The following is a 267,117-nucleotide window of genomic DNA, read 5'->3' on the forward strand; positions in this document are numbered from 1 at the left end:
CCTATTTACCTTGAACCTTTTCCCACCCTTCTTTTGTCTTCATCTTTTATCCATTTAAATATTATTTATTAAATTATTAAAAATTCAATAAAAACCATTGGAAATAAAAAAAAAAAAAAAAAATTTGAAACCCAATTACAAAAACAATTTTTAGCCCAAAATGCATGCGTTAAAGTAAGGGTAAATTGTCACTAAAAATTCAACATTTTTCAATTTATGAAATCAAGCGACAAAACAATGAAAAGCAGAGCTGTGTGCATGGAAACTGCATGACACCATTCACGACCCTATAGAGCTATGGGATTTCTGTGTTAGAAGTCTTCTTCCCATGCTGTACTCCATTGGAGACATAATACAGACGTTAGCAGGAGGCCTTCTGGAAAGATCCCAATGAAGCCTTACCTTGACTGGTCGTGAGATGGGGCATCATCATGGTTTTGTTCATTTTGACAGGCAGAAAAGTTCTGCATCCTTCTCTATTCTTCCAATCACATCAAATGGCTTCTAAGCGTACGTGAGCAGGCGTTTGTTTTGGCTTTTTACTCCAATGTGAAGTGCGCTTGAAGGTATTCTCCCCTCGCTGCTAGTGAAGGGATCAGTAGCGGTCCAGTCCACACCAGGGTTTTGTCTATAGTGTTCAGAGTGCCTCCTCTATACTCTTGCTGTTCATCACTGCTACACGACTGTTTTCTTTAAAATTCTAAAACACTAATATTAAAGGGGTTGTCTGGGCTTTTCACATAATCTCAGTACATATCTGGGCTGCAGAATTATGACAATAAGTAATTTACTTTCTGTCACTAGTTTGCACTGTTTTCTAGATATTCTGAACAGAACGTCCAAGGTGGGGTGTGTTATGGCATTGAAATGAGAACTAGTTGTAACCTCCTACTCTACTCCAAACATGCCCTCTGTAGCAACAACCCCACTCTCCATAGCTACCGGCCCTCCCTGTCCAAATGAATCGTCCAGTATTCTGGGACAGGCTGCTCCCATCAGTATTTGTGTCATTAGAGACACAGTGCTCACACATACACTGCACTGTTGTGAGTTAATTTTCCCCTTCGTCACTGGATTCTGGTGAACTCCCTATTCTGGTGAAGGAAGGTAATGAGCCTGATTATCAGGCACCTGAGTCTAATGAGGATGACTGGCTGAGTGGAGTCACAGACTGGATATAAGGCTGCCGACGCCCTTCTGCCCTGCGGGTGATTTCTCTGTGGACTCCTAGGACACCAGTCTGATTCCTGCTCCTAAAGCTAAGTTTTCTGTTTTGGCTGTTAGCCTTTTTGTTTTGTTTTTTGTTTTCCTTGCTTTTCAGTATTCTGCCATCCCCTGCTGGGGTGAGATGAATCTCCTTTTGCCTGTAGCTCTGTCTTCAGTATATTCCTGAGTGCTGACATAGTTTTTTGAAGCCTAGCGTCTTCAGGGCCTTTTTTACTGTCAGTTTGTTGGCTCTTATTTTCATAGGGTTTTTCACGGATTGCAGACAGCAGCCTTCCTGTCCTTTCCTATGTAGTTAGCTTGGGCCCCTCTTTGCTCTGTCTATCTTTCTGTCTGTGTTAGTATTTTCATCTTGCTTCACCGTCATATGTTGGGGGCTGCCTATTGCTTTGGGGTCTGCTCTGGGGCAGTTTAGATTTCCCCTTTCTTTCTTTAGGCCTATTTAATTCTCCGGCTGTGATCGAGGGGTCTAGGGCATCGTAGGAACCCCCCACGGCTACTGCTAGTTGTGTTGAAAGGTTCAGGGGTCTGCAATCCGATAGCTGCCAACTTCTCTGGTTTTCTGGACTTAGCTAGCATTTCTGTTTTTGCCTCCTACGGTGACTCAATCATAACACTGCACCAAATCTGCTGCTGTGTGAGACATCAGTGACACAGAGCTGTCTCATTCACACAGCAGAGGCTTTGTCACACAACAGATTACATCAGTGACTGCCATCCCCTGTGCAGATTAGAAGCTGCAGACCCTCATCACTGGCCATCACACAGTCTGTTCTCACTGCTGCCAGCAGGCCTGGAACAGTGAGGGAAGTAATTCCTGATAATGTGTTATGTATTGTAATCATGGAGTGGCCCAGAATACAGGACGATTTTCACTCCTCACTGGTTTGGTTTCACTTTCCATAGATCACTGTTCAGTTTTTGTCTGGGGGAGGAGCAGCCGGGTGGTTCTGCTCTCTGCAGTGAGGCTGCTAGAGGGGGAGGATTTGTTACTGTGTGATGAGGGCTGCTTCATGTGGACGGGGAGGGCCTGTAGCTATGGAGGGTGGGGTTGTTGCTATAGAGGGCATGTTTGGAGTAGAGTAGGAGGTTACGACTAGTTCTCATTTCAATGCCATAACACCTCCCCCCCCCCCCCCCTTGGACGTTCTGTTCAGAATATCTAGAAAACCGTGCAAACTAGTGACAGAAAGTAAGTTACTTATTGTCATAATTCTGCAGCCCAGATATGTACTGAGATTATGTGAAAAGCCCGGACAACCCCTTTAATAATAAAAATTATTTCTTCCATATGTTGTGATATCACCTTGCCGCAGTATACAAACTCGCCATCTCAAAGTACAATGGTTCTGTCAACTCCACCAATATCTCTACTAATGAAATCGGCAGACCTCGGTGCTGCTCACTAAGAGGGGTCCTGCTTCCATCACTTAAGCTGCACCACTGGGGTGTCCTGCTGAAGGGGTGCAGGCTCAGGTGTATCACACCTTCTTGTATGCCAAAAAAAAACATCATTATGTGACGGAGACCTGACCTGTACATTTTATTGGCGGGATGATGGTTAATCATTGTAAAGCTCAGTTGCCAAGGCGTATAGATAAAGGAACTTTCTATCTGTACAAAGTGTCTTTCTGTTAAATAAACCATACCCTGACAAACGCTTGTGTCCTATATTCACACATCCTGTTATGTTCTATATGAATCCTGATTTTCTCATTCTACCGATTTGCCGGTTGTGGAAGCTGGAAATGCCAAGACATCATTGGACATGCCGCCAGCTGATATTACATGAGATTTTCAAACCTCAACACCACAACTCCTCAATAAAAAGAATGGTTTTGGGTTAGAGTTGAGCCAAAGGATTTGCAGAACCCCAGTCCAGTGGCCATGTCTTCAGTCCATTGCTGCTAGATCAGAGTACTGTGAACCTCCTACTACTTGCATCATCCCCAGCGCCTCTTCTGATTTACAGGCCTACTAGTCAGAAGAGGCGCTGGGAATTCCGCAGATAGGAGGTACACAGTGATCTAGTCTAGTGCCCATGGACCTACAATTGTTTTTAATCAACTGTATTTAGGGGATTAGTTACAAAATACAATAATTGTGTCCTTATGACTTTACTATGATGGTTTCTGAGAATGAAGCAATACTTTTAGAATTGTTATGGGAGTAGTTGTGAATACTTCTTACAGGGTCCTGTCAGCATATCACTGCATTTTGGTAGTAGTAGGTTTGTAATAATATTTCAATATTTGTAAGAATGGCTCTTACGAAATAGTTTGCTACTTGTTGCCAACATTACCTTCTACCTGTACATTATGAGAGGTAGCGAGTCTCCAGGGCAAAGAGCAAGCTTTTTGCTATAGAGCTTGTAGTCGCTGCTTTGTAGCTGGCCAGATTCCAAGATCTGGCAAGCTTCAATGATGCAGAAGCAAAGCCTCCTCTGTTAGCAACATCTAAGTGGGTACAGTTTTGTCCAGTGGGAAAGCCAGGCCCCTGGACGAACCTTCCACCATCACAAATTCACTGCTGCCAGCAAGAAAGGAGCCATCAGAATGACTTAAGGGGTTGTCTCATTTGGTCTTCAAGAGCGCAGAGTAACCAAAGACCAGGGAGAAACAACAGCTAAAGCGGATTCATATACTATGCTTATGTAAAACTCTGTAAAGTTCACTTCAATATTTTACTACATCAGATATTTCACTTCCTCTCATTCTGTTCTTACACCAGTAAAACAGATTTTGTAGCCTAGAGCAGGCTGTAAGCTATCTCTCCTGACTTCACCAAGGAGTGAACAACGCACTATACCTCAAACGCTGTCCCTCCCCGTACTTCTGGCAGAGGTTTATCTCCCAGGGGTCACACACAGGTGGCGCACGCAGTTCATAGACCCATTGTGCCACACGGCCAGGCTTACCTAGGAGGTATGTAGCCAAGTGGCTACCTGGTGTTCACTGGAGCTCCTGATGGTGGAGTCAGGCTTCAGCTGCAGGTAGCGGCCAGGTACCGATCCTAGGCAGTCCCCGCTTCTGCAGCCGCTGAGCCCAGGGGTCAGTTGCACAGACACAGATTGTTCTCGGAGTAATTAGCAGTAGAGGGTTCACGCTCTGTTCAGACTACACAGGTGCTGGATCGTCGCACAGAATGGATACTGACACGGAGTCACAGATGGCTGGACTCGGATACCAGGACAGTCTCTGACCGTATCGACTCTGGACCACTAACCAGGACTGACACAGGAGCAGGTTCTAGTACTGAGAAAACGGTTACAGAGTTTGGGCATCGCTGATGTGGCTTTAGGGTTCAGGTCCTGGCTACACAAGGACTGCTGGGAAGCCTGTGCAGCATTGAGAGGAACAGGAGTCATGGAGGTCACAGCACGGTTGGGGTGGTGAGTATGTCAGCGTCCCTGCATGGAGGAGGGCGAACCATGCAAGGGCATCGGCATTAGTGTTACACAAGGGAATGTCAAACTGCATTAATCTAGTGTCAATACATGTACATTTTCACAGATATCAGTATCTAATATCAAATACTTAAAGGGGTTTTCCCACAAAGTTGATTTTATTCAATGGACCTTGGAATAATAATAAATTCCACAATTGGATGTGTTTAAATACAATGTTCCTGTGCTGAGATAATCTTATAAATGTGCCCCTGCTGTGTAATGGCTGTGTCTGACTGTACAGGAACATGGTCTGATCATACCACAGCTCCTGGGCAGGGGAGGACACAAAAGAGTGTACACACATTACAGCATAGGATCACAGATTCATTGTGAGGGTAAACATTTCACTGCCGGTTTTTAAACAATGTTTTGCTTCAAAGAAAGAATCAGTTGTGATCCTGTTCTCTCCTGTCTCTAAACGAACTACCACCCGCCCAGGAGCTGTGGTATTATCAAGACCATGTTCCTGCACGGTCAGACACAGCCATTACACAATCCGGCGATACCAAATTTATTTACAGTCCTGTGCAAAAGTTTTAGGCAGGAGAATGTGCGTTTGGGGGAAGAGGCTGCAAATTAAGAAAGGTTTCAAAAAATAGGTTCAGATGCTCAGACACTAGCAAAATAATGGCAGCCCCAAGTGGCTGCAGAAATTCCTTTTTTTTTCATGTTTATCCATTACCTTATCCTATTAGGCATTGGCAGGCAGCCTATTCGATGCAGAGATTGGACAAGCTGCAGTGTATGGCAAACCGTTATGCCTCCGGATAATGTAGCAAACCATCTGCATCTCATGATCGGCGGTGCCAATGGGCTAAACGAGGGAGTGTCAGTCATTGAGAACTGCATATGTGGGGTTAAACTGCTGGTAGTTAGAACACCGATTCTAGCAGATGCCCAGCAGTGTATATCTGACATATCTGTGCTCATGACAGCTAGCCGCCATAAGGTCCTAAGGTGTTCATGGCAATAGGCTGAGCCAAGGGGAACAAGGTCACAAGCCGAGTCATGGCGCATGGGCAGCAATCAACACCACAAAAGAAGATGCCGAGCTGTGCTGTAACAACTGCAGCCCCTCATATCTTGAGTACGGATCTACCAAATTTGAGTAGTGTGGAGAGCAGTCTTCACAGGGTGCGCGCTCTGCCCACTACCAGCCTCAGTGAAAGGAATACTCGGTGATTATAACGATGCTACAGCCAGAGAGCAGTATACAGGAACGGCTCTGGGGAAATCAGTACTGCGGTCTGTAGCGGTCATAACAGACACACATGGGAGAAGAGGGAGGAAATTCACACAGTGCACTCTGCCTTCTTTATAGTAGCCAATGTGAGGAAAACACCGCCCTCACCGTGATTGTACACCCATAGCCGCTCCTGCCCAGTGATTGATTGTACACCCATAGCTGCTCCTGCCCAGCGCCCTCATAGTGATTGTACACCCATAGCCGCTCCTGCCCAGCGCCCCCATAGTGATTGTACACCCATAGCCGCTCCTGCCCAGCGCCCTCACCGTGATTGTACACCCATAGCAGCTCCTGCCCAGCGCCCTCACCATGATTGTACACCCATAGCCGCTCCTGCCCTGCGCCCTCACAGTGATTGTACACCCATAGCTGCTCCTGCCCTGCGCCCTCACAGTGATTGTACACCCATAGCCGCTCCTGCCCTGCGCCCTCACAGTGATTGTACACCCATAGCCGCTCCTGCCCTGCGCCCTCACAGTGATTGTACACCCATAGCCGCTCCTGCCCTGCGCCCTCACAGTGATTGTACACCCATAGCCGCTCCTGCCCAGCGCCCCCATAGTGATTGTACACCCATAGCCGCTCCTGCCCAGCGCCCCCATAGTGATTGTACACCCATAGCCGCTCCTGCCCTGCGCCCCCATAGTGATTGTACACCCATAGCCGCTCCTGCCCAGCGCCCCCATAGTGATTGTACACCCATAGCCGCTCCTGCCCAGCGCCCCCATAGTGATTGTACACCCATAGCCGCTCCTGCCCAGCGCCCCCATAGTGATTGTACACCCATAGCCGCTCCTGCCCAGCGCCCCCATAGTGATTGTACACCCATAGCCGCTCCTGCCCAGCGCCCCCATAGTGATTGTACACCCATAGCCGCTCCTGCCCAGCGCCCTCATAGTGATTGTACACCCATAGCCGCTCCTGCCCAGCGCCCTCATAGTGATTGTACACCCATAGCCGCTCCTCCTGCCCAGCGCCCCCATAGTGATTGTACACCCATAGCCGCTCCTGCCCAGCGCCCCCATAGTGATTGTACACCCATAGCCGCTCCTGCCCTGTGCCCCCATAGTGATTGTACGCCCATAGCCGCTCCTGCCCAGCGCCCTCATAGTGATTGTACGCCCATAGCCGCTCCTGCCCAGCGCCCTCATAGTGATTGTACGCCCATAGCCGCTCCTGCCCAGCGCCCTCATAGTGATTGTACGCCCATAGCCGCTCCTGCCCAGCGCCCTCATAGTGATTGTACGCCCATAGCTGCTCCTGCCCTGCGCCCCCATAGTGATTGTACACCCATAGCCGCTCCTGCCCAGCGCCCTCATAGTGATTGTACACCCATAGCTGCTCCTGCCCTGCGCCCCCATAGTGATTGTACACCCATAGCCGCTCCTGCCCAGCGCCCTCATAGTGATTGTACACCCATAGCCGCTCCTGCCCTGCGCCCCCATAGTGATTGTACACCCATAGCCACTCCTGCCCAGCGCCCCATAGTGATTGTACACCCATAGCCACTTCAAGATCATAACTACAGTGAGTGTTGTGCAGACTCTGCTCCCCACCTCCTCAAAGTTGGTAGAAAATAATTTAAAAAATTAAGATACTTTGGACATCCTTTAATTGGCCAGTTTAGGGGCTAATTAGTTCTAAATTCATATAAATAATGTTTACATACTATAGCTTTCCAGTTTTAATTTGTTAGATTATATATATATAATATAGTGGCTATTGGCTTGCACCGGTTCACATTTGTCTTCCTGTTTGGAAGTCACGGTCAGGACACCACTGAAGGACATGGACATTATTGCCTAGTTATTCACTTATTCCCGTCCAGTTGTAGTACGTGACCCTCCTTTTCTGGTGCAATCATTGGTGGGGGGGAGGACTTTCACATATTGGAGATCTACTTTTTCAGCATCACAATCTAGTGTCACAAAAAAGGGCAGTCTACAAAATCAACTGTTATATTATATATTTGCCAAAATCTATAATGAATCCCATCGGATAAAAGGAGTAAACCCTGCCTGAGGCACCATGGTAATTATAGTGAAAAAAACACTATATTGTAATCTGAACGCTGCTAACTTCTTCTTATTATAGTGGTTTGAAAAAACCACTATATTGTAATCCGAACACTGCTAACTTATTCTTCTTATTATTATTAAGTTGATTTCCGCAATTAATGCGGCCCGAACCGCTACACGCACAGACTCCGTTGAGGTGTCGTTTCGAAGCCAGCGTCCATGAGAGGTGTGCTAAGTATTTTTCGTGTCGATCGGATTTGTAGTTTTTGCGCAATTTGCGTTTGAAAATTTTTTTTCCCGTCATTGGAATGCATTGTCTCCAATGCTTTTCAATAGGAAATGGCAAAACGTGCCCTGAGGCGATTGAAATGACAGTTGAGCTCATTGATATGCGCAGGCAGACCCAGTTACTATGCCAACGCCTACGAACTTCACTTGAACCCCAGCACAGAGCCTCTGCCACATAATATCAGCTCTTAAAGCGAAACCCACAGCACAAATGCAAATCTAGCTTCATCACATGACACATGCCCCTGAGAGAGAATGTGTGCGCCAAAGTGGATTTAAAAGAAGCCCAGTCAGCCAAACTAGCTCTTAAAGGGCCAACACGCCAAAGTGATTGTTAAAGGGCCAGCGCACCCAAATGAGTCTTAAAGGGCCGACACACCAAATCGGAGACTGAGCCACCCCGGCCTCCAAATCGGAGACTGAGCCACCCCGGCCTCCAAATGGGAGGCTGAGCGACCCCAGCCTCCAAATCTTACCCAGAGTGGCCCCGCCCACCAAATCGGACCCTGAGAGGCCCCGCCCACCAAATTGGACCCAGAGTGGTCCCGCCCACCAAATTGGACGCAGAGGGGCTCCGACCACAAAATCAGACCCAGAGGGGCCCCTGCCACAAAATCAGACCCTGAGGGGCCGCGGCCACAAAATCGGACTCTGATGGGCCCCAGTCACAAAATTGGACCCTGATGGGCCCCGGCCACAAAATTGGACCCTGATGGGCCCCGGCCACAAAATCGGACCCTGAGGGGCCCCAACCACAAAATCGGACCCTGAGGGGACCCAACCACAAAATCGGACCCTGAGAGGCCCCGCCCACCAAATTGGACCCAGAGGGGCCCCACCCACAAAATCGGACCCTGAGGGGCCCCTGCCACAAAATCGGACCCTGAGGGGCCACGGCCACAAAATCAGACCCTGAGGGGCCACGGCCACAAAATCAGACCCTGAGGGGCCGCGGCCACAAAATCAGACCCTGAGGGGCCCCAACCACAAAATCGGACCCTGAGGGGACCCAACCACAAAATCGGACCCTGGGGGGCCCTGCCCACCAAATTGGACCCAGAGTGGTCCCACCCACCAAATCGGACCCTGAGAGGCCCCACCCACAAAATCGGACCCTGACGGGCCCCAGCCACAAAATCGGACCCTGAGGGGCCCCACCCATAAAATTGGACCCTGAGGGGTTCTGGCCACAAAATCGGACCCTGAGGGGCCCCAGCCACAAAATCGGACCTTGAGGGGCCCCACCCACCAAATCAAACCCTGAGTGGCCCCGGCCACCAAATCGGACCCTGAGTGGCCCCGGCCACCAAATCGGACCCTGAGTGGCCCCGGCCACCAAATCGGACCCTGAGTGGCCCCACCCACAAAATCGGACCCTGAGGGGCCCCACCCACAAAATCAGGCCCTGAGGGGCCCCACCCACAAAATCAGACCCTGAGGCCAAAGTGGCCCCTGAGAGGCACCCACAGTTAAATCGTATCCTGAGTTGAAAGTCTTGCAGGGGCAGCAGGCAAGTCTCTCTTAAAGGGGCAGCCCGGGCACCATTTCAAACCACTATCTGTACTTCCTTCAGGAAATACACATCTAGTGTTAATTTTGTTATCTTTATTCAGTTGATTTCCTCAATTAATGCGGCCCGAACCGCTACACGCACAGACTCCGTTGAGGCGTCGTTTCTAAGCCACCGTCCACTAGAGGTGTGCTAAGTATTTTTCGTGTCAATCGGATTTGTAGCTTTTGAGCAATTTGCATTTGAAACATTTTTTTTTCGTCATTGGAATGCATTGTCTCAATGCATTTCAATGGGAAAATTTTGCCATATTAAGACATGGGGCAGCTTCATCACATGACGCATGCCCCTGAGAGAGAATGTGCACCAAAGTGGATTTAGAAGCCCAGTGAGCCAAACTGGCTCTTAAAGGGCCGACGCGCCAAAGGGATTCTTAAAGGGCCGGCGCGCCAAATCGAAAGCTGAGTGACCCCAGGCTCCAAATCGGAGGCTGATTGAACCCGGCATCAAAATCGGAGGCTGAGCCGCCCCGACCTCCAATTCAGAGGCTGAGCCACCACGGCCTCCAAATCGGAGGCTGATCGACCCCGGTCTCCAAATCGGAGGCTGATCGACCCCGGCCTCCAAATCGGAGGCTGATCGACCCCGGCCTCCAAATCGGAGGCTGATCGACCCCGGCCTCCAAATCGGAGGCTGATCGACCCCGGCCTCCAAATCGGAGGCTGATCGACCCCGGCCTCCAAATCGGAGGCTGATCGACCCCGGCCTCCAAATCGGAGGCTGAGCCACCCCGGCCTCCAAATCGGAGGCTGAGCCACCCCGGAGGCTGAGACGCCCCGACCTCCAAATCGGAGGCTGAGCCGCCCCAACCTCCAAATCGGAGGCTGAGCCGCCCCGACCTCCAATTCGGAGGCTGAGCTGCCCCGACCTCCAAATCGGAGGCTGAGCCGCCCCGACCTCCAAATCGGACCCTGAGGTGCCCCACCCACAAAATCGGACCCTGGGGGGATCCGGTCACAAAATCGAACCCTGAGGGGCCCCACCCACAAAATCGGACCCTGAGGGGCCCCACCCACAAAATCGGACCCTGAGGGGCCCCACCCACAAAATCGGAGCCTGAAGGGCCACACCCACAAAATCGGAGCCTGAGGGATCCCCGCCAACAATTCAAGCCCTGAGGAGCCCAGGCCAAGGAATCAGATCCTGAGGGGCCCCACCCACCAAATCAGACCCTGAGGCCAAAGTGGCCCCTGAGAGGCACTCACAGTTAAAATGGATCCTGAGTTGAAAGTCTTGCTGGGGCAGCCCGAGCACCATTTCAAACCACTATCTGTACTTCCTTCAGGAAATACACATCTAGTTATAGTGGTTTGAAAAAACCACTATATTGTAATCCGAACGCTGCTAACTTATTCTTCTTCTTCTTCTTATTATTATTAAGTTGATTTCCGCAATTAATGTGGCCCGAACCGCTACATGCACAGACTCCGTTGAGGTGTCGTTTCGAAGCCAGCGTCCATGAGAGGTGTGCTAAGTATTTTTCGTGTCGATCGGATTTGTAGTTTTTGCGCAATTTGCGTTTGAAAATTTTTTTTCCCGTCATTGGAATGCACTGTCTCCAATGCTTTTCAATAGGAAATGGCAAAACGTGCCCTGAGGCGATTGAAATGACAGTTGAGCTCATTGATATGCGCAGGCAGACCCAGTTACTATGCCAACGCCTACGAACTTCACTTGAACCCCAGCACAGAGCCTCTGCCACATAATATCAGCTCTTAAAGCGAAACCCACAGCACAAATGCAAATCAAGCTTCATCACATGACACATGCCCCTAAGAGAGAATGTGTGCACCCAAGTGGATTTAAAAGAAGCCCAGTGAGCCAAACTAGCTCTTAAAGGGCCAACGCGCCAAAGTGATTGTTAAAGGGCCAGCACACCCAAATGAGTCTTAAAGGGCCGACACACCAAATCGGAGACTGAGCCACCCCGGCCTCCAAATCGGAGGCTGAGCCACCCCGGCCTCCAAATCGGAGGCTGAGCCACCCCGGCCTCCAAATCGGAGGCTGATCGACCCCGGCCTCCAAATCGGAGGCTGAGCCACCCCGGCCTCCAAATCGGAGGCTGAGCCACCCCGGCCTCCAAATCGGAGGCTGATCGACCCCGGCCTCCAAATCGGAGGCTGATCGACCCCGGCCTCCAAATAGAAGGCTGATCGACCCCGGCCTCCAAATCGGAGGCTGAGCCACCCCGGCCTCCAAATAGGAGGCTGAGCCACCCCGGCCACCAAATCGGAGGCTGATCGACCCCGGCCTCCAAATCGGAGGCTGATCGACCCCGGCCTCCAAATCGGAGGCTGATCCACCCCGGCCTCCAAATCGGAGGCTGAGCCACCCCGGCCTCCAAATCGGAGGCTGAGCCACCCCGGCCTCCAAATCGGAGGCTGAGCCACCCCGGCCTCCAAATCAGAAGTTCAACGACCCCGGCCTCCAAATCAGAGGCTCTTTGACCTCAGCCTCCAAATCGGAAGCTCAACGACCCCGGCCTCCAAATTGGAGGCTGAGCGACCCCAGCCTCCAAATCTTACCCAGAGTGGCCCCGCCCACCAAATCGGACCCTGTGGGGCCCCGCCCACCAAATCGGACCCTGAGAGGCCCCACCCACAAAATCGGACACAGAGTGGTCCCGCCCACCAAATTGGACCCAGAGTGGTCCCGCCCACCAAATTGGACCCAGAGGGGCTCCGCCCACAAAATCAGACCCAGAGGGGCCCCTGCCACAAAATCAGACCCTGAGGGGCCGTGGCCACAAAATCGGACCCTGATGGGCCGCAGTCACAAAATCGGACCCTGAGAGGCCCTGCCCACCAAATTGGACCCAGAGTGGTCCCGCCCACCAAATTGGACCCAGAGGGGCCCCTGCCACAAAATCGGACCCAGAGGGGCCCCTGCCACAAAATCGGACCCAGAGGGGCCCCGGCCACAAAATCGGACCCTGAGGGGCCCCACCCACAAAATCGGACCCTGAGGGGGCCCCGCCCACCAAATTAGACCCTGAGGGGCCCCACCCTCAAAAGCGGTTCCTGAGGGGCCCCACCCACAAAATCGGACCCTGAGAGACCCCAGCCACAAAATCGAACCCAGAGGGGCCCCAGTCACAAAATTAGACCCTAAGGGGCCCCGGTCACAAAATCAGACCCTGAGGGACCCCAGCCACAAAATCGGACCCTGAGGGGCCCCACCCACAAAATCGGACCCTGAGGGGACCCACCCACAAATCCAGACCCTGAGGGGCCCCGGCCACAAAATCAGACCCTGAGGGGCCCCAGCCACAAAATCGGACACTGAGGGGCCCCACCCACAAATCCAGACCCTGAGGGGCCCCGGCCACAAAATCGGACCCCGAGAGACCCCGGCCACAAAATCGGACCCTGAGGGACCCCAAACACAAAATCAGACCCTGAGGGGCCCCGGTCACAAAATCGGACTCTGAGGGGCCCCACCCACAAAATCAGACCCTGAGGGGCCCCAGCCACAAAATCAGACCCTGAGGGGCCCCACTCACAAAATCGGACCCTGAGGGGCCCCACCCACAAAATCAGACCCTGAGGGGCCCCACCCACCAAATTAGATCCTGAGGGGCCCCACCCTCAAAATCTGTCCCTGAGGGGCCCCACCCTCAAAATTGGTCCCTGAGGGGCCCCGGCCACAAAATCGGACCCTGAGGGGCTCCAGCCACAAAATCGGACCCTGAGGGGCTCCGGCCACAAAATCGGACCCTGAGGGGCCCCACCCACCAAATCGGACCCTGAGGGGCCCCACCCGCAAAATCGGACCCTGAGGGGCCCCTCCCGCAAAATCAGACCCTGAGGGGCCCCGGCCGCAAAATCGGACCCTGAGGGGCCCCGGCCGCAAAATCAGACCCTGAGGGGCCCCGGCCGCAAAATCGGACCCTTAGGGGCCCCGGCCACAAAATCGGACCATAAGGGGCCCCACCCACAAAATCGGACCCTGAGGCATCCCGGCTACCAATACAAGCCCTGAGGAGCCCAGGCCACCGAATCGGATCCTGAGGGGCCCCACCCACCAAATCAGACCCTGAGGCCAAAGTGGCCCCTGAGAGGCACCCACACTTAAAACGGATCCTGAGTTGAAAGTCTTACAGGGGCAGCAGGCAAGTCTCTCTTAAAGGGGCAGCCCGGGCACCATTTCAAACCACTATCCGTACTTCCTTCAGGAAATACACATCTAGTATTAATGTTGTAATCCGAACGCTGCTAACTTTTTCTTTTTATTCAGTTGATTTCCGCAATTAATGCGGCCCGAACCGCTACGCGCACAGACTCCGTTGAGGTGTCGTTTCGAAGCCAGCGTCCAAGAGAGGTGTGCTAAGTATTTTTCGTGTCGATCGGATTTGTAGTTTTTGTGCAATTTGCGTTTGAAAATTTTTTTTCCCGTCATTGGAATGCACTGTCTCCAATGCTTTTCAATGGGAAATGGCAAAACGTGCCCTGAGGCGATTGAAATGGCAGTTAAGCTCATTGATATGCGCAGGCACACCCAGTTACTATGCCAACTCCTACGAACGTCACATGACGCCCCGAGGACAGAGCTTCTACCACATAATATCAGCTCTTAAAGCGAAACCCACAGCACAAATGCAAATCTAGCTTCATCACATGACACATGCCCCTGAGGGAGAATGTCCGCCAAAGTTGATTTAGAAGCCCAGTGAGCCAAACTAGCTATTAAAGGGCCAACGCGCCAAAGTGATTGTTAAAGGGCCGACGCACCAAAATGAGTCTTAAAGGGCATACACGCCAAATCGGAGGCTGAGCCACCCCGGCCTCCAAATTGGAGGCTGATCAACCCCCAGCCTCCAAATCGGAGGCTGATCAACCCCCGGCCTCCAAATCGGAGGCTGATCAACCCCCGGCCTCCAAATCGGAGACTGATCAACCCCCGGCCTCCAAATCGGAGGCTGAGCCACTCCGGCCTCCAAATCGGAGGCTGAGCCACCCCGGCCTCCAAATCGGAGGCTGAGCCACCCCGGCCTCCAAATCGGAGGCTGAGCCACCCCGGCCTCCAAATCGGAGGCTGAGCCACCCCGGCCTCCAAATCGGAGGCTGAGCCACCCCGGCCTCCAAATTGGAGGCTGAGCCACCCCGGCCTCCAAATCGGAGGCTGATCGACCCCGGCCTCCAAATCGGAGGCTGAGCCACCTCTGCCTCCAAATCAGAGGCAGAGCCACCCCGACCTCCAAATAGGAGGCTGAGCCAAACCGGCCTCCAAATCGGACGATGAACCACCCCGGCCTCCAAATAGGAGGCTGCGCCACCCCGGCCTCCAAATAGGAGGCTGCGCCACCCCGGCCTCCAAATAGGATGCTGCGCCACCCCTGCCTCCAAATCGGATGATGAGCCATCCCGGCCTCCAAATCGGAGGCTGAGCAACCCCAGCCCGGGCACCATTTCAAACCACTATCTGTACTTCCTTCAGGAAATACACATCTAGTTATAGTGGTTTGAAAAAACCACTATATTGTAATCCGAACGCTGCTAACTTATTCTTCTTCTTCTTATTATTATTATTAAGTTGATTTCCGCAATTAATACAGCCCGAACCGCTACACGCACAGATGCCGTTGAGGTGTTGTTTCGAAGCCAGCGTCCACGAGAGGTGTGCTAAGTATTTTTCGTGTCGATCGGATTTGTAGTTTTTGCGCAATTTGCGTTTGAAATTTTTTTTTCCCATCATTGGAATGCACTGTCTCCAATGCTTTTCAATGGGTAATGGCAAAACATGCCCTGAGGCGATTGAAATGGCAGTTAAGCTCATTGATATGCGCAGGCAGACCCAGTTACTATGCCAACGCCTACGAACGTCACATGACATCCCAAGGACAGAGATTCTGCCACATAATATCAGCTCTTAAAGTGAAACCCACAGCACAAATGCAAATCTAGCTTCATCACATAACACATGCCCCTGAGATAGAATGTGCGACAAAGTGGATTTAGAAGCCCAGTGAGCCACCCTGGCTCTTAAAGGGCCGACGTGCCACAGTGATTCTTAAAGGGCCAGCGCACCGAAATGAGTCTTAAAGGGCCGGCGCGCCAAATCGAAAGCTGAGTGACCCCGGCCTCCAAATCGGAGGCTGAGCCACCCCGGCCTCCAAATCGGAGGCTGAACCACCCCGGCCTCCAAATCGGAGGTTGAGACACCCTGGCCTCCAAATCGGACCCAGTGTGGCCCCGCTCAAAAAAATCAGACTCCTAGTGGCCCCGCCCACCAAATCGGACCCTGAAGGGCCCCGTCCACCAAATCGGACCCTGAGAAGCCCAGCCCACCAAATCGGACCCAGAGTGACCCCGCCCACCAAATCAGACTCCGAGTGGCACCGCCCACCAAATCGGACCCTGAAGGGCCCCGTCCACCAAATCGGACCCTGAGGAGCCCCGCCCACCAAATCAGACTCCGAGTGGCCCCGCCCACCAAATCGGACCCTGAAGGGACCCGTCCACCAAATCGGACCCTGAGGAGCCCCGCCCACCAAATCAGACTCCGAGTGGCCCCGCCCACCAAATCGGACCCTGAAGGGCCCCGTCCACCAAATCGGACCCTGAGGGAGCCCCGCCCACCAAATCAGACCCTGAGAAGCCCCGCCCACCAAATCGGACCCAGAGTGACCCCGCCCACCAAATCGAACCCTGAAGGGCCCCGCCCATCAAATCGGACCAGAGTGGCCCCGCCCACCAAATCGGACCCAGAGGGGCCCCGCCCATCAAATCGGACCCTGAGGGGCCCCGCCCACCAAATCGGAACCTGAGGAGCCCCGCCCACCAAATCGGACCCAGATTGACCCTGCCCACCAAATCGGACCCCGAGGAGCCCCGACCAACAAATCGGACCCAGATTGACCCCGCCCACCAAATCGGACCCTGAAGGGCCCCGCCCACCAAATCGGACCCAGAGGTGCCCCGTCCACCAAATCGGACCCTGAGGAGCCCCGCCCACCAAATCAGACTCCGAGTGGCCCCGCCCACCAAATCGGACCCTGAAGGGCCCCGTCCACCAAATCGGACCCTGAGGAGCACAGCCCACCAAATCGGATCCTGAGGAGCCCCACCCATCAAATCGGACCCTGAGGGGCCCCGCCCACCAAATCGGAACCTGAGGAGCCCCACCCACCAAATCGGACCCAGATTGACCCTGCCCACCAAATCGGACCCCGAGGAGCCCCGCCCACCAAATTGGACCCAGATTGACCCCGCCCACCAAATCGGACCCTGAAGGGCCCCGCCCACCAAATCGGACCCAGATGTGCCCCGCCCACCAAATCGGACCCTGAAGGGCCCCGCCCACCAAATCGGACCCAGAGGGGCCCCGCCCACCAAATCGGACCCGGGGGCCCCGCCCACCAAATCAGACCATGAGGGGCCCCGCCCACCAAATCGGACCATGAGGGGTACCGCCCACTAAATCGGACCCAGAGTGGCCCCGCCCACCAAAATGGACCTAGGGGGCTCCACCCACAAAATCAGACCCTAAGGGGCCCCACCCACAAAATTGGACCCTGAGTGGGCCCGGCCATAAAATCAGACCCTGAGGGGCCCCAACCACAAAATCGGACCCTGAAAGACCCCGGCCACAAAATCGAACCTAGATGGGCCCCAGTCACAAAATACGACCCTCAGGGGCCCCAACCACAAAGTCAGACCCTGAGGTGCCCCGGTCACAAAATCAGACCCTGAGGGGCCCCACCCACAAAATCAGACCCTGAGGGGCCCCACCCACAAAACCAGACCCTGAGGGACCCCAGCCGCAAAATTGAACCCAGAGGGGCCCCAGTCACAAAATCAGACCCTAAAGGGCCCAGGTCATGAAATCGGACCCTGAGGGGCCCCACCCACAAAATCAGACCCTGAGGGGCCCCGCCCACCAAATTAGACCCTGAGGGGCCCCACCCTCAATCAGACCCTGAGGGGCCCCAGCCACAAAATCAGACCCTTTGGGGCCCCAGCCACAAAATCGGACTCTGAGGGGCCCCGGCCACAAAATCGGACCCTGAGGGACTGCAGCCACAAATCCAGACCCTGAGGGGACCCGGCCACAAAACCAGACCCTGAGAGACCCCGGCCACAAAATCGGACCCTGAGGGGCCCCAACCACAAAATCAGACCCTGAGGGGCCCCAGTCACAAAATCGGATCCTGAGGGGCCCCACCCACAAAATCAGACCCTGAGGGACCCCAGCCACAAAATCAGAACCTGAGGGGCCCCAACCACAAAATCAGAACCTGAGGGGCCCCACCCACAAAATCAGACCATGAGGGACCCCACCCACAAAATCGGACCCTGAGGGGCCCCGCCCACCAAATTAGACCCTGAGGGGCCCCACCCTCAAAATCGGTCGCTGAGGGGCCCCACCCACAAAATCGGACCCTGAGAGACCCCGGCCACAAAATCGAACCCAGAGGGGCCTCAGTCACAAAATCAGACCCTAAGGGGCCCCGGCCACAAAATCGGACCCTGAGGGGCCCACCCACAAAATCAGACCCTGAGGGACCCCAGCCACAAAATTGGACCCTGAGGGGACCCAGCCACAAAATCGAACCCTGAGGGGCCCCACCCACAAAATCAGACCCTGAGGAGCCCCACCCACAAAATCGGACCCTGAGGGGCCCCACCCACCAAATTAGACCCTGAGGGGCCCCACCCTCAAAATTAGACTCTGAGGGGCCACAGCCACAAAATCAGACCATGAGGGGCCCCAGCCACAAAATCGGACCCTGAGGGGCCCCACCCACAAAATCGGACCCTGATGGGCCCCACCCACAAATCCAGACCCTGAGGGGCCCCACCCACAAAATCGGACCCTGATGGGCCCCACCCACAAATCCAGACCCTGAGGGGCCCCAACCACAAAATCAGACCCTGAGGGGCCCCGGTCACAAAATCGGACCCTGAGGGGCCCCACACACAAAATCAGACCCTGAGGGACCCCAGCCACAAAATCAGACCTTGAGCGACCCCAGCCACAAAATCGGACCCTGAGGGGCCCCACCCACAAAATCGGACCCTGACGGGCCCCACCCACAAAATCAGACCCTGAGGGGCCCCACCCACCAAATTAGACCCTGAGGGGCCCCACCCTCAAAATCGGTCCCTGAGGGGCCCCGGCCACAAAATCGGACCCTGAGGGGCCCCGGCCACAAAATCGGACCCTAAGGGGCCCCGGCCACAAAATCGGACCCTGAGGGGCCCCACCGGCAAAATCGGACCCTAAGGGGCCCCACCCGCAAAATCGGACCCTGAGGGGCCCCACCCGCAAAATCGGACCCTGAGGGGCCCCACCCGCAAAATCGGACCCTGAGGGGCCCCACCCGCAAAATCGGACCCTGAGGGGCCCCACCCGCAAAATCGGACCCTGAGGGGCCCCGGCCCCAAAAATCGGACCCTGTGGGGCTCCAACCACAAATTCGGACCCTGAGAGGCACCGGTTACAAAATCGGACCCTGAGGGGCCCCGGACACAAAATCGGACCCTGAGGGGCCCCGGCCACAAAGTTGGACCCTGAGGGGCCCCACCCACTAAATCAGACCCTGAGGGGATCCGGCCACAACATCGGACCCTGAGTGGCCCCGCCCACCAAATTGGACCCTGAGGGACCCCGCCCACCAAATCGGACCCGGAGGGGCTCCGCCCACCAAATCGGACCCTGAGGGGCCCCGCCCACTAAATCGGATTCTGAAAGGCCCCAACCACAAAATCGGACCTTGAGGGGCCCCACCCACAAAATCGGACCCTGAGGGTCCCCGCTGACCAAATTGAACTCTGAGGGGCCCCGCCCACCAAATCGGACCCAGAGTGGCCCGCCCACCAAATCAGACCTAGTGTGGCCCCGCTCACCAAATCGGACCCCGAGGGGCCCCACCCACCAAATCGTACCCCGAGGGGCCCCACCCACCAAATCGTACCCCGAGGGGCCCCACCCACCAAATCAGACCCCGAGGGGCCCCGCCCACCAAATCGGACCCCGAGGGATCCCGCCCACCAAATCGGACCCGGAGGGTCCCTGCCAACCAAATTGGACCCTGAGGGGCCCCGCCCACCAAATCGGACTCTGAGGGGCCCCGCCCACCAAATCAGACCCTGAGGAGCTCCGCTCACCAAATCGGACCCTGAGGGGCCCCGGCCACAAAATCGAACCCTGAGGGGCCCCACCCACCAAATCGGACCCTGAGGGGCCCCGGCCACAAAATCGAACCCTGAGGGGCCCCACCCCCAAAATCAGACCCTGAGGGGCCCCGGCCACAAAATCAGACCCTGAGGGGCCCCACCCACAAAATCGGACCCTGAGGGGCCCCGGCCACAAGATTGGACCCTGAGGGGCCCCAACCACCAAATCAGACCTTGAGGGGCCCCGGCCACAAAATCGGACCCTGAGGGGCCCCACCCACCAAATCAGCCCCTGAGGGGACCCGGCCACCAAATCGGACCCTGAGGGGCCCCACCCACCAAATCGGACCCTGAGGTGCCCCACCCAAAAAATCGGGCCCTGAGGGCCCCACCCACAAAATCGAACCCTGAGGCCAAAGTGGCCCCTGAGAGGCACCCACAGTTAAAACAGATCCTGAGTTGAAAGTTTTGCAGGTGCAGCAGGCAAGTCTCTCTTAAAGGGGCAGCCCGGGTAGCATTTCAAACCACTATCTGTACTTCCTTCAGGAAATACACATCTAGTATTATTATTATTCAGTTGATTTCCGCAATTAATGTGGCCCGCACCGCTACACGCACAGACTCCATTGAGGCGTCGTTTCGAAGCCAGCATCCACGAGTGGTGTGCTAAGTATTTTTTGTGTCGATCAGATTTGTAGTTTTTGCGCAATTTGCATTTGAAAAAACATTTTCCTGTCATTGGAATGCACTGTGTCAATGCATTTCAATGGGACAATTTTGCCATAGGGAAAACATGGGGCAGTGGTGAGGTGGCAGTTAATCTCATTGATATGCACAGGCACACCCAGTTACTATGCCAATGCCTACGAACTTTGCATGACCCCAGCAGGACAGCGTTTTTGCCAAATAATATCAGCTCTTAAAGGGAAACCCAAGCACAAATGCAAATCTGATCGACCCTGGCCTACAAATCGGAGGCTGAGCCACCCAGGCCTCGAAATCGGACCCAGAGTGGCCCCACCCACCAAATCGGACCCAGAGTTCCCCCGCCCACCAAATCGGATTCTGAGGGGTCCCGCCCACCAAATCTGACCCTGAGGGGCCCCGCCCACCAAATCGGACCCTGAGGTGCCCCACCCACAAAATCGGGCCCTGAGGGCCCCACCCACAAAATCGGACCCTGAGGCCAAAGTGGCCCCTGAGAGGCACCCACAGTTAAAACGGATCCTGAGTTGAAAGTCTTGCAGGTGCAGCAGGCAAGTCTCTCTTAAAGGGGCAGCCCGGGCACCATTTCAAACCACTATCTGTACTTCCTTCAGGAAATACACATCTAGTTATAGTGGTTTGAAAAAACCACTATATTGTAATCCGAACGCTGCTAACTTATTCTTCTTCTTCTTCTTCTTCTTATTATTAAGTTGATTTCCGAAATTAATACAGCCCGAACCGCTACACGCACAGACTCCGTTGAGGTGTCGTTTCGAAGCCAGCGTCCATGAGAGGTGTGCTAAGTATTTTTCGTGTCGATCGGATTTGTAGTTTTTACGCAATTTGCATTTGAAATTTTTTTTTCCCGTCATTGGAATGCACTGTGTCAATGCTTTTCAATGGGAAGCTTAAAACGTGCCCTGAGGCGATTGAAATGGCAGTTGAGCTCATTGATATGCGCAGGCAGACCCAGTTACTATGCCAACGCCTACGAACGTCACATGACATCTCCAGAACAGAGCTTTTGCCACATAATATCAGCTCTTAAAGCTAAACCCACGGCACAAATGCAAATCTAGCTTCATCACATGACGCATGCCCCTGAGAGAGAATGTGTGCGCCAAAGTGGATTTAGAAGCCCAGTGAGCCACCCTGGCTCTTAAAGGGCCGATGCGCCAAATTGATTTTTAAAGAGCCGGCGCACCAAAATGAGTCTTAAAGGGCCGGCGCGCCAAATCGAAAGCTGAGTGACCCAAGGCTCCAAATCGGAGGCTGATAGACCCTGGCCTACAAAAAGGAGGCTGAGCAACCCTGGCATCCAAATCAGACCCAGAGTGGCCCCGCCCACGAAGTCGGACCCAGAGTGGCCTCGCCCACCAAATCAGACCCAGAGTGGCCCCGCCCACCAAATTGGACCCTGAGGAGCCCCACCCACAAAATCGGACCCTGAAGGCCCCACCCACAAAATCGGACCCTGAGGGGCCCCACCCACAAAATCGGACCCTGAGGGGCCCCACCCACAAAATCGGACCCTGACTGGCCCCGGCCACAAAATCGGACCCTGACGGGACCCGGCCACAAAATCGGACCCTGAGGGACCCCACCTACAAAATTGAACCCCGAGGGGCCCCAACCACAAAATCGGACCCTGAGGGGCCCCAACCACAAAATCGGACCCAGAGTGGACCTGCCCACCAAAATGGACCCAGGGGGCTCCACCCACAAAATCAGACCCTAAGGGGCCCCACCCACAAAATCGGACCCTGAGTAGACCCGGCCACAAAATCAGACCCTGAGGGGCCCCAACCACAAAATCGGACCCTGAGGGGCCCCGGCCACAAAATCGGACCCTGAGGGGCCCCAGCCACAAAATCGGACCCTGAGGGGCCCCAGCCACAAAATCGGACCCTGAGGGTCCCCGGCCACAAAATCGGACCCTGAGCGGCCCAACCACAAAATCGGACCCTGAGGGGCCCCGGCCACAAAATCAGACCCTGAGGGGCCCCAGCCACAAAATCGGACCCTGAGGGGCCCCGGCCACGAAATCAGACCCTGAGGGGCCCCGGCCACAAAATCTGACCCTGAGAGACCCCGGCCACAAAATCGAACCCAGAGGGGCCCCACCCACAAAATTGGACCCTGAGCGCCCCCAACCACAAAATCGGCCCTGAGGGGCCCCGGCCACAAAATCGGACCCTCAGGGGCCCCGCCCTCAAAATCGGACCCTCAGGGGCCCCTCCCTCAAAATCGGACCCTGAGAGGCCCCGCCCACCAAATCAGACCCTGAGGGGCCCCGCCAACCAAATCGGACTCTAAGGGGCCCCACCCACAAAATCAGACCCTGAGGGCCCCCAACCACAAAATAGGACCCTAAGGGGCCCCACCCTCAAAATCAGACCCTGAGTAGACCCGGCCACAAAATCAGACCCTGAGGGGCCCCAACCACAAAATCGGACCCTGAGGGGCCCAGGCCACAAAATCGAACCCTGAGGGGCCCCACCCTCAAAATCAGACCCTGAGGGGATCCGGCCACAAAATCAAACCCTGAGGGGCCCCACCCACAAAATCGGACCCTGAGGGGCCCCAACCACAAAATCGGACCCTGCGGGGCCCCGGCCACAAAATCGGACCCTGCGGGGCCCCGGCCACAAAATCGGACCCTGAGGGGCCCCGCCTACAAAATCGGACCCTGAGGGGATCCGGCCACAAAATTAGACCCTGAGGGGCCCCACCCACAAAATTGGACCCTGAGGGGCCCCACCCACAAAATCGGACCCTGAGGGGCCCCACCCACAAAATCGGACCCTGAGGGGCCACACCCACAAAATCAGACCCTGAGGGGCCACACCCACAAAATCGGAGCCTGAGGGATCCCCGCCAACAATTCAAGCCCTGAGGAGCCCAGGCCAAGGAATCAGATCCTGAGGCTCCCCACCCACCAAATCAGACCCTGAGGCCAAAGTGGCCCCTGAGAGGCACTCACAGTTAAAATGGATCCTGAGTTGAAAGTCTTGCAGAGGCAGCAGGCAAGTCTCTCTTAAAGGGGCAGCCCGGGCACCATTTCAAACCACTATCTGTACTTCCTTCAGGAAATACACATCTAGTATTAATGTTGTAATCCGACCGCTGCTTACTTATTCTTATTATTCAGTTGATTTCCGCAATTAATGCGGCCCGAACCGCTACACACACAGACTCCGTTGAGGTGTCGTTTCGAAGTCAGCGTCCACGAGAGGTGTGCTAAGTAATTTTCGTGTCGATTGGATTTGTAGTTTTTGCGCAATTTGCATTAGAAAATGTTTTTTCCCGTCATTTGAATGTATTGTCTCAATGCTTTTCAATGGGGAAATTTTTCCTTAGAGAAAATATGCCCTGAGGTGATTCAAATGGCAGTTTAGCTCAATGATATGCGCAGGCAGACCCAGTTACTATGCCAACGCCAACGAACTTCACATGACACCCTCAGGACACGGTTTCTGGCGATAATATCAGCTCTTAAAGCGAAACTCACAGCACAAATGCAAATCTAGCTTCACCACATGACGCGTGCCCCTGAGAGAGAATGTACGCCAAAGTGAATTTAGAAGCCCAGTGCGCCAAACTAGCTCTTAAACAGCCGACGTGCTTAAGTGAATCTTAAAGGGCCGGCGCACCAAAATGAGCCTTAAAGGGCCGGCGCGCAAAATCGAATGCTGAGTGACCCCAGGCTCCAAATAGGAGGCTGATCGACCCTGGCCTTCAAATCGGAGGCTGAGCCACCCAGGCCAACAATTCGGCCCCAAAGTGGCCCCGCCCACCAAATCGAACCCAAAGAGGCCCTGCCCACCAAATCGAACCCTGAGGGGCCCCTCCCACCAAATCAGACTCAGAGTGGTCCCGCCTACCAAATTGTACCATGAAGGGCCCCGCCCACCAAATTGGACCCAAAGTGGCCCCGCCCACCAAATCAGACCCTGAGGGGTCCCACCCACCAAATCTGACCCTGAAGAGCCCCACTCACCAAATCGGATCCTGAGGGGACCCGCCCACCAATTCGGACTCTGAGAGGCCCCGTCTACCAAATAGGAACCAGAGGAGCCCCGCCCACAAAATTGGACCCTGTGGGGCCTGTGGGGATGTGGCTCGCTTAGGTGCAGCGGGAGACAAATGTGAGACAGGTTCTTCCACAGTGCTTGCAGTTTATTCACAGCATAAACGCACAAGGCAACGTAACAGCAAACAAATAGCCTTTTAGCTCAGGCAAAATAACACAATGTCCGTAGTTGTAGACTCAGAGCAGGAGTCTCAGCACACATGGGAGGCTTAGTCCTCCCCACACACAACTCCTTGGTTCAGGAGCAGGCCACATTATAAGGCTGTAGCCACACCCACGTTCCCAGCAGCTGACTGGTCACCTGACTGTGACCTCACCACAGGTCCTTCAAACAAAAACAATAACAATATCTGTTATGCTTTACTTCTGCCTTACATTATAGAGACAAGCCATTTATGAGACACATATCTCCCATCGATTACACGACCCTTAGCCCTGCCACATACCTCCCCCCTCTGCCTAAAGCCGTGGGGCTTGGCACTTTCACCTACCAGGCAAGGGATTCTGGAGAGGGCATCGGCATTCCCATGTAGCTTCCCGGCCCTATGCTCTACATGGAAGCTGAAGTCTTGTAGGGCTAAGAACCAGCGGGTGACCCTAGCATTCTTGCCCTTGGTTTCCCTCATCCACCTGAGTGGGGCATGGTCGGATATTAACCTAAACTTCCGTCCCACCAGGTAGTACCGTAATGTGTCCACTGCCCATTTTATGGCCAAACACTCCTTCTCTACAACTGAGTAATTTCTCTCACAAGAAGTCAACTTCCTACTCAAGTAGAGAACAGGATGCTCTTCCCCACGTATCTCTTGGGAAAGGACAGCTCCTACCCCGACATCTGAGGCATCTGTCTGGAGGACAAATTCACGTTTAAAGTCTGGGGCCACCAAAACGGGTTGCTTACAAAGCGCTCCCTTCATTTCTTGGAAGGCTGACTCTGCTTCTTCGGACCAGCTGACCATCACTGACTTTGTCCCTTTAAGCAGATCAGTTAGAGGTGCAGCCATTGTGGCGAAGTTTGGGATAAACCTCCTGTAATATCCCACAATCCCCAGGAAGGCTTTAACTTGCTTCTTTGACAGAGGTCTCGGCCATGTTTGAATTGCCTCCACTTTATTGATTTGGGGTTTGATCTCGCCACGCCCCACTACATATCCGAGGTACTTGGCTTCTTCTCTCCCCAAGGCACACTTCTTCGGGTTTATTGTAAACCCTGCCTCTCTTAGAGCGTCAAACACTGCTTGGACCTTTTTCAGGTGAGTCTCCCAGTCCGGGGTAAAGATGACGATATCATCCAGGTATGCAGCAGCGTATAGCTTATGAGGTGCAAGGATTCTATCCATCGCCCTCTGTAAGGTTGCTGGAGCTCCCTGTAGGCCAAACGGCATCCGGACAAACTGGAAGCACCCGTCTGGTGTGGAGAATGCCGTCTTCTCCTTGGCTTCCTGTGCCATGGGGATCTGCCAATATCCCTTGGTCAGATCCAAAGTGGTTATGTACCTGGCAGGTCCAAGTCTCTCGATGAGCTCATCAACGCGTGGCATGGGATAAGCGTCGAACTTGGAGACCTCATTCAGCTTCCGGTAATCGTTGCAGAACCTCCATTCACCATCAGGTTTTGGGACCAGGACAATCGGGCTCGACCAGCCGCTCTTGGATTCCTCAATGACCCCGAGCTTCAACATACGCTGCACCTCCTTGGAGATTACCTCTCGCCGGGCCTCAGGAATACGATATGGTTTCACGTTCACCCGCACATGTGGCTCGGTCAGAATTTCGTGCTCCACCACCTTCGTGCACCCCGGCAACTCTGAGAACAGGTCCCGGTTTTTCTGGAGTAACTCCCGGCACTGCTGCTTCTGGGCCTTCGATAGAGTCTCCGCTATGGTAATGGCTCCAACCTCCCCTTCTAGGTTGCCCAGCAAGCACGGAGTTACCGCTGGCTCTCTATCTTGCCACGGCTTGATAAGGTTAACATGGTAAACCTGGTATGGCTTCCGTCTTCCGGGTTGGTGGATCTTGTAGTTTACGTCTCCCAGTTTCTCCACCACCTCATATGGCCCTTGCCACTTGGCCAAGAACTTACTTTCCACTGTCGGGATTAGCACGAGAACTCGGTCTCCCGGATTGAACTGCCTCACTCTGGCTGACCGGTTGTAGACCCTGGCCTGAGCCTCTTGTGCCTGGCGGAGATGTTCTTTAACAATGGGCATCACCTTTGCAACCCTCTGCTGCATCAGTGCCACATGCTCAATGACGCTTCTGTGGGGCGTGACTTCGGCTTCCCAGGTTTCCTTGGCTATATCTAGGAGACCTCGCGGATGCCGGCCGTACAGAAGCTCGAAGGGGGAGAACCCCGTGGAGGCCTGGGGAACTTCACGGATAGAAAACAGTAAATACGGTAAGAGACAATCCCAGTCTCTACCATCTTCCTCTATGACTTTTCTCAGCATGCTCTTCAGGGTCTTGTTAAACCTCTCAACAAGGCCATCTGACTGTGGATGGTACACTGAAGTCCTCAGCTGGGAAATTTGCAAGACTCTGCACAATTCTCTCATCACCTTGCTCATAAAAGGTGTCCCCTGGTCAGTCAGGATCTCCTTCGGCAAACCCGTCCGGGAAAACACATGGACCAGCTCACGGGCTATACTCTTCGCAGAGGAGTTTCTCAGGGGAATGGCCTCAGGATAGCGTGTGGCATAGTCCAGGATGACTAATATATACTGATGGCCCCGAGCTGATTTAACTAAGGGACCGACCAAGTCCATGGCAATTCTCTCAAATGGCACCTCAATAATGGGCCATGTCCAACACTTTTCGTCTATAGGGGCCTGGTACTATTAACTGCTCTGCCACCTCCTCCCTTATTTTCGTGACCCGGTACAACAATTCCCCACTCAACATAAAATGGGGAAACCTTGTGTCTGCTCCCGGCTCTTGTGCAATTCCATTAATGACGGTGACATTGTTAAAGGCTTCCCTTAGTGTGGGGTCCCTATGTTGGGCAGTCCCAAAATTCTCCCCGGCCACCCCTAACTCCGGGATGTCAGGTACAGGGGACCCTTCCTCTTCATCCCCAACAAGGACACATAAAGGGAACTCGTCTGCCTCTGGTGGTGGCGATACCTCAGTGGGGTGGATTGGTTCCCTGCTCTTGCTAGCACACTCAGAACCCATCCCCCACAGATCCCAAAACAGACAGAAATCCCGGCCAATAATTATGGGATGCAACAAGTCTCGAACAACGCCAACTTCATGCGACTCGGTGCCATGCGCCGTTTCAATCTTCACCCTAGCCATAGGGTAGTCCTTTGCATCGCCATGTATGCACCGAACACCAATCTTTTTACCCGGGAGTATGTTTAGAGGAAAACTGGCCCTCACAAGGGTCACCAAGCTCCCGGAGTCCAGAAGCGCCATTACTGCTCGACCGTTCACCTTCACGGGACACGCTTGTGGCCCCTTGTTAGGTAGCGAGTTCACACTGCAAGCTGGATATGCGTAGTATGAACTACGGCGTCCCATGCTGCAGTCCATCTGCTCGGTGGTCTGGGGACAACGGGCCGCTATATGTCCTGGCCCATGACACTTCCAGCAAATAACACCCGAGGGGACCTTGGGCACCGCCTCCCCCGCCCCTTTTGACCTTGGACGCACCACCCCTTTTTGTGACTCCGCCCCCTGCTGGGACCCCCAATATGGAATGGGCTGCTTCCCCAAGGAACCTTCCATCCCCTGGTATCTCTCGACCAGCCCAACCAGTTCATCAGCATTTTGGGGATCACCCTGGGCAACCCAAGTCTGTAGAGGTCTCGGCAGAGAATGCACAAACCGATCCATCACAACTCGCTCTACCATCTGTGCAGGGGAAGCCGACTCTGGCTGCAGCCATTTCTGGACCAGGTGCAACAGGTCAAACATTTGGGAGCGCGGGGGTTTGTCCCGGTGATAGGCCCAACGATGCACTCTCTGTGCCCTGGTAGTCATTGTTACCCCCAAGCGGGCGAGAATTTCCGCTTTTAATTTGGGATACTCTCTGGCATCTTGTACCGTCAGGTCAAAGTACGCCTTCTGGGGCTCCCCTGTTAGGTAAGGGGCCAGTACCTCCGCCCACCGCTCTGGCTGAAGTTTTTCCCTCTCAGCCACCCTCTCAAACACCGTCAGGAAGGCCTCCACATCATCCTCAGGGGTCATTTTTTGTAATGCGCGTCTTACCGCCTTCTCGACGTCGGTGGCATCAGCCCGACCTGGGGTTGGGGCGCTCGTCCTGCCCTCCTGGATGGCGGTTGCCAGAAGCTGCATCTGCTGCCATTGTTCCTGCTGGCTTTGCTGGAACTGCTGCCGCTGCTCCTGCTGGCTTTGCTGGATCTGCTGTAACAACAGCTTGTTGGTTTCCTGCTGCAGTGCCTGGGACTGGACCAGGTGTTTCATGAGGTCCTCCATGATTCCAGGCAATGCTTGTTGCCCCGCTGCAAACTTCACCCAGGACATGCAGCAACTGTCTCAAGTCTCTGCTGGGACCGCTGCCCGCATTCTCCACCAATTGTGGGGATGTGGCTCGCTTAGGTGCAGCGGGAGACAAATGTGAGACAGGTTCTTCCACAGTGCTTGCAGTTTATTCACAGCATAAACGCACAAGGCAACGTAACAGCAAACAAATAGCCTTTTAGCTCAGGCAAAATAACACAATGTCCGTAGTTGTAGACTCAGAGCAGGAGTCTCAGCACACATGGGAGGCTTAGTCCTCCCCACACACAACTCCTTGGTTCAGGAGCAGGCCACATTATAAGGCTGTAGCCACACCCACGTTCCCAGCAGCTGACTGGTCACCTGACTGTGACCTCACCACAGGTCCTTCAAACAAAAACAATAACAATATCTGTTATGCTTTACTTCTGCCTTACATTATAGAGACAAGCCATTTATGAGACACATATCTCCCATCGATTACACGACCCTTAGCCCTGCCACAGGCCCCACTCACCAAATCGGACCCTGTGGGGCCCCGACCACCAAATTGGACCCAGAGTGGCCCCTCCCACCAAATCAGACCCTGTGGGGCCCCGCCCATCAAATCGGACCCTGTGGTGCCGCACCCACCAAATCGAATCCTGAGGGGCCATGCCCACCAAATCGGACCCAGAGGGGTCCCACCCACCAAACCAGACCTTGAGGGGCCGTGCCCACCAAACCGGACCCTGAGGGGCCTCGCCCACCAAATCGGACCCAGAGTGGCCCCACCCACCAATTCAAGCCCTGAGGAGCCCAGTCCACTGAATCGGATCCTGAGGGGCCCCACCCACCAAATCAGACCCTGAGGGGCCCCACAGGCCAAAGTGGCCCCTGAGAGGCACCCACAGGTAAAACGGATACTGAGTTGAAAGTCTTGCAGGGGCAGCAGGCAAGTCTCTCTTAAAGGGGCAGCCCGGGCACCATTTCAAACCACTATCTGTACTTCCTTCAGGAAATACACATCTAGTATTATTATTATTATTCAGTTGATTTCCGCAATTAATGCGGCCCGAACCGCTACACGCACAGACTCCGTTGAGGTGTCGTTTCGAAGCCAGCGTCCACGAGGGGTGTGCTAAGTATTTTTTGTGTCGATCGGATTTGTAGTTTTTGCACAATTTGCGTTAGAAATTTTTTTTTCCTGTCATTGGAATGAATTGTCTCAATGCATTTGAATGGGAAAATGTTGCCACAGAGAAATCATGCCCTGAGGCGATTGAAATGGCAGTTAAGCTCATTGATATGCACAGGCAGACCCAATTACTATGCCAACGCCTACGAACGTCGCACGACGCCCCCAGGACAGAGCTTCTGCCACATAATATCAGCTCTTAAAGTGAAACCCACAGCACAAATGCAAATCTAGCTTCATCACATGACGCATGCCCCTGAGAATGTCCGCCAAAGTGGATTTAGAAGCCCAGTGAGCCAAACTGGCTCTTAAAGGGCCGGCGCACCGAAATGAGTCTTAAAGGGCCGGCGCGCTAAATCAAAAGCTGAGTGACCCCAGGCTCCAAATCGGAGGCTGCGCCACCCCAGCCTCCAAATCAGAGGCTGAGCCACCCTGGCCTCCAAATCGGACCCAGTGTGGCCCGCCCACCAAAACGGACCCAGAGTGTCACAGCCCACCAAATCGAACCCCGAGGGGCCCCGCCCACCAAATCAGACTCAGAGTGGCCCCGCCCACCAAATCGGAACCTGAAGGGTCCTGCCCACCAAATCGGACCCAGAGGGGCCCCGCCCGCCAAATCGGACCCAGAGGGGCCCCGCCCAACAAATCGGACCCTGAGGGGCCCCGGCCACAAAATCGGAACCAAAGGGGCCCTGGCCACAAAATCGGACCCTGAGGGGCCTCAACCACAAAATCGGACCCTGAGGGGCCCCGGCCACAAAATCGGACCCTTAGGGGCCCCAGTCACAATATCGGACCCTTAGGAGCCCCAGCCACAAAATCGGACCCTGAGGGGCCCCGGATACAAAATCAGACCCTGAGGGGCCCCACCCACAAAATCAGACCCTGAGGGGCCCCGCCCACCAAATCGGACCCTGAGAGGCCCCGCCCACCAAATCGGACTCTGAGTGTCCCCGCCCACCAAATCGGACCCTGAGGGGCCCCGCCCACCAAATCGGACCCTGAGAGGCCCCGCCCACCAAATCGGACTCTGAGGGGCCCCGCCCACCAAATCGGACCCTGAGGGGCCCCACCCACAAAATCGGACCCTGAGGGGCCCCGCCCACCAAATCGGACCCCGAGAGGCCCCGCCCACCAAATTGGACCCCGAGGGTCCCCGCCCACCAAATCGGACCCTGAGGGTCCCCGCCCACCAAATCGGACCCTGAGGGGCCCCGCCCACCAAATCGGACCCTGAGAGGCCCCGCCCACCAAATCGGACCCTGAGGGGCCCCGCCCACCAAATCGGACCCTGAGGGGCCCCGCCCACCAAATCAAACCCTGAGGGGCCCCGGCCACAAAATTGGACCCTGAGGGGCCCCGGCCACAAAATCGTACCCTGAGGGGCCCCACCCACAAAATCATACCCTGAGGGGCCCCACCCACAAAATCGGACCCTGAGGGGCCCCACCCACAAAATCGGACCCTGAGGGGCCACACCCACAAAATTGGACCCTGAGGTATCCCGCCCACCAATTCAAACCCTGAGGAGCCCAGGCCACCGAATCAGATCATTAGGGGCCCCACCCACCAAATCAGACCCTGAGCCCAAATTGGCCCCTGAGAGGCACCCACACTTAAAACTGATCCTGAGTTGAAAGTCTTGCAGGGGCAGCAGGCAAGTCTCTCTTAAAGGGGCAGCCCGGGCACCATTTCAAACCACTATCTGTACTTCCTTCAGGAAATACACATCTAGTATTAATGTTGTAATCCGGACGCTGCTAATTTATTCTTATTTTTCAGTTGATTTCCGCAATTAATGCGGCTCGAACCGCTACACGCACAGACTCCGTTGAGGTGTCGTTTCGAAGCCAGCATACACGAGAGGTGTGCTATGTATTTTTCTTGTCGATCGGATTTGTAGTTTTTGCGCAATTTGCGTTTGAAAATTTTTTTTCCTGTCATTGGAATGCACTGTCTCAATGGATTTGAATGGGAAAGTTAAAACGTGCCCTGAGGCGATTGAAATGGCAGTAAAGCTCATTGATATGCGCAGGCACACCCAGTTACTATGCCAACGCCTACGAACGTCACATGACGCCCCCAGGACAGAGATTCTGCCACATAATATCAGCTCTTAAAGCAAAACCCACAGCACAAATGCAAATCTAGCTTTATCACATGACGCATGCCCCTGAGAGAGAATGTGCGCCAAAGTGCGCCCCCGCCCACCAAATCGGACCCTGAGCGACCCCGCCCACCAAATCGGTTTCTGAAAGGCCCCAACCACAAAATCGGACCCTGAGGGGCCCCACCCACAAAATCGGACCCTGAGGGGCCCCAACCACAAAATCGAACCCAGAGTGGCCCAGCCCACCAAATCGGATCCTGAGGGGCCCCACCTACAAAATCGGACCCTGAGGGTCCCCACCCACAAAATCGGATCAAGAGGGGCCCCGGCCACAAAATCGTTCCCTGAGGGGCCCCGGCCACAAAATCAGACCCTGATGGGCCCCACCCACAAAATTGGACCCTGAGGTGCCCCACCCACAAAATTGGACCTTGAGGGGCCCCGCCCACCAAATCAGACCCACCAAATCAGGCCCCGCCCACCAAATCGGACCCTAAGGGGCCCCGCCAACCAAATCGGACTCTGAGGGGCCCCACCCACAAAATCGGACCCTGAGGGGCCCCACCCTCAAAATCGGACCCTGAGGGGCCCAACCAAAAAAATCGGACCCTGAGGGCCCCGCCCACCAAATCGGACCCTCAGGGGCCCGCCCTCAAAATCGAACCCTGAGAGGCCCCGCCCACCAAATCGGACCCTGAGGGGCCCCGCCAAATAAATCGGACTCTGAGGGGCCCCACCCACAAAATCGGACCCTGAGGGCCCCCAACCACAAAATCGGACCCTGAGGGGCCCCGGCCACAAAATTGGACCCTGAGAGACCCCGGACACAAAATTGAACCCAGAGGGGCCCCACCCACAAAATTGGACCCTGGGGGCCCCGCCCACCAAATCAGACCCTGAGGGTCCCCGCCCACCAAATCGGACCCTGAGGGGCCCCGCCCTCAAAATCGGACCCTGAGGTGCCCCACCCTCAAAATCGGACCCTGAGGGGCCCAACCAACAAAATCGGGCCCTGAGGGGCCCTGGCCACAAAATCGGACCCTGAGGGGCCCCGGCCACAAAATCGGACCCTGAGGGGTCCCGGCCTCAAAATCGGAACCTGAGGGGCCCCACCCACAAAATCAGACCCTGAGGGGCCCCGGCCAAAAAATCAGACCCTGAGAGGCCCTGGCCATAAAATCGGACCCTGAGGGGCCCCGGCCACAAAATCGGACCCTGAGGGGCCCCACCCACAAAATCAGACCATGTGGGGCCCCACCCACAAAATCGGACCCTGAGGGGCCCCACCCATAAAATCGGACCCTGAGGGGACCCACCCACAAAATCGGACCCTGAGGGGCCACACCCACAAAATCGGACCCTGAGAGGCAACACCCACAAAATCAGACCCTGAGGGGCCCCACCCACAAAATTGAACCCTGAGGAATCCCGGCCACTAATTCAAATCCTGAGGAGCCCAGGCCACCGAATCGGATCCTGAGGGGCCCCACCCACAAAATCGGACCCTGATGGGCCCCGCCCAACAAATCAGACCTAGAGTGGCCCCGCCCACCAAATCAGATTCTGAGGGACCCCACCCAGCAAATCGGACCCTGAGGTGCCCCGCCCACCAAATCGGACCCTGAGGTGCCCCGCCAACCAAATCAGACCCTGAGGGGCCCCGCCCATCAAATCGGACCCTGAGGGGCCCTGCCCACCAAATCGGACCCTGAGGGGCCCCGCCCACCAAATCAGACCCTGAGGGGCCCCGCCCATCAAATCGGACCCTGAGGGGCCCTGCCCACCAAATCGGACCCTGAGGGGCCCCGCCACCAAAACGGATCCTGAGGGGCCCCAAAGGCCAAAGTGGCCCCTGATAATCACCCACAGGTAAAACGGATCCTTAGTTAAAAGTCTTGCAGGGGCAGCCCGGGCACCATTTCAAACCACTATCTGTACTTCCTTCAGGAAATACACATCTAGTTATAGTGGTTTGAAAAAACCACTATATTGTAATCCGAACGCTGCTAACTTATTCTTCTTCTTATTATTATTATTAAGTTGATTTCCGCAATTAATGCGGCCCGAACCGCTACACGCACAGACTCCGTTGAGGTGTCATTTCGAAGCCAGCGTCCACGAGAGGTGTGCTAAGTATTTTTCGTGTCGATCGGATTTGTAGTTTTTGCGCAATTTGCGTTTGAAATTTTTTTTTCCCGTCATTGGAATGCACTGTCTCCAATGCTTTTCAATGGGTAATGGCAAAACATGCCCTGAGGCAATTGAAATGGCAGTTAAGCTCATTGATATGCGCAGGCAGACCCAGTTAATATGCCAACGCCTACGAACGTCACATGACATCCCAAGGACAGAGCTTGTGCCACATAATATCAGCTCTTAAAGTGAAACCCACAGCACAAATGCAAATCTAGCTTCATCACATGACACATGCCCCTGAGAGAGAATGTACGACAAAGTGGATTTAGAAGCCCAGTGAGCCACCCTGGCTCTTAAAGGGCCGACGTGCCACAGTGATTCTTAAAGGGCCAGCGCACCGAAATGAGTCTTAAAGGGCCGGCGCGCCAAATCGAAAGCTGAGTGACCCCGGCCTCCAAATCGGAGGCTGAGCCACCCCGGCCTCCAAATCGGAGGCTGAACCACCCCGGCCTCCAAATCGGAGGCTGAGCCACCCTTGCCTCCAAATCGGACCCAGTGTGGCCCCGCTCAAAAAATCAGACCCAGAGTAGCACAGCCCACCAAATCGGATCCTGAGGGGCCCCGCCCACCAAATCAGACTCCGAGTGGCCCCACCCACCAAATCGGACCCTGAAGGGCCCCGTCCACCAAATCGGACCCTGAGGAGCCCCGCCCACCAAATCAGACCCTGAGAAGCCCCGCCCACCAAATCGGACCCAGAGTGACCCCGCCCACCAAATCGGACCCTGAAGGGCCCCGCCCATCAAATCGGACCCAGAGTGGCCCCGCCCACCAAATCGGACCCAGAGGGGCCCCGCCCATCAAATCGGACCCTGAGGGGCCCCGCCCACCAAATCGGAACCTGAGGAGCCCCGCCCACCAAATCGGACCCAGATTGACCCTGCCCACCAAATCGGACCCCAAGGAGCCCCGCCCACCAAATCGGACCCAGATTGACCACGCCCACCAAATCGGACCCTGAAGGGCCCCGCCCACCAAATCGGACCCAGAGGTGCCCCGCCCACCAAATCGGACCCTGAAGGGCCCCGCCCACCAAATCGGACCCAGAGGGTCCCCGCCCACCAAATCGGTCCCAGGGGGGCCCCACCCACCAAATCGGACCATGAGGGGCCCCGCCCACCAAATCGGACCATGAGGGGCACCGCCCACTAAATCGGACCCAGAGTGGTCCCGCCCACCAAAATGGACCCAGGGGGCTCCACCCACAAAATCAGACCCTAAGGGGCCCCACCCACAAAATCGGACCCTGAGTGGGCCCGGCCACAAAATCAGACCCTGAGTGGCCCCAACCACAAAATCGGACCCTGAGAGACCCCGGCCACAAAATCGAACCTAGAGGGGCCACAGTCACAAAATACGACCCTCAGGGGCCCCAACCACAAAATCAGACCCTGAGGGGCCCCACCCACAAAACCAGACCCTGAGGGGCCCCACCCACAAAACCAGACCCTGAGGGACCCCAGCCGCAAAATAAGACCCTGAGGGGCCCCACCCACAAAATCGTACCCTGAGAGACCCCGGCCACAAAATCGAACCCAGAGGGGCCCCAGTCACAAAATCAGACCCTAAGGGGCCCAGGTCACGAAATCGGACCCTGAGGGGCCCCATCCACAAAATCAGACCCTGAGGGGCCCCGCCCACCAAATTAGACCCTGAGGGGCCCCACCCTCAAAATCAGACCGAGGGGCCCCAGCCACAAAATCAGACCCTGAGGGGCCCCAGCCACAAAATCGGACTCTGAGGGGCCCCACCCACAAAATCGGACCCTGAGGGGCCCCACCCACAAATCCAGACCCTGAGGGGACCCGGCCACAAAATCGGACCCTGAGAGACCCCGGCCACAAAATCGGACCCTGAGGGGCCCCAACCACAAAATCAGACCCTGAGGGGCCCCAGTCACAAAATCGGACCCTGAGGGGCCCCACCCACAAAATGAGACCCTGAGGGACCCCAGCCACAAAATCAGAACCTGAGGGGCCCCAACCACAAAATCAGAACCTGAGGGGCCCCACCCACAAAATCAGACCATGAGGGACCCCACCCACAAAATCGGACCCTGAGGGGCCCCAACCTCAAAATCGGTCGCTGAGGGGCCCCACCCACAAAATCGGACCCTGAGAGACCCCGGCCACAAAATCGAACCCAGAGTGGCCTCAGTCACAAAATCAGACCCTAAGGGGCCCCGGCCACAAAATCGGACCCTGAGGGACCCCAGCCACAAAATCAGATCCTGAGGGGCCCCACCCACAAAATCAGACCCTGAGGGTCCCCGGTCACAAAATCGGACCCTGAGGGGCCCCACCCACAGAATAGGACCCTGATGGGCCCCACCCACAAAATCAGACCCTGAGGGGCCCCAACCACAAAATTGGACCCTGAGGGGCCCCACCCACAAAATCGGACCCTGAGGGTCCCACCCACAAAATCGGACCCTGAGGGGCCCCGCCCACCAAATTAGACCCTGAGGGGCCCCACCCTCAAAATCAGACCCTGAAGGGCCACAGCCACAAAATCAGACCATGAGGGGCCCCAGCCACAAAATCGGACCCTGAGGGGCCCCACCCACAAAATCGGACCCTGATGGGCCCCATCCACAAATCCAGACCCTGAGGGGCCCCAGCCACAAAATCGGACCCTGAGAGACCCCGGCCACAAAATCGGACCCTGAGGGGCCCCAACCACAAAATCGGACCCAGAGGGGCCCCGCCCATCAAATCGGACCCTGAGGGGCCCCGCCCACCAAATCGGAACCTGAGGAGCCCCGCCCACCAAATCGGACCCAGATTGACCCTGCCCACCAAATCGGACCCCAAGGAGCCCCGCCCACCAAATCGGACCCAGATTGACCACGCCCACCAAATCGGACCCTGAAGGGCCCCGCCCACCAAATCGGACCCAGAGGTGCCCCACCCACCAAATCGGACCCTGAAGGGCCCCGCCCACCAAATCGGACCCAGAGGGGCCCCGCCCACCAAATCTGTCCCAGGGGGGCCCCACCCACCAAATCGGACCATGAGGGGCCCTGCCCACCAAATCGGACCATGAGGGGCACCGCCCACTAAATCGGACCCAGAGTGGTCCCGCCCACCAAAATGGACCCAGGGGGCTCCACCCACAAAATCAGACCCTAAGGGGCCCCACCCACAGAATCGGACCCTGAGTGGGCCCGGCCACAAAATCAGACCCTGAGTGGCCCCAACCACAAAATCGGACCCTGAGAGACCCCGGCCACAAAATCGAACCTAGAGGGGCCCCAGTCACAAAATACGACCCTCAGGGGCCCCAACCACAAAATCAGACCCTGAGGTGCCCCGGTCACAAAATCAGACCCTGAGGGGCCCCACCCACAAAACCAGACCCTGAGGGGCCCCACCCACAAAACCAGACCCTGAGGGACCCCAGCCGCAAAATAAGACCCTGAGGGGCTCCACCCACAAAATCGTACCCTGAGAGACCCTGGCCACAAAATCGAACCCAGAGGGGCCCCAGTCACAAAATCAGACCCTAAGGGGCCCAGGTCACGAAATCGGACCCTGAGGGGCCCCATCCACAAAATCAGACCCTGAGGGGCCCCGCCCACCAAATTAGACCCTGAGGGGCCCCACCCTCAAAATCAGACCGAGGGGCCCCAGCCACAAAATCAGACCATGAGGGGCCCCAGCCACAAAATCAGACCATGAGGGGCCCCAGCCACAAAATCGGACCCTGAGGGGCCCCACCCACAAAATCGGACCCTGATGGGCCCCATCCACAAATCCAGACCCTGAGGGGCCCCAGCCACAAAATCGGACCCTGAGAGACCCCGGCCACAAAATCGGACCCTGAGGGGCCCCAACCACAAAATCAGACCCTGAGGGGCCCCGGTCACAAAATCGGACCCTGAGGGACCCCACCCACAAAATCAGACCCTGAGGGACCCCAGCCACAAAATCAGACCCTGAGGGGCCCCAGCCACAAAATCGGACCATGAGGGGCCCCACCCACAAAATCGGACCCTGAGGGGCCCCACCCACAAAATCGGACCATGAGGGGCCCCGCCCACCAAATTAGACCCTGAGGGGCCCCACCCTCAAAATCGGTCCCTGAGGGACCCCGGCCACAAAATCGGACCCTGAGGGGCCCCGGCCACAAAATCGGACCCTGAGGGGCCCCACCCGCAAAATCGGACCCTAAGGGGCCCCGGCCACAAAATTGGACCCTGAGGGGCCCCACCGGCAAAATCGGACCCTAAGGGGCCCCACCCGCAAAATCGGACCCTGAGGGGCCCCACCCACAAAATCGGACCCTGAGGGGCCCCACCCGCAAAATCGGACCCTGAGGGGCCCCGGCCCCAAAAATCGGACCCTGAGGGGCCCCAACCACAAAATCGGACCCTGAGAGGCACCGGTTACAAAATTGGACCCTGAGGGGCCCCGGACACAAAATCGGACCCTGAGGGGCCCCGGCCACAAAATCGGACCCTGAGGGGCCGAACCCACAAAATCAGACTCAGTGTCCCCGCCCACCAAATTGGACCCTGAAGGGCCCCGTCCACCAAATCGGACCCAGAGTGGCCCCGCCCACCAAATCAGACCCAGAGTGGCCCCGCCCACCAAATAGGACCCTGAAGGGCCCCGCCCACCAAATGGGACCCTGAGGGGCCCCGCCCACCAAATTGGACCCTGAGGGGCCCCGCCCACCAAATCGGACCCTGAGGGGCTCCGCCCACCAAATCGGACCCTGAGGGGCCCCTCCCACTAAATCAGATTCTGAAAGGCCCCAACCACAAAATCGGACCCTGAGGGGCCCCACCCACAAAATCGGACCCTGAGGGTCCCCGCTGACCAAATTGAACTCTGAGGGGCCCCGCCCACCAAATCGGACCCAGAGTGGCCCGCCCACCAAATCAGACCTAGAGTGGCCCCGCTCACCAAATCGGACCCCGAGGGGCCCCACCCACCAAATCGGACCCTGAGGGGCCCCACCCACCAAATCGGACCCCGAGGGGCCCCGCCCACCAAATCGGACCCCGAGGGGCCCCGCCCACCAAATCGGACCCCGAGGGATCCCACCCACCAAATCGGACCCCGAGGGTCCCCACCAACCAAATTGGACCCTGAGGGGCCCCGCCCACCAAATCGGACTCTGATAGATCCCGCCCACCAAATCAGACCCTGAGGGGCCCAGCTCACCAAATCGGACCCAGAGTGACCCCGCCCACCAAATCGGACCCAGATTGGCCCCGCCCACCAAATCAGACCCAGAGTGGCCCCTCCCACCAAATTGTACCCTGAGGGGCCCCACCCACAAAATCGGACCCTAAGGGGCCCCACCCACAAAATTGGACCCTGAGGGGCCCCGGCCACAAAATTGGACCCTGAGGGGCCCCACCCACAAAATCAGACCCTGAGGGGATCCGGCCACAACATCGGACCCTGAGTGGCCCCACTCACAAAATCGGACCCTGAGGGGCCCCAACCACAAAATCGAACCCTGACGGGCCCCGGCCACAAAATCGGACCCTGACGGGCCCCGGCCACAAAATCGGACCCTGAGGGGCCCCGGCCACAAAATCGGACCCTGAGGGGCCCCGGCCACAAAATCGGACCCTGAGGGACCCCACCTACAAAATTGAACCCTGAGGGGCCCCAACCACAAAATCGGATCCTGAGGGGACCCACCCACAAAATCGGACCCTGAGGGGCCCCACCCACAAAATTGGACCCTCAGGGGCCCCGGCCACAAAATCAGATCCTGAGGGGCCCCAACCACAAAATCGGACCCTGAGAGGCTCCGGCCGCAAAATCGGACCCTGAGAGGCACCGGCCACAAAATCGGACCCTGAGGGGCCCCGGACACAAAATCGGACCCTGAGGGGCCCCGGCCACAAAATCGGACCCTGAGGGGCCCAACCCACAAAATCAGACCCTGAGGGGCCCCGCCCACCAAATTAGACCCTGAGGGGCCCCACCCTCAAAATCAGACCCTGAGGGGCCCCGGCCACAAGATTGGACCCTGAGGGGCCCCAACCACCAAATCAGACCCTGAGGGGCCCCGGCCACAAAATTGGACCCTTAGGGGCCCCACCCACCAAATCAGCCCCTGAGGGGCCCCACCCACAAAATCGGGCCCTGAGGGCCCCACCCAAAAAATCGGACCCTGAGGCCAAAGTGGCCCCTGAGAGGCACCCACAGTTAAAACAGATCCTGAGTTGAAAGTCTTGCAGGTGCAGCAGGCAAGTCTCTCTTAAAAGGGGCAGCCTGGGCAGCATTTCAAACCACTATCTGTACTTCCTTTAGGAAATACACATCTAGTATTAATGTTGTAATCCGAACGCTGCTAATTTATTCTTATTTTTCAGTTGATTTCCGCAATTAATGCGGCCCGAACCGCTACACGCACAGACTCCGTTGAGGTGTCGTTTCGAAGCCAGCATACACGAGAGGTGTGCTATGTATTTTTCTTGTCGATCGGATTTGTAGTTTTTGCGCAATTTGCATTTGAAAATTTTTTTTCCTGTCATTGGAATGCACTGTCTCAATGGATTTGAATGGGAAACTTAAAACGTGCCCTGAGGCGATTGAAATGGCAGTAAAGCTCATTGATATGCGCAGGCACACCCAGTTACTATGCCAACGCCCCCAGGACAGAGATTCTGCCACATAATATCAGCTCTTAAAGCGAAACCCACAGCACAAATGCAAATCTAGCTTTATCACATGACGCATGCCCCTGAGAGAGAATGTGCGCCAAAGTGCGCCCCCGCCCACCAAATCGGACCCTGAGCGACCCCGCCCACCAAATCGGTTTCTGAAAGGCCCCAACCACAAAATCGGACCCTGAGGGGCCCCCACCCACAAAATCGGACCCTGAGGGGCCCCAACCACAAAATCGAACCCAGAGTGGCCCAGCCCACCAAATCGGACCCTGAGGGGCCCCACCCACAAAATCGGACCCTGAGGGTCCCCACCCACAAAATCGGACCAAGAGGGGCCCCGGCCACAAAATCGTTCCCTGAGGGGCCCCGGCCACAAAATCAGACCCTGATGGGCCCTACCCACAAAATGGGACCGTGAGGGGCTCCGCCCACCAAATCAGACCCAGAATGGCCCCTGCCCAGCAAATCGGACCCTGAGGGGCCCCACCCACCAAATCAGACCCTGAGGGGCCCCGCCCACCAAATCGGACCCTGAAAGGGCCCGCTCACCAAATTGAACTCTGAGAGGCCCCGCTCACCAAATCGGACCCTGAGGGGCCCCGTCCACCAAATCAGATTCTGAGTGGCCCTGCCCACCAAATTGGACCCTGAGGGGCCCCGCCCACTGAATCGGACCCTGAGTGGCCCCGCCCACCAAATCAGACCCTGAGGGACCCCGCCCACCAAATTGGATTCTGAAGGGCCTCAACCAGAATATCGGACCCCGAGGGGTCCCGGACACAAAATCAGGCCATGAGGGGCCCCACCCACAAAATCAGACCCTGAGGGGCCCCAACCACAAATTCGGACCATGAGGAGCCCCACCCACCAAATAGGACCCTAAGGGGCCCCGCCCACCTAATCGGACCCTGAGGGACCCCGCCCACCAAAACGGATTCTGAAGGGCCCCAACCACCAAATCGGACCCTGAGGGGCCCCACCACCCAAATCAGACCGTGAGGGGCTCCGGCCACCAAATCGGACCCTGAGGGGCCCCACCCACCAAATCGGACCCTAAGGGGCCCCGGCCACAAAATCGGACCCTAAGGCTGGTTTCACATTTGCGGTTTTTTTTGCGGTAATTTAGCGCTAAATAGCGCATGCGTTTTTTTTCCCTATACTTTGCATGGGATGCACTTATGTGCGCATACACATGCGTTTGTACGCGTTTTACCGCGCATGCTTTTTTTGCGGTATGCGCTCGGGCGCACAAAATGCAACTTGTTGCATTTTTTGTGCGTCCGATTTGCCTCAAAAAAACGCATGCGCGCGCAATGCGTTTTTTTACAGCAAAACACCCATTATAAGTCTATGGTGAGCATATGTGCGCATTGGCATGCTTATGTATGCGTTTTTTTGCACATGCGTTTTTTTTTTTACCATTAGTTTAGACAATGGAATTTAGGGGTTTGGGTAAAGTTAGGGTTAGTTAAGGGGGTTTAGGGTTAGGGTTAGGGTCAGGGTTAGGGTTAGGGTTAGGGTTAAGTATGGTTTGGTTAAGGGTTAGGGTCAGGGTTAGGGTTAGGGTCAGGGTTAGGGTTAAGTATGGTTTGGTTAAGGGTTAGGGTCAGGGTTAGGGTTAAGGTTAAGTATGGTTTGGTTAAGGGTTAGGGTTAGGGTTAGGGTTAGGGTCAGGGTTAGGGTTAGGGTTAGGGTCAGGGTTAGGGTTAGGGTTAAGGTTAAGTATGGTTTGGTTAAGGGTTAGGGTTAAGTATGGTTTGGTTAAGGGTTAGGGTTAGGGTTAGGGTCAGGGTTAGGGTTAGGGTTAAGGTTAAGTATGGTTTGGTTAAGGGTTAGGGTTAGGGTTAGGGTCAGGGTTAGGGTTAGGGTCAGGGTTATGGTTAAGTATGGTTTGGTTAAGGGTTAGGGTTAGGGTCAGGGTTAAGTATGGTTTGGTTAAGGGTTAGGGTTAGGGTCAGGGTCAGGGTTAGTAAAGTCATGGTTTGGGTTAGTGTGAGTGGCCACCTAATGTTGGGAAAAAACGCAAACGCGGTAAAAACGCATACAAACGCTTAAAAACGCTGCGTTTTTTTCATGCATGCTCATAAAAATGCTTGAAAAAAACACAGCAGTTGTATGCTTTTGTATGCGTTTTTCAATGCGTTTTTTTGCGGGAAAAACGCGCTGCAAAAAAAAGCAAGTGTGAAACAGGCCTAAGGGGCCCCACCCACAAAATCGGGCCCTGAGGGGCCCCACCCACAAAATCGGACCCTGAGGTCAAAGTGGCCCCTGAGAGGCACCCACATTTAAAACGGATCCTGAATTGAAAGTCTTGCAGGGGCAGCAGGCAAGTCTCTCTTAAGGGGCAGCCCGGGCACCATTTCAAACCACTATCTGTACTTCCTTCAGGAAATACACATCTAGTATTAATGTTGTAATCCGAATGCTAACTTTTTCTTTTTATTCAGTTGATTTCCGCAATTAATGCGGCCCGAACAGCTACACGCACAGACTCCGTTGAGGTGTTGTTTCGAAGCCAGCGTCCACGAGAGGTGTGCTAAGTATTTTTCGTGTCGATTGGATTTGTAGGTTTTGCGCAATTTGCGTTTGAAAATTTTTTTCCCGTCATTGGAATGCACTGTCTCAATGCTTTTCAATGGGCAACTTAAAACGTGCCCTGAGGCAATTCAAATGACAGTAAAGCTCATTGATATGTGAAGGCACACCCATTTACAATGCCAACACCTACGAACGTCACATGACACCCCCAGGACAGACCTTATGGCACATAATATCAGCTCTTAAAGCGAAACCCACAGCACAAATGCAAATCTAGCCTCATCATATGAAGCATGCCCCTGAGAGAGAATGTGCGCCAAAGTGGATTTAGAAGCCCAGTGAGCCACCCTTTCTCTAAAACGGCCGACGCGCCAAAGTGATTCTTAAAGGGCCAGCGCGCCAAATCGAAAACTGAGTGACCCCATGCTTCAAATCGGAGGCTTAGCCACCCTGGCCTCCAGACCGTGAGGGGCTCCGGCCACCAAATCAGACCCTGAGGGGCCCCACCCACCAAATCGGACCCTAAGGGGCCCCGGCCACAAAATCGGACCCTAAGGCTGGTTTCACATTTGCGTTTTTTTTTGCGGTAATTTAGCGCTAAATAGCGCATGCGTTTTTTTTTCCTATACTTTGCATGGGATGCGCTTATGTGCGCATACACATGCGTTTGTACGCGTTTTACCGCGCATGCGTTTTTTTGCGGTATGCGCTCGGTCGCACAAAATGCAACTTGTTGCATTTTTTGTGCGTCCGATTTGCCTCAAAAAAACGCATGCGCGCGCAATGCGTTTTTTTACAGCAAAACACCCATTATAAGTCTATGGTGAGCATATGTGCGCATTGGCATGCTTATGTATGCGTTTTTTTGCACATGCGTTTTTTTTTTTACCATTAGTTTAGACAATGGAATTTAGGGGTTTGGGTAAAGTTAGGGTTAGTTAAGGGGGTTTAGGGTTAGGGTTAGGGTCAGGGTTAGGGTTAGGGTTAGGGTTAAGTATGGTTTGGTTAAGGGTTAGGGTCAGGGTTAGGGTTAGGGTCAGGGTTAGGGTTAAGTATGGTTTGGTTAAGGGTTAGGGTCAGGGTTAGGGTTAAGGTTAAGTATGGTTTGGTTAAGGGTTAGGGTTAGGGTTAGGGTTAGGGTCAGGGTTAGGGTTAGGGTTAGGGTCAGGGTTAGGGTTAAGGTTAAGTATGGTTTGGTTAAGGGTTAGGGTTAAGTATGGTTTGGTTAAGGGTTAGGGTTAGGGTTAGGGTCAGGGTTAGGGTTAAGGTTAAGTATGGTTTGGTTAAGGGTTAGGGTTAGGGTTAGGGTCAGGGTTAGGGTTAGGGTCAGGGTTATGGTTAAGTATGGTTTGGTTAAGGGTTAGGGTTAGGGTCAGGGTTAGGGTTAGGGTTAAGTATGGTTTGGTTAAGGGTTAGGGTTAGGGTCAGGGTCAGGGTTAGTAAAGTCATGGTTTGGGTTAGTGTGAGTGGCCACCTAATGTTGGGAAAAAACGCAAACGCGGTAAAAACGCATACAAACGCTTAAAAACGCTGCGTTTTTTTCATGCATGCTCATAAAAATGCTTGAAAAAAACACAGCAGTTGTATGCTTTTGTATGCGTTTTTCAATGCGTTTTTTTGCGGGAAAAACGCGCTGCAAAAAAAAGCAAGTGTGAAACAGGCCTAAGGGGCCCCACCCACAAAATCGGGCCCTGAGGGGCCCCACCCACAAAATCGGACCCTGAGGTCAAAGTGGCCCCTGAGAGGCACCCACATTTAAAACGGATCCTGAATTGAAAGTCTTGCAGGGGCAGCAGGCAAGTCTCTCTTAAGGGGCAGCCCGGGCACCATTTCAAACCACTATCTGTACTTCCTTCAGGAAATACACATCTAGTATTAATGTTGTAATCCGAATGCTAACTTTTTCTTTTTATTCAGTTGATTTCCGCAATTAATGCGGCCCGAACAGCTACACGCACAGACTCCGTTGAGGTGTTGTTTCGAAGCCAGCGTCCACGAGAGGTGTGCTAAGTATTTTTCGTGTCGATTGGATTTGTAGGTTTTGCGCAATTTGCGTTTGAAAATTTTTTTCCCGTCATTGGAATGCACTGTCTCAATGCTTTTCAATGGGCAACTTAAAACGTGCCCTGAGGCAATTCAAATGACAGTAAAGCTCATTGATATGTGAAGGCACACCCATTTACAATGCCAACACCTACGAACGTCACATGACACCCCCAGGACAGACCTTATGGCACATAATATCAGCTCTTAAAGCGAAACCCACAGCACAAATGCAAATCTAGCCTCATCATATGAAGCATGCCCCTGAGAGAGAATGTGCGCCAAAGTGGATTTAGAAGCCCAGTGAGCCACCCTTTCTCTAAAACGGCCGACGCGCCAAAGTGATTCTTAAAGGGCCAGCGCGCCAAATCGAAAACTGAGTGACCCCATGCTTCAAATCGGAGGCTTAGCCACCCTGGCCTCCAAATTGGAGGCTGATCGACCCTGGCCTCCAAATCGGACCCAGCGTGGCCCCGCTCAAGAAATCGGACCCAGAGGGGCTCCGCTCACCAAATCAGACCCAGAGTGGCCCCGCCCAGCAAATCGGACCCAGAGTAGCCCTGCCCAACAAATCGGACCCTCAGGGGCCCCGCGCACCAAATAGGCCCCTCGAGTGGCCCCGCACACCAAATCGGCCCCAGATTGGCCCCGCCCACCAAATTGGCCCCGAGTGGCCCCACCCACCATATTGGGCCCCGAGTGGCCCCACCCACCAAATCGGCCCCCGAGTGGCCCCGCCCACCAAATTGACCCCCGAGTGGCCCCGCCCACCAAATGGGACCCTGAGGGGCCCCAACCACAAAATCGGACCCTGATGAGCCCCGGCTACAAAATCGGGCCCTGAAAGGCCCCACCCACAAAATTGGACCCTGAGGGGCCCCGGCCACAAAATCGGACCATGAGGGGCCCCACCCACAAAATCGGACCCTGAGGGGCCCCACCCACAAAATCAGACCCTGAGGGGCCACACCCACAAAATCGGACACTGAGGGTCCACACCTACAAAATCGGAGCCTGAGGGATCCCCACCAACAATTCAAGCCCTGAGGAGCCCAGGCCAAGGAATCAGATCCTGAGGGGCCCCACCCACCAAATCAGACCCTGAGGCCAAAGTGGCCCCTGAGAGGCACTCACAGTTAAATCGGATCCTGAGTTGAAAGTCTTGCAGGGGCAGCAGGTAAGTCTCTCTTAAAGGGGCAGCCCGGGCACCATTTCAAACCACTATCTGTACTTCCTTCAGGAAATACACATCTAGTATTATTATTACTATTCAGTTGATTTCCGCAATTAATGCGGCCCGAACCGCTATACGCACAGACTCCGTTGAGGCCTCGTTTCGAAGACAGCGTCCACGAGTGGTGTGCTAAGTATTTTTCATGTAGATCGGATTTGTAGTTTTTGCGCAATTTGCGTTTGAAAAAACATTTTCCTCAATGCATTTCAATGGGAAAATGTTGCCATAGGGAAAACATGGGACAGTCGTGAGGTGGCAGTTAAGCTCACCCAGTTACTATGCCAAAGCCTACGAACTTCACATGACCTCTCTAGGACAGCGTTTCTGGCAGATAATTTCAGCTCTTAAAGTGAAACCAACAGCATAAATGCAAATCTAGCTTCATCACATGACGCATGCCACTGAGAGAGAATTTGCGCCAAAGTGGATTTAGAAGCCCAGTGAGCCAAACTTGCTCTTAAAGGGCCGACGCGCCAAATCGAAAGCTGAGTGACCCCATGCTCCAAATCAGAGACTGATTCACCCTGGCCTCCAAATCGGAGGCTGATCCACCCTGGCCTCCAAATCGGACCCAGCGTGGCCCCGCTAAAAAAATCAGACCCTGAGTGGCCCCGCCCACCAAATTGGAACCTGAAGGGCCCCGCCCACCAAATTGGACCCTGAAGGGCCCTGCCCACCAAAACGGACCCAGAGTGGCACAGCCCACCAAATTGGACCCTGAGGGGCCCCACCCACCAAATCAGACTCAGTGTCCCCACCCACAAAATCGGACCCTGAGGGGCCCTACCCACAAAATCGGACCCTGGGGGGCCCCACCCACAAAATCGGACCCTGAGGGGCCCCGCTGACCAAATCGAACTCTATGGGGCCCCACTCACCAAATCGGACCCTGAGTGGCCCCGCCCACCAAATCGGACCCTGAGGGGCCCCGCCCACCATTCAGACCCTGAGGGGCCCCGCTCACCAAATCGGACCGAGGTGCCCCGGCCACAAAATCGGACCCTGAGGGGCCCCACCCACAAAATCAGGCCCTGAGGTGCCCCACCCACAAAATCGGACCCTGAGGCCAAAGTGGCCCCTGAGAGGCACCCACAGTTAAAACGGATCCTGAGTTGAAAGTCTTGCAGGGGCAGCAGGCAAGTCTCTCTTAAAGGGGCAGCCCGGGCACCATTTCAAACCACTATCTGTACTTCCTTCAGGAAATACACATCTAGTTATTATTATTAAGTTGATTTCCGCAATTAATGCGGCCCGAACCGCCACACGCACAGACTCCGTTGAGGTGTCGTTTCGAAGCCAGCGTCCATGAGAGGTGTGCTAAGTATTTTTCGTGTCGATCAGATTTGTAGTTTTTGCGCAATTTGCGTTAGAAATTTTTTTTTCCCGTCATTGGAATGAATTGTCTCAATGCATTTGAATGGGGAAATGGCAAAACATGCCCTGAGGCGATTGAAATGGCAGTTGAGCTCATTGATATGCGCAGGCAGAACCAGTTACTATGCCAACGCCTACGAACGTCACATGACATCTCCAGAACAGAGCTTCTGCCACATAATATCAGCTCTTAAAGCGAAACCCACAGCACAAATGCAAATCTAGCTTCATCACATGACACATGCCCCTGAGAGAGAATGTGCGCCAAAGTGTATTTAGAAGCCCAGTGAGCTAAACTGGCTCTTAAAGGGCCGAAGCGCCAAAGTGATTCTTAAAGGGCTGCCGCACCGAAATGAGTTTTAAAGGGCCGATGCGCCAAATCGAAAGCTGAGTGACCCCAGGCTCCAAATCGGAGGCTGAGCCACCCCGGCCTTAAAATCGGAGACTGAGCCACCCTGGCCTCCAAATCGGACCCAGAGTGGCCACGCCCACCAAAAACGGACCCAGAGTGGCACAGCCCACCAAATCGGACATTGAGAGCCCCCGCCCACCAAATCAGACTCAGAGTGGCCCCACCCACCAAATCGGACCCTGAAGGGCCCCGCCCACCAAATCGGACCCAGAGGGGCCCTGCCCACCAAATCGGACCCTGAGGATCTCCCTCCACCAAATCGGACCCAGAGTGACCCCGCCCACCAAATCGGCCCATGAAGGGCCCCGCCCACCAAATCGGAAGCAGAGGGGCCCCGCCCACCAAAATGGACCCAGGGGGCTCCACCCACAAAATCAGACCCTAAGGGGCCCCACCCACAAAATCGGACCCCGAGTGGGCCCGGCCACAAAATCAGACCCTGAGGGGACCCAACCACAAAATCGGACCCTGAGAGACCCCAGCCACAAAATCGAACCTAGAGGGGCCCCAGTCACAAAATAGGACCCTGAGCGTCCCCAACCACAAAATCAGACCCTGGGGTGCCCCGGTCACAAAATCGGACCCTGAGGGGCCCCACCCACAAAATCAGACCCTGAGGGACCCCAGCCACAAAATAGGACCCTGAGGGGACCCACCCACAAATCCAGACCTTGAGGGGCCCCGGCCACAAAATCGGACCCCGAGAGACCCCGGCCACAAAATCGGACTCTGAGAGGCCCCAACCACAAAATCAGACCCTGAGGGGCCCCACCCACAAAATCGGACCCTGAGGGGCCCCACCCTCAAAATCGGACCCTGAGGGGCCCCACCCTCAAAATCGGACCCTGAGGGGCCCCACCCTCAAAATCGGACCCTGAGGGGCCCCACCCTCAAAATCGGACCCTGAGGGGCCCCACCCTCAAAATCAGACCCTGAGGGGCTCCGGTCACAAAATCGGACCCTGAGGGGCTCCGGCCACAAAATCGGACCCTGAGGGGCCCCACCCACAAAATCGGACCCTGAGGGGCCCCACCCACAAAATCGGACCCAGAGGGGCCCCGCCCACCAAATCGGACCCTGAGGAGCTCCATCCACCAAATCGGACCCAGAGGGGCCCCGCCCACCAAATCGGACCCTGAGGGCCCCACCCACCAAATCGGACCCAGAGGGGCCCCGCCCACCAAATCGGACCCTGAGGAGCTCCATCCACCAAATCGGACCCAGAGTGATCCCGCCCACCAAATCGGACCATGAAGGGCCCCGCCCACCAAATCGGACCCTGAGGGGCCCCGCCCACCAAATCGGACCCTGAGGAGCCACGCCCACCAAATCAGACCCCGAGGAGCCACGCCCACCAAATCAGACCCCGAGGAGCCACGCCCACCAAATCAGACCCTGAGGGGCCCAAACCACAAAATTGGACCCTGAGGGGCCCCGCCCACCAAATCGGACCCTCAGGGGCCCCGCCCACAAAAATCGGACCCCGAGGGGCCCCGCCCTCAAAATCGGACCCTGAGAGGCCCCGCCCACCAAATCGGACCCTGAGGGGCCCCGCCAACCAAATCGGACTCTGAGGGGCCCCACCCACAAAATCGGACCCTGAGGGGCCCCACCCACAAAATCGGACCCTGAGGGCCCCCAATCACAAAATCGGACCCTGAGGGGCCCCGGCCACAAAATCGGACCCTGAGAGACCCCGGCCACAAAATCAAACCCAGAGGGGCCCCACCCACAAAATTGGACCCTGGGGGCCCCGCCCACCAAATCGGACCCTGAGGGGCCCCGCCCACAAAATTGGACCCTGAGTAGACCCGGCCACAAAATCAGACCCTGAGGGGCCCCAACCACAAAATCGGACCCTGAGGGGCCCCGGCCACAAAATCGGACCCTGAGGGGCCCCACCCTCAAAATCGGATCCTGAGGGGCCCAACCAACAAAATCGGACCCCGAGGGGCCCCACCCACAAAATCGGACCCTGAGGGGCCCTGGCCACAAAATCGGACCCTGAGGCCAAAGTGGCCCCTGAGAGGCACCCACTGTTAAAACGGATCCTGAGTTGAAAGTCTTGCAGGGGCAGCAGGCAAGTCTCTCTTAAAGGGGCAGCCCGGGCACCATTTCAAACCACTATCTGTACTTCCTTCAGGAAATACACATCTAGTTATTTCTTAAAATCCATACAATGCATTAAAATAAGTGACAGCCCAACTTTAAAACACATGATCTTTAATTTTATTTAACAAGAAATATCATATAAATCGTAACAAATTAAATTATAAAATGACAAAGGGCTCATTGACATGAGGCGCATATGCTAAATCCACACCAGGTTTCTGGTTCATGTGTTAGGCATCCACAGGTACCCAAAGATTCCTAGGTACCTGTAGGGGCACAAGTCTATATGCGGTGACTGACAAGAGGGTCAGTATTGGCGAGAGCCCATTAGGATCGAAAACATTGAATGTTTAACCCCCCGTAGGACTTCTGAATACTGGATCTAAAAGTGAATGCCCACTAGTGACCAGGGCTGTGGAGTCGGAGCTCATTTTGGTGGAGTCAGTATAAAATGGACCGACTCTTAAAATATATAATAAATTGGGTACAGTAGTTCAATGCAGAATGTGCTGAATATTTTTTCATAGGAATTTGGGAAAGTTATGAAATGTCCTATAAATGGCTGTTCTATTCCTGATCTAAGGCTACATTCACACACAGCGTTTTTCCTGCGTTTTTTTTTTTGAGGATACGTTTTTCAGCTGCAAAAGCAGATCAGCTTTTTAAAAAACCGCATCACCTGAAATGTTTTTGCGCCCATAGATAATGTTTTCAATAGCAAAAGCAGATTAGAAATCTGCTCTATCTATCCATTTATCCATATCTGTCTATCCATATCTTATCTGTACCAAAAAGAATGAAAGCCAGGTAGCACATAGACCCTTTTTTTTTTTTTTAGCACCAGTCAGGTACACCTCATAGCTGCCCAAAAGGACACCCAGGACAGGCATTGCTCGTCTTCAGTAACTCATCAACATCATTTGATAGTTGGAATAAATAGACTGCATTCACCACATCTTAAGGTGCAGGCTTTATTTTCAAGTGTAGGGGTGTGCATATGAGGTTCTGCAGCAGCTAAGGTGTGAAACACAACAAGAAAGCACAAGATGACAAATTTGCAAAAATACTCTGCAGTAAAAAACATGACAGTAATCAGCAAGTGCTGTATAAACATGACAGTAATCAGCAAGTGCTGTATAACAAATACAGGGTATTTAGTCGATACGTTTTTTTGCAAAAAATGTATACCAAGCCGCTTCACCACGTCACAGTAACCCTTCACGAAGCAGTCCCTATCTAATGTATTTAAAACCTGAACATGTGAACAGTGTATAAATAAACAGGATACAGACAGGCGCCTCCTAGTATATGGGCTTGTGGTGTAAGACAGCTCATTTATGTGCATGTCACACAGGAGAGGAGGCGCCTGTCTGTATCCTGTTCATTTAGACACTGTTCACATGTTCAGGTTTTAAATACATTAGATAGGGACTGCTTCGTGAAGGGTTACCGTGACGTGGTGAAGCGGCTTGGTATACATTTTTTGCAAAAAACGTATCAACTAAATACCCTGTATTTGTTATACAGCACTTGCTGATTACTGTCATGTTTTTTACTGCAGAGTATTTTTGCAAATTTGTCATTTTGTGCTTTCTTGTTGTGTTTCAGCCATTGGGTGGTGTGAGCATTGTCTTACCGACTTGTTCACACTTGTGCATATCATATGTTTTTAAGCAGCTGAGGTGTGCAGTATGAGGTTCTGCAGAAAGTATGAGGTTCTGCCCCCCCCTAGTTTTGATCCTGGCTACGCCCATGGTGAGAATGTAGCCTAAGGATCTAGCTTTGTCTTAGCTGAGATAAGTCAGTGGTGCACTCCAGCACCAGTGAAGCTCCTCTACAGAAAAGGGTACAAAGTTAACACACTCAGAAAGAAGGAAGGCCTGCACTCATCTCAGAAGAATTGCTAGAGTGAACAGGATAACAAGATTAAGGTAATTACTTCTTAAAGCATATTTAAACTTTCAATATACTGTGCATAAATCAATAGTCCAGTATACTGTATGTTCTCTCTGTATGCTTGATGTTTGTTTGATTTTTCTTTGAGCTCATATACTTTTGGGAAGCTAGCTTTTATACAATATACATGGAAAATACAGCAACAGTATTAATGAGGACTTATATGAGGACTTGTATAGGCATAGAAGCCAAACATAAAGTTACTAGCTCTGTTATCAGTTTCTTTGTTCCTGGAGTATGATACACAACAAACTTGCTCCCTCCCTCCTCCCCTCTACATAGACTGAAGCATTTAGTGCGCTGTACCCTAAGAAAAGCCTGAGATTGGAAATTCAAAGTAAAGCTATCTAATGACATATTTTACAACCTTTATATTTGTCATCTGTACTATTGATTTATGCAAAGTTTGTTTTATTTCTATCTAAAATTATAGAGTGGGGAAAGTATGTATTTGATACACTGTCGATTCCCACCTACAAAGAATGGAGAGGTCTGAAATTTTTAATCATAGGTACACTTCAACTGAGAGAAATAGAATCTACAGGAAATGTCTGACCTCTGTAATTGCAAACAAAGCTTTCTGTACCAAATATTAAGTTGTTTTTCTATTGTATCAAATGTATTTCATGCAATAAAATGCATAATATTTAAATCATGCAATGTGATTTTCTGGATTTTTTTAGTCTGTCTCTCAGATGAAGTGTACAATTGCAGATCTCTCCATTCTTTGAAGGTGGAAAAACTTGCAAAATTGTCAGTGTATCAAATTCTTATTTTCCTCACTGTACATGGTTCCCTATTCTTGCTGGAATTATGATATACATTATTTTATACGACAAAATTATTTTGAAAGTGAATTTATATGATTACAAAATGTCTAAGAAGCTCCCCATGAAGTCAGCTGTATTTGAGCATTTCACAGTGACTCAAGATAAAAATATTTTGTGTGTCAATGTATGCCGAGTGACCCAGAGGAAAACAATTGTGATGCCAAAATCAGTGCATACTCAGGCAGTGATAAAAATGCTCCTACAAGAGCTTCCAATTAAAAAGACATTTATAACGCTTCCACCCAGAAGTTTTCAAAGCTGTGACTGAGAAAGATAGCAGCACCAAGAAACCCACGCCCAGCACTTCCTGCCAGGCAAAGGAGGAGGAAAGAGCATCTCAAACATCATTAACAAGATATTTTGTAAGTGACAAAGTTACTGTAACAATGACAGCAGATATGTTTAAAAGACAGCTCATACAGCTTGTTGTGAAGGACGGTGTACCATTATCATTATTTGCACGACCAGCTTTTACAGCTCTTAATAGAGAAATGGCCCGCACACTTGGTGTTTCTCTGGAAAAAGAAAGTATTAGAAAATTAGTGACTGAAGAAGCCCATAAACAAAAGGAAGATCTTAAAAAGACTCTCAAAAGATGCTTCATGTTTCTGAAACTGGATGCCTGCACACGTCGCAGAGTGAACTATTTTGCCATCAATGTTCGATATGTTTGCGACAACAAAGAAATTGTTACCAAGACACTGGCAGTAAAAGATACTAAAGCTCATCACAGCAGCCAGTTTCTCCAGGTGTTAGTGGAAAAAGTTCTGCAAGATTACAAACTCAAAAAAGAACAGGTTCTTGCAACGGACAATGCTTCAAACATGATAAGTAGAATTAAACTGATGAATGAGAGTAGTGAACAACAGCTAGAAGAAAATTTAGGATTCAGTATGTTTGAGATGGAAGGCCACAGTGCTGTTCATGTAACTGAGGAGCAAACAGATATTACAACAGAAGAACAGCAAAATTATACTTTAGAAATAGATTATCTTGTTGAAGCTGCTTCAAAACACTTTAATATTCATCACATGCGCTGTGTTGTGCACACACTGCAGCTGGCAATAATAGATAGTCTGCAAGAGGGACATGCTGGAAATCTGATTGGAAAAGTGAGGAAATTGGTTATTGCCGCCAGAACCCCTAAAATTGATTCCATCTTGGAGACGTGCTGGGAAAGGGGCAATTGTCGATCAAGCCACTTGGTGGGGCAGCATTTATTTAATGATTGAGCGATTGCTTGAACTAAAACCATTTCTTATAGATATGGTGAACCCTCAGGTAACCCTAAATGAAGGTCAATGGACACAGGTGGCTGAATTGAAGAAATTGCTTAATCACCGTGACTAAAAAATTACAAGCTGAGGATTTAACTCCTGGCATTTTCATAAGGGAGTGGAAGAACTTGCTATTTTGCCTATCCCAAAGAGGAGGTTAAATCACAGATGGCATTTCTGCTTCAGTAAAACGGAGAGAGACACAGCTATTGGAAAATAAAATTTTTCTGGCAGCTGTTTATGTGGACCCAAGTCATCGTATACTGCTTGATGATCAACAGCGTACTAAGGGAAAGAAGCATTTTTGGTACTCACCGTAAAATCTCTTTCTTGGAGCCTTCATTGGGGGGACACAGGTAACCATGGGTGTAAGCTCCTGTCGCTAGGAGGCTGACACTATGCAAATAAAGCAAAACTGGCTCTTCCTTCGTAGCATACACTCACCGATAGGCAGGAAGTACCTCAGTTAAGTGTTAAAGCAGTAGGAGAAGCAACCAACAAACTCCACATATATACCGGCTCAACAACAAAAGGCACGTAGGCCCAAAGCCAGTACAAACAAATAGGGAGGGTGCTGTGTCCCCCAATGAAGGCTCCAAGAAAGATTTTACGGTGAGTACCAAAAATCCTTCTTTCTCTATCGCTTCATTGGGGGACACAAGTAACCATGGGACATCCTAAAGCAGTCCCCAAGGGTGGGACCATAAAGAATGCAGAGAAAAAAAGGACTGAGGCCGGCCGGTGCGTAACCGCCGCCTGTAGCACCTTTCCTTCCTAGGCCTGCAGCGGACTAGACATAAGTAGGAACTTTGTAAGACTTTGCAATAACGTGCAGAGATGACTAGGTCGTGGCCCTGCAAGCTCTAAAGCCGAGACCTAGCGAGAAACTGCCCCAGGATTTATCCGGAGTATGGACCGGAGAGGGGCAAGAAGGACCTAGAGAAGAAAGGACAATGTCTGCACTAATGTGGAATAAAAAAGGAACGGAGGACGGCAGGATAATGCTGCCAACTCAGAACTCCCCTGATTTCTCTTCTTGGTAGCCAATAAGGCTAATGGAACCAAATAGTTGTACTTACGCCACCTGAATCAGATCTTCAGAAACTGTCGTAGAAACTTGAGGATGCAGGTTTTCTCGCCCAAAGCATGGTCAGAATGAACTGATGGGAAAAACCCCAGTCCCTCTCAGAAGTAGGCTTCAAAGGCCATGGCGTTAAACTTAAACGACTGTGAAACTGTGGCAGAAGAGTGGCCTTGCAGAAGAATATCCGGATGGTCCGGAAAGCCCCAGGAGGCATCCATGAGCATGTACGCCAGCTCCAGGTACCAGGTCTGACTTAACAGCTTGCAGTTGTCAGGACTACTGGAAATCCTGTTTTTTTTTTGACTCTTGTGATTAAGGAAAGAGGTGGGGACAGAAGAGGCATCTGAAACTGGGACCACAGAATCATAAGTGCGTCGCATCCGACAGCTATCGGATCCTGGAACTTGGTAACGTACCGGGTAACGTTTTTGGTTCGTTCGAGAAGTCATTAGGTGGGTATCCGGAATGCCCTATCTCCGACAAATTTAGCCGAAGACGGCGGTGTTGAGAGACTGCTCGCCTGACGCTAAACCCCAATGATACAAAAAATTGGCTTCCCAGTAGTCTACCCCTGGAATGTGGATGGCTGATATGGCGGGGACATGGCCTTCCGCCCAACGCAGGATCACTGCTACCTCTACCCTGATCCTTCTGTTGTGAGTCCCATCTTGGTGGTTTATGTTCAAAAGACATACTGATAGGGAATTTACTGTAGATTGTGAGCCTCATCGGGGACAGTGATGATGTGTGTAAACTGTAAAGCACTGTGGAATATGCCAGCGCCATACAAAAATAAAGACTTATTATTACTATGTAAGCCACGGCTGTGACAAAGTCAGACTGACTGTGGACTGGCTTGCCTGCGAGGAGAGACTGCCAGCGGAGTAGGGCAAGAAGAATTGCCTTGATCTGCAAGAGATTGATGGGGAGGAGGGTCTCCTGAACATTCCAGTGACCCTGCACTGTGAGAATTAGGAAGCCCGCTCCACAACCCTGAATACTGGCATCGATGTTGATGATCTGCCAACAGAACGGGAGAAATGACCTGCGCAGGGCAGAGATGGACAGTGTCCACGAAGAGAGGGACTGCTTCACATTGAGAGGTAAAAGCACTGGCCGATCCATGGAACAGTCCAGTGAAACAAATCTCTTGTCTCAGGTAGACCGGAGGGCCAAGTGAAGAGGGCGGGTGTGAAGCTGGGCATAAGGCACAGGTTCCATGACCGCTGCCACGACCTCTGTGAAGACCCTGGTAGCGGATGCCAGGCTGACCTGGAGGGCCGTGAACTGGTAATGGTGGTCCTGTATCGCAAAACCGAAGGAACCTCCGATGCCGTACACAACAGAAATGTGCAGGAAAGCATCCTGAATGTCCACAGAGTAAAGCAAGTCCCCCCCTGTACCATGGAGGGGATCACCGAGCGCAAGGACTCTGTTCTGAAGAAGTGAATCTGAAGGTGGCAATTCAACTGCTCAAGGTCTACGATCAGGGAGAAATATCTTTTTTTTTTTTTTTTGGGAGTACAAAGACGTTCGAGTAGAAACCAGAAAACCGTTTGTGCCAAGGAACGGGTGCAATGACAAATGAGCTTAGGCAGGGACAAGACGGCTTGGAGAACCCATGAGAGGGTTAAATTGGCGGGAGAGAGAAATGTCTTCCTGGGTGCAAAGAAAATTCCATTTTGTAGCCGGGTGTAACGATCACCCTGACCCAGGCGTCGTCGACCGCCGACAACCAAGTTTCCGTGAAAAGAAGAAACCTGCTTTCCACCCTGGAAAGAATCCCAGGTAGGGATGACCCGTCATTAGAGGAGAATCTGTGATAGGGGGATTCGGAGGACTTAGAGACGGGTCCTAGGTCTCCAGTGAGGAAAAGCTTGAAGGAAGGTTTCCTTCTTTCCCCTTGTGCAGAACGGTCCTGCTGGAAGGGACCGCCAGAGGAAAGACAGAGGTGCTTTCACCTCTGGTGGCATCAGAAGAGATCTGGACCAGCTTGGTCCAAAAGCGCTAGATATGCTAGCTCCTCTGTAGTAACCGCCGCCATAATACCCAGTCAAAGAATCTTGTCCAAGGGCGATATGGCTTTCAGCACTCAAGTAAAGGCAAAATTAGGTCAAAGAGAAGTGCATGACGCCGCTAAGGCCGATACAGTTAAGGCCACAATCTGTCTGTCTGTAGCGTCCTTGAGAGACGCCGCATCAGGGCTGGACAGAACAGTTTGAGGGGCTAAGCGTGAAAAAAGGTGGATCCACCTTAGGGGGATCGGACCAAATGCTGACAACGTCTGAACTAAAAAGGTCTAGAATGTCTAGACGTTTTCGTCCTGGGAAGCGTTTGCCGAGAAGTTCCCAGTGTCTAGAGGTGGTAGCCTCAAACTCTTTGGGAAAAAATGCTGGAGGGACGTTTCACCGTCTGAATGAAACTGAGATGTCCTAAGCAGTCGCATGCTCCACTTTTAATTCAAGGGTTTGAACAATAGTCGAAATAAGGCTACCATTTCCAGCGTCCAAGAAGTCTGAACCACATCAGAGTCAGACTCTGACTGAAAAGCTACATCCGACCCGACGTCCGCCTCCGAGGAGGGGGAATGGGTAGAGGGGGGCATTCTGGATGCTGCAGAGCGGCCCGGTGAACTGGTGAGGCTAGGCTAGATCCTTCTCCTGATCTGTCCCTGTGAAGGTTGTGTCGGGTGCATGCGAATCACCATGGGAGGTGTTCAGGGCACTGATGGTGGCAAACAGATGCGGCATACATGCCTGGACCTGTACCAGGGACTGTAAATTTTCTAGTCATGTCCGAGACTGACTGAGACCTGGCAACAGCTCACTCTGGAGGGAGGGGAGTGCTTTCATCCCGGAAATTGAATCTTCTGTCCAGCTAGAGACCGGCTGGGACATGGCAACAGCCCACGCCAGAGGGAGGGGAGTGTGTTGTGAATTCACTTTCTGGCCTACCTCTGGTTACTAGTGAAGGTAGTGGAGCTGGTTATATTGACAGAGGGGTCGCGAGTTCTCTTTCCGGGCTCCCTCTGGTGGTTACAGGAGATAATGGAGCGGATCTAATTAACAGAGGCCTGCCACCTGATAATGAGGACGACGATTGGACATGTGGAGTTTTTGACTGGATTTAAGGCAGCAGACTACCTCTATCTCTGCTGATTTTTTCCTGCCTCCTGAGGTCTTAGTTTCCAGCTCAGTCCCTGCATGCTCAAGCTAAGTGTTCTTTTGCTATTGTTCACATTTGATTTGGCTTTGTCTATTCAGTTTTGTGTGGTCAGCCAGCCCCAGCTGGGGCTGTGCTGAATTTCCATCCTTAGGTTACTGCTTGTGCCAGTTTGTTTTTGTCCCTTACTAGATTGGCCTCTTTTTGCTCTGCTTTCAGAATATGCCAGAGTGCTGATATAGTGGGCGAAGTCGAGTGACTTCAGTATTTTTCTATCAGACGTGTTGGACATTTTTTGCAGGGTTTTTTGCGTGATTGCAGACAGTGTCTTTCCTTTCCTGTCCTGTCTAGTTAGTGTGGGCCCCATTGTTTGCTCAGCCTATTTTTCTACCTGCCTTTGTGTTTTCATCGTTTCACCGACAATGTTTGGGGTCTATCTAGTCCATTGGGGTCTGCTCTGGGGCAGTTTAGATTTCCCCTTTCTTGCTTTAGGCTTATTTAGTTCTCCAGCTGTGTCGAGGCATCTAGAATCATCATAGGTACGCTCCACGGCTACTGCTAGTTGTGTGGATAGGATCAGGGGTCTGCAATCCACTTAGTTACCAACCTCTCTGGTTTTCTGTGGCTTAGCTTGGTCTTGCTTTCGTCCTCGGTGACCCAATCATAACAGGAGTGCCGTCCTCCCAGGCAGATGCCGAGGGACCTCGTTTCGCTTCCCTTGTTCCGTACCAGATATGTCCTTGTGGACATAGCAGACAGGTGCGTGCGAAGCACCATAAAAGGTGTTCGGAGCACTGGTGGCAGTAAACTGATGCAAAAGGTGCTCCAGGACCTGGGTCGTGGACTATGAAACCTCTGTCAGGTCAGATATTGACTGAGACATGGCAGCAGCTCACTCCAGAGGGGGGTTGCGTGCTCTCGACCTGGGCGTTAGGGGACTGCTATAGGGCAGATATGGGGGAAAAGCTGCAGTACGGGCATAAACGGAGCAGACTGGTTAGAAGGCTACTGCTGTTATACAGAGGGTGGCCAAAGGGAGACGAAGACTGCTGCCGGGAATAGATAAGTCCCTATGAGGTAGAAAAAGACAAGCAGCCTGGGCTGGTCCTACCTGAACCCTAGATGGCGCTGTCGCTGCTCAGGCTGCAGTGTCTCCCAGATCCAGTGCCAGAGATGGGTGCCTGCTGAGCCCGGTGGGGGATGCGCGAATCGGCGTCCGCTGCTACCGAGTCACACTGCCTGCTGTGCCCTCTGGGTCCTGTGGCAGACAGTGCACAAATCCACAGAGTGCATGATGCCAAACTTGCAGGCCTTGAGATGCTATACTGGGGTCATGTCTCGGGTGACAGGGAGAGAGGGCTAGAGAGGCACACTCACTGACTAATCAAAACAAACGTGGCTTTCGGGAGGGGCGTGGCTAAGCCCAAAGCGCATGCCGATTGGCCTGTAATGCTCAAGGCGCGCACTAACTGGGTGAGGGACACTGACTGGCTTGAGGCTGGCAAGAGAGCGTGGCTACAGGGAGACAGGTAGAGAAGGCCCAAAGCCGGGGGCTCAATTAGCAGAAGGAACCAGATAGGCTGCGCCATCTCAGACTAATGTACCAGCCAGCGAAAAAACAAAGAAAAAAAGAGCCCGTCCTAATGGCTGACACAGCGGTGGCGCCAATTGTGACAGGACCTGCCAGGGAGAGACAGGTACAGCGTCATGCTGCGGAGCGGTGGGCGTGATCCGGCCGGAGATGCACTGGGAGGCATGTCCTGGACCTAGTCAGGACTATCTGACCCAGCGCTGCCGCCCCTCGGGCACGAAAGAGCGTGAAAGATGAAGCCGCGGCCTCATAGGCAGACAAGCGGGGGAGGAGGGGTCCGCTGGCTTACCACATGCTTGAATCCGGCTCCTCATGATAGATGAGGATCGCATCAGGAGCCCTCGGAAGTGAGTGGGTCCTGGAAATGAAGACTCTCCTTCCCGCACCGTCTCCGGACGGTGCAGAAGATGGTATCGACCCCTTATTAAAAAGGGGGAAGGCCACCATCGTCTTCCTCCCAGCCCTCTCCGAGGAGAGGGGTGAGGAGGGGATAAGGCAAGGACTGGCCACCAAGAGTAACACTGAAACACCCCAAAAGGGGGACAGGGGACAAAGTCCTGCCAGCGGGTCCGAGAGTGGGCGATGTGGGTGATACTACACTGCTCTCTCGGTCACTTAAATGTGGGAAAACAGGGTGAGAAATCTGCACCGTGTTACCAGACGAGCTGTATCTGAAAAACAAAGGGAAAAAGATTAATAAGTTCACACAGAAACCTGTGAAAGAAAAAACACTTCAGATCTCGTGTTAGATCCAGGTCCGCCTCCTACAGACACTAAGCTTAAACTGAGGTACTTGTTGCCTGTCGGTGAGTGTATGCTACGAAGGAGGAGCCAGTTTTGCTTTATTTGCATAGTGTCAACCTCCTAGCGACAGCAGCATACACCTATGGTTACCTGTGTCCCCCAATGAAGCGATAGAGAAAGAAGCTCTGACTGAGGTAGCAGTTAGGATGAGTGGCCTACAGGAGGACTGCCAGGCGCAAGCGGACTTGGGTCCTGACAGTGCTACTGCTGCCATATCTTCATCCTCATCAGATGAGGAGTTTGACTTTGACAAGTATTTGGAAGGCATGGAGCAGGCAAAGCGTTGCTGCAAGGAAAAAGATTTCACTCCGTCTCCTATAGCAAAGCAGATTGACCATATTTCATCAAAATGTTTCACTTGCTCTCAAAGAAATAGAAAAATTCAACCGTTCATCAAAACTGACTGTGCATAAGGCAATTCCATTATACCCGGAAATTGTTAGAGATGTTGCCCATGTGGTTACGGCTTTGCCTCCAACCCAAGTTAGTGTAGAGAGGTTGTTCTCTGGCCTTAAAATTATTAGGTCAGATTTTAAGTCATCTATGAAGGAGGATCTGATGGAGGCAATTCTATTTCTTAGAACAAATTCATAGACTGCACAAATGTTATTTAGTATGTTTTTGTTGAAAACTGTTTTTTTGCCACTTACATAGTGTTATATGTATACAATATATTTATATGTGTAATCGATATTATAGTGTATTACATATTTACAATTTATTAGTTTTTTTGTGTTCTAAAGTTGTACTCCAATAAATATATATTATGTTCTATCTAAATATCTTGATTATTGTATCATAAAAATGATTAAATGTCTGATGTTCACATTGTACTACAATACATTTTTCACTTAAATATAAGCAATATATGTGGGAGTCGTGGAGTCGCAGGTTTGGCTTACCGACTCCACAGCCCTGCTAGTGACTACACTTTATACACTATTAATGCATTTGGCGCCTTCTACCTGCAGCTGCTTCTTTGGGAAACTTACAAGATTACGGAATACGGGTATGAACTGCATTTACTACAATGTGCAGTCGGCGCCCCCTACAGGCAAACAGTCATAGGTTTTACATCTGTCCATGCAGCATATTCCACTGGGAAAATATTCAGCTCACAAATATACATGTAAAATGCATAGAAAGGTGGATATTCACTTTCTGTAAGGGACTACTGAGTGATGACTGTTGCCTAAATTCTTGCCAACACTTTCACTTCTGCTGTACAAACCGCATGTTATTCTTCCATGAAGTCCCTATTATTTTCCTGTCCAATCCACATGGTAATGGAATATTAACCCCTTTCTGCCATTAGACGTACTATCCCGTCCATGTGCCCTGGGACTTAATTCCCAAAGACGGGATAGTACGTCTAATGAGATCAGCGGCGCCCACGTGGTGAGCGCCGCTGATCGCGGCCGGGTGTCAGCTGATTATCACAGCTGACACCCGGCACAATGTGTCAGGGGCGGTCACGGACCGCCCCCGACACGTTAACCCCTTGTACACCGCGATCAAACACGATTGCGGTGTACCGGGGGTTAAAGGGAAGCATCGGCAGGGAGGGGGCTCCCTCCGTGCTTCCCTGAGCCCCCCACGGCAGCGCAATGTGCAGCGCTGCTGCGGGGGACTCCTTCCCTACAGGCCCCCGGATCCAAGATGGCGACGGGGCCTGTAGGGAGCTGACTTCCTCACTGCCTGCAAAGCGCAGGCATGAAGTCTGCAGAACTGCCTGTGACAGATTGCAGATCTGTCACAGTGATCTGTGATGTGACAGATCAGCGATCTGTCACAGGACAGTGATGTCCCACCTGGGACTATGTAATAAAGAAAAAAAAAAAAAAAGAAAAAAAAAAGAAAATCGCTAAATAAATTAGTAACAAAAATATTCCCCAATAAATTCATTTTTTGAAAACAAAAAAAAACCAAAAACAATAAAAGTACACATATTTAGTATCGCCGCGTCCGTAACGACCAGCCCTATAAAACTGTCCCATTAGTTAACCCCTTTAGCGAACCCCTTAAAAAATAAAAACCGAAGCAAAAAATAATTTATCATACCACCGAACAAAAAGTGCAATAACGCGCGATCAAAAAGACGCATATAAATATCCATGGTACCGCTGAAAACGTCATCTTGTCCCGCAAAAAACGAGCTGCTATACAGTGTCATCAGCAAAAAAATTAAAAAGTTATAGCTTGCAGAATAAAGCGATGCAAAAATAATTTTTTATATAAAATTGTTTTCATTGCAAAAAACCGACAAAACATAAAAAAACGACCTAAATGAGGTATCGCTGTAACCGTACCGACCCGAAGAATAAAACCGCTTTATCAATTTTACCGCACGCGGAACGGTGTAAACGCACCCCCCCAAAAGAAACTCATGAAACGCTGGTTTTTGTTCATTCTGCGTCCCAAAAATCGGAATAAAAAGCGATCAAAAAATGTCACGTGCCTGAAAATGGTACCAATAAAAACGTCAACTCGTCCCACAAAGAATAAGACCTCACATGACTCGGTGGGTCAAAATACGGAAAAATGATAGCTATCCATATGTGGTGATGCAAAAACTATTTTTACAATAAAAAGCGTCTTTTAGCGTGCGACAGCTGCCAAACATAAAAACCGCCATAAATAGTAAATCAAACCCCCCGTTATCACCCCCTTAGTTAGGGAAAAATAATAAAATTAAAAAAAAAGTATTTATTTCCATTTTCCCATAAGGGTTAGGGCTTGGGTTAGGGGTGTGTTGGGGTTAGGGTTGGAGTTATAATTGGGGGTTTCCACTGTTTGGGCACATCAGGGGCTCTCCAAATGCAACATGGCGTCTGATCTCAATTCCAGCCAATTCTGCGTTGAAAAAGTCAAATGGTGCTCCTTCCCCTCCAAGCTCTGCCAAGCGCACAAACAGTGTTTCACCCCCACATATAGGGTATCAGCATACTCAGGACAAATTGCAAAACAACTTTTGGGGTCCAATTTCTCCTGTTACCCTTAGGAAAATAAAAAATTGGGGGCAAAAATATCATTTTTGTGGAAAAAAAATGATTTTTTTATTTTGACGCCCAGGCGTTATAACTTCTGTGAAGCACTTGGGGGTTCAAAGTGCTCACCACACATCTAGATAAGTTCCGTGGGGGGGGTCTAGTTTCCAAAATGGGGTCACTTGTGGGGAGTTTCAATAGTTTAGGTACATCAGGGGCTCTCCAAACGCACATGACACCTGCAGACCAATCCATCAAAGTCTGCATTCCAAAACGTCACTACTTCCCTTCCGAGCCCCGACGTGTGCCCATACAGTAGTTTTCTCCCACATATGAGGTATCAGCGTACTCAGGACAAATTGGACAACAACTTTTGGGGTCCAATTTCTCCTGTTACCCTTGAGAAATTAAAAAAATTGGAGACTAATTGATCATGTTTGTGGAAAAAATACGATTTTTTTATTTTCACGCCCGGGCGTTATAAACTTCTGTGAAGCAATGGGGGGTTCAAAGTGCTCACCACACATCTAGATAAGTTCCTTTGGGGGTCTAGTTTCCAAAATGGTGTCATTTGTGGGGGGTTTCTACCGTTTTGGTACATCAGGGGCTTTCCAAACGCGACATGTGTCCAATCTCAATTCCAGCCGAAAACGTCAAATGGCGCTGCTTCCCTTCCGAGCTCTGCCATGCGCCCAAATAGTCATTTACACCCACATATGGGGTATCAGCGTACTCAGGACAAATTGCACAATAACTTTTAGGGACCTGTTACCCTTGGAAAAATAAAAATTGGGGGTGAAAAGATCATTTTTGTGGAAAAAATATGATTTTTTAATTGTACCGCTGTACGTTATAAACTTCAGTGAAGCCCTTGTGGGTTCAAAGTTCTCACCACATATCTAGATAAGTTCCTTGGAGGGTCTAGTTTCCAAAATGGGGTCACTTGTGGGGGGTTTCCACTGTTTAGGTACATCAGGGGCTCTCCAAATGCGACATGGCGTCCGATCTGAATTCCAGCCAATTTTGCATTGAAAAAGTCAAACGGCGCTCCTTCCATTCTGAGCTCTGCCATGCGCCGAAACAGTGGTTCCCCACCACATATCAGGCATCAGCGTACTCAGGACAAACTGCACAATAAGTTTTGCAGTCCAATTTCTCCTGTTACCCTTGGTAAATTAAAAAAAATTGAACCTGAAGTATTTTTTTAGTGAAAAAAAGTTAAATGTTCATTTTTTTTTTTTTAAATATTCAAGAAATTCCTGTGACGCACCTAAAGGGTTAATAAACTTCTTGAATGTGGTTTTGAGCACCTTAAGGGGTGCAGTTTTTAGAATTGTGTCACTTTTGGGTATTTTTTATCATATAGACCCCTCAAAGTGGCTTCAAATGTGATGTGGTCGGTAAAAATAAAATGGGTGTTGCAAAAATGAGAAATCGCTGGTCAATTTTTAACCCTTAACTTCCTAACAAAAAAAAATTTTGGTTTCAAAATTGTGCTGATGTAAAGTAAACATGTGGGAAATGTTACTTATCAAGTTTTTTGTGTGCCGTATCTCTGTGATTTAAGGGCATAAAAATTCAAAGTTGGAAAATTGCGAAATTTTCAAAATTTTCGCCAAATTTCCGTTTTTTTTCACAAATAAACGCAAGTTATTTGAATGAAATTTTACCACTAACATGAAATACAATATGTCACGAGAAAACAATGTCAGAATCACCGGGATCCATGGAAGCGTTTCAGAGTTATTACCTCATAAAGGGACAGTGGTCAGAATTGTAAAAATTGGCCTGGTCATTAACGTGCAAACCACCCTTGGGGCTTAAGGGGTTAAAATCTGATTTGTAAAGTCCCCATAAGTCACTGCCACATCCTCAATACTTTAGCGATGACAGAATGATATATATTATATATATTAATATAGGACTTCTGCATTAATCCATTCATGTTTTATCGCCGCCTTTTCTTGTACTGTATGACACTAAAAGATTGTGCATCCATATTTAATAAAAACATCCCAGTACTACCAAACCCTGGTATCAGCTACTTAAGAGCATGGTAACATTTCATTAGGGGAGAGGTACCATTTCACGTTTAAGGCCAAGTTCCCACGATGAGTTCTTGACGCTGCATATTATTGTGCGCCAGAACCGACACGTATTACAGTTTCAGCAATGTGTATGGGATTTGAAGAAATCTCATGCCCACTTTTTTTTTCCCACGGCGTAAACTGACCAATATTGAAATATGCAACTTCAATTTTTCTTGCAATGAATATTAGTGATGAGCGCAAGTGCTTCTTACTCAAGTTTGCCTAGGGTGCTCAGGTGAGATGTTAGAGTTAAAGGGGATTTCTGGTACTTTAAAAGCAAAGTAACGTAGTTGCTAACAGAGGCAACTATGTGTCTGTTGTACCCACGCCAGTCACTGACCGCTCCTGCCAGAGATTCACCTACTCCGTGTCAGAGCGGCAGTTTCTCTTCCTGCTCACAGGGAGGGACATGTTGCATTCGGCGGGCACGTCAAAACAACGCACGGGGACGCATCCGCATACAACGCATGTCCCTGCGTACACAATGTTAAATATAGGTACGCGAGACGCATGCAGATCATAAGGAAAGAAGTACGCAGTCCTACGCTGTGTACACTAACATGAGACCAGCCTAACAGATGGCAATAAGTGTGGGTCACCTAAAATAAGGCTCTGGAGATAAGAGGAAAATGTGAGCCTCAGAAAGGATGAGTCAGGATTAACATACTGTAAAACACATAATACTATTACTGCTTTATTCACACACAGTCTATGGAAAGCTGGGCATTGTATCCTCCGCTGAAGTCTCTCCAGTCAGATGTAAGGTCATTGGCACTTTAAATATCAAAAGAAAATGTACAGAAGAAAGAAAATCCATATTACAAAACACAGAGTCATCACATGAAATATACAGCTAAACTATATACAACTGAAATAGGAGTACAAAGAGTAGACAATCTAGGAGCAGAAATAAGGCACTGGACCTGTATGGACGCCACTTGTCCTGAAGATCGGCTGTAGGGATGAATAGAGACATTACAATTGTTTGCCCTTGATTGGATTTCAATATACTGTAATGATTTGTATGCGGATTGTTTGTTACTTACTGGGCTCCTTGCTGTAGTTCTGATAATATCCCTGCTTTATCTACCGTACCTCTACTAGTTCTTTCCGAGATGAACTTCTCATATCCCCGCACCCAACGATGCACTGTTTGCAGAAAGTTGTCAATTGTGTGGGCAACTAATACACTGCTCGCCATTGAGAAGACTAGCAGAGCTGCAGCAGATAAGTGATTTTATCAAAATGACTGCATGATGCCCAGCAAGTGAAATCAAAGTCTCCCTATTATATAGAGCCCTCAAATTGGAGATACTCTTTAATAAATCATGTTTTGTTTTTTTTTAACATCAACTACAAGATGAAAGACAATACTGAACATTTAAAAAGAACAGGACATCCACGGCAGCCATTTTTATAATTATGACATGTTCCAATGTAAGCACCTAATGAGGCTTAACATCACTGGAATTGGTCCAAAATCTCAGCACAAAGTGTCCTGGATAAAAAAAGGGGAAAAAAATTCTGAATTGTGGAGGACTAGATATATTTAATTAGTCTAACAGTCAGAATTACCAAGATGCCGCTTGGTATTGGTTACACATCAGTTCGAGGATCCATTCCTCATTTTAGAGGACCAAAACCAGGTATTCTCTTTGCAGAAGAGAAAAAGTAACTCAGCCTTGTCCAGAACAGATGTCCATCTTGAAACTGGAAGTGTCTTGAATCATCTGGTTCAACAACAGTCTTTCCGAGCAGATAGGTTTCTAATGCATACCACCCTAGAGATTTCAGAACTCCTAAAAGTGGCTGAGGTGCAAGGACTCCTCCTTACATCCTCTTGAAATACGTTTTAGTAAATGCAGCCTGGCAGACAGAACATGAGTACTGTTTTTTGTCTTAAGTTGAAGGTTCAGTCTCCTGAGGATCTTCACTTGGCTGCAGGTTTCCTTTCTGTACCTCCAACTCCTCTGCACTCATCATAGCCGGGTCTATTGCTGCATATCTGGTGCCATGGAACTGACGTAGGTGAATCTGGGAAAGAAGAACAAGAAAACTATGAAGTCAAAGTTACAAATCATGAATAGCTGACTTTTCTGTTAACGACTTAAAATGGGTTGCCCGGTCCTTTGCTAAAAGTCTGACATCACCCTATGTGACTGCAGACTTCTGAATCCTTACCAGATGCAGTTAGGATCATCCAAAATTGGCGATCATGATATTGTAAGTATAAGGAGATATACAATATATATATATATATATATATACACACACACACACACACACACACACACACACACACACACACTCTCTCTTCTGGCCAAATTCCGACTAGAAGAACTCAGCCTTGCTCAATACAGCTGAACAGAGCGACCCTGAACACGTCCAGAGAAAAATGGATGTCAGAGGATATAAGGATCCGCCATGTTTGATTTCAAGCTGCTGATCCTTTTGTTCTCCAAGTGATAAGCCACCATAGGAGATGTCTGGCAGTGGCTTCTCTTGTAGAGGAGCACAGCAACGCTCGGCAGACCATGCGCTTCTGAGTATGGGATAGAGGACTGGAACAGATGCTGGAAGAGTATGTGGGGATTCGGCTCCTTCAAGGTCAGAAAACAACGATGAAAGTTGCAACTAGACCCTTGCATTGACACTGCGTCCTCATTCTTTACAGAAAGGGTAGTGAGACCAGGATCCTCTGCCATTGGAGGTTGTCGTACTTTATTAATTGAAGGGGTAATAAAATGAGGGCTGGACAACATCTTACAATGTACCGTATTTTTTGCTTTATAAAGACGCACCTGATTATAAGACGCAACCCCAAATTTGGTGAAGAAAATAAAAAAAAAAAAAAATAATTTTTACATGTTGAATGGAGGTGTGTCTTATAATGCCAGTGTCCGTCTTTCAAATCATATACAGTATATGTCCCTCATCCTGGTATCTATATAACCCCCAGCCTGGCACATTGCCCCGTTGTGCTGGCACATAGCCCCCCATCCCATCCTGGATATGACCCCCCCCGGTTACTATATGCCCTCCTGCTGGCACTCACATGGCCCCTCTCTCCATATATGCCCACCTGCTGGCACGCACAGGGCCCCTCTCTCCATATATGCCCTCCTGCTGGCACTCACATGGCCCCTCTCTCCATATATGCCCCCCTGCTGGCACTCACATGGCCCCCCCCTCTCTCTATATGCCTCCCTGCTGGTATGCACATGGGCCCCGCGTCCCTATATTCCCCCCTGCTGGCATTCACACGGCCTTCCGTTCCTATATCCCCCCCTGCTGGCACACATTGTCCCCCCCGTCCCTATATTCCCCCCTGCTGGCACATATGGCTCCCGTCCCTATACTCCCCCCTGCTGGCATGCACACGGCCCCCGTCCCTATACTCCCCCTGCTAGCACACATGGCCCCCCCATCCCTATATTCCCCCCTGCTGTTACACATGACCCCCCCCTGTCCCTATATTCCCCCCTGCTGTCACACATGGCTCCCGTCCCTATAGTCCCCCCCTGCTGGCATGCACACGGCCCCCCTGTCCCTATACTCCCCCCTGCTAGCACACATGGCCCCCCCTGTCCCTATATTCCCCCCTGCTGTTACACATGGCCCCCCTCCCTATATTTGCCCCTTGCTGGCAAGCACATGATAAAATAATAAGCAGTTAACTCACCTTCTGATATGATGGCTCCTGCTCCCAGCTTCCCTCGCGTCTTTTCCTGTGTCTGTGCCAACATCCTCCTCCTGCGAGGGCACGCGCAGCTGCTGCTCATTCAGGCACTTCATTGTAGCTACAGGACCTTCCGTCACGTGACCAATAGGACCTGTGGTCACGTGACTCGCAGTGCAAACTGGGAGTCACGTGACCCCAGGTCCTATTGGTCACAACATGGAAGGTCCTGAAGCTACGATGAACTGCCTGAATGAGCAGCTCCTGCCGCGTGCCCTCGCAGGAGGAGTAGGTCAGCACAGACACAGGAAGAGCCACGGGGGGGGTTTGCTGTAGCCTTCATCGGAAGGTGAATATAGTGATGTGGGGGGGGGGGGGGGGGTTTGAAAGAGTGCAGGCACATATAACATGCACCACTCCCGTCTACCAACTCGGCGCTGCTTCAGCACCGAGGTGATGGACAGTGGGGGGGAATATTACATGAGCCTAGTGAGCGGGAGCACATGACCACCAACTGTCTCTGCAGCCTGCCCACCCCAGCCCCCTGACACCACTCCGGAGCCGCCCCCCTCCTCTACAGCATTCGGATTACAAGACGCACCCCCCACTTTCCCAAAAAATTTGGGGGAACAAAAGTGAGTCTTATAATCCAAAAAATACGGTAATTTTACAAGGTATGGTTAAAATATTAGAGAGGTTTCCTTGATCCAGGGATTTATGCTTTTGCAAATTTATAGGCAGGAGGCTTTTTTTTTCTTAAAAAACGAACAAATTATACTCCGTCCCTTGGATTTTCCCATTCATCTGGATCAACATTGTGGAAGAACTAGATGGACTTTAGCAGTTACTAGTATAACAGAGCACACTGTAGACTGTCGCTTACTTGTACATAGAGGTTGACTTCCGCACTCCGGCACAAATATGGAAAGTTCCCCCCAGTTTTCAGATGGGCCCTCCGGGCATTAGGGTACAGCTTGTACATCTCTTCTTTGGCATCTGTTGAGAGAGCGCTCTGATCGAATACCTACATAAGAGAAGAACAATACTGTACTTATTAACCCCTTAGTGACAACCATTTTGCAGCTTAATGACCAGGCTAATTTTTACAATTCTGACCACTGTCACTTTATGAGGCTATAACTCTAAAACACTTTAATGGATTCCGAGACTGTTTTTTTTGTGACATATTGTACTTCATGCTAGTGGTAAATTTTCTACGATATGACTTGTGTTTATTTATGAAAAAAACGGAAATATGGCGAACATTTTTAAAACTTTGCAATTTTCAAACTTTAAATTTTTATGCCGTTAAATCAGAGCGATATGTCAGACAAATTACTTAATAAATAACATTTCCCACATGTCTACTTTACATAAGCACAATTTTGGAAACATTTTTTTTTTTTGCTAGGACGTTAAGGGTTAAAAGTTGACCAGCGATTTCTCATTTTTACAACACCATTTTTTTTTTTAGGGACTACATCACATTTAAAGTCACTTTGAGGGGGTGTACATGACAGAAAATACCCAAAAGTGTGCCAATCTAAAAACTGTACCCCTCAAGGTGCTCAAAACCACATTCAAGAAGTTAATTAACCCTTTACATGCTTCACAGGAACTGAAGCAATGTGGAAGGAAGAAATTAACATTTAACTTTTTTGTAAAAAAAAAAAAATAAAATTTTACTTCAGGACCAATTGTTTTTATTTTCACAAGTGTTAAAAGAGAAAATGAACCACAAAATTTGTTGGCAATTTCTCCTGAATACGCAGATTCCCATTATGTGGGTGTAAACCAATGTTTAGGTGCACGGCAGAGCTTGGAAGGGAAGGAGTGCAGTTTGACTTTTTCAATGCAGAATTGGCTGGAATTGAGATTGGATGCTATGTCGCGTTTGGAAAGCCCCTGATGTGCCTCAACAGTGGAAACCCCCACAAGTGACACCATTTTGGAAACTAGACCCCCTAAGGAACTTATCTAGATGTGTGGTGAGCACTTTGAACCCCCAAGTGCTTCACAGAAGTTTATTACGTAAATCGTATTTTTTTTTTTTTTTTCTTCACAAAATGATCTTTTCATCCCCAATTTTTTATTTTACCAAGGGTAGCAAGAGGAACTGGACCCCAAAAGTTGTTGTGCAATTTGTCCCGAGTACGCGGATACCCCTTATGTGGGGGTAAACCTATGTTTGGGTGCACGGCAGAGCTCGGAAGGGAAGGAGCACCGTTTTGGAATGCCGACTTTGATGGAATGGAGTGCGAGCGCCATGTTGCATTTGCAGAGCCCCTGATGTGCCTAAACAGTAGAAACCCCCCACAAGTGACCCCATTTTGGAAACTAGACCCCACCGAGGAACTTATCTAGATGTGTTGTGAGAACTTTGAACTCCCAAGTATTTCAAGTTTTTATTTTCACAAGGGTAACAGGACAAATGGGAAAACAAGTCTTGGGGTCCAATTTCTCCTGAGTACGCTGGTACCCCATATGTGGGGGGAGGGGGACCACTGTTTGGGCACACGTCGGGGCTCGAAAGGGAAGTAGTGACTTTCGAAATGCAGACTTTGATGGAATGGTCTGCGGGCATCATGTTCCATTTGGACAGCCCCTGATGTGCCTAAACAGTAGAAACTCCCCACAAATGACCCCATTTTGGAAACTGCTTCACAGAGGTTTTTAATGCAGAGCCGTGAAAATAAAAATAATTTTCCACAAAAATGATTTTTTAGCCCCCAATTTTTTATTTTCCCAAAGTATAACAGGAGAAATTAGACCCCCAAAGTTGTTGTGCAATTTGCCCTGAGTACGCTGATGCCCCATATGTGAGGGAAACCTCTGTTTGGGTGCACAGAGGAATTAATGGTGGCGCCATGTTGCGTTTGGAGACCCCTTGATGTGCCTAAAGAGTGGAAACCCCTCAATTCTAACTCCAACCCTAACCCCAACACACCCCTAACCCTAAGGGTATGTTTCCACGCTGGGTGCTGGCAGGGATTTGAACGCAGCGGATACCCGGCTCCGCCCAAAGCGCTGCCGGCTTTTGTACGCGCGGTGATTCCGCATGTGTTCATTGAACACATGCGGAATTACCACATATCCATAGACTGGGTTATTTATCCGTCTCCGCAAGATAAATAGACATGCTGAGGTCTAGAAAGACGCGCCGCAAGTCCATAATTTTGGGTGTGACACCCACGTCCCTGCATGCATAGTGGAGATGGGATTTCATAAAATCCTCTACACTATGCTGTAACATCTGGACGCTGCGGCTGCAGCAAATCCTTACAACCTACGCGGAAACATACTCTAACCATAACCCCGACCCTAACCCTACTCCCGACCCTAATCCCAACTTTAGCCCAACTCACTTTAGCCCAATTGTAACCCTAAAGGAAATATATAGGTTTTATTTTATTATTTTTCCCTATCTAAGGGGGTGATAAAAGGGGGGTTTGTTTACTATTTTTTTTTTATTTTGATCACTGTGATAGGGTCTATCACAGTGATCAAAATGTACCTGGAATGAATGAATGAAATCTGCCGGGTGCAGGCCGGCAGATCTCGGCGGGCGCACTGCGCATGCACCCGCCATTTTCTTTACAGGAAGAAAACGCCGGGAACTGCAGGAGGACAGGGGACAGATCATGGGACCCGGGGACTCTTTCTCTCCCCTCTGATGTGCAATCACATCAGAGGAGAGAGATATTAAATGTGAAATCTCGTTTTTCGTTGGGGGTCGCCGTAATACGGCTAATAACGGCGATCGTAACATCGGGGTCGGTAAATACCGACCCGAATCATGTTCTCTGGGGTCTCGGCTACCCTCGGCAGCTAAGACCCCGGAGAAATTCTGACTCTGGGGGGCGCCATTTACTTTTTCCACAGTGCCGTTAATTAACGGCGCTGTGGTTTAAGTACCCTTAACTACCGTCTTTAAAAGGCGTCTCGACGGTTGTTAAGGGATTAAGCATGTTCAAGAGCTATAAAAACAGCGTTTGTGATGACACAAGTATGGCAACAGCTGGGGCACAATCTAATAAAATACAGAAGGACACTAAAAAAGGGGGGGAGGGGATCCAACAAATATAACATACTCCACTCCCTATTTACAGAATATGAAAGGTTTTTGATAGCTTTTATACGGAGAAGCATTGAATGTCCATGGTATTAGTCCAGGTTCCACTTTATCTGCTGCAGTCTGTAAAATCCGCAGGTAAATCCGCAGGTCAAAAGACCTGCGGTTTATCTGCGGATTAGCCTGCGGTTTGACACCTGATCATGGACCAGGTGTAAAACCACTGCGGAATCTGCACAAAGTATTGACATGCTGCGGATTAGAAAGCGCAACAAATCCGCAGCATGTGCACAGCGTTTTTTGTTTTTCATTGATTTTAATGGTACTGTACACCGCAGCAGAAACTGCTGCGGATCCGCAGGGCCAAAACCACTGCAGATCCGCAGCAGAATCCGCAGCGTGTGCACATACCCTTAGGGTATGTTTCCAAGTGGCGTATTTGCTGCGGATTGGACATTGTGTACAGCTGCATCGTACAGATGATACAGCATAGTGGAGGGGGATTTTATGAAATCCCACCTCCACTATGTGTTCAAACAAGCAGGTGACAGACCCACATATACGCACATGCAGCACGTCTTTATAGACCGCAGCATGTCTATTTATCTTGCGGAGACGCTCAGTCTCCACAAGATAAATAGCACCATTCTTTGTATAGGATGCGGTGATTCCACATAAGTTCAATGAACACATGCGGAATCACCGCGCATAAAAAAGGGGGCAGCGCTTTGGGCGGAGCTGGGGTATTCGCTGTGTTCAAAGTGCTTACAATCTGGAACGTGGACACATACCCTAATAATTGGACACTGCAGCCTCTAACATTAGCAGTGGGTCCCCCAGAAGTCACACACTTATTTATCTTGGAGAGCCATGTTGAATAGCAATTGTGGGACCACCAATTTAATACGAACCTGTCAGCAGCTTTGGCCGATGTAACATATGGCCACCGCCTTTCAGGGCTTATCTACAGCTCTGGCAAAAATTAAGAGACCACCACATCAAAACCCTGTCATGGCCAGCCCATTCTTCAGACTTGAACCCCATTGAAAACCTCTGGAATATAATCAAGAGGATGATGGATAGCCACAAGCCATCAAACAAAGAACTGCTTACATTTTTGCGCCAGAAGCAGTGTGAAAGACTGGTGGAAAGCATGCCAAGACGCATGAAAGCTGTGATTAAAAATCATGGTTATTCCCTGAACTCTTCCTGACTTAAAACATTAGTATTGTTGTTTCTAAATGATTATGAACTTGTTTTCTTAGCATTATTTGAGGTCTGAAAGCACTGGGTTTTTTTTGTTTTTTTTTTAATTTTGACCATTTTTCTTTGTCAGAAAAAAAAAAAAAAACACAAAATTTATTGCTTGGAAATTCGGAGACATGTCAGAAGTTTATAGATTAGATTTTACTCAAAAATATGCCTATAAAGAGAAAAATCAGACAAACTGAACATTTGAAAGTGGTCTCAATTTTTTCCAGAGCTGTATAATGCTGTAGATAAGCCCCCGATCCGACCTGAAAGATAAGAAAAATTACCTTTATTATACTCACCTGCTGGGCGTTCCAGACCGATGGGTGTTGCAAGTCCGGGTCCAGCGCCTAGTATCTTCTTATGATCGCCGCCCTCTTCCTTGCTTCATAGTCCTGGCATCGCGCTCCTGCGCAGGCATACTTATCTGCAATGTTGAGGGCAGAGCAAAGTACTGCATTGCGCAGGCGCCGTAAAAGGTCAGAGAGGCCCAGCGCTTGCGCACTGCAGTACTTTGCTCTGCCCTCAACAGGGCAGATGAGTACGCCTGCACAGGAGTGCGATGCCGGGGAGCCTGTGAAGCAAGCAGGAGGGCAGCGATCACAAGAAGATGGGAGGCGTCGGACCAGGAATTGCGACACGCATCGGACCAGACCACTTCGATGCCCACAGAATCTTAAACTTCTCTGGTAAAATGATAGCTGGGCTGTGATTTCCCCAATACTTACAGCTGAAAATCAAAAATGCCTGGAAAGGGGCACTAGAGAAATGTATTTGATGTGTGTGTGTGATTACTAGTCATGCAAAAAGATTATGCTGCCAGCTCATGTGAGGCATTATATCTAATTAGTACTCAAAGAAGGCTCAAGGGATTGCAACGCTCAGCCTGGCACTGCTCATTGCATTACACTGTAAAGTTTGGGCTTCTCCATGTTTCCATCTAAGAAAAATAAAGCTTTTTTTTTTAAATAATCCTCAAAAAAGTAGTACACATGATAAACAGAAGATGTAGGAAGCTGCACTTTGCTGATGACATGGAGCACTCACATCCATTATGGTGACTGCGATGTCTCGGATTTTGTGTGGCTCCACATACGAGTTCTGGCAATTTAAGGTGAGACGAGATGCAAGCTCACTTTGGTTGAGACTCTCCAGCTAGGAAACAAGAAAGGAATTGATTATTATTCAGAAGCCATTGACTAGAAAAACACAACTGTGCTTTGTACACCATCAGCCTGTTCATCAAGAAATATCTACATAGGCCTCAAGATTTGGGTTGTGTCCAATAATGATCCTACTGGAATAAGATACGATCAGGTGGAAAATATAGGGATTTTTGTCTACTCACCGTAAAATCCTTTTCTCCAAGCCAATCATTGGGGGACACAGACAGTGGGTGTTATGCTGCTGGCCACTAGGAGGACACTAAGTAAACCAGAAAAAACAGTTAGCTCCTCCCCTGCAGTATACTTCCTCTCGATGGCTGAGATTTCTCCAGTTCGATGAAAAAAAGCAGTAGAAGCATAAACAGTCAATATTAACCATAACTAAGTCAAAGCCTAAGAATGCTACAGTGAGCCAATAGACTAAACAGGGTGGTTGCTGTGTCCCCCAATGATTGGCTCGGAGAAAAGGATTTTTACGGTGAGTACACAAAAATCACTTTCTCCTACGCCTCATTGGGGGACACACAGTGGGACGTCCTAAAGCAGTCCCTGGGTGGGGAGCATACATCTGCTAATACCCCATGTACCACTAAGTAAACAGTTGAGGTACTGCCGATTGCAGGCTACATCCGCAGAGGCCTGAGAATAAATTAGGCAATGTTTGTAAAGGTATGCAGGCTAGATCAAGTCGCAACCTTGCGGACAGGCCTGAGAATGAATTTGGTAATGTTTTGTAAAAGTATGCAGACTGGACCAAGTCGCAGCCTTGCAGACCTGTTCTGCCGAGGCTTGGTGCCGAATGGCCGAAGAGGCGCCCACTGACCAGGTGCGCCTTAATCCCCACTGGGACAGGCGTGTTCCTGATACAGTAGGACTACTGAATCGCCAGGGGAATCCACCTGGCTAGCGTTGCTTTGATACGGCTAGACCCTTCCTATGTCCCTCTGGAAGCATGAACAGGGGATCTGACTTGTGGCAGGGAGCCGTCCGCGAGATGCACCATCTCAGCTCCCTAACCACATCCAGGGTGTGGAGAGCCTTTTCAATGCGATGGACTGGCGCCGGACAAAAGGAAAGGCAAAACAATTCCCTCGTTGAGATGGAAGAGGAGACCACCTTGGGCAGGAAGGACGGGGACGTCCTGAGAACTACTTTTCCTGATGAAAAATTCAGGAACGGAGAGCGGTAGGACAGAGCTGCCAATTCCAAAACTCGTCTGATTGACGTAATTGCCACTAGAAAGACCACCTTCCAAGAGAGGACGGACAGTGACACGTCCTGCGGCAGTTCGAAAGGAGCCTCCAGCAAGGCCCCGAGAACCAGGTTAAGGGCCCATGATTCCAATGGCCTTCTATAAGGAGGCGCCACATGGGAAACTTCTCTGAATGAACGTCTTGACCTGAAGTTTGGTGGCAATTTTGCGTCGGAAAAGCACTGACAAGGCCGAAATTTTGCCCTTGAGCGAGCTAAGCGCGAGGCCTGATTTTATGTTGAATCTATTTTATTGAGAAAAATTTGACATATTACATACAAGACATAAGACACAAGATTATACACCAAGCCGTACTAGATTACAGAATAATCGCTCTCCTAGAAAGGCGAGATGTCTTCCGGCCCAAAGGCTCGCAATATCACAGGTGAACTAAAGTCACCGCATATTCATCAGGCCTACTTAAAGCGAGAGAACAACAGGAGACCACCACCACAGACCGACAAATACAACCATATGAGCATTTTTCATACAATACTTGCTCACCTATAACCGCCCGAAGAGATAACGTTCCCCCCTGCATGCCCTCCCGCTCGTTAACATCAATGGTTAAATATGGAAAATAATAATTACGAGCATGTTCAACAACGATTTGCACGTAACCTGTGGAGGTGTATTTCAAATAACAAAAAGAGAAAGAAATTAGAAAGAGTAAGAGGACTCACAGGAAGAATAGAAAGAAAAGAGAAAAGGGAGGAGGGTGGGGAAAAAAAAGGGGAGAGGGGAAAAGGAAACGGGCTTCAGATCTCCGAGCCGGCCCCTAAGAAGAGTCTTCGACCAATCGAAGTAGTTCAGGAGTTTCCTTGAACACGATCCAAGGCTGCCATATTTGGATCAAACAGGAGTTATCAACTCCTCCATACGAAAAATGTCTGTAAATTCTGATAACCATTCTGCCATAGTTGGCAGTGTCGTCGTACGCCAGTGGCGTGGGATCACCATCCGTGCCGCAGTAATACAAAACCGGAAAAGGCTCTTCTTTTGGGTGGATATGGAACCCGGGAGAATTGATAGGATGGCAATTTGTGGGGAGGGAGGGACATAGTTTCCAGAGATCTTTTGGTAGGCCCGAAACACCCCTTCCCAGAAGGGTCGTACAGCAGGGCATTGCCACCATATGTGGAATAGCGTGCCTCTCTCCACTGCACAGCGCCAGCATGTATCATCTACCGTCGGGAAGATGGACTTCAATCTAACGGGGGACAGATACCACCTGGTCAGTATCTTAAAATTTTTCTCCTGTGCGCCCCCGGCCGGAGACATTTTATGTGTAAAGAGAAATGCTTTGTCAAGGTCTTCCGCTGAAAATTTACAACCCATCTCATCCTCCCATGCACGGACGTAACTTGGAGCCACGTCCGAGTCTCCTGAATGAAGTTCCTTATATAAAAGATAAATCAGATGAGAGGGAGGGTCCTGCAGTTGTAATAAAGCTTCCAACCATGTCGTGGGGGGGCGAGAAGTACGGTCGACCGAACGTCCCCGTATAAACGATCTCAACTGATTATACTCCATCCAGGAGAGTGTCCTATTGGGAAACTTTTCCCGTAAAGCATCCCATGTCGGAAAATTTCCATCCACCAGAACCTGTCCCAGTCGTAAGTCAGAAACTCCTATGCCAACCTAAATATTGGTCTCTGTGACATCCTGGAGGAAAATCCGGGTTACCAAATATTGGCGACAACGGATTCAGAGTGCTAATCAATTTCTTTTTATGTTTAACACGATTCCAAATCTGTAAAACTTCTCGAGTCAAGAAACCTGTTGGTCCCTTAAAATCGTTTGCAACCAGTTCAGTGCGTCGGATCCATGGAAGATGGCGTAATGGGACACCAAAAGATGTCTGTTCCAATTGAACCCATTGTTTAGAACGGTGGCCGAATTGCCAGTCAAACAAATGTGCAAGTAGGGAAGATCTATGATAGAGTTCCAGGTCGGGAAGGCCCGCACCACCTCTGGGCTTCGGGGCGGTTAAAATAGAGTATTTGAGACGAGGTTTAGATGTCTGCCAGATAAATCGGATTAACGCAGATCTAATGGTCTGGAAGAATGTCTTCGGCGGTGCAATCGGAAACCGCCTGGAACAGGTATAAGAACTTGGGAAGAATATCCATTTTAAATGAATTAATCCTGCCAAACCACGAGATGCTCTTCCGTCCGTATTCCCTCAACCGTTTCAGAGTCGACTCCAACAGGGGCACATAGTTTAGTTTATATAGGTCATTCGTGTCAGTAGGGATTTAACGCCCAAATATTGAATGGCCCCGGTTTTCCACCGAAAGGGAAAATTTCCCATAATTCTTGTGAGTTCTGTCTGTCCTAGGGATAGGTTAAGGGCTTCAGTTTTCTGAAAGTTAATTTTAAAATTACTGACTGCTCCATATTTTTGGAACTCTTCCATTAACGAAGGGAGGGTAATATGTGGCTGGGATATATACAGTAGGAGGTCATCCGCATAAAGAGAGACCTTATAATGAACACGGTCTACCCATAGACCGTGCACACTGGGGTCCTTCCTGATCGCCACCGCCAAATGTTCCATAACTATCGCATATAAAAGGGGCGACAAAGGGCACCCCTGCCTGGTCCCGTTCCCAATGGATATAGAGTCCGACATTGCTCCGTTAACCTTAACCCTTGCCGAAGGGCCAGAGTATAAGGCTGCAACCCTATGCAAAAAGCAATTTCCCAGGCCCATCTGTCGTAGGGCCAAGAACATGAAGCCCCAGTGTACACGGTCAAAGGCCTTCTCCGCATCCATCGACAGCACAACCAACGGCTTACACTTTGATTTAGCATATGCAGTCAAGATGAGGGTCTTACCTATGCCGTCTCTCGCCTCTCTTCCCCGCACGAACCCCACCTGGTCTGAATGTATTACTGAGGGCAAGAGAGGAGCTAGTCGGTTTGCTAGGATTTTTGCATCAACATTAATGAGAGATATTGGGCGGTAGTTTGTTACTATTTTAGGGTCCTTCCCTGGCTTCGGTATTACTGTAATAAAAGCCTCCAGAGATTGTGGAACGAACGGAGACTCAACTGTGATGGAGTTAAACACCCATGTCATAATGGGGATAAGTTGTTCTCGAAACATCTTATAAAAATGAGGGAAAAACCCATCCGGTCCCGGGCTTTTACCAGCCGGGGCATTTTGGATGGCTTCATCAATCTCTTCGGTCGTAAAGTCCGAGTCTAATGGAGTTGCCAAATCTGTGGCCAATGTAGGAAGGGCAGTGTCACGTATAAGATTCTATGTGTGGTTGAGGATCTAAGGGTGATTGAGGGGGACAATCTCCATTGATGTTATATAATGTATGATAATAACGCTGCACTATGTCCAAAATTTCTGTCGGGTTTGATGTTGTTTGGCCCCCGTTCTGCTGGAGAGAAAAAATGTATGTGGTCTGATTACGTGGGTGTAAAAATCTAGCCAACAGAAATCCACATTTGTTAGCGTGACTGTATAATATACTTTAAAGCGGTTTCTGTGGTGTCGATATTTTTCATTTAGTAGGTACTTCAGATCGTCTCTGCATTTAATCAGGTCAGTCAACGTTTCCGCCTCCTTATTCGTCTTATGCTTCATCTCTAACGTCAATATTTTTTCCGTCAAGTCTATAACTTCTTTACTTTTTGTTTCAAACGAGATCCATGTTTAATGAGAACCCCTCTAAGGATGCATTTAAGGGCTTCCCATTTAATAGGCATGGTAGTAGTATCATGTGCGTGGTCTTGTAGAAACTCTGCTATGGTAGACTTAATGTCGGCCACACAAGTATTATCTTTTAAAAGATTATCGTTCAATCTCCATGTCCCCTGTCATATCACTGAGTCAGGAGGACTAATGTCCAGAAAAACTGGAGCATGATCTGACCACAGAAAACTCCCGATAGAAGGTCTCGGGTTCCAGGCCAGTGCGCAATGACTAAGGAGAAAGAAATCTATCCTGCCTAATGAGTTATGTGGTGTGGAAAAGAACGTATAGTTTTTCTCATTGGGATTATAGAGTCTCCAGACGTCAGTGAGCCGTAAATGTTGGAGGTCCCTTTTCAAAGAGGACAGCTGACGAAGAGATAAGACTTTGCTGCCATGGAGTCTAGAGTCGGGTTAAGAGTCATGTTAAAGTCACCTCCCAGTATAACCACCCCTTCAGCAAACTCAGCCACGATCTTCAAGAAAGATCTAGCAGCTCGTATTTGGTCCCGGCCGGGGGCGTACCAACCCGCTATAGTATATGTGTATATGTGGTTGAAAAAAATCTGAATTTTCAAAATCACGTATCTGCCCTCCGCATCGACCAGGCGTGTCCAATATGGTATGCTGGAGGGATTTATGGAGCGCTATAGACACCCCTCGGGATCGTGAATTCGGGTTAGCACTATGGAACCAGGTTGTGTAATATCGATCATGAATATTAGGAATATGTCCAACTTTAAAATGTGTCTCTTGTAAAATCAACACATTTACTCTTTTCTTGTGCATACCATATAAAATGTGACCACTTCTGCGGGGTATTAAAGCCTCTAGTGTTCAAGGAGCCCAGTGTTATCTTTTGTGCAGCGGTCTTACCCGGCATTATAGCTGTAATTCGAGGTCGAGGATGTAAGTTTCGGCTACAGGGATGGATCGGCTTCGGAGTCCAACGCCTGCTGTTGAAGAGGGAGGGAAAGCTAACAAGGGAGGTGGGTATAGACAAAGAAAATAGATAAAAAGTTTAAAGACAAAGGTAAAGGAAATTTTAACAATACGAGTGTGGATAGACACACTCCAATAGACAGTTTAATCTGTTGGAGGTAAACATTAATAGCTGCGTGCCTCAGTGGCAAAACAGCGCCTCCAGGGGTTAAGTGTACAGCAAAAGAGTCGTCGGAGACACCGTCTCCCCCGGTTCCCAACCCCGTAATGATCTAACAGTCGTATTCCCTTTATATCGAAAACTTAACAGGTAAAGACCATGTGTATTTTATCTTAATTATAAACGAGTGAAACATATCCCATTTCTTAACCAGTTATAAGTACCCCATTCTGTAGCTCTGAACCAGTATAATCTTTTAGACAATGAATTATCCCTCAAAACAATCTCCAATTCAGGACAAGACATGTTAATCAGTCAGCCTCTCCTTCTGCTAGATGTATGCGCCCCGGTCCGTTGGGCCGTCCCACGCTGCTGATGAGGGTTCTGGCCTCTTCGGGGATCTTCCATTCTATAAAATGATGGTAAGGATGGCCAATCAGGAATATCCACTTCAGTTATATCCAAGGCGGCCGAGAATGCCGGAACTCCACTAGGATGACTCAAACGATGCACTCTGCCTCTCTTCTGAACTCGAAGACAAAACGGGAATCCCCAAGTGTAAGGAAGGTCGTGCCGCCGCAGCTCGTCCAAGAGGGGGCGAAGAGCTCTGCGTCTCTGTAGGGTCCATCTGGACAAGTCTAAGAAGAGCTGTATGCGAGATCCCGAGTGGTTTATGGGTTTTACTCTCCTGGCTGCTCCCATGACCGCATCTTTAAGTTGGTACTTGTGTACCCGGCATATCACATCTCTCGGAGGGTCTTGCTCGCCGGGACGTGGGCCCAAGGACCTATGGGCGCGATCCAGTCCTATGGGGCGTCCTGGGGCTTATCTAGTACAGAGTTAAAAATGCCTCTCAAAGTGGTGTTCAACTCCTGGGGGGGTATAGATTCGGGCAATCCCCTTACTCTTATATTATTTCTGCGTCCCCTATTCTCAGAATCATCCAGCATTTCTGCTAGAGTTTCCAACTGTCTAGCTTGAGCGGCTGTTACAGATTCCTGAGCCTCTATTCTTTCGTTCAAAGAGGCTAAAAGCTGGTCATGGGATTCCACTTTCTCACCACATTGTTGGATATCATCTTTTAGTATGGAAAGTTCAGCCTTATACGAGGATTCCAAACGGGCAATGTACTGCTCCATATCCTGCTTCGTCTGGATATCTTATCTTATTATATATTAGATTGAAATCAGCTCCCATTGGTGCTGCGGAGTGTCCTGTCAAAAAAGACGACGACTTCCCACACTGCGGTGTCAGGGATGCATCTGGTCGATGGAAAGGTGGAGGAGCTGTATTATACGGCAGGCCTGTTTGAGGAGCAGGAGATACTGTGTTATCTGCCTGTCCTTTCGTCATGGGGTCTGCTCCCCCCATTGCTGCAGTCATCCGTGGTATCCATGTCATTGTCTGGGGGGGGACACTGCCGCCTCTTTGTGGTGTGGGGGGTTCCACATTCATCTCCCCCGGGTTCCCGCCCGGCCCACCGGCTTGTGGTTGCGCTGGCCCGTCCGCGGGGCTCCCCTGTGAAGGACGGGTCTCCCGGGGCCCGGTGGATTTATTCTGGGGAGAGTGCCTCACCGTATGCGGGGCTCCTGCGGTCGTGCCACCAGCTCTCCCAGGGGGCCCCCTACGGTCCTCTGTCTCCCCGGACCGTTCTCCCACCACCTGCACCTTACTTCCTGTTAGCGGTGGGGCCTGCTGCGCTCTGCTCGCCGCGTCTGTCATGGCGCCCGCGGCCTTCCTTCTTCCCGCTCCTGTAAAGTAGCGTGGAATGCCTTGGGGAGCGCTGTCGGGTGCAGAAGGGCCTGCGGATGTGCTCCCCCTGGTCCTTCTAGCAGCCATCAGTGTATGGGGTATGTATTTCGGGCTCTGTTAGGAGAGCTCCCGCACCGGTGACCGACCCGAAGTGCGTCCTGACTCCTTGCCCGCCAAACCACACCCCCGCGAGGCCCGATTTTAAACCAGATTGAAGGAATTCCAATATGGCCGGAATGGAAAAACACCAGAGGTGATCGACCATGATCCTTGCACCACGAAAAGAAGGTTTTCCAGGTGCGGTGATAGATGCACATGGACACAGGCTTCCTAGCACTAATCATGGTGGAAATCATGTCGTGAGAGAACCCAGCCTGTGCTAAAATCCAGGATTCAACGGCCACGCCGTCAAAGACAGGGCCCCGGAGTTCTGGTGGTAAAATCGGGCCCTGCGAGTGTAGATCCATGCAATCTGGAAGTCGCCAGGGGACATTAGCAACTAGTTGTATTAGTTCTGCATACCATGCTCGGCGCGGCCAATCTGGTGCGACAAGGATCACTGGTACTCCCTCCGCTCTGATCTTCTTGATGACCCTTGGAAGCAAGGGAAGAGGAGGGAAGATGTACGGGAGCCGGAACCGGTGCCATGGCAGAACTAGGGCATCCTCTCCGATGGCGCATGGATCACACGATCGGGCAATGAACCGAGGAACCTTGATGTTTAGTCTTGAGGCCATGAGATCCACATCCGGAGTCCCCCAACGATGACAAATCTGTTGAAAAGACTTCTGGATGAAGAGACCACTTCCCCGAGGCAATACCTTGGCGACTGCGAAAATCTGCCGCCCAATTTTCTACGCGCGGCCCAATGAAGGATGTGACTCGCTTCGTGCACGGCCATCCTGATCCAGGTACCTCCCTGGTGGTTGATATACGCTACAGCCGTGGCATTGTCGGATTGGATCCCTATGTGACCTGCGAGGAGACTGTGGAAACTCCGTAGAGCTAATCTGATCGCTTGCATCTCCAAAATGTTGATGGGGAGACTGACTCTTGGGTTGACCAATGACCCTGTACCGTGTGGCGACGAAAGATCGCTCCCCAGCCGAGGAGACTTGCGTCGGTGGTTACTACCAACCATCCTACTGGGAGAAAAAACCTGCCTTGATTCAGGGAGGACCTCAGTGTCCACCACCTGAGGGATTGCCTGACCCGCAGGGACAGAGGGATCTGACAGTCCAGGGAGAACGGGTTCTTGTCTTAAGCTAACAGCAACGCGTCTTGTAAGGGACAGAGGTAGAACTGTGCAAATGGAACTGCTTCCATTGCTGACACCAACTTTCCTAGCACTCTCATGCCGAAATGAATGGAGTGAGAAAACAGTCGCACTGCATGTTGTAAGGCTTGGGTCTCTCCTGGAGGGAGAATGACCAACCCGCGGGAAGTGTCCAAGATCATCCCTATAAGGGGAATCTGCTGAGCTGGTTTTGGGATAGACTTTGCAAAGTTTATCTTCCACCCCATGCGAGAAAGTGAACTTACTGTTATCCATGGATTCCTTGCAGGTTGGAAGGGACGGACCCTGGATGAGCAGGTCGTCCGGATACGGTAACACCACCACTCCCAGAGAGTGGAAAATGGCCATGATAGCCGCCATGACCTTGGTAAAGAGCCTGTGGGCGGTGACGAGTCTGAAGGGCAAGGCAACGAACTGGAAGTGTTCCTTGTGAATTGCAAAACGCAGGAACTGCTGGTAGGACAGGCAGATCAGAAAGTGAAGGTAAGCGACCTTGATGTTGATGGATGCTAGGAACTCTCCCTTTTTCCATGGAAGCGACAACTAATCGGAGAGATTCCATTCGGAATCACCGTACCCTGACAAACTGATTTAACAGTTTGATACCCAGAATGGGTCACATTGTCCCGTCCTTTTTTGGAAACAGAAAAAGGTTTGAATATAATCCTCTGAACCTTTCGCGATGAGGGACCGGAATGATGACTCCGACCCTTAGCAGAGCTTGAACAGCCCGAAGGAGGGCTCTCGTCTTTCCCTTGGGGGGAGAGGAAAGGAAAAACCAAGTTGGAGGGGGGAGAAGAAAATTCTCTCTTGTATCCGGAGGACACCAGCTCCCTGACCCACTTGTCATCATTGGGTACTTCTATGAGATTTGGTTTCCCTATATCCAGAAGCCCTAGGTCAAGGTTTCCAAGAGCGGCTAGGTCTGTATGAGACCTGGGAGCCTCTGTCTCCGCGCGGGGACTGACCTGATCCGGAAGAGAAGGTAGAGGAGGACCAACCGGAATTGTTGCGAGAAGATCGAAAACTCATCGGCCGAACAGCCCCTATTGTTGAGGAAGGAATTTAGTTTTTCCCCCCGGTAGTATCGGAAATGAGTTGGTCCAGTTTCTCACCAAAACAACGACCCGTTTGAATGGTGAGAGAAGACAACGGTCTTTTAGGTGTGGCATCCGCCCGCCAGCCGTGGAGCCATAGGGCTCTTTTAACGGAGATCACATTAGCGGCCGTTTGAGCAGCGCAATTGGCGGCATCAAAAGAAGCATCTACTACAAAGTCAGCTGCGTGAATTATCTGCCTGGTGACAGTGGTTGCCTCTGGAGGAAGATTGGTGCCTTGGAAGGAAGTAATCAAGACTTCTGCTCAAGCGGCCATTGCCTTAGTGACCCAAATTGCCGCGAGAGATGGAAAAAAACGCTGCTCTTGAAGCTTCAAAAAACTGAATGGGCAAGGTAGTCAATTTGACAAGCGGAGGGGTTTCTGACTGAGGAACCCTCAGAAACAGACAGGAACGTTTTAGAAGCAAGACGCGATACAGGAGGGTCCACCGGAGGGGACAGTAACCAATCCTACATTAGGTCTGGATGAAAAGGGTATTTAGCCTGAGTAGACTTTTGCCCGGTGAACCGCTCATGTGGCCGATCCCTATGTTACTGGACGGCTGGTAAATAACATGCGCACACGTTAGGTTTCCTTAAATGAGCTAGGGTGTGCTGGAGTGGGAATATTTTCCTCATCCAACCTCAGAATCCTGTTGACTGATTCTATAAGAGAATCAAGCGACTCTTGATCAGTTGGGGGATTCTGAGGGGCTGACGTGTCAGATTCGAATTCTTAGCCATGCTCGCTGTGAACCTCAGGAGAGGGTGAGCGAGAGACAGGAGTCACCGATGCTGAGGCGCTGACCGTCCCTTGGACGAGTATGGTCCCTGCTGGGGGATGGTTCCCGGCCAACGCCAGAGCCCTCCACGGGAGGCAAGGACACTTTCTGCCTGGGTCAGAGACTCCACCGTCCGTGACAGGGGCGCAGCCCACTCAGGGTTACTAAACGCAGGAGGCCCATCAGCAGCGGCAGCGAGGGACATTGGAGCGTAGGTCAGAGCGCAGTCCGGGTCGCAGTCCGTGTATAACGGATTAGTCTGTACACTGGGTAAGGCAGACTTGCAAGTGGTACACACGGTAAAAAACTCAGTGTGCTTTTTAACAGCCCGTTTAGCCTCCTTAGATTGAGGCATAGCGATCCTGAAAGGGTTAACGGCAGAGTCTGTCTGCAGCTGCAGGTAATGTGCCGTGAAGGGGTAAAGCTTTAATCTGAGGGCAGATGTGCTGGGTCCCCCGGGAGGAAAAAACGGTGGCCTTGTGGTGTCACCCGGTATCCGGCTGTCCAGAGCAGGCATAGGGCTCATGAAAGGGTTAACGGCAGCTGAAAACATGGCCCCCCCGAGAATAGAATTGCGCGTCTCGTAAGCAATGAGAGGCGCTAAGAGGGGGCGGCGACGTTAGCACAGGCGGCGCTAATCAAATTGCGGCCTAGTCGGCCGGAAAAGCCGGGGACTAAATTTTTGGCCTACCCGCGGTAGGCGCCGGAGGGTGGCGCCATTCAAATTGCGGCCTAGCAGGCCGGAAAAGCCGGGGACTAAATTTTTGGCGTACCCGAGTGCCGAGAGCGAGGGGAGGAGCCGTGATGGAGCGCCGGTGCACCACCGCTGACGTTAAGCGCTTCTCCCAGGGGGCAGGACCCGACCCCATAACGCACTCCTGTGCTCAGGCAGGTCGTCGCTGTCCGGGGTCTTCTTGCCTCATCCTCCGGGCAATGTAGCAGAGCTGGAGGAGGTCTTAAAGGGGTGTGCTCAATCGATCCACCCTGTGGTAGGGGGATGGAGAGCTCTGGGGCTGATTCAGGGCATCCGAAAAAGCGCTGCACAAGTCTTTCTCCATGCACTCCTGTGCTACGTCCTGTTGCGCTTGCCCTCATATCCGTGGAGTACCAACCGTAAGGGAACCATTGTCAGAGGAATCAGCCCTGTTCGTCGCAGGAAAGTGTACGGGGAGGTATAGTCCGCGTCCTTGCCTGTTGTTGGTTCGGGGGAGAGCGGGTCGTAGAAAGGAACCGTCGCCCCCTTCACTCCGTTAATTAAAAAATAAAAATTTACAGAAAATTCAAAAATAAAAACGGTGGGGTCTGAAACCAGACCCAAGTGCCTCCTACAGACACTAAGCAAAGAACTGGAGAAATCTTAGCCAGTGAGAGGGTGTATACTGCAGGGGAGGAGCTAACTTTTTTTCTGGTTTACTTAGTGTCCTCCTAGTGGCCAGCAGCATAACACCCACTGTCTCTGTGTCCCCCAATGAGGCGTAGGAGAGAACCAACTGTCTGCTATATCCTTCTATTAACCAATGAAACACTTAGCTATAACTAAAGCCAGAAAGTCAGTTCTGGCTGGAAAATTGTGGCTTATACGGTTCCAGTTATTGCCCAAAATTGCTTTATATAGCAACCCCACCAAAGAAAGTTCTTATTTGGATGATGGCCAAAGTGACCGTTACTTTCAGAGTGCTACATTTTTATTTGGTTAAAAGGTTTGTTCTCTTACCCGATCCACCATAAAATCAATGGCATCGGCCATTACCGGATCCACAGGGCCAGAAGAAAAGTTTCCCAGGACAATCTTCTTAAGCATAAATGCTGGCATTAACCAAAAGCTGCAAAAAATACAAAAAACGACATGAGACACGATGGTTGTGCGTAATATTCCTCTAAAGAAAGCAATAAATTATTATGGTCACCTGTTTGCTGTCCAAGTCTGGTTGAAAATGGAAGTGTCGCTGAAGGCGTTGCACAAGACGAGCGACTGGACCCTGGGAGACTTGTGTGTGTACTCTGCAAATTTCTGGGCCAGAAAACCACCAAGAGATGCACCAAATATATGAACCTACACACAGGGAATATGAGAAGGACTGAGGATTAGTAAAATATTGACATATCAATCATCTACCAACATCCATATAACACAAGCATTAATGAATAAAACATTAAAATTTAAAGACAATTTAAGGAATAACTGAGGAGAATAAGACCATCCCTGAATGCATGACTGATGAGAGTCATTACTATCGCTGCACAAGAGGAATAGGTCAGTGACAAAAAAAAGCGATGGGAAGTAAATGGACCCTAATATAGCAAAAAGAATAATTTCAGAACTTTTTCCTCTTTTAATGTCACCTGTAGTCTGTACAATTCAATTGAAACAAACAATTTTAAAAGGGAGAAAATAAAAATAAGAAAACTAGAACAATGGATGCATAAGTGTGAACACCCGCTTATAAATGAGGATGTGGGTTGTGTTCAGAATTAAGGCCCCTTTACATTTAGCGATGCACCAGCGATCCCGACCATGATACGACCCGGTCAGGATCGCTGGTGCATTGCTAAATGGTCGCTAGCGAGATGCCGCCAGTCGCGGAGCCATAGGGCTCTTCTAATGGAGATCGCATTAGCTGCAGTTTGGGCAGCGCAATTGGCGGCATCAAAAGAGGTGTCCACTACAAAGTCTGCTGCGTGAATTATCTGCCTGGCGACCGTGGTTGCCTCCGGAAGATTGGTGCCCTGGAAGGAAGTAATCAGGACTTCTGCCCAAGCGGTCATTGCCTTAGTGACCCAAATTGCCGCTAAAGATAGAAAAAGCGCTGCTCCTGAAGCTTCAAAAACTGAACAGGCAAGGTAGTCAATCTGACGATTGGAGGGGTTTCTGATTGAGGAACCCTCAGAAACGGATAGAAGCGTTTTTGAAGCAAGACGCGATACAGGCGGGTCTCCACCGGGGGTGGTGGTAGACTTTTGCCCTGTGAACTGCTTATGCGGATGATCTCTATGTTTCTGGACAATTTCCTTAAAGTCTGGATGGCTGGTAAATAACCTGCGCACACGCTTGGTTTTCCTAAGTGAGATAGGATGTGCTGGAGCGGGAACATTATCTCATCCAACTTCAGAATCCTGTTGACTGATTCTATAAGAGAATCAAACTACTCCTGAACAGTTGGGGGAATTCTAAGGGGCTGACGTGTCAGATTCGAGTTCAGCGTCGTGCTCACTGAGAACTCCAGGAGAGGGAGAGCGAGAGACAGGAGGTACAGATGCAGAGGCGCGAACAGGACTAGGGGACGCGTCATGGGTCCGCTTTCTAGAGACCTGACCATCCCTTGACCAAGTACGGCCCCTGCTGGTGGACGGTTCCCTGCCGACGCCAGAGCCTTCCTCGGGGCGGGAGGACGCCTTCTGGCTTAAAGAGTCCTCCCGGAGGGAGAATATAGCCTGGGTCAGAGACTCCACCGACCGTGACAGGGACGCAGCCCACTCAGGGGTACTAAAACGCAGGAGGCCCGTCAGCAGCGGCGGCGAGGGGCGATTGAGCGCAGGTCAGGTCGCAGTCTGTGCATAACTGATTAGTCTGTGCACTGGGTAGGGCAGACTTGCAAGTGGTACACACGGTATAAAAAAAAGCAGTGTGCTTTTTAGTCGCCCGTTTAGCCTCCTTAGATTGAGACAGCGCACTCCTGAAAGGGTTAACGGCAGAGTCTGCTGCAGCTGCAGGGAGCGTGCCAGGAAGGGGTTAAGCTTTAATCTGAGGGCAGATGCAGCTTACCCGGTCCTATGCTGTGTCCCCCGGGAGGAATAGCGCGTCTCGTCAGGGATGAGAGGCGCCAGGGCAAGGGAGCGGCGATAATAGCGCGGGCGGCGCTATTCAAATTGCGGCCTAGTAGGCCGGAAAAGCCGGGGGGCTACATTTCTTTGCCTACCGGCGTTAGGCGCTCGTGGACGGGGCGGCGCTATTAAAATTGCGGCCTAACAGGCCGGGAACTAAATTTTTCGTGCTACCCGTTGTAGCGCCGCGGGGGGGGGGGGGGGGGCGATGGGGGGCCGGTGCACCGCCGCTGACGCTACGTCAGCGCTTCTCTCGGGGGCCAGGACCCGACCCCATCTCCTGGGCTGATGTAGCAGAGCTGGAGGAGTTCTTAAAGGGGCCATGCTCAATCGATCCATCCTATGATAGGTGGATGGAGAGCTATGGGGCTGATTCAGGGCCTACGTACGCGCTGTCCAGTCTTCTCCATTGCGCCTGCCCTCATATCCGTAACCGCTGTCCATGGAATCCCGAACTCTGGTCGTGGGGATCATCGCCAAAATTGCTAGAGGAATCAGCCCCAAACGTCGCAGGAAAGTGTACGGGGAGGTATACTCCGCGTGCTTTCCTGTTGGTTCGGGGGAGAGCGGGCCGTAGAAAGGAACAGTCGCCCCCTTCACTCCGTTAATGAAAAAAATAAGAATTTAAACTGTGTTCCAAATTATTATGCAAAAAGAGTTTAGGAGTGATAAGGTTAGAATTCTTTTTGTTTGTCATTTAAACTCATTGATGGTGATGTGTGGCAGGGCTCTTTATATCACTGAAAGCAATTGCAGATACCTGTGCAAATTAGTTTGACAGGTGTGTCCAAATAAAGGCAAGACTACTTAAGAAGGCTGTTCCACATTATTAAGCAGCCTACATTTTTTGCCAAAATGGGAAAGAAAAAGGATGTCGGCTGCTGAGAAGCAACAAATTGTGGAGTATTTAGGTCAAGGCATGACTACAATCAACATTGCCAAGACACTTCATCGTGATCATCGCACAATCAAGAAGTATGTAGCCGATTCCCAGCACACACGTGTGTGTGCTGATAAGGAAAAATTGAGGACTCTTTCCAACAGGCAATTGCATCAGGTTAAAAGAGCAGCTGCAAAAATGCCTTATCATAGCAGCAGACAAGTTTTTGAAGCTGCTGGTGCCTCCAACGTCCCCCGAACAACAAGATGCAGGGTCTTTCAGAGGTTTGCAGCTGTGCGTAAGCCATCCTGTCGACCACCTCTATCCACTGCACAGAAGCAGAAACGGCTCCAGTGGGCCAAACGATACATGAAGACTGACTTCCAAACTGTTTTGTTTACCGATGAGTGCCGTGGAACGCTCGATGGTCTAGATCAGGGGTCCTCAAACTACGGCCCGCGGGCCACATGTGGCCCGCAAAGGACTTTTATCCGGCCCCTGGCCAGGCTGACATTAACCACACTGATTGCACCGCCCTCACTGCCGTGGTGAACCAATCAGCGCTGCAGCCGTGATGAACCAATCAGCGCTGCAGCTCACAAACACTGCCACCCCCCGACACGCCCACTAAAGAACTAGACTGCAGAGTGCAAACTCGCGGGCGGGACGAGGCGCCGAGGAAAGGCGTTGTGAAGAGCTCAATATGCAGCAGAGACCACACAGACGACGTGATTGTCATCACGACGCCTGCGTGGCCTAATGACGTCACGCCGCCTGTACCGGGAGACAGACAAGCGGGCGCCTCTTCAGAATAGCGGGGGACATAGGTGAGTACTGTTTTTTTTTTTTCTTTTTAACTCCGGGTCCTATTGGGGACCTGTGCTGCAAAATGGGGACGTTTACCTGCCTACTAGGGACCCGTGCTACGTATTGGGGACCTGTGCTACCTACTGGGGACCTGTGCTGCCTATTGGGGACATTTACCTGCCTATTGGGGACATTTACCTGCCTATTGGGGACATTTACCTGCCTATTTGGGACCTGTGCTGCTTACTGGGGACATTTACCTGCCTTTCAGGAACCAATTCTGCCTCTTGGGGATTCTTGCACCACACTAGTCTGAGCCTGAGGTAAAAGTGGAGTTCCACCAATATGGGCACTGGTGAGGCAGCATTGATGGGCACTGATCAGGCTGCATTGATGGGCAGTGCAGTCTGTCTCTGTATGGGCAATTTTATTGCTGGTATATTGTTTTTGTAGCGCTGTATATATGTTGGTATTTTACTAATAGCAATTTTGAATCCCTAGGAAACAATGATATCAAGAAAGAGAAAAAATTGACTTGAAGTGTAGGATATTCGAAGAACCCAAAAGAATCGGTAAGTTTGATGATTTAACTTTACTTCTTCATTTTTAATATTGTATTTGTTCCTATTTTGTTTTATGATTTCTAAATAAGATATGTGCAGTGTGCATATGAATTTGGTGCTAATTTTTTTTAAACTATATTCCGGCCCACCAATGGTCAGAGAGACCGTGATCTGGCCCCCTGTTTAAAAAGTTTGAGGACCCCTGGTCTAGATGGATGGAGTGGAGGATGGCTGGTTGATGGACACCCCATGAAAACACGGCTAAGGCGCCAACAAGGAGGAGGTGGAGTAATGTTTTGGGCTGGAATCATGGGGAGAGAGATTGTCAGCCCCTTTAGGATCCCTGAAGGGGTAAAGATGAACTCCATAATCTATGTGGAGTTTCTAAAACAGCAATTCCTGCCATGGTTCAAGAGGAAGAACCGTACTTTCCGCAGCAAGATCATTTTCATGCATGGGGATAATGCACCGTCTCATGCTGCAAATAACACATCTGCATCTCTGGCTACTATGGGCATAAAAGAGGACAAACTTATGGTGTTGCCACCATCTTCCCCTGACCTCAACCCCATTGAGAACCTCTGGAGCATCATCAAAAGGAGTGTCTATGATGGCGGGAGGCAGTTCACATCTAAGCAACAGCTCTGGGAGGGTATTCTGTCCACATGCAAAACAACTGAAGCACAAACCATCCAAAAACTGACAAATTCAATGGACGAGAGAGTTCAGAAGCTTCTTTCGAACAAGGGGTCCTATGTGCAAATGTAACATCACCTAGAATAAAGTTTTGACATGAAAACTGTTTGATTTCATTTTGTAATAAGCTGATAATGCTTATAATTTCACAACTGACCATTTTTTGTTCAAAATAAAAAGGTTGAAAACTGCTGTGCATAATAATTTGGAACATGCATTGAGTGTTTATTATTTTGAAAAATATACTGTTTTCATAGGCAGTTTGTTCAAAAACATTGCAATTATACTAGAATAGTAGATGACTTGAAAATAACAATGACTGCAATTCATATAGGTAATTTAGAGAAAATATGAGGAAATATTTTTTGCATAATAATTTGGAACACAGTGTACAGAAAAATTCAAAAATAAAATAAAAACGGTGGGGTCTGAGACCAGACCCAAGTGCCTCCTACAGACACCAAGCATGAACTGGAGATATCTCATCCAGCGAGAGGGTGTATACTGCAGGGGAGGAGCTAACTTTTTTTCTGGTTTACTTCGTGTCCTCCTAGTGGCAAGCAGCATAACACCCACTGTCTCTGTGTCCCCCAATGAGGCGTAGGAGAAATTGCAAAAACAATATTTGATTCCGATCGTATTTGGAACCAAATAAATTTGCTCATCTCTAGTAAAAATGAAATTATTATTTTTTTTTTTCACTGCTCAATTGTACAAAATTCTGACACACCTGTGGTGATCACTGCACCCTTAGATGAATTCATTCAGGAGGTTTAGTTTGACAAATGGGGTCATTTATGAAGTGGGGGGTGGTTTCTGCTATTCTGGCACCTCAGGGGCCCTGCCAGTGGGTCATGGCACCAGCAAACCATAACAGTAACATCTGCACCAAATTATGGCCCTCCTTGCCTTTTGGGCTTAGCACGGTGCTTGAAAAGTATTTGCCGATGACATTTAGGGCATTGGTGTACGCAAGAGAAATTGCACGACAAACTGAGGACCAATTTTCCTCTTAGCCCTTAAAAATTAAGGGCTAAAGCAACATTTTAGTGGTAAAAATGTAATTATTCTTTCTTCACCACCCAATGGCAAAAAAAATCTGTGAGGTCCATGTGGTGTCAACATGCTCACTGCACCTCTAGATGAATTCATTGTGGGGGTATAATTTGTAAAATGAAGTCAATTATGGGGGGGGGGGGGTTCTGCAAATGTGACATGGCACCCTCACACCACTCCAGGAAAATCTGAACTCCAATATGACACTTCTTCCCTTCTGAGCTTTGCGCTGTACCTCAAAAGTAGTATTCGACCACATAAGGAATATTGGTGTACTCAGAAGAAATTGCACGAGAAATATTGGGGTACATTTTCCTCTGCCATACTTGTGAAAATGAAAAAAATTGGGCTAAAACATTTTTTGTGGGAAAATTTTTCTCATTTTCACAGTTTAACATTATAAAATTCTGTGAAGCATCTGTGGATTCAAGGTGCTCATCACACATCTAGATACATTCCTTGAGAGGTTTAGTTTTTAAAATGGGGATAGTTGTGGGTGGGTTTCAACTGTTTAGGCACATCAGTGGCTCTCCAAACACAACATGGTGTACGTTAAGGATTCCTGCCAATTTTGTGCTCCAAAAGTGAAACGTCACTTCTTCCTTAATGAGCCCTGTTGTGTGCCTAAACAGTAGTTTTCCTCCATATATGGGGTCTGTTGTGAACTCATTTTCTGCTCCACCAGCTGAGAGTTCTCCTTCCGTTCTCCCTCTGGTGGTGACAGGAGGTAGTGAGGTTGGTTTAATTGGTAATGATCTGCCACCTGATGAGGAGGATAATGATTGGATCTCTGGAGTATCAGACTGGATATAAGACAGCCGACGCCCTATCCTGGTGCTGGTGGTTCAGTCTGCTTCTCAGGTCTTGGACTTCAGCTCTGTTCCAGTCTTCTCAAGTTAAGTTTGTTTTTGCTAATGTTCACACTTGCTCTTGTTGGTCAACTCAGTTTTTTGTGTGGTCAGCCAGCCCCGGCTGGGACTGTGCTGAATTTCCACTATTATTTATCTGTGTTTGCCAATTTGCCTTTTTGTCCTTTATTAGATTGGCCTCTTTTTGCTCTATCTCAGAATATTTCAGAGTGCTGATATAGTGGGAGAAGTCTAGTGACTCCAGGGTTAATTTTGTTATCAGAAGTGTTGGACATTATTTTGGTAGGGTTTTAGGCAGATTGCAGACAGTGTCTTTCCTTTCCTGTCCTTTCAAGTTAGTTTGGCCCCATCATTTACTCAGCCTATTTTCCTGCCTTTGTGTTTTCATCTTGTTGCACCGTCAATACATGTGGGGGGCTGTCTTTCCTTTGGGGTCTGCTCTGGGGGAGTTAGTTTTCCTCTTTTCTTACTTTACGCTTGTTTAGCTCTCCGGTTGTGACGAGGCATCTAGGACCATCGTAGGTACGCTCCACGACTGCTGCTAGTTGTGTGGTTAAGATCAGGGATCTGCAATCTGCATAGTTACCAACCTCTCTGGTATTCTGAGACTTAGCCTGTGTTGTTTTTTTCTCCTCGGTGACACATTCATAACAGGGGTCTATTTTCTCCTGTTACCCTTGTGAAAATAAAAAAATTTGGGAAAAAAAAAAAAGTTCATTTTTTTCCTTTTACACTGCATTAATTCCTAGGAAGAACTTGAAGGGTTAGTAAACTTTGTGAATGTGGTTGAGGACTCTGAATTTTAGAATGGGTATTTTATTTCACATAGGCACCCCAAAATTACAGGTGGGTCCCCAGCGGCTTCTCCCCGCACACTGACAGTGACTGACAGGTTTCTGCCTACGTGTGCATATAGGCAGAGACTTGTCAGTCGCTGTCAGTGGGCGGGGAGAAGCCACCAGGGACCCGCCTCCGTGGCTAATGTACAGCGTGGATCGGTCCCTGCTGTAAATAAAAGTATGTTCTTGTGTAAAACGATGCAGCATTTCAAAGTAACACGGGCAACATGTATCAGGTTCACTTTAAGTTGTTGAACAAAAAGCATTGAATTGTTAAACCTGTAGACTCACCTTATCCAAGTGCAGATCATCAAGAAGTTTTCTGAATCCATCACAGAATTCTAGATGATCCCAATATACAGGATACTGAAGCTGAAAGAGGCAGAACAGTGGTGGAAATATGTCGATAGGACAACTGGAGGGTGTAAGTGAATAAGAGGACTAAACATTCATATCATATGAAGATTAGGAACATGTACCAGAAGGTGTGGAGAGGCCTGCGTCCTAGGCACTGGTCAGCGCCAACACAGAGGAGTACTTACAGCAATAACTCTGTATCCCCAGCCGGTCAGCGCAAGGATCTGATGAAAGAAGATATCGGCTGTGCCACTGACTGGAGGGAGAAATATAATGGGGCAGCGCACACTTCGGGGGCCAGCATCATACAGAGACCAAACTTTACTGTCATCATCGTCCACAATGATCTGAAGCAAAAAGAGAATGACATTTATATAATCGCCATTAGGACTACCCTTATATAAAGATGACGATGACTCAAATCACCAAGCAAATTTGTCGTTACAAATCATAGTGCAGTGTACACTAAATTGGGCAAAATCACTAATGTGATCTTGTCACTGCAATTTCCCTGCTACCACAGTAGCAATTATATAGCATATTGGGGGTTAGTTACAGCAAAGAGAAGGGATCTCTGCCAGCTAAAAATGTAATATGACTATAGCCTTGCAGTACAAAAAAAAAAAAAAAAAAAAAAAAAAAAAAAAAAACATGGTAAGAACTTAAAGGAGTTGTCCAGTAAAAAGTTATCATCTATCCTAACTTATTGATTAGTGGGTGACTACCATTGGGATCCGTGCCGATCGGCAGAATAGGGATTTATCATCTCCATTAGAATGGAGTGGAAGTGCATGTGCTTGACCACCACTCCATTCATTTTCTATGGGGCTGCAAGCACTTTGCTTGGCTTTTCCCAGGCACTTCATAGAGAATGAATGGAGCAGCGATTGGACAGTCGATCCACCATTCCATATTGTAAGGGGATAAAAGTTCTCAATTCTGCCAATCGATGTGGATCCCACTGCTGGCTCACTCATGGTCAATGGACAACCAATTTTTTGGGGTAAAGATGCATTTACACTGGTCGATTATTGGGAAAGAACATTCCTAGGAACATTCATTTTCCAAAAATTGTATGGTATAAACAGGCTGCCGATCACCCAACGAAACAGCAAGATACTCTGTGTTGCTGATTGTTCTGTGGGCATGGCAATGCTGTCGGCTTATCCAATGAGGGTATTAAGAACAGTAAACCATTTTACAAGTACCAGTGTACACGCAGCCTTAGTCTCTTCACATTTGTGCTGGAGGCGATGAAAACCCAAGAGGCCCATTTAAAGTCAATTGGATCCAATCAGACATTGCAGGTACCAACTATGTCATGGATCTATCACTTTGCTTAATTTCTTTATTTTTCCGTCAACATGGCCGTGCGAGGGCTTATTTTTTGCGGGACAAGTTGTACTTTTGAATGACTTCATTGGTTTTACCATGTCGGGTACTAGAAAACGGGAAAAAAAATTCCAAGTGCAGTGAAATAGCAAAAAAGTGTGGGATTGCACTTTTTTTTTTTTTGCAAAGTTCACTAAATGCTAAAACTGACTTGCCATTATGACTATCCAGGTCATAACGAGTTCATATACACCAAATGTGTAGGTTCTTTTTTTTATCAAGGTGGTGAAAAAAATTCCAAACTTTGCTTATTAAAAAAAAAAAATTGCACCATTTTCTTAGACCCGTAGCATCTCCATTTTTCATGATCTCTGGTTGCGTGAGGGCTTATTTTTTGCACACCGAGCTGATGTTTCTAATAATACCATTTTGGTGCAGATACGATCTTTTGATAGCCCGTTATTGCATTTTAATGTGACGGCGACCAAAAAACGTAATTCTGGCGTTTTGACTTTTTTCTCACTCAATCCATTTAGCGATCAGGTTAATCCTTTTTTTTTTTTTTTTCATTGATAGATCGTGCGATTATCAATGCGATACCAAATATGTGTCAGTTTGATTTTATTTTGAATGGGGCGAAAGGGGGGTGATTAGAACTTTTATATTTTTAAAAACATTTTTCTTTAACTTTTGCCATGCTTAAATAAATAGTCTCCATGGGAGGCTAGAAGCTGCCATAGCCCGATCAGCTCTGCTACATAGAGGCGATGGTCAGATCGCCTCTATGCAGTAAAATTGATCACTTGCTATGAGCGCCGACCACTGGGTGGCGCTCACAGCAATCCGGATCTGAACCATAGAGGTCTCCAGGAGACCTCTGGTTGTCATGCCGGCACACCGGTGACCCGCGATCACGTGATACAGGTCACCGGTGTGCGTATTTCCGGCACAATTGCCGGAAGTGCTTGTTAAATGCCGCTGTCAGAGTTTGACAGCGGCATTTAACTAGTTAATAGCTAGTTAATAGATTGTGATTCCACCTGCAGCTAATGCGGGAACGTCAGCTGTTCAAAACAACTGACGTGTCCCGGGAAAGATGTGGGCTCACCGCCAGAGCCCACATCAAAGAGAGGGAGTCAAACATCGGCGTAAATGTAAGCCCGATGTCAGAAAGGGGCTAAGGACCGCCACTTTGTACATTAATGGCAGAGACTCTTAAAATCTGACATGCGTCACTTCATGAGGTAACAACTCTGGAAGGTGATCTGAAGTAGTTCTGTCTTGACATTCTACTTCATTTTAGTGGTAAATTTTGGTCGATTTCTATTTATGAAAATATCAACAATTTTACAACTATTAAACTTTGAATGTTTATGCCCTTAAACCAGATAGTTATACCACACAAATAGCTAATAAATAACATTTATCACATCTATTTTACAAAAGCATCATTTTTTTTTTTAAACATTTTTTGTTTGTTAGGAAGTTAGAAGAGTTAAATTTATCAGCAATTTTCCAACAAAAATTTCCCCATTTTTTTTTCTAGAGACTACAGCACATTTGAAGTGACTGACAGAAAATTCCCAAAAGTGACACCATTTTAAAAAACTGCACCGATCAAAACCACATTCAAGAAGTTTATTAACCCTTTAGATGCATCCCAGGAATTAAAACAAAGGGGGAAAAAAAAAATGAACATTTTACTTTTCCCCACAAAAATGTTGCTTTAGCCCAAAAATTGTCCATTTTCACAAGGGTAATAGGAGAAAATGCACCATACAATTCGTTGTGCAGTTTTGCCGGAGTACGCAGATATGCCGCATGTGGTGGAAAACTACTGCTTAGCTACACGTATCTAAACTACCATAGAGAACAGACTGACTTAGGCTACTTTCACACATCAGGTTTTCGGCGTCAGGCGCGATCCGGCGTCGTGCCGGAACGCCGGATCCGGCAAATGTTTCGTAAAACCGGATGTGACGGATCCGGTTTTCTGCCGGATCCGTCTTTTTCTTGACAGACAGAACCGGATCCGTCTCATCCGGTTCATCCGTTTTTCGACGGATTACGCCGGATCCGGTTTTTAAAATTGACCCTTGTGGCCTTCCGAACAGGATTGGCTACTGGAAAACTATATATAGCATGTTCCTACAGCCCTTCTTTGACAGGTTGTAGAGGAGAAAGTGCAGGTTGGAGAGAAGAGCAAGTTACTGGCGAAGATGGATGTTGTCATTGGAAATATTTTGAAGAATTTGGCGGATTTTACAGCGGAGGCGAATCGTTTGAGGGTGATTGTTCTGGAGGAGAGAGCGAGACAGCAGCGCATCAGGCATCGTAGACGACGTTTGTGGATCCACCCCATCACAGCCAAGAGAATGACGCGTGGGGTCTATTCTACACTATGCATGGACCTTCGACGAAACCCGGATAAATTTTTTGGATATGTTAGGATGAAAATGGAGAATTTTGATTACTTGGTGGAGCGCATTGCACACCTCATAAGAAAAGCGGACACCTATTGCCGCTTCTCTGTTTCACCCGCAGAGCGTCTGATGGTGACTTTAAGGTAAGCCACATTTATTGGATATGCTCGCATCAGAGCACACTTTCACTGCAATCTTGTTGGTGGTAGTTTGCATCTCCAAGTGTTATAGGTCAGTTTTGGTATGTAATGCTGTGATTTAAAACTAATTTATTGTTTTTTAATTCCCCACAGATTTCTTGCAACTGGAGAATCCCTTTCGTCACTGCATTTCCAGTACAGACTCGGGATTTCCACCATATCTGGAATTGTGAAGTACACATGCCGTGCACTGTGGGACTCCTTAGCTGAAGAGTTTTTACCAGAGCCCACAACAGAGAGGTGGATTGAAATTGCTGACAAGTTTCAACAGATATGTCAGTTTCCCAACTGCTTGGGCGCTGTGGACGGGAAACATATCCGCATTGTAAAGCCAGCTGGATCGGGATCGGAATATTTCAATTACAAGAAATATTTTTCAATTGTCCTCATGGCCATCGCTGACGCGGAATACAAATTTATTGCGGTTGATATTGGGGCCTATGGCCGCTCCAATGACTCTCAAGTTTTCAAACTGTCTGCCATGGGGCGTAAACTGTATGGAAACACCTTCCAGTTCCCACCACCTAGACCGCTGCCGCAAACATCTGGTCCACCTATGCCATTTGTCTGTGTAGGGGATGAAGCCTTCCAGCTGTCAGAACACCTTTTGAAACCGTACTCTAGCAGAGGATTGACAAGACCAAAACGCATTTTTAATTACCGCCTCACAAGAGCAAGAAGAATGGTTGAATGTACCTTTGGTATTCTGACAGCCAAATGGCGGGTCCTATTGACTGCGATCAACCTCAAGACAGAAACTGTGGACGAGGTGATCAAAGCGTGCGTGGTACTCCACAATTTTGTTATCTGCAAGGAACCCATTTCCATTGAGGACACCTCTGAAGAAACCACCTTGCAAGATTACCATGACATTACCACTAGAAGTTCTGTGACGGTTTCAGTAATGAGGGACAATTTTGCACTATACTTTATGTCACCTCAAGGCAGAGTACACTGGCAGGATGACAGAGTGTGAAAGATTTGTGCCCAACCAAACTTGTGTACCTTCTGTACCAACAGTATATACCTTTGCCAACCAAAGTTGGCTATCTTGTCATGGTCTCTATTTTTAGCTTTAGGCCACAGGTGTGTACCTGGTTGTGTTTTATGCAAAGTATTTCACCTTTTAACAAAAGTTGTGTACATTGTTAGGAAATCACCAACAATAAACACAACTTTTTAGGTGAAATACTTTGCTTCAAACACAACCAGGAACACAACTGTGGCAAAAAGCTAAAATTTACCCACAGTTATATACCTAGTTTTGAATACCATTTCACCTTTTAAATACCCTGTATTTAACCTTTTTCGCCGCAGAAAGAAATGACAGACAACCAGTGTAAAATAATTTAACTTTTATTGAAAAATGTTTTTTTTAGTAAACTTTTTTAAAATTTTAATAAACTTGTTTAATAAAACTTTGAAACTATAAAACTGAAACCATAAAACTGGTCATTTTTATTTAAATACACACATTATAAATCTGTGTAGTGTGTGGTGGAAATACTGCTGTAGGGGCTGCGGGACACTTCGACACTGGGAGTGTGGAGAGAGGACTGGGATCGTGGTGGGGAAGGAACAGTTAGAGGTGAAGGTGTGGAAAAAACTACAGAATGGGTGGACATGTGGGAAGCAGAAGAGGTGGTGGGTGGTGGAGTGGAGGGTTGGGCAGGGACTGTAGGAGCAGATGATGTTGATGGCAAGTTGTATGGGGAAGGAGTTTGGTACGGGGCAGGTTGCTGGAAGTGGGGAGATGTCTGGTACGGGGCAGGTTGCTGGAAGTGGGGAGATGTCTGGTACTGGTGAGTTTGCAGGTACTGGTGAGTTTGCAGGTACTGGGGAGGTTGCAGGTACTGGGGAGGTTGCAGGTACTGGGGAGGTTGCAGGTACTGGGGAGGTGGATGGTGCTGGGGAGGTGGATGGTGCTGGGGAGGTGGATGGTGCTGGGGAGGTGGATGGTGCTGGGGAGGTGGATGGTGCTGGGGAGGTGGATGGTGCTGGGGAGGTGGATGGTGCTGGGGAGGTGGATGGTGCTGGGGAGGTGGATGGTGCTGGGGAGGTGGATGGTGCTGGGGAGGTGGATGGTATGTAATAGGAGGGGGAGGATGGAAAGTGGCTGGAGGGGGTGTAGATGTAATAGGAGGGGGAGGATGGAAAGTGGCTGGAGGGGGTGTAGATGTAATAGGAGGGGGAGGATGGAAAGTGGCTGGAGGGGGTGCAGGTGGAGGAACTACTGTGGTGGGAGGAGGAGGTTGGGAGGTAACTTGCTGGAGAGCAGCGTGGCATGAATGCATTACATGCATCTGCTGGGCAGGAGAGAGCGTTTCCATGCGCTCCACAACAGACCTGAAAAAGGTGTGGTTTGGCGAAGATCTTGCTTCTGAATGCATGGTTTGCAGAAGTGTCTTCACCTCCAGAATGCTGGAGTTGATCTGCTGATAGCCTGCGGAGATTTGCTCTGACAAGACTTTTAGACAGTTCTGGAAAGATGCATTCAGATGCAAGAACTCTGGCGCATAAGTCTTTTCCTGACCCCTCTGCCGCTGCCGCCCAGTACCCGCAGGTGTACTAGAGGTGGCAGGGGCAGAAGGGTGGGGTAAAGGGAAAGCGATCTCCTCACCAGCAGCTTCATGTAATGTAGGCGGCCACGATGCTCCTGTGCTGGTGGATGGGACAGATGGGTCGAAAGTGTGGTAAGGCTGGGAAGGTGCAGATGTACCGGGGCGGTCGAAGTGTCCCTCGGTGCCGGTCTCCTCATGGATCGCCTCAGAAGGGTCCAATCGTGCAGGCTCCCGAGTGCTGCTCACCGTGCTGTGGAATAAAGAGAAAAAAAAACAATTAAAATACTGACATGGTATGGCCCTGGCTGAAAAAAAAAAATTTACATCTAACATTTTTTTTCACATGTGGTGTGTAATATTTACCTTCTGGTGACCATTGTTTCCCGGAGGAACGACAGGGCTTCTGCGTACTTGTACTTGCTCCTGCGTCCTCCAGATCCACTCGGGGCCCGCATCTCTTTATTGAACTCCTTCTTGAAACGATCCCTCACAGACCGCCACCGATTCACAATTCTGTTCCCTGAAACGAGAAAGGAGTGGTTAGTATACAACATCAGTGTTTCCCAAACTCCAGTCCTCATGTTTTCAGGATTTCCATAGTAAATAGAAATCCTGAACACATGATCCGTGGGGACCACGAGGACTGGAGTTCGGGAAACACTGGTTTACATCAAGCAACCGGTACTGTATATACTTACGCTCTGTAATCTGGGCCCGAACATCGAGGTCCTCCCAGCGGCCCACAAGGAGCGAACAGATTTCCTCCCAGAGTCGTCGGGTAACGATAAGGTCAGCGTGGCGGCGGTCAGCCATATTCCAGAGCGGCTCCCTTTCTCGGACGAGATCGATGAGGTGGTCCACATCGAGTCCTCCATCCTCACCGTCAGATTCGGGAGCACGCTGTGAAGGCTGTTAAAGAAAAAGACAAAAATAACATAATTAGCCTCCACATAAGAAATGAAATAAAAAAAGTGCAAAAAAAAAAGCAAAAATATTTATACTTACACGCTGGTGACCGCCGCGTTGCTGTCGCCGACGACCCTGGGAGGCACTGCGAGGACCTCTTGGCCGAGCACCAGATTGGGAAGACTAGAGAAGAAAACAAAAAATGTTATGTCTTTGGATGTAGGCATTTGTTTGCTGTGTGTGGTCTGCAGAACATTGTTTTCTATGTGTTGTGTGTAGTGTGATGTTGTGTTTCTGCGTTTGATGCAAAAAACTTACCAATTGTGAGCCCACTCCAGGTGTCTGTCCACCCCTTCCTTCTTCTTCTGGGAGCTCCACTTCATCTTGTGAATCCGGTTTTGAAATAAAAGGCAATGAATAGACATATTACAGAGAAGATGGATTTTGGAAATAAAAACTTACCGTCAAACGCTGACGATGCGAGGGAGGGCTCCCAGAAGATGATGTGCTGTCTTCCTGGTGGCCACACTCCATGCCTGTGGGTGGTGTTCCAGCTGCTGCCATTGCTGCTGCTGCATCTATTGGGCGGCTGTTGAATAAAGAGAAACAAAGGGCCAATGAATATCTTGATATTTAATAGCCCTAGTTTGGAGGAATGGGGGATTTGATAATTACCGTCTCTCATCTGCTGCTGGCCTCCCCTCCTCAGCATGTTCCATTTGCTGCTCCATTTGGGGTGGTGGTGGTGCTGCAGTGGTCTCCTGCCTTCTCCTGCTTCGCTTGGTTGCTTTCTTGGGTGGCATGTTGGGTGTGGCTGTGGGTCCCACTGTCTTGCTTTTACTGTATATATGTCTTGTGGGCATATCCGGATCCGGCGCATTGCGGCGCTCATAGGCTTTCATTGTGTGAAAAAGCCGGACGCGCCGGATCCGGCGTGTCCGGCTTTTTCGCCGGAGACAAAAAACGTTACAGTAGCCATTTTTTCCAGACGCCGGATCGCGACACATTGCCGGATCCGGCGAAAACCGGATGAAACGCATGGCCATCCGGCGCAAATGCAAGTCAATGGGGGGGAAACCGGATCCGGCATTGCATTTCGCCGGATCCGGTTTCTGTCAAAAGCGCCGGATCTCGCCTGACGGCGAAAACCTGATGTGTGAAAGAGGCCTAAGTGCCATAAGAATAAATTTTAATTAGATGTATTTTAATGTCTTTAATTGCTGTTCTAATATATAATTAGAATACAAGAGGCTGCTAAGGCCTATGCACATGAATACATATGAATTAACAATGCCTATTAAGACCCGGTCTGCACATGCAAGCTCTCGTTCAGTATTTAATTACATGCCTTAGCAAATCATTTAGACTTTAGCATTTCATAACTTAAGCACTTTAGAACGGAGTATGTTGTATTAATCATCGCTATTACATCCCTCCAGAGTTTCCAAAGTGAAGCATGTCCACATCATATGAAGCATGTTAGCTGGGAATGTTTTACATTAGCATACATAGAGTCTGGTCGAAGCCCTATGTCATGGAGAAATTGGGGTGTTCTATGACTGGTGGAGTAGTACCTGTAAGTGGGAAAATCTATTGGATTCACTCAAAGACAACTGTGGAACTCTTTCCAGTATTACAGACCACAGCCCCTCTTTAGTAGGGCCTATCATGCCCTCCCATTTTCTTTTGACTGATTGGGGCATTTTGTTAATACAAGGTCCAACAGATATCTATAAAGGTAATGAGATTAGTCCCCCAGAGTTATGCGAGCTGGCTACTCTCTGTATTACATCATTTTTAGTCACTCCGAAACTAAAGGCTCTTTTACATTTAGCGATGCACCAGCGATCCGACCAGGTCAGGATCGCTAGTGCATCGCTAAATGATCGCTAGTGAGCTTTCACACAGAAAGATCTCACAGCGATGCAGCAGCGGACGATACTTACCTTTCACACACAGCGATCCAGACGTCCTCCCGCCCGCCTCCACGCGTCGCTCGTCTCACACAGCAGGAAGCCCAGCAGGAAGCAGACGACGAGAAATGGAGCCGCGCGATCAGCGACAGCCAGCGGGGGAGCCGGTCGGAGGTAAGTATCACACATAGCGATATCGCTAGCAATATCGCTATAACGTCACAAAACCAGTGACGTTTTAGCGATATTGCTAGCGATATCGCTATGTGTAAAACCCCCTTAAGGACAAGGCCCTCTGCCTGATACGCATGTTGTAACTGAAGATACTTATATTCCATGTTGGGTCGTCCATATTCATTTTCTATTTATGAGAACTCCTTCAGTGAATTTCCCTCTAAAACATGTGTAAATCTTTCTACTCATTTTAGACTCCAGTTTTTAAACCCTACCATATTATACAGATTAGAGAGCCATGTTGTTTCCCACAGTGATGTAAACTTGTGAGATTCCTTCTATACCCTGTAGTCTCTTCACTGTCCCCCAAAGTTTGTATATTAACAATGTAGGTGGGGTTCTACCAGAGGGTATAATTTGTGAGCCTCCAATGCTTCATAGAGGCTGAATTATTTTAAATATGATTGGAGTATAGACTTTGAACTCCTTCTCCCCCTCCAGGGTCATGCCACCCATGAATGTGCTGGAGCTGAGCTGCCATATAATAAACGCACGGAGTTGGGACTGCAAGGCCACCCATTGTTTTATCTCTTTGCAGAGCTTCCAGTTTAATTCTTGGAGATTGTCTTACCCAGATTAAGTCCCTGAACATGCCATTAACTTTAAGGAAATTGGAGTATTATGTAACACATATAGCAATTGTGGCATCGAGATCATCTTGACCAAGTTGGTGTGACACTAATATAGCACAGAAAGAGGACTTGATAATCCACCAATAAAAAACAGCAAAAGAGCAAAAAGGTTTACCCGTACAGGCCTCCAGACAAATGCACTATCAGGATGCAGTGGATCCATATAATTAAGATGTTAACACAGGTGCAAGAATACCGATGAGACAAGCGCTCACAGCCTACCAATACATGGAGGGGGCAGTTGCCTGGTATGTTAATGCACAACAAAACACTTGTATGCGGCTCTGTTCACACTATGGCCATGCACAGCATCCAGGCCAGCCTAGTAGTGACACCCTTCTATTAGCTCAAGGGTGTCCACTGCATTTGTCTGGAGGCCTTTACAGGTAAACCTTTTTGCTCTTTTGCTGTTTTTTATTTCAAGTTGGTGTGACCCACAACTGACAGTGGACGTTTAGACCATGTGTCCAGTTTGTATTTGAATCTCGAACAATATTGGGTTGAGGTTAACCGCTTCCCGACCGCCCACAGTAGATAAACGTTGGCGCTTGCTGGGCTTTGTGCAGCGCCGACATTTATCTACTGTCGGCGGTTTTGTGCCCCCCGGGACCCCCACATACCTTACAACGCGGGGATCCCGGTGCACAATGCATGCTGGGACCCCCGACGTCATCGAGACCTGATTGGTTCAGGTCTTGATGACGTCAGCGTCACAGCAGCCAATGGGAGTGATCGCTGGGAAAGCTGCTTGTTTCCCGGCGATCTCACTCATTGTAACGCGGCTTCTCCTCTGATCTCACACTGACAGATGATCAGAGGTGAAGCAGTGTTACTGTGTGACTAGATCGCTGCCTGGCACAGCTGTGCCAGGCAGCAATCTTGTCACATAGTAACGCTGCTTCACCTCTGATCATCTGTCATTGTGAGATCAGAGAAGTCGCGTTATTATGTGCCAGGCAGCGATCTTGTCACATAGTAACGCTGCTTCACCTTTGATCATCTGTCAGTGTGAGATCAAAGGAGAAGTGGCGTTACTATGAGTCAGATCGCAGGGCAGCGATCTTGTCACAAAAATAAAAAAAAAGTAAAGAAAAAAAAAGCAGGTACACAGGTTAGGGCTAGGGATTAAGGTTATGGGTGTGTTGGTGTTAGGTTTGTGGTTAGGGTTATGGTTAGGGCTGGAATTAGAATTGGGGGTTTCCACTGTTTAGGTACATCAGGGGCTCTGTAAATGCAATATGATGCCCGCAGACCATTCCATCAAAGACTGCATTTCAGAACGTCACTACTTCCCTTCCGAGCCCCACCGTGTGCCCAAACAGTAGTTTTCTCCCACATATGGGGTACCAACGTACTCAGGACAAATTGGACAACAACTTTTGGGGTCCAATTTCTCCTGTTACCCTTAGGAAAATAAAAATTGGAGGCTAAAAGATCATTTTTGTGGAAAAAAAATGATTTTTTTTATTTTCACGGCTCTACATTATAAACTTTAGTGAAACACTTGGGGGTTCAAAGTTCTCACCACACATCTAGATAAGTCCCTTGGGGGGGGGTCTAATTTCCAAAATGGGGTCACTTGTGGGGGGTTTCCACTGTTTAGGTACATCAGGGGCTCTCCAAATGCGACATGGCATCCGATCTCAATTCCAGCCAATTCTGCATTGAAAAAGTCAAACGGCACTCCTTCCGTTCTGAGCTCTGCCGTGTGCTCAAACAGTGGTTTAGCCCCACATACGGGGTATTGGCGTATTCGGGAGAAATTGCACAAAAAATTTTGTGGTTCATTTTCTCTTTTTACACTTGTGAAAATAAAAAAAAAATGGTTTTGAAGTAAAATGTTTGTGAAAAAAAGTTAAATGTTTATTTTTTCCTTCCATATTCCATTCATTCATGTGAAGCACCTGAAGGGTTAATAAACTTCTTGAATGTGGTTTTGAGTACATTGAGAGGTGCAGTTTTTAGAATGGTGTCACTTTTGGGTATTTTCTGTCATATTGACCCCCCAAACTCACTTCAAATGTGAGGTGGTCCCTAAAAAAAATGGTGTTGCAAATTTTGTTGTAAAAATGAGAAATCGCTGGTCAACTTTTAACCCTTATAACTTCCTAAAAAAAAAAAAAATTGTTTCCAAAATTGTGCAGATGTAAAGTAGACATGTGGGAAATGTTATTTATTAACTATTTTGTGCGATATCATTCTCTGATTTAAGGGCATAAAAATTAAAAGTTTAAAAATTGCAAAATTTTCTAAATTTTCGCCAAATTTTGATTTTTTTTAACAAATAAGCGCAGATCATATCTAAAAAATTTTACCACCATCATGAAGTACAGTATGTCATGAGAAAACAGTGTCAGAATAAGTAGGATCCGTTGAAGCGTTCTAGAGTTATGACCTCATAAAGTGACACTGGTCAGAATTGAAAAAATTGGCCCGGTCACGAAGGCAAAAACAGGCTCGGGTGCGAAGGGGTTAAGTTTCTCATAGTCGGTTATTTTAGATATTACATTAATACCTTAATATTTAAATATGGTGACCATTTATAATCCTGAATCAATATAGTGAGATGCTGTAATGTTCCCGTTATCCATTGGAAGCAATACCGATTTAGTCCAATTAATCGCCAAACCCGAATATTTCCCAAACTTCTCAATTGTCTCCATAGCGATAGGTAATGTTTTGGAGGATTTTGGCCATATTCCCTCTGCGAAATCCCACTACTCCAGGGTGTTTCCTAACAATCACAGCTAGAGGTTCAATAGCTAATGCAAACAGTAGGGGGAACAGATGACAACCCTGTTGTGTACCCCTCCCCAGCTCAAAGGTTGAAGTAAGATGCCCGTTTAACCTTACTGTGCCAATGGCTTCTCATAGTAATTTGATCCATGAAATAAATCCAGCACCCATACCAAAATTTCAACAAAACTACCCATAAGTATTCCTATTCAACAGAGCCAAACGCTTCAGCAGCGTGAAGCGAGGATACGACCCTATCTCCTGCATTATCCACTGGTAGCTGAAGATTAATAAATAATCTACGGATATTAAAGGCTGTAGACAAAGCGGGCATAAAGTCCGATTGATCACTATGTACGAAATTAGATATGTTATTTAACCTGGAGGCCAAAATTTTTGCTATAATGTTAACATCCGTAGGTAGCAAATATATAGGCCTATAGGAATCGGGAAGAAATGGATCCATGCCCAGTTTGAGCATGACAATAACTCCTTCTCTCATTGACAGAGGCAGAGTGCCTTCCTTGGCTGCCTCCTGGAAGGTGCACAACAATTGAGGTAGTAATATATCCCAGAATTTCGTGTATATTTCCATAGGGAACCCATCCAACCCTGGTGATTTCTTATTTTCCATTGATGCTGTGGCCATTTGCAACTCCTCTAATTGCATGGTACTATTCCAGCATTTTTGATCTGCCTCAGAGATAGCTGGAAGATCAATCCCCTCCTGATAACTCAGGATTTGTTCTCTGCTAAACTGTATTTTGGTTCTGTATAAGTCCTGATGATAATAATAATCTTTATATAGCACCAATCTATTCTGCAGCGCTTTACAGTTTAGACATATTATCATCGCTGTCCCCGATAGGGAGTTTAGTTTGTAAGCCCCATCAGTATGTCTTTGGAATGTGGGAGGAAACTGGAGAACCCGAAGGAAACCAACACAAACAAGGGGAGAACATACAAACCCTTTTAGATGTTGTCCTTGGTAGGATTTGAACCCAGGACCCCAACGCTGCAAGGCTGCAATGCTAGCCAGATTTGATCTGGATGATTGACCATTGCACCTCCCTTTTTTTTTTTTTAAAGCTCCTATAAAGGATGTTCCCATTTTAGCCCTTGCGATCGCAGCCAATAAATGCTCTGCCTTTTCCCCTTCTTCATAGAAATGTATGTAGGAAAATAATTGCTTATGCTTGGCCTTCTCCCTAATGTGTGTTGAGAATGCCTCTTTCCAAGTCATTAGGCCCTTTTCTGCACCTGATAGGACAAATTTATTTTCTGTGATTCTAACCCCATCCTGCAAGAATTCCCCAAATTGATTAGTTTTAGCCTTGGATCTATTTATGGCTTATATCAAAACTCCCCTCAGGCAGGCCTTCATAGCGTCCCATAGCGAGTTCTGCGTCACAGATCCTATATTTTCTATGAAAGTTTTTTTAAGAGCTGATATGATCAAGTTTGTGTCTATAGTTTGCAACCAAAACGAATTCTTTGACCACCTAGTAAGGGTAGTTTCCAAGTCTGGACAGGAGACAGAGGCTCAGCATCAGAGGCAAGTAAGCTGGCAATACTCTGAGTAAGTATCCACCTTTTCCACTAAAGGGAGAATATGTTCTGTTCGCAATGCTAAGTTTATGCGTGAGTGTATTATGTGATTTAGAGTAGCAGGAGAATTGTTGTTTTTTGGGATATTTAAGATGCCATATATCAGTCAAGAATAACTCCAACAGGAGCTCACCAAACTTGGTTGTAGGGGTGACCGCTGTAGCTGTGTGTGAATCAATCCCAGTATGGGTGAACAATATTGTTAGGGTATGTGCACACAGAGTTTTTTGGCTCTGCGGATTTTGTAGTAAAAACCGCAGATAAATCCGCAGGACTAAAGTCCTGCGGTTTTGCCCTGCGGTTTTACACCTCATAACGGATGAGGTGTGAAACCGCAGTGATTCTGCACAAAAGAATTGACATGCTGCGGATTGTAAACCGCAGCAAAGTCGAGCAGAAAAATCCACAGCATGTGCACAGCGTTTTCCAGTTTACCATTGAAAACAATGGTACTGTACAACGCACCTAAATCTGCTGCGGACCCGCAGCTGCAGAAACGCTATGGATCCGCAGCAGAATCCGCACCGTGTGCACATACCCTTAAGATCTCCCATGCATAGCACAGGGACCCAGGGTACTTTGTCTATAAGATACGCAATCTCCTTCATAATGGTATTATGGCAGGCGCCGAAGTGCATAAGGAGCGCGCCTCTAACTGTGGAGCCCATGCAATAAAACAATACTGCCAGTGCCCAGTCCCCCACCTCGCACCAATCCCCTTGGCGATGCACTAATTGGGATGCCCCTGCCGGCCAATGGTTCTTAAAGGGGAAGGGTCCTACGGCCACACCTACAGGGGTTAAAGTCAGGTGTCCGTGCCATTAACTTCCTCTTTCCCTCCCGGCGGACACCTGGAAACTATTGTGGTCCTCAGTAGAGTTGATCGACTTTAGTCGGATCGGGTTTCATGAAACAAAATTTGTTTCAGATGAAACTGGTCCGACTAGGGCAAAAAAAGTCGGCGTTTCGTCCGAAACCCGACCCCAATGCAAGTCAATGGGAAATAAAAGTCGGCATTGAGCGGATGACATTCATCCACTCAATGCCGACTTATATTCCCAATTGACTTGCACTGGGGTCGGGTTTCGGACGAAACGCCGACTTTTTTTGCCCTAGTCGGACCAGTTTCATCTGAAACAAATTTTGTTTCATGAAACCCGATCCGACTAAAGTCGCTCAAACTCTAGTCCTCAGCATGTCCGACGAGTGGATCGAGGCCCTGATGCAGAGAGCAACACAGGAAGGTGAGCAGTGGACCCGAGCTTTGATTAGCAGCCCGAGCGCTCACCTCCCCTGGGCCCTTTGCCGTCCCTTTTCCCCCGCCTGCTCCTGCCGCACCTTCACCCCCCTTACGTCCACTCACCCGGGCTTTCCAGTTAGGCCCCCTTCTCCAGAGCTGTTCATGTCTCCAGACGCCGACCCACCGAAGACCGCGGTATGGGGCGGTTCTGACCCAGCGCTGGAAAGCCGCCGGTCTGGGCGGCACCCCCGGCATCCAGAGCGCCTGTTGGTCGGGGATGCGGCCTCCACGCCGCGAGCTCGCCGGAAGCAGGCCGGGAAGTGTCAGTCCCGGGTTCCTGCTGGCTCCGCCCAGCATCACAGAGCCAAGCCCGGCCCACTCCGTTACATCACTTCCGGCCCCTGCAGCGTCGAAGTCCTGGCCAGGTCTCCACGCTACCCCTGGCAGACGCAGCCTCTACGCCTGCAGGACACATAGTACAGCAGGTGGTGAGCGCCCTGTTCGGTCTAACCAGACCGATCAGAGCGCTCCACAGCTGCACAATGCAGATTACTGTGACATATCCCTAGTGGCACCTAGCACACTGACATTTACACCTCCCCCCACAGCCCAAGTACCTAATAAAGTCCCATTAACCCCTGCCCTATCCCAGCACTAAGTACATTAATCCCATAACCGCCCCCCTACTAAGCAGCAGGACGGGACCCTCTACGACCATTAACCCCCCAGCCTGCAACTGATATAACCCCCCCCGAGACACAACATAGTCAACGGTGGAAGCAGGCGTAGACGCCACACGTCCTCCCAATCTACCTCCAGGAGCCCCCGTTACCATTCTCGCTACCCCTCTAAACGCCTCACCCGTTACCAACGCAGACACAGCTTCCATAGGAGCAGCCACAGATCGCGGGCCTCAGGATGGCTTTCATCAGCCACATCCGAAGGGTACGACACATCCCAGTCCCAGAGGGCCGATATCGGGTACACGGCAAACGCACTAAGTCGCGTGCACCCTCCAGGGCTATCAGCTGGGGAGAACCATCCCCCACGGCTTCCAGCCACACCAGCTGCCACACAGTCGCACAAGACCGAGCCGTTATTCCGCCATCAAATGGTTGTAATCAGGCTCGAGCGCACAACAGTCCGTCATGCACTCCATCGTTGGCTAACAACCAGGAATACGCATCTCAAGCTTCCCTGGTTTCCAGTCAACGCATCAGCCAGTCCACCGCTATAGCGGGAGCTAGAGTTTCCCCATCCTGTGACATCGCCCCGTCAACATCAACGGGAGCCGGGGTTCCTCCAGGATCGGTGGTCACCCCTCCAGAGTCACGCAGCAGTGAGTGTTCAAAAACAGGCGGGGAACTGTTACACTACAGGGATAACGTAACAGAAAGGGAGCAAACCTCAGCGATATAGGACCTAATTCTACACCTATCGCATCCGAACGGTACAGTGGGGAACACTACAACTGTAGAGTCAGCGAGTTTACACATTTGACGCCTCCTTCTGCGGGGTCAGCCCGCTAGGCGCTCACATAGATCAGGAGACTAGTTAAAAAAATCTGGAACAATGATTATGTTGACATATGGTCGCTGTTATCAGCCGACCAACAAACAGTGGATAAACATAACGAACGGGGTTATGATAGGAATAGATCAAAAATAGCATTAACTATGAATAATTGGCTTCAGGCCTTCGCAGTATTGGTATACACACTTAAGGGGAAACACGATGTAACTAATTTACCCATAATGAAGAGAACCATAAAAAATATATGTAATAAAATCACACAATTTTATTGGGTACAAAAAGATAAATACAAAAGGCTACATATTCATTTGCTCATAACATACCCCAAGGGGGCAAAAGCACTGACCATGAAGAAAGAAGGAATAAGTAATAATATTCTTACTATTTTACACCAGTTAATCATTAGTATAATGCATACAGAAGACACAGTATATTCTGGTATATTTAATACAATCAAATTCCCCCACATACCACCACTAAAACTAATCTTCTACATCCATAACCTTTCAAGGCAATACTGTCAAGGATTACCAAACTTCAGTTACAGTCATATGTTAAAGTTTGGGCACCCCTATTAATGTTAACCTTTTTTCTTTACAACAATTTTGTTTTTTGCAACAGCTATTTCAGTTTCATATATCTAATAACTGATGGACTCCGTTATATTTCTGGATTCAAATGAGGTTTATTGTACTAACAGAAAATGTGCAATCTGCATTTTAACAAAATTTGACCGGTGCAAAAGTATGGGCACCTCAACATAAAAGTGACATTAATATTTCGTAGATCCTCCTTTTGCAAAAATAACAGCCTCTAGTCGCTTCCTGTAGCTATTAATGAGTTCCTGGATCCTGGATGAAGGTATTTGTGACCATTCCTGTTTACAAAACAATTCCAGTTCAGTTAAGTTTGATGGTCGCCGAGCATGGACAGCCTGCTTCAAACCATCCCACAGATGTTCAATGATATTCTGGTCTGGGGACTGGGATGGCCATTCCAGAACATTGTAATTGTTCCTCTGCATGAATGCCTGTGTAGATTTGGAGCGGTGTTTTGGATCATTGTCTTGCTGAAATATCCATCCCCTGCGTAACTTCAACTTGGTCACTGATTCTTGCACATTATTGTCAAGAATCTGCTGATACTGAGTTGAATCCATGCGACCCTCAACTTTAACAAGATTCCCGGTTCCGGCATTCGCCACACAGCCCCAAAGCATGATGGAACCTCCACCAAATTTTACTGTGGGTAGCAAGTGTTTTTCTTGGAATGCTGTGTTTTTTAGCCTCCATGCATAACGCCTTTTTGTATGACCAAACAACTCAATCTTTGTTTCATCAGTCCACAGGACCTTCTTCCAAAATGTAACTGGCTTGTCCAAATGTGCTTTTGCATACCTCAGGCGACTCTGCTTGTGGCGTGCTTGCAAAAACGGCTTCTTTCGCATCACTCTCCCATACAGCTTCTCCTTGTGCAAAGTGCACTGTATTGTTGACCGATGCACAGTGACACCATCTGCAGCAAGATGATGCTGCAGGTCTTTGGAGGTGGTCTGTGGATTGTCCTTGACTGTTATCACCATTCTTCTTCTCTGCCTTTCTGATATTTTTCTTGGCCTGCCACTTCTGGGCTTAACAAGAACTGTACCTGTGTTCTTCCATTTCCTTACTATGTTCCTCACAGTGGAAACTGACAGGTTAAATCTCTGAGACAACTTTTTGTATCCTTCCCCTGAAAAGCTATGTTGAATAATCTTTGTTTTCAGATCATTTGAGAGTTGTTTTGAGGAGCCCATGATGCCACTCTTCATAGGAGAATCAAATAGGAGAACTACTTGCAAGTGGCCACCTTAAATACCTTTTCTCATGATTTGATACACCTGGCTATGAAGTTTAAAGCTCAATGAGGTTACAAAGCCAATTTAGTGCTTCAGGAAGTCAGTAAAAAGTAGTTAGGAGTGTTCAAATCAAGAAAATAAGGGTGTCCATACTTTTGCACTGGTCAAATTTTGTTAAAATGCAGATTGCACATTTTCTGTTAGCACAATAAAGCTCATTTGAATCCAGAAATATAACTGAGTCCATCAGTTATTAGATATATGAAACTGAAATAGCTGTTGCAAAAACCAAAATTGTTATAAAGAAAAAAGGTTAACATTAATAGGGGTGCCCAAACTTTAACATATAACTGTATATAAGGTGCCAGTGCCCAATTGACCCAAACAGGTCCATTATAAATCGCCACAAAAACAGTTGCTGCCAACATCTGATAGCGATGTAGCTTGTAAATACCTTGGCCAGGGTATAGTGGTGATCGTAGTCGAGTGCAGATTCCCCCGCGCCCTGATGAGCGTTTCGCCCTCCTGCTTCTTCCCCCGGATGGCCCCCTGGCTAGATCTCTACCCCAATAAGAAAGCGGCCCAGCAACTACTGTTATGAGCTCATTTTCTGCTCCACCAGTTGAGAGTTCGCCTTCCATTCTCCCTCTGGTGGTGACAGAAGGTAGTGAGGTTGGTTTAAGTGGTCGTGATCTGCCACCTGAGGAGGATAACGATTGGATCTCTGGAGTATCAGACTGGATATAAGACAGCCGACGCCCTATCATGGTGCTGGTGATTCAGTCTGCTTCTCAGGTCTTGGACTTCAGCTCTCTTCCAGTCTTCTCAAGTTAAGTTTGTTTTTGCTAATGTTCACACTTGCGCTTGTTGGTCAATTCAGTTTCTTGTGTGGTCAGCTTGCCCCTGCTGGGGCTATTTATCTGTATTTGCCTTTTTGTTCCTTATTAGATTGGCCTCTTTTTGCTCTGTTTCAGAATATTTCAGAGTGCTGATATAGTGGGAGAAGTCTAGTGACTTCAGGGTTAATTTTGCCATCAGACGTGTTGGACATTATTTTGGTAGGGTTTTTTGGCAGATTGCAGACAGTGGCTTTCCTTTCCTGTCCTTTCTAGTTAGTCGGGCCCCATCGTTTGCTCAGCCTATTCTCCTGCCTGTGTTTGTGTTTTCATCTTGCTTCGCCGTCAATACATGTGTGGGGGCTGTCTATTCCTTTGGGGTCTGCTCTGGGGCAGTTAGCTTTCCCTTTTCTTGCTTTAGGTTTATGTAATCCTCCGGCGATGACGAGGAATCTAGGAACATCGTAGGAACGCTCCACTGCTACTGTTAGTTGTGTGGTTAAGATCAGGGATCTGCAATCTGCATAGTTACCAACCTTTCTGGTTTTCTGGGACTTAGCTTTTTGTTGTTCCTCCTCGGTGACCCATTCATAACAAACTACTATCAGGTTTTACGGACGGCTTTTTTATCCTTTTCACGTTTGCAAGAACGCCAACCCTATCCGATAAGCAGATTTTAGGTTGTGAATTCCCCGAAATCCTAAGACAAAAAATACAAAAGGAGGTGGAGTTAGGTGAAATATCAGGCCCCTTTCAATCACTGCCCTTCAAAAATATCAAAATATCGCCATTAGGTCTTATCCCAAAAAAGGAAACCCGGTAAATACCACCTAATCCATAATGTGTCTCATCCAAAGGGCGAATCTGTTAACGACGCAATCACATACGCATCCTTCGATAAGGCGGTAGAACTAGTCCGGGCAGCCGGACCCGGCATCCTGCTGGCTAAATCCAACATAGAATCAGCATTCCGGTTACTACCTGTGCACCCCGAATGCTACCACCTACCAGGGATGTGGAGTCAGAGTCATGGAGTCGGTATAAAATGGACCGACTCCGAAAATATATAATAAGTTGGTTGCTGTAGTTCAATGCAGAATGTGCTGAATATTTTTTCATAGGAATTTGGGAAAGTTATGAAATGTCCTGTAAATGGCTGTTCTATTCTTGATCTAAGGCTACACTCACACAAGAACAGGTTCTTGCAACGGACAATGCTTCAAACATGATAAGTACAATTAAACTGATGAAAGAGTAATGAACAACAGCTAGAAGAAAATTTAGGATTCAGTATGTTGGAGATTGAAGGCCACAGTGCTGTTCATGTGACTGAGGAACAAACAGATATTACAACAGAAGAACAGCAAAATTATACTTTAGAAATAGATGATCTTGTTGAAGGTGCTTCAAAACACTGTCATATTCATCACATGCGCTGTGTTGTGCACACACTGCAGCTGGCAATAAGAGATGGTCTGCAAGAGGGACATGCTTCAAATCTGATTGGAAGTGTGAGGAAATTGGTTATTTCCGCCAGAACCCCTAAAATTGATTCCATCTTGAAGAGACGTGCAGGGAAAGGGGCAATTGTCAATCAAGCCACTCGGTGGGGCAGCACTTATTTAATGATTGAGCGATTGCTTGAAAAAAACCCGTTTCTTATAGATATGACGAACCCTCAGGAGGTAACCCTAAATGAAGGTCAAAGGATACAGGTGGCTGAATTGAAGGAATTGCTTAATCACCCATTTACAGTGACTAAAAAATTACAAGCTGACTCCTGGCATTTTCATAAGGGAGTGGAAGAACTTGCTATTTTGCCTGTCCCAAAGAAGAAGTTTAATCGCAGATGGCATTTTTGCTTCAATGAAATGGAGAAGTATCATTTCTCCTTGCGGATAATGACATGCTAAGCATGTCGAGATGAGACTTAAAGCCGCAATGCTCCTCTGGGAAATATGCTAATTATGCAAATTGTCTCTTCAGAGAGGAAGAGGACTAGAACTCTAGTGCCACCTATTGGAAGTAGAAATCCTAAAAGTCAATGTCGACCCTTTAACGTGCCTTGTTACTTGACTTAGGATAAAAGCCAAGCCAGAATCTCAATTTGCAGACACCGTATTTCGAGGTACTGCCTCTCGTCAGTGCAAAGTGTGAGATCTGGTTTGGCTGTGAGAGGCGTCTGACCGATATCCAAGAAGTATCATTTCTCCTTGTGGAGAATGACATGCTAAGCATGTCGAGATGAGGAGACTTAAAGCCGCAATGCTCGTCTGTGAAATATGCTAATTATGCAAATTGTCTCTTCTGAGAGGAAGAGACAACATGTAACAAGGCTATGATTCGTCTGAGAATATCACATGTTTCCACTGCTTGAGGGACCTATTCTGGAGGTTTCTGCACCACTCTAAACGCTTGGAAACATTTGTCATTGAGAGCAGCGGTTTTCTAATTGCAGCTCTTCCGTGGAATCCAGATTTGTGCAGCTCCCGACGAAGTTTTCGTGGAAACTGGGTTCTGTAGGTGTTCATTGAGCTCAGCAGTGATTTCCGGAGCCGTGGTCTTGCGATCCTCTCTCACAATTCACTGTAGAGTCTGACGGTCTCTCTCAGTCAACTTTGACTTTCGGCTGGACCTGTGCTTTGCTGCGGACGTTTTTCCTTCTCTTTCAAACACAGTCATTACTTTGGAGACAGTAGCTCTTGACACGCCAAGCATTCGGGCACTTTGTTACACTAGCGCCTGCCATACGAGCACCAACAATTTGGCCTCTTTGAAAATCCGAGAGGTCTGCCATTGGTATCAGGTTTTCATCAATGTTCTTACAATTCTGCAAAACAAACAGTTAATTTACATACACATCACACAAATAATCAATTGCAAAACATTACCATATGTCACGGTTTGCATGTTTATAACATGTTCGAAGATTATGATGCCAAAACGTTAGGTGTTTCCATTATTTTGTTGTATGTATGTATGTATGTATGTATGTATGTATGTATGTATGTATGTATGTATGTATGTATGTATACACACACACACAAACATATATAGCAAAACAAAACATAGACCAGCTAACCTCCGAGCTCTGGATGGTAAATACCTGTTTCCTCTGTGTTGCACAAACCAAGACTGGGAATAAGTCCAACAATGTAGAAATCAAGTCAGAAAAGTCCAGCAAACGGAAACTTCAGGTGGTATAATAAAATCCAAGAATTTTTATTGCAGATAATTTAAAAAAATCCAGAATTCAGTAACAAGATGCAGACATAATGCTGAACAGACTACGCGTTTCGGTGGTAACAACTGCCGCCTTCTTCACGGTCTCAAACTGCTTCTGGAATACTCCAACATTCTTAAGTAGAAAAAACATTTCTTAACCTCATAATCAAGAAGTAGTAACAGGTGTAGATAACATCCTTCAATGTTAACTCTATAGCTTCCGGAAACAAGTAGAGAAAAAAAAGCATCAGTATGAACAGTACCTGCGCTAACAAAGTTATCTGACCAGGATAACGAAATAATTAAAAACACACATTATTACATTAATACAACGGTGTTATATAATGAAAACATTGACAGATATAATAGCACTACTTGGAAAAACATGATATCAGAAATTATTTATAATGTATTGCTAGAGCCATTCTATTATTGAATCCATGCAGTAACCTTGTATCTAAAAGAAACATCCATTTGCTTTCTCTTGCAAGAATTTTTTGTGATAATTTCCCCCTCTGTTTTTTTAACCTGTTCAATGCCTATAAAAGAAAAACCCTTGACATCACTCCCATGTATTTGTGAAAAATGTCGGGAAACTACAGAGGCTCCTGCTGGTGGCAAATTAACTGCATCAGAAAGATGTTTTCTGATCTTTTTTTTTTTTCTTCTTCTTCTTCAAGTATTCATAGTGCAACCTACATACTGTTTGTTGCAAATTTCACAATTAAATAGATAACATTGGCGGTATTACAATTAATATATAAAAGAATATCAAAAGTCTTATTATTGTGCATAGACATAAAGGTTTTAGATTTTTTAGCATGCTTGCAACATTTGCACACATTGGCTCCACACCCATAGAAACCTTTGGTTTTTAACCAGTTGGTATCCTGTGAGTTTAGAGACAAGGGATCCTTGAAAAGGCTAGAAGAAGATAGAAGTGAACTTAAGGCCCCTTTACATTTAGCGATGCACCAGCGATCCCGACCAGCGATATGACCCGGTCAGGATCGCTGGTGCATCGCTAAATGATCGCTAGTGAGCTGCCACACAGGCAGATCTCACAGCGATACAGCAGCGATCTAGCGGTCGTTACTTACCCTTCAGACGAGGCGATCCTGACGTCCTCCCGTCCGCGTCCACGCGTCGCTCGTCGGCGCCAGCAGGAAGCAGACGACGAGAAATGGAGCTGCGCGATCAGCGATGGACAGCGGGGGAGCCGGTCAGAGGTAAGGATCACACATAGCGATATCGCTATAACGTCACCAAATCAGTGATGCTTTAGCGATATCGCTATGTGTAAAACCCCCTTTAGAGGGGGGGGGGGGGGGCACGTTTAGCAACAAACAAAATAGATTCACTATCTACCAGTGTTTAAGATTTTATCTTGACACAGAATGGGCAGATATTTCTTAATAATCGCAACAATATTATGATACTGTGGACTAAAAGATGTAGTAAAAGTAACTTTATTTGAATCATTACCAATATTATTGCATTTTGTCTTTTTATTTTTAGAGTACAACAAATGGGCTCTATCCATATTATCTACCAGTTTTTTTGCTCTTTCCAAATAACAACTGGGATAACCTCGTTCACTTTATCTGGTGCAGGCTAAGTCCGCTTCTTTATTTATAGATGGATTCTTGTGTGCTATTTCTGTGTGCGATCGAACACGAGGCTCGGTGACGGCGGAATTTCTAGTACGGCTGAAGGAAAGCGGGGAATCGGCGCAACTGAAATTATCGGGGTTAGCCTTATTCTTTCAACTAATGGGATGGGCAGACGTAACAAAGATCTTATTCATTAAGCAAGCCATTAAAGGATGGAAAAGGCTTCAACTGAGCCAAGAATGCCGCCGCCCCATATCACTGAGATTATTGCATGACATTATTTCCATATCCCCATCAGTCTGCACATCGCAATACGAGGCGGTCCTCATAACTGCAGCTTTTGCGATCGCCTTTTTCGGAGCACTGCGCACCAGCGAATTACTACCATGGTCAAAAAACGCATCGGAAGGTGGCCTAATTAATGAGGACATAAGTCATATGCAGCGACGCTCTGCGCATTCGGGTGAGGAAATCCAAGTGCGATCCCACTGGTAGGGGCTCATGGGTTCTGGTTAACGCATCAAATGGCCCAGTTTGCCCGCTAAAGATCGTCGAGAGATACGCTGTAATAAAACACGCAAGTAGATTTTTCTTCACTCATACAAACGGTTCCCCTCTGACAAAGTACCAATTCCAAGTAACTTTCAAGCCATGCTTGGTAAACATGGATTTTTGTGATAACTCACCATAAAATCCTTTTCTCCGAGAAGCTCATTGGGGGACACAAATACTGTGGGTGTATGCTTCTGCCCCTAGGAGGCTGACACTAAGTGGAAAAAAAAAAAAAAAAAAAAAAAAAAAAAAGGAGGTTAGCTCCTCCTCCATCGTATACACCATCGCCCCTATTGTGGGCGGAATTCACCTTGGTGCCAAAGCAATAGGAGGACAACAAAATCAGCCTTAATACAGGTACAACATGTCCAGAAAAGTACCACCCTTATATCACATAAATAAATGCGTATTAACTAAACAAAAACAGAGCCAACTGGCTAATAGGGTGGATGCTGTGTTCCCCAATAAGCGTCTCGGAGAAAAGGATTTTACGGTGAGGAACGGAGCTCGACAGGATAGAGCCACCAGCTCTGAAGCCCGCCTGATGGAAGTGATGGCCACTAGGAACACCACTTTACAGGAAAGGTACCTCAAAGAGATATCCTGAAGCGGTTCAAATGGAGCTTCCTGCAGAACACTTAGGACCATGTTAAGGTCCCAGGCGTCTATAGGTGCCTTATAGGGAGGTACCAAGTTGGAGACTCCCTGAATGAAAAAGTTTTCACCTGCAAATTGGTAGCAATTCTGTGCTGGAACAGGACGGATAAGGCCGATATCTGTCTCCTGAGGGAACTTGGGGCAAAGCCCGAGTCTAATGCTTTATTGACTGAGCTATCCGGGCTCTCTAAGCCCGACTGGAGAAAAGCCAAGAAGTTGGGGATCGAGATTCTCAGCAGATAAGCACTGCGGCCTCGATACCAAGCAAAGAACACCTTCCAGGTGTGGGGGTAAATTCGTGCTGAAACAGGCTTCCGGGCGCTAATCATTGAGCGACCACCTCGCTCCCAAACCCTGCCTGGGTTAGAATCCAAGATTCAACGGCTATGCCGTCAAACACAGGGTCCCTGAGTTCGGGTGGCAAATCGGCCCTTGAAAAGAAAGATCTAGGCGCTCTGGCAGGCGCCAAGGAACGTCGGCGAGCAGCTGCATTAGATCTGCGTCCCACGCTCGACAGGGCCAGTCTGGGGCCAGCAAAATCGCCGGCACCCCTTCCGTCTTGATCTTTTTGATGACTTTCGGAGGTAGTGGCAGTGGGGGAAATAGATATGGGAGGCGCAACTGGTTCCATGGCAGAACCAACGCGTCCACCGCGAATGCCTGCGGGTCCCTGGCCTGAGCGACATATGCGGGCACCTTGGCATTCACTCTGGAAGCCATCAGGTCCACATCCGGAGCTCCCCACAGTTGACAAATCTGCTGAAAAACTTCAGGATGCAGAGACCACTCTCCGCATGCAAGACCTTGCCAGCTGAGAAAGTCTGCCGCCCAATTTTCTACGCCCCGGAATGTGGACAGCCGAAATCACCGAGTGGTTTGCTTCGACCCACTGAAGAACAAGCCCCACCTCGCGCATGGTTGCTCTGCTGCGGGTGCCCCCTTGATTTATGTAAGCCACCAACGTGGCGTTGTCCGACTGAATCCGGACGGGGCGGCCTGCTAGAAAGTGATGAGACTTCTGCAGAGCCAGCCGAATAGCTCGCATCCCCAATAAGATGATCGGGAGGCGTGCCTCCTGTGGCGACCACCGTTCCTGGGTTGTGTGGTGGCGAAACATCGCTCCCCCACCAAGGAGACTAGCGTCGATTGTCATTACCAGCCAATGATCTGGGGGGGAAAGGTTTCCCCTGGGCCAGAGAGGAACTGGCTATCCACCTTCCGAGCGACTGCCTGACTTGAGAGGACAGTCGGCACCGCCGATCGAGCGTGAAAGGATTCTTGTCCCAGGCTGACAAGAGGGCGTGCTGCAGGGGGCGAAGGTGAAACTGGGCGACAGGTATCGCTTCCATTACTGCCACCTTTTTCCCTAGAATCCTCATACCGGATCGGATGGTATGAGGGACTGGTTGGCTAAGTGTCCGGAGCTAGCGCCTTTTCCTGAGGGAGAATTACCAACCATCGGCAAGTGTCGAAGATCATTCCTAGGAAAGAGATCCTCTGAGCTGGCACAAGGGATGACTTCTTTGCATTGCCAACCATCCTAAGCGAGCAAGAGTATCTAGCGTGATGTTCAGCTTTTCCTCGCATGCCCGTATTGACGAGCCCTTGACCAAGAGGTTGTCCAGATAAGGCAAGACGACTATGCCTCAAGAATGCAGTGTGGCCATGACAACTGCCATAACCTTTGTGAACACTCTGGGAACCGTGGCTAGCCCGAAGGGTAGCGCTACAAAATGTTGATCGCCGATGGCGAAGCGTAGAAACCTCTGATGGGGAGAAAAAAAAAAATATAGGAATATGCAGATATGCATCCTGGATGCCTATTGAGGCCAAGTATTCTCACTCCATCCGGAGATGTCTGATCCTGATGAATTTGTTCAGAAGCTACAGGTCCAAAACAGGCCTGACAGACTTGTCCTTTTTGGGAACCGCAAAAGAGGTTGGAATAGAACCCCTGAGCTCTTTCGTGTTCCGGCACTGGACCATGACTCCGTTGTGCTGGAGCAATTTGATGGCTCCCAATAGAGCCCTTGCCTGGGTATCCACCCTGGGAATCCGGGAAAGAAAAAACCCACCTTGGAGGATATCTGACAAATCCTATCTTGTAACCTGAGGCCATCAATTCCTTTCCCCATACGTCGTGAGCGACATTGACCCCCGACGTGGTGAAACCAGAGTAGGCGGCCGCCCACCTTGCCGGTGTCGTCTGGCAAAGGCCTCGAGTCATTTGGCCGACAATCTTTGGGATCTGGGCTGCTGAGTATGCATTCTCCCCAATTGGTTGGCTCTATACGAGACCTGCCGCTCCCTATCGTGGTTGGGGCGGCCTGAGGCGGCGGAATTGGCCGTTGTAGTCCACCCGGGTTTGCGAAAAGGCCTGAAACGTGCCTGAAAACGGGTGACGAAAAAGCGGTTTTACCTTTTGTTGAGGGAGAAACCCGCTCTTCCCTCCTGTGGAGACGGAGATAAGTTGATCCAACTTCTCCCCAAATAGGTGGCCACACTGATAAGGCAGGGAAGTCAAGGACTTCTCAGAAGTAGAATCGGCTCGCCATGTCCTTTACCATAGGGCTCTTCTGATAGAAATTGCATTAGGGGCAGCAAGTGCCAAGCAATTGTCCGCATCCAAAGACGCATTGATTACATAGGCTCCGGCCATCGCCATCTGACCTGCGACCTCCGAAATCTCTGCAGGTAGATCCTGCGCAACCTTGTTTAATGTTTCAGACCATGATATCATAGCCTTGGCTACCCAAGTTGCTGTGAATGAGGGAGCTAGCGCTGACCCTGATGCCTCATATACTGAGCGAGCTAAGCTCTCTATAAGGCGATCCATGGGATCCTTAATTGAGGAAACACTAGGGACGGATAGCAGGGTCTTCGTGGCTAGGCGCGAAACCGAAGGATCCACCATCGGGGATTCCATCCATTTTTTACGAAGGTTCGGAGCAAACGGATACCCTGCTTCGAGTGATGCTGGAGTATCCAGTACAAGGGGCTCGTCTGAGTCGCATTCTGAGGTCTGCTCGCTATCAACCACTGGTGACGGGGAGCGAGAAGCAGAACTTACGGATGCCAAGGCACCGGATGGACTGGGTGACACTGTGTGGATTCGTTTCCCTCGGGTCTGCCTGGAGTGAGAGCGGCCCCCGCAGGCCGGAGGCTCTTGTGAGGTGGAGGTCCCCTCTAAGGTCGGTGAGCCACTGTCCCTGCCCCCACCTGAGGCCTGAAGGGACTCAACTGTATGAACTGAGACAGTGATAGGGCCCACTCTGGGGGCCTTGGCACATTGGTCGCGGTGGCAGTGGAGGACGGACACTGAGGTTCTGTTAGGCGTCGGGTTCCGGGCGCTGCACAGCGGGAATCCCGAGCCTTGTCCTCTGCGGCCTGCCCACACCAGCATTGTGGGTTCGGTCGCAGGGGAGGGCTCCTGGGCGCGTTCGGAGTCACAGGTTTCACAAAATTTTTTACTCTGCGTTTGTTGTGGAAAAACTAGCCCCACAGGAAATGCATGCGGAATAAAGGAACGTGTGCGATTTCCCTTTTCCGGTCATATTGCTGCCATGCTCAATAACCCCCTCTGTTTTCTATAAGATGGTTGGGAGAAGGGAGGAGGTGGAAACAAACCCCCTTTTATCGCACGTAGCGCGGCTCCAGGGTCGGGGGTCGCACTTACCCTGATCCTGTGTCCCCATGTGCTCCTGCCGCTGCGCTCTCCTTTCTCCTCTGAGTAGGCCGAGACGTCCTCTCCCGGTCGCGGCCTACCCTGTAATGAGACCGGGGGCTCAATTTGTTCGCGTCCACCCTCCACGGGGGGGCGGCGCCGGAAATGACATCACGCCGGGGGCAAGACTTCCACCCGCGGCCTAGTCACGGCTGAAGCCGCGGGCTAGATTTCTACCCCTGCCAGCGCGCTGGCGGCCCCGCAACCATGGCGATCCTGCCGGCCCTTCTCTGACCCGCTCCATGGACCGACATCCGCGCTGGCGGCCCCTGCCTGGGGGGGTAGGAGGGAGGAAAGGAAATGCTGGACCAGGTGAACACAACCTTCCGCCTGGAGCCTTTTCAATGGAGCTCCCGGAACGCTGCCGCAGGGCCCTCCCCAGTCCTCCATACCTGCGATAACCTCCGCTACAAATCCAGCGCAGCAGGTAGAGGGGATGGGGTGCAGGCACCCTAGCTCCGTCCCCCCTGCAGGGGCGAAGAGAGGGACCGTCCACCGCCATGCAGCACCGCCATCTAGCGTTGGTGGAGCAGTGGGGGCCGCACAGACTAGTCTTGTGCCTCTGTGCAAGCCCATGGTTTCAATACCTAGGGGTGGACAGGGCTAAGTCCGGCATTATGTCCCACGTCGCAGGAGAGGATACGTGGAGGGACACTCACACGTGCTCGACCGTTGATGGTTTGGGGAAATTGGATTCTTTCAACAGGATGCATTGCCCCTGTCTTATCTTCATAAAATAAGAAAAATAGAAGTCTGGGGAAAAAGACCCAGATATGTCCCACGGTGCGGGAAAGGATACGCGGAGACGATACTCAACGCGTGCTCGCCCGTTGATGGTTTGGGGAGATCGCACCCTTTCAATAGGATCCGTCACCTCTGTCTCATCTTCATGGGAAAAAATAAAATAGTCTGGAGACATCCAGACGTGTGTGCCTCCAAAGGATACTAAGCAAAAAAACTGAGTTCCGCCCGCAATAGGGGCGAGGGTGTATACGACGGAGGAGGAGCTAACCTCTTTTTTTCACTTAGTGTCAGCCTCCTAACGGCAGAAGCATACACCCACAGTATCTGTGTCCGCCAATGAGGCGAAAGCGAAAAACAGGCGCAAATCCAAAAGAGTACGGGACACATCCGTTCCGAATCGGGGCGGCCACGGAAGCAGCTAGGGCAGGAGTGTCAGAGGCCGAGGTACAGAGAATGGGTCGTTGGAAATCCACATGCTTCGCCAGATACATAAGACCTGATTTGCTGAATTAACCTATGTTATCTCTTACAGGAGTTGAAGTTTGGGTTGTAGGACATTCCTATGTCTATTGGGCGAAAAAAAGGGTCAAACTGCATCCGGGAGGAAGGAATCTTGGCCTTCCGGGCCTAGAGGTTAACTGTAGGGGTATCAGAGGCCTCCAATGGAAACAGGTGTTCAAAAGAGATGGTTGACATTTCAAGGAGGGCAAAGCGCCCAGTGATAATTGTGTTACACATGGGTGGCAATGATCTTGGCAAGCAAAAGGTGGCGGATCTGTATAAATGGATGACAACGGATATAGAACGGTTCACCTGTTTGTTCACAAATATGATACTGGTGTGGTCAGCCACCTGGCGTGGCACAAGAGATAAAGCCATAGCGCGCACAAGGAGGAAATTCAACGCCCGAATGGGAAAATTTGTGAGAGGAAAAGGCGGTATCGTTATCCGTCACCACCAGCTGCAAGGGGATAACACAAGACTATTAAGACCGGACGGAGTTCACCTGACGGACGTTGGCCTCGATATTTTTCTGTCCGATTTACAGGATAGGGTTGAACAGGCCCTAACGCTGATGGTGGGGGTTGAGTCCCATGTAGATTATACACAGGATCCTCCGTGGCGGTAGAAGCGGAAGTGGGCAAAGGTTCGTAACCGTTCGTTGGGCCAACTCGCCTGTCGATTGTGGACAGGATCTCGGCGCGAGCCACCCGATACGAAGTGCAATTGCCTTTCTCTGATTATGTAATTAATAAACTGTGACCAACCTGTTCAACCCACCTAGGATTGTCTGTTTCATTACAGGATTGGAGCGACGGGTGGGAGGCACTGGTTACGACACACAGGTCTCCACAGTCTTGCAGGCGCAGAACTGCATAAGGAGCGCGCCTCTGACAGTGGAGCCCATGCAATAAAACAATAATAAAATACTGCCAGTGCCCAGTCCCCCCCCCTCGCACCAATCCCCTTGGTAATGCACTAATTGGGATGCCCCTGCCGGCCAATGGTTCTTAAAGGGGAAGGGTCCTACGGCCACACCTACAAGGGTTAAAGCCAGGTGTCCGTGCCATTAACTTCCTCTTTCCCTCCCGGCAGACACCTGGAAACTATTGTGCTATTGTCCCACCCTCCCTCCCTTATAAGTGTTAATGGATGTGTATGGCCATACTAACTGGCGGTTAGATGTTAAGTTTGTAAAGTATATTTAAAAAAAAAAAAAAAAAAAAAAAAATTGTATATATGTGTATATTTAGCTGACCATTGTCACCTTTGCTAAGTAACAGCAGTAGAAGCGGAGGAGGGCAAAGGTTCATAACCGCTCGTTGGGCCAACTCGCCTGTCAATCGTGGACAGGATCTCGGCGTGAGCCGCCCGTTGCGAAGTGTAATTGCCTTCCTCTGATTATGTAATTCATAAACTGTGACCGACCTGTTCAACCCACCTAGGATTGTCTGTGTTTCATTACGGGATTGGAGCGAGGGGGGGGGGGGTACTGGTTATGACGCACAGGTCTCCACAGTTTAGGGACGTGGGATGTAGACTGCCACAAGTAGTAATTCTTTTGCAAATATTCTACAATGAGTGCCAATGAATCTTCCCTCCCCATCCACTTTAGTTGATATCAATTCAAAAGAGACAGTTCTATGCACTAAAATACTGACACATCTCGACTAACTCGAGAAGATAGAATGCAGGCTTTGACTGATCCATGAACGCTTCAGGGTCCCCATGTTATTTTTTTTCTGTATGTACAGTATTTTCTGCAAGCATATTCCTGCTGGTGAATTTCCCCATATACAGTTGTGCTTTAGGCTATGTGCACACGGTGAGGAATCTGCTTTGGAATTTTCCACGCAGATTTTACTAAATCCGAAAGTAAAAGGACCTGCATTTTACCTGTGGATTTAATGCATTTTTTGTGCGGTTTTCCCCTGCGGTTTTCCACCTGCAGATTTCTAGAATGGAGCAGGAGTAAAACTGGAGCAAAACCGCACAAAAGAAGTGACATGCTGCATTTTTCAATCAGCAGCAAATCTGCGCGGAAAAACCGCAGCATGTGCACTGCGGATTTTGTTTTACATAGGCTATAATGCTACTGTACATCACATGCAGTTCTGCTGCGAATCCGCAGGGCCGAATCCGGCCCTGCGGATTCGCAGCAGAACTGTATGTGATGTACAGTGCCATTCTTTTCTATGTAAAATAAAATTAGCTGTGCAAATGGTGCGTTTTTTTCCCGCACGGATTTGGTGCGGAATGAAAACTGCAGCATGTCACTTCTTTTGTGCGGTTTTGCACCTGCTCCATTCTAGAACTCTGCAGAGGAAAACCGCACAAAAAATGCACGTCATTTGACCTGCGGATTTAGTGAATGCTGCGCGGAAAATTCCTAAACAGAATACGCACCGTGTGCACATAGCCTAAAAGTTTACATACCCCCCAGCAGAATTTTTGCTTTCTTGGCCATTTTTCAGAGAATATGATTGATAACACCAAAACTTTTTCTCCACTCATGGTTAGTGGTTGGGTGAAGCCATTTATTGTCAAATTACTGTGTTTTCTCTTTTTAAATCATAATGAATCATGTGAACTGCATTGTATTTTATATGGTATGCATTGCTGAATTTCCACCACTTTCTCATGCTCCTGAATGCCCCATGTGAACTGCATTGTATTTTATATGGTATGCATTGCTGAATTTCCACCACTTTCTCATGCTCCTGAATGCCCCATGTGAACTGCATTGTATTTTATATGGTATGCATTGCTGAATTTCCACCACTTTCTCATGCTCCTGAATGCCCCATGTGAACTGCATTGTATTTTATATGGTATGCATAGCTTACCCATCTTCTTGTATCCATAATTGTACTCCATCTTGTTATCTTTGCCACACATCTAAGTGGTCTGTATAACCCCTTCCCCCTTTTATGACCTCTGCTTAACTCTGTGCATTTGGCCTGGGCAGTCACACCCCACTTTCACTCACACCCGATTGTCTTTAGCTGCACATATATTCAGCACCATGGGTCTGCTCCAGACGTAGTCGGCTCCATCAATGTCAAAATCCTTATTTCAAAGTACTGATTTCTAAGTACTCTGAATTAGGACTGGAATTTGACTGCAAGGTAACAGCCTATAACACCACAACAATGTTTCGCCTTCTTTTTACTATCACCCCCATACTACTCTATTTCTCCCTAACTCCTGCAATCCCCCCTCCTAGTAAGGAACTATTCATCTCCCCCTCCATTCTCCCCAGCCACCTAACCTTCTCCTCACAACTGTTTCTCCACATCCAATCCTTTTTCTCCAGACCCACACGGCCACATCATGTCCTCTCCTGCTCCCACCTTCTAATGCTCTGTCTACTACTCCTTATTGCTGGCGACGTATCCCCAAATCCTGGTCCTCCTCATCACATCCCTACACTCACTTCTACCACCCTGCCACGATCCTCTACACGTCCTCGCAACCATGATAACCTCAAACCCATTCATCCAGCCCCCACTGCCTCAACCCCCTTACCTGGAGCCCTATGGAACGCACGCTCTGTATGCAACAAGCTATCATTTATCCATGAACTCTTTATCACCAACAAACTCTACTTCCTCGCCATCACTGAAACCTGGCTCACTCCCTCTGACACAGCCTCTCCAGCTGCGCTTTCCTATGGCGGATTCCATCTCTCTCACACCCCTCGCCCCAGCAACAAACGTGGTGGAGGAGTTGGCTTGCTCCTGTCTGATACCTGCTCCTTTACCCCAATTCCTCTGCCACCCTCCGCTACTCTTCCCTCGTTCGAGGTCCACTCCGTCCGCATCTATTCCCCCTCCAACTGGCTGTCATCTACCTCCCCCAGAACTAGCCATCTCCACCTTTCTCGACCACTTCACCACCTGGCTACTCCATTTCCTTTCTGCTGACATCCCCACCATCATGGGCGACTTCAACATCCCCATTAACACTTCCACCCCGGTTGCGTCTAAACTTCTGTCGCTCTCGGTTTCCCTCAGCCTCACTCAATGGTCCTCTGCGGCCACTCACAAAGATGGTCACATGCTGGACCTTATCTTCACCCGTCTGTTACCTCACTAATCTCAATAACTCACCCCTCCCCCTGTCTGGCCACAACCTATTGACATTCTCTTCCCTCTCCTCTCCTACTGTGCAACCCCCGCTCCACAAACTCGCTCACCCTCGCAGGAATCTCAAACACCTCAATTTACAATCACTCTCTGAGTCCCTTCTCCCTCTTACAGACATAGCTTCCCTTCATGACACAGATGCTGCTGCCACTTTTTATAACACCACAATAACAGCAACAATCGATTCGGCTGCCCCCCTCACGCAGAGCAAAACTCGATCAACAGGCAGCCCTGGCTGACCAAAGAACTGAGATGGGTTTCCAGGGCCGCTGAGCGGAGATGGAAGAGAACCCATTCTACTGAGCACTTCAACGCATACAAGCAGTCCCTTGTCAGCTGTAAGTCCACGCTCTCTGCCGCAAAACAAACTTACTTCGCATCTCTAATATCCTCCCTGTCTCACAACCCTAAACAGCTCTTCAACACTTACAATTCTCTCCTCCGTCCCACAATACCTCCTCCCCCTCCTCATTTCTGCTGAAGACTTTGCCTCCTTCTTTAAGCAGAAGATCGACACGATCAGACAAAACTTTGGCCCGCAGCCCCCAATGACCCTCTTAGCCGCTCAGCCATGTTCTGCAAAAGCCACCTTCTCCACCATGACAGAAGATCAGCTCTCCACCCTTCTGTCAAGATCACACTTCACCACTTGTGCCCTCGATCCACTCCCGTCTCACCTCATCCCTAACTTGGCCACAGTCTTCATCCCATCTCTAAGACACCTTTTCAACCTTTCACTTACAAATGGTGTCTTTCCCTCATCCTTCAAACATGCCTCAATCACACCTATCCTCAAAAAGCCCTCCCTTGACCAATCCTCTGTGTCTAACTAACTATCGCCTAATATCTCTTCTCCCTTACGCCTCAAAACTACTGGAACAGCATGTATATATTGAACTGTCCTCCCACCTCTCCTCCTGTTCCCTCTTTGACCGGTTACAATCTGGCTTCCAACCACATCACTCAACTGAAACTGCCCTAACTAAAGTCACTAACGACTTACTAACCGCCAAGAGCAAGCGACACTACTCTGTCCTCCTCCTGGACCTGTCCTCTGCCTTCAACACCGTAGACCATTCCCTCCTGCTACAGACTCATCTCTTGGCATCACAGACCTGGCCCTATCCTGGATCTCATCATACCTAACAGACCGAAGATTTAGTGTCTCCCTCTCACACACCACCTCCTCACCTTGCCCCCTGTCTGTCGGTGTTCCCCAATGCTCTGTCCTAGGACCCCTACTATTCTCCATCTATACCTTCGGCTTGGGACAGCTCATAGAATCCCACGGTTTGCAGTATCACCTCTATGCTGATGACAGGCAGATCTACCTATCTGGACCCGACCTCGCCTCCTTACTGACTGAAATCCCACAATGTCTGTCTGCTATCTCAGCCTTCTTCTCTGCTCGCTTTCTCAAACTGAACATGGACAAAACAGAAATCATCTTCCCCCCCCATCTCACTCTACCCCTCCACCAGACCTATCCATCAATGTCAACGGCTGCTCTCTTTCCCCAGTCCCGCATGCTCGGTGCCTTGGGGTGATCCTCGACTCTGCGCCCTCTTTCAAACCACATATCCAAGCCCTCGCCTCGTCCTGCCGCCTCAAACTCAAAAATATTTCCCGGATCCACTCATTCCTCAACCACGAAACCACAAAAACACGCGTGCATGCTCTTATCTCCCGCCTCGGCTACTGCAACCTCCTACTCTCTGGCCTCCCCTCTAGCACTCTGGCTCCGCTCCAGTCCATCCTACACTCTGCTGCCCGACTAATCCACCTTTCTCACCGCTATTCCCCAGCCTCCCCCCTATGCCAGGCCCTTCACTGGCTTCCTATTGCCCAGAGGCTACAATTCAAAACCCTAACCATGACATACAAAGCCATCCACAACCTGTCTCCTCCATACATCTGTGACATGGTCTCTAGGTACCTACCCGCACGCAAACTTCGATCATCACAAGATCTCCTTCTCTACTCCCCCTTTATCTCTTCTTCCCACAACCGCATACAAGACTTCTCCCGTGCTTCCCCCATACTCTGGAACTCCCTGCCGCAACACATCAGACTCGCACCTTCATCGGAAACCTTCAAGAAGAACCTGAAGACCCACCTGTTCCGAAAAGCCTACAGCCTGCAATGATCCTCGGTCTACTGAACCACAGCAAGACCTGCTCTACCCTCACCTACTGTATCCTCACCCATCCCTTTAGACTGTGAGCCCTCGCGGGCAGGGTCCCCTCTCCTTATGTATTTGTGTTTCCCTTGTCTTACACATGTTTATTATACTTGTCTATATTTCCTCTTTTCACATGTAAAGCGCCATGGAATAAATGGCGCTATATAAATGAATAATAATAATAATAATAATAATAACCCAAAACATCCTAATGACCCTGATCAAAAGGATGTTGTCATAGTCCTTATAATCAAGCAGCTTCATTAGGCCTGGGCGCAGAGGGGCTCCCGGTGGCAGTGGCAGAGTAGGTACCCTGTGTGCCCTCTTCACAGCAAACATTGGGGGTCAGGTGTTCTGCCCCAAACAGGGAGTGCAGACATCTCTCAAAATAAACAGTAGGGTTGTTGCTCTAGTTTTTTTCAGAAATGCAAATTAACCTTATATTATTCCACCCAAGTCTGTTCTCCAAATAATCTGTTTTAGTCAGCAAGGCCAGGATTTGTTGATCATGTCTGCGGTTGTCAATGATAATTTGAGGCAGTTTATCCTCCAGGTCACCAATTCTCCCTTCGGATGCACTAGGATGCTGTAGTGCACTCTTAAGGGGGTTTTACACTAAGCGATATCGCTAGCAATATCGCTAAAACGTCACTGGTTTTGTGACGTTATAGCGATATTGCTAGCGATATCGCTATGTGTGATACTTACCAACGACCGGCTCCCCCGCTGTCCATCGCTGATCGCGCGAGAATGTCCGGCTCCATTTCTCGTCGGGCGCTTCCTGCTGAGACTTCCTGCTGTGACGACGAGCGACGCTGGAGGCGGGCGGGAGGACGCAGGATCGCTGTGTGTGAATGGTAAGTATCGTGCGCTGCGTCGCTGCTGAATCGCTGTGAGATCTTTCTGTATGAAAGCTCACTAGCGATCATTTAGCGATGCACCAGCGATCCTGACCGGGTGGGATCGCTGGTCGGATCGCTAGTGCATCGCTAAATGTAAAAGGGCCTTTAGTTTTTGCAGCCCCTGTCTGATAGAAAGTTCTTCCTAAAGGTACTGTCACACTTAGCGATGCACCAGCCATCCCAACCAGCGATATGACGCGGTCAGGATCGCTGGTGCATCGCTAAGTGGTCGCTAGTAAGCTGCCACACAGGCAGATCTCACTAGCGACATCGCTGGGGACGGGGGTCGCTACTTAGGCCGGTTTCACATTTGCGCTTTATAGCGCAGCGACGGCCTGCGCACGGCCGCCGCTAAGCCCTGCCCCCTCCTGGCGTCCCATCCGGTCATCGCCTCCTACTAGCGCACATGGACGCTTGCGATCTGCGCACCCTATCTTTAGCATAGGGTGCGCAGATCGTGCGCTGGCAGGATTTTGGCGTGCGCTGCGCACTCTTGAAGGTGCGCCCATGTGCGCCGAACGCAGCATGTTGCATTTCGGCGCGCACCTTCAAAAGTGCGCAGCGCACGGCAAAATCCTGCTAGCGCACGGCCAGCGCACGATCTGCGCACCCTATGCTAAAGATAGGGTGCGCAGATCGCAAGCGTCCATGTGCGCTTGTAGGCGGCGATGACCGGATGGGGCGGGGCTTAGTGGCAGCCGTGCGCAGGCCGTCGCTGCGCTATAAAGGGAAAAGTGAAACCGGCCTTACCTGTCACACCAGGTGATCCTGCGTCCTCCCGCCCGGCTCCACGCTCGTCGTTACAGCAGGAAGCGCCGCAGGAAGCTGACGACGAGAAACAGTCCAGGATGTTCTCGCACGATAAGCAGCGGGGGAGCGGGTTGTAGGTAAGTATCACACACAGCGATATCGCTATAACGTCACAAGTTATAGCGATATTGCTAGCGATAAGTGTAACAGGCCCTTTAATCTCACCCATCTGTTTATTATGTGAGGACAGAGCAGAAGCATACTGTGTAACAGCCATGAATACATTATTGTGGGATCTTGTGTCTGAAAGGTTTAACCTCTGACTGAGACAGCAAGCTACTATCTGTTATCAGCAGGGTCTTCACACTCCCCTGAGATAGAGAAGCCATTAAGGGCCTGTCACACTAAGATATCGCTAGCAATATCGCTATAACTTGTGACGTTATAGCGATATTGCTAGCGATATCGCTGTGTCTGATACTTACCTACAACCCGCTCCCCCGCTGGTTATCGCTGATCGCGCGAGAACGTTCAGGACGGTTTCTCGTCGTCAGCTTCCTGCGGCGCTTCCTGTGGAGAGACGAGTGTGGACGCGGGCGGGAGGACGCAGGATCGCCTGGTGTGACAGGTAAGTAGCGACCCCCGTCCCCAGCGATGTCGCTAGTGAGATCTGCCTGTGTGGCAGCTCACTAGCGACCACTTAGCGATGTACCAGCGATCCTGACCGCGTCATATCGCTAGTCGGGATCGCTGGTACATCGCTAAGTGTGACAGTACCCTTAGTCATTCCTTTCATGTGTGCCTGCCCTTCATTACCCATGGAAACCCCTCTGGATGTCCTGGCATAACTGACCAGTTTAAGTGCTGCATTACAGCAGTTGACTTCACTGCATGTGTTCCTGAAGGCATCCCAATGGCATCTTGATTTCCCTTATCTGCTCCTGCAGCCACCTCATGCTCCCTACTGCTGTTCACTAAATGCTAAAACTGACCTACCATTGATTCTCCAAGTGTTTGCATTTTAGTGCAATGTTGCAGCAACCAAAAAAAAAAAAAAAAAAAAACCTTAATTCTGGCGCTGACTATTTCTTGTTACTCCGTTTAGCGATCAGGTTATTTCTTTTTATATTGATAGATTGGGTGATTCTGAATGCAGCGATACCAAATATGTGTATGTTAGATTGTCTTTTTATTGTTTTATTTTGAATGGGGCGAAAGAGGGGGTGATTCGAAATTTTATCTATATATATATATATATATATATATATATATATATATATATATATATATATTTTTTTTTTTTTTAAACTTTTTCTCCTTTTTAACTTTTGGCATGCTTCAATAGTCTCCATGGGAGACTAGAAGCTGCCACAACTCGATCAGCTCTGCTACATGGAGGCGATGATCATATCGACTGTATGTAGCAGAATTGCTCACGTGCTATAGCCACCGGGCGGCGCTCATAGCAATCCGGCAGTGACAACCATAGAGGTCTGCTGGAGAGTTCTGGTTGTCTTGCCGGAAGCGCGTGTTAAGAGTTTGACAGCGGCATGTAACTAGTTAACAGCCACGGGTGGATCGCAATTCCACCTGCGGTTGTTAGAGGCAAATGTCAGCTGTTCAAAACAGCTGACATATGCCAAAAAAAGATGTGGGGGCTCAACGCTGGCGCCCACATCAAATGGAGGGATTCCGACATTGGCGTACTATTATGCCCGATGTCGGAAAGGTGTTAAGCCAAGCATAGGTCAATGGGGTGTTAAATAAAAGTCTTATATTAACTGATAAAATTGAATGCATCACAGCTGACTGATGGATTAGAACAGATATGTCATATGCATAATGGATCCTGTAAAACCCAAAACCACGAAGCTAGTTTGAACAAAAGCCACACAGAGTAAAACTACTGAAAGGCATACTGGCAAATCCACATACAGGCTCAGAAATGCAATAAAGATACCATATGTAGATTTCATACAAAAAAGAAAGCCAGCCTGCTCACCACTATTACTTGCATACACTAGATGAGATTATTTTTTAGACTCCACAATAATCTACAAAATTCCGATCTTACTGCCATCATAGTGTCTGACGCTTTCTAATAATTAACCATACACATACAGTTAACCATTAGCGATGGCTAGATCTATATTTGTACAGCACAGTATAACCAAGTGAATGCTGAGCACCTTCCCCAGAACGTATGCCACGTATCCTATATACTGCAATGTCCAGACATTACTTACGGTACAAGGCCCTTCCATGCACATGTACTAATCACATTGTGCAATGAAGTCTATATCTCCTTGTGCAACAGGACATAGCAAACATTTCCATTTTTCATACATTTTGTTTTACTACCTCATTAGAAGTGCAAAACCCTGAATAAGGAGGGACAACCCCAGAGACTCATCCCGCAATGGAAAGAAATCATGTTTTCTCAACTTGCAGAATAAATCATAGGAATTAATAACAACTTTACATTTATGCTGTATTAGAATAAAGTATCTGCAAACAGATTGTATATTCTCCCTGTGCTTGTGTGGGTTTCCTTCAGGTTCTCCAGTTACCTGCCACACGCCAAACACATACTGATAGGGAATTTATAATGTGAGCCCCAAAGGGGAAAGTGATTATGTCTGTAAAGTGCTGCGGGATTAATGGCGCTATATAGGTATAATAAATAATTAAGACATACTTCATAAATCAAAATCATGAACATAAAAAAAAAATATCATACAATCGTCCAAGCTTGTGCCATAAATCGTTTGCTCAGCACTCAGTAGGACAGAACTCTACATACCCGCTTTAGTGGGACAGTGCTACGAAACCAGTTGTAGTCTGGGGAGATCTTGATGGCTCCCATGGCGCAGAGTAAAGTTCAGGCAGATCTGCTGGGAGGAGAGAAGGCATGTGATGAGTTATCAGGAGACACATAGCCTCACTACGTGCGCTCTCTCATGCTGTGCTATGCAGGAGGGACCATCCACGAGACATGCAAAATATATTAATAAAATAAATCATAATGGAGAATCAGTTATAGCATTTAGTGAACCTAGTTAAAAAGTCAAACAAAAAAATAGTGTGGGATTGCACTTTTTTGCAATTTCACTGCACTTGGAATTTTTTTCCCCGTTTTCCAGGACCCCATATGTTAAAAACCAATGGTGTAGTTCAAAAGTACAACTCATCCCGTAAAAAACATGCCCTCACACGGCCCATATTGACGGAAAAATAAAAAAGTTATGGCTCTGAAGGGGAGCAAAAAATGAAAATGCAAAAAATACCTCCGGTCATGAAGTGGATAGAATATTATATGACGGCATGTATTGTGGACGCTTTACCATATAAATCTATGTTGAACTCTGATTAAATCAGGATTCAACAACTCCTAAGTTGATACAGATAAATCTTGATAAAGGCTAAAGAGCCAGAACGTTGACAATTATCTGTATTCAGTTCTTTCTGGTCCAGTTGATTGTTCTTTCACCTTTTTGGAGTAATAAAGATTGAAATTATTCAATATTGTGTGCTGAGATTTTTCTAAGAATTATTCATTTTTTTTTTACCTCTGAGAGCAGTGAGCACCCCATTGTCTGATAGTCCAGTTCCACATGAAAAATCAGAGGATCATACAACTATTCTGACATGGATTTTCAAAGTAAATACACCAGCCTCATCAAGGCTGACTGGTTTAATGTCTATAATATGTAATGTGAAGCCTGATGACACCAACTTCATTTATTTTAGCGTAGACTAGCTTTCCATGTTAACACTCGACCTTAGACCACGTTACAACATTGAGTAAACAGCGATTTTATCAGTTGAGGACTAGTAAACCTGTTTCCAGGTAGTCGTCCATATTTGGGAGCAGTGACTCAATTCGTGCCGGCAGCACCCCTATTTCCTCCCAGAAGTGGGGCTCTCAGTGTGCACAGCTCCATAATGCTATTTACCTGCAGGCCTATACTGTTTTTTTTTTTACATCACATGTGCTCCATTCAGGCTGGGCTGCAGTGCCCCGTTCTCAGGGTTATAGAGCCCCAATGTCCAATCACTTGGAGTCCCAGAGGTCAAACTGCAGCGACCAGCAAGTTACCCCCCCCCACATATAGGCTATAAATTTATTTTGGGAATAACCCTGCTGTACAACAACAATCCAAGTGGAAGACAAAAGGAAAAATATCAAATAGAGGTAAACTATGCACAGGTGACAACAGCTCAGGGTTTCTGGGTGAAAGTTGTTATCTACTGTGTAAGGTCACTTTGTATATTCCGCCATGCATGAGAAAGACAAAATTACTCTATCGCAGTCTTTGACTATTGGTGACATTTCTCCAAGGAGAATCCAAAGCTGGGATTTTATGGGATTGTTGTCACCTCTGCAGTTGGGGCCACTTCAGTGCAAAACAGATCTAAGCAGCATTCTGGCCAAATATCAGATGCATCACATGGGGAACTTACTTTCTTGGCAGAGAATCTGAACAGGAAGCAGAAAACAGAAGAAACAGAAGTATTACGCAAGTCACACAGGCACACGCTCGTGAAAGTGCGGTCATTGATGAAAAGACAGTGGCCATCGAAATAGGGTAAATTAGTGGCACGGAATTTGGAAATTATAACATTTTACTATTGCTTTATCATAAGGGATGAGCATCAAACCCCAGCTCTGCACACGCAACACGTATGACTCTGCAGCTGGAAGAACACTGCCAGGTGCCACACAAGTCTGTATTTAGGTGTAATCCTATCACATATGCCATCACTCCGTGGCGCAGAGTCAAGAAGTCCCTGAAGCAAAGTTTGGACTTGGGCCCCGATCAGCATGTTGGTCAGATGTTCGGGCCCCTATAAAAACGTGTTCGCTCCCCCGCCAATGATAATAAAGATAGACTACAAATGAAGTAAATCTCATAGAACGCCCAGCAATAAGACTATTTTCTAAGTAACACCTCTAATTAGTAATAATACAGTTACTGCATAACATCGTATTGTTACTGAGCAAGTGTACTATACCAAAGCTGGTACACCAATAGACTTGGAAGAAAGGGAATTCTCAGCACAACCGTCCCAATACAAGCCAAACCTTTATTGTTGACATAGTAAAAACATTTAAAAAAAGAAAAAAACCTCCTGGCCTGACGCGTCTCTGGAGCACTGCGGCGCCCTTAGGTCATAGGATTTCACAATGAGGTATTCACCAAATATATAGTCACACTGAACCAATGACATTATTGCATATTAGAATAAAAAAAATATCATTACCGAGACAACAGATTCCATTACCCTGGAGGAAAAAGCAGCCTTTTAGTGGGACAACAAGTCTCATTGTATAGTGTGAATATGTCTGCAACAGTCACCAGATTGACTAATTCTTAAAAGATGGAGCTCCGCACTGCAAAAAGGCATACTTGATTTGAAGTGTTTATAGTACCTTAGTCTTGAAAAAAAAGGTAAAGTCAAAAAACAGGAATCAAGTCTCAATGTGCAATGTGAACAAGCCTGTAAGATGGTTCACACTATAACTGATCATTTACAATAAATGCAGCTCCACATTATAAGATCTGGCATTTAAATGACATTTTTGCAGTAGCCTAATCTGGGAAATATGGCAACGCCAAAGAACAGGAGCCTGGAGTAAAGGTACTGTCACACTTAGCGATGTACCAGCGATATGACGCGGTCAGGATCGCTGGTGCATCGCTAAGTGGTCGCTAGTGAGCTGCCACACAGGCAGATCTCACTAGCGACATCGCTGGGGACGGGGGTCGCTACTTACCTGTCACACCAGGCGATCCTGCGTCCACCCGCCCGGCTCCACGCGTCGCTCGTCGTCACAGCAGGAAGCACCGCAGGAAGCTGACGACGAGAAACAGTCCTGAACGTTCTCGCGCGATCAGCGATAACCAGCGGGGGAGCGGGTTGTAGGTAAGTATCACACACAGCGATATCGCTAGCAATATCGCTATAACGTCACTAGTTATAGCAATATTGCTAGCGATATCTCTTAGTGTGACAGGCCCTTAAGATCCCCAAGGATGGTGTGAACAAACCGGGAAGAGATTGAAGTATGACTAATCATTCATAATGAATGCAGCTTCTCATAGAATGCTCCCAAATCAGACTGCCATGTTTATAGTCGCCCAATCTGGAAAATATAGCAATGTCAGAACACAAAAGTCTGGCATATGGGCACAGTGTGTAGTGTGAACATGTCTGTATGTTAGCTCACAGTATGTCTGATCAGTCATCGTAAACACAGCCAGGGCTGTGGAGTCGGAGTCATGTACGAACTCATCAGAGAGAGAAATTAAATGGGAAATCGGCCTTTTTTTTTTTTGCTGTCGCTGTTATTCCGTTAATAATGGCCATTGCAACACCGGAGTCGGCAAAAACCAACCCGAATCATGTTCTATGGGGTCTCAGCTACCCCCAGTAGCCAAGACCCCGGAGAAATTCTGATTCTGGGGGGCGCTATACACTTATTTCTCAGTGCCGTTAAAAAGCAGCACTGAGGCATAAGTACCCTAAGGTCATGTGCACACGTTGGATTCTGCTGCAGATCCGCAGCGTTTCAGGCTCTGCGGGTCTGCAGCAGTTTCTTCTGCGTTGTACAGTACCATTGTTTTCAATGATAAACTGAAAAATGCTGTGCACATGCTGCAGACTTTTCCGCGCAGATTTGCTGCGGGTTCAAATCCGCAGCATGTCAATTCTTTGTGCGGAATCCGCAGCAGTTTCACACCTTATCCATTGTAGAGGTGTGACACCTCAGGCTAATCCGCAGGTCTTTTGACCTGAGAATTTACCTGAGGATTCTTCCAAAATGCGTGGAAAAATCCGCAGCACCTAAATCTACGTGTGCACATACCTTTAACTGCCACCGTTAAAAGGCATATCGGCGGTCGTTAAGGGGGCTAAGAAGCCTTGCTCTACTCTGAACTCATTACCTGTATCATCTGCACCTGTTTGAACTTGTTACCTGCATAAAAGACACCTCTCCACACACTTAATCACACTCCAACCTCTCCACCAGAGCGGTTTAAGGACAAAATTGTAGACCTGCACAAGGCTGGGATGGGCTGCAGCACAATAGGCAAGCAGCTTGGTGAGAAGGCAACAGCTGTTGGCACAATTGTTAGAAAATGGAAGAAACACAAGATGACTGTCAATATTACTCGATCTGGGGCTTCATGCAAGATCTCATCTCATGGAGTAAGGCTAGGTTCACATTGCACTAAGGCAATCAGTTTAACAGATGAGCTATAAATGAGCCTGGAAGTGGTATATTTTTGCCATCGCGTTAACGCATGTGGCTGCGTTAGGCTGAATTGTGTCTGCCTGCATTTGCAGTAGAGTTCTATAGCAGAAAGAACGGTTCCGTTCACTGTGCGTTCACCATACCGTACCCAAAAACGTGGTAGTCTGCGTTGGAAAATGCGTCACAAAATAACGGACCATTGCAAATGCATGCCGATTTTGACATGCGTTAGGATCCGTTACACTAATGGAAGTCTATGGGTGCGTTAACATGTCCGTGACATTGCGTTAGTGCTGCTTACAAACAGATCCGTTAAACGGATTGCCCTAACGCAATGTGAACCTACCCTAATTAGGATTCTGAGAAAGGTCATGAATCATGCCAGAACTACACAGGAAGACCTGCTCAATGACCTGAAGAGAGCTGGGACCGCAGTCTCAAACATTACCATTAGTAACACACTACACCTTCATGGATTAAAAATCTGCTGGGCACGCAAGGTCCCCCTGCTCACGCCAGCACATCACAAGCACTCAAGAAGTTTGCCAATGACCATTTAGATGATCCAGAGGATGCAAACGAGAAGGTCACGTGGTCAGATGAGAACAAGAGAGCTTTTTTGTATCAACTCCACTCACCTTGTTTGGAGGAAGTAGAAGGATGAGTACAACCACAAGAATATCATCCCAACCATGACGCATGGTGGGGGAAACATCATACTTTGTGGGTGCATTTCTGCAAAGAGGACAGGATGAATGCACCGTTCTAAAGGGAGGATTGATGGGGTCATGTATTGCAAGATTTTGTCCAACAACAGTCTTTCCTCAGTAAGTGCACTGAAGATGGGTCATGGCTGGGTCTTCCAGCATGACAATGACCCAAAACATACAGCCAGGGCAACAAAGGAATGACTCCATAAGAAGCCGGGTCCTGGAGTGGCCTAGCCAGTCTCCAGATGTGAAACCCAACAGAAAATCTTTGGAGGGAGCTGAAACTCAATGTTGCCCAGCGACAGCCCCGAAACCAGAAAGATCAGGAGATCTATATGGAGAAGTGAGCCAAAATCCCTGCTGCAGTGTGTGCAAACCTGGTCAAGTACTGGCCCCAGCATTGTTCAACATTTTTATAAACGATGTAGATAAGAGAACTGAAGGTAAACTAATCAAATTTGCAGACAATGCAAAGCTAGAAGGGATAACTAAAGGCCCCGTCTCACATAACGAGATTATCGAAATTGCTGAAACGTCACAGGTTTTGTGACGCAACAGCGACCTCGCCATCGATCTCGCTACGTGTGACACATAGCGGCGACCGGCCCCCCGCTGGATATTGCTGATCGTGCTCGAATGTCCTAGGCCATTTTTTGATTGTTGGAGTCCCGCTGGCCAGCGCGCATCGCTGTGTTTGATGCCGACAAGCGACCTCGTTGGCGACTCAGAACTCAGGCGCGAGTCGTCAGACTCGCTGCTATGTGACAAGGTCCCAACGACCGCCAAGGTGGAAAGGTGGGTGGAAAAATGTAAGATTCTACATCTGGGCAAGAAAACAAAAATTACATCTACAGAATGGGAGGAATAGAACTAATGTTTAGCTTGCAAAAAATAAGGCTAAAAGGAAACTTAATAGTGGTTTACAAATATCTGAAGGGCTGTCAGTGTAGAGGGATCATAGTTATGCTCATTTGCACATGGAAACACAAAGCAATGGAATGAAACCGAAAGGGAGAAGATACAGATTACATATTAGAAAAAAACTTTTTGACAGTGAGGGTGATCAATGAGTGGAACAGGCTGCCACCAGAGGTGGTTATTTCTCAATCAATGGAAGTCTTCAGAGGCTGGACAGACATCTGTCTGTGATGGTTTAGTGAATCCTGCATTGAGCAGGGGGTTGGACATGATGACCCAGGAGGTCCCTTCCAACTTTAACATTCTATGATTGTATAAGCAACAGCATGCGTGAAAAAAAAAAAAAACTTGTGCAGTCTGTGATCTATTAGTATACCCATGAGTCCACAGAGTAAGGGTCTGTGCACACGTTGCAGATTCTGCTGCGTTGTACAGTACCATAATAATCAACGAAAAATGATGTGCACATGCTGCGGATTTAAATCCGCAGCATTTCAATTCTTTTGTGCGGATCCGCAGCGTTTTGAAACCTGCTCCATTATAGGAATCCGCAGGTGTCAAAACGCAGGGGTAATCCGCAGGTCAATTTACCTGCGGATTTAGCCAAATTCGCACTGTGTGCACATACCCTAATGCAACAGCAAAAAGGGCAAACAGTTCTGGAACGGCCCAGCACATTCCCCTGCAGCACGGAACCCAGCGCACATACCCCTGTGGCGCCCCTTGTAGCCAGCACACACCCCTACAGCACAGCGCCCCCTCGTACCCAGCACATATACCCCTGCAGCTCGGTGCCCCTTGTAGCCAGCATACACCCCTGCAGCACCCCACGTACTCAGCACACACCCCTGCAGCGTGGCGTCCCTTATACCCAGCACACACCCCTGCAGCGTGGCGTCCCTTATACCCAGCACACACCCCTGCAGCGTGGCGTCCCTTATACCCAGCACACACCCCTGCAGCGTGGCGTCCCTTATACCCAGCACACACCCCTGCAGCACCCCCACGTACTCAGCACACACCCCTGCAGTGTGGCATCCCTTATACCCAGCACACTCCTGCAGCACCCCCTTGTACTCAGCACATACCCTGGAGTGTGGCACCCTCTCATACACCTGTAGTGTGGCACCCCCTCATACTCAGCACACACCCCTGCAGCGCAGCAGCCCTCATATTCAGCACACACCCCTGCAGCGCAGCACACCCTCATGGTCAGCACACACCCCTGCAGCGCGGCATCCCTTATACCCAGCACACACCCCTGCAGCACCCCCACGTACTCGGCGCACACCCCTGCAGCGCGGCACCCCCTCATACTCGGCGCACACCCCTGCAGCGCGGCACCCCCTCATACTCGGCGCACACCCCTGCAGCGCGGCACCCCCTCATACTCGGCGCACACCCCTGCAGCGCGGCACCCCCTCATACTCGGCGCACACCCCTGCAGCGCGGCACCCCCTCATACTCGGCGCACACCCCTGCAGCGCGGCACCCCCTCATACTCGGCGCACACCCCTGCAGCGCGGCACCCCCTCATACTCGGCGCACACCCCTGCAGCGCGGCACCCCCTCATACTCGGCGCACACCCCTGCAGCGCGGCACCCCCTCACACTCGGCACACACCCCTGCAGTGTGGCGTCCCTTATACGTAGCTTACACCCCTGCGGCGCCCCCTGTGTACAGCACATACCCCGGCCCGCTGCACCGCTCTCCCCGGCACCACACGCCGCTCCACTACTCCCGTTTCCGGGTTGTCAGTGTCACAGACCGTTGTCCACGTGACTCGTCACATGCCTCGCTGCGGTTGTTTATCACGAGTCTCATACCCCGTGACGTCAAGTTGTGAAGACAATAGCTTGTTATTATTGCACCATATAGGGGCTGGGGAGAAGCGCGCGATACCTCACACCACGGGCAGGAGAAATATTCCGCTGATACAGTTTGGTGATGGCGGAGTGCGAACGACCTGTTGCTCGCCTCTCAGGCTGTGAACTACACATCCCGGCATGCTTTGCAGCTAATACAGACACACGTCCGAGCGTATCTCCGCTCATCTACGCCTTTTCTGTAAGAACGTCACTACTTGTCATTGACCGGAGTAAAGATGGCGGATGGTCACGCTCTTGTCGTGAACGCACGTTGATTGGCAGCTTCAGCGTAATGACGTCGAATAACGCGAACTGCACGTCCGGCACCTTTTCTAAGCTCTGTTTGTGATTGGTTGGGTCGTTGAACCCTGCTGACGACATAGCAGGCTGCTGCCGGGCCCGGGTCACCGCTGGGCTGCGGCGTCACTCTACGGTCTCTACCACCGTGTACCGGCCCGGGATAGCCAGTGTTATACTTCCTGCACCGAGACCTGTCCTCCTGTCACCGGGCACCATGTCCGGCCACAGCTGTTCCTGCGCTGCGAGGATCATCAGCAGCTCCCTGCACAGAGGTGAGAGGGGCCCTGGGGGGACTCGTGTGTGACTGCCGAGCCTTGTGGAGACCCCCTCTCCTGCTGCCAGACCTCCCCGAGCTGTCAGTGACCAGCAACCCTCCAGTGTGTCTGCAGCTGTAACCGCAGCTCCAGGACCAGCAGTGTGCAGAGAACATGACTGAAGGTCCACCCTGTGGGAAGTGTGTCCCTCTCACCCTATGGATCCCCCTCACTCTGCGGACCACCCTGTGGGAAGTGTGTCCCTCTCACCCTATGGATCCCCCTCACTCTGCGGACCACCCTGTGGGAAGCGCGTCCCTCTCACCCTATGGATCCCCCTCACTCTGCGGACCACCCTGTGGGAAGTGTGTCCCTCTCACCCTATGGATCCCCCTCACTCTGCGGACCACCCTGTGGGAAGTGTGTCCCTCTCACCCTATGGATCCCCCTCACTCTGCGGACCACCCTGTGGGAAGTGTGTCCCTCTCACCCTATGGATCCCCCTCACTCTGGGGACCACCCTGTGGGAAGCGTGTCCCTCTCACCCTATGGATCCTCCTCTGCGGACCACCCTGTGGGAAGCGCGTCCCTCTCACCCTATGGATCCTCCTCTGCGGACCACCCTGTGGGAAGCGTGTCCCTCTCACCCTATGGATCCCCCTCACTCTGCGGACCACCCTGTGGGAAGCGTGTCCCTCTCACCCTATGGATCCCCCTCACTCTGCGGACCACCCTGTGGGAAGCGTGTCCCTCTCACCCTATGGATCCCCCTCACTCTGCGGACCACCCTGTGGGAAGCGTGTCCCTCTCACCCTATGGATCCCCCTCACTCTGCGGACCACCCTGTGGGAAGCGTGTCCCTCTCACCCTATGGATCCCCCTCCCCGTGGGCACCCTGCATCCCGTCACCCTGTGTCCCATGGGCACCCTGCGCCCCCTTAACCATGGACACCTTGTGTCCCATCACCCTGCTTCCGCCCTCTGTGGGCACCCTGCTTCCGCCCTCTGTGGGCACCCTGCTTCCGCCCTCTGTGGGCACCCTGCTTCCGCCCTCTGTGGGCACCCTGCGTCCGCCCTCTGTGGGCACCCTGCGTCCGCCCTCTGTGGGCACCCTGCGTCCGCCCTCTGTGGGCACCCTGCTTCCGCCCTCTGTGGGCACCCTGCGTCCGCCCTCTGTGGGCACCCTGCGTCCGCCCTCTGTGGGCACCCTGCGTCCGCCCTCTGTGGGCACCCTGCGTCCGCCCTCTGTGGGCACCCTGCGTCCGCCCTCTGTGGGCACCCTGCGTCCGCCCTCTGTGGGCACCCTGCGTCCGCCCTCTGTGGGCACCCTGCGTCCCGTCACCCTGCTTCCGCCCTCTGTGGGCACCCTGTGTCCCGTCACCCTGCTTCCGCCCTCTGTGGGCACCCTGTGTCCCCTCACTCTGCGGACCACGGACACCCTCCTCCCTCCCAGGGGCAACCTATGTCCCATCACCCTGTGAACCCCCCTCCGCCCCCCCCCCCCCCCGTGGGTAGCCTGTGTCCCGTCATCCTGCGAACCCCCCTGTGGGCAGCCTGTGCCCCAACCCCCCCCTCCCCCTGGACCCACCTGTGGGCAGCCTGCGTCCCGATCACTGAGACCCACACCAATTGCCAAAATGGGAAATTTTTATTCCAGATGAAGAACACTTATTCCCATTATCAAATAGAGTGGCAGCTTGGATGCCCAATCACACCACCATTCATTCTCTATGGGGCTGCTGGAGAAAGCAATGTGCAATGCACAGTAGTCCCATAGGGGGTGAAACTAGTGGCAGTCACCTAGGCACACTGCTGCCACATTCCAAGGGTGCTGAGAATTCCCCATTCTGCAGATTGTTGCAGGTCCCAGTGGTCGGACCCCCACTCATCAACATGTTATCACCTATCCTGTGGCTTTGTTCTATTCAATCCTGTCACTTTTCATCTGTTATATAAAGCTCAAGTGTGTGTATGTATGTGTGTATGTCCGGGATAGGCATCTGCACCGTCGCAGCTACAGCCACAAAATTTGGCACAGTCACACGTCTGGACCCCGAGAGCGTCCTAAGCTATGTTGTGTAAAATGAAGATGATTGACCTCATGGAGATCAACATCCAACACTGCGGAGACACCATCACGTGTTTCTCAACGCAGTGATTCTAGAGCAATGCCCCCACCCTTATGGGAAATATTCAAAATATGCAAAACAGAAGCCGCGGAGACACCATCACATGTTTCTCAACGCAAGCAATGACCAGCCAGGTCTTTCCCCGGAAAGGAACAACCATGGGAAGGGCAGTCTCCATTGAAGGAAACCACCTATGCCAAAACATGGTATCCATTCCCAGACAGCTGTTTCGGGGTATTTGCCCCTCATCAGTGTGGAGTAGGAAACTGGCTAGTAGGAGCAATGCCTAGTAGAAGACTGTGTAAAATGAGGATGATTGACCTCATGGAGGTGTGTGTGTGTGTGTGTCCGGGATTGGCATCCGCACCGTCGCAGCTACAGCCACAAAATTTGGCACAGTCACACGTCTGGACCCCGAGAGCATCCTAGGCTATGTTATGAGGCGAAATTTTAACCTCGTGCGTTCCAATTCACCAAACAATTTTGCCCCTATCTACATACTGGGGAAAAAGTGTGTATCAAGCCCCGCCTCTCATTATGATGTCACAATGGTTGCCATGGCGACGCTGATGTCGTCATAGGTTGCAAGTCCCGACGCTCATTATGATGTCATAATGGTTGACTATGGGATGGAGGATATGGGCACGGGACTATGGGATGGAGGATATGTATGATGGGTACATGGGCACGAGACTATGGGATGGAGGATATGTATGATGGGTATATGAGCACGGGACTATGGGATGGAGAATATGTATGATGGGTATATGGGCACGGGACTATGGGATGGAGGATGTGTGATGGGTATATGGGCACGGGACTATGGATATAGGATATGTATGATGGGTATATGGGCATGGGACTATGGGATCGTGGATATGTATGACGGGTATATGGGCACGGGACTATGGGATCGTGGATATGTATGATGGGTATATGGACACGGGACTATGGGATGGAGGATAATTATAATTTGCTATAACTAACCACAGTTAGTTACTATGCCCGGGCAGCGCCGAGCTCTTCAGCTAGTATGCCATAAAATAGACTTTTCTTCAACAGGACAATTCCTTGTGCCCACTAATAATTGTTGCTTGCCCCAGCAGTGATGTGGGCACTGATTGGCATCACCAATGTAACTATGTGTAAAAGCCGCCCCTTTATCTAGGAAATGTCAGGACCCTTGCCAGGAACTTAAAGCGTTTGTGTTTTGAGTATTTTTAAGTTTATGCTGCTTTATGCAGCAGGCTTTTTTTATAAGCACCACTCTTGCAATCATATAGATTCTGAAGGAAGCTGAATAAGTTTCCTATTGATTTTCATGGGAAACAGGCCTGTATAGTGCACATTGTCTGGTTTTGTTTTTTTTTTCCTTCAATGAAAAAATGCAAAAAAATCAATTACCACTTTGTAAGGGGAAAAAAAAAAGCCCTTAACAGGACAATATTTAAAATGTTTCCAATCTGGTTGCAGCATAAACACACAGAAAAATGCTGTGAAAAAAATTCAACATGTTAAACAGTGTAGGCTAGTGTGCCAGGCTATTGCATATTAAAGAATACCCAAGGCTCCTTTGAGAACAATGCCAGATAGAGATGTGAGGAGTACAGAGATAATGGGCTGATTGCTGTCTGGCCAAGGTCACTGCTTGTCTGTGTTTTGCTTTTGGACAATAATATATGGCAGATCCCTGACCACTGTCCAAGGACTGGTAGCCAGTTCTGTTTGAAGTTAGTCATGGCACTTGTCACTTTTCCTTTTTGTTAGACCTGTTTGTTATGTAAACTACTAGAATGACTAAATAATATGAAATGGCATCTGTACAGCACAGACTTCACCTGCTCTGATGTCACTAATGGGACACCGCAACAACATACTTAGAATTTGCCTTTACCGTGCTGTCTGGTCACATAGCTCCTCTTATCTGACTCGTGCAAGATGGATGAGGGTTATGAGCTAGGGGTGGGCGGACCCCTGAATGTTCGGGTTTGGCCGAACAGTTAAAAAAAAAAAAAATTGGTAATAAATTCTGGTATGAGAACAGTACGCGGACCCCATACACTTAGAATGGAGTCCCAAACGTCCAGTGTTTGCCACTGTCATGTGCATGCAAACACTGCTTCTGATCAGCGGTAATATCACAACCGCCCGTCAGAGAGATGCGGTTCCCACACCGTCATTGACCGCGTGAGCCCACAGCTGTGATCAGAGGTAAAAAGTTTAACTCTGATCACTGGTGTCACCTAATGGGACTACTACTCCCAAAAGCCAATGCCTGCTGCCGCTAATAAGTGAGAACAGGGGGAGACTGATGGGAATATTCAACAGCCTGTGCTTTAAATAAATAATAATAAAAAAAAGGCATGGTTTCCCTTGTATTTTTAATAACAAGCCTGGCAAAACTGACAGCTGCGGGCTGCAACTCTCAGCTGCCAGCGTTAGCAAGGTTGGTTATCAAGAATACAGGGGTCCCCTCGCTTTTTTTTTTTTTTTTTCTTTTAATTATTTGAATAATTAATTTGGAAAAAAAAAAAAGGCGTTGAGTCCCTCACATTTTTGACAACCAGCCAAGCTAATGTAGACAACTGGGGGCTGGTAATCTCAGGTTGGTATGGAGCCCTGGATATTCTCAATTCCCCCCCCCCCCCCACCAAGGCCTAGATATACAAGCCCACAGCCGCCCCAGAAAAGGCACATCTATTAGATGCGCCAATTCTGGCGCTTTTCCCATCTCTTCCCACTTTCCCTATGCTGGTGGCAAGTGGGGTTCATATTTGTGGGGTTGATGTCATCTTTGTATTGTCTGCTGACATCAAGCCCACGGCTTGGTAATGGAGAGGCGTCTATAATACACCTATCCATTATTAATCCTATAGTTATATGGTAAATAAGGACACAGCCAGAATAAAATCTTTTATTTGAAATAAAAACAAAACTTAGTTTTCCTTTTATTTAAAAATAAGTTATACTCGCCTAACTGAATCCCTCGTCTCTTGTAATAAAACAACAATATCCCTCAACTGTATGTCATTCTGTCCCACGCCGTAATCTATGTCTGAGATTTACTAGTTTTCAATATGGACGGTGCCAAGATGTGACCGTCCAGGCTGAGAACCACTAATGAATGAGCTGCTGCAATTGCAGCATCAGTGAGCAGCGGTGACGTCATTGAGGTTACCTCCGGTCACTGAGACTGCGTTCCTATCTGGGCCAATGAATTGCGATGAACTACGTCTGGTAAGATCACTGTGCTAGCACAGTGAGAAAAAGTCTTGCGGTGCAGAGGTCAGTTCACCAGGAGAATTTCACTTTGGTGAACTCGCCTCTGCACTCTGAGACTTTCTCACTGTGCAAGCGGTGATCTCACTGAGGTCACCGCAGTTCATTGGCCCAGCTGGGAAGATTTGTTCCCGTCATGGCTTGCATTTAGACGTATGTGCCGACGAGGCCATAGACACTAATGGTGCCGATAGTGTGCTCTGATGTGCATAGTTTCTGAGCGTGTGCGCCTATTGATATAGTGACTGTTACCTAGCTGTTGGTGATCGTAACTATGGAGACAAAGAGACACATGAGGAAAGAGACATAGCAAATTAGGAAAACTATACTAAATTTCTAATTGGAGGTATTTGCTAATACTATTATTACACCTGCTACACATCAGGATAGGATCTGGGTGATGGGAATACCCCTTTAAACTAAGATGTGTCCTGTATTTGGCTCCACAGGTGTCTGTAATTGATCATCCTGCTTAGTCAAATGGGGAACAAGTAGTCCTTGTGCTGTTTGGTATCATGGTATGTGTGAAAGGGATCAGAGGGCACATCTAAATAAATTCGGGATCTCCTATAGCATGAAGAGGACAATATATGCAAAATAATAGAGAGAGAGCATGCTGTACAAAACAGGATCACCAGAAAAATATTTAAATCAATTCTTTATCACTGCAGGCTACAAAAGGTAATTATAAAATCAATTAAAAAGTCAAAAAATGACTGTACACACAATCACCCAAAATAGGGTGACAAGCCAAGTCAGTGTATCAATGCTATAACCTCAATATCATATAGATTGGATCCAAGTTTGAAAATAACATTAATTACAGAACAATAAGATGTATGTATACAAGCTGTAAAAAATCACCCAGTATTAGCACCATCAAGTAGTTGATAAACATGTGCCCTAGCACATCAATAACATGCACTAGTCACATATTGAGAAGATATGCAATAGTGCATCACAAGTGATAGCCAAGTGACAATGACTTAACCTAACATACACACTGTATGCATGCTAGAATACAACATGTGCGATCAAATGGCAAATTACAACGCCCCATAAATAAAGTAGTGATAGTGCTGTGAGAAACCTCCAATATAGGAAGGGGGCTAGTACATGCGTGCATGGAGCTATGATGCCAATGGTGTTAGTCAATAAAGATGCATGGTGGCCTGGATCCAGGTAAAAGTCAAAGTAAATGACAGGGCAGAATGCCCAACGCGTGTAGTCAGCCAAGCGTGGCTTTCTCAGTGGCCTGTAAGTAAGGGTGTGTAGCACGCATTTTATATACATGTGAGGATCAGCTGTTTGGACTTACCAGAGGAGTAATGCAGAGTGTGTTTCATCTCCGCCCGGTTGAAAACAGCCGATTTCTCTTTTTGCCGTCTGCGCATGAGTCTATACACACGCTGGCCGCACTCTGCATTCCTCCACCGGTAAGTCCAAACAGCTGATCCTAACATTCATCTTATTATTCTCTAATGTTATTTTCAGACCTGGATCCAATCTATACGACACTGAGGTAATAATAACACTGATACGCTGTTTGACAGGGCTTGTCACCCTGTGTTTGTTACTTTTGTAGCTTGCATTAAAAAAGAATTTAATTTTTTTTTTTTTTCTGGTGATCCCGTTTTCTATAGCATGCTGTTTCTCTATAACTTTGCATGTTTGGTATCATGGTGTGGACCACACTGAACATCGATCGTGATGTTGCACATATTCTTCAGAAGGTCTATGTGTAGCCAACCTCCCATTACCTGGCCGCAAGAGGAAAATTGAAGAGACGGATAATACAAATGGCAACCAAAGCTCTAAGAACAACTTCCAAAGAGGTTAGAGGAGAACTCCTCCAAAGTCAAGGTACCTCAGTATCACACACCATCCATTGTTGTCTTGGTGGACTTCAGCGAAAACGACTGAGGAAGCCACTGTTGAAAGCAAATCCTTAACATAAGTGACTGGCATTTGCCAAAATGCAAAGTGACAAAGCTTCTGGGAGCATGGACATATGAAACACAACTGTAGCTTTTTGGCAAGTCACATCAGCTTTATATTAACAGATGCAAAAATGATGTTTTCAAAGAAAACATTGTACCCACTGTGACACATGGAGGAGGCTTGGTCATATTTTGTGGCTGCTTTGCTGCATCTTGCACCAAGGGGTCTTGAATCTGTGCAAAATGTGCTGCCCAGTGTCAGAAAGCTTGATCTGAGCCGCAGCTCATGGGTTCTCCAACAGGATAAAGGTCCAAGACTCACAGCTAAAAACATCCAATGATGGCTATGGGTACCGTTACACTTAGCAATACACCAGCGATCCCGACAACGATATGGATCGCTGGTGCATCGCTAAGCGGTCGCTAGTGAGCTGCCACACAGGCAGATCTCACCAGCGACATTGCAGGGGTCGCTACTTACCTGTCAGATGCGGCGATCCTGATGTCCTCCCGCCCGCGTCCACGCGTCGCTCGTCGGCGCCACAGGGAGCCCAGCAGGAAGTGGCCGACGAGGAATGGTCCAGGGAGTTCACGCGCGACCAACGATGAGTAGTGTGGGAGCGGGTCGGAGGTAAGTATCACATGCAGCGATATCGCTAGCAATATCGCTGCAACGTCACAATCGGTGACTTTACAGCGATATTGCTAGCGATATCGCAGTGTGTAACGGGGCTTAAGAGACAAGCATCGGACTCTTCTGAAGTGGCTTCTATGAGCCCTGATCTAAATCTCATCCAACATATGTGGAAGGTGCTGAAACCTGCAGTCTGGAGAAGGTGCCTTCACATCTGAGACACAAGGAGCAATCTGCTCATAAGGGGGCCAAAATACCTGTAGACAGGTGCAGAGGTCTCATTGAGAGTTGCATAAATTTGATTGTGTGTAGTGATTGCCTCAAAATGTTGTGCTGGAAAATGTTCAGTTAAGAATCCCATCATTTTTGACTAGGCTATTTTCATTAGTGTTTTTTTTTTCTTTTTTTCTTTTTAACATCTTTGTCTAAGCGTCTATCACAAATTCCATCATATTTATGGAAAATGACCGCAAAAATCATTGGGATACGTCAGGCATTCGGTTACCGTCATGTAAACGATCTTGCCTGTATTTGCTCATTTTAATTGTTTTGCCTTGTGCCAAAAAAGATGACACAGATGTGAGCATAGCAAACACCCACCTGAGTCTCGACCCGTTCTTGCACCCAGGGGTATAGCGATACATAGAACATCTAGTAGAAGCCAGGTAGTGAAGGCTTGTTTGGTTCCCACACATAGCACGGGCCCGGATGGATCCGATGTCGCCAGAACTGCTCCCTAGGACGACCAAAAGTGAGAGACCTTGGAGCCTGCTGGTAGCCCATGCCCCCTTGCAGCACACCCATGATCTGACATTACCTGGTAATTGACAAACAGGTGCTTCTCACTAAATTAGAATATCCTCAAAAAGTTAATTTAAGTTCTTCAATACAAAAAGTGCAACTCATATATTATACAGTCATTACAAGCAGAGTGACATTTTTCAAGTGTTTATTTCTGTTAATGTTGATGATCATGGCTTACAGCCAATGAAAACCCAAAAGTCATTTTCTCAGTAAATGGGAATTTACTTTATAGCACCAGCTTGAAAAATGATTTTAAAATCTGAAATGTTGGCCGACTGAAATGTATGTTCAGTAAATGCACTCAATACTTGGTCGGGGCTCGTTTTGCATCAATTACTGCATCAATGCGGTGTGGCATGGAGGCGATCAGCCTGTGGCACTGCTGAGGGGTTATGGAAGCCCAGGTTGCATGGATAGCAGCCTTCAGCTCGTCTGCATTGTTGGATCTGGTGTCTCTCATCTTCCTCTTGACCATACCTGGGGTTAACGTCAGGTGAGTTTGCTGGCCAATCAAGCACAGTGATACTGTTGTCTTTAAACCAGGTATTGGTACTTTTGGCAATGTGGACAGGTGCCAAGTCCTGCTGGAGTATGCAATTTCCATCTCCAAAAGGCTTGTCAGCAGAGGCAAGCATGAAGTGCTGTATAAATTTTCTGGTAGACAGCTTGATAAAACACAGTGGACCTACAGCAGCGGATGACATGGCTCCTCAAACCATCACTGATTGTGGAAACCTCACACTAGACCTCAAGCAGCTTGGATTTTGTGCCTCTCCACTCTTCCTCCGGACACTGGGAGGAACCTTGATTTCCAAATGCAAAATTTTACTTTCGTCTGAAAACATCTTGGACCACTGAGCAACAGTCCACCTACTAGTAGTCTTTTTTTTTTTTTTTTTTTTTTTCTGGGCCAGGTAGGATGCTTCTGGCGTTGTGTATTGGTCATGAGACAAGGAATGTGACACTTGTAGCCCATATCCTGGATACGTTTGTGTGTGGTGGCTCTTGAAGCAATAAATCCAGCAGCAGTCCGCTCCATGTGAATCTCCCCCAAATGTTTGAATGGCCTTTTCTTAATAATCCTTTCAAGGCTGTGGTTATCCCGGTTGCTTATGCACCTTTTTCTACCATACTTTTTCCTTCCACTCAACTTTCCATTCATATGCTTGGATACAGCTCTCTGTGAACAGCCAGCTTCTTTAGCAATGACCTTTTGTGGCTTACCCTCCTTGTGGAGTGTGTCAAAGACTGCCTTCTGGACATCTGTCAAGTCAGCAGTCTTCCCCATGATTGTGGAGCCTACTGAAACAGACTAATGCTTAAGAAGCCTTAGCAGGTTTTTTTTTTTTTTTTTTTTTTTTTTTTTTTTAATCTAACTTACTGAGATAATGACTTTTGGGTTTTCATTGGCTGTAAGCCATAATCGTCAACATAACAGAAATAAACACTTGAAATCACTGTAGTGACTCTGTATATTGAGTTTCACTTTTTGTATTGAAGAACTGAAATGAATGAATTTTTGATGATATTCTAATTTTGTGAGAAGCACCTGTATATTTTGCTTATTTCCTTAGTCCTATCAGTATTGTATTTGCATATCTGACCATTATATACCGTATTTTTCGGACTATAAGACGCACCGGACCATAAGACGCACCCCAATTTTCAGAAGGAAAATAGGGAAAAAAATAATAATGTGTCAAATGGGGTCCGTCTTACAGTCCGAATTCACCATACCTGGGAAGGGATCTGGCACAGGTGGAGGAGTGGTCCAGGCTCGTGCGGTGGCGGCTCTGTGCTGGGGCTGTGGCAGCTGGGCTGGGGCAGCAGGGCTGTGCTGGGGCAGGTTGGCTCTGTGGGGTGAGGGTGGCGGCTCTCTGTGCTCCGGTGCAGGGGCGGCAGCTCCGCCAGCATTTCCTCCAAGCCCGGAGGCCCCCGCACTTCCCTTGCTGGCCGCCGCCATGTTGCGGTGGCCTCCAGGAGCATGGACGCCGGAAAGATGGCCGCCGGTCCGGGGACGGCGCATGCGCAGGTTCAGATCTCGTCCCGAGATCTCAGGGGACGAGATTCAAATCTCGGCAACGCTGCCACCACCGCACTACAGAGCCCCGCGGCACCCGCACCAGCCTCAGAGGTAGGAACATTGCGACCATAAGACACACCCCCCACTTTACCCCAAAATTTTTGGGGAAAAAAGTGCGTTTTATGGTCTGAAAAATACGGTATGTATAAACCATTATGTATATAATGTATTGTCTAGTGTGCTCTTAAGGCGATTAAATTATATAATTTAACCTTTGGCTGCTCTTTTATCTCAATCTACGAATCCACACGTCCGCTTTTCGGATTAAAAGTACTGTCACACCTAGCGATGTGCCAGCGATCCCGACCAGCGAAATGACGCGGTCAGGATCGCTGGTACATCGCTAAGTGGTTGCTAGTGAGCTGCCACACAGGCAGATCTCACCAGCGACATCGCAGGGGTCGGCGGTCGCTACTTACCTGTCAGACGAGGCGATCCTGACGTCCTCCCGCACGCGTCGCTCGTCTCCACAGCAGGAAGCTGACGACGAGAAATAGTCCAGGACGTTCTCGTGCGATCAGCGATAACCAGCGGGGGCGCGGTCGGAGGTAAGTATCAGACATAGCGATATCGCTATAACGTCACAAAAGCCAGTGACATTATAGCGATATTGCTAGCGTTATCGCTTATTGGGACAGGCCCTTAACTTTCTATGCTACCGGGGCTGGTTTCTGGCCTGATATAAGCCCAGTCCACTAACGGGATTATCTCTAACAAGGAACTGTTTGCTGCCATCCTGTTAGAGCTGCCATCTGTTTCAATTTTGTTGGTGAACTGGGCCTCTCAGCCTGTCAGCGTTGTGAGCGAGTGTGCTGCCACATCCTCTCGCTCCCTGGAGGCGTGTGTCTGTCTGCGCCAAGCTGACCTTGTGTGTCCGTAGGGCAGTGGTCCCCAACCTTTCTAACCTTGAGAGCCACATCCAGCTCTTGACAGTGGATCGTGAGCCATGTTCAGCTTTGAGAGATGGTCACAAGCTACATCTGGCTCCCACACTCCCTCACATTAGTGGCAACCAAAGCCCCTATTATGGGTATGGACGATAAGAATGAACAGTCAACGGAGCGCTAGGAACACACGGACAAAAATTGGTTGTTCTTTAGCCCACAACGTGTTTCGACGGTAACCCAGTCTTCATCAGGTGGCAATTTATTATTACGAGACAGGAAGGAATGCTGTCATGTGACAGGCTATTCATGTGATTGTTGACAGCAATCAAAAATCAAATGATTAGCCTGTCAAATGACAGCATAAAAATACACAGGAATGCACAATAAGAAAGACAACAAGAAGAATAAAAATACATGGTAAAATACATAAAACGTAAGATTAAGAACAATTGTATTACAATAAAAATTTTATATGGCGAAAAAGGGGAGTAAAAAGGATAAAATGAATAAATTATCTCGTCACTTTCTCAGTAGTCAAATTCAAACCCTCAGGGGCCAATGTACCTAGCTTAGGTAAATATCCAAAAACTTTCCTGATTAATTAAGTTGCTGTAAAGATCAGCTACAGTATTTGGTATATAAGCAATAATTATTAACTTTAATGATTTTGGATCCTTCTGATGCGTAGTAAGGAAATGTTTGGACAAACTATGCAGTGGAAAACCATTTTGATTGTTTTGGCGGTGCTTATTTAGCCGCGCGTGCATGGTCTGTATGGTGCGGCCTACATATTGGAGCCCGCAACTGCATTCCAGTAAGTACACTACAAAAATTGATTAGCCGTTAACAAAATTATTCATTTTATAACTAATGCCCGTGGTGTTAGATCTAAATTCCTTTGCACCGTTAATAATAGATAAACGGCATAGGCACTTCGCAGTTAAACCAGGGGAAGAGTCTTGAGGAGATCATTTGCATATTCCCAGTGCCTTCTGGGATAAGTGAAGAGTCTCCGCGAGCTCAACGATCACTGGGTTTTGGCCGTTGCAGCTGAAAAGAGGAAATCTGCGTGCGAATTTTGGCTCATCTTTCATCGTTTTTAAGAAATCTCAAGATGGAAGAGGCCAGGAGCCATTTGGTGAGCTGCATTTCTTGCTACATGTTCACAGATTTACCAGTGGAAAAGCCAAACTTCACATGCCACAAATGCAAGCTTGTGACCCTGTTGGAGGAAAAGTTGCAAAATCTCGAAGAGAGGTTAGCTACATTGAAGATCATTAAGGAAGGTGAAGAGTTCTTAGACAGAGCAGAATTCTCTCTTCATGTTACAGAAAGAGAAGAAATTCGAAGTGCACCTGAAGAAACAGAGGAATGGAGACATGTGACCCAGAGAAGCAGGCGGATCGGGAGGCAGTCAGCACCCATACTGCTCAGAAACCAGTACCAGGCTCTCACGCAGGAAAACGATGAAGAAATATATCAGGATAAGACTTTGCCAACAAACAGCAACCTTGTACGCCTTCAGAGTCGTCCTGGATGGAGAAAGAAAAATGTTGTGAAGAAGAAACGGAGAGTGGTGGTCATGGGGGATTCCCTGTTGAGAGGAACAGAGGCCGCTATCTGCAGACCGGATATAACTTCAAGAGAAATGTGCTGTCTTCCAGGTGCAAAAATTAAAGATGTGTCTGACAGGATATCAGGACTCTTCAGACCTACAGATGACTACCCATTCCTGCTACTACATGTGGGGACAAATGACACCGCAAGAAACGACCTGGAAACCATCTGCAGAGACTTTGAAGACTTAGGCAAGAAAGTGAAAGAACTGGGAGCACAGGTGGTCTTCTCTTCCATCCTCCCAGTGGATGGCCATGGAACAAGGCGGTGGAATAAGATTCTGCAGGTGAACAACTGGCTACGTCGATGGTGCCGTCAGCAACGATTTGGATTTCTGGATCACGGAGTGAACTACTTATACGATGGACTACTTGCTAGAGATGGGGTGCACCTTACGAAGACTGGAAAGCAGGTATTTGGAAGTCGCCTTGCTACACTAGTAAGGAGAGCTTTAAACTAGAACAACGTGGGAAGGGAAGCAAAAGACCAGAAAAAGCCATACACCTGACAAATGCTATTGAGAACTTTGCTATTAGAAGTGGAAAGGAAGAACAAAGACGAAAGAATCTAATTAATAAAAATATTGGAGAAAGAGAAACCAATCACAAACTAAAATGTTTCTATACTAATGCACAAAGCATGGGCAACAAACAAGGAGAATTGGAACTACTAACACAGGAAAAGAAATATGATGTCATTGGAATCACTGAAACTTGGTGGGATAATACACATGATTGGAATACAAGACTAGAAGGATACAACTTATTTGCAAGAAACAGACTTGATAAACGAGGAGGAGGTGTTGCATTGTATGTTAGAAACGCGTATATCTGCACAGAGATTGAAGCTTCAGAGACTGGGAGTTCTGTGGAAACTGTTTGGGTAAGAATACAAGGACAGAACAATGGAAAGGACACCATTGTAGGCATTTACTACAGGCCGCCTGTGCAAACTGAAGATATGGATGAACTCTTTATGCATCAAATGGCCAAGTTCTCCAAAAAATATGACACAGTTGTCATGGGAGATTTCAACTATCCAGACATTTGTTGGGAATCTCTCTCAGGCAAAACAGGTCAAGGAAATTCTTATCCTCTCTTGCTGACAACTTTATCTTCCAAAAGGTAAGGGAGAAAACAAGGGGAACTGCTACCTTGGATCTAATTCTTATAAACAGGGAGGAAATGGTTGAGGAGGTAAAAGTGGCTGGGACCCTAGGAGGTAGCGACCATGCTATTTTAGAATTTTGGATAACTAGAGGCGGAAGACCTGTGAAGACTCAGACGTCAAGGTTAGATTTCAGAAAGGCAGATTTTAAGGGATTCAGAAAGAGAATTGGAGGGATCCAATGGCTGGATATCCTTAAAGACAAAAATGTCCAGGAAGGATGGGAAATCTTGAAAAATGAAATTCTCAAAGCACAGTTGTTAACAATTCCGAAAAGAGGGAAGAATAGGAAGCATTTAAGGAAACCAGGATGGATGAACACAGAACTTAAGCACATGCTAAAAAGGAAGAAAAAAATGTTTATAAAATGGAAAGAGGGAGGCATATCTAAAGAAGAATATAATGCTGTCTGCAGAACCTGCAGGGCACAAATCAGATTATCTAAAGCTGAAAATGAATTGAGGCTTGCAAGAGATGTCAAAAGCAATAATAAAGGATTTTGGGGATATGTCAAAAGTAAAAAAAGTCAAAGATGCTATAGGATTTTTACAGGATGAAAATGATGAAATGGTAAGACAGGATGTTGAGAAGGCTGAACTTTTAAATTCCTAATTTGCATCTGTTTTCTCTCAGAAAGGAAATGTAACATCAACTGTTATTCACTGTCCTATTAAGGGAATAGAAGAATCCAGGATATCTATAAACAGAAAGATAGTGAGGAAACACTTAGCTAACCTAAATGAATTCAAGTCTCCAGGTCCAGATGAATTACACCCCAGAGTACTGAAGGAGATAGCAGAAGAAATTTTTGAACCCCTCTCCATAATCTTTGAAAATTCTTGGAGAACAGGAGAAGTGCCAGAAGACTGGAGAAGAGCAAATGTTGTTCCGATCTTCAAAAAGGGGAAGAAGGTGGACCCAGGCAACTATAGGCCGGTGAGTCTGACTTCTATACCAGGAAAGATCTTTGAACAAATTATTAAACAACATGTATGTCAATACCTGGATAAGAATGAAGTGATTAAACAGAGTCATCATGGGTTTGTAACTAATAAGTCATGTCAGACTAATTTAATTTCCTTCTATGACGGTATTACTGATTGGGTGGATCAAGGAAATGCTGTAGATATAGTATATCTTGACTTCAGCAAAGCATTTGACAAAGTCTCTCATACAATCCTTATTGAAAAAATGACTAAGTATGGAATGGACAAGGCAACTGTTAGGTGGATTCATAACTGGCTTAGTGATCGGACCCAAAGAGTGGTCGTAAATGGCTGCACATCCAGTTGGAAGAATGTCTCAAGTGGGGTACCACAGGGCTCTGTCCTGGGCCCTGTATTGTTCAACATCTTTATCAACGATTTAGATGAAGGAATTGAGGGTAAACTGATTAAATTTGCTGATGACACAAAGCTAGGAGGGATAGCTAATACTAGAGAAGAGAGAGAGAGGATTCAAAAAGATTTAAATAAACTGGAGAAGTGGGCAGCAACTAACAGAATGGTTTTTAACAGGGAGAAATGCAAAGTACTACATCTGGGCAATAAAAATGAAAAAAGCATATATAGAATGGGAGGAATAGGGCTAAGTGACAGCACATGTGAAAAAGACTTGGGTATACTAATAGATCACAGACTGAATATGAGTCAACAGTGTGATGCAGCAGCAAAAAAGGCAAATGCAATTCTAGGATGTATTAACAGAAGCATACAGTCTAGATCAGTGATTTTCAACCTTTTTTGAGCCGCGGCACACTTTTTATACGTAAAAAATCCCGGGGCACACCACCAACCAAAATGGCACAAAATAACACTAAAACAGTACATATTATACATATAGTTAATAATATAGATTCTAAATGTATTTTTACTCACTCAGTGTGAAACCTGGGCCTGTTTCGATAAACACAAAAGGGATATCCTGGCAGGAATGGTGGAAAGACACACACGAAGCTCTTCCTCAACAGATCTCAGTCTCTCCCTGTTTTTAGTTTTTATCGCAGTCAAGCTTGAGTGGCAGTCAGTCTTCATGACTGCTGAAGACCGGCAAAATATATAATTTATTATTCCACACATACAGCTCTCACAGAGTTCACTCTTGGGGGTTTTAAATCAGCTTCTTATCACCACAAGAGCTGCTTTTTAAGCCCTCAAGAGTGAAATATGCCTGGCAGAGGTCCTTTCAATAAATTATTTATTTTAAAAAAGTTAAATAAAAAAGGATAACCCACTCATATATACAATCCCATGTAACCTCATACATACAGTCCCATGTATTCCCGTGTATATATATATATATATATATATATATATATATATATATATACAGTCCCATGTAAAGTCATACATACAGTCCCACGTATATGAGCCACATAATTATCAGCATATTATATATATATATATATATATATATATATATATATATATATATATATAGTATATGAGCTGGCGCTTGTACTCCAGCCTCATGGCCATAGTATTTCTCATTGTACCCCTTTATATTGCAGTATATGAGCCACATAATTATCCCTTTCTTTTAGTAATATGCCCCATCATTATCCCCTTCTTGTAGTAATATGCCCCATCATTATCACCTTCTTGTAGTAATATGCCCCATCATTATCACCTTCTTGTAGTAATATGCCCCATCATTATCACCTTCTTGTAGTAATATGCCCCATCATAATCCCCTTCATGTAGAAATTGCCCATTCCACTACCTCCATCATTTCCTTCTCCCCACCACCCCATTATTGCCCTTTCAACAACCCCATCATTGCCCTCTCCCCACCACCGCCTTCTTATCACCCCCATCACCGCCTTCTCCATTGCCCTCTCCCCATCACCGCCTTCTCCATGACTCCCATCATTGCTTCTCATCACATCCATCAACTCACCTACACACGCACACAAACACACACCTCTCACCTAGACACACACACACACACACACCACTCACCTCTCCTCACCGGCAGCTTCCTCTCACTGGCACAGCAGCCGCGGGGCTGAATGATGATGTCATCCAGCCGCGCCGCTGACTGCTGTGTCAGGGAGGAAGCGACACAGGAACACGGGACTGCTGCCTCTCCGACCCGCCGCCCTGCTTGCCTCCACATGGCTAATTTGCATCGCATGTAAATAGCCATGCGGACACGCGGCACACCCGACCATGTGTCGCGGCACACTAGTGTGCCGTGGAACACTGGTTGAAAACCACTGGTCTAGATCACGTGAAGTCATTATCTCCCTCTACTCCTCTTTGGTCAGACCTCATCTGGAATATTGTGTCCAGTTTTGGGCACCACATTTTAAAAAAGACCTCAACAAACTGGAGCAAGTTCAGAAAAGAGCGACCAGAATGGTGACCGGTCTGCAAACCCTGTCTTATGAGGAAAGGTTGCAGGATTTGGGAATGTTTAGTTTGCAAAAGAGAAGACTGAGAGGAGACTTAATAGCTGTCTACAAATATCTAAAGGGCTGTCACATTGTAGAAGGATCAACTTTATTCTCATTTGCACAAGGAAAGACTAGAAGCAATGGGATGAAACTGAATGGGAGGAGACACAGATTAGATATTAGAAAAAACTTTTTGACAGAGTGATCAATGAGTGGAACAGGCTGCCACGAGAAGTGGTGAGTTCTCCTTCAATGGAAGTCTTCAAACAGAGGCTGGACAGACATCTGACTGGGATGATTTAGGGAATCCTGCTTTGAGCAGGGGGTTGGACCAGATGGCCCAGAAGGTCCCTTCCAACTCTACGATTCTATGATTCTACAAGCAAAACAACCGGGGTTCCTAACTGATGTTGCTCCAGACCCAAGAGAAGGATTCAAAGTTGTACTCTCCGTAATCTTGTTGCACTGAGTTGTACGTCTTCTCCTATATACTGTTCTGGGCCGGACAGGAATATGTCCAGAGAGTATAGGCTCACCCTTCAGAATAAACCAATATTTCATCAGAGGTTTCTGTATCCTCACATGTGATTGGTTAAACGTGGTGACAAAGCACCATTTGCCAAATTCCGAAGCGGAATGACCATTGGTTTTCCTATTTTTGATCTTATCTATACAGTCTTTCTGGGAAAATTATTTGGCTTTTAAAAATGCACCCTGGCCCAGTTTTTTTTGGGGTAGCCTTTATTTTTTTGAAACGTTGTTTCAAAATGTTTGCTTCAATGTGAAAATCGGTGTCCCTAGTGCAATTCTTCCTGATTCTCCAGAATTGCCCATATGGGATATTGAGAATCCAGCCCGGGGGGGTTCAAAGGATTTTTATGGACTTTAGGAAGAAAGTATTCTCAATCACTCTTGAATGTACCAGCTCCTGTTCATCACAACCTCCCCGCCCCCCCTTGTCCGCATTTTGTCATTGTTCTCCCTCAGACCTAATAGCCGCTTTCTCACCGACTCTTAGGTTATTTGTCTTTTTGCAACCAGTAGACAATGACAAACTTCCTTGAAAATCAACTGTTGGAATGTCTCAAAATGAGAACCCTTATGATGAAGGGGATGAAAATTACTCGAGGGAGTCTTCAGATCAAAATGTACAAAGGGACTTATTGCATTATCAGACATATTTGACTTAGAACTATCTAATCTATTTTTACCCTCAATCAGAAAATGAAGCTGTACGGTCAACTTCCTAATAAATTAGTTTAGGTCGAGATAAAGATCCAAAACATTAAGAGCTGAGTCAGGACAGAAGGACAGTCCACGCTCATGGAGTGTTTTCTCATCAATAGTCAGATCATAATCGGACAAATTGGATACTACTAGGATTACCATTTGCACTAATTAAATCTTCAATTCCTCCTTCACAGAGGGACTTGGGGGCAACCCAATGCTTCTTCCTTATAGCCTCTGTGATGTTGATAATCCTGTCTGTTTCCGTTTTCAACATGAAATAATCCATGACCGGCACATCCAGCTCTGAGAGAGGGTCGTGAGCCATGTTCAGCTTTGAGAATTGGTCACGAGCTACATCTGGCTCCCACACTCCCTCACATTAGTGGCAACCAAAGCCCCCATTATGGGTATGACTGCCCAAGCTTTTCCACAGAAGCAGTATACCAAGATCCAAGGGTTCCCACGATTACCCCCCCCCCCCCCCCCTTCAGTATTCTCCCATCTAGCACTCCCACCACAATGTCATATCCAGCTTAAAGCACCTCCACTGACCCGTAGTATCATCCTGTCTCCAGCACACCATCCTTAAATTATCGCTAAACCCCTAAAGGGCCTGTCACCCTAAGTGATATCGCTATAATGTCACTGGTTTTTGTGACGTTATAGCGATGTCTGATACTTGCCTCTGACCGCTCCCCCGCTGGTTATCGCTGATCGCGCGAGAACGTCCTGGACCGTTTCTCGTCAGCTTCCTGCTGTGGAGACGAGCGTGGACGCGGGCGGGAGGAAGTCAGGATCGCCTCTGACAGGTAAGTAGCGACCGCCGACCGGTGAGATCTGCCTGTGTGGCAGCTCACTAGCGACCACTTAGCGATGCACCAGCCATCCTGACCGTGTCATATCGCTGGTCGGGATCGCTGGTACATAGTTAAGTGTAACAGTACCTTAAGACCAGTATATGTGCATCCAGATCTGCTCTTTTGTGCTGGACTACTCTCAAAATTCACCATTTTGAGATGTGCTCTTCATAGCTCTTTGCCAGACCTGGAGCTAATGCAGGCAGCCGTGAGCCACATGTGGCTCCCGAGCTACAGGTTGGGCATCAATGCCCTAGGAGGTGTGGAACGTCATGTTGGGACAAGTGAGGAGACCATACCTTGTGATCTCGCTGATGTAATGGTGACATCAGGTGAGGTGCAGGTTCGTCACATGGTGGCACCGGAGAGATTCTGCTTGATCTCTCTGGTGTCATCTTTCACAATGCCCTTTTATGTAATGTTGCGATACAAGCAATGGTTTATAACAGTAAGTTGACAGATTGTGCCTTTCTTTTTATAGGAGTTGCTTGCAGTCGGGGACAGCTGTCTGTTTTTAGAAGACCTGGAACTCTTGACGCCCCTGTTAAGATGAAGATACAGTTTCGAGCCTTCTCGGAGACTACTGTGTATTTTGCCTCTAAAGATGGTGCCAGTAAGGATGGATCTGGCGATGGAAAGGTACAATTAGTTTGGAAACGCATTGTCCTGTGATTCTGGAGCTTCGTTTTAGTCACTCACTTGATGCACTTTTTCTATGAGCAGAAAACCGTAAATGAAGGAGGTGGTAAGAAGTCTTCTGGCAGTTCAGGGAAAGGTGGCAATCAGCTGCGCTGCCCGAAGTGTGGAGACCTGTGCACCCATGTAGAGACGTTTGTCTGTAAGTTCTCGTATAGCTTTATGCATTGACACAGTGTGACCACGTCTGTGGCAACTTTCACTAAATCCTTGTGCCCATTCTCTCTCCAGCCTCTACTCGATTTGTCAAGTGTGAGAAATGTCACCACTTCTTTGTCGTTCTGTCGGAGGCAGATTCCAAGAAATCGATAAACCGAGAGCCCGAGACTGCTGCTGAAGCTGTGAAACTAGCATTTCAACAGAAACCACCACCACCACCCAAAAAGGTGCCCTGAATGATTTTGCGACTCCCTGAGGGTCATATAGTCTGTATTCCCACCTGTAATGCAGTCTTTAGGATTGGTTTATGAGCCAAAGGTGCCGATGTGTACAAAATGGCTGGTGTTTATGTAGGGGGGGTGGAAATGACGTACTATTATGCACACGTATGAAACTGGATGTATATGTGGATGCCTGGTGAAGTCCATATGCCGCATTTTGACTACACGTGTGGGCATGATTATCTTGTCAAACCTGTAGAGACTGAATACCTCTCATAGGAGACATTAGTTTATAACTGGATGAATTGTATGAAGTCTGTGGTGAATCCTCAGCATTATGCACAACATACTGCATGAATATGTGGTTTTAGGTCAAGATCCTCATTGGAAATCTTGAACGGTGTGTGGGTTTAACCTTTGAAATGGGTTATACCCTTGTCTCCATTACTTGGCTGTAGTGGTGATGTTGCTGCAGTCTCTAACTGGGCTCAGCGGCTTGTACCGTTTAGGTGGTTATAGCCAAGGGACTCAGTGATTGGCTGCAGTGCTGTTTACATGACCTCAGCGCTTCAGGCAATAGCGGACACTGTGATCAGCGGCGGAGACCCAGTGCTGAACCCTAGGAGGGTTTTGTGCTTTTTGTTTTTAAATCTATTTCTTACATCTGAGTACGGTTGTACTCAGTACTTTGTAGCATGTGCATGGATTTCTGCAAATCCTATTCAGATAAAGGGAAGAATTGCAAATAATTGCAGTTCTCCCATGTGTGAACATACCCTTGTAATGTGTACTCATGAGCCCATTGTGAGAAAAGGAAGTACAAAATATTGGTCCTTGCAGCAGGGCAATATGGGCTGTGAGGAAGTAAACCAAAATGTCCTAGGTGTTTCAATTCCTTTCAAGGAGAACGCTTTGGTGAAAAAGTTGCATAACTTTTCATTATACGTGATTAAACTGGAAGACCCCTTTAATAATTGAGTTCTCAGCTGATTGTTAGACAGGCTCAGTTTTCCCGGTTGCCTGAAGGTATGTATAATTGATATCCAATCAGCCATTGATTACGAACGATGTCCTGTATGCCATGGGAGGACAAATGTTCCTATGGAAAATGGTCTCAATTGTTCCGAATATTCGCGTTTATTCTCCTTCGCTTACTGATATGAGAGGAGGTATGGTAGGGCCTTGACAGATCTTAGTGTAGAAAAGGAAAGCTCTAATTATATCTTAATGGATGTTGGGGGAAAAAGTGTTGTTGTGGTTTTTTTTTTTTTTTTTTTGTTTAGAGCAGATTTTGCTAAACAATTAAAGGGGTTGTCTGGGGAGTAAAAAGAAATGTACAAAATGTTCAGATACTGTTTAAAATAATTGAATATATATGACCCAAACTCTGCCCCCTATCCCCTGCACCTTCTGTTTCTCCGCTGCCAGTTGCCTCTCCAGTCTGTCATTTTTGCTATAGCAATGGTGTCCCGACCCAGTGACTGCTGAGGCCACTCGTGGCAGTAATCTGCCGCACTGGTTTTATTGATGAAACAGAAGCAGTAGGGAATTTGGGAGGTGAGTATTGCAGCTTCAAATTTTTTTTTTTCATTCTTGTACATTTTATTGGAAAACAAATGCTATGTTTTATAGAAGAGTTTTTTGTTTGTTTTTCCTCCTCCACTTCATCATTGCACTGACAGACATCCCCCACAATATATCAGCAGCGACGTTCACTTTTGAGTAATTGTCAATTCATTGCAGATCTATAACTACCTCGACAAATATGTGGTGGGCCAGTCGTTTGCGAAGAAGGTTCTTGCTGTAGCTGTGTACAATCATTACAAGCGGATATACAATAACATCCCAGTTAACATAAGGCAGCAGGCAGAAGTGGAGAAACAGACGTCTCTGACCCCGCGAGGTGAGCTAGGTCCTGTTAATATGTGCATGGAGCAATGCTGGAAAACTTTCCCGATGCCTACGGTGGCAGCTGCATCCATCTCATGTACCCGACCATTCAAACAGTATGTGATCTTTGGTCACGTCTTCACTACAATTGACATCTCAGACAATTGTGGGAGCAGGGGGCTAATTATTTTATTCTGGAATACTGGCATAAAGTCACACTTTCCACACCTGTGAGCTGAATTTGCCTTCTACTGGATAATCCAGTTGGTAACCAGGTATCAGTGGTGAATTTGCACCCCAATGAATGGATCTGGTGGAGCTGCCTGTACAGAGCCCTTTTGCCTTCAGGCCATGTCATGGCCTCTCCTGGTGTGCAGCCTCAGTGTAGTGGAAAGATCTGTGACGTGCTGACTGCTCAGACCTCAGTCTGGCTGCCTCTGTCGTTCCATAGGTTTGTGCTCTTTTCTGCACACACCAGCAAACACTGTCCTACATCTAAGTATTGCCTTATATATGTATCCGACCACAAAGTCTCTGACTGGTGGGGAAAAGACTCTGGTCATGTTGGAGACATCTCGATGTATAAATACCATCATCTGCTTTGCTTTTCTCCTCCATTGCTACACCAGTCTGGATCATAAGCTGCTTCTGTTTGTATCATATGCTTTTTTTTTTTTTTTTGCCTTGGCTACTGATTAACCTCTGCCCCTTCTCTTCAGCATGCTTGTCCTCTGTTACCTTTCGTCATGCTGGCTCAACTGGGCTTTGCTGTGTGCAGACGTCATGAGAAGTGAATTATTAAATGTTAAAGCACCCCTCCACTTGTGTTTTTTTTTTTTTTTTTTTTTTTTTGTTTGTTTTTTTTTTGTTTTTTTTGTTTTGGTGCAGAAGGGGTGCTACTAACGTAAGTTCTCCGACCATACTATTCTATTTAATCCGCTGCAGTCTTCAGCTATTCCCGGGGCTGCTCCGGTCCTCCTTCACTATCTTGTGACCACATTTTCTGACTGACCAGAAGTCAAAGGTAACAATCACAAGCTCTCAATGCAAGTCTGCGAGAGGCTCATTCTGGCTTTGAGACTCCTATTGAGTTGTGATTTCCAGATTGCCTAGCAAACACTGGAGTGATCTGAAAGGTCACAAACTACTGAAAAGCAGCCGAAGCGGTGCTGAGAACAGATGAAGACGGCAGCTGGTAAGTATATGACTTGGGGCAGAGAGCTTCGATTGGTGGCACCACTCCAACAGTAAAATAAAAACAACCTAGAGTGATGCTTTCAGTCTGATTTTTGTTGCAGAAATACTGTTACTACTGGTTATAAAACAGGATGGGAAAAGTGTCAATCATTTTAAATACACCTTCCTCCCACCCCACCCCCTTGATTTGCCTCCATCTCCTCCCTCCTGCTTATTTGACAGCTCAGGCTTCATAGTGCCTGAGAAGGCTGGAGATGGATGGAAACTAAGCAGGTGGGAAGATAGTAAAATGATTGACCATTCCATGGAGCACCGAGTGCCTGTTCTTGGTTTGAACAGTCATTTTGTGCTTACAGTCCCTTTTTAAGTGCACCTTCCCACCTACATGAAAAGCCAGAACTGTCAATGAAAGAAAAGGGGTGGGGTGGTGGAGATACATGGTCTTTTTGTGCTGACAGACTCCCTTTAATGTTTTTTGATATGCTGCAGCCAAGCACTATATTGACCTGTAGTGGTCTGTGCCCTCAAGCTCCCTGTCACTGATTGCTCAAACCTGGGCACAGTAATGCTGATGGTACACACACACACAGTGATGTACACACTCAGTCTTTTTGTTGAGCCCGTTTAATAATCGAAGACCTTCTACTTCTTCTTTGATTTGTGAGCAGTGTTGGACGCAGGTCCAAGACCCATACCACTCCGCAGTACTTATTACCAGTAAATTTGTCTTTATCGCCTTATTGGGGGACACAGATTACCATGGGTGTATGCTGCTGCTGCTAGGAGGCTGACACTATGCAAAACAAGAAAATTAGCTCCTCCCTGGCAGTATACACCCACCGACAGGCACCAAGCACCTCAGTTTGTGCTTAGTGTCTGTAGGAGGCGGACCGGGATCTCCCCAGATCCGCAGTTAACTTTTTTTCCCTTAGGTTTTCTAGTGGAACGTTTTTAATTCTTTGTCTTTTGTCTTTCAGATTCAAGTCGGGAAACAGGGTGTAAGTTTCACCCTGCTTTCCCATATCAGGCGGCTGAGCGAGCAGTGTGGCGTACCCCACATCGCAACTCTCAGTACGCTGGCTGGACTTTTTCCCTATCACCTTCTGGTGCTATGGGATGTGGACAGGTGGCTGGTCCTTGCCAAATCCCCCTCCTCACCCCTCTCTCGGGACAGGGCTGAGAGGAAGACGGCGATCGCAAGTAGTGCATCCTCCTCATCCAACAAGAGGTTAACGCCGTCTTCTGCAGGATGCGGGTACAGAGGACATTTCCCAGCGGCTTGCCTTATGCTCGTGGGCCTCTGTGATCATCCTCTTCAGGGACGTCAGGTAAGTGCCTGTACGATCCCTCCAGCCCCGCAGTGTTACCAGAGAATCCCATCGGCAGTAACAGCTACAGGCTTCCCTGTTTGAATCTCCCACCTCTCTCCCCTGCCTGCCGCGCACCGCTCTCATCAGCCGCGCGCCTTCCTATCTATATTCAGGGGGGCACAGAACAATTCACAGCCTGGGCAGGGATTTCAAGGGAATCTGCGGGCATTGTACCGTAATATCGGCGTTTTTTATTGTCCCGAGTAGTTATCAGGCACCGGGCTGCGGCGGCATCAGTTTCACTTTCACTTTCGTTTCAGCTGTTTTCAGTGCGTTTTCTCCTCCTTCTGAGCGCGCTTTCCTGCGCGCCTTTCCTATCCTATCACAGGGCTCCTTTCTCTTTTGCCTAGCCAGCCCCCTTCTCACCGCGCCCTCCTTGCTGCCCTTATCCAATCGCGGCTCAGCTACTAAGCTCCGCCCGCCGCTTCCTTTATACAGTACTTCCTGGTCGTCTTTTCTCTTCCTGTGTTGCGTGGGGGACACGTCGGCTTTCTCTGCTCGCATGAATGTCGGTAGGCTCTGCGGCTCAAATTAGCTCCTCTCCGCATTTTTTCCCCCTAACTCGTCTGGCCATTCAGCGCAGGTTACTTAGGCCCAACCCTTCAAGGGGTCTCAGCTTCAGGCCCACAGCTACCCACTACGCTTGTGCGTGCTGTAATAAGAAGTGGGCTTCATGTCAGTCATCCCCCTTCTGTCCGTCCTGCAGACCTTCCATTATGTCTGCCTCTCAGGAGCACACCGAGTCCCGGGATGAGGATACTCCACCTCCCCCAGAGTGGACCGTGGTAATGTCTCACTCGGTCGCTGACTTGACTAAAGTTTCTCAGTCTCTGGTCCAGGTCTTAGAACGATTGCCTCGGCTAGCTACAGCCACCTGCGCACCGACCGCCTCTCAAGGTGAGTCGTCCGCACCTGACCTTGGCCTTCAGAGAGAAAGATCGGGCAGGAGTTCTAGGCGATGACTCCCAATCGGGGTCTAGTTCAGACGCCGACAACGCATCTAAAACACGGGACATGGTTGATAGTCTCATTCGGTTATCTTCCAAACCCTTAAAATTAAGCAAAACAAAGCTTGCCCTCAGGAAGGCTCTGTGCTCTTTAAACGAGCAAGGCCCCCATCTCGAACTTTTCCCAATCACAAAGAGTTCGAGACTACCTTGTCCAAACACTGGGAGCGCCCTGAGCTACGTTACTCAGGCCGCAGGTATTTAGACGTCCTGTATCCCTTTGATGCGGACCTGCTCACAAAGTGGACCAAGACTCCCGAGGTGGATCCCCCAGTGTCACGGATAGCCTCAAAAACGGTTCTATCCCTTCCAGATGGGGCATCGCTTAAAGATCCTACTGACAGGCAGATTGACTTAGCCAGAGATTCAATCTTTGAGGCATCTGGCGCCTCCCTCTGTCCTATTTTCGCATCCGCCTGGGTGGTGAAAGTCATTTCCGCTTGGCTAAAATTCTTCGCAAGGGCATCTTAGCGACAGCTTCTCAAGACAAGTTGGCAGATCAGATTAACCATGCGGGTAAATACCTTTTGGCCGCCTCCTTGGACGCGGCCGGGTGCGTAGCTATGGCTTACAGCAACGTAGTCGCTATACGCCGAGTCCTTTGGCTAAAGTTGTGGAATGAGGATACTACAATAAAGTCGCTTACTAATCTGCCATTCCATGGCTCTAGGCTCTTTGGAGCCAAGCTGGATCAGATAATCTCCGATGCCACTGGCGGTAAAAGCACTTCTCTCCCCCAGTCTCGACCAAAACGCTTTTTTAACAGAAAGGGTTTTCGGCCGTTCAGGTTTTTTCGTCCCTTCTCTTCCACGGAAAGATCTGCTCCGCAAGATCGCTCTTCCACCACTAGGGAGCAGGAAGAGAGAAAAAAAAAAAAAACCCTTCTTGCAAGCCCGCTCTCCGCTGGAGATCTAGAGGTCTTCAGGCGCCAGTTCCGGCAGGTTTTCCTCCAAGTGACGGGTCACCCCCACCTGGAAGTTCTTCCAGGGTGGGAGGCAGACTTTCCCTTTTCGTCGATGCTTGGCTGTCCGCTGTCGACTACTCTTGGGTCAGAAAAATCGTTGCATCCGGTTACAAGATCGAATTTGCTTACCCCACAAACAGACGGTTTTTACTGTCTCGACCCCCGAGACAGCGGTCCCTGATTCCAGGGTTTCTTCAGGCCATTTCCTCCCTTCTTTCCGCCGGAGTGATTGTTCCCGTCCCCCCAAACGAACGGGTTTCAGGGTTCTACTCAAATCTCTTCGTAGTCCCGAAGAAAGACGGCTCCCTTCGCCCAATCCTGGACCTCAAATTGCTCAATTGCCACGTGAAGATTCTTCATTTCAAAATGGAGTCCCTTCGGTTGGTGAGAGCCTCAATGGAACCCGGAGAATTCCTCTGCTCGGTGGACATATGGAATGCCTATCTGCACATACCTGTTTGTTTGAAATATCAGAAATATCTTCGGTTTGCGATTCAGGAAAATCACTACCAGTTCACGGCTCTCCCCTTCGGCCTAGCCTCCGCTCCCCGTGTTTTCACGAAGGTGATGGCGACAGTCATGGCCATCCTTCGCCCCAGGGGGATTCTCATCATCCCTTATCTGGATGATCTCTTGATCAAGGGCTCGTCCCGCCAAGACTACCTTCAGAGTATTCAGATAACCCTGGACACCCTCTGCCGTCTCGGATGGCTAGTCAACAAGGAGAAGTCCATTCTGATCCCCACGCAGCGTCTGACTTTTCTGGGCATGGAATTCGACACTAACCTGGGCCGGGTGTTTCTCCCGAGGGAAAAATTTACGGCTCTTTCCAAGGGAATCAAAATCCTCAAACGGCCAGCGCCCATCCCCCTTCGGTCCTGCATGAAGGTTCTGGGGAAGATGGTAGCTTCCATGGAAGCAGTGCCCTTTGCACACTTTCATCTTCATCCCCTCCAGCTATGCCTTCTTTCAGCCTGGGACAAGTCCACGCTGTCCTTGGACCGTCCCATTCTCCTCCCTCTCAGAGTGAGGCAATCCCTGACTTGGTGGGCAATGCCAGCGTCAGTTCTACAAGGGAGGTCTTTCCTTCCGCTTCAGTGGCAAGTCATCACCTCCGATGCCAGCCTTCTAGGCTGGGGAGCGGTGTTGCATCAGAAAGCGGCCCAAGGCCGCTTGAATCCACAGGAGTCTTTTCTGCCTATCAATCTTCTGGAGATCAAAGCAATCTTCCTGGCCCTTCTTCGCTGGCAGCCTCTCCTCGTCGGCAAGCCAGTCCGCATTCAGTCGGACAACGCCACGGCTGCGGCGTACATAAACCACCAGGGGGGCACTCGCAGAAAGCAAGTAATGTCAGAAGTGGCCAAGATACTGCGCTGGGCGGAATGTTAGTTTCCGGCAATCTCAGCCATTCACATTCCAGGGGTGGAAAATTGGGCAGCCGACTTTGAGTCGTCAAGGTCTAGCGTCAGGCGAATGGGCTCTTCATCCCACAGTCTTCGATCAGATATGCCAGCGCTGGGGCTCACCGGATATCGATCTCATGGCATCTCGGATGAACCACAAAGTTCTGCGCTTCGTAGCCAGGTCCAGGGACCCTCTAACCGTCACTTGCGACGCCCTAGTAATTCCGTGGTCCCAGTTCCGACTTCCTTATCTGTTTCCGCCTCTTGCCTTGATCCCACAAGTGGTCAAAAAGATAAGATCGGAAGGCGTACCAGTTATTCTAGTGGTGCCAGATTGGCCGAGACATCCTTGGTACGCGGAACTGGTGAACATGCTCGCGGACGCTCCCTGGAGGCTTCCAGACCGTCCGGATCTTCTCTTGCAAGGCCCCCTTTACCACGAGAATTCTCAGTCTCTGAGTTTGACGGCATGGCCGTTGAGACCGCAATCCTGAAGGAATCAGGTCTGTCCAGTCAGGTTATTCAAACTATGCTCAGAGCCAGGAAACCAGCCTCTTCCCACATCTACCATAGGTACTGGAAGGCTTTTTTTCCGTTGGTGTGATGATAAAAAAGTCTTCCCAATGTCCTTTTCTATCCCATCTATCCTTGGGTTTCTTCAGTCTGGTTTAGAAGCGGGTCTGTCCCTCAGTACGCTCAAGGGCCAGGTTTCCGCTCTCTCTATCCTCTTCCAAAGAGAGAGAGGTCTTGACCTGTGGTAGAGAAGCTTTCTCCAAGGGGTCTCCCATGTGGCTCCTCATTCGCCGATAGACCCGTGGGATCTCAATCTCGTTCTTAGCGCTCTCCAGAAGGCGCCGTTCGAGCCTATCCAGGCCATTCCTTTGTCCCTTCTCTCGTGGAAGGTCACCTTTTTGATTGCCATTACATCCATCAGAAGAGTTTCTGAATTGGCAGCCTTGTCATGTCTTTCCCCTTACCTGATTCTCCATCAGGATAAGGTCGTCCTCAGGCCCGTTCCTTCTTTTCTTCCAAAGGTGGTTTCCTCTTTCCATATCAATGAGGATATCATTCTCCCATCTTTTTGTCCGGCTCCCTCTCATCCGCTTGAGAAGTCTCTCCACAAACTGGATGTAGTTAGAGCCCTGCGTGTCTATCTCACCAGGACCTCTTCCTTTCGTCAGTCTGATTCCTTGCTGGTCATCTCTGAAGGTCACCGGAAAGGGCTTCCGGCTTCCAAATCCACGATCGCTCGCAGGATTCGTTCGACCATTCTGGAAGCTTACCGACTTCAGGAAAAACGGCCCCCTCCGGGAGTGAGAGCTCACTCCACCCGGGCTGTGGCGGCTTCGTGGGCCGTTCGTCACCAGGCTTCAGCTTTACAAGTTTGCAAGGCCGCGACCTGGTCGTCCTTGCACACCTTTGTGAGGTTCTACAGGGTTCATACCCAGACCTCGTCTGATGCAATTGTTGGAAGGAAGGTTCTGCAGGCGGCGGTGGCACACCGGCCGACCTAAGCCTTTCCTATTCTTTCGTTCCTTATTGCTGTTCCCGCCCTTGGGACTGCTTTGGAACGTCCCATGGTAATCTGTGTCCCCCAATAAGGCGATAAAGAAAGATGGATTTTTGGTTCTTACCGTAAAATCTTTCTTGGAGCCTTCATTGGGGGACACAGCACGCGCCCTGTTTAAGTTGTACCGTGTTGGGTCTTTGAAACACTTGTTGGGTTAGTACATATGTTTAGAGTTTTCTCGTTGCTTCTCCTACTGCTTTCTCACCAACTGAGGTGCTTGGTGCCTGTCGGTGGGTGTATACTGCCAGGGAGGAGCTAATTTTCTTGTTTTGCATAGTGTCAGCCTCCTAGCAGCAGCAGCATACACCCATGGTAATCTGTGTCCCCCAATGAAGGCTCCAAGAAAGAGATTTTACGGTAAGAACCAAAAATCCATCTTTTTGGTTGACTTATTTTACATGTTGTAGTCCTTTTATTTCTGCCTTACAGCTGTCAAATGTCACCACGGAGTATAAGCCTTCTCGTACTTGTTCTCCAAGGCTGTGAGATACTTGTGCTCTTCGAATACAACATGGCTGTGCCTACAGGTTAGGGAGCAGAGACCAGATTTCCCCTCTATACAGGAATTGATATAGATCCTGTAGATTTGCTGATCTGGCTCAGAAAAGGACCTCTTCAAATACTGGGTTGTTTTTCTGTAAGCAGGTTGCTTATGATCTCTTCATGTCACTGTTTCAATCCCTTCTCTGTAGAGTTAGAGATAAGAAGACGGGAGGATGAGTACAGATTTACAAGTAAGTCTTCTCTCTCGGACGGCATTGCTCCCACTGGATTTTATGGTTCCCCCTTCTTCCTCTGCAGACTGTATGATCAGGTGTTGTGTTTGCAGCCACAGATTACCTCCATAACTTACCAGTTTGGTATATTTTCTGTAATGAACACAGGACTATCATCTTAAGACTTATGATTTACCGTAATATTGGATGTTTTATTGATTTGGCGGTCTGGACATATGCAAAGCTCTCCACGCATGACTTGTCATACTAACAATATGTCTGCCATCTCTTCCTGTTTCCTCTCCGTGCCATCTCTTCCTGTTTCCTCTCCGTGCCATCTCTTCCTGGTTTCCTCTCCGTGCCATCTCTTCCTGGTTTCCTCTCCGTGCCATCTCTTCCTGGTTTCCTCTCCGTGCCATCTCTTCCTGGTTTCCTCTCCGTGCCATCTCTTCCTGGTTTCCTCTCCGTGCCATCTCTTCCTGGTTTCCTCTCCGTGCCATCTCTTCCTGGTTTCCTCTCCGTGCCATCTCTTCCTGGTTTCCTCTCCGTGCCATCTCTTCCTGGTTTCCTCTCCGTGCCACCTCTTCCTGGTTTCCTCTCCGTGCCATCTCTTCACGTGCACAAACACTTGTCACATTGTAGGCTGTCTGCAGCTCACAGGATATGTTTTGGACTATGTCAAATGTTTGACGATTGCACACACATGGTTAAATCGTTATGTGAATCATGGGATTCCACTGAGCTAGATTGTGTGTTCTCCCTCCAGAACTACTGCAGATAGCTGGGATCAGCCCGCATGGCAATGCCCTGGGAGCATCTATGCAACAGCAAGTAAACCAACAAATGCCCCAGGAGAGGCGAGGAGGCGACGTGCTGGACTCCAACAATGATGACATCAGGCTAGAGAAAAGTAATATCCTGCTGCTCGGACCGACCGGGTCTGGTAAGAGGCTTCCTCACTTGTTTTCTACGCCATACATCTTGGTTCTTAGGAATTAATAAGGTTTAGTATAAACAATAATAAAAATATTGCCAAGGTTTGAAGGTGATTGTGTTGCCAGTATTGACCAACTTGTAGTTGTCATAGCGCTGTCACCAAGCCTTCTAGAAAAGTCTTTTAAAGGGGCTGTTGGCATAGGTTACAGTTTCTGCTTGGTGGATGTGTCTGATCCCCCACCAGTCACCTGTTCTGTCAATGGCCTATGTAGTGGCTGCTGCAAATCGGTTCCTATAATCTAAAGCAGTGGTCCCCAACCTTTTTTGCACCAGGGACCGGCTTGAACCAAGACCATTCTTCCATGGCCCGGCAGGGCGGGGATGGAGGTGTGACAGGGGCGGGGCTTTGGTCATAAGGGGGCGGGGCTATGGACGCGGTTGTAGTTTAGCAGTGCATATTTATCATTTAATTATAACATTTTTAATGTGACTCAACTCACCATAGGTTTTGAATGAGTGGGAGCACAGGGCTTGTTTCTCTGTTTCAGTGGGAGCACTGGGCTACTTCTACTGATGACCGTCACTGCTAATGATGATTGGAACCTACAAGGAAATGGAGCATTGAGCACTTAAGAACAATTGTACTGGAGTACTGTACATGCTGATTATTTTCTAATCATCAGAAAATGTATGTGTGGTCCCCCCCGTCCAGCTGTGTGTGGCTTCCCCTGTTGTATGCATGGCTCCCCTGTCCCATCCTGTATACATGGCTCTGCTCCCACTCTCCCATCCTGTATACATGGCTCCGCTCCCATCCTGTATGCATGGCTCTGCTCCCACTCTTCTATCCTGTATACATGGCTCCCCTGTCCCATCCTGTATGCATGGCTCTGCTCCCACTCTCCCTCCCTTGTATACATGGCTCTGCTCCCACTCTCCCTCCCTTGTATGCATGTCTCTGCTCCCACTCTTCTATCCTGTATACATGGCTCCCCTGTCCCATCCTGTATGCATGGCTCTGCTCCCACTCTCCCTCCCTTGTATACATGGCTCTGCTCCCACTCTCCCTCCCTTGTATACATGGCTTCGCTCCCACTCTCCCTCCCTTGTATACATGGCTTCACTCCCACTCTCCCTCCCTTGTATACATGGCTTCGCTCCCACTCTCCCTCCCTTGTATATATGGCTCTGCTCTCACTCTCCCTTGTATATATGGCTCCGCTCCCACTCTCCCGGCCTCCCTTGTATATATGGCTCCGCTCCCACTCTCCCTCCCCTGTAAATATGGCTCTGCTCCCACTCTCCCTCCCCTGTATATATGGCTCTGCTCCCACTCTCCCTCCCCTGTATATATGGCTCTGCTCCCACTCTCCTTCCCTTGTATATATGGCTCCACTCCCACTCTCCCTCCCCTGTAAATATGGCCCTGCTCCCACTCTCCCTCCCCTGTATATATGGCTCCGCTCCCACTCTTTTTCCCTTGTATATATGGCTCCGCTCCCACTCTCCTTCCCCTGTATATATGGCTCCGCTCCCACTCTCCCTCCCTTGTATATATGGCTCCGCTCCCACTCTCCCGGCCTCCCCTGTATATAAGGCTCCGCTCCCACTCTCCCTCCCACTCTCCCTCCCCTGTATATAAGGCTCCGCTCCCACTCTCCCTCCCTTGTATATATGGCTCTGCTCCCACTCTCCCTCACCTGTATATATGGCTCCGCTCCCACTCTCCCTCCCTTGTATATATGGCTCTGCTCCCACTCTCCTTCCCTTGTATATATGGCTCTGCTCCCACTCTCCTTCCCTTGTATATATGGCTCTGCTCCCACTCTCCCTCCCTTGTACATGGCTCCGCTCCCACTCTCCCTCCCTTGTATATATGGCTCCGCTTGGCTCCCCCATCCTCCCCATCATACTTACCCTCACGTCGCTGAACTTCCTTCCCGTCGCTGCACGTCCCTGCATCTCGCGGCGCTTCAGCTTCTTCCTGTGCGGAGCGGTCACGTGATACCGCTCATTAAGGTCCATGAATATGGACGCCATGCCTATGGGAGATGAGTGGCGTCCATATTCATGACCTAAAATGAGCGGTAGCACGTGACCGCTCAGCGCTGGATGAAGCCGCCGCGGGATGCAGGGTGAGTATCAGCTGCTGCACCGCCCCCTGGCTCCCCTTGTGTCCGCGGACCGGCAAGGGCACTGCAACGGCCCGGTGCTGGGCCGCGGACCGGCGGTTGGGGACCCCTGATCTAAAGTACCAGGAGTGGCCCCTAAAACAGTGTATGGTGCTGTGCTTTTCAGTTTTTAAATTTGGCAGCTAAATGGGGGGCGTCAGCTGTCTGATCTCCACCGATCTGGTAAAGGGTAAGTCCAGACAACCTGTTTATCCAGATTAGAAAAAGCATTCCCCCCTTTCTTCCAAATACCCTATTCCTGTCCACAGGATGTCTGGTACTGCGGCTTGGCTCCTCTTGAAGTGGTTCATTGAAGTTGAGGTAGCGTGCACAGCTTGTGGACTGCTGAACAGCTTCCAGTCTGCAGAAATGTATTAATTAGGAGAATAACTCACATCAGTCACACGAAGTACTTGAAAGTGGATTTATAACCTCTTGCTGTTCCATAAGCCTTTTATTAGACACCATCCTCAATTTCTCTGAAATGGAAGTGCCGCTCCGCCACCAAAATACACTCGGCATTAGGCACTATACAATAAATGCTAGCCTTTATGGGATCACATGCCTGTATTATTCTGCTAATTTCTGATCACATTCAGTGTGCTTGCATACCAAAGGAGGATTAATGGTCCCCATGGTCTACTGAACTTGTATCTGGTGTATGGCATCTGGTCGCACTACAGAGTTATAATCCTCATTTAGATTTGTTTTCTTTAGCTCTGTGGCTCCCACGTTGTATCTCTGTTACACATTGTGCTAGTCAAACTGTAATAAGTATGTGTAATATGTATATTTTATCCTCCTGCAGGTAAAACACTTCTTGCACAGACCTTGGCAAAGTGTTTGGATGTTCCCTTTGCCATTTGTGACTGTACCACCTTGACTCAGGCTGGGTATGTTGGAGAGGACATAGAGTCTGTGGTTGCTAAACTGCTTCAGGATGCCAATTACAATGTGGAAAAGGCCCAACAAGGTGCGTCGATTACGTCCTGTCAGTAAATTCTTATCATAGCGCCTCATCTATTCGCTTGGTCCCCGTCTGATTCATCCATAGTTCCTAATTTCGAGTTGGAGCTTGTAACTAGGGATGAGAGAACCCATGGAAGTTCTGATACCCAACCGAAACTTTTGTCCAATGTTTGGGTACAGCTCTGGTACCTGAACCAATCTTGGACCTGAACTCAAACCCCATTGAAAACCATGGGGAACCAAACTTTGAAGCAGTAAAATTCTCACTCCTCTCTTCTCCCGGACTTCTCTGGGAACGCCGAACATTGAAACTGACTTCTGGGAGAAGTCCACGTTTGTTTAGCACCGGACACAGTGTCCGTTATGAACTCCGAACTTAAGTTCAGGTTTGCTCATCTGTAATAAACTACCTGTACAGCTCCTAATTTAGTTACAAGTAATCGCCTTCCCAATGTTGCTTACCTTGTTGCTCAAACTTCAGCTTTCATTTAATTGTCTTCCAGGTTCTGGAACATTAATTTGAATAGTACTTTCTATGCAAAACTATAAAAATTAGTTTTTTTTTTTAATTCATTGTGTATTTTTTGTTCAGGAATTGTATTTTTGGATGAGGTTGACAAGATTGGCAGTGTCCCTGGCATCCATCAGCTCAGGGATGTAGGTGGAGAAGGCGTGCAGCAGGTACATCTGATCGGTAGCCTTTGTAGTTGTATATTGGGGTGTATGTTCATGTAGACGCACTTGTGAACTGTTTTGAATTTCTATACTTCTATGTTTTCAGAATTGTCAAACATTAACAGGGCTTTAGTATATTGGTTCAAAGGCTAACATGTTACCAGACTACATACATTTCTTTACTGCTTTTTGCAGTGTGTACATTATTAGGTCTACTTGACAATATTGATGATTTGTCCTCACTTTCAGGGTTTGTTGAAGCTTCTTGAAGGCACCATTGTCAATGTCCCTGAGAAAAACTCTAGGAAACTCCGTGGTGAAACCGTTCAAGTTGACACTACAAACATCCTCTTTGTAGCATCTGGAGCTTTCAATGGCCTGGACAGGATTATCAGTAGGAGGAAGAATGAAAAGGTTTGTTCCAATCCAAAGGTTTATGGCTTACCTTGTAGATATGCCTCATACAGTTAGGTCCATATATATTTGGACAGAGACAACATTTTTATAATTTTGGATCTAGACATTACCACAATGAATTTTAAACAAAACAATTCAGATGCAGCTGAAGTTCAGACTTTCAGCTTTCATTTGAGGGTATCCACATTAAAATTGGATGAAGGGTTTAGGAGTTTCAGCTCCTTAACATGTGCCACCCTGTTTTTAAAGGGACCAAAAGTAATTGGACAGATTAAATAATTGTAAATAAAATGTTCATTTCTAGTACTTGGTTGAAAACCCTTTGTTGGCAATGACTGCCTGAAGTCTTGAACTCATGGACATCACCAGATGCTGTGTTTCCTCCTTTTTGATGCTCTGCCAGGCCTTCACTGCGGTGGTTTTCAGTTGCTGTTTGTTTATGGGCCTTTCTGTCTGAAGTTTAGTCTTTAACAAGTGAAATGCATGCTCAATTGGGTTAAGATCAGGTGACTGACTTGGCCATTCAAGAATATTCCACTTCTTTGCTTTAATAAACTCCTGGGTTGCTTTGGCTTTATGTTTTGGGTCATTGTCCATCTGTAGTATGAAGCGACCAATCAGTTTGGCTGCATTTGGCTGGATCTGAGCACACAGTATGGCTCTGAATACCTCAGAATTCATTCGGCTGCTTCTGTCCTGTGTCACATCATCAATAAACACTAGTGACCCAGTGCCACTGGCAGCCATGCATGCCCAAGCCATCACACTGCCTCCGCCGTGTTTTACAGATGATGTGGTATGCTTTGGATCATGAGTTGTACCATGCCTTCGCCGTACTTTTCTCTTTCCATCATTCTGGTAGAGGTTGATCTTGGTTTCATCTGTCCGAAGAATGTTCTCCAAGAACTGTGCTGGCTTTTTTAGATGTTTTTCTCAAAGTCCAGTCTAGCTTTTCTTGATGCTTATGAGTGGCTTGCAACGTGCAGTGAACCCTCTGTATTTACTTTCATGCAGTCTTCTCTTTATGGTAGATTTGGATATCGATACGCCTAGCTCCTGGAGTGTTGTTCACTTGGTTGGCTGTTGTGAAAGGGTTTCTTTTCACCATGGAAATTATTCTGCGATCATCCACCACTGTTGTCTTCTGTGGGCGCCCAGGTCTTTTTTGCATTGATGAGTTCACCAGTGCTTTCTTTCTTTCTCAGGATATACCAAACTGTAGATTTTGCCACTCCTAATATTGTAGCAATTTCTCGGATGGGTTTTTTCTGTTTTTGCAGCTTAAGGATGGCTTGTTTCACCTGCATGGAGAGCTCCTTTGACTGCATGTTTCCTTCACAGCAAAACCATCCAAATGCAAGCACCACACCTCAAATCAACTCCCGGCCTTTTATCTGCTTAATTGAGAATGACATAATGAACTGATTGCCCACACCTGTCCATGAAATAGCCTTGGAGTCAATTGTCCAATTACTCTTGGTCCCTTTAAAAACAGGGTGCCACATGTTAAGGAGCTGAAACTCTTAAACCCTTCATCCAATTTTAATGTGGATACCCTCAAATGAAAGCTGAAAGTCTGAACTTCAACTGCATCTGAATTGTTTTGTTTAAAATTCATTGTGGTAATGTCTAGAATCAAAATTAGAAAAATGTCTGTCCAAATATATATGGGCCTAACTATGTCTGATGCATAGTGTCCAGGCAGGGTCTGATACTGGGCATGGAGAGATCCAACGTGCCCTTGTCTACCTGCATCCAATGTCCGAGTAAGCAGTAGTGTATCCTTGGAGGGGCACTTTAAGTTGTCTCCTTTTAGTTTGATTATGCAACTCGGTCCTGAATGTACAGACTCTGACCGTTCATATTACTTTGTGTTTCCGTCCTCTGGTAAAGATATTTAGGTGTCATGTGTACACTTAGATATTTTTAGGCCCTCTCCTGCTACATCAGATAAACACCTTCATTTAGTTGCACTGATCTAGTGAGACTTTGAGTTCAGTCTGAACAATTAATTGAAATTTGCCTTTTAATTGAAGCAGAATTGTAAAAATTGTAATCAGAATTGAAATTGATGTTGGTTGCCCATTCATTGCAGCAGCTTCTCCAATATGTAGATCGCCAGCCTACAGATGGCTTGTAGCTTCTCAACTTGGGGGAGTCTGGTGGTCATACTAACATAATGAAGGAAATATGTCTGCTACATGTCTAAAGTCCTAGGTCTGTGAAATGACTGCACTGATTCTTGTAGAGGTAGTTCTGTCGTGGGATATTGCAGTCTGAGGTCCATGAGTGTGAAGAACGTCTGTGTGCAGCTTCTGCTTTGATCCAGGGCACTGATTTGTGCGGCACTTGGGTTAACCTCTCTATTGTGAAGTGTGGCATGTGCAGCTCCTGGCTAGGCAGGCTAGTGATACCAGCAGTGGGGACGTAAAGCAGAATGTAACAAACAGGGCTGTGGAGTCGACGTCTGTTTTGGTGGACAAAATAGACCAACTTCAACTCCTAAAATATGTAATAAATTGGGTTCAGTAGTTCAGTGCAGGATGTGCTGTAAGTATTTTCATAAGAATTTGGGAAAGTTATGAAATGTCCTATAAATGTCTGTCCTGTTTCTGACCTAAGGATCAGGGCTCTTAGTCGAGATGAATCTGTGCTGCACTTTATATACATGTGTGAGGGGGCCAGGGTGGTAGTCGTGGAGAGGTGCTGTTACATTCCCACACCCTGGCACCCAACAAATGAAACACAAAGAACATTCACGTTGGATTAGAGTTCCTTCTGCTTTGGCCATCCCGGCTCCAGATGCTCTGTTCTCACAAACCACTCCAGACACTATGCCCATGCTTAACAATTCAACTTTACTTGATAACAGAGTTCTTATCACAGATACAGCACAGTTTACGTACAGTGGTATTCCTGGAGCTTTCCCTGTCTTCCTCTCTGCCTTGTCCTGGCAATCTCTGCCTTGTTTCACTGCTGCACCACTTCTCCTTGCCCTGGGCATGGGTGCCTGGGCTCTCACTACCAACCAGCAAGTGTCATCACTATATCCCTCTGCTCTGCACCACACTCATCTTAAACTCTTCCCAGCCTGGAAAACCCCTTATGCCAACTATGCTGATCCTAACACTCTCATTCCCTTTCTCTATGGTGCCCCACTTATCAATACCCACTATTGTCCTATGCTACTGTTTTCTTCTATCCTATACACAACACATGTCAAGTACACGCACATTACAACAACAGTACATCAATACATTAACAGTCATAAGTACTATGGAACCGCACACATTTAATGTGAATACTGTTCAAAGAGGGGGAGGCATATGACTGCCTCTGTCACCCCCTTACACGTGCTCAGGAGCGACCAGTGCTGTGGGGACATTGAGCAGTCTGAGTTGATGGGTGACTTGCCGACTTCACAGCCATGGTAACCCGAAGTGCTACAAATAGCTAGTATGTAAGGAGCATAATGTATACGTAGCCCCTCAGTAACAGTGAATATTGCAGAATATTGCACCTTTTGTTCTTCTGGATCCTGAGATCACCAGTCTGGACTCTACATCCTGTGCTGCAGTGTGAGCTCTTAAGTTCCAATGATTTAGTTTTGGTGAGTTTTTCACACTGCGTATGTTCACTGGGCAAATAAACACCTCATTTCACAGTTCCAGCAAAGTGGATGGGATTTATAAAAATCCTTTTCTTGCAGACAAAAAAAGTCATTTTCTCTTGCAGGTATGCTGATTTTATGTGCAGGGTTTTCCCCATAGACTTACATTAGATGTGGAAAATCCACAGTTTAAAAAAATAACCACATGACTGCATCAATGAAGTTTTATAAAAAATCAAGTCCAACGAATCGGTCACTAGGACAAAACCAAAATACTGTCACATAAAAAATGTGATGCTCACAAACGAATAGCCCCCCTAGTATGTTGTCATTTGAGGATGGCCGTATATGCATAGCTACTGTATCATGACCTCTGACGCCTAAACTAAGTTCACACTGGGCGTTATAGAAAGGAGTCCATTCTGTGCCACATGGATAATGCACTTGGTACAAGTTGTGGTTACCTGGAAATGTACATCTGCAGGTGCTGTAAGGGTATGTTTCCATGGGCAGAAACCGGCAGCGCTTTGGGCACAGCACATGTCCGCTCCATCCAAAGCGCTGCTGGCTTTTGAACACCGGTGATTCCGCATGTGTTCATTGAACTGTGCGGAATCGCTGCATCCTATACATTGGACAGTGATATTTATCTTGCAGAGACTGTGTGTCTCCACAAGATAAATAGACATGCTGCTATCTGTGAAGGCGCGCCTCATGTCCGTTTACACAGGGAAGCCGGAGGCGTCCCTGCACGCATGGTGGACATGGGATTTAATGAAATCCCATCCACTATGCTGTAACATCTGGACGCTGCGGGTTGGATGGTGCGGCTGTACGCTGCGTCCAACCCAAATCGTTTACCATCCGTGGAAACATACCCTTACTGGCCTTGTATAAAGTATGCTTTAATACTGCCTTTCTTTTCTTGTTACCATTTTGTTTTCTCTCTGCCCTTCAGTATTTGGGGTTCGGCATCGCCTCTAATCTAGGGAAGGGCCGTAGAGCCGCTGCAGCAGCAGATCTGGCGAATAACAGTGCTGAATCGAATGCAGTACAAGACATTGAAGAGAAGGACCGGCTGCTGCGACACGTAGAAGCAAGGGACCTCATCGAGTTTGGCATGATCCCAGAGTTCGTGGGCCGCCTTCCCGTAGTGGTGCCCCTCCACAGCCTTGATGAGCAAACACTTGTACGCATCCTCACAGAGCCTCGCAATGCCGTGGTGCCACAATACCAGGCTCTGTTCAGCATGGACAAGGTTTGCTTTAAATTGGTTTGGATCATATTGTTTTTTTTTTCTCCTGTTTTTATCTTTTCACTGTAATTCATGTATTGTTTTTCAGTGTGAACTAAATGTCACTGAAGGTGCTCTGCGGGCTATTGCCAGACTGGCTCTTGAACGTAAAACTGGTGCTAGAGGCCTCCGCTCAATCATGGTAGGTTGGAGCTCATGTAATATTTTCCCTTGTTGGACGTCCGCCAGTTTACAGGCACATGACCTAGATGTAACGGGGCACTTGCTGCGCCTCTGTGACCTCCAAGCTAAACTCTGCAGCTCTACCTTACTGTCTTTTATGTAGGAGAAAAATGTAACATTTGTTTGCCTTTCAAAGGAAAAACTCCTTCTTGAGCCCATGTTTGAAGTTCCAAACTCTGACATAATTTGTGTTGAGGTGGACCAGGAAGTGGTTGAAGGTAAAAAAGAGCCAGGTTATATTCGGTAAGTCAAAGTCCTTTCTGGGAAATATCAACCAGTACTTGTGTAATGACTTCCACATCAGGCTAATCCGAATTGGTAGGTAGTCTTTAAGTCTTTAAAGGGGTTGTTGGGTTAAACATATTATTGCCTACCCACAGGAGGTGATGCAAAGTTTCTGTGGGGGGGGGGGCGGGGGTCTGTCCAGTGGGACCTGCATTGATGGGCAGAACGAGAAACTTTTCTCCCTGTCAGAATACCCAGTAGTGCTCATGCTCAACCTCCGCTCCAATCCTTCCCTATGGGGCTGCTGAGTTCTGCTCTAGGCTTTTTTCGTCAACCCCATAGTGTGTACGGAGCAACGATCGGTATGAAAATTCCCCAATCTGATCATCGTTGCTGGTCCTAGCAGTTGGACTTCCATTGTTCAGCAAATTATCCACATTATCCACAGGAGAGCTGATAACTTGTTCTAACTGGACAATCCCTTTTTAAGTGCATGGCGAGTAAAGAATTAATTTTTTTAGTGGCTCACTATAGTCTGCCAGAGACTTGGTATAAAGTGGGAGATTTGTGCTCTGTTGTGCATTAGAAAGACTACATACGCCATTACATTATGGTAACTCTTCAAGCAGACAGATTTACTACCTGAACAAGAATTAAAGGGGTTTCCTACAAACAAAAGTTAATTTTAATCAATAAATCTTGCAAATAAAATAACTTCCACAATTGGATGTGTTATAAAATAATGTTCATGTGCTGAAATAATCTTTATAAATGTGCTCCTGCTGAGTAATGTCTGTGTCTGACCGCACAGGGACATGGTCTGATCATACACAGCTCCTGAGCAGGGGAGGATGCAAAAGAGAATATACCGACAGGACAGCAGGGGATCGCAGAATATTCTTTCTGTAAGGTAACACATGTTCCTGCCTGTTTTTAAACATTGTTTTACTTTAAAGAAAGAATCAGCACTGATACTCCTGCTCTCCTGTCTCTACTCTTTTGCTTCCTCCCCTGCCCAGGAGCTGTGGTATGATCAGACCATGTCCCTGCACGGTCAGACACAGCCATTACACAGTATACAGCAGGGGCACATTTATAAGATTATCTCAGCACAGGAACATTTTATTTAAACACATCCAATTGTGGAAATTGTTATGCCAAGATCTATTGATTAAAATTAACTTTTGTTTGTGGGAAAACCCCCTTTAAGGATGCAAACTGTGAAGAATGAATGCAGTCATTTGGCAGATCCCCTTTTACGTGGAGAGATGAACTGCTGATAATGATGAATAATTGTAAACAACATAAAGGATGTGATCAGTCGTGCGCTTTCTGGGCTAGTGATTGTTGCCGAGGGGGGGGCTGCACTCCATACTTTCCTGTAAGTTATAATCATTTGACACACATTTATTGCTCCTGCCGAAAAGGTCTCAGTTATTCTGTCAGTACAGGCATAAGTTTTCTTGTGTTGTATTTATTTGGAGTTTCATAGAAGCTGAATCCATTTTTCTTCTACATTACCTCCAATTTATGAAACTAAAATGAAATGCAGGCTAATATTGTCTTGAATCTACATAATTTGTTCCAACTTCTTCTCCTTAGAACACAAAACAAAGAAGTGACAGAGGAGGAGTACGACTCCGGCGTGGAGGAGGAGGGCTGGTCTCAGCAGGCTGATGCAGCAAACAATTAGACTGTTCACTACTGTTCTCCTTCAGTGTTAAAATTGCTTATTGCCCTTTAGCGGAAAACACTTTCACAATTAGTGTAACTTTTATTACTTGGGAAAACTCACTTTTGGGAGAACAAACCAAGAAACTAATTTTAAGGAACTTCAAATTTTTACTGTAGAGGGCAGCATTTCTACAAGTCAGACAGTACCAGTGTACATTATTCGGGGCTTTTATAACACGAGGACCTTTTTTGTTAACATTTCTTAAAGCTTCATTTACTGGGAATAGCCGTGGTTCATTTTACAGTTCTGTAATGGAGATGTGCACGCCACCAAAACATGTCGGCTAGAGATGGTGCTAATCGACTCGCAGGACCTGGTCCAGTGGGCACGCCGGGAATTTGTGCCAGACAGCCGGAGCCCTGCGTCGGTCACAGGTTACTGGCATGACTTCTGGACTTAGTATGAATTGAGTCACACCATCTCTAAAGTTGGGGCTACATGGGGGGGCCTCTCGCCATATCACTAACTTCATTTCCATAAGTGTTGGTATTTCATGACCATTCAGAGATCGTTTTTTTGTTTATTTTAGTTATGGCTGTACTGGAACCTTACATGAATGCTAAAGATTTTAGTGCTGTTCTCCACCAATGCTATATTTTATCTACTAGGAATATGGGTAACACCTTGACCCCCCCCCCCTTCCTTACCTCCATTGGCATAGGTTCATACCAATGGATGCTTTACATGTGCCTGTGGCCTCCCTTTATCACTATTTGACATGATGCAATGGAAACTTGTCGTGCGTGTTGGTATAATATAGGCTACTTCCTAAAAGATATTATACACGCTCTAAATGCAGAAGTTACATGGGCCGCAGAATCGAGACAATACAACATGCTGCATCTGTGGTCCATTACTAAGTGTCCCCAGGCTGGTAGCCAGCTTCTAGCTAGCCGGTCTATTAAAACCCTTCTACAAATTCTGCATTTCCCACAGTAACCTCTATAGTAAAGGGATTGTTGGTTCTTCATGCAATCATATTTGATTGTTTTTTTTTTTGTAATTAATTTCCTGCTGGAAATGTATATCATGCTGCGGACCCCACAGTAGTGACAGGGTTGGTATGAAAAGCTTTTAAGTTATAGAAAAATACTTGTCTGCTAATTGTTTGGGTTTTTTTTTTTTTCCTGTTTTTATGATTTTAGAATTTCCCAGAAACATGGCTAAGATATGGAATTAACATTATAACTTTCACCTGAATAAACGTCTTTAGCCAAAATGTTTGTGACGCTGAAGGACTTTCATGTTCAAGTTTTGTTGTTCCTTTTAAACAAATTAAAACCTTTTTATCTCCTGTGGATTTGATGCTGGTGAAAGAGTTAAAATTAATTTACTGGAAGGATAAGTACCGTATATACTCATGTATAAGCCAAGATTTTCAGCCCATTTTTTTAAAGGGGTTGTCCGGGCTTTTCACATAATCTCAGTACGAATATGGGCTGCAGAATGCTGACAATAAGTAATTTACCTTCTGTGGCCAGTTTGCACGGTTTCCAAGATATGTATAGAAAGAACACCGTGAGCACAACTCAAGATGGTGCTAAGGTTAGGTTCGGTCCCTTCTGATAGATGCCTATAAGCTCTACACAACCATATACCACACGGTAAGTTTCACATTCTTATGGATTGCTGCTATATATTTTCTATGGCTCCTTCTAAAATATTTGGCGTGATATGGGCAGTGTGGGATACCTGGCGTTATCTGCGACCATTTTATCCTATTTTTGTATGACCATTTTGACTATTGTATGTATATACTTCTGTTTTCCTTTTGTTTTTTTTCCTTTGTTATCTTTTCTGTTTTATATGACATTTTGTTTTTTTATTTACCCTTGTAGTAACTGAAGAAGGTCACATTGACCGAAACGTCTTTTTCGTGTACTACAATAAACCGCCTTGCAAATACCTTTAAGTTGAGTGCTAGGTTTATATTTGTTGGTTTCCAAGATATGATCTCTTGCTTGTAAGAAAAACGTCCGGGGGGGGGGGGGGGTGTTCTGGCATTGAAATGAAACTGGTCGTTTCCTCCTACACTACTAAAAACCTGCCCTCTATAGCAACAACCCCACCCTCCATAGCAACAGGCCTTCCACGTCCACATGAACAAGCCCTCCTCACACAGTAACAAATCCTCCCCCTCTAGCAGCCTCAGTGCAGAGAGCAGAACCACCCAGCTGCTCCTCCCCCAGACACACACTGATCAGTGATCTATGGAAAGTGAAACTATTGAGGAGGAAACGACCAGTTCTCATTTCAATGCCAGAACACACCCCCCTGGACGTTTTTCATAGAAGCAAGAGATCATATCTTGGAAAAGGTGCAAACTAGTGACAGAAGGTAAATTACTTATTGTCAGCATTCTGCAGCCCAGATATGCACTGAGATTATGTGAAAAGCCTGGACAACCCCTTTAAGGCTGAAATTCCCCCTCTTGTCATATACTGGGGGCTTGCGGTGGAGGGGGAGCGGGGGTGTTAGAATCCATACTCAGCCCCTCCTGGCAAGTCTCTGCAGCCCCTGCTTCTCCATAGGTTTCCTGCACCTGTGTTCAGGGTTACATGGTACCGCTCATTAAAGTCATGAATATGCGCATATTTATGACTTTAATGAGCGGTACCACGTGACCACAGAAAGACCGAGGGAGAAGCAGGGGCTGCAGAGAAGACCGTGAGTATGATGGGGGGGGGGGGGTGGCAGAGCAATATTCACCTGTCCCCGTTCCATCGCCGTGCACCGCTCTGTCTCCCGGGTCCTCTGGCTGTGACGTTCAGCAGAGGGCGCGATGACTTAGTCAGTGCGCACCCTCTGCTGAACGTCACTGCAGAGACCCGGGAAATGTAGCGGGGACCGATAAATATCGCCAGTGCCGGGGGCCTGAGTCAGCGGCGACACTGGCACCTGGCCCTCATAGCGTGCCAGTGTCACCACCTGCTCAGGACACCGTCACCTGGCCCCCAGTGAGAGGTGAGTATGTCATTTATTTATTTATTTTTAATTGCAGCAGCAATATGTGGGGAGTTATCTATGGAGCATATTCTTGGGCCAGCATTAACCCTTGTGCAGCACCACCCTCGGGTTATACATGGGTCAATAAGTTTTCCCAGTTTTCTGTGGCAAAATTGGGGGTGGGGGGGTAGGGGTCCGGCTTATACGCGAGTATATACGGTATACATTTACATCCATACACAAGCACTGCAATCGTAGAAGATGGTTAACAATTTCACATCCTAATAGTCAGTGCCACTTTCCATTATGACTTGAAATTGCAGAGATTCACCCAACAGCAGCTCAATTAACTCTTTAACCCTACACTCACGTTGACCATGAGTAGACAGAAGCAGATCCCTCCCTCTTATCACCCTGTTGGCTCCCTGCAGTGCGATCCCAAGGAACCAGTGATTGCTATGGCATCTGAAGACCTAAAGATGACCTACAGGTCTGCCATGAATCAATGCCTAAAGGTCCATTTAAATGGACCGACCAGCGGCATCATATAACTGCAGATCAGTAAACGTTTACCGCAGGATGACTAAAGCAAGCCATGCGCATTGAGCAATCTATTAGATTGCTTAGTGCACGTAGGCCGCCACAGTTCTCGGCCATGCGTGATCTGTCTACATAGGATGGCACACTGCTGAGGACTGATCTTTTATGCTACACACAAAATCACTTCAGCAATGAGCTGGGACTTTGCTTGTTCGTCGGGTGAACAGCAGCCTGTTTACATGGCAAGAAAAGTGTGAAGTAATGCATGTTCACGATTCTCCTGCAGTGTAAATGCCCCTTAAACGGAATATGTCAGCAGGTTTTTGTATGTAATCTGAAGAGAACAGGCGGTAAAGGGTGAAGACACAGAATTGAGCTGTGGGTCACTTCTCGGGCTGTGTGCTGTTTACTTACAGTCAAGGTTTTATCACCAGGACACTATCATTGCTGTTGCTAGCTACCTGCGTGCCTTGTTGCCCCACTCTGCCCCCTGCCTGTGATGAGCAGCTCACTCTCCTAGACTTTGTACACACACACACCACCTGGTGTTGTGGGGTTAGCTTTCTCAGCTCTGCTGCATGTTACATCTCAGAGCTCTGAGTGTATCACAACTGCTGCACCCAGGAAACTACGTGATACGTCATTGGAAACGGGGGTCTTGAACTTTGTCAGCACAAAATGACTTCAAACTGAGTCCCTTTAATAGACCATGAGGCACCTTGTTGGGCATTGTTAGTGATTGTGACAGGACTTTTTTTTTTTTTACAATATTTTTTATAAGAAACACAAAATTGAGACATTTTTCAGAAGTCATTTATTCAAATAAAAAAACCCACGCAAAAGATACACATCTAGTATGTCTGTATCCACAATAACAATCCAATGAAAAAGATCTATAAATATATATTATATATATTTTTTTTTTTATTCCACAAACTGAACATCACAATAAAAAATGACAAACTGCAGCAGAACTGCGTGTCTTTTGTGCATTCTGCGGCACTTAAAAGGAAATGAAAAATGTGTGTACCAATAAAAACTACAGCTTGTTACGCACAAAAAAAAGCTCTATTGAACTTGGTAATCCGTAAAAAAAACATTGTTTTAAAGGGGTTTTTTTATGCAAAGGTAATGAAATAAAATTAAGCATCGTTGTAATTGTGGTACTACAAAGATACAGCTCCATTTATCCTGCACAATGCTCATCGCCCAAAAAATAAAAAGCAATTGCTGCATTGGTTTTTCTTTTTTTTTTCTTTTTTTTTTCTCCCTCATTTCTCCACACACATATTAAGTATTCAAAAAGTAATATGTACTCCGAAGTGTGTACATGTGGATTGCTGTGCGTGTTGATTTCTCTTACAAATGGTGATCAAAAAGTTCTAGATCTATCCAAAAATTGGATTAAGGAAAACTACATCTTGTTGTGCCAAAAAAAACCTCTCCCGTACCACTTCTGCCAGAAAAGAATACGATATGACTCTCAGAACCTGGCGATACAGTAACAAATGTTTTTTTTCAATGTTTTCTTACATTTATACAAACAAAATGACAAATTAGATTTTACTGTAGTTGTGCTGATCCACAGAATAAAGTAAGGACTTTATGCAGCAAATGAAAAACATAAAATATTAAAAAGGATATAGGAGACTGTTTTCATTTGTTCTATTTCTTGACAGATACATTTGCTATTGATTTGTGTGTACCCGAACATGGTGCCACTGACAAATAGAGCTTTCTTTGAAAAAAAAAAAAAAAAAACCTTGTACAGCTGTGTCTACAGGGCATGAACATTTTATGTCTCCTGGACCGTGACTGTTAAAACTGTAGATGTTAAGGCCCATTTAGGTCTAGTCCTTAAGGTGTTAAATGAGCAATTATTGGGGGTTGATTTTGTATAAATAAATTGATGGCTCCCAAATATGGCTATTAAGAAAAGTGTTAAAAAATAATTATGGTGCTGTGTTTGTAAATGACGTGTCTCGCTGCAGGAGTCTGACCCAGCCCTCTGGTCTAACCTCTCCTAATACACTTTTGCAAGACTAGTAAGCTATAAAAATAAGCAGCTGGATTTTGCAGCTGATCATAGTGTGCTGCTGGGCCGAATGAGAATTAGTATACTGGCGTCTTACACCTGCCCCTTATGGTGACCACCTTGACCTCCCTCTCCTAATTTTTCTTTTATATTTTTAAAAATATGATTTGTACGCCAAAATCAAAAATAGGACCGAAACACAAATGTAAAAAAAATATAATGTGAAAATTCTAACATGCTCAATGACGCTAGCTCAGAGGCACCTTCCGAACAATCCCTGGGCAGTGCGAGTTAACCCCATTAGCCCTAGTAAATCCCCTATTAGAGCCTTGGGATTTTTTAAAAAAGTTAGGTCTCCTGTGTCTTAAATTTAGGACAGAGGAGCCCCCTTTCGGATCTGGTTCCTCCTCCCGAAAGAAACCAAGGATATGTCCGGCATGTAACACTAAATTGCCAGAAGCACATAGTTGTGGTTTTTTTTTTTTTTTTAAATCTGTGGATCCTTAATGAGGAACAGTCTTTTATGGCTGACGTGCTGTCTATGATCCGAGAAGAGGACTAGAGTACAACCTTTGGGAGCAAACCACCCCAGAATGTTCAGAGTATGCTCCGTCATAAGGCTATGTGCCCACGCTAGCGTTGTTAAACGCTCAGGAAACTGATCCCCTTCCCAGAAAACGCGCGTCTTTTTTCCGCACGTTTTTTGCAAAAAAGCCACGCGTTTTTGACGAGCGGTTTCTGGGAACATTGGGGAAGGCTAAAAACGCTCAGCAATGCGGAAATTAATGAGCATGCTGCGTTTTTAGCCGCTAAGGCTAGTTTCACATTAGCGTTTACGGCCGCAGCGTCGGGCTGCGCACGGCCGCCGCTAAGCCCCGCCCCCTGTCACGCCTCTGCCGGTAGCTCCGCCTACGGGCGCATGACTCTGCATGCGTCCTGCGTCCCCTATCTTTAGCACTGAGGACGCAGGCCGAGCGCAGGTAGGTGTTTGGCGGCGCATGTGTCCTTTTGACGGTGCGCTGAGCGCACCAAATTGCTACAGGTTGCGTTGGGCGCTGGTTGGTGCTCCATCAAAAGGACGCATGCGCCGCCAAACATACCTGCGCTCGGCCTGCATCCCCAGTGCTAAAGATAGGGGACGCATGCAGCGTCATGCGCCCATAGGCGGAGCTACCGGCGGAGGTGCGGCAGGGGGCGGGCTTAGTGGCGGCCCGACGCTGCGGCCGTAAACGCTAATGTGAAACTAGCCTAAGCGATTCCTCAGCAGTTAAAAACGCATGCATTGGCACAAAAAGCCAAAAACACATGCAAATTAATTTGAAGCATCTTTTAAGCGTTTCTGCAGCCTCTGAGCCGGCACAAACGCTGTGGAAACGCTTAAAACGCAACGTGGGCACACAGCCTAAAAGAGCAAGATGGGAGAAGGAGGAATCCTCGGAGGAAGAAGCATATTCCGATCAAGACCTAGAAGGCGAGGAAGATCCTCCCCAGATTCCCTCAGAAGAGAGGAAAGAAAGTATTAAGCTACGTACCAGTAACTATTTTTCGGAACCCCATGATGGCACCACGAGAGAGGGGATTCGCCCTTCAGGAGCAGGAAACCTACAAATACAAAAGGGCGGCACCTCTCCCACGCATCAGTTGGATTACAGAGCTTGAGAGGCTACCATGGTTAGTGGAACAGCATATATACAATCTATATCTCCTATTTACAATTTCTATACCATCTCCCATATAAGGTAAATCCGTGAAACAATGTTCTAAAGGCGTGCACCCCTATACGTGAACAAGGGAGGGAACTAAGGGTGCTGTCATGGGCTTCCGAAAAATACCGTTAACGGTACGTAACTTAATACTTTATTCGGACTCCCATGAAAGCACCACGAGAGAATTACAGAGATGTAAACTAATTTAGGGAGGGACTACAGCCTTCAGCACCCGAAGGTGAGATCTGAGGAGGCACCCATGTCTAACCGATAGTGGTTAAAAATGGTGGAAGATGACCAGGTGGCCGCCTTATATATCTGGTCAATTGACACTCCCGATCTCTGCCCAAGATGACGCCATGGCACGAGTGGAATGCACCCTCAAATTCTGTGGAGCTGGACCGCCACCTGCTGTGTAGGCAAGAGAGATAGCCTCCCTAATCCACCTTGCTAATGTGCGTTTGGAAACTCTACACCCTTTCCTGGGACCTTGGAAGGATAGAAATAATGCGTTCTTCCTCCAAGGACCCGTGGCTGATAGATGTTAAAAGATGCCTACTTAAATATTTAACGCCTGAAGTTTTGTTCCTTAGGATTGGTCGGATTAGGGAGGAAGGAAGGCAGAACTATCTCTTGTGTCCTGTGAAAGTGTGATGCTACCTTGGGAAGGTATGCCGGGTCCGGCCTTAGGATTACTTTATCATGTAAGAATTCTGTATAAGGGGGCAATCTGGAAAGTGCCTGTATATCGCTTATTCTACGTGCGGATGTTTTTGCTACCAGAAAAGCTGTCTTGAGTGATATAACCTTTAGTGAAGCTGAATCTAGAGGTTCGAATGGTTTTTTTGTCATGGCTGTAAGGACTAAATTTGAGTCTCATGGTATACATCTGTCCTTGTGTATGGGTCTCGATCTAGCAGCCGCTTTGATGAATCTCGCCACCCAATAGTTGCTGGCAATATCGCATGCAAATAGGGCCCCCATGGTTGAAACCTGTACCTTTAATGTACTTGTGGAGAGACCCAATTTGAGGTCCCTCTGGAGGAATTACAGAATCTGTTATGTGGGTATTTCATCCCTGACAAACTCAAAGGTGGACAGGAATCGCCTCCAGGTTCTAGCATAGATATTTGTGGTAGCTTGTTTTCTGCTTTTCAGGAGGGTATCAATTACATTAAATTTTTGGAAAAACCTCTATTTTTCAATAGTGTCCTCTCAAACACCGCCCCCTCAGACTCCGCCACCCCGTGCTTGACCGGAAGTTACACGGGACGCCCGGGCGTTCCCTTACACTGCGCTCCTCGGTCCCCGGCACCACGCAGCTGTGCCACCACCGACCACGCCGCCGGGACCCAGGGGGCATACTCACCGGCGACTGGTCTTTTTCCATGGAGATGGACATCCTCCGGATACCGCTCCCTGCTGTACACGCCACCGCCGTGCGCCCATCTGGGACCACCGTGGCGTCTTCCAGGAGCTCCGCACCTGGCCGAGGTAGGAGACCCCCCACGCTACCTGCACCAGCCTGGGATCCAGCATTTCGTCTGTAGGATCCCATCCCCTCAGGAACAGGAAACCAACTGATGCGTGGGAGAGGTGCCGCCCTTTTGTATCTGTAGGTTGGTTTCCTGTTCCTGAAGGGCGGATCCCCTCTCTCATGGTGCTGTTATGGGAGTCCGAATAAATATTTTCTCGTCCAAGAATACTATTTGTTACGAGCTGTGCAGAGTACCATGAGGATTGAAGATATCCAAATGGCGCACTCAGTGCAGGGCAAGATGTTCAAGGGACTGCAGACGCGCAGAAATTGTTTCAAGTCAACAAACATGATGATGATGATGGAGGAATGGGAAGATACAGAGAAGAGCTACGTCTCCCCTTTGATCCTAAGGAAGTCAAAGTTTTGGAAGAAGTCCCCAAAATTGGTATTCCTATTGCCAGAATGGCAAAGAAAACCTCAATACCGTTTGAGGATAAAGGGCCTTTTACACTAAACAACGCACCAGCGATAACGATAGCGATCCGACCAGGCATAGATCGCTGTTGTGTCGTTACGTGATCGCTAGATAGCTTTCAAACAGTCCACTCTCGTCAACGACTCTAGAGAGATCAGCGATCTGCATAGCGACCTCGTTGCTCGTTGAGTACCTTTCACATTACTAAACAAAAAACGATTCAGACCTCGGTGGGCGTGCTTCAGCGTTTAATTTACAACGCCCCCCAAAGCGCCGATTGGTGGTCACCGCTACGCTGTCATTGGCCGGCGGCGTCATTAAAGAGGACGTAATAGCGTTACAGTTTAAATCTCTGGAGCGCCGTGGTTAGCTTAAACCAGCATTTTTCTCCCTAGAGACAACAGTGCATTTTTGGTTCGATTTCGCTATTCGACCTTCAGCAACCCTCTTGAAGGATCATCATCATCATTGGTTATTTTCAAATACCTCCATTTTGAATATCATCTCAACAGTGCAAATTTTTTTATATTTTTTCTCCCTAACTTTCGGAATTTTCGCAACGTCAAAGGTAAGTTTATCTTGGTTCCAAAGTTTTATTTATTTTTTTATGCCCTTTTTTTTTTTTTTTTTATTTTATCGTTTTATTTTAGTGTACTGTAGAAACCGCGCCCGCCCCCATTTTTGTAATTGTTGAACGGGATACCTTTCTAGGACAGCGACATAGCTTATGCGATTCAAACTCTTTTTTATTGTGTCTATGTTCATTTTGTCCATATGCACATGTCCGAGCAGCCATTTTAGTTTTGAAACCGCGCCCGCCCCCATTTTTGTAATTGTTGAACGGGATACCTTTCTAGGACAGCGACATAGCTTATGCGATTCAAACTCTTTTTTATTGTCTATGTTCATTTTGTCCATATGCACATGTCCGAGCTGCCATTTTAGTTTTGAAACCGCGCCCGCCCCCATTTTTGTAATTGTTGAACGGGATACCTTTCTAGGACAGCGACATAGCTTAGGCGATTCAAACTCTTTTTTATTGTGTCTATGTTCATTTTGTCCATATGCACATGTCCGAGCAGCCATTTTAGTTTTGAAACCGCGCCCGCCACCATTTTTGTAATTGTTGAACGGGATACCTTTCTAGGACAGCGACCAAGCTTATGCGATTCAAACTCTTTTTTATTGTGTCTATGTTCATTTTGTCCATATGCACATGTCCGAGCAGCCATTTTAGTTTTGAAACCGCGCCCGCCCCCATTTTTGTAATTGTTGAACGGGATACCTTTCTAGGACAGCAACATAGCTTAGGCGATTCAAACTCTTTTTTATTGTGTCTATGTTCATTTTGTCCATATGCACATGTCCGAGCAGCCATTTTAGTTTTGAAACCGCGCCCGCCCCCATTTTTGTAATTGTTGAACGGGATACCTTTCTAGGGCAGCGACCAAGCTTATGCGATACAAACTATTTGTTATAAAATGTATGTCCGTACCTAAATGAAAGAGTTCTCACCATTTCCTTTCTTTTTTATTACAGATGGCATCAAGTAGCCAAGTTGCTAACAGCCAAGAGTTCATACGCCTATTTATTGAGATGTATCGCTCACTGCCCTGCCTATGGAAGGTGAAGTCTCCTGATTACAGTAACAAATACAAGAAGAAGGTTGCATATGAAAAACTTGTCAATCTATATCAAGAAAATCACCCAAGCGAAACAGTTAACGAGGCTGTTATTAAAAAAAAAATTCAAGCTCTACGCACAGTGTTCAAAAAGGAATTGAACAAGGTGGAAAAGTCTACAAGGTCTGGGGCAGGTACCGATGAAGTGTATGTTCCGAAGTTGTGGTACTACAACTTGCTGGAGTTTACGCGAGACCAGGAAATCCCCAGGGTTATGCACTGTTCTATGTCACTGCCACAAGAGGAAGAAACAGTGACACGGCCTGATTCCCCTCTAGTCGATGTAAGTATGTTTTGGGTTTCCCTCCAATAACCTATGATACATATATATGTACATGGTACAGTTGAGTTTTAGTCATTAAGTTGATGATTTGTAACTTTGTTCACAGCTGATACCTCTTCATTTTAAATTGGTTTATCATTACATAATTTCTACACATTTTGTCGATGACAGTACATAGCCAGTACCAATGTTCACACCCCCTCTTAATAAATTATTGTTATGTGTTTAAAAAACACTCGTTTTACTTTTTCTGTGTTTTAACCTTGTTTTTCTGTTCTTGCAGCATGTAACAGAAGAGGTGTCACCTACACCATGTGTAATTCCTGAAACCCCTGCAACATCAAACCCAACCGACGAGGAGGCAAGTGTGTCCGTGGGAGCGTACACTGTGCAAAGGCGTAACCCTGTGAGTAGAAAAAGAAAGGCCACCGCTCCACCTTTTCCTGAGTTTGTCGATATAGCAAAGAACATATTGTCGCTGCAGGAAAAGCAAGCCATTGGGGGCTTTGCGCACATGGTGGACGAAAGACTTCGGTCTCTGGACGTTACACAAAGGCTTCAGGCTGAGAGAATTATATTCGAAGCGCTAAATAAAGCTGCTGTTGGACAACTAAAAGACAGTTATATTCTGGTGGATTCCCAAGCAATGTCAATAACCCCATGGCCGCAGACACAAGAACAGGTAACAAGCACGCCAAGAAGGGCGATTCAGCCGCTACACAGCATGAACTTTGGAACCCCACATTGGCAGTGTGGCCCATTCATAAATCCTGGAAGGCAGCAACTGAATGACTCAGACTTTAGTTACACTCAATTATAGTTGTTATGTTAACTTTTTGTATTAACAAAATTGTTTGGTTTTTCTTTTTTGTTTGTTTATAAAAAATAAAAAGTGAAATTTAAATGTTTGCATTACACATGACTACAATTCCAAGTCCTTTCTAGACTGAGACAAAAATTGTTTTGCCAGTTAGGCTTTTTAATTTCTTTCTTTAAGACTGATTTTTAAACAAACCATGAAAGTTTAACATATGTCAACATGACATAGACAATTTTTTTAAACAAAACAAAAAAAAATTAAATGTTATCACCCTGCGGTTGGGCTGCCACAAATTGGTCCAGCATCACTCCGAGTTGGTGTAACGCAGACATCGCCCTCCTGTGTGCTGCCAAGAGTTCAGGTAAGGTTGGTATTTCTGTTGAGGAAATTTACATTGTTGATGGCGGTTTTGTAAATGTCCATGCATACGGTGCCATAGTATGTGGAGCAGCATATGGTGGCATAATGTGGGTTTGGTAGCAAATGGGCCATATCCTATGGATCGCAATATGGGGCCATAGTGTTAAGTGGCAGCAGATGGGTGCATACGGTTCATGCTTGTGGTCAAACACTTACGTTTTTGTTGCGCCTCTGACTCTTCAGAAGAGGAGATAACAGCCCTTCCACGTCGAGTGGCAACACGTACTAGAAAATAAAATGTCTAAATAAAGAGTATGCCAGCAACTGTTACACAAATTATAATTTCTCACATGCTTAAAAAAAAAAAAAAAAAAAAATTATTACCGGAGGTCGAGTCAGCTCCAGCTTCCCGGAGTGATACTGGAGAAAACACACCAATTGGGGATGAAGTGGAGGAAGCAATTTGTGGTTGAGGCGTTGAGGGGGGTGAGGGGGTCCTTACGGGCTCAGGTATCTAAAAATATGAAATTGAGCATTGAACATTTCCAAAGCGGTGAAAACATAAAAAAAAAGAAACGGTATTGTAATACTCCATTATTGTTTCCTCCCTGGAATAAACTTTGGTTTTTATTTACCGTTCGGCTTATGTGAACCATGACTTCTTTCCCCCCCCCCTATTCTTGTAATTTTCAACCCAATAACAATACTAATAACATGAACAAACGCATTTTATACACTTACGGACTCTGCTTCAGGAGATGCTTGCACCGCCTGGCTTGCGTGTGCTGCGGGGGATGTTGGTGCTGCAGGTGCTGATGGGGCTGGGGCCGCCGCATGCGCCGCTGTTTGGAAAAAACAAAACTGAGGGCAAAACGACTTATATTTGCGTTGTGCAATTTCACTTGTGCGAATCATATATTTTTTTTTTTTTTTTTTTTACACTGTAAACCCTGTTGGAAAAAAAAAAAAAAAAAACAAACATATGTTTAAAACATACTATCTGGAACACTCACCTCGGTCCCTCCGCACTTGTTGTTGGAGGCTGGTGAGGAGGTCTCTTGAGCGAAAGCGCAGATCTGCCAGTTTTTTTCTGATTTGCGTTGTGGTGCGTTCAACTCCGAACCGGCGTAACAGTCCTCGCCTGATCCTACGCAACACAGCCCGCTTGTGTCTCATGGGGTGTGCATGCGCCTGTCCACACGCATAATCGCGCCTCTCCATCTCCTGTACCAGGAAACGCATTTCGGCCTCCCCCCAAGGTGTAGCTCTCTGTCTACCAGCCATTGCTTCCTGTTTTGCTTTCACAACGCAGCAGGGACGGCCACAAGAACGTCGTGACGTCACGACGTTTTCCCGCCTCATTTGGTGACGCTACTGCGTACTTTTTGTTATGGTACTACTGCGCGCTTATCGGTGACGCTATAGAGTCCACTTAAGGGCGGTTGTAAAATGGCGTGTTAACGGATCGCTACAGTGCTGATACTGTGTCTCAGGGCTATGTTATTTTTTTTTTCTTTTAAAAACCAGTAACACTTTGAAAAGTAGCAACTATGTGAATTTATTGTTGTTTTTATCACACAAGAATGAAATAAACATGTTAAATAAACACTTTTGCTGTCTAGATTTCATGCTGCCAAGTAACAGCACCAGGCCCATTAAAATATTGGCAGTATTGGTCCCTGCAGGCCTTAGCATCATCACGGTTTCTTCCCCTTGCCAGTGCTTGAAGTCCAGGTACTGCGGGATCATTGTCGCGCCACCTACCAAGAACAAGCTGACCATTTGTTGTGTCAACAGAGTCCACAAAGGCAGGCGGAGTGTAATCATTTGCATCGCGGCGCCGCAGAAAATTGTGCAGCACGCAACAAGCCATAACGACCGAGTCAATGGATTGCAACTTTAGGTTTATGGGTGTGTGGAAAATCCGAAAGCGGCTGGCCATGATGCCAAACGCATTCTCAACAACCCTTCGTGCCCTTGACAAACGGTAGTTAAATATACGTGTTTGCTCCGTCACACTTTTTTGTTGGTACGGTTTCAGTAGATTCGCATGCAGCGCGAAGGCTTCATCACCGACAAAAACAAAGTTGAGGTTGGCGGTTGTCTCTGTGTTGGGAGGCAGGTTCAGGTCACAATTGGTCAATCGCTCTCCAAAAAGTGTATGTTCTAACACTCCACCATCTGAAATCCTGCCGTTCATGCCAACATCAACATTTATGAACTCGTAGTTTGCATTAACAAGGGCCATAAGGATTACACTAAAATAGCCCTTATAATTGTAAAAATAGGATCCACTGTTCGGCGGTTGGGTGATCCTCACATGTTTACCATCCAAAGCCCCCCCACAGTTTGGGAACTGCCAAAGCCGCTCAAAATCAGAGGCAATATTTTTCCACTCCGCCACTGTTGTAGGAAACTGGATGTAGCTCCTGAGGCTTTGAACTATGGCATTGCATGTTTCAGGAATCAAACTGCTGAGCAGTGACAAAGAAACGGCAGAAGAAAATTGCAGATCTTTCAGTGATCGTCCGGTGGCCAGGAATCTCAGCGTCACGGTCAATCGTTCGTCTACCGGCACAGCAGCTCGCATTTTGGTATTTCTCCTTTCAATCAATGGCGTCACCCTGGCTAGTAAAAATTTGAAAGAGTCCTCTGACATCCGCAGATAGTTCTTGAAATCCTGAGGATTGTTCTCCTGCAGTTCTCTTACGAGCTGCATGTGTGAGAATTCGGACCTCTTCGCCAACCACTCTCTGGTCCACATGCGCCGCTTTCTTTTGGAACGCCTCTCTTGCATCTGTGCCTCTTCATGTAGCCGACCAGCCTCCAACACCAAAGCAGCAGCCACAATAGCACGCTCTGCGCCGTTCATGATATACAAACTGCAACATAAAATAAAATCAATAGACGATTTGGTAACAAGAGCTTCATTTGTATAAAGCCAACACAATAATCATTAACAGTATTACTCTAAAAAAAAAAAAAAATGGTACTATTGAAATACATACCTGGCAAACAGAGTTGTTCTTTTGATGAATAAAATGAATCCACTAATAAAAGCGCAATAGCGATTACAATAGGGACGCCGAAGCAACCGCGTTGTGAAAGCCGTTAAAATATATACGCTGTAGCGACTCACACTGGAACCAAACCGGTTAACATCCAATATGCTTGGGAACAAAGTGTTGAATGAGGCGTTCAAGCGTTGTCTTTTATACCTTTTTTGTCAGATACATTTCGCACATTGTCAGCGCTTTGAAGACCAATAGGGAAGAGGAGGCGTGGCAGGTAAGTCACGCCTGTGTCGCTGAGCCATGCGTCGTTATTGACGTCGCTCATCGTTTTAAAAGCTTCAAACACAACGATAATTACTGGACAGCGGGACGTCAGCGATGGAAAAATGTACCTGCACATTCGAGCACGATCAGCGATAGCCGACGGGGGGTCCGGTCGCTGCTACCTTTCACACTTAACGAGATCGCTAGCGTGATCGCTGTCGCGTCACAATATCGGTGTCGCTTGAGCGATATCATTAGCGATCTCGCTTAGTGTAAAACCCCCTTTAGTCATGTCTCCAAGACGCCATGGATAAAAAGACTGAGGGATTACGAAGGAGTTGGGATGCATCAGCTGCCATCATTAGGGCCAATATAGCCGCCACCTCAGTAGCTAGGTCCATGTGCCTTTGGAAGATGAGCTAACAGCTCAATTAAAATCCAACGCCCCTAGAGAAGTGGTTTTAGAATCTCTGTTACAAACGGATACTCGGGTCATGACGGATGCACCAGCAGAATCTGTGTGGTTTGAAGCCATAAGTAACGTCTAACTCAGCGAAGTGAGCAAGTGAGCTATCTGGCTGAAAACATGGTCAGGGGACAGCCACTCTAAAAGTAAACTCTGCTCCAGCCCGTTCTCAGGTGTTCATGTCTTTAGGCCGATCTTGGACGAAATTCTAGAGAGGGCTTCTGATGACAAAAAAGGTTTTCCTGAACAAACATCCAAAAGGTATCACTACTTTCGCAAACCCTATCCATCCCAGAAATCAGATGTCAGGGAGTAGGGTAAAACGGGAAGATGGAGCTACCCAAAGTGAGGTAAAGGTAGAGTTGCCAAATTTACTTCGTGGCCATTCGAGAGACCCTGATGCCAGAGGAGTCTGATTGGGGGGGGGGGGGGGGGGTTGGGGGCTTCAGTTTTTCGTGAAGGGGTGGCAGGCCATTGTAAGGTTGCCAGGGTCGTAGGTGTGGCAACGAGCTGTAGTGTTCCCACACCTTGGCGCCCCACAAATTAAGTATAATGTCCCTTCTGCTGTATGTGCAGCATGCGCAACAGAACACTCACGCTAATTGCCGGAGTCCCCTTTGCTTCTATCATCCCGGATTCAGATCCACGGGTCTCACAAACAACTTCAGATTCAATGTCCATTTGTAATGGTTCAGCTTTACTTATTAACAAGGTTTTCATTACAGATGTGGCACAGTGCGTACATAGGGAAAGCCCTAGGAATGTCACTGTCTTCCTGGCAATCACTGTTCTTCCTGGACAAACCCTGTCCCGTCTTGGCAATCACTGCTCTTCCTGGACAATCCCTGTCCCATCCTGGCAATCACTGCTCTTCCTAGACAATCCCTGTCCTGTCCATGTCTTTTAGGCCCATCAGCTTCCTTCCATTTTCCTTTTCCGGATTCAAAAAGGAAAAAGGCTCGCCATCTAAGCTTCGCCTTGCCCTGGCTGTAGGCCCCGGATCCTCTTGGGAACGGTTCCGTTTAAGCTGGTGACCGCCTGCATGCCACTCAGCCTGGGACCCCTTCTTGCCAAAGCAACCTTATCCCCATGGCTATCCGACTGTCCTTGTTTACTACTGCATCTCAACTGATTCTAAGCAAGGAAGTCCCTCACTACAGCCCACTGCTCTGTACTGCACCATCTGTAACCCCTCCCAGCTGGAAAACTAATGCCAACCATGCTATTCTAACACTCCCATTCCCTATCTCTAGTATACCCCCACTATTCACCTATGCTACTGCTACCTTCTATTCTACCCCTAATTCTGTACATAATGCATATCAAGTACATTCACATTGCAGTAAACGAACACATTAACATTTATAAACGCTATGGAATCGCACGTAATACATGTAAACCATGTCCAAAGGGGAAGGTTACAACACAGACAGAAAAGTACTGCCTCACTATCACTATGTCTCAATCCCCATCCTCCTTAAAAAAAGACTCTGGGGAGATGTCAGGGATCTACTAGTACCCGGGGCAATCTGTCCAGTACCTCTCTCAGAAACCCAACAGGGCCATTATTCTCTCTTCTCTATAATAAAAAAAAAAAAGCCATCAGAAAAATACAGTTCCATCATAAACCTAAAGCCCCTAAATCAGTGGGTCAGGTACAAAACATTCAGGATGGAGACGATAAAACAACTATTCAATAAATAGGGAGCAATTCAGTAATGTGCACTCTAGATATGAGACGCATATTATCATGTGGCCAATCAGCCTGCCTGCCAACAATTCCTGAAATTTGCACTGGAATATCAGGGGATAATCCACCAGTTCCAGTGTCTACCATTCGGCCTGTCTTCAGCACCACGTATCTTTACGAAGATAATGACGGAGGTGGCAGCTTTCCAGAGAAAGAAATTAATAATTGTTATCCCATACCTGGACAATCTCTTGGTGGCAGACTTGGAAATCATCTCAAACAGCATCTGGCCCAGACTATCCCCATGCTAAAAAATCTAGGGTGGTGCATCAACTGGGAGAAGTACAGTCTACAACCAGACAAGCAGAAAATATTTTTAGGAGTCCTCATTGACTCGAACTGCAGGATATCCTCTCTACCCCATATAACAAGGGAAGAAATCAGAAACCAGATTTGATCCTTTCAGAGGAAAAGAGCGGTATTGATCAGAAACGCTATGATAATCCTAGGATTGATGATATCTTGCATTCCAAGCAGGTGGTGGAGTCAGGCCTACTCCAGCGGGCTGCAGAAAGCAATTCTGTAAGCCTAGAACAGACATTCGTCTGGGCTATGCAAGAAAGTGAGCATATCCACATATCTAAGATCCTCCCTGTCATGGTGTACGTCTCTGATTAAAACTCCTGGAGTGATATCGTGGATCCTGTAAGGGGGTGAAGCACAAGAAGAGTCAGAGGGGGGTTGCCTCCGCTACTCCGTGTCCGAAACCATATAGCTGGACAGCAGGTTTCCCGGAGGGGGGACTTTCAGACCGGGACAGGAAGCAGGATGGGCAGAGGGCGCGAAAGCCCAGTGCGCGGAGTTCAGAGCAGCGTGTGCAGGAGACAGAGCAGGATGCAGCTGCGCACACCAGAGGAGAGGGAACTCTCGGTCAGAGGCCTCAGACAGAAGGACGTGACGTAGATACTGCTGTCTGTGAGTATGTGGAAGCGGAGTCCTCAGTGGCTAGAGAAGTGTGCCCCACTGACCGTGCAAAGATAGTGACCGGCGCGCGCAGTCCTGGTACCCGCGGTGATAGCACAGAGCCCCTGATTCCTGCTGAGAGACTTAACACGAGACTGAGCATTGTTCCTGTGGAGAGACTGTTAGTATTAAAGCAAAGACTCAGAGCAGGGGAGACCCAGTCTGCCTAGTGTCCCCCCTGCCTTCTGCTGTAACCCCCAAGACCCCGATTGTGGGTTAATAGAGACTGCAGAGCCTACAGAACCTAGAGAGACTACAAGTGCCGCTGCTGACGGCACCTACGTTGGAGAAGACGACCCTTCAAGCAAGTTCTCATCAGACTGATAAGTTCCAAGAATACCCGTTCATTACCGTTGTCCTGCTTGACTGTTTGATAACTTGTCCTAGCTTCCATATACTGTTTATACACTTATATTACCAATTTATTCCCTGCTATTTTCTCCCTGCGACGAGAATCTGATCCTTGTAAATAAACCCTTTAACTTTTGGTCTGTCTCTGTTCCGTGGTGAGATCCTCAGCACCTGCTCATTATTACAATCCTATCCCCATTCGTCCGGATTACTACTGAGGAAAGCCTACTAGGCTGGGGAGCAGAATTAGAGGGTCAATACCTTCAAGGTACAAGAAGAACGCAGGAGGTCATCCAACTACAGAGAATTTAGAGCAGTGTGGGAGATGCTCCAGCAGTGCCAGAACATTCTCAGAGATCAACATGGGAAGATCTCTTTAGACATCACGACAGTCTCCTTTCTCCAGCATCAGGGGCGTTTGAAAGGCCAGCTCTTACAGGCACTAGCACTGGGCAAATATATTAATGGGCAGAGAAAGTCATACTCCTCATTTCCACGCTCCACCTGAAGGGTCACCAGAAGTGGCAGACTTTCTCAGCAGAATGAGTGGGAGCTAAACGAGGGAGTATTTAATCAGTTAACCCAACAATGGTGTACCCCAAGGGCACTACTGTGTAGGGCACTAGTTCTGCGAGGGAGCACTAAGGGCGCTAGTCCTGTGTAGGGGCACTAGTCCTGTGAGGGAGCACTAAGGGCACTAGTCCTGTGTGGGGGCACTAGTCCTGTGTAGGGGCACTAGTACTGTGAGTGAGCACTAAGGGCACTAGTTCTGTGAGGGAGCACTAAGGGCACTAGGTCTGTGTGGGGGCGCTAGTCCTGTGTAGGGGCACTAGTCCTGTGTGGCGGCACTAAGGGCACTAGGTCTGTGTGGGGGCACTAGTTTTGTGTGGGGCACTAGTCCTGTGAGGGAGCACTAAGGGCACTAGGTCTGTGTGGGGGCACTAGTTCTGTGTAGGGGCACTAGTACTGTGAGGGAGCACTAAGGGCACTAGTTCTGTGAGGGGGCACTAGGTCTGTGTGGGGGCGCTAGTCCTGTGTAGGGGCACTAGTCCTGTGTAGGGGCACTAGGTCTGTGTGAGGGCATTAAGGGAACTAGTTCTGTGTGGGGCACTAGTCCTGTGTAGGGGCACTAGGTCTGTGTGGGGGCACTAGTTCTGTGTGGGGGCGCTAGTCCTGTGTGGGGCACTAGTACTGTGAGGGAGCACTAAGGGCACTAGTCTGTGTAGGGGCACTAGTACTGTGAGGGAGCACTAAGGGCACTAGGTCTGTGTGGGGGCACTAAGGGAACTAGTTCTGTGAAGGGGGCACTAGTTCTGTGAGGGGGCACTAGGTCTGTGTGGGGGCACTAGTCCTGTGTGGGGGCACTAGTGCTGTGTAGGGGCACTAGGTCTGTGTGGGGCACTAGTCCTGTGTAGGGGCACTAGGTCTGTGAGGGGGCACTAAGGGAACTAGTTCTGTGAAGGGGGCACTAGGTCTGTGTGGGGGCACTAGTCCTGTGTAGGGGCACTAGTACTGTGAGGGAGCACTAAGGGCACTAGTTCTGTGAGGGGGCACTAGGTCTGTGGGGGGCACTAGTCCTGTGTGGGGGCACTAAGGGAACTAGTTCTGTGAAGGGGGCACTAGTTCTGTGAGGGGGGCACTAGTCCTGTGTAGGGGCACTAGTACTGTGAGGGAGCACTAAGGGCACTAGTCCTGTCTAGGGGCACTAGTACTGTGAGGGAGCACTAAGGGCGCTAGTCCTGTGTGGGGGCGCTAGTCCTGTGTGGGGGCACTAAGGGAACTAGTTCTGTGAAGGGGGCACTAGGCCTGTGTGGGGCACTAGTTCTGTGAGGGGGCACTATTCCTGTGAAGGGGGCACTAGTCCTGTGAAGGGGGCACTAGGTTTGTGTGGGGCACTAGTCCTGTGTAGGGGCACTAGGTCTGTGTGGGGCGCTAGTCCTGTGTAGGGGCACTAGTCCTGTGTGGGGCACTAGGTCTGTGAGGGGACACTAAGGGGACTAGTTCTGTGAGGGGGCACTAGGTCTGTGTGGGGGCGCTAGTCCTGTGTGGGGGCACTAAGGGAACTAGTTCTGTGAAGGGGGCACTAGGCCTGTGTGGGGCACTAGTTCTGTGTAGGGGCACTAGTACTGTGAGGGAGCACTAAGGGCACTAGTTCTGTGTGGGGGCACTAGTCCTGTGTAGGGGCACTAGGTCTGTGTGGGGGCGGTAGTCCTGTGTAGGGGCACTAAGGGCACTAGTCCTGTGTAGGGGCACTAGTACTGTGAGGGAGCACTAAGGGCACTAGTTCTGTGAGGAGGCACTAGGTCTGTGTGGGGGCACTAAGGGAACTAGTCCTGTGTAGGGGCACTAGGTCTGTGAGGGGGCACTAAGGGAACTAGTTCTATGAAGGGGGCACTAGGTCTGTGTGGGGCACTAGTTCTGTGAGGGGGCACTAAGGGCACTAGTCCTGTGTAGGGGCACTAGTCCTGTGTAGGGGCACTAGGTCTGTGTAGGGGCACTAAGGGAACTAGTTCTATGAAGGGGGCACTAGGTCTGTGTGGGGCACTAGTTCTGTGAGGGGGCACTAAGGGAACTAGTTCTGTGAAGGGGGCACTAGATCTGTGTGGGGCACTAGTTCTGTGTGGGGGCACTAGGTCTGTGTGGGGGTGCTAGTTCTGTGTGGGGGCGCTAGTCCTGTGTAGGGGCACTAGGGGCACTAAGGGCACTAGTCCTGTGTAGGGGCACTAGTACTGTGAGGGAGCACTAAGGGCACTAGTTCTGTGAGGGGGCACTAAGTCTGTGTGGGGGCGCTAGTCCTGTGTAGGGGCACTAGGTCTGTGTGGGGGCGCTAGTCCTGTGTAGGGGCACTAGGTCTGTGTGGGGCACTAGGGCTGTGTGGGGCACTAGTTCTGTGAGGGAGCACTAAGGGCACTAGTCCTGTGAAGGGGGCACTAGGTCTGTGTGGGGCACTAGTCCTGTGTAGGGGCACTAGGTCTGTGTGGGGGCACTAGGTCTGTGTGGGGGCGCTAGTCCTTTGTAGGGGCACTAGTTCTGTGTAGGGGCACTAGTACTGTGAGGGAGCACTAAGGACACTAGGTCTGTGTGGGGGCACTAAGGGAACTAGTTCTGTGAAGGGGGCACTAGTTCTGTGTGGGGGCACTAGGTCTGTGTGGGGGCACTAGGTCTGTGTGGGGGCACTAGGTCTGTGTGGGGCACTAGTCCTGTGTAGGGGCACTAGTACTGTGAGGGAGCACTAAGGGCACTAGTTCTGTGAGGGGGCACTAGGTCTGTGGGGGGCACTAGTCCTGTGTGGGGGGCACTAAGGGAACTAGTTCTGTGAAGGGGGCACTAGTTCTGTGAGGGGGGCACTAGTCCTGTGTAGGGGCACTAGTACTGTGAGGGAGCACTAAGGGCACTAGTCCTGTCTAGGGGCACTAGTACTGTGAGGGAGCACTAAGGGCGCTAGTCCTGTGTGGGGGCGCTAGTCCTGTGTGGGGGCACTAAGGGAACTAGTTCTGTGAAGGGGGCACTAGTCCTGTGAAGGGGGCACTAGTCCTGTGAAGGGGGCACTAGGTTTGTGTGGGGCACTAGTCCTGTGTAGGGGCACTAAGTCTGTGTGGGGCGCTAGTCCTGTGTAGGGGCACTAGTCCTGTGTAGGGGCACTAGTCCTGTGTGGGGCACTAGGTCTGGGAGGGGGCACTAAGGGGACTAGTTCTGTGAGGGGGCACTAGGTCTGTGTGGGGGCACTAAGGGAACTAGTTCTGTGAAGGGGGCACTAGGCCTGTGAGGGGGCACTAGTTCTGTGAGGGGGCACTAGTCCTGTGAAGGGGGCACTAGTCCTGTGAAGGGGGCACTAGGTTTGTGTGGGGCACTAGTCCTGTGTAGGGGCACTAAGTCTGTGTGGGGCGCTAGTCCTGTGTGGGGCACTAGGTCTGTGAGGGGGCACTAAGGGGACTAGTTCTGTGAGGGGGCACTAGGTCTGTGTGGGGGCACTAAGGGAACTAGTTCTGTGAAGGGGGCACTAGGCCTGTGTGGGGCACTAGTTCTGTGTAGGGGCACTAGTTCTGTGAGGGAGCACTAAGGGCACTAGTTCTGTGTGGGGGCACTAGTCCTGTGTAGGGGCACTAGGTCTGTGTGGGGCACTAGTTCTGTGTGGGGGCGGTAGTCCTGTGTAGGGGCACTAAGGGCACTAGTCCGGTGTAGGGGCACTAGTACTGTGAGGGAGCACTAAGGGCACTAGTACTGTGAGGGAGCACTAAGGGCACTAGTTCTGTGAGGGGGCACTAGGTCTGTGTGGGGGCACTAAGGGAACTAGTCCTGTGTAGGGGCACTAGGTCTGTGAGGGGGCACTAAGGGAACTAGTTCTATGAAGGGGGCACTAGGTCTGTGTGGGGCACTAGTTCTGTGAGGGGGCACTAAGGGCACTAGTCCTGTGTAGGGGCACTAGTCCTGGGTAGGGGCACTAGGTCTGTGAGGGGGCACTAAGGGAACTAGTTCTATGAAGGGGGCACTAGGTCTGTGTGGGGCACTAGTTCTGTGAGGGGGCACTAAGGGAACTAGTTCTGTGAAGGGGGCACTAGGTCTGTGTGGGGCACTAGGTCTGTGTGGGGGCACTAGGTCTGTGTGGGGGTGCTAGTTCTGTGTGGGGGCGCTAGTCCTGTGTAGGGGCGCTAGTCCTGTGTAGGGGCACTAAGGGCACTAGTCCTGTGTAGGGGCACTAGTACTGTGAGGGAGCACTAAGGGCACTAGTTCTGTGAGGGGGCACTAGTCCTGTGTGGGGGCGCTAGTCCTGTGTAGGGGCACTAGGTCTGTGTAGGGGCACTAGGTCTGTGTGGGGCACTAGGGCTGTGTGGGGCACTAGTTCTGTGAGGGAGCACTAAGGGCACTAGTCCTGTGAAGGGGGCACTAGGTCTGTGTAGGGGCACTAGTCCTGTGTAGGGGCACTAGGTCTGTGTGGGGGCGCTAGTCCTGTGTAGGGGCACTAGTTCTGTGTAGGGGCACTAGTACTGTGAGGGAGCACTAAGGGCACTAGGTCTGTGTGGGGGCACTAAGGGAACTAGTTCTGTGAAGGGGGCACTAGTTCTGTGAGGGGGCACTAGGTCTGTGTGGGGGCACTAGGTCTGTGTGGGGGCACTAGGTCTGTGTGGGGCACTAGTCCTGTGTAGGGGCACTAGGTCTGTGAGGGGGCACTAAGGGAACTAGTTCTGTGAAGGGGGCATTAGGTCTGTGTGGGGGCACTAGTCCTGTGTAGGGGCACTAGTACTGTGAGGGAGCACTAAGGGCACTAGTTCTGTGAGGGGGCACTAGGTCTGTGGGGGGCACTAGTCCTGTGTGGGGGCACTAAGGGAACTAGTTCTGTGAAGGGGGCACTAGTTCTGTGAGGGGGGCACTAGTCCTGTGTAGGGGCACTAGTACTGTGAGGGAGCACTAAGGGCACTAGTCCTGTCTAGGGGCACTAGTACTGTGAGGGAGCACTAAGGGCGCTAGTCCTGTGTGGGGGCGCTAGTCCTGTGTGGGGGCACTAAGGGAACTAGTTCTGTGAAGGGGGCACTAGTTCTGTGAGGGGGCACTAGTCCTGTGAAGGGGGCACTAGTCCTGTGAAGGGGGCACTAGGTTTGTATGGGGCACTAGTCCTGTGTAGGGGCACTAGGTCTGTGTGGGGCGCTAGTCCTGTGTAGGGGCACTAGTCCTGTGTGGGGCACTAGGTCTGTGAGGGGGCACTAAGGGGACTAGTTCTGTGAGGGGGCACTAGGTCTGTGTGGGGGCACTAAGGGAACTAGTTCTGTGAAGGGGGCACTAGGCCTGTGTGGGGCACTAGTTCTGTGTAGGGGCACTAGTACTGTGAGGGAGCACTAAGGGCACTAGTTCTGTGTGGGGGCACTAGTCCTGTGTAGGGGCACTAAGGGCACTAGTCCTGTGTAGGGGCACTAGTACTGTGAGGGAGCACTAAAGGCACTAGTACTGTGAGGGAGCACTAAGGGCACTAGTTCTGTGAGGGGGCACTAGGTCTGCGTGGGGGCACTAAGGGAACTAGTCCTGTGTAGGGGCACTAGGTCTGTGAGGGGGCACTAAGGGAACTAGTTCTATGAAGGGGGCACAAGGTCTGTGTGGGGCACTAGTTCTGTGAGGGGGCACTAAGGGCACTAGTCCTGTGTAGGGGCACTAGTCCTGTGTAGGGGCACTAGGTCTGTGAGGGGGCACTAAGGGAACTAGTTCTATGAAGGGGGCACTAGGTCTGTGTGGGGCACTAGTTCTGTGAGGGGGCACTAAGGGAACTAGTTCTGTGAAGGGGGCACTAGGTCTGTGTGGGGCACTAGTTCTGTGAGGGGGCACTAGGTCTGTGTGGGGGCGCTAGTCCTGTGTAGGGGCACTAGGGGCACTAGTCCTGTGTAGGGGCACTAGTTCTGTGAGGGGGCACTAAGGGAACTAGTTCTGTGAGGGGGCACTAGGTCTGTGTGGGGGCGCTAGTCCTGTGTAGGGGCGCTAGTCCTGTGTAGGGGCGCTAGGTCTGTGTGGGGCACTAGGTCTGTGTGGGGCACTAGGTCTGTGTGGGGCACTAGTCCTGTGTAGGGGCACTAGGTCTGTGTGGGGCACTAGGTCTGTGTGGGGCACTAGGTCTGTGTGGGGCACTAGTCCTGTGTAGGGGCACTAGGGCTGTGTGGGGCACTAGTCCTGTGTAGGGGCACTAGGGCTGTGTGGGGCACTAGTCCTGTGTAGGGGCACTAGGGCTGTGTGGGGCACTAGTTCTGTGAGGGAGCACTAAGGGCACTAGTCCTGTGAAGGGGGCACTAGGTCTGTGTGGGGCACTAGTCCTGTGTAGGGGCACTAGGTCTGTGTGGGGGCGCTAGTCCTGTGTAGGGGCACTAGTTCTGTGTAGGGGCACTAGTTCTGTGTAGGGGCACTAGTACTGTGAGGGAGCACTAGTACTGTGAGGGAGCACTAAGGGCACTAGTCCTGTGTAGGGGCACTAGTACTGTGAGGGAGCACTAAGGGCACTAGGTCTGTGTGGGGGCACTAAGGGAACTAGTTCTGTGAAGGGGGCACTAGGTCTGTGTGGGGGCACTAGTCCTGTGTAGGGGCACTAGTTCTGTGTAGGGGCACTAAGGGAACTAGTTCTGTGAAGGGGGTACTAGGTCTGTGTGGGGGCACTAGTCCTGTGTAGGGGCACTAAGGGAACTAGTTCTGTGGTGGGGGCACTAGGTCTGTGTGGGGGCACTAGGTCTGTGTAGGGGCACTAGGTCTGTGTAGGGGCACTAAGGGCACTAGTTCTGTGAAGGGGGCGCTAGGTCTGTGTGGGGGCGCTAGTCCTGTGTAGGGGCACTAAGGGAACTAGTTCTGTGAAGGGGGCACTAGGTCTGTGTGGGGGCACTAGTCCTGTGTAGGGGCACTAGTTCTGTGTAGGGGCACTAAGGGAACTAGTTCTGTGGTGGGGGCACTAGGTCTGTGTAGGGGCACTAGGTCTGTGTAGGGGCACTAAGGGCACTAGTTCTGTGAAGGGGGCGCTAGGTCTGTGTGGGGGCGCTAGTCCTGTGTAGGGGCACTAAGGGAACTAGTTCTGTGAAGGGGGCACTAGGTCTGTGTGGGGGCACTAGTCCTGTGTAGGGGCACTAGTTCTGTGTAGGGGCACTAAGGGAACTAGTTCTGTGAAGGGGGCACTAGGTCTGTGTGGGGCACTAAGGGAACTAGTTCTGTGAAGGGGGCACTAGTTCTGTGTAGGGGCACTAAGGGAACTAGTTCTGTGAAGGGGGCACTAGGTCTGTGTGGGGGCGCTAGTCCTGTGTAGGGGCACTAAGGGAACTAGTTCTGTGAAGGGGGCACTAGGTCTGTGTGGGGGCACTAGTTCTGTGTAGGGGCACTAAGGGAACTAGTTCTGTGAAGGGGGCACTAGGTCTGTGTGGGGGCACTAGTCCTGTGTAGGGGCACTAAGGGAACTAGTTCTGTGAAGGGGGCACTAGGTCTGTGTGGGGCACTAAGGGAACTAGTTCTGTGAAGGGGGCACTAGTTCTGTGTAGGGGCACTAAGGGAACTAGTTCTGTGAAGGGGGCACTAGGTCTGTGTGGGGGCGCTAGTCCTGTGTAGGGGCACTAAGGGAACTAGTTCTGTGAAGGGGGCACTAGGTCTGTGTGGGGGCACTAGTTCTGTGTAGGGGCACTAAGGGAACTAGTTCTGTGAAGGGGGCACTAGGTCTGTGTGGGGGCACTAGTCCTGTGTAGGGGCACTAAGGGAACTAGTTCTGTGAAGGGGGCACTAGGTCTGTGTAGGGGCACTAGGTCTGTGTAGGGGCACTAAGGGCACTAGTTCTGTGAAGGGGGCGCTAGGTCTGTGTGGGGGCACTAAGGGAACTAGTTCTGTGAAGGGGGCACTAGGTCTGTGTGGGGGCACTAAGGGAACTAGTTCTGTGAAGGGGGCACTAGGTCTGTGTGGGGGCACTAGGTCTGTGTAGGGGCACTAAGGGCACTAGTTCTGTGAAGGGGGCGCTAGGTCTGTGTGGGGGCGCTAGTCCTGTGTAGGGGCACTAAGGGAACTAGTTCTGTGAAGGGGGCACTAGGTCTGTGTGGGGGCACTAGGTCTGTGTAGGGGCACTAAGGGCACTAGTTCTGTGAAGGGGGCACTAGGTCTGTGTGGGGGCACTAAGGGAACTAGTTCTGTGAAGGGGGCACTAGGTCTGTGTGGGGGCACTAGGTCTGTGTAGGGGCACTAAGGGCACTAGTTCTGTGAAGGGGGCGCTAGGTCTGTGTGGGGGCGCTAGTCCTGTGTAGGGGCACTAAGGGAACTAGTTCTGTGAAGGGGGCACTAGGTCTGTGTGGGGCACTAGTCCTGTGAAGGGGGCACTAGGTCTGTGTGGGGGCACTAGTTCTGTGTAGGGGACTAGTTCTGTGTGGCTGCTCAGAGAACTGGGATGGTGATGAGCCTTACTGAAATTGAATGATGTGCAGTAATCACTGTACTGAGCTGCAGTGCGGCTCTCCCGCCGCCGGATGTCACTTCTGAGCACGTCTGTTTTGATACAAGGCAGCGCTTCCTCCTCTCCGCACGGTGTCGCTGTCGCCCATTCCGCTGCCGCCTGTCGCTGCTTTGCCCGCTTCCTCCTCCCCACTTCCTTGTTGTCATGGAGAGGAGGCAGCTGCCGCCGGTGGCCGGGACGTGGGATAGGCCCCATTATGGTGACTTCCCGACCCAGGGTCCTGAGAGGTTCCCGCAGTATCCGCCATTACGGAGCGGGGCTCAGCAGCACGGAGAGCCGCGTCCCCGGGAGTACTATCCGGACGGCGGAGCACAGCGGGCCGGCCCCTGGGAGATCCGGCCTCCGTATGATGCTGGGCCGCCGGACAGAGCCGCACAGGACGGGCCGGAGCAGAGAGCGCAGTCCACAGACAGCCGGGGAGGGGTCACACCGCAGGGGCCGCTACCTCCGGGAGGTCCCCCTCGGCCGGCCGTTTTCCCACATGGGGGCCCGAGGCCCGGCATACCTCATCCTCCGGCGGCGGCAGGGCGGACACAGCACATGGGGCCTGGCACCCTGCACAGAGCTGGCGACCACTATGGCAATGGTGGCATAATGCACCCCCCAGCTGAGCCCCCGCTGTATCATGGCACATTACAGCCCCCACTGGGGGGAAGACCCCAGCAGTGCTTACCTGCAGGTCCTCCAGATGCAAGCAGCCGGGACCCTATAAGCCAGTCGGGGCCGCATCACGTATCTGATCAGCTCCCCAGGTATTCGGAGGGGTCCCCACCTAGAAGCGAGCGCCCTGATTTCTATACAAGTGGTCCTGGAGGTTTCCGAGGTCCAGATCCAGTATTATCTCAGTATTCTCATAGCGCCGGACAACCTGCAGGTTTCCAGCGTGACGGCCCGCACAGCGGAAGTAATCTGCAAAGTGAGGGGCCGCAGCCCAGTGTGTCCTGTGGACCGTCCCAGCCTGGATTGTATAGTCCAAACACCCCTACTGTACCGAATGCCTTCAGCTACAGGGCGCCTCCCCATACAGGGCCAAATGCCTTCAACTACAGGGCGCCTCCCCATACAGGGCCAAATGCCTTCAACTACAGGGCGCCATCCCCGGGCATCCAGCCTGCACCCACGCAAAGCACTCCGTATATTGAGAACCCACAGCAGGGCTTCTGTCATTTACCACCAATGCATGGACATCCCCCCAATCCTTCCTATGCTGCCCACCCACTGGTAGGCGCTGCTGTTTTTTGTGAATCAGCTGAGGGTGATTTGGGGGTCCCTAGTGCTCAGGGCCACACAAATCTTCATCACCACCTTCTAAACCAGCAAAGTCCGGGTCCTCTGATGCCTTCAGGAATGGTTGCTGGTGGCAATTTTGAGCGTGATGCACCTTTTCTTTTTCAGCATGGGATACCAGATGGACGGAGAGACCCAAACTTGTTGCTGCAGCATGGTGGCCCATTTGTTTCTCAGCCCACCCCGTATATTCAGGATAGCTTCATGTGTTTGGACAGGCAGGAATGTGCAATGGAGAAAGGTGGACCTGAAGAGAAAGACGTCTTTGGGCGTTGGCTGTCCAGCTTCTTATCCTGTCGGAGAAAGGAACCTCCATCCAAGACTACTGCGGTTCAGGCGCACTCGGTAGCAGAAGCACGTGAGCTGCTACACAGCGCCCTTCGATTGGTATCCCAGCTGGACACCTTGTGCCAGGCTTTGGAAAGTCATGACAAGGGAGGAGAGCCATGGACACGCGATTATGAGAAGGCAGCAGATATTCGGGTAGATTTGGAGAAGAAACTGAGGAAGCTGGAGAAGCCAGGCTATATCCAGGGAGTCAAGAGGAAACTAGATCTAGTACACAAGAAAAGGCTTCGCTGGCAGCGCAGGAGACAAGTAGCTGAGGAGGAAGAAAAGGAGGCCTTGGAGCGATCTGCGGAAAAGGAGGCTAGGATTGACTTGTGGAGGATGCAGTGTATCCAGAAAGTTGAGGAGAAGAAACGGGTGGGTGTCTGCGTAGTGTTTCCATTCTCGGTACCTGGTTTAGTGAAAATAGGTTGGATTCAGATACAGCATATTTGTTGTAGAACGTTGTACAACTGGCAGTCTGTCCATCTCAGTGATGTAGTTTGGACAGTAAGCACATGGATTTCTGAATGCCGCCATCCAGATATATAGGATCATTATACAAGATTTCTGCTGCATTTGAGCAGGAGTTATCTAAATCTTCAGGAGTGCACAATTTCCATTAGGCTAAGTTCACACGTAGCGGAATTCCTGCCGAAGTTACCGCAAGAATTCCGGATTCCATTCCACGGGAAAATTGCATTTTAAATTCCCACGATTTTTCCAGCGGAAAAACTAGCAATTTGCAAGCGTAATTAGCTTGCAGAATGCTAGCGTTTTCCAAGCGATCTGGAGCATCGCTTGGAGAACTGATTGACAGGTTGGTGACACTCGTCAAACAGTGCCTATGCAGCATCAGTAGTAAAAGATAGGATGTAAAAAATAATAAAAAAAAATTGTTCTCACCTTCCGGCGTCCCGCGCGGCCTTCCCGACTCCACGCTCCCGGCATCTATCGGTCCCAGTAATCCTTTGCGCAAATGACCGCGAGACGTCGCACTTCCGCGACGTCATCGCGAATAACAGCGAGACCGCGACGTCATTGCGGCCATTCTTGCAGGGGATTACTGGGACCGGAAGATGCCGGGAGCGTGGAGAGAGGCGGGAAGGCTGCGCGGGACGCCGGAAGGTGAGAATAACAATATTTTTTATTTTAATTCTATTTTTTACAGGGATATGGTACCCACAGCCCGGAGGACAGTCTCCTCTCCTCCGGACCGTGGGTACCATCCGCAAATGTTCTGCTTACTTTTCGCATGGTGGACACAGCCACATGCGGAAAGTAAGCAGAACAATGCATTCCTATGTGGGCGGATTCACCGCGATTCCGCTAAATTAATGAGCATGCTGCGTATTTTACCACGAAGCGATTCCGCTGCGGAAAAAAAACGCAGCATTAGCACAGCATTGCGGAATCCCATAGGATTGTATGGGATGCTTATTTTTCGCGTTTTAAAACCAACGCAAAAAAAAGCGACATGTGAACGCAGCCTGATTCCTGGCCTCCTGCTTTCCAGAGGGCTGGGGTAGGGGAGTACTTCTACTTGATAGTGCAAACCAGCAACATAGACGTCCTGCTATCCGCACTGTGTCCTCTCTCATGCAGCAAGCATGGGTAGTTTTGCATCTGCAGCATCGGAGGAGCGCAGTGGTACCCAAGCTCTATTGGTAAGCGCAGCACTCCTTGCCTAGGACACTGGCCTTCGCTGATAGACTACCGGTATCCTATGCAGTAAAGAATAAAATGAAAAAATCCCTTTTTAAATTGCAGTTTATTGTTTTAACAATCACTTTGCAGTTGTAATCATTTATTATGTCGGGAAGAACCCTTTAAGTCCGATTTGAACAATTAAAAATGTTTAAGAGCTAGCAATGACCTGCTGGAGGGCCACGCTGCACTAGGGATGTGAGAGTTTAGCCCGTTACTTCACTTGCTATTTTGCCTTCCTCTGCTCTCCAAACAGTATGTTACAATAGAACTCCCCTTGTAGTAACAGTCGCCCAACCTAAAAATTGTAGCCCCCGTTCCCAATTTCCTGTAGTGTTTCTCTGCCGTAGAACCGGAGAGAAATTCATTATTCCGTGCACTTTGAAATCGCTGTCCGTGTAACATGTTAGGATAGATTTAGCTCTGCGGTTAGCGACCTTAGACATGGTCAGTGAGTGTATTTGGTAGCCGCTGCCTTTTATGTATGGCAGGGGAAATAAGTATTGGACACGTCACCAATTTTCTAAGCACGGATGGTTTCACATTTGCGGATGGAGGGCTGCGTACTTCCTCCGTGAACCACCGCCGCACCTCCGGTCAGCTCCGCCTATGCATGCGTTCTGCATGCGGCCTGAGTACCTATGTTTAACATGGGTACGCAGGGCCATGCAGATGCCTCCGCATGCGTCGTTTTGACGGTGCGACAACCTGCGCCGAACGCAACATGTTGCATTTTGTTGCGGTCGCCGCACTGTCAACACAACGCATGCTGAGGCATCCGCATGGCCCTGTGTACCCATGTTAAATATAGGTACTCAGGCCGCATGCAGACATAGGTGAAGCCGACCGGTGGAGGTGCGGCGGTGGGCAGAGCTTCACAGAGGAAGTACGCAACCCTCAGCAGCACCTCCATCCGCAAATGTGAAACCAGCATTAATGTATTTCTAAAAATTCATTACTTTTTCCCCTGTGTCATTTCTCATCATTACACAGAACTCAATTTATGGACATCTATAGTTTGATTTCTTCGGCTGTGTGGATTTAATGGGTTGATACCGACATCTAGTGAGAATTTCATGCCAATAGCACCTTTAGAAATATATTTACTTAGGAAATCGGTGACGTGTTCAATACTTATTTCACACGCTGTATTATAGAGTTGCTTGTTAAAGGGACCCTGTCAGCAGGAATGTGCTTAGTAACCTACAGACACTGACAGGTCGGCGCCATTATACTGATTAAAATGTTACCTTGGCTGATGAAATCCGTCTTGTAGTTGTTGTTTAAGCTTAATTTTCAGTTAATGAGATTTTTGTTCTCCGAGGCGACCTGTGGGGGGTTCTTTATGTGGTGCTCTGCTTTCATATGCATCTATATGGCTTATGACAGGTCACTGATCCATCAGGGATCTACCTCCTATTTTACATATTTCATATAATATTGTGGACTTAGAAAAAAAAATTTGCAGCCAGCAAAATGGCACTGGCGGCGGCTGCACAGTAGCATGTATCTCACAGCTAAAGCTCACAGCTGGGGTCTGTTATTCTTAGGCTGGTAAGGGGCCATGGATATAGGGCCCCCCCAGCCTAAAAACAGCAGCCCGCAGCTGCCCAGAAAAGGCATTTTGCCATCCGTGCTGCAGCATGTTTTGCCCACGGACACACGGGCCGTGGAAACACACTGACATGTGTACAGACCCATTCATTTGAATGGGTCGACGTGTATACATGTCTCCGGTATTTGTGAAAACTGTCAACACACGTACCGGAGACATGGACGTGTGAAAGAGGCCTTAGGCTACTTTCACACATGAGTTTTTTGCCGTCAGACAGGATCCGGCTATTTTTAGAAAAAACTGATCCGGCATAAATTTTGGAGAACTGTAGAAATGGATCCGTTTTTCTGCCGGATCCGTCTAGCAGGTTATATCTGTTTCCTGGGGGCTGGCCAATTGGATCTGAGCATGTGCAGACTTCAAAAAACGGATCTGGTGGCTGGATCCGTCTTTTTCTGGATCCGGTGCCCATAGACTTTCATTGTGGCAAAAAGCCGGAAGCGTCGCATCCGGTGCTTCTGGCTTTTTCGCCGGAGACAAAAAAACGTTACAGTAGCCGTTTTTTCCAGACGCTGGAATGAGCCAAATAGCCGGATCCGGCAAAAAACGGACAAACCACAATGCCATCCGGCGCTAATACAAGTCAATGGGGAAAATCCGGATCTGGCATTGCATTTCGCCGGATCCGGTTTTACAAAAAAAAGCCGGATCTTGCCTGACGGCGCAAAACGGATGTGTGAAAGAGGCCTTACTATGACTTTTCTGCACAATCATCACCTATTTTATGTTAGCATGAAAATCTCTTCTTGATTTTTCTTGTGACTTTTGTTTTATCCTATTCTTGCTCGTTGCAGGAACGAGAGCTGAAAGCCGTTGCTGACTATGTACTGGGGGAGGTGAGGAAGAAGCAAAATGATGTAAAAAAAATGCTCGATGTTTTAAAGTCTTTGGAGAAACTTCGTAAATTAAGAAAAGAAGCTGCTGGAAGGAGAGGTAGGAGGGATCTAGGTCTTTGTGAAGTTTCTTTTCTTAGTCCTTTCTTAAGATAGGCAGATGACACCTTAGAAATATTTCATTAATTGTTTGATTGCTCTGCACTTAATGAGCTTCTGTTCCAACCGATCCTTAATCACAGCTTTATTTCCAGGTGTCTGTCCACCACCGTCCGCCGACGAAACATTCACAAATCGCATAAACAGGCTTCGTACGATGGTTCACAAGCGAAGTGCATTATACGACGCAGAAGAGAAGACTCTGAGGGTCATAGTGGAAGGAGAGCAAGAGGAGGAGCGGCAGAGAGCGAAGGACAAGAGACTGAAGAAGGAAAAGGAGAAAACATTGCAGAAGCAGCGAGAGCTAGACTGCATACTGTTTGGTGACGCAGGTCGGTGACTGTCAGGCCTCTTACTCTTTGCACGGGGATTTTTTATTTTTTTTTTCCCTTCCTGCCTGAAAATACACAATTACAGTCATTTCTTTCACATCTGATCTTGAGTGAAGTTTTACATTTGTATAGTCAATAGTCAACAGAAGATCAGCGAGAGGGTCAAATATTCTTTTGGCAGGACGTTGCATTATAGCAGAAATATGCATTGTAATATGGGATAACCATGGCTGTTCTAGCAATTATGTCAACAATATTGTATTCCTTATTACAAAAGATCTCTGGTAACAAGTATCAATGTATGATGGCGTTTGTATTGGGACCATCTCACTCTCATGTCTTCATTTATCTTAGAGTCTCTGCCCAGTCTGCACCCTCTGCAGCCATTTCGACAGTATTACCTGCAAGCTGAGCACTCTGTCGTGTCCCTCGTCCAAATCCGGTGAGTCTCTTAGACATTACATATAGTGGCACATCCTTATGTGCAGGGCTGTGGAGTCAGTAAGCCAAACCTCAGACACCTCAATTTCCATGACTCTGACTCCACCAAAATGGGCTCCGACTCCATGACTCCCACTCCAGAGCCCTGTTTATGTGCCTAGACTGGCATTGGAGATGTGGTTCACTGTTTTTTGTTGCAAGTATTGACATAATCTGCATTGAATGGATCCTACGTGGACCCAGCACATAGGCATCAAACACGATTGGCGTAGTAATGGTGAATACGTTGAGTGAAATTTTAGGTTATGGGTGTTTTATATGTTTTGGTTTTGACACAGGTCATGGAAGGCCCTGGTTATCATTATACCTTGTTGCAGGGAATCTACCAGACAACGTTCTGTAGGATAAAGTATTCAAATCAGCTCTCGTCCAGAAGGAAGAAATCGTTCTAACTTCTGCTACCTATAGATAGCTACCCTTAAAGTCAATGTCCAACCCCTAGTAGGGAACTTGACAGCAGGTGTTTGCTATGTAATCTGAGAACAGTATGCTGAATGGGGTTAAGACATATATTTCAGCGATGTGTCATTTATTAGGCTGTGTTCTGTTGTTTCCATACAATGAATGTTTTATCATCAGGAGATTATGACCATATCAATATTGAACTGCAGTGCATGTGAGCCCTGGTCCGACCTCCTCTGATAAAGAGCTCACGGTCAGTGTACACAGAAAGCTGTAGTGGTGTGGGCTGGGGCAGCTTTCATTCTCCATCTAAAACTCTGAACTGTGGCACCTAGTAAACAAAGTGATGCATTGTTGGAATCACGGTCTTTTTTCCTATACTATGTGGCTCTCAGATGACGTAGCAAAACATTTCCCACATGTCTACTGTACATCAGCCTCAATTTTGAAACATAATTTTTTTTGTTAGAACGTTATATGGGTTAGAAATTGACCAGTGATTTCTGATTTTTCCATCAAAATTTACAAAACCATTTTTTTCAGAGACCACCTCACTTTTTCTTTTTTCTTTTTTTTAAATTCGTTTATTGAACTTCAGGACATAAAAGATGTACAACATACAATTGGCCTATGATAATAAGCATTTTTTACAGAGCATACATGTTTCCATCCACTATAAAATATAGAGCCGAAAAATTGCACATTCTTTTTTTTTTTTTTTTTTTTTTTTATTTAAATACAAGATAGCATGTACATAACATTCCAAGCATGCGCAAAGGACAGTTGGCTATTCATTGTAAAACATGTATATCGATCAAATCTCACAAGCCTTTAACATATTATTCGGATAATGATATCTAATCAGAAATTCCTAAACTACAACTACCACTATATCAACTAATATCTACTATTTCGCAGCCTAGTATCCTACAGCATATTATCTCGTATGTGATGTCTCAACCTTGCAGGGTAAGATGAGAGGAATTCCACCTCCCAGATCTTTTCAAATTTACCCTATTTATCCTCTATTTTGGTATAACGTGCGCTCGTATGGAACAAGTCGAATTCACCAAGTCAATCCAAATTTTAAGGGAAGGGCATGAAGTTCCCATCCACCGTAGTGCCAGTACATTCCGTGCCATAAATAATGTCTCACGCAGGAAGACCCCATTTTATCGATCCCTGACCTCCTCATCCCATACCCCAAACAAGCAGACCAGTGGCTCTAGAGGGAACGGTGCTTGTACTAGGGATGACAGTAATGATGTCACCTCTTTCCAGTAATGTAGGACAGTGGGACACTGCCATACCATATGAATAAAATCTGCATAAAAAAACAAATCTGAACTGAGAAAAGTAAGTTAATGTGTATGCACAATGTAAGTGCATATTAACACATGACCATTAACCAGAGAAAACAAAAAGCAAAAAACACAAATATCCTGAACTAAAAAGTAAAAAAAATTAACTGCAAATAATGCATAAAGGTAATAATAATAATAAGGGTATTTAGTAAACATAATTTTGATCAAAATAATGTACAAGCCATCCCGCCATGTCACGGCAACCCTTGTGGGACAGTCCCTACTCTAGTATTTAAAACCTTTTCACTTGCCAAGTGACGTGAATGTGAACAAGGATCGAGCGGCTGAACCACTAGTAAAAGCTTAGGCCAGACAGCCGCTCGATCCGCTGGGCGTATAACTTCTGGGCAGCCAACCACTCAATCCTATTGCCACTAGTTTGGTTAGATATATATGTAGTCTGAGTCTTTCAATCGTCGCTCCATTTCCTCATCCTCCCTTGAGGTTACCTGCTTAATATAAGAGATCGTGGAGGACAGAAAGCCCCTCAATTAATATCTTGAGGATCCGGATGAGACGCGATGAAACAGTGCAACTGATGGATTGTTCTATCGGGGGACACTATTAACTTTAACCAGAAAGGATTTAACTTCCAAACTATCCCATTGTTTAATTGTCCATATTTAAGTTTAAGAATGATCGGGCTATGGTCTGAAATCCCCCTACTGCCATGCTCTATGTTATGCACCCACATCGTCAGACCGCTGGAACCAAATATGTAATCTATGCGCGACAGAGAGCGTTTAGTGGACGAGTGACAGGTATATTCTCTTAAGTCAGGGTGATGCATCCTCCACAAATCCAGCCACCCGCCCTCCCCCATAAACAGCGAAGTTGTAGTCAGCGGAGGCCCCCCCAGTCATTCCATCATCCAATCTCAATTTATCAAGGCAGTTGTTCATAACCATATTGAAATCTCCCATACAAATAACATCCGCATCTGGATAATCCAGGGCAAACCTCATTACCTTCTGAAGAAGGGGCATACTAGCCGGAGGGGGGTTATAGACACATAGGACTACATATTCCCTGGCATTTATCATGCACAAAACAAAGCGACCTTCAGGATCCCTCTGGGTCTCTTTGGCTTCCCATCTAACGTCTCTATGCACCAACAGTGAAACCCCTCTCAGTGTGGAATGCATGAACAGACCATTGTACCGAAGGCTTCTGCACGCACCGAACTGTATCCCTGGTCAGGTGCGTCTCCACCAGGCCCACAATGTGAGGGTGATAGTGTCTAACCTGCGAGAAAACCTTAATCTTTTTCCGGGGAGTTTTTATACCCCTCACATTCCATATCATACATAGCAACTCAGACCCCATGTTTTACTCTGCTGAATATGGGGCATATCATTACCCAGGTAAAATTAAGAGACATCACCTAAAGATGAAAACTGTCGTTGGCTGCGAATCTTACCTAAAAAGCATATAAAACCACTATAGAGAAAAAACAAAGTAAATAAACAACAAACAATATGGGAGCAAAGTCTTATACTCCCGTCATGAAGCAAACAAGGGGATACCATCATTGAGCACAGTGTCCGGTATTGTTGGTAATTGGACGCTTGCGGATAGAGCTCCAATCAGACCATTAATGCAAAGGTACTGACTAGCAATATATGCACTAGGATTCCTTTGCAGCAGACCCTTTGTGGGACCGTAGCCACTCAGTCGCCTCCACTGGATCCGTAAAAAACAGGGTGGAACCCTCATGGACCACTCGAAGCCGGGCCGGATAAATCATCGAGTACATAACATTCCTCTCCCGGAGACTCTTTTTGACCTCCATGAACTGTGCCCGTTGTTTCTGAAGTTCCATGGAGAAGTCTGTGAAAATTGAGATCGTGGCGTTGTTGAACTTGATGGAGCTTTTTTGCCGTGCCAAACGCAGAGCCACATCTCTGTCCCTGCAGTTAAGGAGACGTGCCAGAAAAGGTCTAGGTGGGGCTCCAGGAGGAAGAGGCCTAGTGGGGACTCTGTGGGCCCGCTCCGCCGCAAATGTTGGAGAGAATTCATCTCCCAGAGTAGTTTTGAGCCAATCTTCCAGAAATTGCTCCGGGTGTTGACCCTCCGAACGTTCCGGGAGCCCAATAACTCGGATATTATTCCGACGCATTCTGTTCTCCAGGTTTTCTGCTTTTTGCCTCCATGCATTCATAGAGCCTGCCACTTTTGTTAATTTGGCTTCCATAGGTGTGATGGTATCTTCTACCTGGTTTACCCATGTCTCCACCTCCGTAATGCGGCCCCTCATGGCTTGCATATCTTGTCAGAGACGCCCCACCTCAGTGTACACGTCTTCTATCTTCCCAGTTAGAGATGTCCTGGTTAAGGAGATGGCCTGCATCAGTTGTTCAGACAAGGTTAATTCCTCTTGGACCACCTCACATTTGAAGTGACTTTGAGGGGTCTTTATGACAGAAAATACCCAAAAGTGACATCATTCTAAAAACTGCACCCCTCATGGTGCTCAAAACCACATTCAAGAAGTTTATTAACCCTTCCGGTGCTTCAAAGCAATTAAAGTAATGTTGAAGGAATAAATGAAAATGTTAATTTTTCCCACAAAAATGTTGCTTTAGCCCCAAAGTTGCATTTTCCTAAGGGTAACAGGTGAAATTGCGCCATAAAATTTGTTGTGCAATTTCTTCTGAGTACGCCAATACCCCATATGTGGGGGAATACTACTTTTGAGGCACAGGGCTCGGAAGGGAAGGAGCGCCAATTGAATTCTGGAGCACACTTTTGGCTGGAATAGGTTGCAGAACACATATCACATTTGAAGAGCCCCTGACATGCCAAAACAGCAGAAATCTCCACAAGTGACTCCATTTTGGAAACTACACCTCTTAAGGAATTCATGTAGGGGTGTAGTGAGAATTTTTGAGCCTCGTGCGGTTCACAGAATTGTATGACATTGAGTCAATGGAAAATTACCATTTTTTCCACTAGAATATTGCTTTGTAGTGAGAATTTTTGAGCCTCATGCGGTTCACAGAATTGTATAACATTGAGTCAATGGAAAATTACCATTTTTTCCACTAGAATATTGCTTTGTCTCCAAGCTTTTAATTTTTAAAAGGGATAATAGGAGAAATTGAATGATACAGTTTGTTGTGCAATGTCTCCCGAGTACGCTGATACTCCATATACTTTTGACGCACAGTGCAAAGCTCAGACAGAAGAATGACATTTTTACCACTAAAATATTGTTTTAGTTTCAGATTTTACATTTTCACAAGGGGAAGTGGGTAAGCATGGCATCACAATTTCTCACACGATTTCTGCTGAAAGTGGAAATACCCCATATATGGCTGTGCAGTGGCTGTACAGTACTGCTTATAGCCATAAGACGAGACTTAGGAGGGATGGAGTGCTATTTGACTTTTGGAGAATTATTGTACAATAGTTTGGGCTTCATATACAGAGCCCCTAAGTGCCAGAAGAGTAGAATCTCCCTTTATTTTGGAATTTACACCTTCTCTAGGAATTTATATACAGATGCAGTGATGATTTGACTCCATGGATGAAACAAGTAGCAGTGGATGTTGCCGAGTGAAAATTGCAAATCTGCCATTGTAGTGCCTGTACATTGCAGTGCCCAGTACGTTGTGCCTACCTTGTGCTTCTGGAGACATACCTGAAAATTGGCGGGCTGTCATCACAACAGAAATGCCAAACATGTGGGCGCTAAATGTGGTTTAAGCATACTAGGGCTCAGAAAAGAGAGGGGGATTTGGGAGCGCAGAATTTTGTTGGATTTTTTTGGGGGGCGAGGTGCTCTACGCTGAGCACTTAAATCGGTGTTTCCATCTAAATTTCCGAATGACGTGATTCAGATGAATGCCCTGAGCGATTCAATCTATATAATGAGGCAGCTGAGTTACTCTGGACTCCGTCTGGCCCCTGTCAGCGGTGTCTTTTCAGAGGTGAACAAAACTGTGGCGGACCATGATTTTATGCGCGCTTAAAAAGACAGACACCGCCGGATCACAGGTCAGATGGCGTCCCCAGTGTCTCCATCCGCCTCATTATAGGGGATTTTCCGCCAGTGGTTCCGTCTGAATCACGTATTTCAGAGTTTTCCATGGAAACCCTAGCGTAAGCGTAGAATGCAGGATAAAAGGGAGCCAAGCCTTGCTGCGATCTTTGGGAGGCAGAATGAACAAATCAGCAGCAGGCGAAGAATTGGTTTCATTTTTTTTTTTTTTATGTTCCTTGTGCAGTATAAGTGATTAAACATGTTTGGGCACATAACATTTTTTTTTATCTTTTTCTATTTTGATTTTTGGGAGGCAGATTGAATAAAAAAAACAGCAATTCAGTATTTGGGTTTTTTATTTTTTAAATGCTGCTCTCCGTGTGGTAAAATTGATAAGGCAGCTTAATTCTTGGGTTAGTATGATTACATCCATACCACATTTATATCATTTTTTTATGTTGTGCCGCTTTTACACAATTAAATCGATGTTATAGAAAAAAATTGTTTTTGCATCGCTGTGTTCTGAGAGCTATAACTATTTAATTTTTCCACTGATGGAGCTGTATGGAAGCTTGTTTTTTGCCGGACAAATGACCTTCTCAGTTATACCATTTTTATTTACATTAGTCTTTTGACTGCATTAATTCCATTTTTTTGTTCAGCAGTATGATTATTGGTTGGATCGTTCCGGACCCAGGGATACCAGATATGTGTACTTTTCTGGTTTATTTTTGTTTTTGCATAAATGTACATATTTATGGGTATAATATTTTTTTCATGTTATTTTTAAAATATTTTTACAATTTTATTTATTTTTTTTACTTAGGCTCTCTATGGGACTTTAATTTTTATTAGTCTGATTGGTGGTATAATGCATTGCAGTGCATTATACCTGTCAGTACTGCACTGTCAGAAGTCTCTTAGACAATGCTCTCAACATGGTCTAAGAGGCTTGCCGTAGCTGGCGGACCCGGAGGTTGCCATGATGACGATTGGTCCCTCGTGATGATATTATGGGGGCGTCGATTGGACTGGAGAGGGGGCTCCCATCCACCTATTTTACAGTTGATATCACTTATGGCATTTATGGGGTTAAACAGCCATGGATGGTGCGGGCACCACTCCTGGCTGTGGACGCCTGGGCTCGGTAATCGCGCAGGTGCAGCTCTTGTGCCGCTCACAATTTCCATGATGTACCTATACCTCATCGGTCGAGAACCTGTATTCAACAATGACATATTGGTACGTCAAGTGTCGTAAAGGTATTAAAGACACCTAAGCAAGTTCTAGTTCATTTAACATTTTATTTACAATACAGTTTAAAGAAAATAAAGCAAAACTTTTTTGTTCAGAAACAACATTTTCACCGTTTTCCTTTTAGATGCGAGTGGGATCAATTCTTGGTTCCCCCTGACCATCCTGATGGCAGCAGTATTCCCCGTGGATGGGTTGTTCCCACGGCCCCCTGTAATGACACCTGGGCGACAGCTTTGAAACAATCGGATTGAAGAGCCCAGTGTTATATGACGTGTTGCTCATCTCTCAGGACAAGCGGGTAAGCAGGCAGTCTGTGGTGGTGCACGCAGGAGGCATCTTTCAGGCTGTGCTGCTAGTGAACGACATTACTGCAGGGTTGTATCTTTTGTTTTTGAATAGGATGCAATAAAATGTGGAAACTATTTATTTTTCAGATTAAATAAAAAATTAAAGCCTATTTGTAAAGTGTCACTGTCATGTTTTGTATGAATACTGTGCACATTTTAGAGGAACAATGTCATTCAGACAAACCGATAAAAATCCCGTTCTTACCCACTCACATACTTGTTTTGTCACAATTTACAAAATGCAGTCAAAAGTATGTGGACATTCAACCATCACACCTGTATGAGCTTGTGACATCCCATTTTGAAACCATGGCTCATACCCCTCAGAAAAGCCTTCCATAAGATTTTGGAGTGTGTGAGGGGGATCTCTGTCAAGTAAAGAGCAATTGTGAGGTCGGATAGTGATGTTAGACCAGAATATCTGACTCCCTGTGGGGTTGTAAGATGGGGATAAGGTCACTTATTAGGGGGAATTTAAGGCTTTAGCAGCAGTTTTCTTCTGAATATGCCCACAAATTTTGTTACTTATTCTTGCACAAAAATTAGATTTTTCTTTTAGGCAGTTCTCGCACTTTTAAAATGTGAGAAAATATCTGTACCCCCAGCCAGATTTATAAATTGCAACTTTTTTTTGGAAAGTCACAAAAAGGTGTGATTATAATAATAATAATCTTTATTTTTATATAGCGCTAACATATTCCGCAGCGCTTTACAGTTTGCACACATCATCATCACTGTCCCCGATGGGGCTCACAATCTAAATTCCCTATCAGTGTGTCTTTAGAATGTGGGAGGAAACCGGAGTACCCGGAGGAAACCCATGCAAACACGGGGAGAACATACAAACTCCTTGCAGATTTTGTCCTTGGTGGGATTCGAACCCAGGACTCCAGCGCTGCAAGGCTGCAGTGCTAACCACTGAGCCACCGTGCTGCCCTTCTCACTCCAGTTGTATTACAAAGTTGGAAGAATTCACTGACACATAAAGAGGACTTAGGCCGGTTTCACATTTGCGGTTGTGTCCGCAGCGTTTCGTCTGCATCCATCCGCATGCGTCATGCGTACCTATCATTAACATGGTGTACGCATGGACATGTGTTTGCATGCGTTCGTCTGCAGATGCGTACGCATGCGTCGTTCCCAGGGGTGCGGCATGGCCCGGAAAATGCAACATGTTGCAATTTTGGGGGCGTCAAGCATCCGCGGCCATATGCATGCGGATGCTTGCTGACGGAGTGCATCAAAACAAAGCATTACAGTCTGGGAGCGCAGGCGTATGCAAGCACATGCTTACGCTTTGTGTTTGCATACGCAAGAATTTACATAGACACGCCCATTGGGTGTGGCTTGTGTACATTCAAAAATACGCCGAGAAAATAGCACTTGCCAATCGTCCGCAAACGCATTCATGCGTTTTTGCATGCGGTTGCGGACGAAATGCTGCGGACACAACCACAAATGTGAATCTAGCCTTAGAAATAAATGCTCCAAAAATTAAAAAAAAATCACCAGAAAAAGGCAGAGATGCTTACCTGCCAAGGCCTCCAAATAAATGCACTATCAGGGTGCAGTGGACACGATTAAAGATGGCAGCAACACAGGTGCAGTAATACCGATGAGACAATCACTCTCAACCTACCAATCCATGGAGGGGGTGATTGGTTTATTAGTGCACAAAAGATAATCTGTATGCGGCGTTATTCACACACAGGTGATGCAGAGCATCTGGGTTACAGCCTAGTAGTGACGCCCATACTCTTAGATCAGGCAGGCTGCCCAGTGCTAGCCAAAATATATCCTGTGTGAACAGAGGCCACAATTTACAGAGCCATCTGGGCCCAACTGCACCTTGAAAAATAAAGTGCAAAAAATACATCTATATATGTGAGGTATTAGTTGATGATATGGCCAAAATATGGAAGCTCGCAACCCACGTCAAGGGTCCCCACGTTTGCGAGTCCTATCACTAAACATCAAAACAGTTCACCGACACTAAAAGAGGACTTAGAAATCCTACAAAAAATTTTATTAAAAGGCAGATGAGATGCTTACCTGCCCAGGCCTTTTGTGCACTAGTATACCAAACCACCACCCCCTCCATGGATTGGTAGGTGGAGAGTGATTGTCTCATCGGTATTGCTCCACCTGTGTTGCTGCCATCTTTAATCGGGTCCACTGCACCCTGGTAGTGCATTTGATTTGGAGGCCTGGGCAGGTAAGCATCTCTGCCTTTTTTCTGGTGTTTTTTAAAAAAAAAAAAGGTTGGAAGAATACAATTGTCCAAAATGTCTTGACATGCTGAAGCGTTATGATGCATTAACATTACCCTCCTTTACAAATAAGGGGGCCTCTATGGGGCGTTTTTGGCTGCCTTGATGAGATGCATCCAATGTAACAAGTCAAGCACATTTTCCTAAATTAGAATTTATTTTTTTTCAAAATTGATGGGATACTTTGATGCAATATGTGCATGATAATGAAGTCTTTTTAAGATGCTAGTACTGCGCTGGCGGATGATTACAGGGGTAAATCCTGCTTACGGATTCACTTTTACAGTGGGTTGATACTTAAATCTCTGAATAGCCCGGTATAATTATTTTAGGTTCTGTGTATAAGGACCTACAGCCAGTGCTGCAGCCTCTCATGTTAATGGGCTGTGCAATCTAAACATGACACGTATGGAAAGTCCACAAACTTCATTACTGCATTCAGTTTTTTTACTAAAGAAAAAACTACAACCACATCATGCGAATGTCGCCTAAGGCCTCTTTCACACTTCAGTTTTTTACAATCAGTCACAATCCGCCAGGTTTTGAAAAAAACGGATCCTCAGTTTTTTTTTGAGGATCCGTTTTTTTCCCCATTGACTTGCATTAATGGCGGATTGTGACGGCTTGCTGTCCGTTGCATCCGTTTTTTTTGAGGATCCGCCAAAAGTTGCTGTCCGTCACCATCCTCAAAGATTTCAAAACGGAGCTTGTAACGTTTTTTTCTCTGGCGGATCCTCCAGACACTCATTTAACCCGAAATTCTTTCTGGGTGCCGGACAAAAAAACTCTCTCTCTCTCTCTCTCTCTCTCTCTCCCCCCCCCCTTCCCGGCCAGCAGTTCCATTATATTTCCTCATTTTCAGGATCCGTCTGAAAACGGATCCTCTGCCATCCGTTCGCATCAGTTGACAACGGATCCGCTTGTCTGACTTTTTGGCGGATTTGAACTGATGCTAAAAAACTGAAGTGTGAAAGAGGCCTTATGTGTGCATATCCCTTCGTAAGGCTTAACTAATTAGTAACTGGACCCTATTTGAAATTTAAGTTCACTCCAGGGAAATATGAAATTTGTCACCAATATGGACATATTTCCCTTAACCCTTTTACGACCTTGCGATTTTCAACTTTTGTGCTTTCGTTTTCTGCTCCGCTTCATCCCAGAGCCATAACTTTTACATTTTTTCGTCACTATAGCTGTATGAGGGATTGTTTTTTACAGAATGAATTGTACTTTTAAATGACCCCATTCATTTTACCATATAACGTACTGGAAAATAGGGAAAAATTCCAAGTGCAGTGAAATTGTAAAAACAAAAAGTGCAATTCCACAATTTATTATTTTTTTTTTTTATTTTCCATGTTCACTAAATACTAAAATTGCCCCAACATGCAGTTTTTTTTTTGTTTGTTTTTTTTAAGTGGGGAAAGAAAAATCCAAAATTTGTAAGAAAAAAAGGCTTGCGTCACCATTTTACGAGACTTGTAGCGTCTCCATTTTTCGTGATCGGGGGCTGGGTGAGGGCTTATTTTTTGCGTGCCGAGCTGACTTTTTTTTATTGGTACCATTTTGGGGTAGATACATTGTTTTAATAGCCTGTTATTGCATTGTGTTGCAAACGTAGCGCTGGAATTTTTTTGTAGTTACCCCAATTAGCGATCAGATTAATTAACTTTATATTTTGATAAATCGGACATTTCTGAATACAGCAATGCCAAATATGTTTTTTTTTTTTTGTTTTATTTTGAATGGGGCAAAAGGGGGGGTGAACTTTTGTGCTTTTTTTTTTTTAGAAAAATATTAAAAGATTTTAAAACTTTTTTTTTCTTTTTTACTGGCTGCAGTAGTCCCTTTTAGGAGACTTGACGCTGCAATCATTTGATCGCCTGTGCTACACATAGCAAAGCTTCAGCTAAATGTCGCTGTCCGTGATTGACAGCGGCATTTAACTTAACATCCGCAGGTGGATCTCGGATTCTCCCGCGGCTGTTAATTAAAGCCACATGACAGCTGATTAGATCAGCCATCATGCGCAGGGAAAGATTGCATCTCAGCGTTTTAAAATCTTTTTTTTTTTTTTCTATTGGACATATTGTAAATGTAATTTAGGCTTGAGTCACACAAAATACTAGCAGGTAATGGTTCCCATTCAATATAACTAAATGGATTACACTGTAATTCTGGAAGATAACACTAGGGGGAGATGTACTCAAGGACCAAAACCCATGTAGTTTCAGTCGTCTCCTTTTGAGGCTGGTATGTTTGCTGTATCTATAATATATTGCAGAAACAATCTAATAGAAAAAGTTGCAAGATTAAGAAAGATGAAAAAAAACAATTAACATGTCACTTTAAGCAAGGGACACAAAATTATATTTCAGGTATTCACTCCTCCACATGTTAGTAACCCAATTAGAGGTGATCCATTCTTTTGAAATTAGAATTTGCTAGGCAAATTTCTCCCCAAATCTCTGGGAACTCACCTTATCCTTAAAGGGATATTTTTTCAAACGCCCTGTTCCTGAATAATCTTTTTAAAGTAACTCAGCCCTGCCTTCTGATACTCATTGGTTACATTATTATTCCTCTTTTTAGGTCCACTTTGGCATAACTTGCTTACTTCAGTGCTGACCATGTGACCACTGTAAACTACATTTCCCACAGGCACCTGCTTCTTCAGGCTCGCTGCACGCTCCTGTGCACAGCTGACGTCAACTCCGCTGTGATCTGCTAGTGGCAGGAGAGACAGAGGTGGCAGCATTGTGGCAAAATGTATGAATTAGTTTATTTTATCTATTAATATTAAACGAACAAATCAAATGTGTATGATACAAACATTCACATATTCAATGAAATCATTTAAAAAAAAACGTAAAGGGAATCTCACCTGGTTTTGGCGGGCGATGAAAACGAGGTCGGTCTGGTCCGATGGGCGGTGTTCCCGATGTGTACCGGCTCCCCATCCTTGGCCGCGGTCCGCAGTTTTTTGAGGAATAGGAGTAGGTGTCCGCCATTTGTTGCGCTAAGTATTCTTAGCGCATGTGCAGTATGCTTTGCCCAACTGCGGGCAAAGCCAAAAAGCCTGACTGCGCATGCGCCGGTTAACTAAGCCCCGGAAGTATTTTGCTGTGTTCCGGGGCTTAGTTAACCGGCGCATGCGCAGTCAGGCTTTTCGGCTTTGCCCGCAGTTGGGCAAAGCATACTGCGCATGTGCTAGCCAAGAATGCTTAGCGCACGCGCAACAAATGGCGGACACCTCCTATTCCTCAAAAAACTGCGGACGGCGGCCAAAGATGGGGAGGCGGCACACATCGGGAACACCGCCCATCGGACCGGACCGACCTTGTTTTCATCGCCCGCCAAAACCAGGTGACAGATTCCCTTTAAAAATGCCAGAATACATAGACGCATGGAGAAAATGGCAGGTGAGCCAGCAATAAATTAGAGTTGTGCTCAAACGTTTACATACCCCGGCAGAATTTTTGCTTTCTTGGCCTTTTTTCAGAGAATATGAATGACAACACCAAAACTTTTTTTCCACTCATGGGTAGTGGTTGGGTGAAACCATTTATTGTCAGAATACTGTGTTTTCTCTTTTTAAATCATAATGACAACCCAAAACATTCAAATGATCCTGATCAAAAGTTTGCATACCCTGGTGATTTAGGCCTGGTACCATGCACAGAAGTTGACACAAATGGGTTTGAATGGCTACTAAAGGTAACATCCTCAACTGTGACCTGTTTGCTTGTAATCAGTGTATGTGCTTAAAAGCTGAGTGGGTTTCTTGGATCCAGACAGACTCTTGCATCTTTCATCTGGCTACTGACATTTTTGGATTGTGAGTCATGGGGAAAGCAAAAGAATTGTCAACGGATCTATGGGAAAAGGTAGTTGAACTGTATAAAACAGGAAAGGGATACAAAAAGAGATCCAATGAATTGATAATGCCAGTCAGCAGTGTTCAAACTGTGATTAATGGAAAATCTCTGTAAAAACAAAACCATGGTCAGGTAGACCAACAAAAATTTCTTCCACAACTGTCAGGAAAAATGTTTGGGATGCAAAGAAAAACACAAATAACATCAGCTGAAATACAAGACTCTCTGAAAACTAGCGGTGTGGCTGTTTCAAGATGCACAATAAGGAGGCACTTGAAGAAAAATGGGCTGCAAGGTCGAGTCGCCAGAACAAAGCCATTACTATGCAAATGCCACAAAGTATCTCACCTACAATGCACAAAATAGCACAGAAACAAGTCTCAAAACTTCTGGAACAAGGTAATTTGGAGTGATGAGACCAAAATTGAACTTTTTGGCCACAACCATAAATGTTACATTTGGAGGGAGGTCAACAAGGCCTATGATGAAAGGAACATCATTCCTCCTGTAAAGCATGAAGGTGGAAGTGCTGATGTTTTGGGGATGTGTGAGATACAAAGGCATAGGAACCTTTTTTTAAAGTTGAAGGAAAGATGAAAGCACATTATCTCCAAATACAGGAGACAAATTTGCAATCATCAGCCCAGAAGTTGCGCATGGGACGTACTTGGACGTTCCAACATGACAGCGATCCAAAACACAAGGCCAAGTCGACCGGTCATTGGCTACAGCAGTGAAGGTTCTGGAGTGGCCATCTCAGTCTCCTGACCTCAATAGCATTGAGCCACTCTGGGGAGATCTCAAGCGCACAGTTCGTGCTAGACAGCCCAGGAATTTGCAGGAACTGGAGGCTTTTTGCCAAGAAGAGTGGGCAGCTTTACCATCTGAGAAAATAAAGAACATCATCCACAACTACCACAAAAGACTTCAAGCTGTTATTGATGTTAGAGGGGGCAATACACGGTATTAAGAAATGGGGTATGTAAACTTTTGATCAGGGTCATTTGGATGTTTTGGGTTGTCATTATTTAAAAAGAGAAAATACAGTAATTTGACAATAAATGGCTTCACCCAACCACTAACCATGAGTGGAGAAAAAGTTTTGGTGTTATCATTCATATTCTCTGAAAAAAGGCCAAGAAAGCAAAAATTCTGCCGGGGTATGTAAACTTTTGAGCATAACTGTGCAGTGAAGATGGAGCAACTTTGCATCACTGCACAGTAAAACTGCTAGAAGAATAGCAGATACAGCCATGGCCGAAAATGTTGGCATCCTTGAAATTGTTCCAGAAAATGAAGTATTTCTCCAAGAAAATTATTGTAATCACACATGTTTTGTTTACACATGTTTATTTCCTTTGTGTGAACAGCACAAAAAAGGCAATTTGGACATAATTTCTCACAAAACCTCAAAAATGGGCAAAACAAAATTGTTGGCTTCCTCAACTTAATGTTTCGTTACACACTCTTTGAAATTACTGCAATCAATTACTTTGTTACCATCAGCAAGCTTCTTACACCTCTCAACTGGAATTTTGCACCTCTCTTCCTTTGCAAACTGCTCCAGGTTTCATATTTGAAGGGTGCCAACTCCCAACAGCAATTTTAAGACCTCTCGATGGATATTCAATGGGATATAGATCCGGACGCATTGCTGGCCACTTTAGAACTCTCCAGCACTTTGTTTCCATCCATTTCTGGTGCTTCTTGACGTTTGTTTGGAGTCATTGTCCTGCTGGAAGATCCAAGACCTAGGACTCAAACCCAGCTTTCTGACACTGGCACTACATTGCGACCCAAAATCCTTTGGTAATCTTCAGATTTTATAATGGCTTACACACAGTCAAGCACCCAGTGCCAGAGGCAGCAAAATCCCAAAACATCTATGAACCGCCACCATATTTGACTGTAGGGACTGTGTTCTTTTCTTTGTAGGTCTCATTCCCCCTTTTGATAAATAGAATGATGTGCTTTACCAAAAAGCTCTATCTTGGTCTCATATGTCCACTAGACAATTTCATAGAAGGATTTTTAGCTTACATACATTTTGGCAAACTGCAGTCTATCTTTTTTATGTCTCTGTGTCAGCAGTGGGGTCCTCTTGCGTCTTTTGCCATAGCGTTTCATTTTTTAATTCAAATGTTATGCAGATAGGAGACACAAAAGCGCAATAGGGTCTTATCTCATGTTACACGGTACACCCACCAAGAGAACTACTCACCTGGTGAGGACGATAAAAAGACATATATTAATGGCGGCTGCTGCAGATCCACAGGTCAGCGCAGGACCTTTTAGAAGTATACACTTAGTAAGAGGAGAGGATCATCACTGCGCTGCCGTAAGAAGAATTCCAGGAATAGTAAAAGTTCAACGTGGTTTATTCAACGCGTTTCAGTGTTCAGGCGACCCCTTCGTCAGGACATACCACTTACAATGTCAGTGCTAAGTGTATTAATTCAAATGTTGACAGGTCATGCTGACACACCTTGAGCCTGCATGACAGCTTGAATGTCTTTGGAACCTGATCGGAGTTGCTGATCCACCATCTTGACTATCCTACATTGCATCCTTTCATCAATTTTTCTCTGCCGTCCACATCCAGGGAGATTAGCTTCAGTGCCGTGGGTTTTAAGCTTGTTGATTATGTTGCACACCATGGACAAAGGAACATCAAGATCTCTGGAGATGGACTTGTAACCTTGAGATTGTTAATATTTTTCTCAAGTTCTCACAATTTTCTTCTCTTTCTGTTCTAGATGCTTAGTGTGGCATAGACAGACACATCATGCAAAGATTGAGTCAAATTCTCCCCTTTTTATCTGGTTTCAGGTGTGATTTTCGTATCACCCACACCTGTTACTTGCCACAGGTGAGTTTGAACGAGCATCACATGCCTGAAATAAAGTTGTTTAGCCACAATTTCGGAAAGGTGTGAACAATTTTGTCCGGGCCATTTTTGGGGTTTTGTGTGTAGTTATATTCAATTTACCTTTTTCTCTTTTTTGGGGGTCTGTTTTTCTAATACACACAAAGGAAATAAACGTGTATAACAAATCATGTAATTGCGATAATTTTCTGGTAGAAATATTTCATTTTCTGGAATAATTTCAAGGGTGCCAACTCTATTTGGCCATGACTGTATATACTGAGTATATGGGACCTGTTCTAAAAATAATTATAGCGCGTATCCATAGACAACCAGGTATGGAAATTCTTCTGAAATGCAGCTTTTCAGGGGTGATCTTGAAAATTGATTGTATTTGACAAGCTTGTTTATTGTAGGATTTTAAGCCACTGAATGGTGATTGATATTATGGGAATAGCCCTTTGATGTAGATACATTGTGCTCCTCTTTAATTTTGCTGTTCTTTTAACCTTTCTTCACCGATGGGGCCTCCACTACAGAGGATGTAATGGTCCCAAGACCACCCCCATAAGTCTCCTACCCAAGTCGGAGATCGAAATATCTCTCTTATGTATAATGCCTCCAACATGTTCAACTCTCTTCTTAAACACCCTCTTAGTCTTTCCTATATGGTCAAGGGGGCAAAATCTCTACATAAGTACATCCTTCCTGACAGAGTACTTGAAAAACTCTTCCTAATCGTGATGTACTTACGTTTTGTATGTATAATGTATGGAAATAAGAGGGAAAAAAAAAAGTAGTCGGATCACACAGCTGGATAACAAAAAACAATTCTTTTTTTCACACCATCATAAAAACGTGTAGATATATCCACAGATAGATAAAAACAGAGTCTCATTCTTACGCGTTTCTGGCTATCAGCCCTTAAGCTATGTGCACACGCTGCGGATTCACCAGCGGATTTTTCCGTGCGGATCCGCAGAAAAAAACGCAGGTAAATTGACCTGCGGTTTTACTTGTGGATTGGCCAGCGGCTTTCCCCTGCGGATTGACACCTGGACAATGGAATCGGTGGCAAGCCGCAGCAGAATCCGCAGAAAGAATTGACATGCTGCGGATTTAAAGCCGCAGCTTTTCCGCAGTGAAAAAACCTCAGCGTGTGCACAGCGGATTGTAAATCCCATAGACTTACATGGTACTGTACACTGTCTGCGGAACTGCTGCGGATCCGCGGAGGCCAAATCCGCAGCAGAATCCGCAGAGTGTGCACATAGTCTAAGGCTAGTTTCACATTAGCGTTTACGGCCGCAGCGTCGGGCTGCGCACGGCCGCCGCTAAGCCCCGTCCCCTGCCGCGCCTCTGCTGGTAGCTCCGCCTACGGACGCATGACGCTGCATGCGTCCCCTATCTTTAGCACTGGGGACGCAGGCCATGCGCAGTATGCGTTTGGCGGCGCATGCGTCCTTTTGACGCTGTGCCGACCAGCGCCAAACGCAACCTGTTGCAATTTGGTGCGCTCGGCGCAGCGTCAAAAGGACGCATGTGTCGCCAAACGCATACTGCGCACGGCCTGCTTAACCAGTGCTAAAGATAGGGGATGCAGGACGCATACAGCGTCATGCGTCCGTAGGTGGAGCTACCGGCGGAGGCGCGGCAGGAGGCGGGGCTTAGCGGCGGCCGTGCGCAGCCCGACGCTGCGGCCGTAAACGCTAATGTGAAACTAGCCTAAGTCGTAGAATGTATCAAAAGAACAACTAGAGTAGTAATTTATTCTGGTGTGAGTTTCTATGACTTCACAGTTAATTAGCAGCTACACCTAACAGAATACACGCAACAGAGCTCACATTGCAGAAACTAGTTCAACATGAATAAATTTCACATCAAAAGCAAACATATAGTTTATATATTCATGCAACATCATATACCATAGCACATATTCTTTTATTAACAGACAGTATATTTATTATTATCCATATATATATATAGATGTATGCATGAAGTGAACCATTATTAAAATTATTGCATTCATATAATGAGGTATATGCTATTCCAAAAAATTACAAAAAAAAAAAAAAACCTTCAAAAATTTTCCCTTTTCTTTTTTCCTTCCTTCCCCTTCATACACCTTTTATGCTTAATAAATATACATGGCGTCTCTGCGATAATTTAATCCCTTTGGTTGCTTTGTATCTAATTGAATAATCCAAAAAGCTTCCTGAAGGAGCAATTTGTTGGGGATATTTCCTCCTCTTTTAGGATGAAAAACTTTTTCAATACCAAAAAAACGAAAACTATCAAGATTTCCCTCATGCATTCTAACAAAATGTTTGGTAGCTCCTGAATAGGGTGCATTTTTGTTATTAATATTCTGAATAGGTTCCGATTTTCTCTTTTTTAGTTTTTGTGGAACCAATGTAATTCAGATCACAAAATTCGCAATGAATGCAATAAATAACTTGTTGCGTGTGTCAATTAATGAAAGACTGAATGGAAAACCTTTCAGTAATCATAAGCGTTTTGAATGCGTATTTACATGTTACATTTAGTGTTTGCGCATTTGAAAAAACCCTTAGTAGATAACCATATTGTATTATTGCAATGAGAGTCTTGTTGGAAGTCACTTTGTGTCAGAACATCTCCCAAGGATTTTCCTCTTTTAGAAACACCCCTGAAACCACCTGCAAGAATCTGATGTAGTATGTTATCCTGATATAAAATAGGAATACGATTTTTGATGTTTTTTATCTTATTTAACTGGAGGCTAAAGGAAGTACTAAATGTTACTGTGTTCTTTGTGGATTTAGCACGCGGCTTTTTTGGTCTCAAAGTTTTTCTCTTGTGACACTCATGGCTTTTTCAAGCGAACTGTCGATGTTCTTTTTCCTATAACCCCTAACATGAAGTCTATTTCTGATAGTAGTACACTCCTGTCAAAAAACTTTTCATCAGAGCAAGATCTCCTTGCTCTTATAAATTCCCCATATGGTGGTGTGAACAGAGTGGCAACTATCAGCTCTTAATAAAGTGTTACCACTAACTGGTTTATGGAAAATAGTGCAATGTATGCACTTCCTATCACAATCACCTAAAAGGGTGAGATCCCAAAAATCCATTTTATTGTTTGAAGATGAAAAGGAGTTATTATTAAGATATTGCGCAAAGAGGGGTATGGTCGCCTCATCACCCCTCCATGTGAGTAGGAGATCATCCACATAGCGGCCGTACCACTCAATACAGCCTGAATAGTACATCAGTGTTAAATCAACTGAAAGCTTTTGAATGGTCAGAGTCTACTTGTTTTGTGTCTTGTGACATAATGAATTTATACTCATGTATTCCTCATGAACAGGCTATAATAGCAATTACATACCATCTAAACAAATATAGTTCCTACAGTGATTCACTGAAGGAATTTATTATCAGAGGCACAGCATATCTTTTAAAGTATATTTTCTTTGTTTAATTCTGAATTCTATTTTCAAGTAACTGGAGCCCCGATGGGATCGCAATTCTCACCATCCCTTGCAATTTTGTTTGTTGCTTGGTGGGAGGAGTTTTTTTTTATTTTTTCTGAATCAAATGTTTTTGCAGGCTGTATTGAGTGGAACGGCCGCTATGTGGATGATCTCCTACTCATATGGAGGGGAGATGAGGACGTGGTTACTCTAAGAGAAGCATAAAGAAAAGTCTTGCAAGGGCCAAAAAGGCAATTAGGAATGATCTATTGCAACCACATGTTAAAGTTGGAGATGAATCAAAGGTAAGGTTTATTGCTACCTATAAGCATCAATGGAAGAAAATGAGAGACATTTTGAATCAGTGTTGGCCTATATTACAAACGGACCACACTTTGGCTAAATATATCCCTTTGCAACCGTCTATAACTTACAGGCGTCCACCAAATCTCATGGATCAACTGGTGCTCAGTCATTATTCAGAACAGCAGCCAAACAACATTTTCAGATCCAATGGGCCCAAGTGGGGATTTTACCCCTGTGGGAAATGTATAGCCTGTCCCAACATGAATCGAGCTCTTAAATTCAAATCTAGTAATGATAAGAAGGAATTTATCATTACTCAGTATATCAATTGTGACTCTATAGGGGTAATCTATTATGCAGTTTGTCCATGTCCTATGATTTATGTTGGATTAACATATAGGCCTCTAAAAGTTAGGGTAAGGGAGCACTACCATGACATTGTAAATGCACAACATGAAGATGATTGGACATTATTAAAACCAATAGCAAAGCACTTTAAGGCATACCATTAGAGTTGAGCGAAACGGGTCGGACATATTCAAAAGTCGCCGACTTTCGCTGAAGTCGGGTTTCATGAAACGAAACCCGACCATAGCGTGAGGTCGGCCACGAGGTCGGCGACCAGAGCGCCAAAGTCGCGTTTCAAAAGATGCTTCTAGCGCCCTTTTTCAGCCAATGATGGAAGACGCACACTGTGGGCAACGCGATGACATAGGCATCGGTCACCACCATCTTTGAGAAGGGCTGGCTTTGATTGGCTGGCTTTGTGTGACGTCACAGGGGCTATAAAAGGACGTGAACGCCGACCGCCATCTTACTTATGCCGATCTTAGCATAGGGAGAGCTGCTGCTGATTCTGTAGGGAGAGCGTTAGGCAGGGAAGAAGAACAAAAAAACTGCTTCTGCTGTTAGCGATTTCCACTTACAACACAACAGTTTGTGTGCAGTGACAGGGGAGGCTATATTTTTGTGCATCAGCTCTGTTGGTTATTAGGCTGCCTTATAGGGCTCCCTGATAGCTGCATTGCTGTTTGCACACTGCTGTGCAAGCTGCTTTTAACCCCTTAAGCCCCAAGGGTGGTTTGCACGTTCATGACCGGGTCAATTTTTACAATTCTGACCACTGTCCCTTTATGAAGTAATAACTCTGAAACGCTTCCATGGATCCTGGTGATTCTGACATTGTTTTCTCGTGACATATTGTACTTCATGTTAGTAGTAAAATTTCATTCAAATAACTTGAGTTTATTTGTGAAAAAAATGGAAATTTGTCAAAAAATTTTAAAATTTTGCAATTTTCCAACTTTGAATTTTTATGCCCTTAAATCACAGAGATACGGCACACAAAAAACTGAATAAGTAACATTCCCCACATGTTTACTTTACATCAGCACAATTTTGGAACCAAAATTTTATTTTGTTAGGAAGTTATAAGGGTTAAAAGTTGACCAACGATTTCTCATTTTTGCAACACCATTTTATTTTTACGGACCACATCACATTTGAAGCCACTTTGAGGGTCTATATGATAGAAAATACCCAAAAGTGACACCATTCTAAAAACTGCACCCCTCAAGGTGCTCAAAACCACATTCAAGAAGTTTATTAACCCTTCAGATGCGTCATAGGAATTTTTTGAATATTTAAAAAAAAATGAACATTTAACTTTTTTTCACAAAAAAATAATTCAGGTCCAATTTTTTTTATTTTACCAAGGGTAACAGGAGAAATTGGACTGCAAAAATTATTGTGCAATTTGTCCTGAGTATGCTGATACCTGATATGTGGGGGGGAACCACTGTTTCGGCGCATGGCAGAGCTCACAAGGGAAGGAGCGTTGTTTGACTTTTTCAATGCAAAATTGGCTGGAATTCAGATCGGACGCCATGTCATGTTTGGAGAGCCCCTAATGTACCTAAACAGTGGAAACCCCCCATAAGTGACCCGATTTTGGAAACTAGACCCCCCAAGGAACTTATCTAGATATGTGGTGAGAACTTTGAACCCACAAGGGCTTCACAGAAGTTTATAACGTACAGCCGTACAATTAAAAAATCATGTTTTTTCCACAAAAATTATCTTTTCACCCTCAATTCTTATTTTTCCAAGGGTAACAGGACCCTAAAAGTTATTGTGCAATTCGTCCGTACGCTGATACCCCACATGTGGGGGTAAACCACTATTTGGGCGCATGGCAGAGCTCGGAAGATAAGCAGCGCCATTTGACGTTTTTGGCTGGAATTGAGATCGGACACCATGTCGCGTTTAGAAAGCCCCTGACGTACCAAAACAGTGAAAACCCCCCACAAATGACACCATTTTGGAAACTAGACCCCCAAGGAACTTATCTAGATGTGTGGTGAGCACTTTGAACCCCCCACCCCCTGTGCCTCACAGAAGTTTATAACGCCCGGGCGTGAAAATAAAAAAATCATATTTTTTCCACAAACATGATTTTTAGTCACCAATTTTTTTATTTTCCCAAGGGTACCAGGAGAAATTGGACCCCAAAAGTTGTTGTCCAATTTGTCCTGAGTACACCGATACCCCATATGTGGGAGAAAACTACTGTATGGGCACACGTTGGGGCTCGGAAGGGAAGTAGTGATGTTTTGGAATGCAGACTTTGATGGAATGGTCTGCGGGTGTCATGTTGCTTTTGGAGAGCCCCTGATGTACCTAAACAGTGGAAACCCCCCATAAGTGACCCCATTTTGGAAACTAGACCCCCTAAGGAACTTATCTAGATGTGTGGTGAGCACTTTGAACCCCCTAGTGCTTCACAGAAGTTTATAACGACCGGGCGTGAAAATAAAAAAATCGTATTTTTTCAACAAACATGATCATTTAATCCCCAATTTTTTTATTTTCCCAAGGGTAACAGGAGAAATTGGACCCCAAAAGTTGTTGTCCAATTTGTCCTGAGTACGCTGATACCCTATATGTGTATGGACACACGTCGGGGCTCGGAAGAGAAGTAGTGACGTTTTGGAATGCAGACATTGATGGAATGGTCTGCGGGTGTCATGTGCGTTTGGAGAGCCCCTGATGTACCTAAACTATTGAAACTTCCCATAAGTGACCCTATTTTGGAAACTATACCCCCCACGGAACTTATCTAGATGTGTGGTGAGCACTTTGAACCCCCAAGTGCTTCACAGAAGTTTATAACGCCCGGGCGTGAAAATAAAAAAATCATTTTTTTCCACAAAAATTATATTTTTGCCCCCAATTTTTTATTTTCCTAAGGGTAACAGGAGAAATTGGACCCCAAAAGATGTTTTGCAATTTGTCCTGAGTAGGCTGATACCCTCTATGTGGGGGTAAAACACTGTTTGGGCGCATGGCAGAGATTGGAAGGGAAGGAGCACCATTTGACTTTTTCAATGCAGAATTGGCTGGAATTGAGATCAGACACCATGTTGCATTTGGAGACCCCCTGACGTGCCCAAACAGTGGAAACCCCCCAATTATAACTCCAACCCTAACCCCAACACACCCCTAACCCTAATCTCAGCCCTAACCCTAGCCCTAACCCTAATCTCAGCCCTAACCCTAGCCCTAATGGGAAAATGGAAATAAATACATTTTCTTTTAATTTTATTATTTTTCCCTAACTAAGTGGGTGATAACGGGGGGTTTGATTTACTATTTATGGCGGTTTTTATATTTGCCATCTGTCATACGCTAAAAGACGCTTTTTATTGTAAAAATAGTTTTTGCATCACCACATATTGAGAGCTATAATTTTTCCCTATTTTGACTCACCGAGTTATGTGAGGTCTTATTTTTTGCGGGACGAGTTGATGTTTTTATTGGTATCATTTTCGGGCACGTGACATTTTTTGATCGCTTTTTATTCCGATTTTTGGGACGCAGAATGAACAAAAACCATTGTTTCATGAATTTCTTTTGGGGGATGCGTTTACACCGTTCCGCGTGCGGTAAAATTGATAAAGCCCTTTTATTCTTCGGGTCAGTACGGTTACAGCGATACCTCATTTAGGTCTTTTTTTATGTTTTGGCGCTTTTATGCAATGAAAACAATTTTATATAAAAAATAATTATTTTTGCATCGCTTTATTCTGCGAGCTATAACTTTTTATTTTTTTGCTGATGATGCTGTGTGGCAGCTCGTTTTTTGCGGGACAAGATGACGTTTTCAGCGGTACCATGGATATTTATATGCGTCTTTTTGATCGCGCGTTATTGTACTTTTTGTTCGGCGGTATGATAATAAATCATTATTTTTTGCTTCGTTTTTTATTTTTATTTTTTAAGGGGTTCGCTAAAGGGGCTAACTAATGGGACAGTTTTATAGGGCAGGTCGTTACGGACGTGGCGATACCAAATATGTGTACTTTTATTGTTTGTTTTTTTATTTCCAAAAAATGAATTTATTAGGGAATATTTTTTTGTTTAAGCGATTTTTTTTTAAATTTTTTTTTAACTTTATTACATTGTACCAGGTGGGACATCACTGTCAGATCACTGTGACAGATCAGCGATCTGTCACAGGCACTACACAGGCTTCCTCCTTGCCTGCGCTTTTCAGGCACTGAGGAAGCCAGCTCCCTGCAGGCCACCGAAGGTCCCCGTCGCCATCTTGGATTTGGGGACCTGCAGGGATGGAGCCCCCAGCAGCAGCGCTGCACATTGCGCCGCTGTGGGGGGCTCAGGGAAGCACGGAGGGAGCCCCCTCCCTGCCAATGCTTCCCTTTAACCCCCGGTACACCGCGATCGTGTTTGATCGCAGTGTGCAAGGGGTTAACGTGTCGGGGGCGGTCCGTGACCGCCCCTGACACATTGTGCCGGGTGTCAACTGTGATAATCAGCTGACACCCGGCCGCGATCAGCGGCGCTCACCACATGGGCGCCGCTGATCGCTGTGACGTACTATCCCGTCCTTGGAATTAAGTCCCAGGGCACATGGACGGGATAGTACGTCACATGGCAGTAAGGGGTTAAAAGCAAAAATACTTTTCTTCCTCTTTTCTGCACAGTTACCAAGCGTTCATTTTTCCACCCTTTTGTGTGTGCACTGTGCAGCAGTCCTGCTTATTAGGCTGCTTGCGTCCATACTTGGACTGAGAGCATCATTGTCAGCGTCCTCAAATCTCTAGTGAGATCCAAAATCTCACCAATCCTATAGACACCCTACTCCTTGTCATACACCATCCAATTTCAGCCTGTTACATTGAGGTGTAATCTCTCCTGGGCCTGAGACAATAGTTCTGCGTCCTCAAATCTAGAGTGAGATTCAAAATCTCACCAATCCTATAGACACCCTACACCTTGTCATACACCATCCAATTTCAGTCTGTTACATTGAGGTGTAATCTCTCCTGGGCCAGAGACAATAGTTCTGTGTCCTCAAATCTAGAGTGAGATTCAAATTCTCACCAATCCTATAGACACTCTCCACCTTGTCATACACCATCCAATTTCAGCCTGTTACACTGAGGTGTAATCTCTACTGGGTCTGAGACAATAGTTCAGCGTCCTCAAATCTCTAGTGAGATTCAAATTCTCACCAATAGTAGATACACCTTCTACCTTGTTTTACAGTACCATATAGCTCGTGGTATTTTGGGTCCATTTTCACAAAAATGAGCAAGTATGGTGGAAGACGCCATGGAAGTGGGTGGGGGGTTGGCAGCTGGTCCCGATGGTGGTGGTGTCGCATCTGTTGGTAGTGGCAAAAGCACAATAGCACCTAAGGCAGGAGGTGTTGAGCCTGCGTCATCGTCTGGCTCCACAAGGCCTCGAAGGCTCTCTTCTCTGGGAGTAGGTAAACCACTTTTAAAGCCAGAGCTTCAGGAACAAGTTTTGGCTTACATTGCTGACACAGCCTCCAGCTCTCTCACCTCCTCTTCTGAAGTTTCAAAAAATAAAAGCACTGAGTTGTCATTGGAGGCTCCTGGTCAGGAACACCTTTCCTTGTGTCCTTCACCCCTACCAAAAGTGAAGGATGTGGCAGGCCACACTACCGATTACTCCATGGAGCTCTTTTCACATACCATGCCTGGGTTAGCAAGTCAAATCGTGAATTCCCCAGTCCAAGATGAATCTGACATGGAGTGCACTGATGCATAGCCACTGCTAGATTTTTCTGCTGGTACATTCACTCAGAGCACTACATTGTCCTCGCAGTGTACTGAGGCAGAATCAGACCCTGATGAAACTCAGGTGCCCCGTCCCGCATACTATACCACCTTACACGGTGACACAGAGGAAAGTGCACATGAAATTGAAGAGGAGGTGATGGATGACCCAGTTGTTGACCCAGATTGGCATCCATTGGGGGAAGAGGGTGCCGCTGCCCATAGCTCAGAAGAGGAGGAGGATCCACAGCAGGCAACGACATCGCAACAGCTGTTATCTGGCAGGACCGTAGCAGTCCAAAAACGTGTTACAAAAAGCAAAAGAGTTGCAGGACAGCTTGGCCAGACGGTCAAATTAACACAGCGTGCAAGGTCTCAAAATGTCTTCCATAGTAGGAAGAGTGCAGTGTGGCACTTTTTTGAACAAAATCCTAATGATCAGGCAAAAGATATCTGTAAGAAGTGTGCAAAGACCTTTAACTGAGGGAAAAATCTGAGAAATTTGAATACCAGTTGCATGCTTAGGCATTTAACCACCATGCACTTGCAAGTGTGGATGGACTACCAAACCTGACGTACCACATGTGCACCTGCTCCGAATGAAGGTAGTCAGCAACGCTACATCGCTTCCCCCACTGTAAGCCCACCGGTTAGCACACCACCAGCAGCAAATGTCGAGGTGTCGTCGCAAGGGCAAAGCAGTCATGGAATCACAATGTTATTGCTACGAAAGACTGAATCTAGGCCATCAGCAACACCACCAACACCATCACCAACCCTCTCTCCGTCCGCCATGTCCACCGCTAGTACCACAATATGCAGCTCTCAAGTCCAGCTCACCCTACCAGAGACTCTGAGTAGGACAAGAAAGTACTCATCCTCTCATCCGCGTACACTGGCTTTGAACGCCCACACTGCAAAACTAATCTCGTTAGAGATGATGTCCTACCGGTTGGTTGAAAACAAAGCTTTCCACGAGCTCATGGCCTATGCAGTACCACGCTATGACCTACCCAGTCGGCACTTCTTTTCACGAAAAGCCATCCCAGCCCTCCTCGTGCATGTGAAAGACCGCATTGTCCATGCACTCAAGCAATCAGTGAGTGGAAACTCACAACAGATGCATGGTCCAGTAGGCATGGCCAGGGCCATTACGTATCCATCACTGCGCACTGGGTTAATGTGGTGGATGCAGGGTCCACAGGGGACAGCAGCTGTGGGACAGTGCTGCCTAGCCCACGGTATAGGAAACAGTTGGCTGTAGGCATTTGACCCTCCTCCTCCTCCAGAAGCGAAAGCTCGTCGACACAGCACAGTCGCACGAGCACTCCATCCGCAGCTGCCAGTGTTGCACACGAGGTGTCCCACTATCGAACAGCTAGTGGTAAGCATCAGCAGGCTGTGCTGAAGATGATGTGTTTGGGAGACAACAGACACACCACGGAGGTACTGGCCGACTACTTGCAGCGACAAACTGAGTCATGGCTGGGCAGTCTACATCTTGAGGCAGGCAAGGTAGTTAGTGATAACGGCCGGAATTTTGTGGCAGCTATAGCCCTTTCAAAACTCAGACACATACCTTGCCTGGCTCACACCTTGAACCTGGTGGTGCAGTGCTTCCTCAATAATTATCCGGAGTTAACACCCCTGCTCCATAAGGTGCGAGACTGTGCGCGCACATCCGCCGGTCGCCCGTACACTCCAGTCGTATGCAGAAGCTGCAGCGATTGCTCCACCTTCCCAAGCACCGCCTAATTATCGACGTTGCAACAAGGTGGAACTCCACCCTGCACATGGTTCAGAGGCTGTGCGAACAGAGGCAGGCTGTATTTCATTTGTGGGAGGATACACGGGCAGGCAGTTTGCAGGCAGACATGGAGTTGGCTGGTATGCAGTGGTCGAAGCTGAAAGACCTCTGTAAAGTCCTTCAGTGTTTTGAGGAATGCACACGGCTGGTAAGCGCAGACGACGCCATCATAAGCATGAGCATCCCACTTATGCGTCTGCTCATGCAAACTTTGACGCACATTAAGGAGCAGGCGTCTGCAGCCGAGGAGGAGGGAAGCCTTGATGACAGTCAGCCATTTTCTGGTCAGGGAAGTCTCGTGGATGAGGTGGAGGAAGAAGAGGAGGAGGATGATGGGGATGATTATTTTGGGGAGGAGGATGCTTCTCAGGGGGCAAAAAAAAATGTTGGCGTGGCAAGGTCAGGTACAGGGTTTGTGCGTGACTGGAGGGATGTGGATTTGCCAGAAAGTGCTCCTCCACCCAGCACTCGCAGTGCATCATTGACACCTGGAACATTGGCCCACATGTCTGATTATGCCTTGCAGATCCAAAAAAGAGACCCCCGCATTGCCAAAATGATGAACGATGACGACTACTGGTTGGCCAGCATCCTGGATCCACGCTATAAAGGCAAATTCCAAAACATCATGCAACAGGAGAACCTAGAGCTAATATTGGCTAACAAACAAGCAACTCTGGTAAACCGTTTGTTTGAGGCATTCCCAGTACACAGCGGCGGGGATGTTTTTCCAACAAGCCGTAGGGGGCAACATGAAAGAGATGTTCATGGTGCACAGAGCTGAAGTGGCGTTGGACACGGGATTAATGACCATGTTGTGGACTGATTTTTCAAGTACCGCTCACACAACTGGTAATACTGCATCGATCGAAAGTGACAGGAGACAGCAGTTGTCAACTATGGTAACAAACTACTTCTCCACCCATATCGATGTTCTCCCTCACCGGTCATTCCCCTTTGACTATTGGGCCAGTAAACTTGACACCTGGCCTGATTTGGCACAAAATGCCTTACAGGAGCTCGCTTGCCCTGCTGCTAGTGTGTTATCTGAACGAGTCTTCAGTGCTGCTGGATCAATCCTGACAGAAAAAAGGACCCATCTGTTGACCCAAAATGTTGATGATCTAACCTTCATTAAAATGAACCATGCATGGGTTTCAAAGGATTTTGTCCCACCCTCCCCTGCTGACATGTAGGTTGCCAGAAAAATGGCTTGCTTTTGTCCTCCTCTTCTGCGGACTTCTCCATTTACTCCATTTGCAGCTGCTGAATGTCCAACATCAACATATGCCAATTTTTCCACCTCCCTAACTGGGCTGCCTCCCCCCACAGGGCCGGGGTCACCACCTGGTGCACGCACCCGTGCGAGTGCCGTTGCCCTTGACAGGCGGGTGGGCACACTCTTTGGTAACGGCACTGGCACAAGGTCCCTCATAATAGAATCAAGTGTCTCTGACGGTGGGTGTGCACACCCGCCATCAGACACACCGGCGTACTATGAGGGGCCCTGTGCCAGTGCCGTCGCCAATGAGTGGGCCCCTCCTGCTTGCTCAGGATCACAGCACTTGCAAAGTTGAAATACTTACCTTTCCCTGCTCCACCGCCGTGACGTCTTCCGTGTTTCCTAACAGTGACATTCTGGTCAGAGAGCGCGATGACATCACGTCTGTACGCCCTCTGCCTAAACAGTCCAAGTGCAGTGAGATGGAAGATGGGGATGAAGAGGAGTCCAGACTAGTACAGGGATTCCCTAGCGAGGAGACTTATTTAATTGTTTTCAATGTTGGGACAGCTATTTTGGGGGAGCACTACACTCTGGAGAATGATATATGAGGCCCACCATACACTGGAGCATTCCAAAGGTGGACATCAGACACTGGAGCAGCATATACAGGGCCCATTATGCACTGGAGCATTAGAAATGGGGCCCATTATATATGGAGCATTATTTGGGCCCATAACACAGTGGAGCTTCATCCATGGGGACCAACATATACTGTAGCATTATGTGGAGCTCATCATATACTCTTTCAAACATTATATGGGACCAATGATTCTGTATGGAGAAATATATGGGCCTCATTACTCTGTATAGCCCACTATGCGGTGGACATAATACTGTATGGAGTAATATACTGTCCGTTTTTGGAGCTATTGGAGAATTTAAAATGGATATCAGTCATGAGATGTAAGAAGTGAAGTATTTTTCAATGTACTATACCGCTATTTCTCTGCCGTATCAGAGGATCATGAATTGTGGCATGTGTTAAAGGAGCCCATTGACACTCTTTGGCCCTGGGTCCACGAAAATCTGGAGCCAGCCCTACCCCCCCACAACTTTAGCCAAATAACCCCTAGTTTTCAATGCCTAACTATTATTGTAAAGTAAATTAAGGTTGACAAGCTTAAGTAATAAGAATTGATGTTTTTGGCATTAAAATGGGCACTGTAGGTGTGTTTCCTGTCCTCCACTCACTGCCGACTTTCTTCCCCATTGACTTGCATTGGGTTTCGTGTTTCAGTTGGACCTTCGACTTTTCATGATAATCTGCCGATTTCATTCGACCCGACTTTTGAAAAAGTCGGGTTTCATGAAACCTGACTCGACCCTAAAAAAGGCAAAGTCGCTCATCTCTACATACCATGAATGTAATGCCAAACTCCTAAAAGTCACAAGTATTGATAAAGTATATATAGATTTACGGGGAGGTAACTGGCATAAGACATTAGCGCAATTAGAAGCCCGCTGGATTTCTAGAATTCAATCAGTCCAACCGGCGGGTTTGAATGAAATATTAAGTTTTGCTCCATTCTTGTAGAATACTCTTTTTTTGTGTTTTTTATTTTCTTGATTTTTCCTTGTATTTTTGTATATGTTTTTTAGATATTTTTAAACTTACCTTTTGATGATCGTTATACTGGATGACATCTTCTATGATTGAAGCTCATCATGTTCTTCTTATTGCTTTGATTATTTTGACAAGCAGCAAAGAAGATTTATAGAAGAAATAGAAGAAAAATCTGTGCACTTATCTTCATACCTAGTAATAATTATTTATTGGGGTTTTTGTATATGCACTCTCACTGATACTATTTTGCATCGGTTATGTTGTATTTGGGTTACATATATTGTTTTATGATGGTATATTAATTTTGTGCATATGTACATTTGTGTACTTCTTTTTGGTATATGGATTCATGATTTTTTATTTTCAAGTTGTACATATGTATGCACTAATGCACTTTATATATATGTTCCTATAACTGGATATATTAATTTTTTTATGTATATACATATTATGGCATTTTTTGTTAGTAATGTTTATATTTATTTTTTTCTTTATATAAATTTGTATACATATTTGCACTAATGCACTTTTTATGTATACTTTATACACTAATGATTTTTTCTTGCAATGCTATATATGTCACTTTGACACTTTATATGTATATGCACTCCTTCACTATGCATTGATATAGATGCACCACATTATATGTTTATTATTTTCTTAACAATGCTATATGTGCCACTTTGATATATGTTACATTATAGGTAACTGCACTCTTTCATAATGTATTGATGTGGGGGCACTATATTATATGTTTCTCCCCCTTTTTTTCCTCTTCTTTTCCTGCTGCTGCGGTCAAATATCGCGTTCCCTGATCACAGCGACGTGCACTTCTGCCGGTTTCCTGTTTCCCGGCGTTGACATGGTGACGCGTCTTTCCTGCCACCCCTTAGCTCTGACGCGTCGAGCTGGGGGTGGAGCGGACGTCACTTGATGCTGATCTGTGCCGATGTCATGCAGAGAGTACCGGTTCAAGCGCGATTATTCCACCGCTGTGATCAGTTAATGGGCTTCATATAAATACACCAGTTTTGAGAGCTTTTTACATATGCGAAACATGCGTCAGGGGTGCCAAGTGGTGCCAGGGCCAACTAGGTACGGTATCTGTCTTGCAACAGCTTTTTTCTATCTAGATATATGTATATGGTATCCATTGTGATATACCTGTCTGCACAGCACTGTGCACTTATGCAACATACTGCAGTAAGTTTATCTGCACAGCATTATGCACTTATGCAGACTATATAGCTTATTACGGATAGGAATCCGGCTGGCATGCTAGTGTGGGGAGGAGGGAGGACTCCCAGACAGTGAAGGGGCTGGTGCCCAGGGGACCGCCATCAGGGTTCCTGAGGGAACGATGCTGGGAGCACAGTAAAAGAAAAGACTTGACTGAAGTTGTCAGGGAAACAGGGGGTGGGGCAAGCTTAACAGGAGCAGGGGGCGCGCTGAAGTGGCAGTTGACAGAGAGCCAGACAACAGACAAGAAATCGGGTGAGACAGAGAGGACCGAGAGAACGAACGATGTGTTGTGGAGACCGACAGGGCCCTGTGAAAGGAAAGCTGCGGACTTAACGACTAGTGACACGTGAGAGCCTTGCACCGGCGGCCGCTCCCCTCATACGGTCGCATACAGCCGCCCCCACTGTTTCCCATCCTGCTGTGACAAGTCCACCACCTCCACTGACCGCTGCGACTATAGACCATTCCTTTTCAGCGGTCAGGACACTGCCCCCCTGCCTTCTTCCACAGCTGCGGCCCTGTCATCACGGCCCCAGGGGGCGCCACCTCGCTACAGGCAGCAGTAGAGGCCCCCGTCTGGTTTGCTGAGGGACTCTGGGCAGAGACTGGTGAACGGTAGATTTAGAGACTGCGTCATCACTGCGCCCCACCGGCATAATTTCTTCAGGGCCTGTTGCGCCCCACCGGCATAATTTCTTCAGGGCCTGTTGCGCCCCACCGGCATCATTTCTTTAGGGCCTGTTGCGCCCCAACGGCACCGTTTCTTCAGGGCCTGTTGTGCCCCAATGGCACCGTTTTTTCAGGGCCTGTTGTGCCCCACCAGCACCGATTCTTCAGGACCTGTTGTGCCCCATCAGCACCCATTCTTCAGGGCCTGTTGTGCCCCACCAGCACCGATTCTTCAGGGCCTGTTGTGCCCCGCCAACACGGATTCTTCAGGGCCTGTCGTGCCCCACCAGCACAGATCCTCCTCCTCCGGGGCCCGTCGAACCCAAATCATCCCGGGACATCGGGGCGTCAAGGCAGCCGCATCAGCGACCTCTGAGCGGCCGCATCTGTGATCCTGAACGACGCCTGGAAGGATAAGTTGTCCATAGGAAATAAGTACCCTTAGTTCGGCCGTACGTGGCCTACAACACCCTGACTAGCCGGATTAGTCGCATTTAGTATAAGGAAAAGTGTTGTAAATGTTATTGAGTCCCTGCGAGGACAGTTTGTTGTTGCCCATTTGATTCGTTCAGCACAGCCCCAGCGGCACCAATTTATAAATATTTATTTTACCAATCACACTCAGTCTCGTGTCTCGTCACTAATCCTAAGAACCTGTCCGAACCCTACACTTGGTGTAGTCGGCAGGATGCAGTCTCCGAGCACAGACAGTGGTGCCCCAGATCAGGGTAGAGCTGTAAACTCTACAAATGAGGAGGGTCCCCGTACCAGCATATCATTGGGGGCCATGCTAAACAACCTGCCTAGATTTTCCGGCTCCAATACTATGTTATGGAGCTGGACAGAGCGGATGTGGGGGCTCTTCCGGATGCACCCAATGACCCCTGATCTGGAGGCCGAGGTGGCACTCATTGCACTGGACGGAGAGGCGCAGAGGTCAGTGATGTTGAAACCTCCGGGGCACCGTAACACTTTTGAAAAAGTGTTACAGATAGTAGAACAGACCCATGGGGACCCTACTGATGTGGGAGAATTAAGAAACCGTTTGTTTAGTCGGATGCAAGTAGAGGGGGAGACGATCACAGAGTATATGAATGTCCTCCAAGAATTGCATACGGCTATAGAAAGAAAGGACAGGGTAGGGGCAGGACCTGTTGACATTACCCTTCGTGACCTACTGGTGACTGGATTTTGAGATCCATTAGTCAAACAGGCACTGCCGGAACAGATCAGAATGAATCCCTGAATAGATTTTTCAGAGGTGGGAAGTCAGGCACGTGCTCGAGAGCAGGAGCAGGGGATGGCGGTCCCAGTGGGGAAAGTCCGAGGTGTGGGGGCCTCCGCGAATGTAGTCGAGGAGCCTCAGTGGGTGGAAGAGATGAAGCAAGAGCTGAAAAGTATTAAGGGCGAGTTGGCCGAAGTAAAGAGAAGAACCGGGACTGGACGACCTAGCTTTAACCCCGGCTCATGGGGATCACGCTCCCCGTGGGGTGGTCAGCCTACACAAGCCCGGTGTTTTGAGTGTGGATAACCAGGCCACTTTGCCCGAGAGTGTCCGCGGCGTGGGAGATACCCACCCCGGCGGCCATTAAACTAAAGGGCTCCGGGCTGGGGGGACGCCGCTCGGAGCCAAAAACCACAACTAGGGGTGGTGGAAGTCCCGAAGATTGGTAGCAAAATGTCCGGTGGTTTGGGCAGAAGTGGAGGGCCGGGCCGTCCGGTGCCTGGTGGACACGGGGTCACAAGTAACCACTATGCCCGCAACGTACTTTCAACAGAACTTCCCGGAAGCAGCCAGGCCTCAGTGGGGGCCGTGATCAGACTAGTAGCTGCCAACCAACTGCCGGTCCCAGTTGCCGGGGTGGTGTGGTTGCAAGCGATGCTGTGCGGTGCTGTGCGGTAAATCCATTGGTCGCAGAGGGGTGGTACTGACTCAAGGAGAAGCTGATAAGCAACACCCCGTCACCCTAGGCATGAATGTCCTACGAGAGTTCGGCAACCTACTGCTCAATGACCCCACACAGAGGATTCTGAAGCAGTGGGGTTCTCGCACAGCCCAGGGACAGGTATTCCAGCAGCTGGTGCGGGGAGCACGGGTACATCAGGACCATCAGGAAGGTGAGGCTCTGGGTAAGGTCATCACGCCAGCGACTCCCCTGCTTGTGTTACCTCCTGGACAGACTGTGGTGGCCCTGCCCATTCGAGCCCCGATACCCTTGGAGGGTGTGGAGGTGCAGGTGGAGCCGTGTCAATCAGAGCGCTTGCCTCCTGGCATACTGGTGGCCTGTTCCCTGGCTACTGTGCAAAAAGGAGCCGTCTTGGTGCGCTGCGTTAACCTTGAAGACCGAGACACTGTTCTGAAAGCACGGACTGTACTGGCCAAACTAGTAAGGCCTTTAGAAGAAGTGCTGCCAGCCCCTGTGGTTCAATTACGAGTACACCCCGAGGATCCTTGGGAAGTAACAATACCAACCTTACAAGCCCACGAAGTCTCGGCACAAGAGAAGGGTCGAAATATTTTGGAAGCAGATGCGGGCCGAGCTTTCTGGATTAACTGCAGCCCAGCTTTCACAGATAAAAACATTGCTGGGACAGTACCATGAAGTATTTGCTAGTCATGAGGACGATTTTGGGTGTACCACCGCCATCACTCATGAAATCCCCACAGCAGGAGCGGCCCCTATCCGGGAACGATATCTACAGATTTCGCCACAACTCTATCAAGAGGTGAAAACTTTGCTGGCCCAAATGCTGCAAAAAGGGGTGATACGGGAAAGTCAAAGCCCCTGGGCGACCCCAATCGTGTTGGTCCGGAAGAAAGATGGTACACTACGATTCTGTGTGGATTATCGCAAGCTGAATGCTTGCACTATTAAAGACTCATACCCACTGCCCCGCATAGAAGAATCCCTGTCCGCTTTGGGGAAGGCAACATATTTTTCGACCCTGGACTTGGCCAGTGGGTACTGGCAGGTGCCCATGTCAGAGGAAGATAGAGCCAAGACGGCGTTCATATTGCCCATGGGACTGTTTGAGTTTAATCGGATGCCGTTTGGGCTGGCCAGCGCCCCCGGGACCTTTCAGCAATTGATGGAGCGGTGCCTGGGAGATCTCAATTTTGAGGCTACGTTGATCTATCTGGACGACATCATCGTCTATGCCGCCACCTTTGAGGACCACCTGAAGCGGTTGGGACAGGTACTCAGCCGGTTGCAAAAGTACGGGTTGAAGGTGAAGCCTCAGAAATGCCACCTATTTCGCTCTCAGATTGAGTATCTGGGTCATGTCGTTTCGGCGGAGGGTGTGAGGCCATCCCAGGAGAAGGTGGCTGCTATCCAGGAATGGCCTACCCCCGAGACTGTGAAAGATGTGCGGGCTTTTCTGGGGTTAGCCGGATATTACCGTCGCTTCGTAAAGAATTTTGCATGTCGAGCTCGAGCCCTGCACGACCTGCTAAAGGGGGCTCCCGCTGGGGCTCATGGGCGAAAGATCCAGTGGCAACACCCTCAGGAAGAGGCCTTCCGAGACCTCAAGGCTGCGGTCTCGGATGCCCCAGTGTTGGCTTATGCGGATTTCTCTCAACCGTTCATCTTGCACACTGACTGGAGTCTTCACGGGCTGGGGGCTGTGTTGTCACAGGTTCAGGATGGCCGGGAGAGAGTGATCGCATATGGAAGTCGCTCACTCCATGACTCCGAGCGTAACCCTGACAATTACAGCTCTTTTAAGCTCGAGCTCCTCGCAGTGGTGTGGGCTATGACGGAGAGATTCGCAGAGTACCTAGCGGGCTCTGAGGTGGTAGTGCAAACTGACAACAACCCGCTGGCTCATTTGGAAAACACCAAATTGGGGGCTCTGGAACAACGATGGGTGGCCCGGATGGCGAAGTACAATTATAAGATTATCTACAAAAGAGGGGCCGAGAATATCCATGCAGACGCCCTCTCCAGGATTCGACATACAACTCCAGGGCAGAATCGAGACGAAGAATTGGAAGGAGAGGAAATACCGTTCGCTCTCACTGCTACCGTGCTCACAACCGACAATAAAAAGATATCTTCCTCTGAGACCCCAAGGGGCATACTGGAACAATCCTGGGATAAGTGGATACAACAGCAACAAGAAGACGAAGAGGTTGGCCTTCTCAGGACATGGGTCGCCGCTGGGCAATTACCCACTGACTCTCAACGGCAAAATTTGACCCAAGACCTGTTGCTTATGCTGCGACAATGGGAGAGGTTGGTTATCTGAAAGGGAATATTGTATCGTAAAATAACATCAGAAACAACCTCAATGATGGTTCGGCAGGTGGTTACGCCAGGAGCCCAACTTCACGTACTGGCTCGGGAGGCTCACGAAAAAGGGGCCCATTTCGGAACAAAAAAAACTTTGCAATGGCTGCAACAGAAAGCTTACCACCCGCGCTTGCTGGCTGTTGTGGAAGAAATTTGCCGGACCTGCCGCCTGTGTGAACTAGCCAAACCACCCGCTCAGCGAGCCGCAACACAGACTATTGTGACCTCAGCACCCCTTGAGCTCCTGACGGTGGATTATCTGACCATTGGACCCACATTTCAGGGATACGAACACTGTCTCGTTATGGTAGATCATTTCACCAAGTTCGCTGTGGTCACCCCCACTCGGGATCAGACCGCAGAGTCAGCTGCCTCCGCAATTTGTAGAAACTTTATACAAGTATACGGCTGTCCTCAACGTATACATTCTGATCAGGGAGCATGTTTTTTGGGAAAAGTCATGGAAGAATTACATCACCTCTATGGAATTGACAAATCCCGGACCACACCGTATCACCCGCAAGGGAATGGGGCTTGTGAACGATTTAATCGGACATTGATTCAGATGTTGCGCACTCTGGAGAGTGACAAGAAGGCCCGTTGGCCCGAATATGTTTCCGAATTAGTTTGGGTCTATAACAATAGGGTACATCGAGTGACTGGCTATACCCCCTATTCCCTGTTGTTTGGTCGGGAAGGTAAAGGGATCACGGAGGTGGAGTTAGACCCCGAAGAGCCTCAGCCTTGGACTGGAGTGTCATCTTGGGTCCGAAATCATAGCCACCGGCTGCAAACTCTTCACCGGATTGTACACACCAAGCTCCGAGACTGGGAGCACCCAGGGAAGAATGCAACCCCGCCTCCTCACCTCCAAAGCGGGGACCGGGTGCTTGTACTAGATCAACGCCCCAGAACAAACTGGAGCCCGTTAGGAAGAAAGTCCTTATCGGGTCTTACGCCGTATCTATCATGACGGACCGGTGTACGAAATACGACCTGAAAAGGATGAAACACTGCCCACTCATGTTGTGCATCGTAATATGTTACGTCCATGTACTTCCTCCGACCTGAAGCAACCGGAGCCTATCCCGTCGACATCTGAACAGTCTTCCATATGTTGGGACCCGGACGACGACGAAGATTGTCTCCCAGGACCCGGAGGCCCTCCACTCAGTAATGAATCATCTGACACAATTAGCCCGCCTGCACCAACCAGCCCACCGATGTCGACCACCCCAGACGACTCTACCCCGGTTGAACTTAGACGCTCCGAGCGGTCAACAGCCGGCAAACCCCCTGAACGATATGAGCAAGATCAATTCATATGGCAACGAACATTGAAACCCCTACAGACCGAACTCAATAGACTAAAGCCCTCGCCCGAGGACTGGCGAGCTTACAGGGTGGGAGAGTGTGGGGAGGAGGACTCCCAGACAGTGAAGGGGCAGGTGCCTAGGGGACCGCCATCAGGGTTCCTGAGGGAACGATGCTGGGAGGACAGTAAAAGAAAAGACTTGACTGAAGTTATCAGGGAAACAGGGGGCGGGGCAAGCTTAACAGGAGCAGGGGGCGCGCTGAAGTGGCAGTTGACAGAGAGCCAGACAACAGACAAGAAGTCAGGTGAGACAGAGAGGACCGAGGGAGTGAACGGTGTATTGTGGAGAGACCGACAGGGCCCTGTGAAATGAAAGCTGCAGACTTACCGACTAGTGACACATGAGAGCCTTGCACCGGCGGCCGCTCCCCTCATACAGTCGCATACAGCCGCCCCCGCTGTTTCCCGTCCTGCTGTGACAAGTCCATGACCGCCACTGACCGCTGCGACTATAGACCATTCCTTAACAGCGGTCAAGACACTGCCCCCCTGCCTTCTTCCACAGCTGTGGCCCTGTCATCACCGGCCCCAAGGGGCGCCACCTCGCTACAGGCGGCAGTAGAGGCCCCCATCTGGTTTGCTGAGGGACTCTGGGCAGAGACTGGTGAACGGTAGATTTAGAGACTGCGTCATCACCGCGCCCCACCGGCATAATTTCTTCAGGGCCTGTTGCGCCCCACCGGCATAATTTCTTCAGGGCCTGTTGCGCCCCACCGGCATAATTTCTTCAGGGCCTGTTGCGCCCCACCGGCATAATTTCTTCAGGGCCTGTTGCACCCCACCGGCATCATTTCTTCAGGGCCTGTTGTACCCCACCGGAATCATTTCTTCAGGGCCTGTTGTGCCCCACCGGCATCATTTCTTCAGGGCCTGTTGCTCCCCATCGGCACCGTTTCTTCAGGGCCTGTTGTGCCCCACCAGCACCGATTCTTCAGGACCTGTTGTGCCCCACCAGCACCGATTCTTCAGGGCCTGTTGTGCCCCACCAGCACCGATTCTTCAGGGCCTGTTGTGCCCCGCCAGCACGGATTCTTCAGGGCCTGTCGTGCCCCACCAGCACAGATCCTCCAGGGCCCGTCGAACCCAAATCATCCTGGGACATCGGGGCGTCAAGGCAGCCGCATCAGCGACCTCTGAGCAGCTGCATCTGCGATCCTGAACGACGCCTGGAAGGATAAGTTGTCCATAGGAAATAAGGACCCTTAGTTTGGCCGTACGTGGCCTACAACACCCGGACTAGCCGGATTAGTCGCATTTAGTATAAGGAAAAGTGTTGTAAATGTTATTGAGTCCCTGTGAGGACAGTTTGTAGTTGCCCATTTGATTTGTTCAACACAGCCCCAGCGGCACCAATTTATAAATATTTATTTTACCAATCACACTCAGTCTCGTGTCTCGTCACTGCATCCTGAGAACCTGTCCGAACCCTACACTACTTTATGGGTTTTTCTTTGGTCTAGAATCCTTACTATTAAAACGGGGCTTGGTTTAAGGAAGATTTTATGGGAAGCTTTTTGCTCCACTATTTATTCAGTAGACATTCATTTTATACTTATGCTTGCCTTAGCATTATGCTTATTTATTGATTTATAATTGGATTCAGATATATATGTCTTTTTGAAATCCCTATGTACCTTTTTTAAGGCCTGTCTTTTTGCATTTGTTGCCCTCATTTATACGATATCATATAACATTTGTACAATTTTTTTTTGTATTTTGTTGAAATAAAATTTGATTTATTTTAGGCATTTAGCGTCCCATTTTTTTTGTGATATACGTTTTAATGATGGTGTGAAATAAAGAATTGTTTTTTTATCATCCAGCTGTGTGATCCGACAACTTTTTTTTTTCCCTCTCATTGTGAACCGACGATCAGACGGAATTTTTTGGATCGCTGCTGGCAAATTCAAGGCTACCAAGCACATTGACACGGTGAGGCATTCCATTTTTCCCTGCATTTTTTCTAATGTATGGAAATAACTGAATATAATCTGTGAATAATGTCTTGATCGGAATCTGTCTGTCATGATCCCAGTGCAGGTTTTGACCTGCACGTCAGGGGTTAATGTCTTGAGCCAAGTGCAGGCTTTGACCTGCACGCCTGTGGATAATTATTGTGGCCTCTCTTTGGTTCAGGCAGAGCTTTTTATAGCCCTGGGAAACTCCAATCCCTGTCAGTTATACTTTTGCCTTTGGCCGAGTGTGGTGACCCCTGTGCCTGTTCGTTGTCTT

The 267,117-nt window shown here is 48.1% G+C and overlaps 4 protein-coding genes across 8 annotated transcripts; 3 read left to right on the top strand and 1 right to left on the bottom strand.

Annotated features, from left to right (window-relative positions):
• Positions 1–67,472: 67,472 nt before the first annotated feature.
• Positions 67,473–147,772, bottom strand: SPG21 (SPG21 abhydrolase domain containing, maspardin). 4 transcript variants are annotated; one of them, XM_073568845.1, is made up of 9 exons: positions 147,623–147,772; positions 139,634–139,724; positions 98,027–98,188; positions 97,776–97,856; positions 89,860–90,005; positions 89,667–89,775; positions 76,841–76,948; positions 71,354–71,494; positions 67,473–68,825 (listed from the first exon to the last, which is right to left on the bottom strand). In XM_073568845.1, exons 2-9 carry the CDS (start codon positions 139,694–139,696, stop codon positions 68,691–68,693), a joined length of 945 nt encoding a protein of 314 aa, XP_073424946.1. In that variant the 5' UTR covers positions 139,697–139,724; positions 147,623–147,772; the 3' UTR covers positions 67,473–68,690. The 4 variants fall into 4 exon arrangements, with proteins under 4 accessions (XP_073424946.1, XP_073424947.1, XP_073424943.1 ...); XM_073568846.1 differs by having other exon boundaries at positions 139,634–139,721; positions 147,623–147,740; XM_073568842.1 differs by lacking the exon at positions 147,623–147,772 and adding an exon at positions 147,411–147,549 and having other exon boundaries at positions 139,634–139,721.
• Positions 147,773–147,841: 69 nt separating this feature from the next.
• On the top strand, positions 147,842–192,872 carry CLPX (caseinolytic mitochondrial matrix peptidase chaperone subunit X). Of its 2 annotated transcripts, XM_073568840.1 has the most exons (14): positions 147,845–148,160; positions 168,648–168,805; positions 168,890–169,004; positions 169,094–169,248; positions 170,986–171,145; positions 179,336–179,377; positions 180,126–180,302; positions 183,275–183,439; positions 184,028–184,116; positions 184,360–184,524; positions 189,096–189,395; positions 189,481–189,573; positions 189,751–189,857; positions 191,442–192,872. In XM_073568840.1, exons 1-14 carry the CDS (start codon positions 148,103–148,105, stop codon positions 191,530–191,532), a joined length of 1,875 nt encoding a protein of 624 aa, XP_073424941.1. In that variant the 5' UTR covers positions 147,845–148,102; the 3' UTR covers positions 191,533–192,872. The 2 variants fall into 2 exon arrangements, with proteins under 2 accessions (XP_073424942.1, XP_073424941.1); XM_073568841.1 differs by lacking the exon at positions 179,336–179,377 and having other exon boundaries at positions 147,842–148,160.
• Positions 192,873–201,643: 8,771 nt separating this feature from the next.
• On the top strand, positions 201,644–204,536 carry LOC141084257 (uncharacterized). The gene is made up of 2 exons (XM_073568847.1): positions 201,644–202,721; positions 203,005–204,536. The coding sequence occupies exons 1-2, from the start codon at positions 202,296–202,298 to the stop codon at positions 203,539–203,541; spliced, it is 963 nt and encodes a 320-aa protein (XP_073424948.1). The 5' UTR covers positions 201,644–202,295; the 3' UTR covers positions 203,542–204,536.
• Positions 204,537–219,714: 15,178 nt separating this feature from the next.
• On the top strand, positions 219,715–233,879 carry PDCD7 (programmed cell death 7). The gene is made up of 5 exons (XM_073568848.1): positions 219,715–221,645; positions 225,384–225,522; positions 225,677–225,913; positions 226,268–226,355; positions 233,547–233,879. Exons 1-5 carry the CDS (start codon positions 219,798–219,800, stop codon positions 233,671–233,673), a joined length of 2,439 nt encoding a protein of 812 aa, XP_073424949.1. The 5' UTR covers positions 219,715–219,797; the 3' UTR covers positions 233,674–233,879.
• The last annotated feature ends 33,238 nt before the right edge of the window (positions 233,880–267,117 follow it).

Source organism: Dendrobates tinctorius, unplaced genomic scaffold (assembly GCF_039654945.1).
Source record: "Dendrobates tinctorius isolate UK_male_01 unplaced genomic scaffold, ASM3965494v1 ptg000022l, whole genome shotgun sequence".
In the NCBI taxonomy this organism is placed as follows: Eukaryota; Metazoa; Chordata; class Amphibia; order Anura; family Dendrobatidae; genus Dendrobates; species Dendrobates tinctorius.

What these genes read in the sequence shown, in the direction of transcription:
- SPG21 (XM_073568845.1), bottom strand. Translation starts at nt 139,696, where the DNA reads ATGGGAGCCATCAAGATCTCCCCAGACTACAACTGGTTTCGTAGCACT. An exon ending in ATGATCTGCACTTGGATAAG is followed by an intron (nt 90,006 to 97,775) that starts GTGAGTCTACAG and finishes CCCTGTGTGTAG; the next exon opens with GTTCATATATTTGGTGCATC. An exon ending in TTGATTTTATGGTGGATCGG is followed by an intron (nt 76,949 to 89,666) that starts GTAAGAGAACAA and finishes CTTGTTTCCTAG; the next exon opens with CTGGAGAGTCTCAACCAAAG.
- CLPX (XM_073568840.1), top strand. Translation starts at nt 148,103, where the DNA reads ATGTCCGGCCACAGCTGTTCCTGCGCTGCGAGGATCATCAGCAGCTCC. An exon ending in CAGCAGCTCCCTGCACAGAG is followed by an intron (nt 148,161 to 168,647) that starts GTGAGAGGGGCC and finishes TTCTTTTTATAG; the next exon opens with GAGTTGCTTGCAGTCGGGGA. An exon ending in GTGGAGAAGGCGTGCAGCAG is followed by an intron (nt 184,117 to 184,359) that starts GTACATCTGATC and finishes CCTCACTTTCAG; the next exon opens with GGTTTGTTGAAGCTTCTTGA.
- LOC141084257 (XM_073568847.1), top strand. Translation starts at nt 202,296, where the DNA reads ATGGCATCAAGTAGCCAAGTTGCTAACAGCCAAGAGTTCATACGCCTA. An exon ending in CTGATTCCCCTCTAGTCGAT is followed by an intron (nt 202,722 to 203,004) that starts GTAAGTATGTTT and finishes CTGTTCTTGCAG; the next exon opens with CATGTAACAGAAGAGGTGTC.
- PDCD7 (XM_073568848.1), top strand. Translation starts at nt 219,798, where the DNA reads ATGGAGAGGAGGCAGCTGCCGCCGGTGGCCGGGACGTGGGATAGGCCC. An exon ending in AGAAGCTGCTGGAAGGAGAG is followed by an intron (nt 225,523 to 225,676) that starts GTAGGAGGGATC and finishes CTTTATTTCCAG; the next exon opens with GTGTCTGTCCACCACCGTCC. An exon ending in CATACTGTTTGGTGACGCAG is followed by an intron (nt 225,914 to 226,267) that starts GTCGGTGACTGT and finishes CATTTATCTTAG; the next exon opens with AGTCTCTGCCCAGTCTGCAC.